Source organism: Coregonus clupeaformis, chromosome 10 (assembly GCF_020615455.1).
Source record: "Coregonus clupeaformis isolate EN_2021a chromosome 10, ASM2061545v1, whole genome shotgun sequence".
Lineage (NCBI taxonomy): Eukaryota > Metazoa > Chordata > Actinopteri > Salmoniformes > Salmonidae > Coregonus > Coregonus clupeaformis.
In genome coordinates, this window is record NC_059201.1 from 36,926,689 (window position 1) to 37,215,046 (window position 288,358).

At 44.8% G+C, this 288,358-nt stretch overlaps 3 protein-coding genes and 2 long non-coding RNA genes across 11 annotated transcripts in view; 1 reads left to right on the forward strand and 4 right to left on the reverse strand.

Annotated features, from left to right (window-relative positions):
• Positions 1 to 4,940: 4,940 nt before the first annotated feature.
• LOC121574649 lies at positions 4,941 to 49,518 on the reverse strand. 6 transcript variants are annotated; one of them, XM_045222989.1, is made up of 15 exons: positions 49,479 to 49,518; positions 49,056 to 49,124; positions 48,797 to 48,844; positions 9,103 to 9,147; positions 8,954 to 9,007; positions 8,502 to 8,558; positions 8,225 to 8,272; positions 7,876 to 7,905; positions 7,443 to 7,496; positions 6,973 to 7,065; positions 6,807 to 6,825; positions 6,659 to 6,690; positions 6,449 to 6,553; positions 6,124 to 6,164; positions 4,941 to 5,976 (listed from the first exon to the last, which is right to left on the reverse strand). In XM_045222989.1, exons 2-15 carry the CDS (start codon positions 49,066 to 49,068, stop codon positions 5,884 to 5,886), a joined length of 732 nt encoding a protein of 243 aa, XP_045078924.1. In that variant the 5' UTR covers positions 49,069 to 49,124; positions 49,479 to 49,518; the 3' UTR covers positions 4,941 to 5,883. The 6 variants fall into 6 exon arrangements, with proteins under 6 accessions (XP_045078924.1, XP_045078925.1, XP_045078923.1 ...); XM_045222990.1 differs by having other exon boundaries at positions 8,502 to 8,555; positions 49,056 to 49,127; XM_045222988.1 differs by having other exon boundaries at positions 49,056 to 49,127.
• Positions 9,512 to 10,649, forward strand: LOC123491615. The gene is made up of 2 exons (XR_006661486.1): positions 9,512 to 9,557; positions 10,570 to 10,649. It is a non-coding gene; the product is annotated as an uncharacterized LOC123491615 (long non-coding RNA).
• On the reverse strand, positions 20,004 to 22,445 carry LOC121575482. Its single transcript, XR_006661485.1, has 3 exons — positions 21,655 to 22,445; positions 21,294 to 21,334; positions 20,004 to 21,146 (listed from the first exon to the last, which is right to left on the reverse strand). It is a non-coding gene; the product is annotated as an uncharacterized LOC121575482 (long non-coding RNA).
• Positions 49,519 to 62,261: 12,743 nt separating the features above from the next.
• erc2 (ELKS/RAB6-interacting/CAST family member 2) lies at positions 62,262 to 155,564 on the reverse strand. The gene is made up of 23 exons (XM_041888602.2): positions 155,464 to 155,564; positions 145,172 to 146,011; positions 103,612 to 103,776; positions 103,051 to 103,317; positions 101,223 to 101,297; positions 99,106 to 99,261; positions 91,579 to 91,746; positions 90,827 to 90,994; positions 87,388 to 87,525; positions 87,152 to 87,292; positions 86,789 to 86,929; positions 79,690 to 79,725; positions 75,835 to 76,073; positions 74,955 to 75,116; positions 70,407 to 70,418; positions 69,355 to 69,487; positions 69,006 to 69,166; positions 68,564 to 68,711; positions 67,991 to 68,061; positions 67,425 to 67,497; positions 65,513 to 65,580; positions 64,478 to 64,677; positions 62,262 to 64,205 (listed from the first exon to the last, which is right to left on the reverse strand). The coding sequence occupies exons 2-21, from the start codon at positions 145,850 to 145,852 to the stop codon at positions 65,554 to 65,556; spliced, it is 3,162 nt and encodes a 1,053-aa protein (XP_041744536.1). The 5' UTR covers positions 145,853 to 146,011; positions 155,464 to 155,564; the 3' UTR covers positions 62,262 to 64,205; positions 64,478 to 64,677; positions 65,513 to 65,553.
• An 18,110-nt stretch (positions 155,565 to 173,674) lies between these two features.
• bsnb (bassoon (presynaptic cytomatrix protein) b) overlaps positions 173,675 to 288,358 on the reverse strand; it is a 147,207-nt gene continuing 32,523 nt past the window's right edge. The window contains exons 3-13 of one of the 2 annotated variants that reach the window (XM_041887189.2): positions 272,483 to 273,487; positions 217,734 to 218,447; positions 208,446 to 215,069; positions 183,065 to 185,165; positions 181,587 to 182,650; positions 181,327 to 181,441; positions 180,866 to 181,021; positions 179,846 to 179,901; positions 179,587 to 179,723; positions 178,318 to 178,543; positions 173,675 to 175,444 (exon numbers count right to left, since the gene is read on the reverse strand). In XM_041887189.2, coding sequence (XP_041743123.2) covers positions 179,861 to 179,901; positions 180,866 to 181,021; positions 181,327 to 181,441; positions 181,587 to 182,650; positions 183,065 to 185,165; positions 208,446 to 215,069; positions 217,734 to 218,447; positions 272,483 to 273,487 — 11,820 coding nt within the window. In that variant the 3' untranslated portion in view covers positions 173,675 to 175,444; positions 178,318 to 178,543; positions 179,587 to 179,723; positions 179,846 to 179,860. Of the gene's footprint in view, positions 175,445 to 178,317; positions 178,544 to 179,586; positions 179,761 to 179,845; positions 179,902 to 180,865; positions 181,022 to 181,326; positions 181,442 to 181,586; positions 182,651 to 183,064; positions 185,166 to 208,445; positions 215,070 to 217,733; positions 218,448 to 272,482; positions 273,488 to 288,358 lie in introns of both variants that reach the window. The other variant, XM_045222991.1, reaches the window with a different exon arrangement.

Genomic DNA, 288,358 nt, shown 5'->3' on the forward strand with positions numbered 1-288,358 from the left:
CTGTTGTGGTAGCAACATAGTTCACAGCACTCAGCTTTTTGATGATTATGCTCTTCTTGTGTTTTGCAGCTTCTTGTATTCTTGTGCATAACGTTTTCCTTGTCATTACTGTATGAGGTTGCAAGGTTTCTATCAAAGTATTGAAGGATGGCGTCTCAACCACAGAAAATGGTTGGTTGGCCTCACATACAAAATTTAGCATCAGCTTGTCAAGCGTTGCTTGTGTTACCCGCCCTGGGGCAGCAAAGGCTGTGATTTTTGCATTTTTCACAAGAGTATCACTGGAAGAGGAGTACTTACGCTTTCTGTGGTTCTCTAGTAAGTCTGTGTACTTTGCCAGTTTGTTGGGGTGAATCCTCTGTGGACAAAAAAAAAATATGTGAGGCTACAGGGAGATCAAGACATTAAAAGAGACTTATTATCACATCAAATGTGGATATATATATAGAAAATGTTTAAAACATATGTAACCTAAAAGACAAACATTCGCCTATCCACAGCAAAAAATTTTTTAGGAAACTTACCGCTACATGTTTCCTCAAGTTAGATGTTGAGTTCTTGAATGCTGAAATGTCCGTTTGTTTTGGTAGACACAGAAGACACCGCATAATGTAGCTGTTCTTTCGCACTTTTACTAAGGTAAACATGCTTTCAATATGAGGCCAGGGGTGCGGGTGTTCCTCCTCGTCTGTGTCTGCATTGCCGACGGCAAATTCTGACATTTTTGTGTTGCTATGACTGTAAAGCCAACCCGTCCCGCCACTGAGATTGAGTATGGTAAAGTGACGAGACTGCACAACTACGTTTGATTGGTGAAACACAGTCACGTGGTAGAGCCTTAGCGGAAGTCTCTCTCTCTCTGTCAAAATAAAACATTAAAATAAGGCATATGCGGGGGGATAAAGACAATGACGCGTAGAATACCAAAGAGGTAAAAAGAAAAGTAACGACCTCATTGTAGCCTAATGTAGCGGAGTAAGAGTACAGTTTCTTCTTCACAAATCTACTCAAGTAAAAGTAAAAAGTATAGTGATTTAAAACTACTCCTAGAAGTATAATTTTTTCAAAAACGTACTCAAGTAAATGTAACGGAGTAAATGTAACTCGTTACTACCCACCTCTGCAGGACCTCCACCAGCCGAAGCTAAGTAGTAACATTAACACTATGCCATCTAATTGCAGTCGCTGTACTCATAATATACAGGAGAACTATCGCCTTACGGTGAGGATAGCTGTGCTGCAAGCATCAGACGTAATCGTTAGGCAAGGGCAATGTAAATGTAGGAAAGGATGAAACCGCGTCTGTGCCACCAGTAAGTACAGATAGTAGTATAAATCCCCTCGCACAGTCCCCGCAGCCGGACAATTTTCTCAAGGCTTCTGGAAAGAAATGCTGTCGGCATGCTCAACTGGTGTCGCTCATTCAGCCGACAGAAACGTTCAACCGGTTCTCCCCATTAAGCAATGAGTCGGAGTCAGAGGCCGAGCCTTCTCAGGTCTCTCCTCCACCCGTTACGGGGTCTGAGCTACCGAAGCCTCCCACCATTAGCTCTGACAAATTGAAAACCTGAGTAATTGGCGACTCCATTACCCGCAATATTAGACTTAAAAATAATCATCCAGCGACCATACACTGTTTACCAGGGGGCAGGGGTGCTCTCATCTTATCTACCAACATTGACAGGGCTCTAATTCCTCTAGCTCCACAATGAGATAGGGTGCAGGACAGGCAGCAGGCTTTTAGCCAGCCTGCCAGCTTAGTGGAGTCTGCCACTAGCACAGTCAGTGTAGTCAGCTCAGCTATCCCCATTGAGACCGTGTCTGTGCCTCGATCTAGGTTGAGCAAAACTAAACATGGCGGTGTTTAACTTAGCAATCTCATTCCTGTCATTGAAAGAGATTGTGATATCTCACATCTCAAAATAGGGCTACCTAATGTTAGATCCCTCACTTCCAAGGCAGTTATGGTCAATTAACTAATCACTGATCATAATGTTTACAGGCCTCCTGGGCCGTATACAGAGTTCCTCACTGAGTTCCCTGAATTCCTATCGGACCTTGTAGTCATGGCAGATAATATTCTAATTTTTGGTGACTTTAATATTTACATGGAAAGGTCCACAGACCCACTCCAAAAGGCTTTCGGAGCCATCATCGACTCAGTGGGTTTTGTCCAACATGTCTCCGGACCTACTCATTGCCACAGTCATACCCTGGATCTAGTTTTGTCCCATGGAATAAATATTGTGGATCTAAATGTTTTTCCTCATAACCCTGGACTATCGGATCCACCATCTTATTACTTTTGGAATCGCAACAAATAATCTGCTCAGACCCCAACCAAGGATCATCAAAAGCCGTGCTATAAATTCTCGGACAACCCAAAAATTCCTAGAGGCCCTTCCAGACTCCCTCCACCTACTCAAGGACGTCGGAGTACAAAAATCAGTTAACAACCTAACTGAGGATCTAAATCTAACCTTGCGTAATACCCTAGATGCAGTTGCACCCCTAAAAACAAATAACATTTGTCACAAGAAATTAGCTCCCTGGTATACAGAAAATACCTGAGCCCTGAAGCAAGCCTCCAGAAACTTGAACGGAAATGGCGCTCCACCAAACTGGAAGTGCTGCTCGATTATCCTATTTTTCCAACCTAATTGAGGAGAATAAGAACAATCCAACATTTCTATCTGAGACTGTCGCAAAGCTAACAAAGGATGCCTTTCACTTCAGCAGTGATGAATTCATGAACTTCTTTGACGAAAAGATCATGATCATGAGAAAGCATCCTCTTTGAATCTGCGTATTTCTCCAAAGCTCAGCTGTCCTGAGTCTGCACAAAACTGCCAGGACCTAGGATCAGTGGAGACACTCAAGTTTTTTTATCCTATATCTCTTGACACATTCCTGAAAATAGTCATCCACCTCTAATCCGTCAAGCTGCGTACTGGACCCTATTCCAACTAAACTACTGAAAGAGCTACTTCCTGAGCTTGGCCCTCCTATGTTGAACATAATAAATGGCTCCCTATCCACTGGATGTGTACCAAACTCACTAAAAGTGGCAGTAATTTCCTCTCTTGAAAAAGGCAAACCTTGACCCAGAAAATGTAAAAAACTCTCGGCCTATATTGAATCTCCCATTCCTCTCAAACATTATCGAAAAAGCTGTTGTTTAGCAACTCACTGCCTTCCTGAAAACAAAAAATGTATACAAAACGCTTCAGTCTGGTTTTAGACCCATCATAGCACTGAGACCGCATTCGTGAAGGTGGTAAATGACCTTTTAATGGCGTCAGATCAAGGCTCTGCATCTGTCCTCGTGCTCCTAGACCTTAGTGCTGCTTTTGACACCATCGATCACCACATTCTTTTGGAGAGATTGGAAACCTTAATGGGTCTACATGGAAAAGTTCTTGCCTGGTTTAGTTCTTATCTGTTTGAAAGATATCAGTTCGTCTCTGTGGATGGTTTGTCCTCTGACAAATTAATTGTACATCTTTGTGTTCCTCAAGGTTCTGTTTTAGGACCACTATTGTTTTCACTATATATTTTACCTCTTGGTGATGTCATTCGGAAACACAATGTTAACTTTCATTGCTATGCGCACGACACACAGCTCTACATTTTGATGAAACATGGTGAAGCCCCAAAATTGCCTACCTTGGAAGCATGTGTTTCAGACATAAGGAAGTGGATGGTGGCAAATGTTTTAATTTTAAACTCAGATAAAACAGAGATGCTAGCTCTAGGTCCCAAGAAACAAAGAGATCTTCTGTTGGATATGACAATTAATCTTGATGGCCTCCCGAGTGGGGCAGTGGTCTAAGGCGCTGCATTGCAGTGCTAGCTGTGCCACTAGAGATCCTGGTTCGAATCCAGGCTCTGTCGTAGCCGGCCGCGACCGGGAGACCCATGGGGCGGCGCACAAGTCGTCCAGGGTAGGGGAGGGAATGGCCGGCAGGGATGTAGCTCAGTTGGTAGAGCATGGAGTATGCAACGCCAGGGTTGTGGGTTCGATTCCCATGGGGGGCCAGTATGAAAAAAATAAAAAAATAATGTATGCACTCACTTAACAGTAAGTCGCTCTGGATAAGAGCGTCTGCTAAATTACTAAAATGTAAATGTAGTTACACCAGCTCTGTCAGGAGGAATGGGCCAAAATTCACCCAATTTATTGGGGGAAGCTTGTCGAAGGCTACCTGAAATGTTTGACCCAAGTTAAACAATTTAAAGGCAATGCTACCAAATACTAATTGAGTGTATGTAAACTTCTGACCCACTGGGAATGTGATGAAAGAAATAAAAGCTGAAATAACTCATTCTCTCTACTATTATTCTGACATTTCACATTCTTAAAATAAAGTGGTGATCCTAACTGACCTAAGACAGGGCATTTTTACTCTGATTAAATGTCAGGAATTGTGAAAAACTGAGTTTAAATGTATTTGGCTAAGGTGTATGTAAACCTCCGACTTCAACACCCATTTTTTCAACAAACAAAGCCATCCCCCCATAGCCTAATCCACCATCCTGACCGCTGGGCTCAAGTGTGTATCGAGATGTAGGATCTTAATTTGATCACTCTTGAGAATGTTCCTGCATAGCAGGAAATGAAAATGTATAGTGTATTTAGGCTTCTAAAGTTTGCCATTTCCACTTTGAAATTTCAGACTTCATTTGCCCTAATGATCCACCCCTAAATAATGTCCATTCATTATTATCCACATTTCCAGCTACTGCAGCATTAATTTCCTGCTGTAGCAAACTGGCTCAAATTAAGATCCTACATCTGTAAACTCACAAGATTTACATTTTAGTCATTTAGCAGACGCTCTTATCCAGAGCGACTTACAGTTAGTGAGTGCATACATTTTCATACTGGCCCCCCGTGGGAAACGAACCCACAATCCTGTGTTGCAAGCGCCATGCTCTACCAACTGAGCTACAGGGGACTCAGGAGATCAGGATGGTCAAACGAGGCTAATCTCAAATTTTAACTAGAGAAAAAAATTGTCATCAAAGTTATGGTCTCACACCATTTACAACTTAACTGCTCTGTAGTTAGACTAAAAGCTAGAATGTGTTTACAACACTGCACATTGAAAGGGAGACTGAAGTGCTGAGAAAGTTGAAGTTAAACTGGGAACTTCGAAAATAACATGGGGAAATGGGGAGATTTTAATAGCATTTAGGAAATCTATTTTTATCAGTTTTGATGATCTGATATTGCCAAGAATGTAAACATTTTTAAAACTGAAATATTATATTTAGATTTTGATCTATTTTGATTTCAAATGCATTTTACTTAATAAATTGTATCCAACCGTTATGGAAGGAGGTAGGTATCACACAGATGACAGAATAGATATAAATACAGTATATATTTAGCATTTAGTGGGGGGGACCCCTCCAACACCCCCAAATAAAAATACTAACACAGTAACCAATATTATGGAAAGGCATGTAACAGAAGCCAGGTGTCCATGTGTAATACAGTAGATTAGGGCAGTTTCTAGCATTTTGGGGGCCCAACCGAGATTTGCACACCTCGCGGGGAAAACATTTTAGTGTCCCCCTACTCTACTCATTTTCTCACGGGCGGAGAGAACATTGCAGTTATAAAGCTAATTTCCTGCAATTCTACACACTATGCCATGGGGTTGAAAGAAAGAAATTCCGTTTTAAAGCTTATTTCCAGCAGTTCTACACATTTTGCAATGTGATGGTGGCCGCTTATGTCTTTTATGACTAGAAACGGCCCAACAGTAGATGTATTAGATACTTATTCACAGTACCATGTTGTATGATAAATAAAGGACATCCTGCAGAGAAGAGTATTTCTGTGAGACATAGCTATAGAAAGCCAGTGGTGTGGTTTCAGTGTGCCTGCAGAAGACTGTACAACCCATCCGGCTGGGCTGAAGTTGCTGGTCTGTCGGGGATTGAGCTGTATACGTGGTACGCATCAGGCTAGAGAAAAGAAACAGACAGTTTAACTTCAGTCCTTTGAATCTACAATACTGTAAATATAAATGTGTATACTAAGAGGATGTAACATTAATCTGAAACTGAGAGTCGTTCACAATCACCAAACACAATGGTTGATTCTGAACTTACATTGTCGTTTGCAGAATACTTTCCATTCTCTTCAACAGGGCCTGTACAACACAGAGGGAGCCTGAGTTAAAGTTTGTGTGGGTGTGGTTGTGCGTGTTACTTTGCTGTGCTTAATGTCACTTCACACTTCTCCTCCTTACTCAAACCACCCTGTAGACTTACAGCTCGGTTCTCACGCTTTCAAGATGCTCTGACTAACACCTTATTTTATGTTTTAAGTGAGTACGGTTGACATTGAGTGACAAAGTGTTATTGTGCTGGGGGTCCCAAATTCACGTCCCAGGTCAGGAAGACAGGGACAGAAGACATTCTGTTACAAACTCACCTGAGGGCAAAAACGTGGACGGTACAAAGGTGTTGAGAGAATAGATCCCAGCATCCCCTGAATCCAACATGCCTGCACTGCTCACAGCTCCCATCCCCAAATCATCTAGAACAGATATTAAATGAAAATGTCATTACAATTTGTATTTGTACATGCATGTGTGTAGTTGTGTTAGTAGTGTGTGCAGTGATGTATATTTTTGGAACATACATTGGCTGTGATCATCCTGTCTGGCTGTAGGTCTATACAAAATACAAATATAAGAAGGTTGTGGTAAGAACATCTCATCATGGACAATACAGAACTAAAGGTTGAGATAGAATCTGCATTATAAAATATTCACAAGGGGAATTCTTACCTCTGAGAATGGTTTTTCTCTGAAAAACAAATTAAGCTAAAATAATGATATTGATTATAGCCTACCCTATTAGTTGATAGATTAACCCATGTTAATGGCACTTACATTAATATGACAAAGGAAAACGTTTTCAAAATATTTGTTATGCAGAATCAGAAGTACTCACTGGTCCTCCTGCAGAGACAGACAGCTGTCAATCCCATCAGGAACACACCCACTCCAGAAGCCATCCCCACTGCTGCCTGCCATAACTGCACAGCTGTTTGGTGACATGATGACATCAGGAGAGGTCATTAGCTCTTAATGCCAATGTAAATACTTAAATGGTAGACAGGTGTTAGAAGACCATATTATTATCAGTCTGAGAAAATGTTTCTGTTTTCATATGTGTGAGAAAAGACAGGTAGTCAGCTAAACATTTTACATTTACATTTGAGTCATTTAGCAGACGCCCTTATCCAGTGCGCCTTACATTAGTGCATTCATCTTAAGATGAAAAAAATTTACATTTTTTTAAATTTACATTTTTTTCATATCTAAGAAAGTACAACAATTTAGAGTGAAAGTACACGTAGCTATGAATAGGTTTATGAGTAAACCAGTTGGAAATGAAATAGCAAACTAAGCTATACTTACTAGTTGGTCTCACTGTGATGTCAGGGGTCAAAGAAGAAGTAACAGTCGAACCTGCTGGAAAGTAATACAAGTTATTTCTGTATCTGATTACATAAGACAAAAGGTATTCATTATTTCTGAGTCAGTAGAACACAACTGAGTCAGTAGAAAGATGACATGTTCACAATTTCATAATTTGGCATATTATTGTTAAAACCTTGACTGAATGTACAATTGGAAACAATATTTGAACGCCCACCCCAGAATCCACACCCAATGCTGCCTGCCATAATTGCACCGCTGTTTGGCGACATTGGGAAGGTCATTAGCTTGTATTCCCAGGGTCAATACCACATCTCAAGATTTGATCTAAATTAAAATTGTGAGGTTGTATGTCTCAGTTGTCTCATTTGTGTGAGAAAAGACAGGTAGTCAGCTAGAAAAGGATACTTACCCAGAACGCTTTCTGTGGAGCTTTGACCTCCTGGGCACATGCAAGAGAGAGACTGTTTAATAACAGTTAACACACAACACAACTTATTACGCCACTAAACCAAAATCGTGTGGCCACTTTGGGGTATCAGTTGTCAAAGTAGAACTAGTAGTCCAACCTGGTGCAAAGCAAAGTCATTGGATCTGATTATACAAAAATAAAGGTATCTAAATGGGTTGATTTAATTTATTAAATATCAACCAATTTTTTTAAATTAGGGGACATTTGTGAGTAAGAAAACCCGGGTAAGATAAAGCTATTCTATTTGTTTAGGTTCTATCTACTAACTAGAGAAAGATGACCAACACACCTGATGTAGGATTCACTGCTGTACTGGGGGTCAAAGGAGAGGTCAAACCTGGTGAGATGAGATAACTCATATTACACAAAAACAAATGTATTAATCAAATCAAATCTACTATGGTCATATTAAGAAGAAAGTTAGAAGCATCTAATGCATTACCTACAGACTAAAAGGACAAAAAGCTATTAATAGCTCTATTATTCTTGTAAACCAGTTGGAGCGTTAGTGAATTAATGTGAACAAAAATATTCTAATTACTAAGCTAAATTTAGGGCCTCCTTACTTGTAGTTGGTCTCACTGTGATGCCAGGGGTCAAAGTAGAAGTAACAGTCGAACCTGCTGGGAAGAATTAAAAGGTACATTTATATCTGATTACACAAGAATAAAGGTATTCATTATTCATGTCAGAAAACAACAGAACTCAGTCCGTAGAGAGATTACATGTTCACACTTTCATAATGTATTACATTATTGTTAAAATCTAGACCCTTGACTGAATGTGCAATTAGAAAAAGTATTTTAATGCCCACTTCAAAAGCCACACCCACTGCAGCCTGCCATAATTGCACAGCTGTTTGGTGACATTGGGAAGTTCATTAGCTTGTATCCCCAGGGTCAATACCAAATCTCAAGATTTGATCTCAGAAAATGGGGCATTACATTTTGAGGTTGCATGTCTCAGTTGTCTTATTTGTGTAAAAAAGACAGGTAGGTAGTTAGAGAAGGACACACACCTGGAACACTTTCTTGACTGTTTGAATACACAACAATGTATGTGGAGCTTTGACCTAATGTGCACATGGAAGAGAGATACCTTTTATTAACAATTAACATACTACATAACTTATTACACACTAAACTAAAATCTAGTGGCCATACTTACCTTTACTTGGAGTGTCAGTGGTCAAAGTAGAACTAACAGCCGAACCTGGTGCAAGGAAAGTCATTCTAATTGTACAAAAGTATAATATCTAAATGGGTTGATTTAATTAAATCAAGTATCAACCTTTTTTTTTTGTAATGAGGCAAATTTGTAAGAAAAAAAAATACAAAAAAACTGTAGAACATAAAGCAATTATATTTGTTTCTGATATATATTATCCTCTGTAGCTCAGCTGGTAGAGCACGGCGCTTGTAACACCAAGGTAGTGGGTTCAATCCCCGGGACCACCCATAAACAAAAAAAAACATTTTATGCACGCATGACTGTAAGTCGCTTTGGATAAAAGCGTCTGCTAAATGGCATATTTAATTTTATTATTTACTAGGTAAAGATGACCAACACACCTGATGTAGGAATCACTGCTGTACTGGGGGTCAAAGAAGAGGTCAAACCTGGTGAGAAGAGAACTCATATTACACAAGAAAGTCATTATTTAAGCAAAAAGAGAGAAGTACACAACACATTACCTAAAAATAAGATGGACTAAAATTACACACATCTGGACTGAAATTACAAGCAGCTATGAATTGGTCTTTTGGTAAACCGGTCGAGCTTTATTGAATTAATGAGAACAGAAAAACGTAAACTGCAAACTTAGTTACATTTTGTTGGCATGTTGGTTGTTGGTCTCACTGGGATGTTGGGGGTCAAAGTAGAACTAACAGTCGAACCTGCTGAGAAGCAATACAAGACAAGTTAATTGTGTCTTTGATTACACAAGAATAAAAGTATTCATCATTTTGTTAGTAAACAACACAACTTGTATTGAACGTGTCAATAGAAAGATGACACGTTCACAATATCATAATGTGGCACATTATTGTTAAAACCCAGACCTTTGACTGAATGTACAATTGGAAACAGTATTTCAAAGACGGTCCCTTAGAGGACCAATACACCTGTTGTAGGACTCACTGTCATGCTGAGGGGCAAAGTAGAACCAGGGCCTTTCTTACTGCTGTAATGAGCATCGCTTTAAAAATAACAGCAGTGCCACAAAGTACATTTAAAGAAAGAAACAAAACAAATGTGTAGCCTACCTGCTGGAAAGGGTATAGTTGTTGGATCACTAATGTGAACTCCCACCAGATCTAAAAAAAAAATTTGGATTGAAATGTGGTATTTAGTTTGTGGGTCAGAATGAATATAGTAATACTAAGAAGATGCTAAAATCAAAGTGAGTCAGATCATGAAGACCTGCAGCCCTGATAGATTTGTTTAGATAATGACTCACCCTCAAAGCTTTTCCCATCACTGCGTGGAGAGAGAGAGTTAGGTCCTGAGCTCACTCTGTAGTCACAGCTCACCTCCTTACGCCTCACTGACTGAAGACGACTGACCAGATCACTCTCAGTTACAATGAATGTACAGAACCACTGATTGGAAGCTTTGGTTTTTTCTTTCCAGATCTTTGCTGTGAAGGATGGCTGACTCTCCTCTCCAACATACAGGTTACAGGTGGTGTCAGGACTCACAGATCCAGAAATCAAACAGATGACGTAGAAGTCCCCATTAACATTTACTGTAATGTCTGGTTTTGGATCTGTTAGGAAAGGACAGAGACTCCTTTTTGCATTACTCTATTTTAATGTAATGTACACTACCGGTCAAAAGTTTTAGAACACCTGCTCATTCAAGGGTTTTTCTTAATTTCTACTATTTTCTACATTGTAGAATAATAGTGAAGACATCAAAACTATGAAATAACACATGAGAATGCCAAGAGTGTGTAAAGCTGTCATCAAGGCAAAGGGTGGCTATATGAAGAATCTCAAATATAAAATATATTTTGATTTGTTTAACACTTTTTTGGTTACTACAATATTCCATATGTGTTATTTAATAGTTTTGATGTCTTCACTATTATTCTACAATGTGGAAAATAGTAAAAATAAAGAACAATCCTTGAATGAGTAGGTGTTCTAAAACTTTTGACTGGTACTGTATATGTCACAAGTGACACTGACTCTTACTAAACTAGGGCCTACCATTCTCTTTATATTACGTATCAGCATGTTTTATTTGATATAATTCCCATTTGTGAGTGCCATTTAATAATGTGTGCTGTGTGTTTACAACTATTTCTTTTCACTTGATTTCTCACGTGTGAAATCAAATTGAATTGCATGGACTATTTTCCCTGGACTAAAGCCACATTGAGACAGCTGTTGCCAATTCTCTATCAACTCCTCCATCCCCAAACGAATTGCTAAACACGCCTCAGTTAAAAGGAACTGGACCAGAGACCTCTCGACCGACTCGCTGCTCCTCTCCGCTGGTCGCCTGCTGTGTGAAAGACACAAATCACAACGCTCTCTATAGCACTACTAAAGGAAAGTGCTTGTTTCAAACGTGTGACTGTGACCCCAATTGTTGGCCAGTACATGCTCTAATTGTATGTTTTGTGTCTCCCACGACTACAGACACTGGGGACACGCCCGACGCTGCTGTGATAGGCTAAACCCAACTCTACCACGCAGCTGGGCTGGTGCGGAGCGAGGGACAGTAGGCGACCTGCCGTTGAACACCAGACCAGCCATCGACTACCAGACCAGCCATCGACTACCAGACCAGCCATCGACTACCAGACCAGCCATCGACTACCAGACCAGCCATCGACTACCAGACCAGCCATCGACTACCAGACCAGCCGTCGACTACCAGACCAGCCATCGACTACCAGACCAGCCATCAACTTACGATCCCTGCTCGGGAGGAAGAGCCGAATCCTACTCGGGTAGAGCAGAACGAACCCTGCTCGGGTAGAACCGAACGAACAAACCCTGCTCGGAATGACCCGAATGAACAATGGCCCCCGATCAGGAATCAACTGCTGTGATAGATGGAGGTGTCTCACAGCTCAGCTGAACTGAGTCGCTCTCTCTGATTACTGTAGAACTGACTGTCAGCCTAGGAGGAGGTGGGTCTGTGAGATCAGAAGAATGAAGTGTGCTTCTATGAAAGTTGCATTTAAAAACATTACAGGTAATCCAAACACACTAACAGTATGGAAAATCCCTAAATACAATTTCAAGTAAGTCAGTATTTGTTTGTACAGTAAATCCTACAGTAAGTATGTGAAATGAAGACATTATGAAATATGATGTAAGATCTCATTTTCAGAACAAGCGTAATAAATATGAGTCTCGCTCTTTGACTGCAGGCCTCACTGTCAGACTGGGAGGAGGATGGTCTGTGAGATGAGATGGATTATGGAGTGTATCACTTGTCATTTAATTATTAATTCATTTTCAGTGTTTAAGTACTCATAGATATTGTAGTACTTGATATATACGTTTGAAAAATAAAAACAATTAAGTCACTGTTTTTTAGATGATAACAGTGTATCTACAATTATGTAGTTTAGGTTAACAAGATATCTTGATGGTAATATTATTTAGTAAAAATAGTTTCTGTATGCAGAAAAATCTAAAATACGGAAAATAATTCCAGTTGTAAACACTCATAATGACCTTGGTAATGACCTTTGGCTTCGATGTATTGGAAGGTATCTAGAAATAACAAAATAGGTCTTGATCAGGAAAATGTGGCATTCTAAAAAAAATAAAGTAACATGAGAGACAGGAACACTTTGCAGAAGTTGGTAAAGTATAATATACTACAATGGATTCATGGGCATGTTGTCAAGCAGTAGTCATTCTTATCTGAACAAAATATAATGGTAGAGAAAAAGAAATCAATAAGATGATCAATGGAATAAGACACACTTATTACTGCCATGAGATTCAGAAATATATAAAGAGTTCCTAAAGTAAAAGATTTAAAGAGGAGAGAGAATCCTGTAGCACAAACAGATGATGGAACTTGGAATGGAGGAATAACTCACCGAAAAGGAGGATGACCAAAAACAGATGACCAGCCATATCAGGGATGAACAACGCCAATAATCAGACAGCTACAGACTGTTAGTCTGACTTCACAGAAGATGGTGACTGTGTCAGAGAGGATTGTTTGAATAGAGAAGTAGATGTGTGGCTTGTTCACAGGAAAACCACAGATAGCAGAAACAAGTCTCATCTGGCAAGTGTGGGCTAATGTTGCAGAGGAACATTCAGAATCATTTATCAGTCATTATTTTTGTTGTCTGTAGCTGATATTTTGCATCATTAGATGGCTTCAATTACATTTTCAAAACCAACAAACTAACTTGTCTGAGTAAAAGCTTTGTTTTTGACTTTTTGGTTTTAAGTTTTTGACAACTGTATTTGTATTTGTGGTTTAGTTTTATGATCTCTAAAGCCTAGAAACACGCCACTTTTATCACAGCTGGAAATGCTTGACCTGCCCAAGAGTGCAGCTCTGTTCCTGTGAGTGTCTGCGTACATGATGAGCCTGGCAGATTAAATCACCCCTCTTTATAGAAGTAACAGTGAGACACATGGAGAGATGGAGGAGTCTGACAGCTCAGCTTAACTGAGTCTGTATCACTGACGCCTGTATAACTCACTGTCAGCTGAGGAGAGTCTGTGAGAATAGGGGAATTAAGCATTTAGCATTTTGTGGTTTTGAGAAGTTTACTGACAGCCTAATCCGTCATTGTTATTTCAGACAATCTCGGTTAACCCGGAATTTAAGTGTTTCGTAATTGGTCAGATGCTTGATTACGTTCTGTGTCCATATGTGTTAAGAGGGGAGAACAGAACGAGGATCGGAACCGGAACGAAGAGCTCCACCCTTTGTCTTTGCAAGTTACAGGCAAGTCTATGGGCCAAATGTCCCCTAACCTTTTTCTACTTACCCAGAGTCAGATGAATTTATGGATACCATTTTTATGTCTATGCGTGCAGTTTGAAGTAAGTTGCTAACTAGCATTAGCGTAATTGCTAACTAGCGTTAGCACTAGCAATCGCTTGCAAAACTACCTTCAACTTCCTTTAAACTCTGAAATGGTTTCCATGAGTTCATCTGACTCTGGCTAACTAGACAAAGGGATTAATTGCCAAAATCTCTCACTTTCCCTTTAAGGATCTTGGGTACATTACCTCATGTAGCGACAGTATGGGAAATTAAGGAGATAATATATTCCTTTATTGCTTCATGTAATAGCTTATGACAACGAACAGTATGATAACATAACCCAAGAGGAACATGGTAATGATGGCACAACAGTACATTGTTTACAACCATTCAAAAATCTTCTTACCCTGAATTGTGACTCTGGAAGGCTTACTGTATATGGATCTAAACTGATAACCAGTAGCATTGTACTGACATTGTATTTTGACCTCAGCTGGTGAACTTTGACCTGTTCATGTCACCAGTAGAGTTCCTGTGAGTGTCTGCTGACAGGTTAAGGTAAGGGTATATTCCTCTCTGCCTTTTAAGTAAAAATAACTCTGAGCTTCAGAGATGGATGGAGGAGTTTGACAGCTCAGCTGAACAGTGTCTCTCTCTTTGATGACTGTAGAACTCAATGTCAGACTGGGCTGAGGAACGTCTGTGAGATGAAGAGGGTGGATAAAGAGTGAGGTCAGAGGGATGGAGCGTGACACTTTGGGCTGGTTTCAGTGACACATTAAGCTTAGTCCTAGATTTAAATACACTTTCAATGACGAATCTCCATTGAAAAATATATTTAAACCATGGATTAGGCTTAAGGAAGCCGGCCCATAATGTAATACATTTTAATCTGTTTAGGTACTCATTTGAATAAACAATATTCAATTATACACAACTATTTATCTTCTGATCTTCTCTTCTACTTAACTTTGATGGAATGACAATACTGACCTTGTGCTTTGATGAATTGGAAGGTGTCTAGAAATAACAAAACAGGGCACTATGCAAATGAGCCATTCTAAGAAGAGGAAATGTAAAACATGGGGGGATATCATTCTTGAGAAAAAAAAATTAACATCTGTATCGATTGGCATCAGTCAAAGTGTTAGTAACTACCCACTGGCCAAAAACTGGTTAAATGAACGTTGTTTCCACGTCAATTCAACCAAAACATTCAATGTGATGACGTTGAATCAATGTGGAAAACTGATTGGATTAGAAAATAGTCATCAACGTAAGGGAATTTCATATTTTTTACACCCAACTTTTAACCGAAATCCAATGACATTTGTGACATTTTTTGTTGTTTTCACGTAGAATTCACATTAGTTGACGATTCAACCAAATGTAAATCGAAACTAGACGTTGAACTGACGTCTGTGCCCAGTTGGTATTCACACAAATTTGTGACAAAATCAATTCAGATCAGACTTATTAGAATTTATCTCATACCTAGTATGAACAATGGCAATACCTTCCTAATATTGAGTTGCACCCCTCCGTTCTGAACACAGATCAGCCTAAATTCATTGGGGCATGGACTCTACAAGGTGTCGAAAGCCTTCCACAGGGACGCTGGCCCATGTTGACTCCAATGCTTCCCACAGTTGTGTCAAGTTGGCTGGATGTCCTTTGGGTGGTGGACCATTCTTGATACACACGGGAAACTGTTGAGTGTGAAAAATCCAGCAGCGTTGCAGTTCTTGACACTAACCTGTGCGCCTGGCACCTACTACTATAACCTGTTCAAAGGCAATTCAATTCATGTTTCAATTGTCTCAATGCTTAAAAAATCCTTCTTTAACCTGTCTCCTCCCCTTCATCTACACTGAATTAAGTGTATTTAACAAGTGACATCAATAAGGGATCATAGCTTTCACCTGGTCAGTCTATGTCATGGAAAGAGCAGGTGTTCTTAATGTTTTGTACACTCAGTGTACAAAATTTACATGAGCAGTGTAGGCTCCTCAGATGAGGAAGTAGTGAATAGTGAAACATTAAAAAGTTATAATTTTAAGATAAAACTATACTAAATATATTCACATCAACAAATAATCAGTGGTGGAAAAAGTACCCAATTGTCATACTTTAGTAAAAGTAAAGATACCTTAATAGAGAATTAATCAAGTAAAAGTGAAAGTCACCCAGTAAAATACGACTTGAGTAAAAGTCTAAAAGTAGATGGTTTTAAATATACATAAGTATCAAATTGAATTTGTAAAATATACTTAAGCATCAAAAGTAAAACTGTAAATCATTTCAAATTCCTTATATTAAGCAAACTAGACGGCACCATTTTCTTGTTTTTTTTTATTTACGGATTCCTAGGGGCTCACTCCAACACTCAGACAAAATGTACAAACGAAGCGTGTGTGTTAAGTGAGTCCGCCAGATCAAAGGCAGTAGGGATGACCAGGGATGTTCTATTGATAAGTGTGTGAATTGGACCATTTTCCTGTCCTGCTAAACATTCAAAATTTAAGAAGTGCTTTTGGGTGACAGGGAAAATGTATGGAGTAAAAAGTACATTCTTTTCTTTAGGAATGTAGTGAAGTAAAAGTAAACATTGTCAAAAATATAAATAGTAAAGTAAATTACAGATACCCCCCAAAACTACTTAAGTAGTACTTTAAAGTATTTTTACTTAAGTACTTTACACCAATGCAAATAATTAATTAAAACACACTGTTTTGCAATGGTCTACAGTAGCCTCAACAGCACTCTGTAGGGTAGCACCATGATGTAGCCTGAGGACAGCTAGTTTCCATCCTCCTATGGGTACATTGACTTCAATGCAAAACCTAGGAGGCTCATGGTTCTAACTCATTTCCATAAACTTATACAGTAATTATGACAACTTCCGGAGGACGTCCTCCAACCTATCAGAGATCTTGCAGCATGAACTTACACATTGTTCACCCAATCAAAGGATCAGAGAATGAATCTTGTACTGAAGGCATAAACTACAGCTAGCTAGCACTGCAGCGCATAAATGTGGTGAGTAGTTGACTCAGAGCGAGAAAGACAATAGTTCAACAATTTTGAACAAATAAATGTCTTAAAAATTAAGGAGAAGCGAGAGAAAGAGAGAGAGAAAGAGCAATATTTTGTAGTATGTGTTTTTCACTTTCACTTACTTAGCTAGTGAATGCTGCTAGCAAGTTTAGCCTGCTCAAACAGAGGGATGCTATGTTAGCAAGCTGGCTATGGCTATCCAACACTAGAACTCTTCCAAGTCAAGGTAAGCTTTTGGTTTTATTAATTTATTCCCACTGGGGCCGGCGGTGTAACTGCTAAACTGCTTAATGCTGACTGTACACTGTACTGCATGGTTTACTAACACGTTAGTTCTAGTAGCTATGTTGACTATGACGTTAATATGGTGACAATGATGTAGGCTGTGTGTAGCAGTCAGCGGTTATAATATGAAGGTTTGGCATGGAACGTTTTTTTTGCCTGGTCACAGAAAGCTGATGTGTTGTGCGAGGAGGAGAGCGTGTATATGCGAGAAGGAATACAACAATCAAAGGGATCATCCTGTTTGTATGTGGCTGCTATGAAAGTGAACTGTGTTTGCGTGTGATCAGGGGTGTATTCATTCCACCGATTTGTTGAAAAAACGTTTCTTAAACGGAAGCAAACGGAACGAAACTGGGATTTACATACCTGAATTTGTCCAATAGAAACAATTGTTTGCAACTGTTGGACTAATGATTACACCTTAGATCAGCTTGATGCAGGTAAAAGTGTGCAAGGTGGTATTAAATGTGTCAATGTCTGTCACCTTAATTACTCAAATTTAAAGTATCATGTACTAACTTAAACCTATCTATGTTACATTGAGCTGGGTGAATGGAATATGAATGACAGTCATCCAATAATCATCCTACCTCATCTTAAACGGCACCAACCGCCACTCTACATGAGATATGATCAAATTGAACAATTAGACACTCAATAGCAATGTTATAGCTGTATACAGCCTAGTATAATGGCACGGGAGGAGATGGCTGCCGTTTTACGGGCTCCTAACCAATTGTGCTATTGTGTGTGTTTTTTCGCGTTATTTGTAACATATTTTGAACATAATGTTTCTGCCAACATCTCTTATGACCGAAAAGAGCTTACTCACCTCGTACTGGACGAAAAACATTTATTTAACGAGTCGGACGTGAAGGATTTACTTCAGACACCCGACAAGGCTCAATTCCTCGTCATTCGCATGAAGAAGAGACTGAGATATCGCGGACGTAGGTCGGGGTGCCTTGTAAGGATCCGACTGCGAGTGGTTAATATGCCTCTACCATCAGTCCTATTAGCCAACGTGCAATCATTGGATAATAAAATGGATGAGCTCTGATCAAGAATATCCTAATAACAGGACATTAAAAACTGTAATATCTTATGTTTCATCGAGTCGTTGCTGAATGACGACATGGATAACACACAGCTGGCGGGGTTTTCGGTGCATCGGCAAGATAGAACAGCTGCCTCCGGTAAGACAAGGGGTGGCGGTCTGTGTATATTTGTAAATAATAGCTGGTGCACTAAATCTACATTTTAGTCATTTAGCAGACGCTCTTATCCAGAGCGACTTACAGTTAATGCATACAATATTTATTTGTTCATACCCCCTGTGGGAATCGAACCCACAACCCTGGCGTTGCAAACGCCATGCTCTATCAACTGAGCTACATCCCTGCCGGCCATTCCCTCCCCTACCCTGGAAGACGCTGGGCCAATTGCGCGCCGCCCCATGGGTCTCCCGGTCGCGGCCGGCTACAACAGAGCCTGGATTCGAACCAGGATCTCTAGTGGCACAGCTAGCACTGCGATGCAGTGCCTTAGACCACTGCGCCACTCGGGAGACAATAATATACCATTTAGCAGACACTTTTATCCAAAGCGACTTACAGTCATGCGTGCATACATTTTTTGTGTATGGGTGGTCCCGGGGATCGAACCCACTACCTTGGCGTTACAAGCGCCGTGCTCTACCAGCTGAGCTACAGAGGACCATATTAATATTAAGGAAGTCTCAAGGTTTTGTTCGCCTGAGGTAGAGTATCTCATGATAAGCTGTAGACCACACTATTTCCAAGAGAGTTTTCATCTATATTTTTCGTAGACGTCTATTTACCACCACACACCGATGCTTGTGGTAGAAGGCCATAAGCAAACAAGAAAATAATCATCAAGAGGCGGCGCTCCAAGTGGCTGGGGACTTTTAATGCAGGGAAAAGTTTACAGACAGATTATTCCACTTATAAATCACTGTATCACATTTCCAGTGGGTCAGAAGTTTACATACACTAAGTTGTGCCTTTAAACAGCTTGGAAAATTCCAGAAAAAGATGTCATGGCTTTAGAAGCTTCTGATAGGCTAATTGACATCATTTGAGTAAATTGGAGGTGTACCTGTGGATTTATTTCATGGCCTACCTTCAAACTCAGTGCCTCTTTGCTTGACATCATGGGAAAATAAAAAGAAATCAGCCAAGACCTCAGAAAAAAGATTGTAGACCTCCACAAGTCTGGTTCATCCTTGGGAGCAATTTCCAAACGCCTGAAGGTACCACTTTTCATCTGTACAAATAATAGTACGCAAGTATATACACCATGGGACCACGCAGCCGTCATACCGCTTAGGAAGGAGACGCGTTCTGTCTCCTAGAGATGAACGTACTTTGGTGCGACAAGTGCAAATTAATCCCAGAACAATAGCAAAGGACCTTGTGAAGATGCTGGAGGAAACAGGTACAAAAGTATCTGTATCCACAGTAAAACAAGTCCTACTTCGACATTACCTGAAAGGCCGCTCTGCAAGGAAGAAGCCACTGCTCCAAAACCTGATCCACCCCTAAATAATGTCCATTCATTATTATCCACATTTCCAGCTACTACAGCATTAATTTCCTGCTGTAGCAAACTGGCTCAAATTAAGATCCTACATCTGTAAACAAGATTTACATTTTAGTCATTTAGCAGACGCTCTTATCCAGAGCGACTTACAGTTAGTGAGTGCATACATTTTCATACTGGCCCCCCGTGGGAAACGAACCCACAATCCTGTGTTGCAAGCGCCATGCTCTACCAACTGAGCTACAGGGGATTCAGGAGATCAGGATAGTCAAACGAGGCTAATCTCAAATTTTAACTAGAGAAAAAAATTGTCATCAAAATTATGGTCTCACACCATTTACAACTTAACTGCTCTGTAGTTGTTAGACTAAAAGCTAGAATGTGTTTACAACACTGCACATTGAAAGGGAGACTGAAGTGCTGAGAAAGTTGAAGTTAAACTGGGAACTTCGAAAATAACATGGGGAAATGGGGAGATTTTAATAGCATTTAGGAAATCTATTTTTTATCAGTTTTGATGATCTGATGTTGCCAAGAATGTAAACATTTTTAAAACTGAAATATTATATTTAGATTTTGATCTATTTTGATTTCAAATGCATTTTACTTAATAAATTGTATCCAACCGTTATGGAAGGAGGTAGGTATCACACAGATGACAGAATAGATATAAATACAGTATATATTTAGCATTTAGTGGGTGGGACCCCTCCAACACCCCCAAATAAAAATACTAACACAGTAACCAATATTATGGAAAGGCATGTAACAGAAGCCAGGTGTCCATGTGTGATACAGTAGATTAGGGCAGTTTCTAGCATTTTGGGGGCCCAAAACGAGATTTGCACACCTCGCGGGGAAAACATTTTAGTGTCCCCCTCATGGCGAGGGAGGGAAACATTTGCAGCTTTGAAGTTAATGTCCTGCAATTCTACTAATTTTCTCACGGGGCGGAGAGAACATTGCAGTTATAAAGCTAATTTCCTGCAATTCTACACACTATGCTATGGGGTTGAAAGAAATAAATTCAGTTTTAAAGCTTATTTCCAGCAGTTCTACACATTTTGCAATGTGATGGTGGCCGCTTATGTCTTTTATGACTAGAAACGGCCCAACAGTAGATGTATTAGATACTTATTCACAGTACCATGTTGTATGATAAATAAAGGACATCCTGCAGAGAAGAGTATTTCTGTGAGACATAGCTATAGAAAGCCAGTGGTGTAGTTTCAGTGTGCCTGCAGAAGACTGTACAACCCATCCGGCTGGGCTGAAGTTGCTGGTCTGTCGGGGATTGAGCTGTATATGTGGTACGCATCAGGCTAGAGAAAAGAAACAGACAGTTTAACTTCAGTCCTTTGAATCTACAATACTGTAAATATAAATGTGTATACTAAGAGGATGTAACATTAATCTGAAACTGAGAGTCTTTAACAATCACCAAACACAATGGTTGATTCTGAACTTACATTGTGGTTTGCAGATTACTTTTCATTCTCTTCAACAGGGCCTGTACAACGCATAGGGAGCCTGAGTTAAAGTTTGTGGGTATTTGTGTGTGTGTGTGCGCATAAGTGTAAGTGTGGGTGTGGTTGTGCGTGTTACTTTGCTGTGGTTAATGTCACTTCACACTTCTCCTCCTGACTCAAACCACCCTGTAGACTTACAGCTCGGTTCTCACGCTTTCAAGATGCTCTGACTAACACCTTATTTTATGTTTTAAGTGAGTACGGTTGACATTGAGTGACAAAGTGTTATTGTGACGAGGATCCCAAATTCACGTCCCAGGTCGGGAAGACGGGGACAGAAGACATTCTGTTACAAACTCACCTGAGGGCAAAAACGTGGACGGTACAGAGGTGATGAGAGAATAGATCCCAGCATCCCCTGATTCCAACATGCCTGCACTGCTCACAGCTCCCATCACCAAATCATCTAGAACAGATATTAAATGAAAATGTCATTACAATTTGTATTTGTACATGCATGTGTGTAGTTGTGTTAGTAGTGTGTGCAGTGATGTATATTTTTGGAACATACATTGGCTGTGATCATCCTGTCTGGCTGTAGGTCTATACAAAATACAAGTATAAGAAGGTTGTGGTAAGAACATCTCATCATGGACAATACAGAACTAAAGGTTGAGATAGAATCAGCATTATAAAATATTCACAAGGGGAATTCTTACCTCTGAGAATGTTTTCTCTGAAAAACAAATTAAGCTAAAATAATGATATTGATTATAGCCTACCCTATAAAATATTACCAAAATTAGTTGATAGATTAACCCATGTTAATGGCACTTACATTAATATGACAAAGGAAAACGTTTTCAAAATATTTGTTATGCAGAATCAGAAGTACTCACTGGTCCTCCTGCAGAGACAGACAGCTGTCAATCCCATCAGGAACACACCCACTCCAGAAGCCATACCCACTGCTGCCTGCCATAATTGCACAGCTGTTTGGTGACATGATGACATCAGGAGAGGTCATTAGCTCTTAATGCCAATGTAAATACTTAAATGGTAGACAGGTGTTAGAAGACCATATTATTATCAGTCTGAGTGTCACGGTCGTCTATGTCGTCTAAGTATGACCAAGGCGCAGCGTGTCCAAGAAACATGACTTTATTAATTAAACGTTATCGAACTACAAAACAAAAGACGACTCAATGAAGTCCACGGTACACTGACCGAAACGGAACAAAAAACCACAACACCCACAGGAAAACATACAGATTAAATATGGCTCCCAATCAGAGATAACGAGCCGACAGCTGACACTCGTTACCTCCGATTGGGAGTCATTGACCAAACCTAGAAATGAACCCAACAGAAATGCAAACATAGAAATACACCCAAATACCCAACATAACCAAACCAAAACCCAACAAAACAAAATACACCCTGGCTCAAATACAAAAGTCCCGGAGCCAGAGTGTCACACTGAGAAAATGTTTCTGTTTTCATATGTGTGAGAAAAGACAGGTAGTCAGCTAAACATTTTCCATTTACATTTGAGTCATTTAGCAGACGCCCTTATCCAGTGCGCCTTACATTAGTGCATTCATCTTAAGATGAAGCTAGGTTAGACAACAACATATCACAATCGTAGTACATTTTCCCTCAACAAAGTAGTTATCAGCAAAGTTAGTGCTAGTAGGAAAAGACAAGTGCTTTTTTGCCGTGGGATTACTAAATAAGGATACTTACCCCAAACTATTTTTTGACAGTTTGAATTCACATTACTGTCTGTGGAGCTTTGACCTCCTGTGTGTCACGGTTTCGGCCGAGGCGGCTCCTCCTCCTTGTTCAATACAAAAGTCCCGGAGCCAGAGTGTCACAGTACCCCCCCCTAAAGGTGCGAACTCCGGGCGCACCAGCATACAGTCTAGGGGAGGGTCTGGGTGGGCGTCTGTCCACGGTGGCGGTTCTGGCCCTGGTCGTGGTCCCCACCCCACCTTAGTCACTATCCGCTTCCGTAGCCTCCTCCACATGACCACCCCCCAACTAAACCCCACTGGATTAAGGGGCGGCACCGGACTAAGGGGCAGCACCGGACTAAGGGGCAGCACCGGACTAAGGGGCAGCACCGGACTAAGGGGCAGCACCGGGATAAGGGGCAGCACCGGGCTAAGGGACAGCACCGGACTCAATGGCGGATCCTGGCTGGCTGGCTCTGGCGGATCCTGGCTGGACGGCTCTGGCGGATCCTGGCTGGACGGCTCATGGCTGGCTGAAGGATCTGGCTGCTCATGGCTGGCTGACGGATCTGGCTGCTCATGGCTGGCTGACGGATCTGGCTGCTCATGGCTGGCCGACGGATCTGGCTGCTCATGGCTGGCTGACGGATCTGGCTGCTCATGGCTGGCTGAAGGATCTGGCTGCTCATGGCTGGCTGACGGATCTGGCTGCTCATGGCTGGCGGACGGATCTGGCTGCTCATGGCTGGCGGAAGGCTCTGGCTGATCCTGTCTGGCGGAAGGCTCTGGCTGATCCTGTCTGGCGGAAGGCTCTAGCGGCTCCCGGTCTGGCGGACGGCTCTGAAGGCTCATGGCAGACGGGGCGGCTTTGCAGGCTCAGTCCAGACGGCCAGTTCAAGCGCCTTTGGGCAGACGGGCAGTTCAGGCCCCGTTGGGCAGACGGCAGACTCTGGCCGTCTGAGGCGCACCGTAGGCCTGGTGCGTGGTGCCGGAACTGGAGGTACCGGGCTGAGGACACGCATCTCAGGGCTAGTGCGGGGAGAAGCAACAGGGCATGCTGGACCCTGGGAACGCACATAAAGCCTAGTGCGGGGAGAAGGAACAGGGCATGCTGGACCCTGGGGACGCACATAAGGCCTAGTGCGGAGAGAAGGAACAGGGCATGCTGGACCCTGGGGACGCACATAAGGCCTAGTGCGGAGAGCAGCAACAGGACGCACAGGACTCGGGGAACACACAGGAGGCTTGGTGCGTGGTGTAGGCACTGGTGGTACTGGGCTGGAGCGGGGAGGTGGCGCCGGAAATACCGGACCGTGCAGGCTTACTGGCCCCCTTGAGCACTGAGCCTGCCCAACCTTACCCGGGTTGATGCTCCCGTCGCCCGACCAGTACGGGAGGTGGAATAACCCGCACCGGCCTATGTGGGCGAACCGGGAACACCATGCGTAAGGCTGGTGCCATGTACGCCGGCCCGAGGAGACGCACTGGTAGCCGGATGCGTTGGGCCGGCTTCATGACATCTGGCTCAACGCTCACTCTAACCCGGCCGATACGTGGAGCTGGAATGTACCCGAACCGGGCTATGCCTGCGTACAGGAGACACCATGCGCTCTACTGCGTAACACGGTGTCTGCCCGTACTCTCGCTCTCCACGGTAAGTCCAGGGAGTAGGCGCAGGTCTCCTACCTGACTTCGCCACACTCCCTTTAAGCCCCCCAAGAAATTTTTGGGTAGTACTCTCGGGCTTCCAGTCTTGCCTCCGTGCTGCCTCCTCATATCGCCTCCTCTTGGCTTTAGCTGCCTCCAGCTCTTCACGAGGACGGCGATATTCTCCCGGTTGTGCCCAAGGACCCTTTCCATCCAGTATCTCCTCCCATGTCCATGAATCCTTGATAGGCGTCCATAAATCCTGTGTAGGTAGGTCCTGTTGCCGCTTGACACGCTGCTTGGTCCTTTTACGGTGGGTTTTTCTGTCACGGTCGTCTATGTCGTCTAAGTATGACCAAGGCGCAGCGTGTCCAATAAACATGACTTTATTAATTAAACGTTATCGAACTACAAAACAAAAGACGACTCAATGAAGTCCACGGTACACTGACCGAAACGGAACAAAAACCCACAACACCCACAGGAAAACATACAGATTAAATATGGCTCCCAATCAGAGATAACGAGCCGACAGCTGACACTCGTTACCTCCGATTGGGAGTCATTGACCAAACCTAGAAATGAACCCAACAGAAATGCAAACATAGAAATACACCCAAATACCCAACATAACCAAACCAAAACCCAACAAAACAAAATACACCCTGGCTCAAATACAAAAGTCCCGGAGCCAGAGTGTCACACTGAGAAAATGTTTCTGTTTTTCATATGTGTGAGAAAAGACAGGTAGTCAGCTAAACATTTTCCATTTACATTTGAGTCATTTAGCAGACGCCCTTATCCAGTGCGCCTTACATTAGTGCATTCATCTTAAGATGAAGCTAGGTTAGACAACAACATATCACAATCGTAGTACATTTTCCCTCAACAAAGTAGTTATCAGCAAAGTTAGTGCTAGTAGGAAAAGACAAGTGCTTTTTTGCCGTGGGATTACTAAATAAGGATACTTACCCCAAACTATTTTTTGACAGTTTGAATTCACATTACTGTCTGTGGAGCTTTGACCTCCTGTGTGTCACGGTTTCGGCCGAGGCGGCTCCTCCTCCTTGTTCGGGCAGGTTTCGCCGGTCGTCGTCTCCGGAGTTCTAGCTGCCACCGCTCTATGTTTCGTGTTTGTTTGGTTTTGTCTGTTAGTCACACCTGTTTTGTGTTAGGTCTCATTTAGCACTCTATTTAGTTTCCTTGTTGTTAGGTTAGTGTTGTGTGTAATTGTTCGTGTCGTGGTTGCGCTACCTGTGTCGGTACGCTATTTTCCGTAGCTGCCTCCTTGTTGTTAGGAGAGATTTACGCACCTGTGTGTGCGCTTGTTTACGCCTGTGTGCGTCTTTTTGCCTCCGGGCTGTTTTGGATTATTTTTGTTCTCAGTAAAGTCTTGTTGGACTTACCCTCTGCTGCCTGCGCCTGATTCTACACCACACCGATACACAGCACCTTGACAGAATTACACACCTGTTAATGGAATCAGCAGGAGCACCCGTCGACAATATGGAGGAGCGTCTCCTTGGACAAGAGCACCGGATCAATCGTATCGGGCACGCCTTGGAGGGCGTCATGGACACCCTTCGTCGATGGGAGACCAGCGGGGTTCCCACAGCCCCACCTATCGCACCATCACCTTCACCACCGGACAGCCAGCCCGTCCATCGACCGGAACCCAGTGGGATTCGGCTCTCGCTCCCGAGGGCGTACGACGGCACCGCTGCCGGGTGTCAGGGGTTCCTCCTACAAGTGGAGCTCTACATTGCCACCATACACCCGGCGCCCTCGGGATACGAGAGCGTTTCCGCCCTCATCTCCTGTCTCACCGGCAAGGCGTTGGAGTGGGCCAACGCCGAATGGAGGGGAATAGACGCCGCCACAGTCACCTACGCGGAGTTCTCCCGTCGCTTCCGTGCGGTCTTCGACCATCCACCAGAGGGGAGAGCGGCGGGGGAACGTCTATTCCACCTCCGACAGGGGATGAGGAGCGCTCAGGCGTTTGCGCTGGAGTTCCGGACTCTAGCGGCTGATGCGGGGTGGAATGAGAGGGCCCTCATAGACCACTTCAGATGCAGCCTTCGGGAGGACGTCCGCAGGGAGTTAGCCTGCAGGGACACAACACTAACCTTTGACCAGCTGGTGGACATGGCCATTCGACTGGACAACCTGCTGGCGACCCGCGGACGTCCCAGGTGGGGGCCCCCCATTCCACCCTCCAGCGCCTCCGAGCAGTGTCCGATGGAGCTTGGAGGTGCTGGCGCTAGAGGGAGAAGAGGTAGGAGCCCGAGGGGGCAGTCTCCTGCACCAAGTGTGGGCGCGGAGGGCACACCGCGGCTCGGTGCTGGGGAGGGTCCCCTGGTGAGGGAGAGAGCAGGTCATACAGTGGGGAGTCCACCCAGGTGAGTAGGCGCCCTACTTACCCAGAGCTTTCTGTCGTTCACATTACCTTACCTGTTTGTTTCCCACAGGTTGCACCTCGGTCCCAGCATAAGGCGCTAGTCGATTCAGGCGCAGCTGGGAATTCTGTGTTAAGTTAGGGATTCCCCTCCTTCCAGTCGAAAAACCCTTTCCTGTACATGCCCTAGATAGTCGTCCGTTAGGATCTGGGTTGATTGGGGAGGTCACAGCGCCACTTAGGATGATGACGCAGGGGGGTCATGAGGAGACGATTCAACTCTATCTTATTGACTCTCCTGCGTATCCGGTGGTACTGGGGCTTCCCTGGTTGATGACCCATGATCCTACTATTTCGTGGCGAGAGAAAGCTCTTAAAGGGTGGTCTGCTCAGTGTGAGGGGTCATGTCTGGGTGTTTCCGTAGGGGCGACCTCGGTGGAGAGTCCGAACCAGATGCCAGCACTGCACATTCCTCCTGAGTATGAGGATTTGGCGCTCGTGTTCAGTAAGACCAGAGCGGCACAGTTGCCACCTCATAGACAGGGGGATTGTGCGATAGACCTCCAGACAGGAGCAGCGCTTCCGCGGAGCCATGTGTATCCTTTGTCACAGGAGGAGAAAAAGGCAATGGAGACTTACATTGCCGAGTCTCTGAGACAGGGATACATACGGGCCTCCACTTCTCCCGCGTCCTCGAGCTTCTTTTTCGTGAAGAAAAAGGATGGAGGTTTGCGTCCGTGTATTGATTACCGCGGTCTCAATCAGGTGACAGTGAAGTACAGCTATCCACTTCCTCTGATTGGGACCATGACGGAGTCCTTACACGGGGCAAGGTTCTTCACAAAATTGGATCTCAGGAGCGCATATAACTTGGTGCGCATTAGGGAGGGCGATGAGTGGAAGACAGCATTTAGTACTACCTCCGGCCATTACGAGTATCTCGTCATGCCATATGGGTTAATGAATGCTCCATCAGTCTTCCAATCGTTTGTAGACGAACTTTTCCGGGACATGCAGGCGCAGGGAGTAGTGGTGTACATAGATGATATTCTTGTGTACAGTGCTACTCGGGCCGAGCATGTAGCCCTGGTGCGCAGGGTATTGAGGAGACTGTTGGAGCATGACCTGTATGTCAAAGCTGAGAAATGTCTGTTCTTCCAGGAGTCAGTTTCCTTTTTGGGTTACCAGTTGTCTGCGTCAGGGGTGAGAATGGAGGTGGACCGAGTGTCCGCCGTGCGTAATTGGCAAACCCCAACTACGGTTAAAGAGGTGCAGCGGTTCTTGGGTTTTGCGAATTACTACCGGAGGTTTATCCGGGGTTTTGGACAGGTGGCAGCTCCCATAACGTCTCTTCTGAAGGGGGGTCCGGTGCGCTTGCAGTGGTCAGCTGAGGCGGACAGGGCCTTTGGGAGACTGAAGGACCTGTTTACCTCGGCTCCGGTGTTGGCGCACCCGGATCCCACTTTACCCTTCCAAGTTGAGGTGGACGCGTCTGAGGCCGGTATCGGGGCAGTTCTTTCTCAATGATCCGGTACACCACCTAAGCTCCGCCCCTGTGCTTTCTATTCTAAGAAGCTCAGTCCGGCGGAGCGGAATTATGACGTAGGGGACAGGGAGCTGTTAGCCGTAGTACAGGCCCTAAAGGTGTGGAGGCATTGGCTTGAGGGGGCTCAGCACCCTTTCCTCATTCTGACCGACCATCGTAACCTGGAATACATTCGGGCGGCTAGGAGACTGAATCCTCGCCAGGCTCGATGGACTATGTTTCTCGCCCGGTTTGTGTTCAAGATCACTTACATCCCTGGGTCCCAGAACGGGAAGGCAGATGCTCTGTCCCGTCGGTATGACACGGAGGAGAGGTGCGTGGAGTCCATTCCCATACTACCGGAGTCTTGTCTGGTGGCACCGGTGGTGTGGGAGGTCAATGCGGAGATCGAGCGGGCGTTACGCACCGAGCCTAGTCCTCCACAGTGTCCGGTGGGTCGGGTGTACGTCCCGCTCGAGGTCCGGGATCGGCTGATTTATTGGGCTCACACGTCCCCCTCCTCTGGACATCCGGGTATTGGCCGGACAGTGCACTGCCTTAGTACGAAGTACTGGTGGCCAACGTTAGCCAGGGATGTGAGGGTTTATGTCTCCTCCTGCTCAGTGTGTGCCCAGTGTAAGGCGCCCAGACACTTGCCCAGGGGTAAATTACAGCCCCTGCCCGTTCCACAACGACCCTGGTCTCACCTCTCGGTGGATTTTGTTACCGATCTTCCCTCCTCACAGGGGAATACCACCATCCTGGTCGTTGTGGATCGGTTCTCGAAGGCCTGTCGTCTCCTTCCCATGCCGGGTCTTCCTACGGCCCTACAGACCGCTGAGGCTCTATTTACTCACGTCTTCCGGCATTACGGGGTGCCCGAGGATATAGTGTCCGATCGAGGCCCCCAGTTTACCTCCAGAGTCTGGAGAGCATTTATGGAACGTTTGGGGGTCTCGGTGAGCCTTACCTCGGGTGCCACCCGGAGAGTAATGGGCAGGTTGAACGAGTCAACCAGGATGTGGGTAGGTTTCTGAGGTCATATTGTCAGGGCCGGCCGGAGGAGTGGGCGAGATATGTGCCCTGGGCCGAGATGGCACAGAACTCTCTCCGCCACTCCTCCACCCAACTAACCCCTTTTCAGTGTGTATTAGGGTACCAGCCGGTTCTGGCACCATGGCATGAGAGCCAGATCGAGGCCCCCGCTGTGGATGAGTGGGTGCGGCGCTCGGAGGAGACGTGGGGACGCTGCACACGTCCATCTGCAGCGTGCCATATGTCGACAGAAGACGAGCGCCGACCTACACCGCAGTGAGGGGCCAGTGTACGCACCTGGAGATCGAGTCTGGCTCTCAACCAGAAACCTGCCCCTCCGCCTGCCCTGCCGGAAGCTGGGTCGGCGGTTTGTGGGGCCTTTTAAAGTCCTGAGGAGATTGAACGAGGTGAGTTACAGGTTAGAACTACCTATTGATTACAAGAAGATTAACCCCTCGTTCCATGTGTCTCTCCTCAGGCCGGTGGTAGCTGGTCCACTCCAGGACTTTGAGATGGAGGAGACTCCTCCGCCCCGTTGGATATCGAGGGGCTCCGGCGTACACGGTTCGGACCATCCTGGATTCGAGACGCCGGATGGGGGGTCTCCAATATCTCGTGGAGTGGGAGGGGTACGGCCCGGAGGAGCGGTGCTGGGTGCCAAGGAGGGACATTCTGGATCCGTCCCTGATGACCGAATTCCATCGTGGTCATCCTACGCGCCCTGCTCCGCGTCCCCCTGGTCGTCCCCGAGGCCGGAGGCGGCGCGCGGCTGGAGCCGCGCGTCAGGGGGGGTACTGTCACGGTTTCGGCCGAGGCGGCTCCTCCTCCTTGTTCGGGCAGGTTTCGCCGGTCGTCGTCTCCGGAGTTCTAGCTGCCACCGCTCTATGTTTCGTGTTTGTTTGGTTTTGTCTGTTAGTCACACCTGTTTTGTGTTAGGTCTCATTTAGCACTCTATTTAGTTTCCTTGTTGTTAGGTTAGTGTTGTGTGTAATTGTTCGTGTCGTGGTTGCGCTACCTGTGTCGGTACGCTATTTTCCGTAGCTGCCTCCTTGTTGTTAGGAGAGATTTACGCACCTGTGTGTGCGCTTGTTTACGCCTGTGTGCGTCTTTTTGTCTCCGGGCTGTTTTTGATTATTTTTGTTCTCAGTAAAGTCTTGTTGGACTTACCCTCTGCTGCCTGTGCCTGATTCTACACCACACCGATACACAGCACCTTGACACTGTGTGTAAATTTGTGATGGGGATTTTTTTTGTACAAAAACCTGGGTTCGATAAACGTAGTCTATTTGTTTCAGTTTTTCTAACTAAATATGACCGACACACCTGATGTAGGAGAAGAAAAATTAGGAGAAGAAAAATAAATAAAAAATTCATATCTAAGAAAGTACAACAATTTAGAGTGAAAGTACACGTAGCTATGAATAGGTTTATGAGTAAACCAGTTGGAAATGAAATAGCAAACTATGCTATACTTACTAGTTGGTCTCTCTGTGATGTCAGGGGTCAAAGTAGAAGTAACAGTCGAACCTGCTGGAAAGTAATACAAGTTCTTTATGTATCTGATTACACAAGACGAAAGGTATTCATTATTTCTGAGTCAGTAGAACACAACTGAGTCAGTAGAAAGATTACATGTTCACAATTTCATAATTTGGCATATTATTGTTAAAACCTTGACTGAATGTACAATTGGAAACAATATTTGAACGCCCACCCCAGAATCCACACCCAATGCTGCCTGCCATAATTGCACCGCTGTTTGGCGACATTGGGAAGGTCATTAGCTTGTATTCCCAGGGTCAATACCACATCTCAAGATTTGATCTAAATTAAAATTGTGAGGTTGTATGTCTCAGTTGTCTCATTTGTGTGAGAAAAGACAGGTAGTCAGCTAGAGAAGGATACTTACCCAGAACGCTTTCTGTGGAGCTTTGACCTCCTGGGCACATGCAAGAGAGAGACTGTTTAATAACAGTTAACACACAACACAACTTATTACGCCACTAAACTAAAATCGTGTGGCCACTTTGGGGTATCAGTTGTCAGAGTAGAACTAATAGTCCAACCTGGTGCAAAGCAAAGTCATTGGATGTGATTACACAAAAATAAAGATATCTAAATGGGTTGATTTAATTTATTAAATATCAACCAATTTTTTTAAATTAGGGGACATTTGTGAGTAAGAAAACCTGGGTAAGATAAAGCTAGTCTATTTGTTTAGGTTCTATCTGCTAACTAGAGAAAGATGACCAACACACCTGATGTAGGATTCACTTCTGTACTGGGGGTCAAAGGAGAGGTCAAACCTGGTGAGATGAGAACTCATATTACACAAAAACAAATGTATTAATCAAATCAAATCTACTATGGTCATATTAAGAAGAAAGTTAGAAGCATCTAATGCATTACCTACAGACTAAAAGGACAAAAAGCTATTAATAGCTCTATTATTCTTGGAAACCAGAGCGTTAGTGAATTAATGTGGACAAAAATATTCTAATTACTAAGCTAAATTTAGGGCCTCCTTACTTGTAGTTGGTCTCACTGTGATGCCAGGGGTCAAAGTAGAAGTAACAGTCGAACCTTCTGGGAAGAATTAAAAGGTACTTTTATATCTGATTACACAAGAATAAAAGTATTCATCATTTTTGTTAGTAAACAACACAACTCAGTCAATAGAAAAATGACACGTTCACAATATCATAATGTGGCACATTATTGTTAAAGCCCAGACCTTTGACTGAATGTACAATTGGAAACAGTATTTCAAAGACGGTCCCTTAGAGGACCAATACACCTGTTGTAGGACTCACTGTCATTCTGAGGGGTAAAGTAGAACCAGGGCCTTTCTTACTGCTGTAATGAGCTTTGCTTTAAAATAACATTAGCGCCACAAAGTACATTTAAAGAAAGAAACAAAACAAATGTGTAGCCTACCTGCTGGAAAGCGTACAATTGTTGGATCACTAATGTGAACTCCCACCAGATCTAAAAACATTTTTGGGATTGAAATGTGTATTTAGTTTGTGGGTCAGAATGAATATAGTAATACTAAGAAGATGCTAAAATCAAAGTGAGTCAGATCATGAAGACCTGCAGCACTGATAGATTTGTTTAGATAATGACTCACCCTCAAAGCTTTTCCCATCACTGCGTGGAGAGAGAGAGTTAGGTCCTGAGCTCACTCTGTAGTCACAGCTCACCTCCTTACGCCTCACTGACTGAAGACCACTGACCAGATCACTCTCAGTTACAAAGAATTGACAGAACCATGCTGAGGGTGCTTTTCTCTTGTTGATCTTTGCTGTGAAGGATGGCTGACTCTCCTCTCCAACATACAGGTTACAGGTGGTGTTAGTACTGTTAGGACTCACAGGTCCAGGAATGAAACAGATGACGTTGTAGTACCCATCCAAATGGGTTGTCATGTCTGGTTTTGGATCTGTTAGGAAAGGACAGAGACTCCTTTTTGCATTACTCTATTTTAATGTAATGTACACTACCGGTCAAAAGTTTTAGAACACCTGCTCATTAAAGGGTTTTTCTTTATTTTTACTATTTTCTACATTGTAGAATAATAGTGAAGACATCAAAACTATGAAATAACACATATGGAGTCTCACAAATACACGGCGGTTGGAACCAAAAATCTCAAATTTGGACTCCAGACCAAAGGACTCATTTCCAACTGTCTAATGTCCATTGCTCGTGTTTCTTGGCCCAAGCAAGTATCTTCTTCTTATTGGTGTCCTTTAGTAATGGTTTCTTTGCAGCAATTCGACCATGAAGGCCTGATTCACACAGTCTCCTCTGAACAGTTGATGTTGAGATGTGTCTGTTACTTGAACTCTGTGAAGCATTTATTTGGGCTGCAATTTCTGAGGCTGGTAACTCTAATGAACTTATCCTCTGCAGCAGAGGTAACTCTGGGTCTTCCATTCCTGTGGCGGTCCTCATGAGAGCCAATTTCATCATTGCGCTTGATGGTTTTTGCGACTGCACTTGAAAAAACTTTCAAAGTTCTTGACATTTTCCGTATTGACTGACCTTCATGTCTTAAAGTAATGATGGACTGTCATTTCTCTTTGCTTATTTGAGCTGTTCTTGCCATAATATGGACTCTGTCTTTTACCAAATAGGGCTATCTTCTGTAAACCCCTGTCTTCACTATTATTCTACAATGTGGAAAATAGTACAAATAAAGAAAAATCCTTTAATGAGTAGGTGTTCTAAAACTTTTGACTGGTACTGTATATGTCACAAGTGACTGACTCTTACTAAACTAGGGCCTATATTACCTATCAGCATGTTTTATTTGATATAATTCCCATTTATGAGTGCCATTTAATCATGTGTGCTGTGTGTTTACAACTATTGCTTTTCACTTAATTTCTCACGTGTGAAATCAAATTGAATTGCATGGACTATTTTCCCTGGACTAAAGCCACATTGAGACAGCTGTTGCCAATTCTCTATCAACTCCTCCATCCCCAAACTAATTGCTAAACAGGCCCCAGTTAAAAGGAACTGGACCAGTGACCTCTCGACCGACTCTGCGCCTCTCCGCTGGTCCCCTGCTGTGGGAAAGACACAAATCACAAAGCTCTCTATAGCACTACTAAAGGAAAGTGCTTGTTTCAAACGTGTGACTGTGATCCCAATTGTTGGCCAGTACATGCTCTAATTGTATGTTTTGTGTCTCCCACAACTACAGACACTGGGGACACGCCCGACGCTGCTGTGATAGGCTAAACCCAACTCTACCACGCAGCCGGGCTGGTGCGGAGCGAGGGACAGTAGGCGACCTGCCATTGAACACCGAACCAGCCATTCATTACCAGACCAGCTATCGACTTACGATCCCTGCTCGGGAGGAAGAGCCGAATCCTACTCGGGTAGAGCAGAACGAACCCTGCTCGGGTAGAACTGAACGAACGAACCCTGCTCGGAATGACCCGAATGAACAATGGCCACCGATCAGGAATCAACTGCTGTGATAGATGGAGGTGTCTCACAGCTCAGCTGAACTGAGTCGCTCTCTCTGATTACTGTAGAACTGACTGTCAGCCTAGGAGGAGTCTGTGAGATCAGAAGAATAGAGTGTGCTTCTTTGAAAGTTGCATTTAAAAACATTACAGGTAATCCATACATACTAACATACAATTTTCAAGTAAGTCAGTATTTGTTTGTACAGTAAATCCTACAGTAAGTATGTGAAAAGACATTGATGAAATATGATGTAAGATCTCATTTTCAGAACAAGCGTAATGAATACGGTATAACAGTGAAATGTTATGAACTGAGTCTCGCTCTTTGACTGCAGGCCTCACTGTCAGACTGGGAGGAGATGGGTCTGTGAGATGAGATGGATTATGGAGTGTATCACTTGTCATTTAATTATTAATTAATTTTCAGTGTTTAAGTACTCATAGATATTGTAGTACTTGATATATACGTTTGAAAAATAAAAACAATTAAGTCACTGTCTATTAGATGATAACAGTGTATCTACAATTATGTAGTTTAGGTTAACAAGATATCTTTGATGGTAATATTATTTAGTAAAAATAGTTTCTGTATGCAGAAAAATCTAAAATACGGAAAATAATTCCAGTTGTAAACACTCATAATGACCTTGGTAATGACCTTTGGCTTCGATGTATTGGAAGGTATCTAGAAATAACAAAATAGGTCTTGATCAGGAAAATGTGGCATTCTAAAAAAAATAAAGTAACATGAGAGACAGGAACACTTTGCAGAAGTTGGTAAAGTATAATATACTACAATGGATTCATGGGCATGTTGTCAAGCAGTAGTCATTCTTATCTGAACAAAATATTATGGTAGAGAAAAATAAATCAATAAGATGATCAATGGAATAAGACACACTTATTACAGCCATGAGATTCAGAAATATATAAAGAGTTCCTAAAGTAAAAGATTAAAAGAGGAGAGAGAATCCTGTAGCACAAACAGATGATGGAATTTGGAATGGAGGAATAACTCACCGAAAATAAGGATGACCAAAAACAGATGACCAGCCATATCAGGGATGAACACCAATAATCAGACAGCTACAGACTGTTAGTCTGACTTCACAGAAGATAGTGACTGTGTCAGAGAGGATTGTTTGAATAGAGAAGTAGATGTGTGGCTTGTTCACAGGAAAACCAAAAATAGCAGAAACCAGTCTCATTTGGCAAGTGTGGGCTAATGTTGCAGAGGAACATTCAGAATCATTTATCAGTCATTATTTTTGTTGTCTGTAGCTGATATTTTGCATCATTAGATGGCTTCAATTACATTTTCAAAACCAACAAACTAACTTGTCTGAGTAAAAGCTTTGTTTTTGACTTTTTGGTTTTATGTTTTTGACAACTGTATTTGTATTTGTGGTTTAGTTTTATGATCTCTAAAGCGTAGAAACACGTCACTTTTATCACAGCTGGAAATGCTTGACCTGCCCAAGAGTGCAGCTCTGTTCCTGTGAGTGTCTGCGTACAGGATGAGCCTGGCAGATTAAATCACCCCTGTTTATAGATGTAACAGTGAGACACATCGAGAGATGGAGGAGTCTGACAGCTCAGCTTAACTGAGTCTGTATCACTGACGCCTGTAGAACTCACTGTCAGCTGAGGAGAGTCTGTGAGAATAGGGGAATTAAGCATTTACCATTTTGTGGTTTTGAGAAGTTTACTGACAACCTAATCCCTCCTTGTTATTTCAGACAATCTCGGTTAACCCGGAACATAAGTATTTCGTAATTGGTCAGATGCTTGATTACGTTCTGTGTCCATATGTGTTAAGAGGGGAGAAGAGAACGAGGATCGGAACCGGAACGAAGAGCTCCACCCTTTGTCTTTGCAAGTTACAGGCAAGTCTATGGGCCAAATGTCCCCTAACCTTTTTCTACTTACCCAGAGTCAGATGAACTTATGGATACCATTTTTATGTCTATGCGTGCAGTTTGAAGTAAGTTGCTAACTAGCATTAGCGTAATTGCTAACTAGCGTTAGCACTAGCAATCGCTTGCAAAACTACCTTCAACTTCCTTTAAACTCTAAAATGGTTTCCATGAGTTCATGTGACTCTGGCTAAGTAGACAAAGGGATTAATTGCCAAAATCTCTCACTTTCCCTTTAAGGATCTTGGGTACATTACCTCATGTAGCGACAGTATGGGAAATTAAGCAGATTATATATTCCTTTATTGCTTCATGTAATAGCTTATGACAACAAACAGTATGATAACATATCCCAAGAGGAACATGGTAATGATGGCACAACAGTACATTGTTTAAAACCATTCAAAAATCTTCTTACCCTGAATTGTGACTCTGGAAGGCTTACTGTATATGGATCTAAACTGATAACCTGTAGCATTGTACTGACATCGTATTTTGATCTCAGCTGGTGAACTTTGACCTGTTCATGTCACCAGTAGAGTTCCTGTGAGTGTCTGCTGACAGGTTAAGGTAAGGGTATATTCCTCTCTGCCTTTTAAGTAAAAATAACACTGAGCTTCAGAGATGGATGGAGGAGTTTGACAGCTCAGCTGAACGGTGTCTCTCTCTCTGATGACTGTAGAACTCAATGTCAGACTGGGCTGTGGAACGTCTGTGAGATGAAGAGGGTGGATGAAGAGTGAGGTCAGAGGGATGGAGCGTGACACTTTGGGCTGGTTTCCCAGAAACATTAAGCTTAGTCCTAGATTTAAATACACTTTCAATGACGAATCTCCATTGAAAAATATATTTAAACCAGGGATTAGGCTTAAGGAAGCCGGCCCATAATGTAATACATTTAAACTGTTTAGGTACTCATTTGAATAAACAATATTCAATTATACACAACTATTTATCTTCTGATCTTCTCTTCTACTTAACTTTGATTGAATGACGATACTGACCTTCTGCTTTGATGAATTGGAAGGTTTCTAGAAATAACCAAACAGGGCACCATGCAAATGAGCCATTCTAAGAAGAGGAAATTTAAAACATGGGGGGATATCATTCTTGAGAAAAAATGTTTAACATCTGTATCGATTGGCATCAGTCAAAGTGCAATAATAACACCATGTTAGTAACTACCCACTGGCCAAAAACTGGTTAAATCAATGTTGTTTCCACATCAATTCAACCAAAACATTCAATGTGATGACGTTGAATCAATGTGGAAAACTGATTGGATTTGAAAATAGTCATCAACGTAAGGGTATTTCATATTTTTTGCACCCAACTTTTAACCTAAATCCAATGACATTTGTGACATTTTTTGTTGTTTTCACGTAGAATTCACATTAGTTGACGATTCAACCAAATGTAAATCGAAACTAGACGTTGAACTGACGTCTGTGCCCAGTTGGTATTCACACAAGTTTGTGACAGAATCAAGTCAGATCAGACTTATTTCAATTTATTTCACACCTAGTATGAAAAATGGCAATACCTTCCTAATATTGAGTTGCACCCCTCCGTTTTGAACACAGATCAGCCTAAATTCATTGGGGCATGGACTCTACAAGGTGTCGAAAGCCTTCCACAGGGACGCTGGCCCATGTTGACTCCAATGCTTCTCACAGTTGTGTCAAGTTGGCTGGATGTCCTTTGGGTGGTGGACCATTCTTGATACACGTACGGGAAACTGTTGAGTGTGAAAAATCCAGCAGCGTTGCAGTTCTTGTCACTAACCGGTGCGGGGCACCTTCTACTATAACCCGTTCAAAGGCAATTCAATTCAATTCATGTTTCAAAAAATCCTTCTTTAACCTATCTCCTCCCCTTCATCTACACTGAATTAAGTGTATTTAACAAGTGACATCAATAAGGGATTATAGCTTTCACCTGGATTCACCTGGTCAGTCTATGTCATTGAAAGAGCAGGTGTTCTTAATGTTTTGTACACTCAGGGTACAATATTTACATGAGCAGTGTAGGCTCCTCAGAGGAGGAAGTAGTGATTAGTGAAACATAAAAAAGTTATAATTTTAAGATAAAATTATATTAAATATATTCACGTCAACAAATAATCAGTGGTGGAAAAAGTACCCAATTGCCATACTTGAGTAAAAGTAAAGATACCTTAATAGAGAATTAATCAAGTAAAAGTGAAAGTCACCCAGTAAAATACGACTTGAGTAAAAGTCTAAAAGTAGATGGTTTTAAATATACATAAGTATCAAATTGAATTTGTAAAATATACTTAAGCATCAAAAGTAAAACTGTAAATCATTTCAAATTCCTTATATTAAGCAAACTAGACGGCACCATTTTCTTGTTTTTTTTTATTTACGGATTCCTGGGGGCACACTCCAACACTCAGACAAAATGTACAAACGAAGCGTGTGTGTTAAGTGAGTCCGCCAGATCAAAGGCAGTAGGGATGACCAGGGATGTTCTATTGATAAGTGCGTGAATTGGACCATTTTCCTGGTCTGCTAAGCATTCAAAATGTAAGAAGTACTTTTGGGTGACAGGGAAAATGTATGGAGTAAAAAGTACATTATTTTCTTTAGGTCTGTAGTGAAGTAAAATTAAACATTGTCAAAAATAGAAATAGTAAAGTAAAGTACAGATACCCCCCAAAACTACTTAAGTAGTACTTTAAAGTATTTTTACATAAGTACTTTACACCACTGCAAATAATTGATTAAAACACACTGTTTTGCAATGGTCTACAGTAGCCTCAACAGCACTCTGTAGGGTCATCATAATGTAGCCGGAGGACAGCTAGTTTCCATCCTCCTATGGGTACATTGACTTCAATACAAAACCTAGGAGGCTCATGGTTCTAACCCATTTCCATAAACTTATACAGTAATTATGACAACTTCCGGAGGACGTCCTCCAACCTATCAGAGATCTTGCATCATGAACTTACACGTTGTTCACCCAATCAAAGGATCAGAGAATGAATCTTGTACTGAAAGCATAAACTACAGCTAGCTAGCACTGCAGCGCATAAATGTGGTGAGTAGTTGACTCAAAGAGAGAGAAAGACAATAGTTCAACAGTTTTGAACAAATAAATGTCTTCAAAAATTAAGGAGAAGCGAAAAAGAGAGAGAGAGAGAGCAATATTTTGTAGTATGTGTTTTTCACTTTCACTTACTTAGCTAGCGAATGCTGCCAGCAAGTTTAGCCTACTCAAACATCCGGCTCAAACAGAGGGATGCTATGTTAGCTAGCTGGCTATGGCTATCCAACACTAGAACTCTTCCAAGTCAAGGTAAGCTTTTGTTTTTTAAAATTTATTCCCACTGGGGCCGGCGGTGTAACTGCTAAACTGCTTAATGCTGACTGTACACTGTACTGCATGCTTTACTAACACGTTAGTTCTAGTAGCTATGTTGACTATGACGTTAATATGGTGACAATGATGTAGGCTGTGTGTAGCAGTTAGCGGTTATAATATGAAGGTTTGCCTTGGAAAGTTTTTTTTGCCTGGTCACAGAAAGCTGATGTGTTGTGAGAGGAGGAGAGCGTGTATATGCGAGAAGGAATATAACGATCAAAGGGATCATCCTGTTTGTATGTGGCTGCTATGAAAGTGAACTGTGTTTGCATGTGATCAGGGGTGTATTCATTCCACCGATTCTGTTGAAAAACATTTCTTAAACGGAAGCAAACGGAACGAAATGGGGATAAACATACCTGAATCTGTCCAATAGAAACTCTAATTTGCAACTGTTTGACTAATGATTACACCTTAGATCAGCTAGATGCAGGCAAGAGTGTGCAAGGCGGTATTAAATATGTCAATGTCTGTCACCTTAATTAATCAAATTTCAAGTATCATGTACTAGCTTAAACCTATCGATGTTACATTGAGCTGGGTGAATGGAATATGAATGACAGTCATCCAATAATCATCCTCCCTCATCTTAAATGGCACCATCCGCCACTCTACATGAGATATGATCAAATTGATCCAATTAGACACTCAATACCAATGTTATAGCTGTATACAGCCAAATATAATGACACCGGAGGAGATGGCTGCCGTTTTACGGGCTCCTAACCAATTGTGTGTGCTATTATGTGTGTTTTTCCGCGTAATTTGTAACTTATTTTGTACATAATGTTTCTGCCACCGTCTCTCATGACCGAAAAGATCTTCTGGATTTCAGGACAGCGATTACTCACCTCGTACTGGACAAAGATTTTTTCTTTAACGAGTCGGACGTGAAGGATTTACTTCAGACACCCGACAAGGCTCAATTCCCCGTCATTCGCATTAAAGAAGAGACGGAGATATCGGGGACGTAGGTCGGGGTGCCTTATAAGGATCCGACTGCGAGTGGTTAATCTGCCTCTACCATCAGTCCTATTAGCCAACGTGCAATCATTGGATAATAAAATGGATGAGCTCTGATCAAGAATATCCTACCAACAGGACATTAAAAACTGTAATATCTTATGTTTCACCGAGTCGTGGCTGAACGACGACATGGATAACATACAGCTGGCGGGGTTTTCGGTGCATCGGCAAGATAGAACAGCTGCCTCCGGTAAGACAAGGGGTGGCGGAATGTTTATTTTTGTAAATAATAGCTGGTGCACTAAATCTAATGTTAAGGAAGTCTCAAGGTTTTGTTCGACTGAAGTAGAGTATCTCATGAAAGCTGTAGACCACACTATTTACCAAAATAGTTTTCATGTATATTTTTCGCAGACGTCTATTTACCACCACACACCGATGCTGGCACTAAAACCACACTCAACAAGCTGTAGAAGGCCATAAGCAAACAAGAAAATGCTCATCAAAAGCCGGCGCTCCTAGTGGCCGGAGACATCAATGCAGGGAAACTTAAATCCGTTTTACCTCATTTCTACCAGCATGTTAAATGTGCAACCAGAAGGAATAAAAACTGTAGACCACCGTTACTCCACACCGAGAGACGGGTACAAAGCTCTCTCTCGCCCTCCTTTTGGCAAATGTAACCATAATTCTATCCTCCTGATTCCTGCTTACAAGCAAAAACTAAAGCGGGGAGTACCAGTGACTCGCTCAATACAGAAGTGGTCAGATGACGCAGATGTTAAGCTACAGTACTGTTTTGCTATCACAGACTGGAATATGTTCCAGGATTCTTCCGATGGCATTGAGGAGTACACCACATCAGTCACTGGCTTCGTCAATAAGTGCATCGATGACATCGTCCACACAGTGACCGTACGTGCATACCCCAACCAGAAGCCATGGATTACAGGCAACATCAGCACTGAGCTAAAGGGTAGAGCTGCCGCTTTCAAGGAGCGGGACTCTAACACGGACGCTTATAAGAAATCCCGCTATGCCCTCCGACGAACCATCAAACAGGCAAAGCGTCAATACAGGACTAAGATTTAATTGTACTACACCAGCTCCGATGCTCGTCGGATGTGGCAGGGCTTGCAAACTATTACGGAATACAAAGGGAAGCACAGCCGCGAGCTGCCCAGTGACACAACCCTACCAGACGAGCTAAATTACTTCTATGCTCGCTTCGAGTTAAGCAACACTGAAGCATGCATGAGAGCATCAGCTGTTCCGGACGACTGTGTGATCATGCTCTCCATAGCCGATGTGCGAAAGACATTTAAACAGGTCAACATTCACAAGGTCACAGGGCTAGACGGATTACCAGGACGTGTTCTCTGAGCATGCCTTGATCAACTGGCAAGTGTCTTCACTGAAATGTTCAACCTGTCCCTGACTGAGTCTCTAATACCAACATATTTCAAGCAGACCACCATAGTCCCTGTGCCCAAGAACACTAAGGTAACCTGCCTAAATTACTACTGACCCGTAGCACTCAAGTCTGTTGCCTTGAAGTGCTTTGAAAGAATGGTCATGGCTCACATCACACCATTATCCCAGAAACCCTAGACCAACTCCAATTTGCCTACCTCCCCAACAGATCCACAGATGATGCAATCTCTATTGCACTCCACACTGCCCTTTCCCACCTGGACAAGAGGAACACCTACGTGAGAATGCTATTCATTGACTACAGCTCAGCGTTCAACACCATAATGCCCTCAAAGCTTATCACTAAGCTAAGGACCCTGGGACTAAACACCTCCCTCTGCAACTGGATCCTGGACTTCCTGATGGGCCGCCCCCAGGTGGTAAGGGTAGGTAACAACACATCTGCCACACTGATCCTCAACACGGGGCCCCTCAGGGGTGGGTGCTCAGTCCGCTCCTGTACTCCCTGTTCACCCATGACTGCATGGCCAAGCACGACTCCAACATCATCATTAAGTTTGCCGACGACACGACAGTGGTAGGCCTGATCACCGACAACGATGAGACAGCCTATAGAGAGGAGGTCAGAGACCTGGCCGTGTGGTGCCAGGATAACAACCTCTCCCTCAACGTGATCAAGACAAATGAGATGACTGGGACTACAGGAAAAGGAGGACCGAGCACGCCCCGATTCTCATCGACGGGGCTGTAGTGGAACAGGTTGAGAGCTTCAAGTTCCTTGGTGTCCACATCACCAACAAACTATCATGGTCCAAACACACCAAGACAGTCATGAAGAGGGCACTACAAAGCCTATTCCCCCTCAGGAGACTGAAAAGATTTGGCATGGGTCCTCAGATCCTCAAAAAGTTCTACAGCTGCACCATCGAGAGCATCCTGACTGGTTGCATCACCGCCTGGTATGGCAACTGCTCGGCCTCCGACCGCAAGGCACTACAGAGGGTAGTACGTACGGCCCAGTACATCACTGGGGCCAAACTTCCTGCCATCCAGGACCTCTATACCAGGCGGTGTCAGAGGAAGGCCCTACAAATTGTCAAAGATTCCAGCCACCCTAGTCATAGACTGTTCTCTCCACCACCGCACGGCAAACGGTATCGGAGCGCCAAGTCTAGGTCCAAAAGGCTTCTTAAGAGCTTCTACCCCCAAGCCATAAGACTCCTGAACAGCCAATCAAATGGCTACCCCCCCAACCACCCTCTCTTTTTACGCTGCTGCTACTCTCTGTTTATAATCTATGCAGAGTAACTTTACCCATATGTACATATTACCTCAATTACCTCGACTAACCTGTGCCCCCGCACATTGACTCTGTACCGGTACCCCCTGTATATATCCTCGTTACTGTGATTTTACTGCTGCTCTTTAATTATTTGTTATTTTTCTATTTTTCTTCTATTTTATTTTTACTCATCTATTTTTTACTTAATTATTTTTCTTAAAACTGCATTTCACTGTCAGGTCTACACCTGTTGTATTCGGCGCATGTGACAAATATAATTGTATTTTATTTTATTTTATATATACTAGCGCAAGAGTTGGATCGGAGGAATAACTCACAGCAAAGGATGACCAAAAACAGATGACGAGACTGATCAGGGGTGAATAACGCCATTTTCCTGATAAACAGACTGTCACAAACGACATAATAAGTACGGTGTCTGTGACTGAGAGAATGGTTTTAATAGAGAGGAAGATGAGGAGCCTGCTCACAGGAAAACCACAAAGAAAGTTAATCAACTGCTGTGATGGGAGGTCGGGAAGGGGTCAATGTCTCCTGCTCCTTACATGAGCTAAAACCATTTGCTTATCTGTCAGAATAAATTACTATATTTTTTTCAGGCTTTCTTTTTAACCTTTTTGATTATGACAACTACACTTCACATTAAAAAGCAGGTTTCATGTACAACTACAGTATATATTGCCAACATCCAAAAGTAAAAAATAAGAAACAGTCTTGCTGTGGCTCCATATGACTCTCCACAGTGTGCATTAGAGGCAATATATTTCCTATCTACTGTAGTTATTATCTTAATGAGATAATAGAGGTGCAGATACGTAAGCAATAAACAATGACACTGAACATTTCCATGGAAATATAACATGACAAGGTGTCATCGCTCGTGAGATGCTTGTTGTAATAGTCAGAAACATTCATACATTTCTCATGTTGGTATTTTTGGAGGATGAATTTAGTTTTGGTTTTCATAGCTTGCTAAAATAGTCTGGTAAAGATGTTGAATAGTTTCAGTTAAATGTATCTGAGGTATCTGTGGTTTGTTTCAACAGTATTTCCATCAATCCCACCTGAAAACAACGAGTCCCTGAAATGTGATATAATGAACTTTCAGAAGGACAGGATGTGGCAAGAGCCTTTCCACCCTACTGTGGTGTGTGTGTGCGTGTGCGTGTGTGTGTGTGTGTTTGTGTGCATGTGCATGTGTAAACTCGTGCACTTGTTTGTAGGTGTGGATACGTGACAGCATACATGTACTGGTTGGTATGCGATCTGTAGACTGTCTGTGACTGCTGCAGAAGAATGTAGACATCTTTGCCCCCTCACAGTAGAACTGACCACAATACAGAGAGTCTGGATGCAAGAGCAAAAATATCAATGTCCTTGACTACCTGTAGTCCATAACACCAATGGTTGGTTTCCCAGACCCAGATTAAGCCTACCACCTAAACTGTCCATTGAACATGCTTTTTAGTCCAGGACTAGACATAATCTGTCTCTGGGGAACCGGCCCAAAGAGGTTCTGTTTGACAATTGTAGTTATATGGACTGAAACAAACATTTAGGGAAAATAGCACCTTGATCTTCACCAATGGCCTAAAAACAGTAACATAGATAACAGTACATCTTTTTGGGATTATCTTGAATAATCAAGACTAAAATCAAATAATGTAAAATACTAACAAAGACGAGGTAATGGTTGAAGTCAATTTATTCTGAATGCTTTTTTGTTTTAGAGAAGAGATCATTTCAAACAGAGCAAAAATTATAATTCACATAATAATTCACATTTCCAGCTGCTGCAGGATTATAGTCCTGCTGTAGCAAACTGGCTCAAATTAAGATCCTACATCTGTAAACTCGCGAGATCAGGAAGGTCATACAAGGCTAATCTCCCATGTTAACTGGATAAAAAAATAATGGTCTCACACCATTTTCATCTTAAGTACTCCGCAGTCATTGAACTAAAATGCTAGAATGTGTCTGCAACACTGCAAATTGAAGGGGAGACTCTGAAGTGCTGAAGTTAAACTGGGAAATTGGAAAATAACAGGTAAACATGGGGAAATGGGGAGATTTTAATAGCATTTAGGAAATCTATATTTTTCAGGTTTGATGATCTGATGTTGCCAACAACATGTTTAAAATTGAAATATTATATTTAGATTTTGTTCTATTTTGATTTCTAATACATTTTATCCAACAGTTATGGAAGGAGGTATCACACAGATGACAGAATATATAATATAAATACAGTATATATTTAGCATTTACTGGGGGGGGGGGGGATAAGAAAAATTTTAAAAGGGGAGTATGCCCCGGACCCTTCCAAAAACCCCTAAATAAAAATACTAACACAGTAACCGATATTATGGAAAGGCATGTAACAGAAGCCAGGTGTCCATGTGTGATACAGTAGATCAGGGCAGTTTCTAGTATTTAGGGGGCCCTAAGCGAGATTTGACCACCTCGCGGGCAACACATTTTAGTGGCCCAACCTCATGGTGGCGGCGAAGAGAAAAATGTGCAGCTTTGAAGTTAATGTCCTGCAATTAAAAAAATTTGGCCATGGGGAGGAGACAATTTTGCAGTTATAAAGCTAATTTCCTGCAATTCTAAACATTGTGCCATGGGGTTGAAATAAACAAATTCAGTTCTAAAGCTTATTTCCTGCAATTCTACACATTTTGCAATGCGATGGCGGCCGCTTATGTCGCTTATGACTAGAAACGGCACAAATTGTTGTTTTCAGATGACTGTTCATTCTCTTCAACAGGGCCTGTACAACACAGAGGGAGTCTGAGTTAGAGTTTGTGTGTATTTGTGTGTGTGTGTGTGTGAGTGTTTGTGTGTGTGTGTGTGCGCGCACGCGTAAGTGTGTGTGTGGTTGTGTGTGTTACGTTGATGTGCTTAATGTCACTTCACACTTCTCCTTCTGACTTAAACCACTCTGTAAACGTACAGCTCTGTTCTCATACTTTCAAGATGCTCTGACTAACACCTTATTTTACGTTTCAAGTTAATACAGTTGACATTGAGTGACATAGTGATATTGTGCTGAGGGTCCCAAATTCACGTCCCAGGTCGGGAAGACAGGGACAGAAGACATTCTGTTACAAACTCACCTGAGGGCAAAAACGTGGACGGTACAAAGGTGATGAGAGAATTGATCCCAGCATCCCTTGAATCCAACATGCCTGCACTGCTCACAGCTCCCATCACCAAATCGCCTACAACAGAAACAAATTAAAACATAATTACAATGTGTTTTTGTATATGCATGTGTGTAGTTGTGTTAGTAGTGTGTGCAGTGTTTGATGTATTTTGTTTTGGAACATTCATTAGCTGTGATCATCCTGTCTGAATGTAGGTCTATACAAACTACAAGTATAAGAAGGTTGTGGTAAGAACATCTCATCATGAACAATACAGAACTAAAGGTTGATAGAATCTGCATCATATTCACAAGGGGAATTCTTACCTCTGAGAATTGTTTTTCTCTGAAAATAAATGTGGCTAAAATAATTATATTGAATATAGCCTAACCTATACAATATGACCAAAAGGAGTTGATAGATTAACCCATGTCAAAGGCACTTACATTAATATGACAAAGGAAAATGTTTGCAAATGATTTGTTATGCAGAATCAGAAGTACTCACTGGTCCTCCTGCAGAGACAGACAGCTGTCAATCCCATCAGGAACATGCCAACTCCAGAAGCCATACCCACTGCTGCCTGCCATAATTGCACAGCTGTTTGGTGACATGATGACATCAGGAGAGGTCATTAGCTCTTAATCCCAATGTAAATACTTAAATGGGATTACTAAATAAGGATACTTATTATTTGACAGTTTGAATTCACATCACTGTCTGTGGTGCTTTGACCTAGTGTGCTAATTTGTGATGTTTTTTGTTTTATTTAACAAAAACCTGGGAAAGATAAAGGTAGTCTATTTGTTTTTAGTTTTGCTAACTAAAGATGACCAACACACCTGATGTAAGAGAAGACAAATTATGAGAAGAAAAATTTACATTTGTTTAATATCTAAGAAAAGTACAACAACTTAGAGTGAATGTACACGTAGCTATAAATAGGTTTATGAGTAAACCAGTTGGAGCTTTAGTGAATTAGAGTGAACAAAAATGAAATAGCAAACTAAGCGATACTTACTAGTTGGTCTCACTGTGATGTCAGGGGTCAAAGTAGAAGTAACAGTCAAACCTGCTGGAAAGTAATACAAGTTATTTCTGTATCTGATTACACAAGACGAAAGGTATTCATTATTTCTGAGTCAGTAGAACACAACTGAGTCAGTAGAAAGATTACATGTTCACAATTTCATAATTTGTTAAAACCTTGACTGAATGTACAATTGGAAACAGTATTTGAACTCCCACCCCAGAAGCCACACTCACTACTGCCTGCCATAATTGCACTGCTGTTTGGTGACATTGGGAAGGTCATTAGCTTGTATCTCAGGGTCAATACTACATCTCAAGATTTTATCTCAGAAAATGTGGCATTAAATTGTGAGGTTGCAGGTATCAGTTGTCTTATTTGTGTAAAAAAAGACAGTTAGAGAAGGACACATACCTGGAACGCTTTCTTGACTGTTTGAATTCATAACAATGTAATAATAATAATAACATGCCATTTAGCAGACGCTTTTATCCAAAGCGACTTACAGTCATGTGTGCATACATTTTTACATATGGGTGGTCCCGGGGATCGAACCCACTACCCTGGCGTTACAAGCGCCATGCTCTACCAATTGAGCTACAGAGGACCACATTGAGCTACAGAGGACCACAATGTCTGTGGAGCTTTGACATAATGTGCACATGGAAGAGAGATACCTTTTATTAACAATTAACATACTACACACACAACTTATTACACACTAAACAAAAATCTAGTGGCCATACTTACCTTTACTTGGAGTGTCAGTGGTCAAAGTAGAACTAACAGCCGAACCTGGTGTAAGGAAACTCATTCTAATTATAAAAATATATAGTATCTAAATGGGTTGATTTAATTAATCAAGTATCAACCTCTTTTTTTGTAATGAAGCAAATTTGTAAGGAAACCCCCCCTGAAAAAACCTGAAGAAAATAAAGCAATTCCATTTGTTTCGGTTCTATCTGCTAACTAGATAAAGATGACCAACACACCTGATGTAGGATTCAGTGCTGTACTGGGGGTCAAAGGAGAAGTCAAATCTGGTGAGAAGAGAACTCGTATTACACAAGAAAGTCATTAATTAAGCAAAAAGAGAGAAGTACACTACACATTACCTAAAAATAAGATGGACTAAAATTACACACATCTGGACTGAAATTACAATCAGCTATGAATAGGTCTATCAGTAAAACGGTCGGCGCTATAGTGAATTAATGTGAACAGAAAAATGTAAACTGCAAACTAAGTTACATTTAGGGGGCATTTTGGTAGTTGGTCTCACTGGGGTGTTGGTGGTCAAATTAGAACTAACAGTCGAACCTGCTGGGAAGCAATGCAAGACAAGTTAATTGTGTATCTGATTACACAAGAATTAAGATATTCATCAGTTAGTAAACAACACAACTCAGTCAATAGAAAGATGACACGTTCACAATAGCATAATGTGGCACATTATTGTTAAAACCCAGACTTTTCACTGAATGTACAATAGGAAACAGTATTTCAAAGAAGGTCCCTTAGCGGATCAATACACCTGTTGTAGGACTCACTGTCATTCTGAGGGGCAAAGTAGAACCAGGGCCTTTCTTACTGCTGTAACGAGCTTTGCTATAAAATAACAGCAGCACCACAAAGTACAATTAAAGAAAGAAACAAAACAAATGTGTAGCCTACCTGCTGGAAAGGGTATAGTTGTTGGATCACTAATGTGAACTCCCACATGGGGATTAAAATGTGGTATTTAGTTTGTGGGTCAGAATGAATATAGTAATACTAAGAAGATGCTAAAATCAAAGTGAGTCAGATCATGAAGACCTGCAGCACTGATAGATTTGTTTAGATAATGACTCACCTGGAAAGCTGTACCCATCACTGTGTGGAGAGAGAGAGTTAGGTCCTGAGCTCACTCTGTAGTCACAGCTCACCTCCTTACGCCTCACTGACTTTAGACTTCTGATAAGATCGCTCTCAGTTAAAATGAATCTATAGAACCACTGTTTGGGATCTTTTTTTTTTTTCTTCCAGATCTTTTTTGTCAATAGTAGCTGACTCTCCTCTCCAACATACAGGTTACAGGTGGTTTCATTACCAGCAGGTCCAGGAATCAAACAGATGATGATGAAATCCTCCTTGTCATGATTGGTAGTAATCACTGGTTTCTGAACTGTGAAGTAGAACACACTTCTATGCATATCATTCTGTATATTATATTGTATAAGTTCCATTTTCACAACAAAAGCTACAATGCAGATTTTCATTCAAATTATGGATCTATAGTTTCTATAACAATTAGAAAATGTAAAAGTGACACTTTTTTTTTCCTAATAATAAGGCAACATTCAAATTAAACTGTTCATACTGACAAATAATATAAATTGATATTGGTGTGATGTTATTAATTAATAGATTGGCTTACGCTACTCATGTGGTACACAGCGAGGGAGAGCTGTGACAAACTGGTCTGGACAGGGGATCGTTGTTAGAGCAGTATTCGCACAGAAGATGGCTTGAGCTTTGATTGATTCTCTCAAAGTTTTTTTCCCCTAGTGGGTTGAGACATCTTCTTGTTTGGATTTGTAAATCCAACAGTTGTATTGGAACGGGGCAGTGCTCAGGGGCTGTGTGTGACTGTCCATGTGGGTGTTTGAGTGAGAAAGACGCATCGTCCCGACAACATCAAACTAGCCTTTCTGTCAGAAGGACTTTGAACTAGGTGTCAGCCAGACCAATTAATTAATTAATTACTCCCTTACCTGTAAAGTTGAATCGATCACTGTGTGGAGAGAGAGAGAGTGATCCTGTGTTCTCTCTGTAGTCACAGCTCACATCTCTCCTCTCCTGCAGACGACTGAACAGATCATTCTTAGACACACTGAAGCTACAGATTATTCTCATGGATGACTTCCACGTCTTCCTATTGGACTGAGCCTCTTTGTAAGCCTGAGGCTGGTCTCCAGTGTACAGGTTACAGCTACTACCATCACTGACAGACTCAGGAAGGACACAAATAATGGTGATGTCATGAGAAGATTCGTCATTGATATCAATGTCTGGTTTCTGTAGTTCACCTGTGAGGAGAAAACAACTATAATGATGATAGCATACATTGTTTAATTTTATATAATGCCAACATGATGATATAATGATTGATTTTATATCTGATTACAGTAAGTCAAACTTACAGTATTAATTTGAACAGTAATCTCTTACCAACAATAGTGACAGAAGCAGTGTCACTGTACATTGATGGATAGTGAGTCTCTACAGTGTAGAAACATCTCACTTTGACCTCAGCAGGTGAACTTTGACCTGCCCACTTCGCCAGCTCAGTCCCTGTGAGAGTCTGCCGACAGTGTGAGGGTTTAGGATCTCTCTCTTCCATGCAGAAGTAACAGTGAGACACATAGAGAGATGGAGGAGTTTCACAACTCAGCTGAACTGAGTCTCTCTCTCTTTGATGACTGCAGGCCTCACTGTCAGACTGGGAGGAGGAAGGTCTGTGAGATCAGAGGGATGATGGAGTGTGTCACTTGTCATTTAATTGTACATTCATTGTCAGTGTTTAAGTACTCATAGATATTGTAGTACTTGATATACGTTTGAAAAAGTAAAACAATTAAGTCACTGTTGTCTATTAGATGCTAACAGTGCATCTACAATTATGTATTTTAGGTTAACAAGATAACTTTGATTGATTGATGGTAATAGTACTTAGTAAAAATAGTTAGGCAAAAAAAAAAGTACATTATTCCAGTTTTAAACACTCATATGACCTTGGTATTTTGGCCCATTCCTCCATGCAGATCTCCTCTAGAGCAGTGATGTTTTGGGGCTGTCGCTGGGCAACACGGACTTTCAACTCCATCCAAAGATTTTCTATGGGGTTGAGATCTGGAGACTGGCTAGGCCACTCCAGGACCTTGAAATGCTTCTTACGAAGCCACTCCTTCGTTGCCCGGGCGTGTGTTTGGGATCATTCTCATGCTGAAAGACCCAGCCACGTTTCATCTTCAATGCCCTTGCTGATGGAAGGAGGTTTTCACTCAAAATCTCACGATACATGGCCCCATTCATTCTTTCCTTTACACGGATCAGTCGTCCTGGTCCCTTTGCAGAAAAAACAGCCCCAATGCATGATGTTTCCACCCCCATGCTTCACAGTAGGTATGGTGTTCTTTGGATGCAACTCAGCATTCTTTGTCCTCCAAACACGATGAGTTGAGTTTTTACCAAAAAGTTATATTTTGGTTTAATCTGACCATATGACATTCTCCCAATCCTCTTCTGGATCATCCAAATGCACTCTAGCAAACTTCAGACGGGCCTGGACATGTACTGGCTTAAGCAGGGGGACACGTCTGGCACTGCAGGATTTGAGTCCCTGGCGGCGTAGTGTGTTACTGATGGTAGGCTTTGTTACTTTGGTCCCAGCTCTCTGCAGGTCATTCACTAGGTCCCCCGTGTGGTTCTGGGATTTTTGCTCACCGTTCTTGTGATCATTTTGACCCCACGGGGTGAGATCTTGCGTGGAGCCCCAGATCGAGGGAGATTATCAGTGGTCTTGTATGTCTTCCATTTCCTAATAATTGCTCCCACAGTTGATTTCTTCAAACCAAGCTGCTTACCTATTGCAGATTCAGTCTTCCCAGCCTGGTGCAGGTCTACAATTTTGTTTCTGGTGTCCTTTGACAGCTCTTTGGTCTTGGCCATAGTGGAGTTTGGAGTGTGACTGTTTGAGGTTGTGGACAGGTGTCTTTTATACTGATAACAAGTTCAAACAGGTGCCATTAATACAGGTAACGAGTGGAGGACAGAGGAGCCTCTTAAAGAAGAAGTTACAGGTCTGTGAGAGCCAGAAATCTTGCTAGTTTGTAGGTGACCAAATACTTATTTTCCACCATAATTTGCAAATAAATTCATTAAAAATCCTACATGTGATTTTCAGCCTTTTTTTTTCTCAATTTCTCTGTAATAGTTGACGTGTACCTAGGCCTCTCTCATCTTTTTAAGTGGGAGAACTTGCACAATTGGTGGCTGACTAAATACTTTTTTTCCCCACTGTACAGATCATATAGCCCATCAAGTGGATCTGTACTGGAAAAAGGAACACAACCAGAAAGAACAGGACCAAGAAACTCTCAGAAAACTCAATCAAATACAACTGGTGGAGAATAAGAAGGAGAAGAAACAGGCTTTGGTTATGCAGAATCAGTGTTCACCAAATCAACAATCACTGCCACAGCTTCAACCGAACCAACTCCAACCGCAATTGTACCAGCCACCACTAGTGGGACCAGTTGTTTCATATCCACAGCCAGTTTCTGGACAGACACAGAATTGGAGAGGAAGAGGACGAGAAGGCTTAGGAAGAGGAAGAGGAGGAAGATTGAATCTCAATCTTCAGAAGTGTGTTATAATTGTGGACAGGTTGGTCACTTTGCCCGTGAGTGTAATGGGCCAGGAGGAAACACCAGAGGGAATTTCAGAGGAAGATACAGGGGCCAGTCAAGATCATCTGGAGGACCGGTGAACCCTTATAGGGGCCCGGAGCAAGAATTCTAGAGGTGCCCAGAAGATCCGAAAGGGGGATGTCAGCTGGTAGCGTCAGGACCGGAAAAAGATCCAACAATTGAGGTGAAAGTAAACAACCGACCATTGGAGGTGATGGCGGATAGCGGAGCTGCTTTCACCTGTGTTCGGCCTAAAAATGCTACACATCTCCCTATGTCCAATCAACAAATTAGGACAATCGGATTTGAGGGAGTGAAACAGCTGATTCCTCTTACAGAACCAATTGAGCTCTGCTATAAAAATCAGAAAATTACAATACCCATACTGGTATCAGAACATACACCTATTGCATTGTTGGGAAGAGATGCATTGTGTAGATTGAACTGTACAATAAAATGTACGCCAGACGGCTGTCTGGTAGAAGTGCCAAAAGAAAAGGTTTACCAATTGTTGATGACGACAGAGATGGATTCTTCTTCAGTATTTTGGATTGGAAATCTCAGTGCAGATTTTTTGAAGCAGGCTAAGATATGGGAGAAATTAATTGTGGCAAACATGCCAGGTGCGAGGCTTCCAGAATATCCATTTCATTGTACGCTCAAGTATTTGAATGCTGCCCAATCGAACTCAGAGGAATGGTTGAGTCATCAACCAAAGAAAGTTCAACTCAGCTCATGTTGCATAATTTTAGGACCACAAGGAGCAGCTATGAAGATAAACATAGACGATTATCTGGATAAAGAATTTGAGATTGAGAAGAGTGTGCCACATGTGACCTTGTTGGTTTCTGAAGGCTATGAGCAGAAGCAAATAGGAGAAATGATGACAGAAGCAGAGAAAGCTGTTTTTGTACCGATGAAAGATAATTTGGCGATTTGGAGGAGTGAAGATCAGCGATTTCTCAAAATCATGATTTCGGCTCAAGGACAAGGACAGCCACAAGCTGTACGGATGACACATGAATCTATTTGCAGTGCGAAGATGGATTCAGACCCTATGAAAGAGGAGATGTTGCAACAAGTTCCAGAATGCTTGTGGTCTCATCACAGTACCGATATTGGACTTGTGAAATCAGCCCAACCGGTGAAAGTTGAACTTCGACCAGGAGCCAGACTTCCTTGGAAGAATCAGTATCCATTGAAAGATGAAGCAATCCAAGGGATTGAACCACAAATTGAAGGATTTTGTTATCGTGTGGGAGATAAATTGTGTGCTGGCTATACAGTAGTTAAAGCCCAAGGAACTGGATTTGTTGTTGAAAATGCTGAAGTAATACCACAGCCTGCGTCTGCACAACTTGCTGAACTTGTGGGGCTAACAGAAGCGTGTTTGTTAGCAGAAGGAAAACGAGTGACAATATATACTGATTCTGCATATGCACATAGTGTATGTCATTTGTTTGGAGCAGTGTGGAAAGGTCGAGGGTTTAAGAAAACGGATGGTTCTCCAATACAACATCATGCGCAAATAATGAAATTGTTGCATGTTATGATGAAGCCTAAAGAGATAGCGATAGCTAAGTGTGCAGCTCATAAAACCGATGTGTCAAAAGTCACACAAGGGAACAAAGCTGCTGATGAAGCTGCAAAAGCCGTCACAGGAGCGGACAAATTGGGCAAAGTTTTTCTGGTCACTCATGGAGTGGACTTGGAAGACAAAATTACGCTTAAGGATGTGATTTTGATGTAGGAAGCTGCTTCTACGATCGACAAACAGTTATGGCTAGACCGAGGTGCCGTCAAAGATGCTACTGGTCTTTGGAGAAACCATGAGGGGTTGATAGTAGCGCCTCTAGACCTATTAGGTCTGATGATTCAGGAAGCACATGGGTTGATTATAAAAAAAAAATAATTGGAGGGAAAAAAAAAAATCCGACCAAAATGTTAGGAAAACTAGTGTTGAAGTAACTGTAGAAAATGTTGAATATCTGATTGTGTGATAATTTTTCACGTCTTTACATATTATTGTGATATTTAGTATTTTCTTATGAATCAAAGGGGGGAAATGGAATGTGATTCATTTTATATATCATTTTATATATCATTCTTATATAATTTTTGATATTGATGTTTTAATTTGCATGTGTTGTTTTGCAAAAGATACTGGTTGGTGTTTACTTTTCTTCCAGAAGTATATGGGGAATGTGTAGAGTGGGATTCAAATACTCAAACATGGACAATATGAATGGACTGGAGGAAGTGGAACAAGGAAGGTGTGGAAATGTTCAGATTCCATCATCGACGTTGCATTGAAAGTCGACACTGCTGAGGAGATGCAGTGTAGTGGACTACATTCCAGTGTCTGCAATGATATATAGACATATTTGCATGTGTAATACATAATTTGTGTCATATTCTTTCTGTATAAATTTTTTGAAGAATGATGTTTTCTGTTGTTGGGTACATGTGGGGACCTCAGATGTTTTTGTTTTTTTCGTGGATGCTTAGGGATATTGGGACAGAGAGAATCCACAGGAGGGTCCGATGGGTCGACCAGCCTGAATGTGGACATTTTTGATTGTATTTTGTTTTCTGAGGTTTTCATGTGTATTCAATTGCATCATAGCTTAAAATGCATTGATAAATATTTATAAATTGATCTGGAGTACTTAGGTGGTCACCTGGGGCAGAGGGAATTTTCCTGTCTTGATTGATTGATGGATATTTGGAATGAAAGCTGCCAGATAGGTTTTTCGCTCTCACACTCCATAAAAATGTGTTTACCCTCCATGAAAATGTGTCTACATAAACATTTATTTACTCTCCATAAATGTTTTGTATTGCTAAAGTTACTCAAGAAGAAAAATTGTTATTTGTCATAATCCAATTAATTAGTCTCGAAGGGGGGAAATATGTAGTATCTGAACAGTTTATAATTTTGGTTGATGTTTGCAAATGGTGTGATAGATGAATTTTACTCTGCTTTGCTGAAACATCTGGAAAGCATTACTACAGGGGCCCCCTGAAACAGAGGAGACTTGGATATGTGGAAGCCAGGGATTGGTCTATCAAAATCCACCCATATTATGTTACATAGGATTAAATACCATGGTTGGAACAAAGGACGGGGAGAATAATCATTTTTAGATTGGGTTAGTTGTTTTCCGGATTTCTGCAGAAATCTGTAAATTGACACTGGAACCTTTGATATAATAAACCTTTATAATCAAGTACAGTGTCCGCGGATTTCTTGTCTACACAGCATATCAGCATCGTTGTCTCAACACCACAATGGTAATAATATTGAGTAAATATAGTAAAAAGGAAAATCATTCGAGTTTTAAACACTCATAATGACCTTGGCCTTCGATGTTTTGGAAGGTGACTGGAAATAACAAAATAGGTCTTGATCAGGAAAATGTGCCATTCTAAAAAATTTTATAAACATAAGAGACAGGAACACTTTGCACAAGTTGGTAAAGTATCATATACTCCAATGGATTCATGGGCATGTCGTCAAGCAGTAGTCATTCTTATCTGAACAAAATATAATGGTAGAGAAAAATAAATCAATAAGATGATCAATGGAATAAGACACACTTATTACAGCCATGAGATTCAGAAATAATAAAGAGTTCCTAAAGTAGTAACACAACACTTTTATCACACCTGGAAAAGCTTGACCTGCCCAAGACAGCAGCTCTGTTCCTGTGAGTGTCTGTGTACATGATGAGCCTGGAAGATTAAATCACCCCTCTTTATAGAAGTCTCTCTCTCTGATGACTCCAGAATTCACTTTCAGCTGAGAAGGGTTTGTGAAAATAGAATTGAGCGGTTAGTATTTTGTGGTTTTGAGAAGTTTACTGACAACCTAATCCCTCCTTGTTATTTCAGACATTCTCGGTTAACCCAGAACTAAAGTATTTCGTAATTGGTCAGATGCTTGACTACGTTCTGTGTCCATATGTGTTAAGAGAAGAGAACAGAACGAGAATCGGAACCGGAACAAAGAGCTCCACCCTTTGTCTTTACAAGTTACAGGCAAGTCTATGGGCCAAATATCCCCTCCCCTTTTTCTACTTATCCAGAGTCAGATGAACTCATGGATTCCATGTTCTATGTCTCTGCATGCAGTTTGAAGTAATTTGCTAACTAGCATTAGCGCAATTGGTAACTAGCGTTAGCACTAGCAATCACTTTCAAATCAAATCAAATCAAATTTTATTGGCCACATGCGCCGAATACAACAGGTGCAGACATTACGGTGAAATGCTTACTTACAGCCCTTAACCAACAGTGCATTTATTTTTTTTTAAAAAAGTAAAAATAAAACAACAACAAAAAAAGTGTTGAGAAAAAAAAGAGCAGAAGTAAAATATAATAACAGTAGGGAGGCTATATATACAGGGGGGTACCGGTGCAGAGTCAATGTGCAACCGGCTAGTTGAGGTTAGTTGAAGTAATATGTACATGTGGGTAGAGTTAAAGTGACTATGCATAAATAATTAACAGAGTAGCAGCAGCGTAAAAGGATGGGGTGGGGGGGCAGTGCAAATAGTCTGGGTAGCCATGATTAGCTGTTCAGGAGTCTTATGGCTTGGGGGTAGAAGCTGTTGAGAATTCTTTTGGACCTAGACTTGGCACTCCGGTACCGCTTGCCGTGCGGTAGCAGAGAGAACAGTCTATGACTATGGTGGCTGGAGTCTTTGACAATTTTGAGGGCCTTCCTCTGACACCGCCTGGTATAGAGGTCCTGGATGGCAGGAAGCTTGGCCCCAGTGATGTACTGGGCCGTACGCACTACCCTCTGTAGTGCCTTGCGGTCGGAGGCCAAGCAGTTGCCATACCAGGCGGTGATGCAACCAGTCAGGATGCTCTCGATGGTGCAGCTGTATAATTTTTTGAGGATCTGAGGACCCATGCCAAATCTTTTCAGTCTCCTGAGGGGAAATAGGCTTTGTCGTGCCCTCTTCACGACTGTCTTGGTGTGTTTGGACCATGATAGTTCGTTGGTGATGTGGACACCAAGGAACTTGAAGCTCTCAACCTGTTCCACTACAGCCCCGTCGATGAGAATGGGGGCGTGCTACCTTGCGAAACTACCTTCAACTTCCTTCAAAATCCACGGCGAGACATAAAAATGGTTTCCATGAGTTCATCTGAATCTGGCTAAGTAGATAAAGGCATTAATTGCCAAAATCTCTCACTATCCCTTTAAGGATCTTGAGTACATTACCTCATGTAGCGACAGTATGGGAAATTAAGGAGATACTATATTCCTTAATTGCTTCATGTAATAGCTTGTGACATCAAACAGTATGATAAAATATCCCAAGAGGAACATGGTAATGATGGCACAACAGTACATTGTTTCCAACCATTCAAATAGTCTTCTTACCATGAATTTTGACTGTAGAAGGCTCACTGTATATGGATCTAAACTGCTAACCTTTAGCACTGTACTGCCGTTGTATTTTGACCTCAGCAGGTTAACTTTGAACTGTCCATCTGAGCAGCTGAGCACCTGTGAGTGTATGTCTATAGAGTGAAGCTAGAGTAAATTCACTCTTCTTACTATGTAGAAGACACACTGAGCTACAGAGACAGATGAAGGAGTCTGACACCTCAGCTGAACTGAGTCTCTTTCTCTGATGACTGTAGAACTCACTGTCAGACTGTGCTGAGGAAGGTCTGTGAGATCAGAAGAAAATAATATTTCACAGTTCGGCAACGTGTTAAATTGTCTAAGTCTTATGTTCCCTTCGTCAATATTATTGCACCCACAAACAGAGAACACAGAGACAGTGAATGACATCTCCATATTAAGTTAACTATCCTTTCACTAAACAGATGACAGTGACTGACTAAAATATTGTTAGCACATTTCATTTAATGGGGTAACTAAAATCGTTAAAATTGAAAAACTACTGTAAAACTAAAGTGTGTGGACATCTTCCTATATCACCCTTAACAATGTTATCTCACTAACCTTGAGCTTGGAGAGATGAAACAGCATCTAGCAATGAGAAAAAGTAAAATGAGCATCTTACTCATTCTGGGAGAAAAAAACATCCTTCAAATTTCTTTGTGTGTCTTCTGTTGTCCATTTACAGTGCATTTATACAGACGCAGTATATTAGTAAAATGGAGACTGTTCATTAGCAGTAACAACTCATTCACACAGTACATAATGACTTACATTACACAGGCTGATAATCTACCATGAATTACATTACCATGAATGCACATTTGTACAGCATAGTCAACCAACCGGCAGGTTCGTTTTCTTAGGTGACGAGAGGTGGCTATAATACTGTAGTAGAGGTATCATAGCTATGATTGATAGTGAAAGAATGCATGTGCTCTCAGTTCTTCATGTGTAGTTTATAACCGGACATACAATACTATTTACATAGAGACCAGCCCGCATACAAGTCTGAAAGAAAGTCACCTTTATTGAATGAATATAAACAAGCTGGCCAACACTCAATAGTAATATTCTGATACAGCACATACAATAGCAAACGTCTGGGGCACTGGAGACAGCCTCCTACAGTAGGTTTTAAAAACACCAAGCATGACACACAGTATCCATGCTGAACAGAACACTCTCTCTCGTTCTCTCAGGGGGTTTCCTGCAACAGAGGGTTTTGATTCTCTCTCACTCTTTCTTTATCTCTTACACATACACATGCACGCGCACACATACAGTACACACACACACACACACACACACACGTATGCATGCGCACACACACACACCTTTTCTCACAGATTTACACCCGCAACACCCCAAAAACATGCCGCCTCTCTCATAACAGGCTGTCTACTAGGGGGGCAGGATAGGTGAGGAGACACACACCACTCTCAAACACAACATCACACTGTCACGATGCAGAGGCAATTCATGTATGAGGACTGGAGCATCATGGGAAATAAGCCCACGTTCATACAAGTAATCATTCAGCATGCTGGACACACATTTAACTTCTTTAAATCTTTACTGTACAGCAGAAAACATTTACTTATACAAATAGTACAGTCCCAAACTGACATATTCAATAAGCCAAATCAATAAAAAAAATGTAATCAAGAATAACTTAAATACAAAAAATGAACGAAATTGTTAAGTAAAAAAAAGTAAAATAATTCTGGCATTGGTCACAGTGTTTTGTTTGATCCAAAGGTTTGCATTTTCAACATCATACAATAAATCAAATGCAGCTTCTCATACTCTGAATCAGAAGGTATTTTACTCTTTTGATCGCTATTGGTGATGTCTGTTGGCCTTCAACTCCTGGGTCGTGTTCATTAGGCACCAAACAGAAGAAAAATGGACTGAAACAGGGAAGGACTACCTGGACATTCTCATTTTCCATTGCAAAACGTTTTAAAACGTTGCGTGCCCTAATGAACACAACCCTGGTGTATGTTAACTGATAGCCTATTGATGAATCCTTAACTGTTTGATTGCACATCAAGATCTCACTCTGCATAGAGGATAGGAGATTCTCCCCAAACTTCTCACTCTCAGTTGGCACATTACGTAAAAATCTGCATGCATCGGCACAATGAAGTGTTCCACGTTTTCTACCATGTTCTATATACCAGGTGCTGTATATTCGCTTCTCATGGTAGGAGAACCCCCTACTTCAAGTATTCAGCAGTAAATTACCTGAAAAGTTAGGATTCTGAATCCGTTCCCCATGATGGTAAAGTGAGAGGTTCTTCGCGCTTCTGTCCGTGTGCCCTTCTGGATTGCCTTTCCTTTTACAGATCATTAGTACCAATCTCTGACATTGAAAACACAAACACAACATCCACACAATGTATTTTTTTTCTTCAATTTCATTTAATCCAAACTGGTGATTGTTGGTCAATGGGAGGAGGAGTTGGGAGACGCCTGTCCTGTCTGTATTCTGTGTAGAAGCTGACAGACATATGGACACAGAGGTGACGATCGTATAGGGATCACTTCTGTTTGGATCCCGTTGGAGGATGGGGCACTTTTCTACAACAGTCACGATATCAGCCACGAGGAGGGACAAACACACACACAGGCACCATGGAGGACGGAGGGGGGCAGGTGGGGGTGGTGGTGGTGGGGGGGGGGGGGGTGTAACAGTCTTGGTTGTTTTCCCACTAGAAGGGTTTGTGTGGTTTTCTACACACTCAACTGTCACGGTCACGTATGTCACCACATCTGGGTACACCAGGACAACGACATTAACAACGACAACAAACAAACACACAACACAGAGACTGGCTGGACAATGCATCTACAATGACGGAGTCACTCCAAACCTCCACTTTAATGAAGGCAGTCCTCCTCACTCATAAGTGCAAGTTTCTGTCCGCTGTGCTGCAGAAAATAATCTCTTTGCTACTTTAGTGAGCTGCAAAAATAGGATGTCTTCGCCTCTCTGCAGAGAGAATACGCGCGTTTGTGTGTATGTGAGAGAGTCTCAAAATAGATTGCTCACACTGCAACAGGAATGTAACATTAGCTCTTCTAAATGAGAATGGAATCATTTTCTCACTCCTTTACTTTGGGCTGTGTCTCAAGATTTCTTAGGCCAGAATATCCTTTGTGAGAACCACAGAGGGAATGTTGCTTGCTGCTAAGGATTTTTTTCTTCTAATGTACAAAACAGCGGAAAGTCACATACGTCACTCCACACACAGAATAAGGGTTTTCTCTATCCTTAGGCCAAAAAAAAAGAAAAAAAAAGAAAGATGTATTTTTATCCTCAATATTTTTTTCAGACAATATTCTGACCACATATAGACACACTCCATAGATCTCTTTCTCTCTCTATATATATATATATATATATAATATGTATACGATATGAACGAGGCCACCTTGTTGAGAAGGACAAAATGAGTCACTAGGTTTGGGTTAGCACAGACTTCAACTGCTGAAAGAGAAGAAGAAAGAGAAAAAAGAAGAAGAAGAAGAAGAAGAAGAAGAAGAAGAAGAAGAAGAAGAAGAAGAAGAAGAAGAAGAAGAAGAAGAAGAAGAAGAAGAAGAAGAAGAAGAAGAAGAAGAAGAAGAAGAAGAAGAAGAAGAAGAAGAAGGGAGTCAATGAGCAGGAGAGAGGGCTGTAAAGGCAGGAAATCTCATACACCTGGGTGTCCATGGATGTCATTAAACGTATAAAATCTATACCCTCCTTGTACCATTTTCTCAGAGTCTCTCCAGCTGATCCTATGTACAACACAGTCTTCTACAGTTTATAAGCACACCAGGTTTTGGGATAAACTCCCTATTGAATAACATGGATGCACAATGTCCAGTGGCCATGTCTCTCAGCTGTTTCTCTGGTTGGACACCATGTTGTGTGAGCACCAGTGATCTAAAAGCACCATTAGAAGTATCCCTGCAACAGGGGAGGAGGAGGTGCATAGGTGCATATTATGCTGAGAAACACATCATAACAACGGAATCTGATTGGTGTATGTTCTGAATAGACCATTCTGATTGGTACTCGTGCTGCTTTAATACATCTAAACGCTTTTTGATTGGTGCCCTTGACTCATGACTGGATTCAAAATGGCATTATTAGTTCTGACGTCTGCATAGATTGGAGTTCTGACTGCATCTGGTTATCAACCGAGGTAACAGGAGAGATACACAGATGGCAGCCCTAAGCCCAAAGGCCCTGCGACACCCCCAGTACAGGGCCCTGCCCATAAGGCCATGCCAGACAGCACATTAACGGCACAAGGAAACCTTCAGTACTCGAGGCAAGGCCAGTGGCTGCCCATTGGTCAGATAAGAGCTCTAGTGGCTGCCCATTGGTCAGATAAGAGCTCTTCCTCTTCCTTGTTCTGATAGCCTTAACACAAAGCACTCATAACCATAGTCAAGCACTGCAAATGAAACACACTCAACAGATTAGAACATAAAAATAAGTAGCACAACTTCGCTTTTAGAGACACAGCAAAATTACTTCCTCTGAAATAGGTTAGCTGTTAACGCATATGTAAATGTAAACTAAAGCTGTAACTGTATGGCACTTCATTAAATATGCGGGAAGAGAGCAGGCAAAAAAAACAAAAAAAAACATAGTAAAAGAAGCATTGTGAAGCTGCTGTGCAAGACTGTCAGCCAATCACAGCCAGCCGGGGGTCAGCAGGGTGGGGCAAATCAGGTAAACAGGGCAGAGCTAGTCAGGTGAACCAATCAGAGAAAGGACTGTTGATACAGAGGAACCAATCAGGTAGAAAGCTCAGGTAAGCAAGGCGGAGCCAGGAGAGTGAACCAATTAGACGCAGGTTGGTGAGAACGGGGGAGCAAGCCAGGGTTCAGTACGTTTTTACGTTCTGGAACGTTCAATTGAACGGAAACGGTGCTGTACTGAATGACCAGTTGAAAAGCGGGGAGGGGTTGGGTTGTGGGTTGGGGAATGCTGTCAGCATGGCCACTGCCCTTTAAATATGTCACTCATTGCTTCAAGCCACACCCCGCCATACCCACCAAACGGGAGGAAATGTACCTCAAAGTCTGTTCAAGAACGTACAAGAATGTTTGTTCAGTACAAACCGTTCCGCAACGTAGCAAATGTTCAAGCGAACTGAACGCACCTAATGTAAACAGGGCAGAGCCAGTCGTTAGATCTTAGCCAGGTGGGTGAGGGGGTGCAGCTAGTCTTATTAGAGCAGGCGGCGCTCTGTAGGGCCAGCAGGTGACAGACAGGTGAGCTGAGCAGCTTGACAACTGTGCCAGAGTGGCTGTGTGAGCAGAACCACAGAGCTGAGACCAGAGCTCAGATGCCTGTCTGAGTGGGACCCAGTCTGTCCAACCCAGTCTAACTTCACAGACAACACCTATGTGTCTGTAGGAAGACTCCTCCTCCCCAGAGTCACTCTCAAAGAGCTGGCCAGTGTCTCCAATGTCTGTAGAGTGCTGCATCTGCCCCTCTTCACATGATGGCTCCTCAATCATCTGTAAAAACACACACAATAGTACAATCAGCACTACAGTCGTTCCTGTCCGCTTACAGTGATTGTCGACTGAACATTAAACAGTAACTCACAGTGTTTATTCTACATCTATAAATGTATCCCAGTTGGAAGATTCCTGGAAACAGGAAGGAATAAGCATCTTCCAACTGGGATTTCTGGAAAACCTGGGGACTTTCTGAAGTTACCGGAATTTTGAAACCCTAAAGAGGACTCTCCAAATAAAGTTGGATTGAATCTAGAGGTGGGTTGTACCTCAACTGTCAGTCTCCTCGTCTGGCCCTCCCACCTGCTTCATCCCTCCTCCTCCTCCTCCTCCTCTTTATCCTCATCCTCAGTAAAAAATAAAAATAAAGGCCCCATTTTGAAGTGTGGATTGTGTGGTGGTAACAAAAGGTTGGTAGGTAGTCAATGTATTTCAGCATCATGGCATGGCTGTGCTCCTCCAATAGTAACTGAATCATCGAGAAACGAAATGGAGGGAGGGAGGGGGACAGGGAGGGAGGGAGGGAGGGAGGGGGACAGGAAGGGAGGGAGGGAGAGGGGGGGACAGGAAGGGAGGGAGGGAGACAGGAAGGGAGGGAGGGGGGTACAGGAAGGAAGGGAGGGAGGGGGGGACAGGAAGGGAGGGAGGGAGACAGGAAGGGAGGGAAGGAGGGGGGACAGGAAGGGAGGGAGGGAGACAGGAAGGGAGGGAGGGAGGGAGGGGGGACAGGAAGGAAGGGAGGGAGGGGGACAGGAAAGGAGGGAGGGAGGGAGGGGGACAGGAAGGGAGGGAGGGGGGACAGGAAGGGAGGGAGGGGGACAGGAAGGGAGGGAGTGAGGGGGGACAGGAAGGAAGGGAGGGAGGGGGGACAGGAAGGGAGGGAGGGAGACAGGAAGGGAGGGAGGGGGACAGGAAGGAAGGGAGGGAGGGGGGACAGGAAGGGAGGGGGCAGGGAGGGAGGGGGGACAGGAAGGAAGGGAGGGGGGGGACAGGAAGTGAGGGAGGGAGGGGGCAGGGAGGGGGCAGGAAGTGAGGGAGGGAGGGGGGACAGGGAGGGGGGACAGGAAGGAAGGGAGGGAGGGAGGGAGGGAGGGAGGGAGGGAGGGAGGGGGGGGAGGGGAGGGGGAGAGAGAGAGAGAGGGTGAGGGAGGGAGAGAGAGAGGGAAAGAGAGAGAGAGTTAAATCTCAGTCAGCAACAAAAAAAAATACCACAGCACACTCCTAACACAGAGAGAGAACAGAACAGAACAAAAGGAAGAGGAAGAGAAAGAGAAAAGGCAGGAAGTTGTTTCAAAACGTCTCACCCCTCAGAACAAAATCAGAGCTTTGGTTGTCATGGACACGATTACGCCCAAATGCCCTCCTCGTCATCCTATCGGTGACAGTGTTATAGGCCGGCAGAAAAGGTCAGCAGGAAGTGAAGAGAGTAGAAAGGAGTTAGTATTAGTCAAAGGTATGTAAGGGATAATCAACGAGGGGCTATGTGTTCTATAGAAAATAATGAACGACGTGGAAGGTGTGTTCCACGACACACTGGCTACAGCTTTGTAGTGATCCCTTACAAAAAATTATTGCAGTTTTGAAACTGCAGTAAAAGTGCAGTAACTGTAGTCGACTGTGGTATTTCGGACGCAGTAATTGCAGAATAATTGCAGTGTACTGCAGTTGAACAGCAGTTATAATGCACTGTAACCGCAGTTACACTGCAAAATTACTGCAGTAAAAAAAACTGTTATTTTGGACGCAGTATTTGCAGCATACTGCAGTTATACTGCACTCTGACTGCAATCTTTTTTTCATAAAGGCGAATTACCATGAATAATAAAAAAATACAGAACAGTCTCAACAGCCAATTATTGCAGGATATCCAAGGATATGCAATAACAACAAACATGGCCTTTTATATCATGGCTATAATTTAACACATTTGCCGCTAGAAATGTGTTCATTTGCAGATAGAAATGTGTTCAACATCCACTGAATTAGCTAACAAGTTTACTAGATAGCTACAGTAGTTGCCTTGGTAACCAAACAGACAGACTTGCTAGTTTAGCTAACCAAACCATAAGTCCCAGCTTGCTATTATGAAAATCTAATTCAACAATGCCAATAATGTTTTCAAACATAGAACATGTAAGAATTAACTATAGCCATTGAATTCTACCGTGCTGATATACCATGCGTTTTAGGGAAATAATGCACGTTCTAGAATGCCCTTCAAGCCAATCAAAAACGAGCATTCAACAATGCCATGGTATAATATCTGACAGCATGTCATGAGTAGGGAAATATGCAGTAGAGAAATGATTGAAAGCAGTAGATTAAGAGTCAGGATAGTGGTATACCGTATATAGGATTATAAAGGATTAATATGGAGGATAGCAAAAGTATATTGGATAGCATATTGCATAAAGGATGAAAGAAATAGTCATGTTGACATCATGTAAGTCTGCTTGTTGCTTATCAATCCAATCTGCATTGCATAGGTTAATTAAAGAGCCACTTTGTGATATTTACAGCCTGTATTGGTTGAAAAGGTTGAGAGTGTTCAGCTTGGTCAAGGCATGACTGCAGAGCAAAGCTGAGAATAGAAATTGGGTCTCTTTTCATCTCACATCAGGAATGGCACCCTATTCCCTATAGTGTACTACTTTTGACCAGGGCTCAGAGGGCTCTGATCAAAAGTACTTCACTATACTGTATAGGCTGCCATTTGAGACACAGCCTTAGAGTTCATCTAAACATAGATTTAGACCCACAATGCAACACTCTAGCCATTAGACCACCACACCACAGAGAGGATAGGAAACTGAGAGGGACAGATTGCTTTTTGTCTAATAGTGTCTGCAAAAACATATGTTATTGTAAAAACAAAATGGACCTAAATATTTTCCATAATTGTAGCCTCTCAAAGTGCTCTCTTTAGAGTTGGCAATGAAATTCATGATGAGTAAGATAATATGGTTTTGGATAAGTACAGTAAGTGCACCACTTTAGTAGCTACAATGAATAAAATAATATCAGTCAGTGTTCTGGGCCTTTAGTCATAAAACGTCTCAGAGTAGTGCTGATCTAGAGACAGTTTGACCTTTTAGATCATAAAGAATATGATTATATGGAAAGGGGGCCACCTGATCCTAGGTAAGCACTGCTACTCTGAAACGCTTTTAAAAATCCAGTCCCTGATTGTAAACACAAGATAGCGAGACATCTGACCTGGTCAGGGGAGGGGCGATGGCCGGCATGGGTGGGTCCTCTGGCAGGCCCTGGTCCTCCGCGGTGGTGTGGGGCCGGGTGGCGGGGGTGCCCGCCGTGCTGTTGCGGGGTGTGGGGAGGGTGGTGGGGGTGCTGTTGGGGATGTGGGTGCTGGGGATGGGGGGCTTGCTGAGGGGGGCCATGGGGGTGCTGCTGGGGGTGCTGCTGGGGGTGCTGTTGGGGGTGCTGTTGGGGGTGGGGGTGCTGCTGCTGTGGCGGAGGCCCATGGGGGGTGCTGTCCTGGGTGGGGGTGTTGTTGCTGTGGATGCTGGGGCCGTGGTTGGTGTTGTTGATGCTGGGGCAGGGGATGTTGGGGGTGTCCCTGTGGGTGCTGCTGTGGATGAGGGGGGTACTGCTGTTGAGGCTGCTGGGGGTGTGGGTGTTGTTGGGGTGGGGGCTGGGGGTGCTGGGGGTGTGGGGCATGGGGGTACGGGGGCTGTTGCTGCTGCTGGGGGTGTGGAGGGTGCTGATACTGGGGCTGGGGGAGCTGAACCTGGGGGCCCGGGTGGGGTTGCTGTGGTTGGGTGTGGTGGGGAGGATGGGGGTGGTAGTGGTCGTCTTCATAGTTGTCTGCAATCAGCTTCATCCTGCTCTGTGTCTGTTGAACAAAACACAAACATGTCAGTGCTACAATTTAACACGAGAGACCCAAACACTGAGTTAGTTATTATGAGTACCTAATGGCAAGGAATTGATTGAGTTAGAAGCGAGAGAGTAGCAACTGAGTAGCTGAAATAAGCTTATAACGGACCACTGTTGCTATCGTGAGCAAGTCCTTCCTGCAAAATATACTTTTTGGATCTCCTGTATACATTTACATTTCAGTCATTTAGCAGACGCTCTTATCCAGAGCGACTTACAGTTAGTGAGTGCATACATTATTTATTTATATTTTTCATACTGGCCCCCCGTGGGAATCGAACCCACAACCCTGGCGTTGCAAACACCATGCTCTACCAACTGAGCTACATCCCTGCCGGCCATTCCCTCCCCTACCCTGGACGACGCTGGGCCAATTGACTGAATTGAAATGGAATTGACACCAACCCTGAGTAAAGGTTGAATACAATGTCCACCTGCGTTGTGTCAACAGTCCTTACCTGCTGTTTGAGCTGGTGCATCAATCTGTCCTTCTCCCTCTTCAGAGCCAAAACCTCTTCCTGGGTCTTCTTCTTCCCAGAGGCAGACAGCTCTAGCAGAGCGATGTTAGCGTCCTTCTCACTGATCGCTGCCAGCAGGGCCTGTTGCCTATGGAGAGAGACAGAGAGAGAGAGAGAGAGAGAGAGAGAGAGAGAGAGAGAGAGAGAGAGAGAGAGGATACCATTCAGCACAGCTGAGACAAAACATGCATCTTTCCCACATCCGAAGATTGATCTTGAGATGGCTTTTGAGCATTCACAAGGCCAAGCAAGTCCTGTTTTATATCCTTGTCCTACATGAATTATTTGACCGCAGCCCTTCTTGAAAACCTTAAATGAATATGAAGAACATGAATATGTTTCATTGCTCTGCTAATGTACAGTATGATGTCCCGTGACTTACTTCATCTCCAGGATCTCCTCTAGCTGTTTCCTGCGCTCCTGCCTCATGTTTGTCAGGTGACCGTCCCTCTCCTGCAGGGACTGCTGGGTAGACGAGAGGCGCTGCTTGGTGGCGTCCAGCTCCTGTCTGGTCCTCTCCAGGGTGTTCATCATCTCCTCCAGCTGACACACAAAAAGAGGAAGTGATTACTCACACTTTCTCTCTCTCTCTCTCTCCTCCTCTCTCTATATCCCCCTCACTTTCTCTCGCTCTCCTATATGCACTACCCTGTTAAACTACGATGAGAAATCTTTCTCTTTCTGTCTCAGACACACACACTATATATATATATATATATATATAAGCATACCTTTACATGCTGGGCTGGGTCCATGGTGTTGTCCTTTCGAGGATCCCCCATTATCTGACCAGGCTTCTTGTCCCCCTGGGGGCCCAGTTTGAGGTTGGGGCCCCCCTTTTTAGTAACCTGCTCCTTGGCCTGCCTGGATGGAGAACCACAGAGGAGGTCAGAGTTCAACCCTCTACAGTCCTACTACTCATCTTCGTACCTCACCACTATCAGGACTACCGGTACCAATCGTTCCTGATTATGTCTCTTTGGGTTGGGGATTTGTTTTGTATGTTTTTTTTTTTTTACTTTTACCCCTTTTTCTCCCCAATTGGTAGTTACACTCTTGTCCCATCGCTGCAACTCCCCTATGGACTCGGGAGAGGCGACGGTTGAGAGCAATGCGTCCTCCGAAACACGACCCTGCCAAGCCGCACTGCTTCTTGACACACTGCTCGCTTAACCGGGAAGCCAGCCGCACCAATGTGTCGGAGGAAACACCGTCCAGCTGGCGACCGGGGTCAGCTTGCAGGCGCCCGGCCCGCCACAAGGAGTCGCTAGAGTGTGATGGGACAAGGAAATCCCGATCACGGGATCGAACCCGGGTCTGTAGTGACGCCACTGCGCCACTCGGGAGGCCCGGGGAAACAACTTTTGAGGCATTACTAATGCTTTGTCTACTGCACGTTGTCTGTAAATACAGTATAACACATGATCAAGACACACAGAACTCCAACCCCTAACACACATATAAGTGAGTGATACAAGGCGACTGTGAGACTCATTAGAAACACATAGAGATGGACACAACATACCACAGGTTAGACATACAGGTACTGTAAATTACACTGACATTTTGATATAAAATCAATGAAAAACATTCAGGAGACATACAGGAAAGATAATACACAATACATATATGAGACACAAATGAGACATAGACAAGTCCATGTTAATATGTTTAGACTCACAGGTTTAGGCAGAAAGAGTTAGAATGGGAGGGGGGTAGTTGCACCTCTCAGGTGTAGGGTGTTGTTGGGGGGGGGGGCATGCCAAAAGGGGTTCGTACTTACCTGGGAGCTAGGCTGCAGGCGGAGGAGAGGAAGAAGAGGAGGAGGAGGAAGAGGAGGAAGGAGGGATGGCAGCGCACACAGGAGACAGGAGGAAAAGAGGAGAAGAGTAAAAGAAACCATAGAAACGTTAGAATCATAACAGAAGAGAAGAACGACAACAGAGGACCCAGAACCAGAAGAGGTTGGAGTGTATTCAGAGACAGACAGGGAGAGATCATCATCATCAGAAGCACCAATGAGAGTCAGTCACTGAAGGACACAGCAGCCTGACAGACAAAGCTAATGCAGGATGCACAGGATACACCTTCTCCTCTGACAGCCAGGTTAGAACCCTGCCTGTGTATTAGCTGCTGGCTGCACAGTCTGTGAGTGCGAGCCGGGCATGCAGTCAGTCAGGACACCAGCCGGGCTAGAGCGAGGGGGATCGAGCGGGGGTAGGCTAGGAGGAGGGAGGGGGACAAGAGAGCTAGTATAGCTAGACAGGAAGGCAGAGAGGAGCCCAAGTGGGCAAGGCAGCAAGGGAACCAGTCAAGGGAGCCATGGCAGACAGCCAGACAGAGGGGACCAACCAACTAACTGACACCCCTGGGGACCAAACCAGATTCTGGGGGGTTGAGTAGAGGACATCCAGACCCTACCTACTAAAGCAGCTCACTCACTGAGCAGAGCACAGTTGACCTGGAGCACAGCAGCTCTAGTCATGCAGGCCAGGCTACTAGGCTGAGAGCTAGCCTTTACATCTGGCACAGCAAGCTGGGCAGGGGAGAGGGCAGGGAGACCAAGGGAGAGCAGGGGAGAGGTCAGTGTAGAGAGGATGGGTTTCACTGTGAATAGTAGGGTGGAGGTATTAGAGCAAAAAGGGTCAGGGTGGTTGTGGGGGGGGGGGCAGGCGGGCAGATGGGGAGTTGGAATGAGCAGGGGAAGCGGCGTGCTCACGGCAGGAGAAGGACTCAGCTCTAAAGACCTTCCTACTGTACAGAAGCTACACCAAACAGCCAACACACAAAAGGAAACAGAAAAAGGTGTGTGTGTGTGTGTGTGTCTGGTTATGGTATATGTGTAAGGTACATGTACAATATGTGCATTTGCTACAGTACAGATCCAATAATGGCATTCTGTTGTAATGAGAGAGCTCATGTTAAAGGATGGGAACAGGGTACGTATAATTGAAAAGGAATATGAATGTTAAATATGTCAAAACTGACATATATGAGACATACACTACCGTTCAAAAGTTTGGGGTCACTTAGACATTTCCTTGTTTTCCATGAAAACATACATGAAATGAGTTTGAATAGGAAATATAGCAAAATACATAGGAAATGTAGTCATTGACAAGGTTAGAAATAATGATTTTTAATAGAAATAATAATTGTGTCCTTCAACATTTGCAGCAATTACAGCCTTGCAGACCTTTGGCATTCTAGTTGTCAATTTGTTGAGGTAATCTGAAGAGATTTCACCCCATGCTTCCTGAAGCACCTCCCACAAGTTGGATTGGCTTGATGGGCACTTCTTACGTACCATACGGTCAAGCTGCTCCCACAACAGCTCAATAGGGTTGAGATCTGGTGACTGTGTTGGCCACTCCATTATAGACAGAATACCAGCTGACTGCTTCTTCCCTAAATAGTTATTTCATAGTTTGGAGCTGTGCTTTGGGTCATTGTCCTGTTGTAGGAGGAAATTGGCTCCAATCAAGCGCCGTCCACAGGGTATGGCATGGCGTTGCAAAATGGAGTGATAGCCTTCCTTCTTCAAGATCCCTTTTACCCTGTACAAATCTCCCACTTTACCACCACCAAAGCACCCCCAGACCATCACATTGCCTCCACCATGCTTGACAGATGGCATCAAGCACTCCTCCAGCATCTTTTCATTTGGTCTGCGTCTCACAAATGTTCTTCAGATTTCGATTCGTCTGTCCATAACACTTTTTTCCAATCTTCCTATGTCCAGTGTCTGTGTTCTTTTGCCCATCTTAATCTTTTGTTTTTATTGGCCAGTCTGAGATATGGCTTTTTCTTTGCAACTCTGCCTAGAAGGTCAGCATCCCGTAGTCACCTCTTCACTGTTGACATTGAGACTGGTGTTTTGCGGGTACTATTTAATGAAGCTGCCAGTTGAGGACCTGTGAGGCGTCTGTTTCTCAAACTAGACACTCTAATGTATTTGTCCTCTTGCTCAGTTGTGCATCGGGGCCTCCCACTCCTCTTTCTATTCTGGTTAGAGACAGTTTGCGCTGTTATGTGAAGGGAGTAGTACACAGCGTTGTACGAGATCTTCAGTTTCTTGGAAATGTCTCACATGGAATAGCCTTCATTTCTCAGAACAAGAATAGACTGACGAGTTTCAGAAGAAAGTAATTTGTTTCTGGCCATTTTGAGTCTGTAATTGAACCCACAATTGCTGATGCTCCAGATACGCAACTAGTCTCAAGAAGGCCAGTTTTATTGCTTCTTCAATCAACACAACAGTTTTCAGCTGTGCTAACATAATTGCAAAAGGGTTTTCTAATTATCAATTAGCCTTTTAAAATGATACACTTGCCAATGGAACACAGGACTGATGGTTGTCGATAATTGGCCTCTGTACACCTATGTAGATATTCCATTAAAAATCAGCAGTTTCCAGCTACAATAGCCATTTACAACATTAACAATGTCTACACTGTATTTCTGATCATTTTGATGTTATTTTAATGGACAAAAAAATTGCTTTTCTTTCGAAAACAAGGACATTTCTAAGCGACCCCAAACTTTTGAACGGTAGTGTATATGAGAAATATATGATGTCATTGTGGCTTGTATATGTACAATTGTATTTGTTTAATGTGTTTTTAAATATATGGACAAGTTCAGTATTAATACAATATACTGTATGTTTATGTTAATTCATACATGCTGCTGCAGATGATTGATTAGTTTGTGATATAGTTAGTTTAGTCATATACAGTGCCTTCAGAAAGTATTCACACCCCGTTACTTTTTCAAATTGTGTTGTGTTACAGCCTGAATTTAAAATGGATTCAATTTAGTTTTTTTGTCACTGGCCTACACACAATACCCCATAATGTCAAAGTGGAATTATGCTTTTCAAAATGTTGACAAATTAATTAACCCCTTTGTTATGGCATGCCTAAATAAGTTCAGGAGTAAAAATGTGCTTAACAAGTCACATAATAAGTTGCATGGACTCACTCTGTGTGCAATAATAGTGTTTAACATGATTTTTGAATGACTAACTAATCTCTGGACCCCATACAATTATCTGTAAGGTCCCTCAGTCGAGCAGTGAATTTCAAACACAGATTCAACCACAAAGAACAGGGAGGTTTTCCAATCACCTAAAAGTAGACATTGAATATCCCTTTGAGCATGGTGAAGTTATTAATGACACTTTGGATGGTGTATTAATACACCCAGTCACTACAAAGAAACAGGCGTCCTTCCTAACTCAGTTGCTGGACAGGAAGGGGGAGGGAAAGAAAGAAAAATATTCCAAAACATTCATCCTATTTGCAACAAGGCCCTAAAGTAATACCGCAAAAAATGTGGCAAAGCAATTAACTTTTTGTCCTGAATACAAAGTGTTATGTTTGGGGCAAATCCAACACAACACATTACGGAGTACCAGTCTCCATATTTCCAAGTATAGTGGTGGCTGCATCATGTTATGGGTATGTTTGTAATCGTTAAGGACTGGGAAGTTTTTCATAATAAAAAAGAAACGGAATGGAGCTAAGCATAGGCAAAATCCTAGAGGAAAACCTGGTTCAGTCTGCTTTCCACCAGACACTGGGAGATGAATTCACCTTTCAGCAGGCCAATAACCTAAAACACAAGGCCACATCTCCACTGGAGTTGCTTACAAAGAAGACATTGAATGGCCTTCGTTACAGTTTTGACTTAAATCTGCTTGAAAATCTATTGCAAGACCTGAAAATGGTTGTCTAGCAATGATCAACAACCAATTTGACAGAGCTTGAAGAAATGTGAGAAGAATAATGGGGAAATGTTGCACAATCCAGCTGTAACACAACACAATTTGGTATAAGTCAAGGGGTATGAATACTTTCTGGAGGCACTGTATAACATTCATCTTTTTCAATTTCCCATTCTCACCTTAGTTACTGAATCATAAAGGGTGTGCAGACACGGATGGAGAAGCAGGCTGAGGACATGCACACAATGATACAAACACATGCACATACAACATAACACACACACACACACATTCACACACACAGATGCAGACTTTTGCAAAACTTCTGCCAAGAAATTTGCACAACAGATCCAGTGATCTTTACATAATATGGATGAGCTGATGGGCTTCCAAATCAAACCAAAGAAATGAACAGATGAGAGCAGTAGAGAGCCCATAGCGTTGCTTTAAAGATCTGTGGATCTCTCAGTCGTACAGACTGACAGCAGGCAGACCCAGACAGACAGACATACGGACAGGTGAGACCAGATGCAGGTGCAGTCGCAGTCGCAGACGTAAACCACGAGGGCAGCCGAGCTGAAGTGCCAGGGGCAGAGCACTCACTTTCCCAGGAAATCCCACACCATTCCCCCTATCTGCTGGGGGGCAGCAGCAGGGGCAGCGGAGGACACAGGGGGGAGTGGGTCAGGGGGGGCTCTGCCACCGGGACCGTGGCGAGGGACAGGGCCGAGGCCGGGGCGAGGGACAGGGGCAGAGTGAGGGGGGCTGGGCCAGCGGTAGAAGGAGGAGGATAAGAAGGGTAAAGTGTTGGGTAGATACAGAGAGAGAGAGAGGAAAGAGGGAGAGAAAGTGGTAAGAAGAGGAAGAAAGAAAGAAAGAGAAAGAAAGAAAGAGAAAGGTGGAGGAAAAGTTTAAAGGAGAGGAGGTGGATGGCCAGGAGTGAAGGGCAGCAGGAAAGAAGACATGGAGACACGGAGGGGGAGAGGAAAAAAGGAGTGGTTGGCGTGAACAAGGAAAATGAAAAGGGGGTAAAGAAGAACAAAAACACAGTTAATTAATCCAACCGTCACATCATGAGTATGGCACACGGAATATAATGGCACCGTATCACTGCCAGGGGGTGCTCATGAGACAAGAATTTACAGTTTGACCCACCTTGAGTGTCAGGACAGACCCTTTTCTGCAGTATTTTACATGACCACTTGGGATCTCACTAAAATGGCCAATCCAAAGTCTAAAGATGAAATGTTTGGTTCATTAATGCTCTACGAACTATAAGTAGGAAGCAGGTTGCCACCATTGGCTAGTACAGGACCCAGGCGGGGCAAAACATAGAAGGGCATGGATGGCACCAGAGCAGACTCACAGAATGACGTAACACCCATATACCATCAACACCAACAATAACAACAACAGGATGAGAGACTACATCAACTACACAAGAGCACATGCACATACATAACAAACATATCAAGGAGAATACCTTTCCAGCTCGGCGATCTTCTTGTCCTTGTCGTTCTTCTCAGTCTCCACCTCTCGGAGGATGGTTAGTAGCCTCTCCACCTCAGCCTGGGCCTTGCCAGACTCCTCCTTGTAGTAGGACACCTCCTTCTCCAGGAGCTTGACCCGCTGCTCCCGCTCCCGGTCCACATAATCTGGGTTCCCCCTGGAGCCCAGCCCCACCTGCTGCTGCTGCTGGACCTCATGGACCTCATGGGCCTTCTGCATGGTCATAGACGTGGGGAAACAGACCCACACACACACACACGGACGCAAGTGTGAACACACACACACACACGGACGCAAGTATGAACACACACACACAGAGGGGAGAGAACACAGAACAGACAAGCTCCACAGTTAGTCAGTGTCTTAAATGAACAACTCTTGTCTCCTCTCCTCACTTCTCTTCTCTCTGTCTCTCTCTCGCGCTCTCTCTCTCTCTCTATCTCTCTCTCCTTCCTCTCTCTCTCTCTCTCTCTCTCTCTCTCTCTATCTCTCTCTCTCTCTCTCTCTCTCTATATCTGTACTGTTTGAATAAAGCATAGTGAACAGGGGGCATCATAACTGCTACTGGCTCATTAGCTCTGACTGAGACTGTTATTTAGTTCCATTAAACAGTCCCGTGAGACTACTGTACCAGCGTGATCGGAACTGAAGGCTGCTTATGCCTGTTACAATATGCTAATGATACCAGGAAATACAAGCGATATGTCATTAGTGTCATTAGTTTACCTGAGTACCTCCTTACAGACTCGCTGACCTCATGACAATAACTTTTTAGGAGCCAAAGCAGACTGCTTCCCAGACACAGATTAAGCCTAGTCCTGGACAAAAGAGCACGTTCAATGGAGATTCAACATTTGGCGTGAATTCCTTTTAGTCCAGAAGTCAGCTTAATCTGGGTTGGGGAAACAGTCCCTGTGTGTACAGGTAGGACCAGGGCCTGTATCCACAAAGCATCGCAGAGCAGGAGTGCTGATCTAGGATCCTGACCTGTCTACACAATCTTATGATCTCAAAGATTAAACTGATCGTAGATCAGCACTCCTACTCTGAGATGCTTTGGGAATTTAGGCCCTGGTTATAATCACTAGGTATAATCACTGTCATCTCTCCTCTCATATCCCTCTGGATAATCACACCGTATCACCTGTAGTGTGTCCAAGTCACTGAAATAGGATAGGGTTTTGACCATCATACAGTAAAACTTGAACGGCTTGAGTCCCCTTCTAAACACACAAAACAGATCAGAAGTACACATCACCTCTGAAACATCATATGGACAACGCTGACAGCCACAGAGCAACGCCACAGACCCAACACAAGAGCTAATGCAACGAGAGAGCATCCTGTATCTAGACAAATATACACCACCACAGTAAGCCACTTCAACTACTGCCAATGTTAGAAGGTTAATATTACGCCTCTATTAAATTGACCACTTATCAACGTGTGAACAGTGAAGCGAGCCAAACAGTGACGATAAAACAAAGCATGCGATAACCAGGAGGACCAATCACAGCATGCAAAAGTCCAACACAGCTGGGAAGACAGTCTTTGCAATGCTTTCCCCATGAACAGAGTCAGGTCAATCCAGCAGTGACAACAAGTGACATATTTCAAGCATGAGGAGTAAGGTGAGAACTAATAGTTTGGGGGAATCTAATGCTCTTAGCTGCGGGTGGGGTCTGTTGCATTCCTATAACTGATATGAGAATTGAGAGTGAGTCCCAAATGGCACCCTATTCCCTATAGTGTACTACCCTATGGGCCCTGGTCACAAGTAGTGCAGTATAGGGAATAGGGTGCTGTTTGGAACACACACTTATAGGCCCTAAACCGGTATGCATGGTCTATTGCTACACTAAAATTGGTTTATTATTAAATCCAAGTTTGTTTAAACAGAGCTGTACAGAGCTGATGGATATCTTGGTATATTACTATTAATCATACGTCATGATGCCGGATGTGAGAACACTATAGAAGAAGAAGAAGAAAAAGAAGAAGAAGAAGAAGAACAAGAAGAAGAAGAAGAAGAAGAAGAAGAAGAAGAAGAAGAAGAAGAAGAAGAAGAAACTGTCCATAACTTTTAGCAAATTCTAATTTTTTTGCTAGGAATATTTATAAGAACCACTCAACCAGAGTGAAGATCACATTATATCACCATTGCACGGGTCTTAAAACAATTATTTCTTACAGAGACCAAGGGTTGAGCATCAACAATAGAGTAGGCCTACTATCAAGACACACAAAAAAACTAGCCCAAACTGTATTGTCATACAGACATCTAGCTATGCTTTTCTAAGCTAAATGCTAAGCTAAATGCTTAGCTTAAAGTGGAACTGACATCTTTTTAACTACTTTGCCGATTCAAAAACAAACAGACAATACAAATATCAGTAAAAAATATCAAATTCCCAGTTTATGCTACAAAATCAACTTTATAAGATGTTTTAAAAATAGGTTCTATTTGACTGGGATCACAAGTCAGTCATAACTTGGCTAAGAGGCTAGCGTATCTATTTATGTAGCAAGCTAAAAACACGGAGCCTAACGTTAACTAGATAGCTAGCTAGCTGCTAGGAGGATGTCATATCATGTCATGTCAATGGCGGAGTGGTCACTGAGTGACTGACTTGTTCCCCTCATATCATTTTTCGGTGGCTCTACACAGCTAGAGATGCAGGTTTCATTTGGTTAGCTAGCAATAACTTGAACGACTGTTATCCAGCTAGCATATCTCTTGCGATCACAAATTCAGAGCACAGAATAACTGATGAATTTACGCAATACCCGCTGAATATGACCGGTGTCAGTAAGCGCAGGCAAAATAAGTAATAGTTAGTCATGGACGCTCTAGATAACATGTAAATAGCCTATGTACCAGCTCTGCTAAGGCGTGTAAAATGGTCAGAGTGAGGTATTCTCTCATTTGTGTCTGGTAGTAGCTAGCTAGCAAGCTAGCCAAATTTAGCCAGGCAGGCTGCAGAAGGACGAGTAGGCTACAATTCCCCATCGTTTATCAGTGCAATTTTGACGGCCAACTAGCTGAAAAAGTTTAAGTGGGTTTCTCTAATGTTCCTTCATTATATTTTAGCTCATCTTGCTCTGGCTAGCATTAGTTGTTGATCTTGTTGTTATTGATGTGCATAACTGAGGGAGAGAGAGTCTACCTTTTCATGGTTGTTTGATCAATAGGACTGTAAAGTTCCCAAATGTAAGAGGACTCCCGTGGTATTGACATATTTGCAAAAATCCATTCAGGTGTATTATTCTATTAATTGTCCAAACACATGGCCGCTTCCCCACTCTATATTGCTATAGAATTTTCACAAATGCCTTAGTATACTTAACTCCCAAACATTCTAAGAATTTATGAAAACGTGAAAATTACCATATCTAAGTACTCGTTTGTCAGATTTTTTAAAGTGTCATATTGTTCCTGTGGGTGTTTATGAACAGATTCTAAGAAGATTTTATGTTGCTAAAATGCTGTCAGTTCCACTTTAATGCTAAGCACACCCAGAACAGAAGCGAATATCCAACTACAACACAAATATAGTTTTTTAACACAAATATTAAACGCCTAACTCATAATATGCGTGTAGTTGGAAAGCTAAATCATACTCATTAAGTGCAAAGGTCAACATGCATAATACATTATGTGAAAGAGACACCAGTGACAGTGGGACTGGGTCCATGTGACCATGACATGATCACCCACTAGCTAGATAGCACGTTCCAGGGTTTTAGAGTGGATTTTGGTGGGCGTTGGGTGTCCTCATGCTTTCAATATGTGCCACCACAGCGAGCTCCGGAGCGGAGAAGGACTTACAGGGTTGTTCATCTGACTGAACAGCTGCTCTGCTTGCTACATTGCAAAGGAAGGTGGTGAAGGGGGGAGACGGGGGAAACGAGGAGGGAGGGGAGGGGGGAGACCCGGGGAAGATATCATTAGCATGTAGCTCCATTAGCCAGAGGAGAGTGGAAACAGCAGGATCAGGGCAGAACAGACCAGCCTGGTGCCAGATCTGTTTGCGCTGTCTCGTAAACTCCTATATGGTCATTCTCATGCCAAACAGACAATGACCAAGGGAGTTGGCGAGACAGCTCAAACTGTTCCTGGACCAGGCTAAGAACAGACATGTTACATGTTACATGTTCCATGTTAAAGCAGTATCAATACAGAGAACACGTTTACTGTACATGTTGAACATTATGTTGAGACCATAGAAACAGAATGACACACAATATGGCCGCCGGTCCACCCATCGTGGAACATTGACTTGAAAGGGGGTGCCCGTTCTAGTAATTCTATTTCTATGGTTGAGACAGCCAGGACCACTGGAGAGGAACAGACGGAGGAGGAGGAGGACACAGTATGGGACAGAGAGACACAAGGGGGAAATCTGATGGACATCTTTGCTCCCCATCTCAGTGGTTCTACTGTGTTGTAGGAACATTATCTGAACGTTAACAAGACATAATAGGTCCAATAATATCCAGTTAGTCAGTTAACTCTGATCCAGTTTTCACATTCTATCATTATAGGAATTTATATGAACAGGTATTTGTTTTCGCTGATGAGAGGGTTTTAACAAGCAGCAAATTCAAATGAGGGATTGGACATTTTCACAATGTTGCTGCAGCGATGTGTATGTGTGTGCTAATAGTAGTAGCAGCAGCATTGTGAAAAGGGTGTGTGTTGGCAGGGACTGGGGTATATATCAGACATGCTTAATAGTAGAGAATGCTTCAGAGTTATCCACCATGACAGATAAAACATGGCAGCTTTTTACACACTCAAGTCCAGTAACCAGCAGGGATAGCACACATAACCAGGTTTGAACCAAAATGGTCTTGAATTGAGGATGTTGCTGTATTATACAGTAGCAATGAAGATTAGTGAACAATTTTTTTCCAGAATTGGATATGGTTGAATAATAAGTGGTTTAAAGGGGAAATTAAGTGATTTTCAACTTAATGTTAGATGGTTCCTAATGCTGAAAGTAGTCTATGGGCCAGGAGAATCTGAATTCCATGTTTCGGTGTTCTTTAAAAAAAACATTACAAACTTCCGCTAACTTGGCCACAGCTAGCTAAAAAAATAGAATGGAAGTGATAGGGGCAACCGTGCAATACTGAACATTACCTTTAATATGACTATGTCTGCCAGCTAGACTTGATGCATGGTAAAGTAAAAGTCTTCATCAGACGTACAGGTATAACACTGTCTACATACTGCAGGTTTAGATTGAATTGTAAAAATGCAACCGAAGAAAAGCAGATTAGTAAAGGAGATTATTTACTGGCAGAACTGTGCACAATGGACTTTAGTTTCTCTCAAATATCAAACATAAGTAAGCTCTGTACTAAACAATGTTAATTTAAATCCTCGCCATCCCTTAAACAGGGATTCTAACAGTGATTTTAACTGTGATAAACGTGTATATTGAGGCCATCCAAAATGAGTTGTTCAGGTTGTCATCGCTAGTTTACATAATAAACATCAGAACGAGAATAGTGTACACGAGTGGAGGCTGCTGAGGAGAGGACGGCTCATAATAATGGCTGGAATGGAGCGAATGGAATGTTATCAAACACATAGAAACCATGTGTTTGGCGTATTTGATACCATTCCGCTCCAGCCATTACCACAAGCCCGTCCTCCACAATTAAGGTGCCACCAACCTCCTGTGCTGCACACTGTAAAAAGTGGGACAGCACTGTTGTTCATCTGAAGTGCTTTTTCTGATTGGTATGGTCCAAAATTTCGCTTTGGTTCATTCAACCTATCTATTAAATTGGTCTGAAATCAATTAACGAAATTGACAGATCAATGTGATTTTTTGAATTGATTGAAAGCTTCTAAATAGCTTTCAACACCTCATGCGAATTCGCATTGCATAGCTGTGGGTGCAATGTAGCGGCAGCAGTCTATCAGAATAGTTGTAGGTGTGGCCTATTGTGGGCGTGACTTGAAGTTTACTATTTTTGCCCACCCGTAAGAGTGAATGTCATTACAGGGAATATGTTTATTTTATTTTTTTAAATTATGATTGTATGTTCACTGCCAGCACTGAATCTTAAATGATATCTGCATAAGTACTGTGATACTAAAGACCCTGGAAAGATTTCTGTTGATGAGATGGTCACTATTTGGTTATGACTAGTTAATGTGAAAATCTTATGTAAAGAAAGTGTTTGGAGTCATTATTTCATGTTATGGAACTACTTAATATCTTGATTAACAGGAAATTGATTGAATTGCTTGTAACCCAATTGAAGACATTTGGATAGGTAATTCCAATGTGACAAATCTACCTGGTACAACATCATAAAATGGGTTACAAGTGCATTCGGAATGTATTCAGACCCCTTGACTTTTTCCACATTTTGTTACGTTACAGCCTAATTCTAAAATGGGTAAGAAACTATCCTCAATCTATCCCATAATGACAAAGCGAAAACAGATTTTAGACATTCTTTGCAAATGTATATGTACAATACCAATCAAAGGTTTGGACACAACTACTCATTCAAGGGTTTTTCTTTATTTTTACAATTTTTTACATTGTAGAATAATAGTGAAGACATCAAAACTATGAAATAACACATATAGAATCATGTAATAACCAAAAAAGTGTTTGATGACAGCTTTGACTTGATGACAGCTTTGCACACTCTTGGCATTCTCTCAACCAGCTTCATGAGGTAGTCACCTGGAATGCATTTCAATTAACAGGTGTGTCTTCTTAAAAGTTAATTTGCACTTTATTTCATTCTTAATGCGTTTGAGACAATCAGCTGTGTTGTGACAAGGTAGGGGGGGGGGGGGGGGGGGGGGGGTGGTATACAGAAGATAGCCCTATTTGGTAAAAGACCAAGTCCATTATATGGCAAAAACAGCTCAAATAAGCAAAGAGAAACGACAGTCCATCATTACTTTACGACATGAAGGTCAGTCAATGCGGAATATTTCAAGAACTTTGAAGGTTTCTTCAAGTGCAGTCGCACCTACTTTCCATCCTTTAACTAAATATACTTTCCTGCAACCCGCCTCACCCAATGTGGAATGGATTCTGTTGTTTCTTCATACATTTTCATCCAGAACCTCTGGCTGAAACTAGCCAGCTAGCCAGTTAACTAGCTACTTGCTATTAGCCACCGTTTGCGGTCTTCACCATTGTCCGTGGCTGTGGCCTGCACTACCTACCAGCCAGCTCTAGCCTGGACAATTGTCGGCCAGTCTGCACAGTCTGCACATCGCTCTATCGAGCCAGAGCATATCAGATTTTCTGCCGGAGTCACTGAATCACTGGACCTTAACACCGGATCATCGCAACTAGCTAGCTGCAACCGAATGGCTGTTGTCGTTGTTGGCCACTGTCCTGAAGCTAACCCCAGTTAGCCTTGAGCTAGCCTCGAGCCAGGCCCATCTCCCGGCTATCTACCTCTCTGTCAACCGGACGGGATCTCCTGGTGTTGACACAGAGCCCCGCCGATCCATCACGACTGGTCTGCCGACGTAATCGTCTGATGTGGTTTCAACAGGCTTCCCGTTGCGACGACCACGAAGATCCATCTGCTAGCCCCGGCCCGCTAGCACACGCAATCAACAGCCGTGCCTCTAGCTCGCATGTAACGTAGCAGCCACTGAACTGCTCCCGGACTTACGTATTGCTGTTCACTGGACATTAAGATCACTCAGCTACACAGCTGATGCCTGCTGGACTGTTCCTTTATACGGTACCCCATCCTGTTTAGCCTCAGCTCAAACTTTCGTCGCCATTACCAGCTGTTGTCTTAGCTTTCTCGAATAGCACCCGTGACTGCTTTATGCCTCTCTCCCATGTCTATATGCCTTGCCTATTGCTATTTCGGTTAGTTCTAACTGTACTTTTTCAATGTAGAGCCCCCAGTCCTGCTCAACCTGTCTCAGATAGCTCATTTGTCCCACCCCCCACACACGCGGAGACCGGCTCAATCGGTGCCTCCAGTGATGCTATCTCTTTACCCAATGCTTAGGTTTACCTCCACTGTACTCATATCCTTCCATATCCTTGTCTGTACATAATGCCCTGAATCTATTCTACAACACCCGGAGAAATCTGCCCCTTTTTTTCTCTGTACCCAACGCACTAGAAGACCAGTTCTTAAAGCCTTTAGCCATATCTGGTGATGTAGTATCACTCCTGCTCCCCAGGCGCTATCATTTGTTGACTTCTGTATCCGCAGAAGCCTTGGTTTCTTGCATGTTAACATCAGAAGCCTCCTCCCTAAGTTTGAGTTATTCACTGCGTTAGCACACTCCGCCAACCCTGATGTTCTTGCAGTGTCTGAATCCTGGTTTAGGAAGGCCACCAAAGATTCTGACATTTCCATTCCCAACTACAACATTTTCCGTCTAGATAGAACTGCCAAAGGGGGCGGAGTTGCAATCTACTGTAGAGACAGCCTGCAGAGCTTATCATACTATCCAGGTCTGTGCCCAAACAGTTTGAGCTTCTACTTCTAAAAATCCACCTTTCCAGAAATAAGTCTCTCACTGTTGCCGCTTGCTACAGACCCCCCTCAGCCAACAGCTGTGCCCTGAACACCATATGTGAATTGATTGCCCCCCATCTATCCTCAGAGTTCGTATTGCTTGGTGACCTAAACTGGGATATGCTTAACACCCCGGCCGTCCTACAATCTAAACTAGATGCCCTCAATCTCACACAAATTATCAAGGAACCTACCAGGTACAACCCTAAATCCGTAAACATGGGCACCCTCATAGATATCATCCTGACTACACATCCGCTATCTTCAACCAGGATCTTAGCGATCACTGCCTCATTGCCTGCGTACGTAATGGGTCCGCGGTCAAACGACAACCCCTCATCACTGTCAAACGCTCCCTAAAACACTTCAGCGAGCAGGCTAACTGACCTGGCCTGGGTATCCTGGATGGATATTGACCTCATTCCGTCAGTAGAGGATGCCTGGTTGTTCTTTAAAAGTGCTTTCCTCTCCATCTTAAATAAGCATGCCCCATTCAAAAAATTCAAAACTAAGAACAGATATAGCCCCTGGTTCACCCCAGACTTGACTGCCCTTGAAAAGCACAAAAACATCCTGTGGCGTACTGCATTAGCATCGAACAGCCCCCGCTATATGCAACTTTTCAGGGAAGTCAGGAACCAATATACACAATCAGCTGTATGAGTCGGACGGCAGAGTGAAGGAAAAGCAGACAACAAGTGCTATGTGGGAACTCCTTCAAGACTGTTGGAAAAGCATTCCAGGTGAAGCTGGTTGACAGAATGCCAAGAGTGTGCAAAGCTGTCATCAAGGCAAAGGGTGACTATTTGAAGAATCTCAAATATAAAATATATTTTGATTTGTTTAACACTTTTTTGGTTACTACATGATTCCATATGTGTTATTTCATAGCCCTTGAATGAGTAGGTGTGTCCAAACTTTTGCCTGGTACTGTATATATGTATTTTGTATACCTTATTTACATAAGTATTCAGACCATTTGCTATGAGACTCGAAATTGAGCTCAGGTGCATCCTGTTTCCATTGATCATCCTTGAGATGTTTCTACAACTTGATTGGAGTCCACCTGTGGTAAACTCAATTGACTGAATGTGATTTGAAAAGGCACATACCTGTCTATATAAGGTCTCACAGTTGACAGTGCATGTCAGAGCAAAAACGAAGCCATGAGGTTGAAGGAATTGTCCATAGAGCTCCAAGACAGGATTGTATCGACGCACAGATCTGGGGAAGGGTACCAAAACATTTCTGCAGCATTGAAGGTCCCCAAGAACACAGTGGTCGCTTGGAGTTTGCCCAAAGGCACCTAAAGGACTCTCTGACCATGAGAAACAAGATTCTCTGGTCTGATGAAACCAAGTTTGAACTCTTTGGTTTGAATGCCAAGCGTCACGTCTGGAGGAAACCTGGCATCATCCCTACGGTGAAGCATGGTGGTGGCAGCATCATGCTGTGGGGATGTTTTTCAGCGGCAGAGACTGGGAGACTAGTCAGGATTGAGGGAAAGATGTACGGAGCAAAGTACAGAGAGATCCTTCATGAAAACCTGCTCCAAGACCTCAGACTGGGGCGAAGGTTCATCTTCCAACAGGACAACGACCCTAAGCACACAGCCAAGACAATGCAGGAGTGGCTTCGGGACAAGTCTCTGAATGTCCTTGAGTGGCCCAGCCAGAGCCCGGACTTGAACCCGATCGAACATCTCCAGAGAGACCTGAAGATAGCTGTGCAGTGATGCTCCCCATCCAACCTGACATTGCTTGAGAGGATCTGCAGAGAAGAATGGGAGAAACTCCCCAAACACAGGTGTGCCAAGCTTGTAGCGTCATACCCAAGAAGACTGTAATCACTGCCAAAGGTGCTTTAACCAAGTAATGAGTAAAGGGTCTGAATACTTATGTAAATGTGATATTTCAGTTTTTATTTTTTTAATACATTTGCAAACATTTCTAAAAACCAGTTTTTGCTTTAAAATTATGGGGTATTGTGTGTAGATTGATGAGGGGAAAAAACTATTTAATCAATTTTAGAATAAGGCTGTAACCTAACAAAATGTGGAAAAAGTCAAGGGGCCTGAATACTTTCTGAATGCACTTTATATTAGTTTGTATTTATGTTATTTTTAAGTTTAACCAAAGGGGAAAAGTAAGTTGAGTGTTGAAAGAAATAGGTTGCAACTTGAAATATATGTTTGTTAATAATCAAATATAACAGTTGGTATTGAATCATAAATTTGGTTTCAACAAATGTAATTTACTTGTAATCAGTTCTTTTTTTTACTTTTTAGGTTGATCCAAAGTAATTATTTACAGTGCATCTTTGAATCCCAGCCATGTAAGCCCCACTTCCATTAACACTTTTAACTGACGCAGTGCTAGGAGACCTACCTTCTGTAACTGTGTCTCCAACTTACTACACTCCTCTTTCTTCTGCTCGATGGCCATCTCCAGAGACTTGAGCTTGGACTCCTTCTTCAGGCTGGAGGAGGCCAGGGAGGAGGCGTGCTCCTTTAGGTCAATGAGACTGGACTACAGGGGGACAAACAGGGACAGCACGGACAGTCAGGATCACACAAGGAGGCACAGCACAGTAGAATAATAACAGAACAGGCCAAACTGGGTCACACTGCCAGAGGGAGCAGCATCCCATGTATTTGAAATGTCTTTGTGTTTTTATGTATGCACAGAGCCGCAACAAAAATGTCCCCATGGGGATAATAAAGTCATTATCTTATCTTATCTTACACTGACCTCCTTCTCTGTTAATTCCAGCTGCAGGGTGTTGACCTTCTCCTTGAGGTCCTTGTTCTCCTTCTTATAGGACTCCACCTCATCCATCCTCTCGTTGTCCTCCCTCGCTCTCTGCTCCTTCAGTCTCTCTATAATACGCTCCTGAGAGAGACACACACATGGACATTAGTTTAAAGTTCATTGTTTGGGCCCTGGTTCTAAGTTCACCGGGTATAAAGCTCTGGGTCCTTCTGTACCTTTTCAGAGAGTGCCTCCTCCAGGGTGGCCAGGGCCGTGTCAGTGTTACTGGAGTCAGTCTGTAGAGACTTCACCCTGTCCTTCAGGTTCCCCAGCTGCTTGTCCTTATCACGCAGCTGCTCCTGCAGATTCTCAATCTGGGGGAGAGGAGGAGGGAGGGAGGAAAAAGAGATGGAGGGAAGGAAGGAAGGAAGGAAGGAAGAAAGAAAGAAAGAAAGAAAGAAAGAAAGAAAGAAAGAAAGAAAGAAAGAAAGAAAGAAAGAAAGAAAGAAAGAAAGAAAGAAAGAAAGAAAGAAAGAAAGAAAGAAAGAAAGAAAGGAGGGAGGGAGGGAGGGAGTTACATATCAGTCAGCTAAAACAATTTAACCCCAGCACACTCCTAACACAGAGAGAGAACAGAACAGAGAGGTAGGTATTGAGAGCTAGAGGGAATTAGCATGAGGTCAAAAGAACTGTACATAGAGAAACTGCATTAAAAGTTAGGAGTGTGAGTTAGGAGTTAGTGTGAGTGATGTTTGCAGGGTAATTGTGTCTACTTCCAGAGGTCTCTGGTCAAAAGTAGTGCACTACATACAGTACCAGTCAAAAGTTTGCACACACCTTCTCATTCAAGGGTTTTTCTTTATTTTTACTATTTTCTACATTGTAGAATAATAGTGAAGACATCAAAACTATGAAATAACACATATGGAATCATGTAGTAACCAACAAAGTGTTAAACAAATCAACATATATTTTATATTTGAGATTCTTCAAATAGCCACCCTTTGCCTTGATGACAGCTTTGCACACTCTTGGCATTCTCTCAACCAGCTTCATGAGGTAGTCACCTGGAATATATTTCAATTAACAGGTGTGCCTTCTTAAAAGTTAATTTGTGGAATTTCTTTCCTTCTTAATGCGTTTGAGACAATCAGTTATGTTGTGACAAGGTAGGGGGGGTATACAGAAGATAGCCCTATTTGGTAAAAGACCAAGTCCATATTATGGCAAGAACAGCTCAAATAAGCAAAGAGAAATGACAGTCCATCATTACTTTAAGACATGAAGGTCAGTCAATACAGAACATTTCAAGAACTTTGAAAGTTTCTTCAAGTGCAGTCGCAAAAACCATCAAGCGCTATGATGAAACTGGCTCTCATGAGGACTGCCACAGGAATGGAAGACCCAGAGTTACCTCTGCTGCAGAGGATAAGTTCATTGGAGTTACCAGCCTCAGAAATTGCAGCCCAAATAAATGCTTCACAGAGTTCAAGTAACACACACATCTCAACATCATCTGTTCAGAGGGGACTGTGTGAATCAGGCCTTCATGGTCGAATTACTGCAAAGAAACCACTACTAAAGGACACCAATAAGAATTAGACCGGTGGAAATGTGTCCTTTGGTCTGGAGTCCAAATGTGAGATTTTTGGTTCCAACCGCCGTGTCTTTGTGAGATGCATGGTGGGTGAACGGATGATCTCCGCGTGTGTATTTTCCACCGTAAAGCATGGAAGAGGAAGTGTTATGGTGTGGGGGTGCTTTGCTGGTGACACTGTCTGTGATTTATTTAGAATTCACACTTAACCAGCATGGCTACCACAGCATTCTGCAGCGATAAACCATCCCATCTGGTTTGGGCTTGGTGGGACTATCATTTGTTTTTCAACAGGACAATGACCCAACACACCTCCAGGCTGTGTAAGGGCTATTTTACCAAGAAGGAGAGTGATGGAGTGCTGCATCAGATGACCTGGCCTCCACAATCCCCCGACCTCATCCCAGTTGAGATGATTTGGGATGAGTCGGACCGCAGAGTGAAGGAAAAGCAGCCAACAAGTGCTCAGCATATGTGGGAACTCCTTCAACTGTTGGAAAAGCATTCCAGGTGAAGCTGGTTGAAATAATGTCAAGAGTGTGCAAAGCTGTCATCAAGGCAAAAGGTTTCTATTTGAATATTTGTTGATTTGTTTAACACTTTTTTGGTTACTACATGATAGTAAAAATAAAGAAAAACCCTTGAATGAGTAGGTGTTCCAAAACTTTTGACCGGTAGTGTAGGGAATAGGCTGCTATTTGGGATGCAGTCTGTGACTGTGTTGGGCTTTTTAAACCTGGAAGAGGAAGCCTTTATTATTTTCTTTTCCCAAATCTCATCAATTTAAAGCTTTTTTAGATTGGCTGGTATTTGAGGGAGAAAGAGAGAGAGAGAGAGAGAGAGAGAGAGAGAGAGAGAGAGAGAGAGAGAGAGAGAGAGAGAGAGAGAGAGAGAGAGAAAGAGAGAGAGAAGTGAGGAGAGGGAGAGGAGAGGAGAGAGAGTAGTGTGTTTCCACGTAAATGGCTATATGTGATCTCTGTTTTCACATGGGACTAAAAAGGTTACAGAGAAACATATGGAAGGATGTTATGAGCTCATTGTTGTTGAGCAAGACAACCAGATAGAAAGTTAGATGTCTCTCAAAGATAGTAAGAAATAATACAAGATAGTCTAGCCAGAGAGAAAGAAAGAGAAAGAGGGATATCTGAGAAAGAAACAGACCAAAAATAAAATTAGACAAAGAGAGACACAGTGCACTGACAGAGTTGAGACACATCAGAAGAAGAGACGGAGAGAAATATAAAGTGAAGAGAGATAGAGAGATGGAGAGAGAAAGAGAGAGCGAGAGAGAGAGAGAGAGAGAGAGGGAGGGAGAGAGGGGGAGAGAGAGAGAGAGCAAGATAGAGAGAGAAGAGAAAGAGAAAGTGAGGTCAAGGTGAGAGAGAGTAACACACTGTATATTTATTGCACACACTAGAGGAAGTGTGTGTGTGTGTGTGTGGTTGTGCATACATGCATGCTTCGTATCCTCAGAGACCAACCAGCTCAGGTGTGCATCCCAAATGACACCATATTCCCTATGTAGTGCAATACTTCTGACTAGGGCCCAAAGAGCTCTAGTCAAAAGTAGTGCAATATATTGTGAATAGGATGCCATTTGGGAAGCAGCCCGGGTCTCAGGGATAAGACAGGGATCCAACCAAACATCCAAACAACTTAACCTACACCCACACACAGTGAGCTCTCATCTAGGTTCTACAGTATGTAACAATTCTGATGAACTCAATCCAGGGGAGAGCTTAATTGTAAACCTAAGTCTCAAATGTATCACTTTTTGCAGTGTTTCCCTCAGATTTGCTCTTAGGCGAGTCGCTGAAGCCCCCGAGTCAGCATCCATTACCAGTATTTCTACTACCAAATATGTTATGCCTAAAAGCTTTTAGCGAGGAACAGCAGAGCTAGGCTGTGACATCTATAGTCCTGTAAGCAATGGTAGGAGAACACTATGTTGGTCAGAGATTATTTTTTTATCCATTTATTAAACAAACTTGTGACCATGCCCAGGCTACCCTTAACTACTTTCTACCTAAATACATCCTTGACACTTAACCCCTGACCCTTAACCCTTGACCCCTAACCTTCTTCTGCAGGACGTTGATCTTCCTCTCCTTGACCTCCAGCATGTCCTTCATGTCACGAATCTCTCCAGCTAGTGTGCCCTTCTCTTCTGTCAGGTCCTGCAGCTGCTTGGTCTTCTTGTTCAGGAAGGACTCCTTCTCCTCCAGACGCAAGCGCAGGGCGTCCACCTGGGAGGAGAGTGGTCATAGGTCAAATGTCACAGTTCAGAGGTCAGATTCCATCAAATGTGTTTTATAAAGCCCTTTTTACATCAGCAGTTGACACAAAGTGCTTTTACAGTGACCCGGCATAAACCCTGAAGGGCACAGTTCAAAGTTCAACTTATTATTATTGTCAAATTGAAGAACGAGAGTTCTCTCTGAGATACTTGGCATTTACAATACAAGGTTCATGCTCTACTAAAGGGTAGAAAGCAAGAGGGGAGGGGATATGTAAGTGTATGAAGCAGAGTACAGGGAAAGGGTGATATAATGTTTCCTTAGAAACAGTGTACGAGGACCAAAATACAACTTTAGTGTATCAATGAACATAAGGAGATTCTGTGCACATCCGAGGGTGTATCTTACTGTAAGCATATAGGCGTGTTCGTTATGCATACTGTATGTGAGTGTGTGCGGGCATGTGTGTGTGTTTGTATGCATGTGTGCAGGAATGTGTGTGTGTTCTAACTGTATGTGTGTGCATGTGTGTGTTCATATATGCATGTGTGCAAGGATGCGTGTGTGTGTGTGTGTGTGTGTGCTGTAGCTACCTCTGTCTGCAGAATGGCAGCGCGCTGCTCCTTGGCAGTGAGGGACTCTTTGAGCACCTCTATGTGCTGTTTGCAGTCCGAGTTCTGGTTGTTCAGGGTCTCCAGCTTGGTCTGCAGGGCCAGCAGCTCAGACTCCTTCTTAGACAGCTCCTGCTTCAGCTGGTCAATCTGTTGGGGGGAGATGCACGCGAATGCACACACACACACACACACACACACACACACACACACAGGCAGGCATGCGCACACACACGCACACACACACACAACAGGGTGTGTCAGAACTAACTCTCGTATGAAGTTGCGGTGGATACTAGTCGGGTGAGGTTGTGTTTCTCTAGCGGGAGGTAAGCTTGGCTTCTTATATGGTGTCGAGTAAAGCTTAAACCATGTATTTAGATTGTTGGTAGGTATTGTAGTTAGGTATTGTAGGTCGTTTATCTAGGTAGTTATTGTAGGTTATTGTAGGTCATCTCAGCCTATACTACCCTCCAGTCCCTCGACTTCTTGGCGCTGACGGAAACATGGATTACCACAGAAAACACTGCTTTCCTTGTCTGACCTTGTGTTCTCACATACCCCGAGAGCATCTGGTCAGCACGGCGGTGGCACAGGAATCCTCATCTCTCCCAAGTGGACATTCTCTCTTTTTCCCCTGACCCATCTGTCTATCTCCTCATTTGAATTCCATGCTGTCACAGTCACTAGCCCATACACAAAATATGTATGCACGCATGACTGTAAGTCGCTTTGGATAAAAGCGTCTGCTAAATGGCATATTATTATTATTATTATTGTAGGTAAGTATTGTATTCGGCTGAGCCCGGTGAAGCACAAGGCTAGCTAACCCACTACCTGGACCAATAAAGCTAGCTAGCTAGCGGGTAGCTACTGGCAACTATTAGCAACTGTGGATAGTTGTTTCCAATGTTATTTCACGCTTAAGAGTACCTGTAATTATGCCAGCTAGCTACCTACCATTCAGCTGTTTTTCTAACCTCAGCGTTAACGTTAGGTTGTTAGTAGCTACTGTACTCGAAATGTAGCTAGCTTGTTGGTACCTGGATAGCTAACTAGACAATAGCTGGAACGACCTAGCTGTAATATTTGGAGCCGCTTTCTCTCCGTTGGGACAGACGCGAACTGGCTGAATCGATTCAGTGGCTAGCTTTGCACTAAACTGGCTAACAGTAGCTACTAAGGGTAAGTTATAACCTACATTTATTTTTGTTTTGTTTTTACATACTGGTAACCAGAGTCGTTCAAGGGAATTCGGGACATGGGTGACTAGTTAACGTTAGCTTGGCTCTCTCTGTGTGTTTGTGCCGTGGAAGGAGGGGTTGGTTCGTTGGCAGAGAGCAATGGCTAGCTAGTATGCTAACTATTCTAGCTAACTAATTGGCTGAATAAGTTGACGACATACTCACTCAAACTGTCAAAACTAACCCAAAACTTTACACAACGTTCGACACGGACACGAATGATCTGTTTGGCGTGTTAACACACTGGTGGTTTGTTGTAACTGAGTATTGGTGCTAAACCGTGTTATTGGAGGCTGGCATGCTAGTTGGCTATGGCGTCATAGGATTCGGTGCCCTGGACGGTTTTCACAGAAGAATACTGTACCAAGTTAGCTAGCTGAATAAACTAAGTTAGAGTCTACTCCTAGAAAACATTGAAACGCTGTAGTTTACAACAATTATAATTTCTAAAGTGGAAGTTGGGAGAGTATATTTGAGTGTTTCAGTGAAACGTAAGTGAGGGAGGCCCCGCTCTCTCGATTTCCCAGATATTTAGTTCATTTCATTCTGATCTCCTTTGCATTATTGTAGCCTTTTTCTGTAGCCTGTCAACTATGTGTCTGTCTATCCCTGTTCTCTCCTCTCTGCACAGGCCATACAAACGCTTCACACCGCGTGGCTGCTGCCACTCTAATCTGGTGGTCCCTGCGCGCACGACCCACGTGGAGTTCCAGGTCTCCGGCAGCCTCTGGAACTGCCGTTCTGCGGCCAACAAGGCAGAGTTCATCTCAGCCTATACTACCCTCCAGTCCCTCGACTTCTTGGCGCTGACGGAAACATGGATTACCACAGAAAACACTGCTACTCCTACTGCTCTTTCCATGTCTGACCATGTGTTCTCGCATACCCCGAGAGCATCTGGTCAGCACGGCGGTGGCACATGAATCCTCATCTCTCCCAAGTGGACATTCTCTCTTTTTCCCCTGACCCATCTGTCTATCTCCTCATTTGAATTCCATGCTGTCACAGTCACTAGCCCATTCAAGCTTAACATCCTTGTCATTTATCGCCCTCCAGGTTCCCTTGGAGAGTTCATCAATGAGCTTGACGCCTTGATAAGTTCCCTCACAGTTCTGGGTGACTTTAACCTCCCTACGTCATTTTCTCTCTCGCTCTCCTCCAACACTACTCACTCTGCCCCTACTCAGATGGTAATGTGCCGTCACAACCTTTGCTCTCTCTCTCCCACTACTCTCTCCTCTTCCATCCTATCATCTCTTCCCTCTGCTAAATCCTTCTCCCTCCGATCTCCTGATTCTGCCTCCTCAACCCTCCTCTCCTCCCTTTCTGCATCTTTTGACTCTCTATGTCCCCTATCCTCCCGGCCGGCTCGGTCCTCCCCTCCTGCTCCGTGGCTTGACGACTCACTGCGAGCTCACAGAGGAGGGCTCCTGGCAGCCGAGCGGAAATGGAGGAAAACTAGACTCCCTGCGGACCTGTCATCTTTTCACTCCCTCCTCTCTACATTCTCTTCCTCTGTTTCCGCTGCTAAAGCCACTTTCTACCACTCTAAATGTCAAGCCTCTGCCTCTAACCCTAGGAAGCTCTTTGCCACCCTCTCCTCCCTGCTGAATCCTCCTCCTCCTCCCCCTCCCTCCTCCCTCTCTGTGGATGACTTCGTCAACCATTTTGAAAAGAAGGTTGACGACATCCGATCGACATCACCTCGCTCATCAACTCATCCTTGACCGCTGGCCATGTCCCTTCCGTCTTCAAGAGAGTGAGAGTTGCACCCCTCCTCAAAAAACCTACACTCGATCCCTCAAATGTCAACAACTACAGACCAGTATCCCTTTTTTCTTTTCTCTCCAAAACACTTGAGCATGCCGTCTCTAGCCAACTCTCCTGCTATCTCTCTCAGAATTACCTTCTTGATCCAAACCAGTCAGGTTTCAAGACTGGTCATTCAACTGAGACTGCTCTCCTCTGTGTCACGGAGGCTCTCCGCACCGCTAAAGCTAACTCTCTCTCCTCTGCTCTTATCCTTCTAGACCTATCCGCTGCCTTTGATACTGTGAACCGTCAGATCCTCCTCTCCACCCTCTCCGAGTTGGGCATCTCCGGCGCTGCTCACTCTTGGATTGCGTCCTACCTGACAGGTCGGTCCAACCAGGTGGCGTGGCGAGAATCTGTCTCCGCACCGCGTGCTCTCACCACTGGTGTCCCCCAGGGCTCAGTTCTAGGCCCTCTCCTATATACACCAAGTCACTTGGCTCTGTCATATCCTCACATGGTCTCTCTTATCATTGCTACGCAGACAACACACAATTAATTTTCTCCTTTCCCCCTTCTGATAACCAGGTGGCAAATTGCATCTCTGCATGTCTGGCAGACATATCAGTGTGGATGTCGGATCACCACCTCAAGCTGAACCTCGGCAAGACGGAGCTGCTCTTCCTCCCGGGGAAGGACTGCCCGCTCAATGATCTCGCCATCACGGTTGACAACTCCATTGTGTCCTCCTCCCAGAGTGCAAAGAACCTTGGCGTGACCCTGGACAACACCCTGTCATTCTCCGCTAACATTAAAGCGGTGACCCGATCCTGCAGGTTCATGCTCTACAACATTTGCAGAGTACGACCCTACCTTACACAGAAAGCGCCACAGGTCCTAATCCAGGCACTTGTCATCTCCTGTCTGGATTACTGCAACTCGCTGTTGGCTGGGCTCCCTGCCTGTGCCATTAAACCCCTACAACTTATCCAGAACGCTGCAGCCCATCTGGTGTTCAACCTTCCCAAGTTCTCTCATGTCACCCCGCTACTCCACACACTCCACTGGCTTCCAGTTGAGGCTCACATCTACTACAAGACCATGGTGCTTGCCTACGGAGCTGTGAGGGGAACGGCACCTCCTTACCTTCAGGCTCTGATCAGACCCTACACCCAAACGAGGGTACTACGTTCATCCACCTCTGGCCTGCTAGCTCCCCTACCTCTACGGAAGCATAGTTCCCGCTCAGCCCAGTCAAAGCTATTCACTGCTCTGGCACCCCAATGGTGGAACAAGCTCCCCCACGACGCCAGGACAGCGGAGTCACTGACCACCTTCCGGAAACACTTGAAACCCTACCTCTTTAAGGAATACCTGGAATAGTATAAAGTAATCCTTCTTCCCCCACCCCCCATTAAAAAAAATATATATACAGTGGGGAGAAAAAGTATTTGATACACTGCCGATTTTGCAGGTTTTCCTACTTACAAAGCATGTAGAGGTCTGTAATTTTTATCATAGGTACACTTCAACTGTGAGAGACGGAATCTAAAACAAAAATACAGAAAATCACATTGTATGATTTTTAAGTAATTAATTTGCATTTTATTGCATGACATAAGTATTTGATACATCAGAAAAGCAGAACTTAATATTTGGTACAGAAACCTTTGTTTGCAATTACAGAGATCATACGTTTCCTGTAGGTCTTGACCAGGTTTGCACACACTGCAGCAGGGATTTTGGCCCACTCCTCCATACAGCCCTTCTCCAGATCCTTCAGGTTTCGGGGCTGTCGCTGGGCAATACGGACTTTCAGCTCCCTCCAAAGATGTTCTATTGGGTTCAGGTCTGGAGACTGGCTAGCACCTTGAGATGCTTCTTACGGAGCCACTCCTTAGTTGCCCTGGCTGTGTGTTTCGGGTCGTTGTCATGCTGGAAGACCCAGCCACGACCCATCTTCAATGCTCTTACTGAGGGAAGGAGGTTGTTGGCCAAGATCTCGCCTCCCCTGATTGACCGTCATCTTGAACTTCTTCCATTTTCTAATAATTGTGCCAACAGTTGTTGCCTTCTCACCAAGCTGCTTGCCTATTGTCCTGTAGCCCATCCCAGCTGATGTCCTTACACAGCTCTCTGGTCTTAGCCATTGTGGAGAGGTTGGAGTCTGTTTGATTGAGTGTGTGGACAGGTGTCTTTTATACAGGTAACGAGTTCAAACAGGTGCAGTTAATACAGGTAATGAGTGGAGAACAGGAGGGCTTCTTAAAGAAAAACTAACAGGTCTGTGAGAGCCGGAATTCTTACTGGTTGGTAGGTGATCAAATACTTATGTCATGCAATAAAATGCAAATTAATTACTTAAAAATCATACAATGTGATTTTCTGGATTTTTAAAAATTACAGACCTCTACATGCTTTGTAAGTAGGAAAACCTGCAAAATTGGCAGTGTATCAAATACTTGTTCTCCCCACTGTATATATATAAAAATAAAAATAAAATAAAAAATAAAAAAAGGTGGTTGTCCCACTGGCTATCATAGGTTGAATGCACCAATTTGTAAGTCGCTCTGGATAAGAGCGTCTGCTAAATTATGTAAATGTAAATGTAAGTTGTGAGCTAAATAGTATTATCATGAGTGCATGGAACTCCCTTCCATCTTATATAGCGCAAGTGAAGAGCAAACCTGGTTAAAAAATAAGTAAAGCAACACCTCACGGCACAACGCCTCTCCTCCATGTGACCTACTTGTTGTGTGTATGTACTGACATGTATGTGTAACTGATAGATGCACACACACACATTACATGAGTGGCAGGTAGCTTAGTGGGTAACCGAAAGGTCGCTGGTTCTAATCCCCGAGCCGACTAGGTGAAAAATCTGTTGATGTGCCCTTAAGCAAGGCACTTAACCCTAATTGCTCCTGTCAGTTGCTCTGGATAAGAGCGTCTGCTAAATTACAAAAAAAAATAACTTTAAAAAAAGAAAAATGTATGCACTAACTAACTGTAAGTCGCTCTGGATAAGAACCTTCGACCTACTCATTCCAGGGTTTTTATTTATTTTTACTATTTTCTACATTGAGAATGAGATCGACCGCAGAGTGAAGGAAAAGAAGCCAACGAGTGCTCAGCATATGTGGGAACTCCTTCAAGACTGTTGGAAAAGCATTCCAGGTGAAGCTGGTTGAGAGAATGCCAAGAGTGTGCAAAGCTATCATCAAGGCAAAGGGTGGCTACTTTGAACAATCTAAAATCTAAAATATATTTTGATGTGTTATTTCATAGTTTTGATGTCTTCACTATTATTCTACAATATAGGAAATAGGAAAAATAAAGAAAAACCCTTGAATGACTAGGTGTGTCTAAACCTTTGACTGGTACTGTATGTAAATTGTAAGGTATTTTGTCTGTAATGTATTTTTCTTTATGTGTCGGACCCCAATAAGACTAGCTGCCGCCATTGGCATCGGCTAATGGGCATCCTAATAAATTAAATCAAAAAATCATGGCAGGTGTGTGTGTGCCTTCATACCTGTGTGTGTATTAGCTGTCTGTGTACGAGTTTACTTTGTGTGCTTTGTGCAGTGGACATTTGGTAGAAAAGCCTCTCACCATAACAGAGGGACAGTGGGTAAAGTAAACCTTTATCCACTGTGTTCATTGTAGCCAGGCTCTCCTCTCACTAAAGATGGATCTGGCCCCCTGCATTATTCATGTATTATACATCAGCCCCATCTATGATTGATGAATAATGGTCTAAAAATAAAACAACAAAACTCCCCCTGGTTTTATCCTCACATGGATGTAAAAACACAGACACAATGCTCCAGAGAGACTTGGAGGCTGGGAGGGAGGCTGGGAGGGAGGCTGGGAACCTGACCGTAAGACGACTGACGACAGACTGTATAATATGACTGAGCAAATCAAAGCTGGCCCAACTGGATAAGATGTGCAACAGTAGATAAGGAAATTCAATGTAACCAGAGTTTCTGACAGTGGGTTCCAATGGTAATACTTTACAATCAATCATGCTAGATGGATACAAACATATTGATAAGGCTTCGGAGGACAATAAAATATCAATTTTAACAATACAGGAATGGTATTCTTTATGGTCTTCCTCTGCTCTCTCTGCTGTCTGTCTCTGCTAAGTGTAGAGTAACAAAACAATGAGTAAGCATCTCCCAGTCAGATACAGCTGCCAGCGAAGCACTTCCCAGATGAAACCAGTTAATATAATGCTAAAGCTAGCTCATTTACTGTCAGCCAGACAGTCAGCTCAAATCTGTTCTGTTCACTTTGCACAGCAAACCCTAGATTGTGTGAGTGATTGTGTTTGGCACATTATAGACTACTACAGTACGTGTGTGTATGTGTGTGTGTGTGTGTGTGTGTGCGCGCGTGTGTGTGTGTGTGCGCGCGTATGTGCGTATGTGCGTGCATGCATGCGTGTCTGCATGTTTTGCTGTGCATATAGTGTGTCTGTGTTTTCCTGTATATGTGTGTGTACCTTGGTCTTCATAAACTTGGAGTGGTTTTTGTAGACCTCCATCTGCTTGATCTCCTCCTCTCTGTCCTCGGTGTTCAGCAAGCCGTTAGCCTTCAGGATCTGGATCTCATCCTCCAGGTCCCTGATGTTGCGCTCCAGAGATGCTATCTTGGTGTCCTGCACAACACACACGCACCACATGTAAGATGCTATCTCAGTGCTGGTGCTGAAGCCACACTTATAATTCATTAGTAGAACATTTCCAAAGGTTCACCAGTGTACAAAACGCAAAAACACCTGAAAGAGAGAGAAGAGAGAGCGAAAGACAGTGAAAGGGAGAAGATGGAGGGAGAGAGAGATGGAAGAGGGAGAAAGAGAGTCCTGTCAGAGAAAGTAAGAGCTCTTTGAAGTAGTAAGGAGGAGAGCCTCTGCAGTATCTTGGGGTAAAATCAAAAGCCTCCTCCTTCTCCGGCTGCAGCAGTTCTAGCTCCAGCCAGCCTCTCAGTGGATTAATCACCATTTGGAAATACTGAGCAGCACACATCACATCCAGCCTGTTGAGAAGGACCAGCCCAGAAAGAAACGCCTGGGGAAGAAGCAGAAGCAGGAAGAGGAAAAGGAGCCGTGCTGCTCTGTAGTCGCTCGCACTTCAATGCATTAGCCAGTCTATGGACTGCAACTGCACCTCCGAGTGTAGCTTTGGCTTTGCAGAGTTTTTAAATAAATAATACAACATCTTTCAAATTAGCCATGGTCCATCTCCCATGCACTTCACCTGCAGAGCACCGAGCGAGAACCTCGTTTCACTCCCTCTCTCTCCTTTCTGTCTCTCCTCCTTCTTTCTCTCTATCTCACCCTTGACTGGTTCTGAACTTGTGAACTTGTGGTTCTGTGGCTAGAGCTTCAGCAGGGTCATCCAGCAGCCAGTGGAGAACTAGGAAATCCAGATCTGTATAAAAGGCTCTCCCTACGACGACTGAGAGCTAACAACAGATGGTCCTGGATCTAAGGGGTTAACGTGAGCATGTGAACGCTGTTATCATGGCCATGTGCTTCGTCAATGCATCGCTATTCTATGACTTGTAGCCAGACGCTAACTAACCACCGGAGAGAACATAGCATAGTATATAGTGGAGACGACATAGTATAGACGACAACATACCGTAGCTCAATGGGTCAGAGAGATGCTATGCCATCCAAATGCTTTCACTGCTACAGTAGATCAAGCTGATCAAGCAGAGGATGTAATGCTCTCATGCACACTCTATCTCTCTCTTTCTATCTGAATCACTTTCTCTCTCTCCTCCTTGTGCTACTGGCCTCGCTGTCATAAACAACCACACCTGTTTCCATGGTAGCAGCAGGCAGAATGTGCTCTCCCTGGTGTGTGAGGGAGGGAGAGAGAGAATGAGAGAGGGATAGAGAGAGGAAAATTGAAAGACAGGGTGAGATAGAGAGAAAGAGATCGAGAGAGAGAGAGAAAGAGATCCTAGAGACCGAGATAGTAGAGAGGGGGGTGGATGAGAGCATTACTCATGCTAACATCAGCACCAAGACGGCTGTGGGAGAGAGCAGAGAGGAGCGGGGAGTTCCTCCACCGAGGATGGAAGGGAGCGGGGCTCTGCTCTGTATGCAAATCCAGAGCCTCCAGGAGCCAGCATGTCATGTGACGATGCTAGAGGAGAGTCACGTGACCGTGCTAGGGGATGCTGGGGTTTGCTCAGCACCAATCCAGCTCCATCTGATGATGTGGTGTGTGAGAGAGTGGCATGCTGGCGGGCTGTGAGCGCATGCTTTATATTTAGAAGTGATATCACAGCTCTGCTGCTACAGTGGGCCAATGGGCTCTGCAGTGGCTCAGTTAGTGCTTTGAATACATTTTTGATAGCTTTTTTATGGTATGTAACATTACAACATCATCCACCGACTAGTCTCACGAGGTCATCCTTTCAAATCTTGTGTCGTTGAACGAGCCTGGGCGTCCAAAGCTATTGACAGACTCAAAGTTTATTCAATACAAGCAAAATCTGTCTTTTCCGAGCTCTAAGGTTTTCGTATTTCATCTGACTACATGGTTGGTCTCAGTGATGGTGCCAGCCAGGTGTACTACACTACCCATAATGCCCCATGGTTCTTACCTTCATCTCTATGATGGTCTGGAGGGCTTTGGTTTTGCCAGGGTCCTGGTGCATCTGGTTTCTCCTGTGCAGTTCCTGGGAGAACACCAGTTGATATGAAATGGACAAGACAAGCATCAAATGTCGCCTCTCTTAGGACCTAGTGCAATGGGCCTGTATTTATGAACCATCTCAGAATAGCAGTGCTGATCTAGGTTCAGTTTAGCTTTTTGGATCACAATGAATAAGATTACATGGACAGGGGGAACCTGATCCTAGATCTGCACACCTACTCTGAGATGCTTTATGAATATGGGCCCTGAATCTCTCCAAATGCATGGGTAATGACAGCTTGACTTAGCTCAATACTAGAGTGACAGCACTGACTTGCACTACCATTACATCAGTCATATACTTCTCTGTTGACAATAATACTGTACACAGATTGAACACTGCTCCTTTCACTGCAGTCAGAGCACAGTAGGTACACAAAGAGAAGGCCAGTATTGCCCTCTAGTGTTGATGGGCATACACTGTAGGTTAGAAGAAAATTGCTTTAAAACCAGTAGTGAACAAACAACATGACTCGGCGCTATCAGTAACACCTCAAACACAGGTGAGACCAGTGCCTACAGAGGCTACCCTGACCAAGTAGACCAGGTCTAATGTGGCCATTTAGAAACTATATAGTTTTGGCTATTTAAAGTTTTTCTGAATCACTTTGGTAGTATTTCGTGAATTTTCAAAACTCTTAGTACAAAACTCCAAACTGGTAACACTTGTAACACAGCCAGTCTTACATTCAAAACCTTCCATTGTGCATTCAATTTGTTTGTAGACATCTTTCACCACACAACCATTGGTCCAACATTTTATTGTGAAATATAATGATTATATTGGTTTAATCACCAAAACAACATAATGCTATATTCTCAATCTAGTTATTTTAGCAACCAGTTAATCCAATAGCAAAACATTTAAGATACATATTTCAAAATTGCCCTTTGAATGTAGTATGCTACAGTACTGTAAATTACAGTACATTACACTGTTTTCACATTAGGCAATACACTTGCACTACCCATTCAAATTGAATGAAAATGTCCATCATTTTTATCCCATGTGTGATCATTGAAGACATCTTTCACAATGTAATCAAATGAAAGAAATGAAAGAAACAGAATGTTTAGCAGGCACTAGTTTGCATCAAACCTGTCTTGAGCATTTGGTCACAGGTCCTCATTGTTCATGCACCTGGTGAAAAACCTTTTGGCATGGCGAATCCAAACTTGACATAGGTCTGGATTTAAATCATTGCATGCCTCATCCATGGCCTGAAGGAGGGTGGCACGCTCATGGGGATGGGAATCATACATCTTCCACCTGTATTGTAATTGAGTATTGTATTTTAAAGTATTGTATTATACTTATGTATTGTAGTCGTCCTGTACTTGGCTCAGTTCATAAGAGCATGGCACTAGCAACAGCAGAGTTGTGGGTTTGATTCCCACTGGGGTCACATACCAAAATGTGTGGACTCTTGTCACTTTGGATAAAAGTGTCTTCTCTGTAAATGGTATATATTACGGTATTACAGTACAGTACTGGCCAATGCAATTTTAGTAAAGCAGTGTGGGATTTCTGAAACTAGTAATTTAGTAGCCGTATAATAGCACTACATATATTCTGAGTCTGCTGTGGCCATACAGTAGCTAGACATATACTAACCATAAGCACTACATAAGATGCATCCCAAACGGCACCATAGTTCCTACAGAGCCCTGGTCAAAAGTAGTGCACTATACAAGGAATATGGTGCCATTTGGGATGTAGACATATACTCTTGTACCTCTCGGAGGTGGATGTTCTCCTTCTCCTTCTGGTCCAAGATGACCTCCAGGTGTCCCAGCTGAGCCTCGGCCTCAGCAATGCGCCTGGCTCTCTCCTGCTCCTCCTCCTCATTGACCCTCCCTGGCCCCCCAGGCAGACCCTTACTCTGGAGCATCTCCAGCAGCTTCTTGATGGACTCATCCCTGGCCCCCAGCGTCTGCTTCTGGGTCTCGATCCGCAGCTCCATCTCCTCCAAGGTCTTCCTCAGGAGGAACAGCTCTTTGGCCTGACGGAACGCAAGGAATTTAAAGGAATTTTAAAGGAAGGAAGTATCAATTGTGTCATCATTACGGTAGCTAAAATTCCGTAACTTTCCAAAATGTCCAGGTTGGAAGAAGATTTAGAAATCCCGGTGGGAAGATTCTCAAAATTCTCGGAGGGAATCAGCAGGGAATTCGAAATCCTACAACCAAGGCATCTGAAAAACCTGGGAATTTTGGGGAAAGTTACCAGAATTTTGCAACCCTGGTCATTTATTTAATCACTCATTTATTATGAATCATTTATTAAGATTCCTTGCCTGGCGGTCGTGCTCGGCCTGTAGCCGTCTGAAGTTCTCCTCGGTCAGCTCGATGTTGGTGTAGTGGTCCCCAGAGCGGCCGCCGTTCTCCTGCTGCAGCAGGTGGTTCAGGTCCCTCTGGTTCCGCAGCTCGTCCTGTAGGGCCTGGATGGTCAGCTGCAGGTGCTGTGGGGGTCATACACACACACATGCAAGCACGCAAACACACACACACACATGCAAGCACGCACACACACATACACACATGCAAGCACACACACACACACACAAACACACACACATTCACACACACATACACACACACATCAAGGAGTCTCAATCTGGTAGGGTCACAGCACGTAGTCTAGGGTGGATTCAATGAAATTACAGATCAGACTAGGATGGGTCACTGAATATGTACACATGGAGGGACATATTCAGGCACACGCAAACTCACACACAAAAATACATCTTATAGAGAGGGGAGGGGCATTTTGAAGGCGGCCCTGTGGAAAGGAGATGTGTATTACGAAGAACACACACAAACTCAGAAACACACACTGTAATCTATTCAACCTCTGGGAAATATAGTTACTCCAGAACAAACTTGGAGAGGAATCTGAGGACTTACCTCACTATGGCATGAAAGACAAATAGAGAAAATGCAAATTACACAAAGTATGGCAGTATGAGAAAATGATAGATAAAATGCAAGTGTTTAATATACTGTTCATGATCGACTATATGGCTCATTGCTTTCCATCTCCTGTAACTATTTTCAGGGTGAGTAAGGTGTACTGTAAATGGTTATCTATGTACAGTACTGTATATCGATAATCTAATCTTTAGGAATCTCTCTAGAAGCTTTGAAGGTAGGAATAATAAGAGAGACACATTTAAACAAAGCCATCCAGTGAATGACTGAATCGGTGTGTTGCTGGGAGAAACTGATTGTGCAACCGAAACGGCACCCTATTCCCTATATAGTAGGAAAGTGAAGAACTTGCAGAACCATGATCCATCGATAATAGTTTGATGATCCTGTCAAATGTTCAAAGTTTGATGGTTGCATTCAACAGCTTGCACTTTCAAAGAATGCTTTGCTGCAATGTCTGATTCTTGCAGCGTTATTGATAATTATCTATCATTATTGTAGGGTGTATGCTGTCCATCCTGCTGAGAGGGAAGCAGCAGAGATCCATGCACAACACAGTAAACAGTGTTCCCACTGAGAGATTGAAACCAACCAACAGCAGTAGACTAAGCGGACCTCTGGGTCCATGCCCATCCATTTTGCTGTGTGTTAGGGAGGTGTGTTTGTGTGTGTGTGTGTGTGTGTGTGCGTGTGTGTGTGTGCGTGCACGTGTGTATGTGCATGTGCAACTGGTGGCTGCTGAGAGGAGGACAGCTCATAATAATTGCTGGAATGAAGTAAATGGAATGGTATCAAACATGGAGTTCGATACCATTCCATTATTTCCCTTCCAGCCATTACTATAAGCCCGTCCAATTAAGGTGGCTTATGCATGTGTGTGTGTGTGCATACAAACGGACAAAGGGTTACTACTTGAGAAATAAAAGAGTAGTAGACCACACATCCATTATAGGATGAAGGAATAAGGAGACTGTGGCTTTGTTCCAATATCCACTCTAGCATGCCACAATACATTGATTGGGCCATGCATTCTTAGTGGTACACTAGTATGGATATTGAAACGTAGGGTTTAGGTGGCGGGGAAATTGAACAAAACGCAATGGAACGCCGTTTGGGTCTTTGCGTGTCAAAAAAGATACACATCAAATAACACAATTTTACGCATTAAAAAACGTTTAATTTGACACGTCAAATAACACAATTATATTATTGAATGTTGTGTGTGCTGAATTTGCACGCGCAAACCAAGCACCTATCAGTAGCAGTCAAAGCTGTACAAAAAAAATCTGCAAACAAGCACACACCGGCCACGACCGATGTGTTTACAATACCGCGTTGGTAATAAGCTATTATTTGTTCGACCTCAACTTCTGGTGTAGCTAGCTAGCTTTAGCTTGGTACCTACCTAGCACCAATACAACCAGTCTGAAAACAATGACCAGTAGAAACTGCAGTCATTTTCATTATTCTTTGCAATGATTTAGGAATCCTTGCGAGTAAGTATTAGCTAGGTAGCCACTTGTTGTTCGCCTATTGAAATTGAACTTCAGTTCAATAAATAATAAATAGCTAGCCAGCTACTTAACCCTGTTGCCCAAAGCTAACGTTATAAGCAGCCATCTAGCTTCATCTGGCTAGTGAGGCTCGACCGGACCGGGTTATGTGTTGTGAAGCTAGCCACAATAAGGATTAGGCACAATAGTGGAATTAGCGATTCGCCTTCAAAATAAAAGTAGCTCTTCAAAGTACCTCTGAAAGTGATGCAGAAGGTTACAATTGGTGGAATCATTCCATATTTTGACTAAATAATGTTCAACAAGGTTGGAATGTGAAGCAATGAAATGGGGTATCAGTCTACTCAGTGACACCCACAGAATACAACTGTGAAGAGTTTACTCAAATATTAGCATTGTAGCTCTTATCGCGGGACTGTGACCGTATGAAATCACCTCCCCAGTCAGCCTATTGTGTGTATTGACATTCATATGGCACTGTACAGCTTTACCTAAGGATTGGGGATCAATGAAATGGGGTATCAGTCTACTCAATACCCAAGAGCTTTTGTCCCAACGTCCTCCTCAGAGTTATCAGACTCCAAAACATCCACGCAGTATTGTTTTTCCTCTGGAATAGTGTTCAGTACACATGGTAGGTTGACAATAAATGTGGCTCAATTCACAGTTGTTTCAGAATCCCGCAATAAGAGCTATGACGCTAACGTTCTCTGGGTGTCACTGAGTAGACTGATACCCCATGTCATTGATCCACAATCCATAGGTAAGGCTGTACAGTGAAATAAGTATGCCCCCAATGCAATTCTAAAGTCTATACATCCAGTGTGATTAACATATTTTTGTCAAATTAACAAATTATTGTATTTTGTTGATTTTATATAACAACATTCCAACCTCGTTTAGCATGATCTATTCAATTATGGCATTATTCTACTATTTGTATTCATTTGCATCACTGTCAATGACCTACTTTTATTTTGAAGGCTAACCGCAAAGTCCACTGTTGTGGCTAATCCTTATTGTGGCTAGCTTCACATAGATGGGTCCGACCACCATTGATCAAATAATAACTGTCTGATAAATTAGGGTTATTTTAGAAGATGACACCTAGCTAGATAGTTAGCTAGCTATCTATAGCTACTGAAACAGATTATGTCGTTTTGCTTTTGGGGAAGAACATTTGCATCCATCTGCTAGCTAGCTATTTTTAATGACCAGCACTGTAGGTGTGCGAGATAAAACTTTACCAGCATTATTGCATACGTATCGATGAATCTTTGTGACATATAAAATACGAGTGATAGTGTAATCAATGTGTAATAACTACGTAAAAAAATAATGAACGCGTTCAATTATTATGTAACGTGCACTCATATTCAGGTCCTGATTGATCAACAAGGTTATTTGACACGTAAAATAGTGCTATTTGACATGTACCGTTTTTGACACTTAAAGACCCAAACGGCATTCCATAAAACACAGCCTATTTTAGAGTATACTATAGGGTGTCGAGGGTCACACACAGTGTACAGGAGCAGCCACACCCTTATAGTAGAGCCACACCCAGTTTGGTGTGTATAGGGAGAACACCGAAGAATTCAACTTGGCAGTGTGTAAGAGCAGGGAGAGGGTCTGATGGACACGGGTAGACCTTAGGGAACGGTGCAGGCTAAACCAATCACACTCCTTTCTGGTGTGTGTATAGGGGTCCAATTAAGGCTAAGTCCAAAATGGCACCCTATTCCCAATATAGGCCTAGTGTACTACTTTTAGCCAGAAGCTAAACAAGCTCTGGACAAATGTAGTGCACTATATTGGGAATAGGTGCCATTTCCAACACAGCCCAGGGGTGTGTGGGGGGGCAGAGGAACAGGACAGCCAGGTCTCTGGGGTACTGAAGACACACCACGACGTCACACTGGTGGTGACTCTATGTTGTGCATACACGGCAGCCAGGGCAGCGGTTGCAAACATAGGGACAAACCTTGGTTCTCCTGGCATCCAGCAGCTGTAGTAGCACGGGCGGAACCAACAGAGAAAAACATAGCGCATGGAGAACACAGCATCAGAACACTACACAACATGTAGCGCACATGGAGAATATGAGCTACAGTGAGAGCTGCCATGAGGAACATGAGAAGAATGTGTGAGGAACGTGTGAGGAACATTACAGAATTTCAGCCATCTGGTTATCCATCCATCCAGCCCTCAAATCATTTATCACTATCCATTCTGATGAAAATGGTACGGTGAGGAACCTCATGGTACGGTAAGGAACCTCACAAACTCACACAAAGACATACTGTAATCAGTCTAAAACATAATGGAAACCTTCGTGGAAAAAGAGCATGAGGTTATTTGGTGGTGAATACTTTTCAGCATTAAGTCTCACCATATATTCAAATCAAATCTAAATCAAATCAAATTTGTATTTGTCCCATGCTTCGTAAACAACAGGTGTAGACTTACAGTGAAATGCTTACTTACGGGCCCTTCCCAACAATGCAAAGATAATTAAAACAAATAGAAATAATATAAACATTAAAAAAATAAATACATAATGAGTAACAATAACTTGGCTATATACATGGGGTATCAGTACCGAGTCAATGTGCGGGGGTACGAAGTAATTGATGTAGATATGTACATATAGGTAGGGAAAAGTGTCTAGGCAAGATAGATAATAAACAGTAACAGCAGCATACGTGATGAGTCAGAAGAGTTAGTGCAAAAAGGGTCAATCCAGATAGTCCGGGCAGCTATTGGTTAACTATTTAGCAGTCTTATGGCTTGGGGGTAGAAGCTGTTCAGGGTCCTGTTTATTTCCAGACTTGGTGCATCGGTACATCTTGCCATGCAGTAGCAAAGAGAACAGTCTATGACTTGGGTGGCTGGAGTCTTTGACCATTTGTAAGGCCTTCCTCTGACACCGCCTGGTATAGAGGTCCTGGATGGCAGGGAGCTTGACCCCAATGATGTACTGGGCCATACGCAATACCCTCTGTAGTGCCTTGTGGTCGGATGCCAAGCAGTTGCCATACCAAGCGGTGATGCAGAAAGTCAAGATGCTCTCAATTGTGCAGCTGTAGAACTTTCTGTGGATCTGAGGGCCCATGCCGAATCTTTTCAGCCTCCTGAGGGGGAAGAGGCGTTGTCGTGCCCTCTTCACAACTGTGTTGTTATGTGTGGACCATGATAATTCCTTAGTGACGTGGACACCGAGGAACTTGAAGCTCTCGACCTGCTCCACTACAGCCCGTCGATATGGATGGGGGCGTGTTCAGCTCTCCGTTTCCTGTAGCCCACAATCAGCTCCTTTGTCTTGCTGAATTTGAGGGAGAAGTTGTTGTCCTGGCACCACACTGCCAAGTTGCTGACCGCCTCCCTGTAGGCTCTCATCGCCATCGATGATCAGGCCTACCACCGTTGTGTGATCAGGCCTACCACCGTTGTATCATCTGCAAACATAATGATGGTGTTGGAGTTGTGCATGGCCACACAGTGGTGGGTAAACAGGGAGTACAGGAGGGGACTAAGCACACACCCCTGAGGGGCCCCCGAGTTGAGGGTCAGCGTGGTAGATGTGTTGTTGCCTACCCTCACCACCTGGGGGCAGCCCATCAGGAAGTCCAGGATGCAGTTACAGAGGAAGGTGTTTAATCGCAGGGTCCTGAGTTTAGTGATGAGTTTGGAGGGCACTGTGGTGTTGAACGCTGAGCTGTAGTCAATGAACAGCATTCTCACCAGTGGAGGCTCCTCAGAGGAGGAAGCGGAGGACCATCCTCCTCAGTGAATTTCATAAAAATAAAAATAGTGAAACATTTAAAAAGTTATAATTTTTTGATAAAACTATACTAAATATATTCACGTCACCAAATAATTGATTAAAGCACACTGTTTTGAAATGAAGGTCACAGTAGCCTCAAAAGTACTCTGTAGGGTAGCACCATGGGTAGCCAGAGGTCAGCTTGTTTCCATCTTGACTTCAATACAAAATAGACTTACACAGTAATTATGACAACTTCTGGAGGATGTCCTCCAACCTTTCAGTGCTCTTGCAGCATGAACTGACATGTTGTCCACCCAATCAAAGGATCAGAGAAATAATCTAGTACTGAAAGCATAAGCTATAGCTAGCTAGCACTGCAGTGCATGAAGTGTGGTGAGTAGTTGACTCAAAGAGATAGAAAGACAATAGTTGAACAGTTTTGAACAAATGAATGTAGGAGAAGCAAGAGAGAGAGAGAGTGAGAGAGAGAGCAAGCTATATTTCGTATTTCTTTCACTTTCACTTACTTAGCTACGAACAGTTTTGAACAAATGAATGTAGGAGAAGCAAGAGAGAGAGAGTGAGAGAGAGAGCAAGCTATATTTCGTATTTCTTTCACTTTCACTTACTTAGCTACGAATGCTGCTAGCTAGTTTAGCCTACTCAAACAGAGAGGGATGCTATGTTATCTAGCGGGCTATGGCTATCCAACACTGGAACTCTTCCAAGTCAAGGTACGCTTTTGGTTTTATGAATTTACTACCACCGGGGCCCGCCGGTGTAACTGCTATACTGCCTGATAACTGTACACTGTACTGCATGATTGTAGAGGGTTTACTATCGTGTTAGTTCTAGTAGCTATGATGACATGACGAGATGGCACCGGAGGGGATGGCTGCCGTTTTACGGACTCTTAAACAACCGTGCTATTTTGTGTGTTTTTTCACATTAATTTGTTACTTATTTTGTACATAATCATGCTGCTACCATCTCTTATGACCGAAAAGAGATTCTGGACATCAGAACAGCGATTACTCACCTTGAACTGGACGAATAATTGTTATTTTATGAGTCGGACGAGAGGGATTTGCTCCAGACACCTGACAGGGCCCTCATCCCGTCATTCGCAGTAGAAAGAAAAGGAGATATCGCGGAAGGAGATCGATGTGCTTGGTAAGGAGCTGGCGACGAGTGGCTAATCTGCCTTTGCCAATGATACTATTGGCCAACTTACAATCGCTTTATAATAAAATGGACGAACTACAGGCACGTATATCCTACCAATGGGGCATTAAAAACTGTAATATCTTGTGTTTCACCGAGTGGTGGCTAGAAGGATGACATGTATTGGCAGGATAGAACAGCAGCCTCTGGTAAGACAAGGGGTGGCGGTCTACGTATTTGTGTAAACAACAGCTGGTGCACAATATCTAAGGAAGTCTCAAGGTTTTGCTCGCCTGAGGTAGAGTATCTCATGATAAGCTGTAGACCACACTATCTACCAAGAGAGTTTTCATCTATATTCTTCGTAGCTGTCTATTTACCACCACAAACCGATGCTGGCACTAAGACCGCACTCAATGAACTGTATACGGCCATAAGCAAACAGGAAAATGCTCATCCAGAGGCGGCGCTCCTAGTGGGAAATGCAGGGAAACTTAAATCCGTTTTACCTCATTTCTACCAGCATGTTAAATGTGCAACCAGAGGGAAAAAACTCTAGACCACCTTTACTCCATACACAGAGACACGTACAATGCTCTCCCTCGCCCTCCATTTGGACAATCTGACCATAATTCTATCCTTCTGATTCCTACTTACAAGCAAAAACTAAAGCAGGAAGCACCAGTGACTCGGTCAATAGAAAAGTGGTCAGATGAAGCAGATGCTAAGCTACAGGACTGTTTTGCTAGCACAGACTGGAATATGTTCCGGGATTCTTCCGATGGCATTGAGGTGTACACCACATCAGTCACTGGCTTCATCAATAAGTGCATCGATGACGTCATCCCCACAGTGACTGTGCGTACATACCCCAACCAGAAGCCATGGATTACAGACAACATCTGCACTGAGCTAAAGGGTAGAGCTGCCGCTTTCAAGGAGCGGGACTCTAACCCGGAAGCTTATAAGAAATTCAGCTATGCCCTCCGACGAACCATACAACAGGCAAAGCGTCAATACAGGACTAAGATCGAATCGTACCACACCGGCTCCGACGCTCGTCGGATGTAGCAGGGCTTGCAAACTATTACAGACTACAAAGGGAAGCACAGCCATGAGCTGCCCAGTGACACGAGCCTACCAGACGAGCTAAATTACTTCTATGCTCGCTTCGAGGCAAGTAACACTGAAACATGCATGAGAGCATCAGCTGTTCCGGATGACTGTGTGATCACGCTCTCCGTAGCCAATGTGAGTAAGACCTTTAAACAGGTCAACATTCACAAGGCCGCAGGGCCAGACGGATTAGCAGGACGTGTACTCTGAGCATGCACTGACCAACTGGCAAGTGTCTCCCTGTCTGAGTCAGTAATGCCAACATGTTTCAAGCAGACCACCATAGTCCCTGTGCCCAAGAACACTAAGGTAACCTGCCTAAATGAACCGTAGCACTCACGTCTGTAGCCATGAAGTGCTTTGAAAGGCTGGTCATGGCTCACATCAACACCATTATCCCAGAAACCCTAGACCCATTCCAATTTGCATATCGCCCCAACAGATCCACAGATGATGCAATCTCTATTGCGCTCCACACTGCCCTTTCACACCTGGACAAAAGGAACACCTACAGTGGGGAGAACAAGTATTTGATACACTGCCGATTTTGCAGGTTTTCCTACTTACAAAGCATGTAGAGGTCTGTAATTTTTATCATAGGTACACTTCAACTGTGAGAGACGGAATCTAAAACAAAAATCCAGAAAATCACATTGTATGATTTTTAAGTAATTAATTTGCATTTTATTGCATGACATAAGTATTTGATCACCTACCAACCAGTAAGAATTCCGGCTCTCACAAACCTGTTAGTTTTTCTTTAAGAAGCCCTCCTGTTCTCCATTCATTACCTGTATTAACTGCACCTGTTTGAACTCGTTACCTGTATAAAAGACACCTGTCCACACACTCAATCAAACAGACTCCAACCTCTCCACAATGGCCAAGACCAGAGAGCTGTGTAAGGACATCAGGGATAAAATTGTAGACCTGCACAAGGCTGGGATGGGCTACAGGACAATAGGCAAGCAGCTTGGTGAGAAGGCAACAACTGTTGGCACAATTATTAGAAAATGGAAGAAGTTCAAGATGACGGTCAATCACCCTCGGTCTGGGGTTCCATGCAAGTTCTCACCTTGTGGGGCATCAATGATCATGAGGAAGGTGAGGGATCAGCCCAGAACTACACGGCAGGACCTGGTCAATGACCCGAAGAGAGCTGGGACCACAGTCTCAAAGAAAACCATTAGTAACACACTACGCCGTCATGGATTTAAATCCTGCAGCGCACGCAAGGTCCCCCTGCTCAAGCCAGCGCATGTCCAGGCCCGTCTGAAGTTAGCCAATGACCATCTGGATGATCCAGAGGAGGAATGGGAGAAGGTCATGTGGTCTGATGAGACAAAAATAGAGCTTTTTGGTCTAAACTCCACTCACCGTGTTTGGAGGAAGAAGAAGGATGAGTACAACCCCAAGAACACCATCCCAACCGTGAAGCATGGAGGTGGAAACATCATTCTTTGGGGATGCTTTTCTGCAAAGGGAACAGGACGACTGCACCGTATTGAGGGGAGGATGGATGGGGCCATGTATCGCGAGATCTTGGCCAACAACCTCCTTCCCTCAGTAAGAGCATTGAAGATGGGTCGTGGCTGGGTCTTCCAGCATGACAACGACCCGAAACACACAGCCAGGGCAACTAAGGAGTGGCTCCGTAAGAAGCATCTCAAGGTCCTGGAGTGGCCTAGCCAGTCTCCAGACCTGAACCCAATAGAAAATCTTTGGAGGGAGCTGAAAGTCCGTATTGCCCAGCGACAGCTCCGAAACCTGAAGGATCTGGAGAAGGTCTGTATGGAGGAGTGGGCCAAAATCCCTGCTGCAGTGTGTGCAAACCTGGTCAAGACCCACAGGAAATGTATGATCTCTGTAATTGCAAACAAAGGTTTCTGTACCAAATATTAAGTTCTGCTTTTCTGATGTATCAAATACTTATGTCATGCAATAAAATGCAAATAAATTACTTTAAAATAATACAATGTGATTTTACAGACCTCTACATGCTTTGTAAGTCGGAAAACCTGCAAAATCGGCAGTGTATCAAATACTTGTTCTCCCCACTGTATGTGAGAATGCTATTCATTGACTACAGCTCAGCGTTCAACACCATATTGCCCTCAAAGCTCATCACTAAGCTAAGGACCCTGGGACTAAACACCTCCCTCTGCAACTGGATCCTGGACTTCATGACGGGCCGCCCCCAGGTGGTAAGGGTAGGTAACAGCACATCCGCCACGCTGATCTTCAACACGGGGGCCCCTCACGGGTGTGTGCTCAGTCCCCTCCTGTACTCCCTGTTCACTCATGACTGCATGGCCAGGCACTACTCCAACACCATCATTAAGTTTGCCGATGACACAACAGTGGTAGGCCTGATCACCGACAACGACGAGACAGCTTATAGGGAGGAGGTCAGAGACCTGGCTGTGTGGTGCCAGGACAACAACCTCTCCCTCAAGGTGTTCAAGACAAAGGAGATGATTGTGGACTACAGGAAAAAGAAGAGGAACGAGCACGCCCCCATTCTCATCGACGGGGCTGTAGTGGAGCTGCTTGAGAGCTTCAAGTTCCTTGGTGTCCACATCCCAACAAACTAACATGGTCCAAGCACACCAAGACAGTCGTGAAGAGGGCACGACAAAACCTATTCCCCCTAAGGAGACTGAAAAGATTTGGCATGGGTCTTCAGATCCTCAAAAGGTTCTATAGCTGCACCATCGAGAGCATCCTGACTGGTTGCATCACTGCCTGGTATGGCAACTGCTCGGCCTCCGACCGCAAGGCACTACAGAGGGTAGTGTGTACGGCCCAGTACATCACTGGGGCCAAGCTTCCTGCCATCCAGGACCTCCATACCAGGCGTTGTCAGAGGAAGGCCCTAAAAATTGTCAAAGACTGCAGCCACCCAAGTCATAGACTGTTTTCTCTGCTACCGCACGGCAAGCGGTACCGGAGCGCCAAGTCTAGGTCCAAGAGGCTTCTAAGCAGCTTCTACCCCCAAGCCATAAGACTCCTGAACATCTAATCAAATGGCTACCCAGACTATTTGCATTGCCCCCCACCCCTCTTTTACGCTGCTGCTACTCTCTGTTTATTATCCATGCATAGTCACTTTAATAACTCTACCTACATGTACATATTACCCCAATTACCTTGCGCATTGACACGGTACCGGTACCCCCTGTATACAGCCTTGCTATTGTTATTTTTACTGCTGCTCTTTAATTATTTGTTACTTTTATTTCGTATTATTTAATATTGTATTTTTATTTTATTTATTTGTATTCTTTCTTAAAACTGCATTTTTGGTTAAGGGCTTGTAAGTAAGCATTTCACTGTAAGGTTCCGCTGATTCTGTTGAAAAGAAAATCTTAAACGGAAGCAAATGGAACGAAACGTGGATAAACATACCTGAATTTGTCCAATAGAAACTTTTGTTTACAATGGACTAATGATTACACCCTAGATCAGCTAAATGCAGGCAAGATTGTGCAAGGCGGTATTGAATGTGTCAATATCTGTCACCTTGATTACTCAAATTTCTCTCGACCTGTCCACCTACGTTGTAAACTTTAATTCATAGGCTAGGTTGTAGCAACCTCATGATAGGGAAAATTTGAGTATCATATAGTAACCTAAACCTATCAATGTTACATTGAGCTGGGTGAATGTAATATGAATGACAGTCTTCCAATATGCTGTTATAAAAATAAGGCCATGCTCATTAAAAAAAGGTGTCCTCCCTCATCTTAAATGGCACCGACCACCACTGATTCTCATATAGGTGTTCCTTTTGTCCAGATGGGAAAGGGCAGTGTGGAGTGCAATAAAGATTGCATCATCTCTGGATCTGTTGGGGTGGTATGCAAATTGGAGGGGGTCCAGGGTGTCTGGGATGATGTTGTTGATGTGAGCCATGACCAGCCTTTCAAAGCATTTCATGGCTACAGATGTGAGTGCTACGGGGTGATAGACATTTAGACAGGTTACCTTAGTGTTCTTGGGCACAGGGACTCCTCAGGGAGAGGTTGAAAATGTCAGTGAAGACACTTGCCAGCTGGTCAGTGCATGCTCTGAGTACGCGTCCTGGTAATCCGTCTGGCCCTACGGCCTTGTGAATGTTAATCTGTTTAAAGTTCTTACTCACATCGGCTACGGAGAGCATGAGCAGATTTTGTTCTAAGTCGTCCAGAACAGCTGGTGCTCTCATGCATGGTTAAGTGTTTCTAGCATACAATGTATTTAGCTTGTCTGGTAGGCTAGCATCACTGGACAGCTCGTGGCTGGGTTTCCCTTTGTAATCCGTGATAGTTTGCAAGCACTGCCACATCCGATGAGCATCAGAGCAGGTGTAGTAGGATTCGATCTTGGTCCTGTATTGACACTTTGCCTATTTGATGATTTCTTATAAGCGTCCGGATTAGTGTCCCGCTCCTTGAAAGCAGCAGCTCTAGCCTTTAGCTCAGTACGGATGTTGCCTGTAATCCATGGCTTCTGGTTGGGTTATGTACGTACGGTCACTGTGGAGACGAAGTCGTCAATACACTTATTAATGAAGCCGGTGACTGATGTGGTAAACTCTTCAATGCCATTAGATGAATCCCAGAACATATTCCAGTCTGGAATACATACAAGGCATTGCAAATTTACACCAGTAACCACACACCAGGTTAATCATTACACAGTACTGTGATTGATAAAGAATATGTGTGGTACTATGGGGGACGGTTTCTGAGTAAAAGATTTAGCCTAGCCCTGGATTAAAAGAAAGCTAAATAAAAGTACTTTTAAATCCAGGGCTAGGCTTAATCTGTTTCCGGGCAACAGCCCCTATATCCTGTGCTGTGGTAGTGTGTTCTTCCACCCAGCAGAGGGAAGTGATCACCCTAGCAGGGTGCTGTCTCTCAGTCTGTCTCTACTGGACTGTGCCAGTGCCTCTTACTTCCACTGCACTGGGCAACACTCACTTATGTAAGCATCACAGCATTTTTGGGCCAGTACGCTCAAACCACTTAAAGCCTCTCAAATCTTTACTCATGCTCACAAAACCACATTCACACACGCACACCCTGTGTTCTGCCATCCTCACTATCTTTATCTCCCTATCTCACACTCACTCAATCTCTCTCGCCCTCTTTTCCTCTCTCTCTCTCTCCCTATGTAATTTTTTCTCGCTTTCAAACATGGAGCCACAAACACACAAGGCAGACACACACCATAATAGACGTAATATGGATTCCATATTGTCGATAAAACTGCAATTAAAAGGGACAATTAAAGTACACAGGGCCCCGTGTAGCTCAGTTGGTAGAGCATGGCGTTTGCAACGCCAGGGTTGTGGGTTCGATTCTCACGGGGGGCCAGTATGAAAAAATGTATGCACTCACTAACTGTAAGTCGCTCTGGATAAGAGCGTCTGCTAAATAACTAAAATGAAAATATGCTGAATAATCATCCATTGAATATTTAACATATCCATCAAAATGCTGCAAGTAAACTACAGTACATTCGCAAAGTATTCAGACCCCTTGACTTTTTCCATTCTTTGTTACGTTATAGCCTTATTCTGAAATTGATTAAATTATATTTTTTCCTCATCAATCTACACACAATAACTCATGATGACAAAGCGAAAACAGGTATTCAGAAATGTTTGCAAATGTATTCAAAAATATTTTAAAAATACCTTATTTACATAAGTATTCAGACCTTTTGCTATGAGACTCGAAATGATGCTCAAGTGCGTCCGGTTTCCATTGATCATCCTTGAGATGTTTCTACTTGATTGGAGTCCACCTGTGGTAAATTCGATTAGTTGGACATGATTTGGAAAGGCACACGCCAGTCTATATAAGGTCCCACAGTTGACAATGCATGTCAGAGCAAAAACCAAGCCATGAGGTTGAAGGAATTGTCCGTAGAGCTCCGGGACAGGATTGTGTCGAGGCACAGTGTCACGCTCTGGCTCCGGGACTTTGTATGTTGAGCCAGGGTGTGTTCGTTTTGTTGTGTTTTGGTTGGTTGTCTTTGGGTGTGTTGTCTTGGTTGTTCGTGTGACTCCCAATCAGTGGTAACGAGTGTCAGCTGTCGGCTCGTTATCTCTGATTGGGAGCCATATTTAAACTGTGTGTTTTCACCTTGGGGTTGTGGGTTTTTGTTCCATGTTCTGTCAGTGTCACAGAGGACTTCACGTATCGTCATTTGTTTTGTTGTTTCGTGGTTGCTTTAATTTAATAAAGTCAACATGTTCGCTCAACACGCTGCGCCTTGGTCCGCTTCCTTAGACGATCGTGACAGAAAAACCCACCACAAAAGGACCAAGCAGCGTATACAGGAACACCCGCAGGAGAGAACGCTGGTGGATGTCCTCCTCGGCTGGGGACATATTACGCAGGAGGAGGCCGTCCGGTACCGGAGGGCGATGAAGGGGGAGAACCTGGCAGGAGAGGAGCAACGGCGTCAGCAGGGCCATCGTCGGATGGACGAGAGGCAACCCCAAAAAGTTTTTTGGGGGGGGCACATGGCTTGGGCGGCTGGGCAGCAGGAGGCTGCCACAGGGAGACGTGGAGAGAAGGCTACCGGATTACGGGAGCCATTGGCGAGTAGAGGGAGGGAAGTTGTTGTGGCACGGCGTGAGAGACTGATGTGTGTTACCAGTCCGGTCCGGCCCGTTCCTGATCCCCGTTTAAAGCCAGTGGTGTGTGTTCCCAGTACGGTCCGGCCTGTTCCTGCTCTACGCATCAAGTCTACGGTGTGCGTCGACAGCCCTGCCCGGCCTGTTCCTGCTCTACGCACCAAGTCTACGGTGTACGTCGACAGCCCTGCCCGGCCTGTTCCTGCTCTACGCACCAAGTCTACGGTGTGCGTCGACAGCCCTGCCCGGCCTGTTCCTGCTCTACGCACCAAGTCTACGGTGTGCGTCGACAGCCCTGCCCGGCCTGTTCCTGCTCTACGCACCAAGTCTACGGTGTGCGTCGACAGCCCTGCCCGGCCTGTTCCTGTTCTACGCATCAAGTCTACGGTGTGCGTCGACAGCCCTGCCCGGCCTGTTCCTGCTCTACGCACCAAGTCTACGGTGTGCGTCGACAGCCCTGCCCGGCCTGTTCCTGCTCTACGCACCAAGTCTACGGTGTGCGTCGACAGCCCTGCCCGGCCTGTTCCTGCTCTACGCACCAAGTCTACGGTGTGCGTCGACAGCCCTGCCCGGCCTGTTCCTGCTCTACGCACCAAGTCTACGGTGTGCGTCGACAGCCCTGCCCGGCCTGTTCCTGCTCTACGCATCAAGTCTACGGTGTGCGTCGACAGCCCTGCCCGGCCTGTTCCTGCTCTACGCACCAAGTCTACGGTGTGCGTCGACAGCCCTGCCCGGCCTGTTCCTGCTCCTCGCACCAAACCTACGGTGCGCGTCGCCAGCCCGGTCCGGCCTGTTCCTGCCACCCGCACCAAGTCTACGGTGCGCGTCGCCAGCCCGACCCGGCCTGTTCCTGCCACTCGCACCAAGACAAGGGTGCGAGTCGTCAGCCTGGTCCAGCCCGTTCCTGCTACTCGCACCAAGCCAGGGGTACGAAGTCGTCGGCCTGGTCCAGCCCGTTTCTGCTACTCGCACCAAGCCAAGGGTGCGAGTCGTCAGCCTGGTTCAGCTCGTCCCTGCTACTCGCACCAAGCCAAGGGTGCGAGCCGTCAGCCTGATCCAGCCCATTCCTGCTACTCGCACCAAGCCAGGGATGCGAGTCGTCAGCCTGGTGAGGCCCGTTCCGGCTCCACGCATCAAGCCTAGGGTGCGTATCGTCAGCCAGGTCCGGTCCGTTTCTGCCTCACGCGCCAAGCCAGGGGTACGCGTCGTCAGTCCAGATCCTACCAGCTGGGTCGGATCGGACCGGGGGCGCTACGGGGGGATTGAGGAAGGGTGGTGGTCAAGCCCGGAGCCGGAGCCGCCTCCGAGGAGCAACACCCACCCAGCCCTCCCTGTTTGGGGTTTTGAGGCGCGGTCGCAGTCCGCGCCTTTAGGGGGTACTGTCACGCTCTGGCTCCGGGACTTTGTATGTTGAGCCAGGGTGTGTTCGTTTTGTTGTGTTTTGGTTGGTTGTCTTTGGGTGTGTTGTCTTGGTTGTTCGTGTGACTCCCAATCAGTGGTAACGAGTGTCAGCTGTCGGCTCGTTATCTCTGATTGGGAGCCATATTTAAACTGTGTGTTTTCACCTTGGGGTTGTGGGTTTTTGTTCCATGTTCTGTCAGTGTCACAGAGGACTTCACGTATCGTCATTTGTTTTGTTGTTTCGTGGTTGCTTTAATTTAATAAAGTCAACATGTTCGCTCAACACGCTGCGCCTTGGTCCGCTTCCTTAGACGATCGTGACACACAGATCTGGGGAAGGGTACCAAAATATTTCTGCAGCATTGAAGGTCTCCAAGAACACAGTGGCCTCCATCATTCTTAAATGGAAGAAGTTTGGAACCACCAAAACTCTTCCTAGAGCTGGCCTCCCGGCCAAACTGAGCAATCGGGGGAGAAGGGCCTTGGACAGGGAGGTGACCAAGAACCCGTTGGTCACTCTGACAGAGCTCCAGAGTTCCTCTGTGGAGATGGGAGAACCTCCCAGAAGGACAACCATCTCTGCAGCACTCCACCAATCAGGCCTTTATGGTAGAGTGGCCAGACGGAAGCCCCTTCTCAGTAAAAGGCACTTGACAGCCTGCTTGGAGTTTGCCAAAAGGCACCTAAAGAACTCTCAGACCATGAGAAACAACATTATCTGGTCTGATGAAACCAAGATTGAACTCTCTGGCCTGAATGCCAAGTGTCACGTATGGAGAAAACCTGGCACCATCCCTACAGTGAAGCATGGTGGTGGCAGCATCATGCTGTGGGGATGTTTTTCAGCGGCAGAGATTGGTTGACTAGTCAGGATCGAGGGACAGATGAACGGAACAAAGTACAGAGACATCATTAATGAAAACCTGCTCCAGAGCACTCAGGACCTCAGAATGGGGTGAAGGTTCACCTTCCAACAGGACAACAACCCTAAGCACACAGCCAAGACAACGCAGGAGTGGCTTCGGGACAAGTCTCTGAATGTCCTTGAGTGGCCCAGCCAGAGCCCGGACTTGAACCCAATCGAACATCTCTGGAGAGACCTGAAAATAGCTGTGCAGCGACGCTCACCATCCAACCTGAAAGAGCATGAGAGGATCTGCAGAGAAGAATGGGAGAAACTCCCCAAATACAAGTGTGCCAAGCTTGTAGCGTCATACCCAAGAAGACTCAAGGCTGTTATCGCTTCCTAAGGTGCTTCAACAAAGTACTGAGTAAAGGGTCTGAATACTTATGTAAATTTGATATGTGTTTTTTATTTGTAATACATTTGCAAAATTTTCTAAAAACCTGTTTTTGCTTTTTCATTATGGGGTATTGTGTGTAGATTGATGAGGCAAAATACAAATTTAATCCATTTTAGAATAAGGCTGTAACGTAACAAAATGTGAAAAAAGTGAAGGGGTCTGAATACTTTCCGAATGCACTGTAAGTAACACTCATTCGCTGAGTGGAAATTCATTTCTCCTGATTTATGACATTTTTATTCAGATTAATATTCCCAGCTAGTCAGTAACATTATGTATTAGTGAGGGAACGAGGTTGATGAAGTCGTGGCCGTGCAGTGAAGCAACAAAGCCTGGAGTCACTGCAGCAGCTATGTGAATCATAATCTATGACACGCACGCACACACACACACACATACACAAGCACACACACACACAAACACACACACACACACACACACACATTATGTGCATCACTTATGACTGTACAGTATGACTATCTGTGACCCTTAGCTTTCTCTAACTATGCATTATACCACAGGCTGTTACAAAGGCAAGCTGGACAATGGACTACACATTCACATACTATAGTGGATTGGAAGAAGTGGTACAATAAAACATTTTGCATAATTACACACAGGGTTAAAACGAGCATTGTCTCCTCTACCGCACTCATCCTCCCCTCCCCTCCCCTCCCCTCCTTTTATTTGTCTGAATTCACAGGTTTTACGCACCAGCCAAGCTTCTGGGAGAGCGCGTTGGTCCCCTTTTGATTACTCCCAGGGGCCCTGGCCTGTCAGTCATGACTCAGCAGAAATTGGGGGAGGGAGAAGGCTGTGGGGGGAGGTTGAACGGGGAGGTTCGGGGGCAAGCTGAAGGAGGAGGCTGTCTGTCTCCAGAGAGGGCATCTGTTTCACTGCAGAAAAGTCTGTAAGGGAGATTCTGAGGCCTGATGAACACAACACACTCCATCTCCTGGGCTAAAGGAGATGCGCTGAGTAATATTGGCTGTCCAACCTTATACCTCTCATAAATACCCCAAGGAGCAAGGGACAGGGAGGAGGCATATCAACAAACACCTTGCTGTGACTCAGTTGATAGAACATGGCGCTTGCAACAGTAGGATTGTGGGTTTGATTCCTACTGGGGCCACCCATACAATTCGTTTTTGCTTTGGATAAAACTACCTGCTAAATGGAATATATTATTATTATTATTATTATTATTATTATTATTATTACTATTATTACTACTACTTTACTGGGTCTGGGTGCTTTTCTATACCGTACTGTGTGAGCCAATGTGATCATCAAAAACAGAGATAGAACATTTATATTTAAAAACGGCTGATGATTGCACATAATTGGCAATGGAGTGTAAATGATTGGTTAGCGTTTGCACATGTGCTAAGGGGGCAGACACACATAAACACACTGACATCAAATCACATGTTATTTGTCACATACGTGTGTGACAGGCAGCAGAGGCGGTAGCAGCTGCGTCCCCCTGAGTGTGTGTGGGGGTAGGGTGTGTGTGTGTGTGTGTGTGTGTGTTCTCCCTCTGTTCATATCTGACACATGGACTAGAGCTAAAGCGCTGAGTCAGAGAGAACACAAATAAACTGCTCACAGCAGTGTGTGTGTGTGTGTGCATGCATGTGTGTTTCACACCCACTATCAACCCTGCCATGTAAGCATTGCATGAATATTCATCCAGCCTGAATTGGCCAACAGCAAATGGTAGTGGAATGGGGAAGAGGAGATAGTGAAGTGAGAGAGGGGGATACTGAGGAGAGAATAAATGTTGAATGACAGGGTACTGAGATAGTGGAGGCATAGTGGAGGCACAGAAGAATGAAAGATAGATGTACTGTAAGTATTTGAATACTATAGCATCCCCTCTCTCTCGCTCTCTCTCTGTCTCTCTCTCTCTTTCTGTCTCTCTCTCTCTCTCTCTCTCTCTCTCTCTCTCTCTTTCTCTCTCTTTCTCTCTCTGTCTGTCTCTTTCTCTCTCTCTGTCTCTCTCTGTCTCTCTCTGTCTGTCTCTCTCTTTCTCTCTCTCTCTTTCTCTCTCTGTCTCTCTCTTTCTGTCTCTCTCTGTCTCTCTCTCTCTTTCTCTCAATTCAATTCAATTCAATTCAATTCAATTCAATTCAATATACTTTATTGACATGGCAAGTAAAATTACTTACATTGTCAAAGTATAGATATAACAAAAATGGTGGGACCAACAGCAATAATAATAATAGTAGTAGTGGAAATGGGATTACCATTAACAGCAACTACAACAACAATATTAATGAGAATAACAATACATTAAAGCAATAGTAGTCGACCAATCTCAACATGACTGATAAGACACATTACATGGTATGAAAGCCAAAACAAAACAGTAAATATTATTGACATTATATTACACTTTTCACTGGCTGTCCCTCAGGTTGTGGCAGGAGGACACGTTGGCTGCCAAAATTGCACATTTTGACTTTTCACCCAATAGATATTGGATTTTTTCTTCCTCTTTTATAGTTTCAAATTTTTTGTACTGAATGATAATTTTGGGAAAGATAGATTCTCTTAGGTCTGAGTATTTTTCACAGTGTAGTAGGAAATGCAGCTCTGTCTCTACCTCTTCCCGGAGGCAGAGTGAGCACAGCCTGTCCTCTCTGGGCAGCCAGGTTTGCCTGTGACAACCGGTCTCTATAGCCAGACTGTGCTCACTGAGTCTGTACCTGGTCATTGTTTTCCTCAATTTTCTATCAGTCACAGTGGTCAGATAGTCTGCCACCATGTACTGTCTGTTTAGAGCCAAATAGCATTGAAGTATACTTTGATTTTTTGTGGTGTCTTTCTAATAGGTGATATATTTTTCTTTTTGTGTTGTGATGATTTGGTTGGGCCAGATTTTCTGAGTGCTGTCTTGAGGCTCTATGAGGTTGGTTTTGGTTAGTGAACTGAGCCTCAGAACCAGCTGGCTGAGGGGACTCTTCTCTTGTTTCATCTCTTGAGATAGTAGAGCTGTGTGATGGAATGTTTTGGGGTCACTTGTTTTTAGATGGTTGTAAAATTTGATGGCTCTTTTTTCTATTCGAATAAGATTAGGGGGTATTGGCCCAATTCTGCTCTACATGCGTTATTTGGAATTTTTCTTTGCACTTGCAATACAGTCTTGCAAAACTCTGCATGCAGTATTTCGATTGGATGTTTGTCCCATTTGGTAAATTCAGTATTAGAGAGCGGACCCCATACTTCGCTGCCATATAGAGCAATTGGTTCTATAACTGACTGGAAAACTTTGAGCCGGATTCTCTCTCTCTCTGTCTCTCTGTCTCTCTCTCTCTCTCTCTGTCTCTGTCTCTCTCTCTCTCTCTCTCTCTCTCTCCCTCTCTCTGTCTCTCTCTCTCTCTCTCTCTCTCTCTCTCTCTCTCTCTCTCTCTCTCTCTCTCTCTCTCTCTGTCTCTCTCTCTCTCTCTCTCTCTCTCTCTCTCTCTCTCTCTCTCTCTCTCTCTCTCTCTCTCTCTCTCTCTTTCTCTGTCTCTCTCTCTCTCTGTCTCTCTCTCTCTCTCTCTGTCTCTCTCTCTCTCTGTCTCTCTCTCTCTCTATTTCTCTCTCTCTCTATTTCTCTCTCTCTCTCTCTCTCTCTTTCTTCCTCTGCCTCTCCTTCTCCTCCTTCTCGTTCCACCACTCCCTCATCATCTCCCTCTCCCTCTCCAATATATGCTTTCTGGTACGTACATGTTCTAAACCAGATGACTTGTGAAGTACTAGGTGACTGTGGAGAGTAGTGGTCATAGTATACTGGACTACTAGACCATAATGTAGGACAGTGTTTCTCAATCCTGGTCCTTGGGCCCCAAAGTGGTGCACAGGTCGATAGCAAGCTATGTAAGTATGCTAGTAGTCGCCAAACAATTCAGAAAGTATATGCAATTTTTCATGTGTTCCATCGCAAACTGTCATAAACAAATCTCACAAGTATCCGACAACGCAAGCTCCCAGCTACTATCTAATCAAGGCAACATTTACATTATCCCACCCCTGGTTAGCCACTATTGGATTAAAAAGCCAAACCTAACACAATATCTGCCAAATATTTTTCAGCAATATGGCCCCTGTCTGTCTGTGTGGTGCACGTGTTTGTCTATCACTCCGTTTGTAGCCAGTTGATGTGATAATGGTTTGGTGGGTTGACAGTAATACTTTCCCCAAACCTTCTCAATTAAATGTTAACTGCAAAGTAGGCTTGCCTGGCAGAAGTATATAATGAGTAAGTATATAATTTGTAGCTATGAAATGAGCAGCAGCAGTACAGAACCATCGCTTGACCGGACCATTAGACGGCACATTCCTCACTCACTAGACAATTAAATGGCCAGATGCACAATTAAAGGGCCAGATGCACAATTAAAGGGCCAGATGTACAACTAAAGGGGAAGTACACAAAAAAATGAATGTGTTAGTTTTCTTTCAGACCTTCTGATGTTGTCACGACTTCCTCCGAAGCTGCCTCCTCTCCTTGTTCGGGCAGGCTTCGGCATTCATCGTCACCGGCCTTCTAGCCACTGCTGCTCCTCATCTCATCATTCCATTTGTTTTGTCTTGTTTATTACACACACCTGGTTCATATCCCCTCATCAGTACCTGTATAAGTGTTCCCTCTGCCCCCTTGTCTTTGTGTGTGATTGTTTATTGTGGAGGTTAGTTTAGCTCGGTGGAGCTCCTTGTATTTTGTATCGCCGGGATATTTCACACTTGTGCCTTGTTGTTTTTCCAGTGCGCCTGATTACGCACTGGAGTGTTTGACGCATTGCTGCATACCGCTGTGCCTTCGGAATAAACCCTTTTATTCTGTGATTTACCCTCCTGCGCCTGACTCCTTTCAAATCACTCGCCACAGATGTGAGTTAACCATTGACATGGACTCAGAATATCCAATTCTGTTGTTTCTCTATGGACAATTGTAATTTTGAGAGTGAAAAAAAACAACAATCTAAAGCCAGGAAAAACAAAACTGAGAAAACATTTGGGAAAATATACAGTGAGGGAAAAAAGTATTTGATCCCCTGCTGATTTTGTACGTTTGCCCACTGACAAAGACATGATCAGTCTATAATTTTATTGGTAAATTTATTTGAACAGTGAGAGACAGAATAACAACAACAAAATCCAGAAAAACGCATGTCAAAAATGTTATAAATTGATTTGCATTTTAATGAGGGAAATAAGTATTTGACCCCTCTGCAAAACATGACTTAGTACTTGGTGGCAAAGCCCTTGTTGGCAATCACAGAGCTCAGACGTTTCTTGTAGTTGGCCACCAGGTTTGCACACATCTCAGGGGGGATTTTGTTCCACTCCTCTTTGCAGATCTTCTCCAAGTCATTAAGGTTTCGAGGCTGACGTTTGGCAACTCGAACCTTCAGCTCCCTCCACAGATTTTCTATGGGATTAAGGTCTGGAGACTGGCTAGACCAATCCAGGACCTTAATGTGCTTCTTCTTGAGCCACTCCTTTGTGTTTTGGGTCATTGTCATGCTGGAATACCCATCCACGACCCATTTTCAATGCCCTGGCTGAGGGAAGGAGGTTCTCACCCAAGATTTGATGATACATGGCCCCGTCCATCGTCCCTTTGATGCGGTGAAGTTGTCCTGTCCCCTTAGCAGAAAAACACCCCCAAAGCATAATGTTTCCACCTCCATGTTTGACAGTGGGGATGGTGTTCTTAGGGTCATAGGCAGCATTCCTCCTCCAAACACGGCGAGTTGAGTCGATGCCAAAGAGCTCGATTTTGGTCTCATCTGACCACAACACTTTCACCCAGTTCTCCTCTGAATCATTCAGATGTTCATTGGCAAACTTCAGACGGCCCTGTATATGTGCTTTCTTGAGCAGGGGGACCTTGCGGGCGCTGCAGGATTTCTGTCCTTCACGGCGTAGTGTGTTACCAATTGTTTTCTTGGTGACTATGGTCCCAGCTGCCTTGAGATCATTGACAATATCCTCCTGTGTAGTTCTGGGCTGATTCCCCACTGTTCTCATGATCATTGCAACTCCACGAGGTGAGATCTTGCATGGAGCCCCAGGCCAGGGAGATTGACAGTTCTTTTGTGTTTCTTCCATTTGCGAATAATCGCACCAACTGTTGTCACCTTCTCACCAAGCTGCTTGGCGATGGTCTTGTAGCCCATTCCAGCCTTGTGTAGATCTACAATCTTGTCCCTGACATCCTTGGAGAGCTCTTTGGTCTTGGCCATGGTGGAGAATTTGGAATCTGATTGATTGATTGCTTCTGTGGACAGGTTTCTTTTATACAGTTAACAAGCTGAGATTAGGAGCACTCCCTTTAAGAGTGTGCTCCTAATCTCTGCTCGTTACCTGTATAAAAGACACCTGGGAGCCAGAAATCTTTCTGATTGAGAGGGGGTCAAATACTTATTTCCCTCATTAAAATGCAAATCAATGTATACATTTTTTTACATGTGTTTTTTTGAATTTTGTTGTTGTTATTCTGTCTCTCACTGTTCAAATAAACCTACCATTAAAATTATAGACTGATCATTTCTTTGTCAGTGGGCAAACGTACAAAATCAGCAGGGGATCAAATACTTTTTTCCCTCACTGTAAAACTGAAAATCACTGATTTTATAGGGCCCCTTTAGAGTTGTTCGTTAACCATTCTTTTACCAGGTATATTGACAGAAAATATAGTGCACTACTTCCTCTTGTACACTAAGGACCCGGGGAAGAGTTGCAGGGGAGAGGAGAAGAATGTTCCTATTTGAAAGCTAGAAAAAAGTTAGTAGCTCGCGACAGGTTTGATTTTTAAAAATAGCTCTCATGCTAGAAAAGGTTGGAGACTCCTGTCCTTGATATAGCAGATAAATGATTCTACATGACATGGCCATCATCTATACTCAATTTCTGGGCAGACCAGTCAACCGTTTGCTGACGGGGGCTGTATGCTTCAGTGACAGATTTCACCTCACACACACACACAGGGAGGGTCAGAACAACAAACAACAAGAACACTCAATGACACACACTCATACTGAACGAAAGCACACACACACACTGTCATACTACACGAATGCACACACAAACACTAATATCTCTCCCTCCCACTAAGTGTAAAATCATCATCTCACTCACTCACACATCACTCAACACCTATAGCGAGCGCTGAGGCTCACACCTCATTTACGTCATTGATGTGAGGAAGATGTGTGATGTGACGAAGAAGAGGCCTTTGAGCATCAGGTGAAAGACACAGTCATCTGCTTTCACATTGCTATTCACGCTTACCACTGACTTCTACTTAAGCAATAAGGCCCGAGGAGGTGTGGTATATTGGCCATATACCACAAACCCACTAGGTGACTTATTGCTATTATAAACTTGTTACCAATGTAATTAGGGCAGTAAAAATACATGTTTTGTCATACCCGTGGTATACGGTCTGATATACAACGGCTGTCAGCCAATCAGCATTCAGGGCTCAAACCACCCAGTTTATAATCAGCAGCATAAACCTCACCAGCGGAAGGAATCAGAAATACAAGTCATTTCCCTACCTCGGCTCAGCTCAAAGAATCTGACTAAAACTAGATATCTGTAATCAGTCATTGTACTGGCCACTGAGATGACAAATAGAAATACACACAAATGGCTGAATTAGCCTAAAAGCCATGACATGCATTGTAACTCTGTTGCTGTGGCGATGGCTGGCTGATCATTCCCTAGGAGCCGACGGGGAGTGCCGGACCGGACCCCGGGGAACGTTCACATCCGGAACACACTGACAGCTCCACTCCACCTCATTGAGCCAGGGAGCTCTGGGTACGCCAAGAGCTGCTCCAGGATCGATAATCCCAGACCTGCTCACTGGCTCTAAGAATTTACTGTTCAGTCCAATTGTCTCATGTCTCAACTATACTGGATAGATGGACAAGGAGATACTGAACACCTAACAAAAGCTGATCTGGCCTGCTTGGACTAATCTGCTCTTATATCGTCTATATATCTAGTCTAGTTATCTCTTATATCTCTCATTTATCTCTCCCTCTCTCTGTCTCTCTGTCTCTCTGTCTCTCTCTCTCTCTCTCTCTCTCTCTCGCCCTATTTCCACTCTTCTCATGTATCATCCTTAGTGAACTGTCAACTTTTTCCCCTCCCCTTCTCTCCACTCATCCCCTCCCCTCCACTCCTCCATCCATCTTCCTCTCCTCTGATCTAGACTAAAGCCCTGTCTGTGATATGGGGCCAAGATGTTACTCCAATAAGGCCTCTCCTCTAAAGCTCAGAGAGAAATTGGCCACATAATATTTCCCAAGCAAACAGTGGGCACAGCAACACATTTGTCACCAACCTGCTCCCACACACACACATACACACACACACACACACACACATAAACCAAACACACACACACACACTCCAAACACACACGCACACACACAAACACATTCCCACAGCCTGGGAGGAGGCTACAGGCTGGTTGGATCTAAGGATCTCTGAGGCTGAGCTAGGGAGCTGGCTGGCCATTACAATGCAGAACTGCCGACTAGCTCTCACAGTCTCACTGCAGAGTTAGACGTTCATTCACCTTCCCCAAACGTAACATTTTAAAGTTGCTCCAAATGTCAAAGAGTTTTTGTTTCTCCTGCTGCTCTCTAATGTTCCATTTCTCCAAACATCACATTTCTAAGTTAAGGGTTAAGTTTAGGCACTCATTCCCGAATGGTTAAGGTAAGGGTTAAGGTTTGGGATAGGGTTGAAACCCCAAATAATGTCCATGACTGGGATCAAACACTCAACCTTTTGATCCAGAGTCATTGGATTACGTCTATCCACCATCGCAGTCCACAACGCCCTAGCAAAACCCAAGCCTACTTGATGGTATTAGCACTCACTGTTGCCCCTTGTGGACGGTTTTGAAGGCATTTCCCGATGTCCTCAGGATATGGATAGACATCCAATTTCAACGTCAATATTGAACGACCTGGCTGGAGAAAACAGCTCTCCTGCTGTGAGACTAACACTGAGAGAGTGTGTGTTTGTGTTTGTGTGTGTGTGTGTGTGTGTGTGTGTGTGTGTGTGTGTGTGTGTGTGTGTGTGTGTGTGTGTGTGTGTGTGTGTGTGTGTGTGTGTGTGTGTGTGTGTGTGTGTGTGTGTGTGTGTGTGTGTGTGTGTGTGTGTGTGTGTGTGTGTGTGTGTGTGTGTGTGTGTGTGTGTGTGTGTGTGTGTGTGTGTGTGTGTGTGTGTGTGAGTGCATGCGTCTGTGCGTGGGTGTGTGCATGTCTGTGTATGTGTGTGTGTGTGCGTGTGTCTTCACACAGCGAGATGAGACGACTAACAGAAGATCAGAGATCAGAGAAATGGCTGTTTAGCAGGAACCAACAATCTCACATCTGTGGAAACTGTGTGTCTGTGGTGTGTCTGAGCATAAACACAGCAGTGATATGGGGATGTGAGTCTATGCCTCCATTTTGGGGATAGTGGTGATGGTTGCTGACTGCTCCTGACTCAGTCATATATCACACGCTAAGGCCCCAGAGCAGCCTCCAGCAGCTCCAGCCCAGCTATCACAACGCATACACACACATTCACACAATGTTACACACACACACTCTTACGCACACACACGTACTGTACACACGCATGTACACCCACATGCAACTCAACCAAGCCGATGCTAAATAATGATCAAATGGTCAATGTTCAAAATGCCGTGGCCAAAGCATCTACAGTAGCAGTGCCTTCAGGTCAGCTAAGACCATCAGCGAACTGCATGTTTTAATGAAAAGATACCATTAGTAGAAAACTAGCAGTTCAAAGAAACAGATGTAGGCTAATTGTGAGTCATTTGAGTGGGTTTGAATCTTGCGTTGAGTCGTTTGAGTGGGTTTGAATCTTGTGTTGAGTCATTTGAGTGGGTTTGAATCTTGTGTTGAGTCATTTGAGTGGGTTTGAATCTTGCGTTGAGTCATTTGAGTGGGTTTGAATCTTGCGTTGAGTCGTTTCCAATCTTGTGTTGAGTCGTTTGAGTGGGTTTGAATCTTGCGTTGAGTCGTGTGAGTGGGTTTGAATCTTGCATTGAGTCGTGTGAGTGGCTTTTCTCCCCTAAAACTGTAATGCAAGAGAGAACACACCCTTGCTATATTTTCAGTATATAAATAATGTATGATATTTGCTTCGGCTAATAGTGGCTGGAGGCACCTGAGGTGATTGCTGTGTGCTACTGCCAGAGAAGACAGACTGAGCTAGACGCAGACTGGTCAGAAATTAATGCTTCATAATTAATGAGGTAATTTTCTCTTTAGTCAGAGGCTCAACAAGCCTATTATTATTTTGGGTGAGGAAACCTTCGCCTCTCCAGAACCATCGGATTGGTGTGTGTGTGTGAGTGCGGTTACATGCACACAATAACGCTTTTATTGTGGATAGTCAGACTAATATAATATTTTGATGAAAAAATTTAGATGCTTTGCAAGAATAATTTCCCTAATAATACTGTTTACATGGACACATTTGAAATCAGGCTACCTGATGGCAGAAAACTGAATTTTAAATAAACGTTCTACCACAGTGAACATGTTATTTTTGGGTTAGTATGTGAAAACTACTTCTAAGACGCATACATTCCAGACTCACATAAAGAATCTCCAATCCAAAGTTAAATCTAGAATCGGCTTCCTATTTCGCAACAAAGCCTCCTTCACTCATGCTGCCAAACATGCCCTCGTAAAACTGACTATCCTACCGATCCTTGACTTCGGCGATGTCATTTATAAAATAGCCTCCAACACTCTACTCAGCAAATTGGATGTAGTCTATCACAGTGCCATCCGTTTTGTCTCCAAAGCCCCATACACTACCCACCACTGTGACCTGTACGCTCTTGTTGGCTGGTCCTCACTACATGTTCGTCGTCAAACCCACTGGCTCCAGGCCATCTATAAATCACTGCTAGGCAAATCCCGCCTTATCTTAGCTCATTGGTCACCATAGCAGCACCCACCCGTAGTCTGCGCTCCAGCAGGTATATCTCACTGGTCATTCCCAAAGCCAACACCTCCTTTGGCCGCCATTCCTTCCAGTTCTCTGCTGCCAATGACTGGAACGAATTGCAAAAATCTCTGAAGCTGGAGACTCTTATCTCCCTCAATAACTTTAAGCATCAGTTGTCAGAGCACCTTACCGATCACTGCACCTGTACACAGCCCATCTGAAATTAGCCCACCCAACTACCTCATCCCTATATTGTTATTTAATTTGCTCTTTTGCACCCCAGTATCTCTATTTGCACATAATCTCTTGCACATCTAGCATTCCAGTGTTAATACTATTGTAATTATTCTGCACTATAGCCTATTTATTGCCTTACCTCCATAACTTGCTACATTTGCACACACTGTATATATATTTTCTGTTGTATTTCTGACTTTATGTTTTTTTTTTTTTTTACCCCATATGTAACTCTGTGTTGTTTTTGTTGCACTACTTTGCTTTGTCTTGGCCAGGTCGCAGTTGTAAATGAGAACCTGTTCTCAACTGGCTTACCTGGTTAAATAAAGGTGAAATAAAATAAAATAAAAACATTCAGTTGTTCCAAACACACTTCACTCGTGCTAAAGACGGAGGCTGACACGGCTGGTGCTGGTACATGCGCAGATCAAATACACAGCTGGAACGCTGATTAAACTTTTTACGTGTCCTAATAATTAGAAAGATTGCTCAGAAGACCAGGTGTTTTAATCGGTGTATGCTTACTTAATTTATGACCTTAGACTGATTAAGATAAGCAAAGTAAGGTGTTTACATGACTATTGCGTAATCTGCCTACTGCCATAAACAGTTTAATATTGAATTATTAGTGTGCATGTAAACATACTCTGTGTCTGTGGGTGTCTGTGTGTGTCCTGTGTGTGTGTGTGCGTACGTGTGGGCATGTTCCTGTGCATGTGCGCTCCTCCTATGTACGTACGCGTGCACATGTGTCTGAGTGTGCGTTTGCCTCACAACGCCCTAGCTACGCCCTAATGACGCCCAGACGAATCAAAAAAACATAAAAAACGTGAATATGAAGAGTCACGGTTATAATGGCATGGTAACTTTAAGGAAAGTGTATAATAAACATCATCATCATCTCACTGTGTTTGTGCTGTGAATCAAGATACAAGTGAGCAATTACAGTAAGAACTAGAGTGGCAAGACACAGCTGCTTTGTATTAACCAAACGCACATTTATTAAAGTAGGCTTACTCTGCCTCTGGGGAGGGAGATATCATTCACAGCAATCAGAGCAAGACCTGACTGGTGTGAGGGAAAGGCAGAGGATCGAAATAGACTGCTGTCTCCTCACTGTATTTCTTCACTCGTGTTACTCAGTCACACAAACCAAACCTGATGTTACTGCACATGCTCCATTCTCTTCACATTCTCTATGAAAGGTACAGCAGGAACAGGGTGCCATTTGGGACGCAGAAATGGTCCTCTTATACTTGGGTAGGTCAAATTAAAAGACCATCAACTTGTTCACCGTAAAACCTAGGGTACTACTCCCTCTCCCCTCCAGTTCCCCTCTAGTGATCCCAGACTGAGGATGGAGGGTGGAGGATGGAGGGTGGTGATACCATCAGGCCAGGATGTTGGGTATTTCTCCCCCAGGCAGCGTGGCAGCGTGGCACAGCTCCAGAGAACTGTGGAGCCACTGAGCCATGGCACTGCAGACTCTCCTGGCTCCACTGAACACCACAAAGAGACTTCCTTCGGTTTCAATCTCAACCTCAATGGGCTACTATAGCACACACACACGAGACAATCACACATGCCAACACTAGAGGCAAAACTAAATGGGTATGCCTATAGCCTACAGAAACACAAACTCATTTGGGCACAATGAGTGGCAGACAGGCAGACAGCGTCCTGCTGGTAAGGGCCTGCCTGTGTGGCTGTATCCTGTCTGTAATGATGAGGGAGGGGCCTGTTGGCCGCTAGGAGTGAGCGTCAGAGGAGATCATTCTGACACACAGGCTGCGTCTAAGGTGACCACATGTCCTGGATTGTGTGGGACAGTCCCGTATTTTGGCCCTTTGTCCCGCGTCCCGCAACCAAACAATCATGTCCCGCATTTTATCAACAAATTCAAACACCATTAATTTACAAAAAGGTCAATTTGTTCCGTATTTTGGTTAGACATTCCAAACTGTCTCTTTTGCAGTCACCTTGCACTTTTGATCATTTATATATCATAAGAATGTGGTACTGGTGAAGTTAAGCACTTCTCCAATCATTGTTGAGATCTGATATTCTGCGCAGCGCAAGACGAGACGTAGGCCAATGTCATATCGCCAACCAATCACATTTGTCAAATCCTTTCGGGCAACATTTCTGCTAAACTTGGAGAGGACAGTTAACTACTCACAAAAAGAGTGATTCTCACGAAGAGATATACAAAAGTAAGTAAATAGCTGTATTAGACTGAAAGATATAATGTGATTTTGTCAAACTTGTGAGGCTCTCCATGCTCATTCAACATATTTGCTGCTACTTCATTCAATCCGGTTTTCAAAGTCTCCCTTCCTAACTGTTTTACATTCCCTGAAACCAACCAGAAATGTTTCCTTGGCCAAATATTCCCAGATTTTCATAAAACAGCTGCACATTTGGTCTCTCATTTCCGCATCACAAATTTGGCGTGAGGCAAAAGAGCAGCCTATAGGAGCGCTTCAATTAGCTTGTTTCGGTGCAGCGGGAAAAAACAGTATGTAGGCTGTCCCACAAAATCATCAATTTGTCCCGCATTTGGGTATTTTAAATGTGGTCACCCAGGACTGCGTCCAAAATGGCAAGCTATTCCCTACATAGTGCACTACTTTTGACCAGAGCCCTATGGGCCCTTTTAAAAGTAGTGCACTTCATAGGGAATAGAGTACCGTGGAGCGGCAGGTAGCCTGGCGGGTAGGAGCTTTGGGCCAGTAACCGAAAGATTGCTGGATCGAATCCCCGCACTGACAAGGTACAAATCTGTTGTTCTGCCCCTGAGCAAGGCAGTTAACCCACTGTTCCCTGGGCGCTGATTACGTGGGTGTCGATTAAGGCAGCACCCCACACCTCTCTGTTCAGAGGGGTTGGGTTAAATGCGGAAGACACTTTTCAGTTGAATGCATTCAGTTGTACAACTGAATAGGTATCCCCCTTTCCCTTGAGACGCAACCACAGAGACACTCAGACTGACTGAACACAGACAAGACCAGGTGAGCCTCACTAGTATGTGATAATGCCCTCAAAGCCGGTGTTTGGAGGATATATTGGCACGGGTGTTGTTAGGCAAACCGTGCTAATATATCCTCCAAACACCGGCTTCGAGGGCATTATCACTTTTATACAACGGGTTACCAACATATTCAAATAATGATTTACATGTTTTCATTAAACAGGTTATTTTTATGAATTTAGTCATACTATTTCATCCTTCCATAAGATATAGTCCCAACACAAATCTAGGGTTGCTACCCAAGCCGGCTGGTCGTTCGTTCTATCGGTTCAGTTGCCAGTGTCACAGATTCAGCCGAGGCTGCTCCTCCTCCTTGCTCGGGCAGGCTTCGGCGTTCGTCGTCACTGGAGTACTAGCTGCTACCGATCTGTTTCTGTGTTCTACTTGTCTTGTCTTTATTGTTCACACCTGGTTCCCATTAGGTATTGATTACTTCCCTATATAACCCTCTGGCTCCCACTGTATGTTGTGTGTGTTTGTTCATGTTTGGTTGTTGTCTGGTGAGCGGGTTTGTTTCCTCCCTGCGTGGAGGTTATGTTATTTACGTTACCTACGAGTAAAGTACGTTTTCGATTAGCTCTGTGTCCTGCGCCTGACTTCGTCCTACCGCATCACACTGACACCCTGACAGAAACACGCACCAAAATATGGAGTCAGCAGGTACATTCATTTTGTCCGGATCAATGGAGGAACGTGTCCAACAGTAGGCGACCATGATCCAGACTCTCGGCACCGTAATGGAGCACGTGTTGAACACTATGGAGTGATGGGAGAGAGGTGGTGGTCCTACACCTCCTCCAACTACACAGCAACCTACACCGCTGTCCACCCCTTCGTCACCTGGGTCCAGTGGGATTCGGCTCTCGCTCCCGAGGGCATACGATGGTACAGCTGCCAGGTGCCAGGGTTTTCTGCTCCAGGTAGAGATCTACCTGGCTACCATCCACCCGGCTCCCTCGGGATACGAGAGCGTGTCCGCCCTCATCTCCTGTCTGTCTGGAAGAGCGCTCGAGTGGGCCAATGCCGAGTAGGGAGGAATAGACGCAGCGTCAGTACGCTATGAGGATTTCACCCGCCAATTTCGGGCGGTATTCGATCATCCACCAGAGGGGAGAGCGGCGGGGGAACGTCTATTCCACCTCAGACAGGGGAGGAGGAGCGCACAGGACTTTGCACTGGACTTCAGGACTCTGGCTGCCAGCGCAGGATGGAATGAGAGGGCCCTGATCGACCACTACCGATGCAGCCTCCGGGAGGACGTTCGTCAGGAACTGGCCTGCAGGGACACCACCCTTAACCTGGACCAACTGGTGGACATGTCGATAAGGCTGGATAACTTTTGGCAACCCGCGGACGTCCGGATCAGGGGCCGTCCATTCCATCTCCCAGCACCTCCGACCCTACTCCTATGGAGCTCGGAGGTGCTGCACTTAGGGAGACCGGAAGGAGGGCCATCTCTTGCACCAACTGTGGCCGCGGAGGACACACTGCTGGTTGGTGCTGGGGAGGGTCTTTCAGGAGTCGAGGCGGTAGGCAGAGCACTGATGGACCGTCTCAGGTGAGTAGGGCCCCGACTCACCCAGAGCTCCCTGTTGCACATATGTGTATTGATATTGTATTTCCAGAGTTTTCCCCTCATTCCCAGCATAAGGTGCTCGTAGATTCAGGCGCAGCTGGGAACTTTATTGATCGTCAGTTTTCCCGTAGTTTAGGGATTTCTATTGTTCTTGTTGATGTGCCCTTCTCTGTACACGCCTTAGATAGTCGCCCTTTAGGGTCAGGCCTGATTAGGGAGGTCACAGCTCCACTCTGGATGAAAACACAAGGGGGTCATGAGGAGAAAATGAGTCTCTATCTGATTGATTCTCCTGCGTTTCCAGTGGTGTTGGGGCTTCCCTGGTAAACTTCTCATGACCCCACGATTTCATGGCAACAGAGGGCTCTCAAGGGATGGTCAAGTCAGTGCTCGGGGAGGTGTGTAGGTGTTTCCATAGAGGCAACTACGGTGGAAAGTCCAAACCAGGTCTCCACCATGCACATTCCCCCCAAATATGCCGATTTGTCTCTCGCCTTCTGTAAAAAGAAGGCGACTCAATGACCACCCCATCGACAGGGGGATTGTGCGATAAATCTCCAGGTAGGCGCTGCACTTCCCCTGAGTCATGTGTATCCCCTGTCACAGGAAGAGACGGCGGCAATGGAGACATATGTCTCCGAATCTCTGGGGCAGGGATACATTCGGCCATCCACTTCACCTGTCTCCTCGAGTTTCTTTTTTGTGAAGAAGAAGGATGGAGGTTTACGCCCGTGCATTGACTACCGGGGTCTCAATCAGATCACTATCAAGTACAGTTATCCACTACCGCTCATTGCTAGTATGAAGGAGTCATTGCACGGGGCGCGCTTCTTCACAAAATTGGATCTCAGGAGCGCGTACAACCTGGTGCGTATCCGGGAGGGAGATGAGTGGAAGACAGCATTCAGTACCACCTCTGGGCATGACATTCTCATATACTCCGCTACACGGGCCGAGCATGTGTCCCTGGTGCGTCAAGTGCTTGGTCGACTGTTGGAGCATGACCTGTATGTGAAGGCGGAGAAATGTCTGTTCTTTCAAGAGTCCATCTCCTTCCTAGGGCACCGCCTGTCCGCGTCAGGGGTGGAGATGGAGATTGACCGCATTTCGGCCATGCGTAATTGGCCGACTCTAACCACGGTGAAGGAGGTGCAGCGATTTTTGGGTTTTGCCAACTACTACCGGAGGTTTATCCGGGGCTTTGGTCAGGTAGCGACTCCCATTACCTCCTTGTTGAAGGGGGGACCGGTGCGACTGCAGTGGTCAGCTGAGGCGGACAGGGCTTTTGGTCATCTGAAGGACCTGTTTACCTCGGCTCCAGTGCTGGCTCATCCGGATCCCTCCTTAGCATTCCAGGTTGAGGTGGACGCGTCCGAGGCTGGGATAGGAGCTGTACTGTCTCAGCGCTCGGGTACGCCACCAAAGCTCCGCCCCTGTGCTTTATTTTCTAAGAAGCTCAGTCCGGCGGAGCCCAACTATGATATGAAAGTGTGGAGGCATTGGCTTGAGGGGTCTAAACACCCTTTCCTCATTTTGACTGACCATCGCGAGGAGATTGAACCCTTGCCAGGCAAGGTGGGCCATATTCTTCACTCGTTTTGTGTTTACTCTTACTTATAGACCAGGTTCCCAGAACGCTAAGGCAGATGCCCTTTCCTGACTGTATGACACAGAGGAGAGGTCCATTGAGCCCACTCCCATACTTCCGGCGTCGTGTCTGGTGGCACTGGTGGTGTGGGAGGTTGACGCGGACATCGAGCGGGCGTTACATACCGAGCCCACTTCCCCCAGTGTCCAGAGGGTCGTAGGTACGTGCCGCTCGAGGTTCGCGATCGATTGATCTATTGGGCTCACACGTCACCCTCCTCTGGTCATCCTGGCATCGGTCGGACAGTGCACTGTCTTAGTGGGAAGTACTGGTGGCCCACTTTAGGACGTGAGGGTTTACGTTTCCTCCTGCTCGGTGTGCGCCCAGTGTAAGGCACCTAGACACCTGCCCAGAGGGAAATTACAACCCCTACCCATTCCACAACGGCCGTGGTCCCATCTTTCGGTGGATTTTGTTACCGACCTTCCCCCCTCACAAGGGAAACCACGATCCTGGTCGTTGTGGATCGGTTTTCTAAGTCCTGCCGTCTCATTCCTATGCCAGGTCTCCCTACGGCCCTACAAACTGCTGAGGCCCTATTTACACACGTCTTCCGGCACTACGGGGTGCCTGAGGATATTGTATCGGATCAGGGTCCCCAGTTCACCTCAAGGGTCTGGAGGGCGTTCATGGAACATCTGGGGGTCTCGATCAGCCTGACCTCAGGTTTTCACCCCGAGAGTAATGGGAAGGTGGAGAGAGTTAACCAGGATGTGGGTAGGTTTCTGCGGTCCTATTCCCAGGACCGGCCGGGGGAGTGGTCGGGTTTTATCCCCTGGGCAGAGATGGCCCAAAACTCACTCCTCCACTCTTCCACTAACCTTTCTCCCTTTCAGTGTGTGTTAGGTTATCAGCCGGTCCTGGCACCTTGGCATCAAAGCCAGATCGAGGCTCCTGCGGTGGATGAGTGGTTTCGGCGCTCGGAAGAGACCTGGAACGCTGCCCATGTACGCCTGCAGCGGGCCATCAGGCGACAAAAGGCGAGCGCCGACCGTCACCGCAGTGAGGCCCCGGTGTACCGGGGGACCGGGTTTGGCTCTCGACCCGAAACCTGCCCCTTCGCCTGCCCTGCCGGAAGCTGGGTCGGCGGTTTGTGGGGCCATTTAAAGTCCTGAGGAGATTGAACGAGGTTTGTTATAGGTTACAGCTTCCTCTGAATTACCATATTAACCCCTTGTTCCATGTGTCTCTCCTCAGGCCGGTGGCTGGTCCACTCCAGGAGTCTGAGGTACGGGAGGTTCCTCCACCCCCACTGGACATCGAGGGGGCACCGGCATACTTGGTCCGTTCCATCCTGGATTTGAGGCGTCGGGTGGGGGGCCTGCAGTATCTCGTGGAGTGGGAGGGGTACGGTCCGGAGGAACGGTGCTGGGTCCCTAGGAGGGACATCCTTGATCCCTCCATGTTGAGGGATTTCCACCGTCGTCATCCGACTCGCCCTGCGCCAAGTACTCCTGGCCTTCCCCGAGGCCGGTGTCGGCGATCGGCTGGTTGTCGTCTGGTGAGCGGGTTTGATTCCTCCCTGCATGGCGGTTATGTTATTTACGTTACCTACGAGTAAAGTATGTTTTCGATTAGCTCTGTGTCCTGCGCTTGACTTCGTCCTACCGCATCACACTGACACCTTTTTACTAAATCGATGGACAGTCGTTAGTTCTAAATGTTCCGTTGCCATGATGGCTGGCAACGTTGTTTTCCCTTGCTTGCTTGCTAGCCAACTTCGGCTAACACGGTCACGTCAAACAGTGCAGCCAGTGCATAAGTGGAACGATATCAAATACATGGTTTGCAGGTGTTTGATGCCATTCCATTTGCTCCGTTCCGGCCATTTTTATGTGCCGTTCTCCCCTCAGCAGCCTCCTGTGATCTGGGGTGACCCTCCTGGGGTCCTATACATCACTGTATGTCACATACTATAGGTGGGCCTCATGTTCAACTATACATCACACACACACACACACACACACTATACACACACACACTATACATCACACTATACATCACACACACACTACACATCACACATTGTAGATGTTCCTAATGTTTAACTATACAGCACACACTGTATGTAAGCCTAACTTCTACCACAATGGACCCTATACATCTTATTCTGTGCCTTATGTATGAGTTAAATCTATACATCATACAGGTGAGTCTCCCTTGTCCCCTTTAATTTTAATGCTATACTGACAAGGTCACCACGTCCATCCTCAAAGCACTGTATCAAGACAAGACATCCTGTCCGATATGGTAGATATTATGTAATTACCATCTAGTTTTGCCCGTCTAATTAGGTATACAGATCTATCTATTTCCATCTAATCAACCTTCGTTTGATAATGTATGTCAGATAAATCCCATACGGTGCCCTGCGGGACACAGAGAAAAGAGAGAGGGAGAAGGGGAGGGGGGATATAGAGTGGTGGAGTGGAGGAGGAAAAAAATGTGAGAGAGAGAGAGAGACAGAGAGAGAGAGAGAGAGAGAGAGAGAGACGGAAGAGACAAAGGGAGGGAGATAGATAGGGGTAGACAGGAAGAGAAAATGAAAGACAGAGCGAGTGATAGTAAGATAGATAGATAGATTGAGAGGGAGAAGGGCAGACGGGGAGAGACAGAGAGAGAGAGAGTCTCAGACAGTGCTTTGCCCTTGACATTCCTCTCCAGGCCTGAACCTCCTGCAGACTGCAGACTGGGGACGTGTGAGTGATTTAACTAGGCCGCTCACTCCACCCCCTTACAACTAACAAACAGAGACGCAGGGGAAAGGCACAAATAAAATCTAGACAGCCCGAACAGGATCCACCTGTGGCCCAGCGGTGGCTGGTGAACGAAGATATAGGAGGACAGGCTCATTGTAATGGCTGGAATGGAATGTATTGAAAGGAAACCATTTGTTTGATACTGTTCCATTCATTCCATTACAATCAGCATGTCTTCCTATATCTTCGCCCACCAGCCACCACTGCTGTGGTCATAGCCCTAAAATCACCTCTGGCCTTACTGTGGCAACTTGTTGTCAAATCACTTAATATTCTTGTTGTAATATTCACATATCACTTGTGGGCACAATCTAAATAAGCCACCTAAATGATGAACCAGGGAAAGCATGTACGCTTTTACAAAGGGCGGAATTTGATGTGTTAATACATTGTGTGGTGTGCTGCGCTAAGACAGAGAGTTGCGAAGTTTCTACCACAGTAAGATACGGTAGAATCTAGATCATTTGAAAAATCACATGAATATTTCACATATGCTTCTTACTGTATTCTTTTCTACCTCCCTCTCTCCCTCCATCCCTCATCCCCTCCCCCTCTCCTATTAATTCTGGGGACTACAGTCGTGGTCAAAAGTTATGAGAATGACACAAGTATTGGTCTTCACAAAGTTTGCTGCTTCAGTGTTAAGATATATTTTTGTCAGATGTTACTATGGTATACTGAAGTATAATTACAAGCATTCCATAAGTGTCAAAGGCTTTTATTGACAATTACATTAAGTTTATGCAAAGAGTCCATATTTGCAGTGTTGACCCTTCTTTTTCAAGGCTTCTGCAATCCGCCCTGGCATGCTGTCAATTAACTTCTGGGCCACATCCTGACTGATGGCAGCCCATTCTTGCATAATCAATGCTTGGAGTTTGTCAGAATTTGTGGGTTTTTGTTTGTCCACCCGCCTCTTGGGGAGTTCTCAATGGGATTAAGGTCTGGGGAGTTTCCTGGCCATGGACCCAAAATGTCGATGTTTTGTTCCCCGATCCACTTAGTTATCACTTTTGCCTTATGGCAAGGTGCTCCATCATGCTGGAAAAGGCATTGGTCGTCACCAAACTGTTCTTGGATGGTTGGGAGAAGTTACTCTCGGAGGATGTGTTGGTACCATTCTTTATTCATGGCTGTTTTCTTAGGCAAAATTGTGAGTGAGCCCACTCCCTTGGCTGAGAAGCAACCCCACACATGAATGGTCTCAGGATGCTTTACTGTTGGCATGACACAGGACTGATGGTAGCGCTCACCTTGTCTTCTCTGGACAAGGTGTTTTCCGGATGCCCCAAACAATCGGAAAGTGGATTAATCAGAGAAAATGACTTTACCTCAGTCCTCAGCAGTCCAATCCCTGTACCCTTTGCAGAATATCAGCCTGTCCCTGATGTTTTTCCTGGAGAGAAGTGGCTTCTTTGCTGCCCTTCTTGACACCAGGCCATCCTCCAAAAGTCTTCGCCTCACTGTGCGTGCAGATGCACTCACACCTGCCTGCTGCCATTCCTGAGCAAGCTCTGCACTGGTGGTGCCCCGATCCCGCAGCTGAATCAACTTTAGGAGACGGTCCTGGCACTTGCTGGACTTTCTTGGGCGCCCTGACGCCTTCTTCACAACAATTGAACCTCTCTCCTTGAAGTTCTTGATGATCCGATAAATGGTTCATTTAGGTTCAATCTTACTAGCAGAAATATCCTTGCATGTGAAGCCCTTTTTCTGCAAAGCAATGATGACGGCACGTGTTTCCTTGCAGGTAACCATGGTTAACAGAGGAAGAACAATGATTTCAAGCACCACCCTCCTTTTAAAGCTTCCAGTCTGTTATTCTAACTCAATCAGCATGACAGAGTGATCTCCAGCCTTGTCCTCGTCAACACTCTCACCTGTGTTAACGAGAGAATCACTGACATGATGGCAGCTGGTCCTTTTGTGGCAGATCTGAAATGCAGTGGAAATGTGTATTTGTGTCATTCTCAAAACTTTTGACCACGACTGTACTCATTTATAAATGAGGTCAAGTATGAGTGGATGATGAAACATTTATGACCACCAACATCTCTTTCCAAAAAGGTTTCCAAATGTATGAAATAAACATGACAGTGTGATAATTCTTTGACATCAGGGAGTAGAGACAGTACCTTGGGAGGAAAATAGAATAGTTAGAGTGACGAGACAGGAGGGAGAACAGTGAGAGATTGTGACAAGAAGGGAGAGAGATCCAGAAAGAAAAATAGAGAGAGAGGAGACATATGTCTGTGTGAGTTGTAAAAGGGAGATTGAATAGTAGGAGTGGACATTAAAGGAAAACTCCACTCAAAAAAATATTTTGGTATTTGTTTCATTGTTGATATAGTCCCAAAATGTTTTGCTTGTCAACAATCAAGTTTTCAAGATACACTACATATACAAAAGTATGTGGACACCCCTTCAAATTAGTGGATTCGGCTATTTCAGCCACACCTGTTGCTGACAGGTGTATAAAATCGAGCACACAGCCATGCAATCTCCATAGACAACCATTGGCAGTAAAATGGCCAGTCAGTTCGTCAAATATCTGCCCTGCTAGAGCTGCCCCGGTCAACTGTAAGTGATGTTATTGTGAAGTGGAAACATCTAGGAGCAACAACGGCTCAGCTGCGAGATGGTAGGCCACACAAGCTCACAGAACGGGAATGTCAAGTGCTGAAGCGCGTAAAAATCGTCTGTCCTCGGTTGTAAACTGCCTTTGGAACGTCAGCACAAGAATTGTTCGTCGGGAGCTTCTTGAAATGGGTTTCCATGGCCGAGTAGCCGCACACAAGCCTAAGATCACCATGCGCAATGCCAAGCATCGGCTGGAGTGGTGTAAAGCTCGCCGCCATTGGACTCTGGAGCAGTGGAAACATGTTCTCTGAAGTGATGAATCACTCTTCACCATCTGGCAGTCCGACGGATGAATCTGGGTTTGGCGAATGCCAGGAGAACGCTACCTTCCCCAATGCATAGTGCCAACTGTAAAGTTTGATGGAGGAGGAATAATGGTCTGGGGCTGTTTTTCATGGTTCGGGCTAGGCCCCTTTGTTCCAGTGAAGGGAAATCGTAATGCTACAGCATACAATGACATTCTAGACGATCCTATGCTTCCAACTTTGTGGCAACAGTTTGGGGAAGGCCCTTTCCTGTTTCAGCATGACAATGCCCCCGTTTTTCGAGATCGGTGTGGAAGAACTTGACTGGCCTGCACACCTTTGGGATGAATTGTAATGCCGACTGCGAGCCAGGCCTAATCACCCAACATCAGTGCCCGACCTCACTAATGCTCTTGTGGCTGAGTGGAAGCAAGTCCCCGCAGCAATATTCTAACATCTAGTGGAAAGCCTTCCCAGAAGGGCGGAGGTTGTTATAGCAGCAAAGGGGGGACCAACTCCATATTAATGCCCATGATTTTGGAATGAGATGTTCATGTAGTGTATATAACTGTCAAAATACAGAAATACAGCCAGTATGATGTATTTTGCATCATATGATGCTGCGTTTTGTATCATATGGTGCAAAAAGCATCATACCGGCTGTATTTCTGTATTTTGACAGTTACATATCTTGAAAACTTGATTGCTGACATGCAAAAAACATTGGGATTTTATCAACAATGGACTAACGAAACAAATACCAAAAAATAGTTTTTGGGTGGAATGTTCCTTTAATCCAAGTACACACAATTGTACTTGGATACCAAGTGCACACTACCAAGTGTACACTATCAAGTAGCAGCATAGGGGAGAGGAGGGGAGAAGACATGTTGTGTTCTAACCTGGTTCTCCTCGTGAGTCACCCTCATCTGCTCCTTGAGGACGGAGGTGCGCGCCGCCTCCTCCTTACGTATCATCCTCTCCTTCTTCAGCTCGGGGCTCCAGAAGCTCTTGATGCTGTTGGTGGACGAGCCCAGCTTGCTGTCCTTCAGGTCCAGCTCTCTCCTCAGCAGGTCGTTCTCCCGCTGCATGTCCCGGAGCGTGGCCTGCATCTCCAGCAGCTCCCCCCCACTGCCTCGCACCGCCTGCCGCAGCAGAGCCGACGGCACCCCCTGGGTGTGGTGGTGGTGGTGCTGCAGCATGGACAGGGAGCCCAGGTCGCTGTAGGACAGCAGGTCAGCGTGGTGGCCCAGCCCCACCGAGGCAATGTTGGGGCTGCTGCCCATGGCCGTGACACGGCCCCCGTACATGGCCCGGTTGGAGGCGCGCCCCAGCGTCATGGTGCCCTTAGGGTAGGTGGCGGTTGAGCCCACTCCCTCGTGGTCGCTCAGGTACATTGGTCCGGACGTGGCGTAGGCAGCGTTCAGTGACTGGATGTTCTCCATGGAGAGCGTCTTGCCCCCTCCACTGCCCCCGCCCCCACTGTTGGCCCTCCGGTGGCCCAGCCTGGGGGACCTAGGCAGGCGCGGGGACCGTGCAGGGCTGCTCTCGATGTGGCCGACCGCTCTGGCACTGCCGTACATGTCCTGGGTGTGGGAGGTGTGGCCTGGGCCGGCCGGACGCTCGCCACGGGGTCCTTACCAGGGGCACGCTGCAACGATCACAGTGCACCCTCACTCTGTGACACACATGGGCGACTCACTGCATGCCAGTGTGGGGGAAGGGACTCGACGTCGACAGATCTGGGGAGAGAGGAATTTGTCAAATAATAACAAGAAATATGCTGCATAATTTATGTGTCAGATAAAAGAGACTAAATGAACTTCAAAAACATACATACAGCATACTCTCTCTCTCTTTTTTCTCTCTCTTTCTCTCTCTCTCTCTCTCTCTCTCTCTCTCTCTCTCTCTCTCTCTCTCTCTCTCTCTCTCTCTCTCTCTCTTTCTCTCTCTCACACACATACACACACTCCACACACACACACACACTCCCCACACTCATTCTACAGGGTTTGGTAGGTGTAGTGTCATAAGAAGCAGCTCCTCTCCTCCTGTTCACATTGAGAGCTGGGTGAGTGAGTCACACCAGCCTGTGGCTCTGTGGGCTTCTTTTGCAGGGAGGGATTCCAATTCTAAGTGAACCCACTGGGAATCACAGCATCATCCTGGCTTCCCCTGGCCCAGGCACTCATCCCAGTCCTATTAGCGCTGACCCCGTCAGGAAGCAGAGAACACCTACCTTACTGTGCATAGTATCTAGTACATCTAGTATAGCAACCACAATATCACATATACTGTATGCATAGAACCAAGTGCCATGCCCCAAATGCTGAAAGTATTTGAAGAGATTTCAAATACAGTACTATTTCAACCCAGGATTGCCCTCTATCAATACACTAATACAAACACTATATTCATATATAATACATGTCAATAAGCAGTAACCTCCGGACTGGGTAGCGGTTCGAGACGACATCCCCCAGAGTTCAGCTGTGCATGCTTCCATTTCCTCTTCTGGAGCACTCATGTAATCACTCCTATCACTCCACACACCAGGGTCATATTCACTAGACACCAAAAGAAAGCAAATGGACGTTTCAAAATATTTTGCTACATTTTGCACTAATGAATATTGCCCAGGGGGAGGCAGAAAGTATACTGTACATACAAATGGAGCTTATGCTGTTGTATTGACTCCTTATCATCAAAGGGCAGAACAGATGTATTTTCATTGTCCATCTATAGACCTATATCATACAGGTGTGCCTTATGTAGCATCTACACTACCGTTCAAAAGTTTGGGGTCACTTAGAAATGTCCTTGTTTTCCATGAGAACATACATGAAATGAGTTTGAATAGGAAATATAGCAAAATGAATAGGAAATGTAGTCATTGACAAGGTTAGAAATAATGATTTTTAATTGAAATAATAATTGTGTCCATTAAACTTTGCTTTCGTCAAAGAATCCTCCATTTGCAGCAATTACAGCCTTGCAGACCTTTGGCATTCTAGTTGTCAATTTGTTGAGGTAATCTGAAGAGATTTCACCCCATGCTTCCTGAAGCACCTCCCACAAGTTGGATTGGCTGGATGGGCACTTCTTACGTACCATACGGTCAAGCTGCTCCCACAACAGCTCAATAGGGTTGAGATCCGGTGACTGTGTTGGCCTCTCCATTATAGACAGAATACCAGCTGACTGCTTCTTCCCTAAATAGTTCTTACATAGTTTGGAGCTGTGCTTTGGGTCATTGTCCTGTTGTAGGAGGAAATTGGCTCTAATCAAGCGTCGTCCACAGGATATGGCATGGCGTTGCAAAATGGAGTGATAGCCTTCCTTCTTCAAGATCCCTTTTACCCTGTACAAATCTCCCACTTTACCACCACCAAAGCACCCCCAGACCATCACATTGCCTCCACCATGCTTGACAGATGGCATCAAGCACTCCTCCAGCATCTTTTCATTTGGTCTGCGTCTCACAAATGTTCTTCTTTGTGATCCGAACACTTCAAACTTCGATTTGTCTGTCCAAACACTTTTTTCCAATCTTCCTCTGTCCAGTGTCTGTGTTCTTTTGCCCATCTTAATCTTTTATTTTTATTGGCCAGTCTGAGATATGGCTTTTTCTTTGCAACTCTGCCTAGAAGGTCAGCATCCCGGAGTCGCCTCTTCACTGTTGACGTTGAGACTGGTGTTTTGCGGGTACTATTTAATGAAGCTGCCATTTGAGGACCTGTGAGGCGTCTGTTTCTCAAACTAGACACTCTAATGTATTTGTCCTCTTGTTCAGTTGTGCACCGGGGCCTCCACTCCTCTTTCTATTCTGGTTAGAGCCAGTTTGCACTGTTCTGTGAAGAGCCAGTTTGCACTGTTCTGTGAAGGGAGTAGTACACAGCGAGATCTTCAGTTTCTTGGCAATTTCTCGTATGGAATAGCCTTCATTTCTCAGAACAAGAATAGACTGACGAGTTTCAGAAGAAAGTTATTTGTTTCTGACCATTTTGATTCTGTAATCGAACCCACAATTGCTGATGCTCCAGATACTCAACTAGTCTCAAGAAGGCCAGTTTTATTGCTTCTTTAATCAGCACAACAGTTTTCAGCTGTGCTAACATAATTGCAATAGGGTTTTCTAATGATCAATTAACCTTTTAAAATTATAAACTTGGATTAGCAAACACAATGTGCCATTGGAACACAGGACTGATGGTTGCTGATAATGGGCCTCTGTACGCCTATGTAGATATTCCATAAAAAATCTGCCGTTTCCAGCTACAATAGCCATTTACAACATTAACAATGTCTACACTGTATTTCTGATCAATTTTATGTTATTTGAATGGACAAAAAATTTGCTTTTATTTCCAAAATAAGTGACCCCAAACTTTTGAATGGTACTGTACCTCTTATGTTACAGCTAATATAATATCCCAAGTCTATGTATATTGCGAATAAATTGTAATTCCCACCCAGGAAACTGTACAGACCAGTGTGTGTATAATACTTATTGTGTAGGCTACTGCTACATTTTGCCAGCTTGTGTTGCACAGTAGGAGTCAACTCCCTGTGGAGTCACTAAACACCAGAGACTTCAAAATGGCAGCCACGTTTCGGCCATCACATACATGTATACTGTAGCTGAGAGGTTACAGCCTCCAGTATATTTTTTGCATCCCAAATAGTCCCCTCTTCCCTATATAGTGCACTGCTTTTGACCAGGGCACATAGGGCTCTGGTCAAAAGTAGTGCACTACATAGGGAATAGGTGCCATTTGGGATAAAACCCCAGTGTTATCAGAGGAGGACTCAGGAGGGTACAGGATGGAACAGGATGGTACAGGAGGCAAATAGGGTTCTGGTGGGAGAAACATAAAGATGAATGGCTGTTTTTAAAGGGATGGTGGTGGTGCTGTGTGTCTTTTGGGATAACTGGGCTGTATTCTTCCTTCCTTCCGGGCCACCCTTGCATCGTCTTCTCAGAAGACACGGTTGCCATAGTGACTGCGGTGTCTGGGCTCACAGAGATAAAGCACCTGGGTTGGCAGTCCTCTTACATAACGCTAACTTAAGTTTCAAAAGGCAAGAAAAAAATTTATTCCTGTGAATTCCGGTGCGGGTGGATAGAGGAAGGAAAAATGAAAAGTGATGAATGACTGACTACAGATGGTCTGGTCATCTGTGCCACAAACTCCTGCCTCCATGCCAGGTGAGGGTGAGGGTGAGGGTGGGGACAAGATGGCCACTAGCTTTTCCGGAGACATTATCCGGCCTGCCTTACAGCCAGACCTGACTTTGCCTATAGCACTGTGCCACCTCTCCCTTCCAGAATCAACTATGTGATATGGCTGTATGGCTGTCTATGAACTCACACAATCCCTGACTTTGCTATATCTTTACAGGAATACTCTGCCACCATTCAGAGTCAGATAGCTTTGTGATATGGACAACATGCCAGTCTATAAAGGGTATTTGAGGTAAGGAAAGCATTTTGTAGCCTGGTGTTTGGCAATTATAATGACCATAGGAGTTGGCAAGAGAGCACAAACAGATCTGGGACCAGGCTAAGCATTTTGGGGACAAGAAAGAAATACTGAAGAAATACCTGTGAGAAAACACTTCAGCAGAAGCAATTACAACAATACAATGACAGGTGAGAACAGACAGGGAGTTCAGTAATCACTATCATTTCCGTTTGCTGCAACAAGAAGCTTTAAAATGGGACACGAGCGTTACAAATACAAAATGGCAGAAGTGAATGAAAATAAATCCATTGGAAGGGATGTAATATGTCAGCCTACATTAGCTGAAAGAAGTGGAGCAGGTGTAGCATTAGCCAAACAAGTTGCTTTTTCACCAGCCAGTTCCTCTGAGAGACTAGCTAATTAAACTCAAACAAATTATATAACACGCATACTGTGTCAGGAGGCTCTTCAATTGGTTGGCAATGGATGCAAAGTGTTTGTGAAGTCTGGAGTGAAAATGTTGGAAAAGCGGCAAGAACTGCATGTGGCCGGCTGGGTTTAGACCCCGGGTCTCCTGGGCCCAACAATACTTTTCTATCCCACTGGGCTAAAGCTGACACTCTTAGAAGTGAAGGAGCCTGGAAGAACCTTTTGGGGTTCGGTAAATTGCCACTCAGGGGGAACCTTTTCCAGTCACAAAGGTTCCTCGAGGAACCCCTGTGACATGATGCATATGTTTTCGCAAAGATGTCACAGATTGATGCTTATACGCTGATACTGGGCTGTCTGTGTAAAGGTTCAAACAGGAATGTTTTTGTGATTGGAAAAGTTACATTTTGAACCTTTTTAATAATATATTGTAGCAGCAGCAGCCTATCAGAAGATTAGAGGCGTGGTTTATTGGAGGCGTGGCTTTCAGATTGTTATTTCTGGCCACCAGTAAGAATAAATGTAATTCCTGTTTATCATATAAAGTTTTAAGTCTGTACACTACAAATGTCTATTTTCCTTAAATGTTTATGCATATTACATAATCTAATATTAACATTGATGATTACATATAGAGCCTTGACAGTCATCGGAATGCAATAACTTCTTTATATAGTAATAAAGTGGTAACTAATCCAACATTGGGATTTGCATAGGCTCTTGAGGAACTCATACACGTCTGTAAGCCTCATTGAAGCTACAAAACTGTCAGTGTTCAACCTTAACATGTGATGACAATACAACAGAAAAGATTAACAGGAATGACGTTTACTCTCACAGGTGGCCAAACATAACTACCTGAAAGCCACGCCCTTACATATAGAGCCTTGACAGTCATCCGAATGCAATAATAAAGTGGTAACTAATCCAACATTAGGATTTGCATAGGCTCTCGAGGAACTCATACACATCTTGAAACCTCATTGACGCTACAACAGAAAAGATAAATAGGAATGACATTTACTCTCATGGGTGGCCAAACATAACTACCTGAAAGCCACACCCTTTGTTGTTGCATTTAACTGCCAAAAATGCTGTTATCGAGGTCATTTCCTTAGTAGGCAACGTCAAAGGTCAGCATGTGGGAGAAGTAGGAGCTCAGGGATGATAGACGAGTTTCCCACTAGTAATTACCAGTTGGAGGGGCGTTCAAGTGGATTTTTCCCAGTCGTTTGTGATAAATACCACCTTCCCACTTGGTTATGAATGCAGGGTAAATAACCCAGCATCAATAACCCAACCTGGGTCTTTTTAAAGAAAACAACCCAACTAAGTGACCCAATGCCTGCAACCAAGATAGGTCATCCAAACAACCAAGCATTTTTAAGAGAGTAGGCTAGGTTGGAGATACTGTAGCTAACTGCCGACCTAAGCCAATGCCTAATAATTATCATCATAAACAAACGTCATTACCATCTAAATAAAGTTTTCCGAATTAAAACAGGAGGCTACAGTCATGTAATACAATTGGATTGACAGACAATGTTGAATTATTCAACATTGCTATTAAAATAGTATAGGAATGGGTAATTGTTTACACGTTGCCAGCTATAGTCAAAAGCCACACACAGTATTTCCATCCTCTTCTGAGTCTGGCAGCACAACAAATCCAATGGTGAAATAATATTATATATGGATTTATAGTCAAAGTGCTCTGCATGTGCCAGCAAAAAGCTTCCTCCAGGAAACATTAAAAACATGAAAGGTTCCTCCAAGAACCCCTCAACTAACCAATGGGGCAAATATGAACCCATTGACTGCAATGATTCCTTGAGGAACTCCAGGGTTCCTTGAGAATCTCCGGGGTTCCTCGAGTCACCCCAAATTCTAAGAAATGTAGGCTTTCTGTCTGTGAAGCCACATCAACACAGGTGCGTACAGTGGCGGACTGGGACCAGAAATTGGCTCTGGCATTTCTAACACTGGCCCATTTTCTTTCCTTGAGGCCCCCATTATTAGCCAGATAATGATCATTTTGCGCAACAAAAAAAAACAAGTTAGACCCCCCACATGGCAAAAAATGAACCAACCCATCTGGCATTTTCACGAAATGCTGGATGGCCGGTCTGCCTCTTGGTGCATACATCCTCTCTCATGTAGTGCTGTCCAGGGCTGTAGTGCTGAACATAGTGCTGAATCCACCAATCGCGGTGCTGTCCATGGTGCTGAACTGAGAGTCAACCAACACGTTGCATAACCTACCGTAGTGATGCGAGGGTTGACTCATAACACACAGTCCCCGCGGTTATATATATTGTGTAGATGAAGGGCGGGTGGGTTGAATAAAGACAAAACAATACCTTAAAAGATCCAGAAATGTATAATTATTGTATAGTTTATATTTATTTCATTATTTTAGGCTATCTGGCATTAGTGCATAAACCTAAGCTTTAGGGCCTAATGGTACTCGCGCCAAACAACCTACAGGCCAATCGGCAAATACTTTTGGGAATGGGCAGAAAAAGTGAACGTTGATCCATGGAGGCAAAAAGGACAATGTCGAAGTTTAATTCAATAAAAGAAAAGCTGCGAAATTGAGAGTTGAAAATAAAGAGAAGGGAGGCCCAGAAAAGTAATGTTTGGGAACTATTTGGTGAAGTGGTAAAAGAGGATGATAGGAGTGCAGGCTATGTTATGTGTGATGATTGTGACGTGCTATATACATTCGACAGTCACAAGATGGGGACCTCAAATAGGCCTATGGCACGTCAAGGGAACTGTAGCCTACTGTTCAGATGGGTTAAATGGAAACTGAAATCTGGACACTGACTCTAGGTCTATACCCTCTCACATAGCCTTAACATTAACTCCTGCAAGATTAAGCATTTCTTACAGTAAAATGATATACCAAATGTAGGAAACATTTAAACTCGGGAACAGGAGTGGAGAAATATGATTTATTTATTTCAGCATCTTGAGAGAATGCGACTGCGCAGTTAGATACCGTCTGATAGTATTTCAAACACATAAAATATGCATAGCCGCGGGAATTATGGGTGCTGAGGGTGCTGCAGCACCCCCTGAAAAATCAGAATAACATTTGTTGTTATTTAAAAAAATATTGTTTCACAAAGTATTAGCGGACAGATATAGCCATCTGCAGCAGGGACAGAAACTTTTTTCCACTTACCCCACAATCCATATCTCAATTGTCTCAAGGCTTAAAAATCCTTCTTTAACATGTCTCCTCACCTTCATCTAAACTGATTGAAGTGAGTTTAACAAGTGACATCAATAAAGGATCATAGCTTTCACCTGCATTCACCTGGTCAGTCTATGTCATGGAAAGAGCAAGTGTTCCTAATGTTTTGTAGGCCTATATGATCAGTGTATAGTTGGGCGGTGCGGATGGGTTATTGGCAATTGCGGGCGGGTGTTGGTGAACAAACAGCTGATCCGCGCACCACTAGCCTACCCATATTTGAATCTTTACAAATTTTTTAGGGTGGCGTCAATCAACCTGCCCAACGATGATAATATTGTTAGACTAGTAAATGCACGTGGTAGGACTAAATATGGGGCAGATAAGCGCAAGCAGCTGTGTTTGCAAGGGGCAAAATAACTATCAGAGACAGGCCTAGTGGCATGGAAATGGTCGCGCAGATAGGCCTTACAGATGCTCTGAAAGCATGATTTTCACCCCGGGTGTTTCTGTGCCAATGAATAGTGCTTTAGGTTCTGGGGCTGGCTGCATTTCTATAAGGCCATATCATTTTCCTTTCATCAACCACATGCAACCTTTAAGTCCATCCCTTAGAAACCATTTATTAGGCCTATAGTGTCCTTTATTCTTGCCATCTTGTTGGAATCGAAATCCACATAAGATCATAGCAATGTCTCTCTAAATGTCATTATAAATCAATTATTATACACATCAATTATATACATCAATGTGGCATCATCATTGCAGTTACAAATGGTCAATCTTTCAGACATCAATACAGTGTCATGGGCTAGAGTGTGAAAACAAACTTGCATGCACACTTGAACATCATTTCAAATTCACTCCACATCCGCACAACTCTTGCGGCACGAGGTCAGCTGCATAGGCTAGTGTGCAGAATGGTCTTGAAGGAAATTCTATCTGAGCGGAGGCAGGGACATGCTTGGAGATCAATCATTCCAATGAAATTCTATCTGAGCAGAGGCAGGGACATGCTTGGAGATCAATCATTCCAATGAGACAGTGTGGCAGGTTGTCACTTGACCATAATAACGCGGGGCAAATGATGCATATGGTCTACTTATTAAGTAGGGAATACTGAATTACCATTATCAAGCCCTGCCGTTGACAAGACACCCAACCCCACAATTAAAATCCCTCCCCTTGCCTTTCATGATTGGTTGAGAGGATCCGATTGTACAAAAACGCATTTCCTAGTGTCTGTCGCCTCTGTCAGTCAGCCAAAATGAAACGTAAATTTCTGAAGGGGGTTTCGTTGGTTTGAGGGGGACACATGTAGCTGAGGGTTCTTCGGGTTCGTCTCAATCGATTATTGAAATTATTGGAACATAAAACGCTAATGTTTATTAACCGAATACCCTAAATTATTTATAAATATGATCCTGGTATCGATATTGCAGAATATTTATTATTCATGATGACAGTATCTCCAAAATTATTCCTCTTGAATTCCCCTCATAAGGAAATATATGACATAATGTAAGCCTGGGGCATTACAGACGTGTCTTATGTCGAATTGTCAGTGCCCTTGATATCTCGTGTTTCATGGGAATACATCATTTTTTTCCAATGCAATGTGAGAATCTATGACAGCTAGCCACTATAGATAACATCCCATACATTCCAGAGAATTTGGCGCTTTTAGGATAAAATACGAATCTAAAGCCCTCGAAATCTTTTATATTGAAAATTAAATATAGATATGCAATTCGTTTCACCTTTCCTTGATACCAATTCTAATCGAAATGAACCCACAAACCAATTCGATTTTCAACCGAATCGAATGACTGAAATATACAAGATAAAAACACATATTGACTTCTACAAATTAGGCTACAGTATGTTTTTCCAATGCATTCATCTACTATGAAATCCAACGAATGAATTGGGAGTGATCTTTTACGCACAGATGCATTCCCTCAATCCGTCTAATCGAGCGAGAATTGTCAACCCCATAATATCGAAAACACTTAATTATTTCTACATGTAGTGATTCAGTACCGGTCTCTATCACACATATCCGCATTTATTTTTTATTAATCAAATAGAAATGTACCTTTTTCTACCATTAATTCCTCTCCATCACCATCCAGAGACAGCAGCGTCTTCCAGCCTCCATTCACACCAGTCTCAGCATCCTGCACTGTCATTGGGCAGCGGACACGCGCTCTCTCCCCCCTACACACTAGGGAGCTGCACAGGCTGATTGTTAAAGGGAAAGCCAAGAGAGTCTCGAGCAGAATGGATGGAATCAATCCTAGAAACGTGACTTGGAGTGTGGAATCACAATATCGAAATCTCATAATTCAACTCACAAACTCATTAGACTTCCATCATTATCCTCCTTGCTCCTTATGGTCACATTCTTCACGCTTGTTTGGATGGTGTAGGTTTCAGGAGTTTCAGCATTGAAAATCCAGCCTAATTTCAGGTTTAATTGGTTGAGGTATTAGGTATCTGAGAGGTGTAAAATTTGCCAAAATCTGCCCCCCACTCGAACCAACACCACTCATGATTACATTTACATTTCATTTTAGTCATTTAGCAGAAGCTCTTATCTATAGCGACTTACAGTTAGTGCATAAAGGTAGCTAGGTAAGACAACCACATATCACAGTCTTAGTAAGTCATCATCTAGTCTAATTTCACAGCCACTGTGCCATCATCTACCATTATGCTGTATTCAACCAGAGATTACAATTCATCAAGGCTTGCCATCCCCTATAACTTATCATTTGTGTGCTTAATTATATGACCTTTTCTAAATGTCGCAGATGCAGAATAGTCTGTGCTGATTGGCTGGAGCATCTCAGGCCCATTTTATGCCCAGCTCTAGCATTGTGAGTGCTCTGATTGGCTTGGCTGCCTTTTGCATTCTAAATGGCACCCTATTCCCAATATCGTGCACTACTATTGACCAGGGCCCTTAGGGTCCACACTCATGTGCTCCAGTGGGGCTCTGTGTGGAGGTGTGGGAAGTATCCTCATTGTAGGAAAATGCCTCTGTATTTTGCTCAGTGAATGGAATAAGCCCATGCCCCTTGGGGGAAACTGTTCAGTTGAACTGGGAATGGATGGAGTTTGGGCGAAGACAGATGTTCTGCCACCCACTGTAGCAGGGAGAGCAGAGGGAGAGAGAACAGAACAGGAGACGAGAGAGATGCAGTGAAGGACAGGAACGTTCTCAAAGCAACCCCTGCTAGAAGGAGATTAAACATGTTGTTGGGATAGGAGTAGGACCTTTTTACGACACCAAGGAATCACAATCACACAATACAATCTGGGTGTTTGTTTCTGTTGCATGGGTGTAATAGGATGATGAAATAGATTCTTCCTCCATGGGTTGGGTTGGGGGTGGTTCCTGGCTGTGGGGGTCACCGTCTTTTAAGCCAGTGAATCAGCCAGCGCCTCTCTCTCCCAGCCCTGCCTTGGCCTCGTTAATCACATGATGGCTTCTCCCATCGTCATGGTGATGGCAGCCCAGGTTCCGTCCTTCCTGTGTACAGCCGGCACTGACTGAGAAACGAAGCTGCCTTCACCACGGCGACCCAGCACACGTTAAATCAATCTGAGTGCTTTACACTTACGTCACACATTATGACATCACTATGAGGTGAGCATTTCGCCTGAGGAGAATGACATCACTATAACTGAACCTTCCTGGCTCTCCTGAGGATGAGTGATATTGATAACAAAATACAGCCTAAAGTACAACCACCTTCACCCCTCCTATACAGCCAGACATACACACTCTCTCTCTCTCTCTCTCTCTCTCTCTCTCTTTATGAGCTGTCCCAGTATGTTACGGCCTGGAGGGCTTTAACTGTGACGCAAACACTGACGATGAATGGCGGTGACAGGGACAGGCCCAGGAGAAAGGAGCATCAGCAGCATCAGAGTTTTACACACGCAAACACACCACAGAAGTGGAGAGGGACCTGTTCATTAATCACACATTCATTAATCTATTAGAACCAATTAATCAAAACAGAGCTGACAGCTCACAGGCTGACAGTAAACAGCCCGCAGGTCACAATCTATAATGAAATCTCAATCAGGAAACACAGCGTAATAACATTATACTGTTTGTATATAATCAGGTCAGAACTTTCTTTAGCTCCCCATCTATTGCAGGCCCTATGGAGTTATTCAGTGTGCATCCAAATGGCACCCTATTCCCTATATAGTGCAATAATTTTGACCAGGGCCCATAGAGCAATTTTGGATGTTGACAGTGAGATTTTGCAATGTATTCCTGGCCACATTCTGTCACCCCCGGCCCCGTTAATCCAGTTATCTTTCTCTTCCCAGAGATGACGATCAATACATTACAGAGGGCCATTGATCCCCCTGCAGTACAGACAGCAAGGATTCCCATTTCCGGGGGAAAACAAGCCTCTTAAGAAAGCGTGGAGGAACAGGGAGAATGGGGGGTAAAGGATTGTTTAATTATCAAAGCGCTAGGTATTGATTATGCAGTCTAAAGGAATCTCACGCAAGGCAACCACATTGGACGAGCCGTGGTCTGTGATTGTCAGGCAGGAGAGGAAAACCTGTCTTTCTCTCCTCCACTTTTCCATTTGTCATCCGCTCCCTTTTGCTTACTAAAGTTAGTGTAATTCATGTGGACATATTTAGGGCTGCCGGCTGATTCACATTGTCTGTGGCTGTTTCAATCAGCTCTCTGCTGGCCTCTGGTGGTTGACTGGGACACGCTCCAAAATATTGATGATGGACTCCTCCGAATACAGTGTTCTTTACAGAATAATTCTAAGCAGGTTCTCTTGGGTAGTAATTATCTTCAGTAATCAGTGATAATGATGGGATACACACACAAACAATCACACGTTGTCCTGGTTTCTGTTTATGCATCTGTTCTCATCCCAGCCAGCATCTCTCCACTGTCTCGTTGTTGAAGAGGTACACTCTCCCAGTGTCAGAGAATAACAAGCAAACAGACGGGAAAGAAAGACACTGTTAGAGATAGTACCTCAGAGATAAAGGGTGGAGGTATTAGCCTGGTCCCAGATCTTTTTATGCAGTCACATGACAATGACCATAGGAGTTGACATGAAAGCACTAACAGATCTGGGACCAGGGTAATGGAATAAAAATTAAAATCACCTCAATCGTGAGCTCTACTGTCGAACCTCTGAGCATGAATGACAAAAATAAATCGGATTAGTCATTCAGTCATAACTAGTAAATCCATAGACTTAAAATGAATTATCATTCAGTCAGTAAATCAATAAAGTGACCTCATCACTGCCAGGCAGTGGCATCATTAAAGTGGGATGCTTGGAACTGTAGCATCACATTTACAATCAATCAAATCAGATGGTGTGTGTTATGACAATCTTATTTTGTGTCAGAATATCTTTTTCTTGAAGGGAGACCTAAGAAAAAGTGTTTTTCAATGGTTGGTGAATTGTTATCACTGGCAGTTAGATGTCATACTAAACGTGGTAAAGGGGTACTCCTCTAGATCTTCCTCCTCCTCTGGGTCCTCCTCTGCTCGTCCCAGGTCACCTTTCCCATCATCACTACAGACAGGGCGAGTCAGAACACAACACATCATCAACAACGTGTGTGTGTGGACATACATATGTACAGCTTCCAGAGCAGCAGTCCCAGGCTGCCCATCAGCAGAGCTCCGGTGATGGTGAGGACAGCAACGAACCAGGGCTGAGGCCTCCACTCTAGCACCCTGAGGGTCACCATCTCAGCCTGGACAGACTGGGACACCGAGAAAGATGGCAAAAACACACATGTTGCCCATGACACACATTTAGACACTCAGCCATTGGCTACAGGCACACTCATACTTACTCATAGACATAATACACAACATGCAGAGGTACTCTCATTATGTTTGTTTATACCTACTAGCTGCAGATTAGATAGAAAGTGTAAAAGTGGTGAGTTACCTTGATGGTGGTGGTGGTGGTGGTGGTGGTTGTTGGTCGGGTTGAGGTCCAGGGAACCACATTGACCGTTGCTGTGGTGGGGCATACAGGCATGCCTTGGTCCTGAACCCTGACCAGCAGCTCATAGGAGAACTGGGCTCTGGACACCAGCTGTGCTCCATCCATGGTAAATCTGTTGTTAGTGTTCCCTGAGAGAAAAGGAATGGGGTAGTTTGTATCTAATCAAATTTACCCACAATTCAAGCAGATGGTGAATTACATTCCCTCTGATTCATTCTGGCTTGGCTTGGAGTTCTTTGTTCCATCTGGGCTGAATGCTCGGTTTTCTATCTGGGCTGCATTTTCCATCGTCTGTATCATTTCTGTCTGGGCTAAATATTCTGTGTTCCGTCTGTACCTGGGGTTCGATCTTGTGTGTCCTGTCTAGACAATGTTCTGTCTTGGCTGAATGTTTTGTGTTCCGTCTGTACCTGGGGTTCTATCTTGTGTGTTCTGTCTAGACAATGTGTTCTGCTTGGGCTGAATGTTCTGTGTTCTGTCTGAACCTGTGGTTCTATCTTGTGTGTTCTGTCTAGACAATGTGTTCTGCTTGGGCTGAATGTTCTGTGTTCCATCTGTACCTGGGGTTCTATCTTGTGTGTTCTGTCTAAATAATGTGTTCTGTCTGGGCTGACTAGTCTGCCTACACTCTTAGAAAAAAGGGTTCCAAAAGGGTTCTTCATCTGTCCCCATAGGAGCACCCTTTTTGGTTCCAGGTAGAACCCTTTTTGGTTCCAGGAACCCTACCTGGAACCCAAAAAGGGTTCTACCTGGAACGGTTCTCCTATGGGGACAGCCGAAGAACCCTTTTAGGTTCTAGATAGCAGCCAAGCCATTGATCACTGATCACTAGTAATAGAGCACATTATGTGATATGGGCTGTGTCCCAAATGGCACCCCATTCCCTATATAGTGCACTATATTTGACCAGAGCTCTATGGGCCTTGGTCAAAAATAGTGCACTGCATTTGAAATGGGATATTTTCTCACATCCCACAATGCTGTAGGTGAGGGGCTGTCGGGGCGTGTCCACATCCTCACAGTTGGCAGTCAGTATCCCCACTCCCTTAGCGTGGAATAGATACTGGTACTGTAGTATGGAGGGCTACACTGAGGCGGGTCATCATTAGAATTCTGCATATGGAGAGAAAAACAAGACTGTATATTACTTTACTATAAGATATGGTCTAAGGTCAGTATTTCGTTTTAAGGATATTTTTTTATTTAACTAGGCAAGTTAGTTAAGAACAAATTCCAATTGGGAGTCCCATAGGGCAGTCACATGACATAGGGCAGTTACATGACAATGACCCTAGGAGTTGACACGAAAGCACAAACAGATCTGGGACCAGGCTAATGGAATACAAATTAAAATCACCTCAATCGTGAGCTCTACTGTCGAACCTCTGAGCATGAATGACAAAAATAAATCGGATTAGTCATTCAGTCATAACTAGTAAATCCATAGACTTAAAATGAATTATCATTCAGTCAGTAAATCAATAAAGTGACCTCATCACTGCCAGGCAGTGGCATCATTAAAGTGGGATGCTTGGAACTGTAGCATCACATTTACAATCAATCAAATCAGATGGTGTGTGTTATGACAATCTTATTTTGTGTCAGAATATCTTTTTCTTGAAGGGAGACCTAAAAAAAGTGTTTTTCAATGGTTGGTGAATTGTTATCACTGGCAGTTAGATGTCATACTAAACGTGGTAAAGGGGTACTCCTCTAGATCTTCCTCCTCCTCTGGGTCCTCCTCTGCTTGTCCCAGGTCACCTTTCCCATCATCACTACAGACAGGGCGAGTCAGAACAAAACACATCATCAACAACGTGTGTGTGTGGACATACATATGTACAGCTTCCAGAGCAGCAGTCCCAGGCTGCCCATCAGCAGAGCTCCGGTGATGGTGAGGACAGCAACGAACCAGGGCTGAGGCCTCCACTCTAGCACCCTGAGGGTCACCATCTCAGCCTGGACAGACTGGGACACCGAGAAAGATGGCAAAAACACACATGTTGCCCATGACACACATTTAGACACTCAGCCATTGGCTACAGGCACACTCATACTTACTCATAGACATAATACACAACATGCAGAGGTACTCTCATTATGTTTGTTTATACCTACTAGCTGCAGATTAGATAGAAAGTGTAAAAGTGGTGAGTTACCTTGATGGTGGTGGTGGTGGTGGTGGTGGTTGTTGGTCGGGTTGAGGTCCAGGGAACCACATTGACCGTTGCTGTGGTGGGGCATACAGGCATGCCTTGGTCCTGAACCCTGACCAGCAGCTCATAGGAGAACTGGGCTCTGGACACCAGCTGTGCTCCATCCATGGTAAATCTGTTGTTAGTGTTCCCTGAGAGAAAAGGAATGGGGTAGTTTGTATCTAATCAAATTTACCCACAATTCAAGCAGATGGTGAATTACATTCCCTCTGATTCATTCTGGCTTGGCTTGGAGTTCTTTGTTCCATCTGGGCTGAATGCTCGGTTTTCTATCTGGGCTGCATTTTCCATCGTCTGTATCATTTCTGTCTGGGCTAAATATTCTGTGTTCCGTCTGTACCTGGGGTTCTATCTTGTGCGTTCTGTCTAGACAATGTGTTCTGCTTGGGCTGAATGTTCTGTGTTCTGTCTGAACCTGTGGTTCTATCTTGTGTGTTCTGTCTAGACAATGTGTTCTGCTTGGGCTGAATGTTCTGTGTTCCATCTGTACCTGGGGTTCTATCTTGTGTGTTCTGTCTAAATAATGTGTTCTGTCTGGGCTGACTAGTCTGCCTACACTCTTAGAAAAAAGGGTTCCAAAAGGGTTCTTCATCTGTCCCCATAGGAGCACCCTTTGTGGTTCCAGTTAGAACCCTTTTTGGTTCCAGGTAGAACCCTTTTTGGTTCCAGGAACCCTACCTGGAACCCAAAAAGGGTTCTACCTGGAACGGTTCTCCTATGGGGACAGCCGAATAACCCTTTTAGGTTCTAGATAGCAGCCAAGCCATTGATCACTAGTAATAGAGCACATTATGTGATATGGGCTGTGTCCCAAATGGCACCCCATTCCCTATATAGTGCACTATATTTGACCAGAGCTCTATGGGCCTTGGTCAAAAATAGTGCACTGCATTTGAAATGGGATATTTTCTCACCTCCCACAATGCTGTAGGTGAGGGGCTGTCGGAGCGTGTCCACATCCTCACAGTTGGCAGTCAGAATCCCCACTCCCTTAGCGTGGAATAGATACTGGTACTGTAGTATGGAGGGCTACACTGAGGCGGGTCATCATTAGAATTCTACATATGGAGAGAAAAACAAGACTGTATATTACTTTACTATAAGATATGGTCTAAGGTCAGTATTTCGTTTTAAGGATATTTTTTTATTTAACTAGGCAAGTCAGTTAAGAACAAATTCCAATTGGGAGTCCCATAGGGCAGCGCACAATCACATCCGGAATGTGATAGAGCCTGGAATCGAACCAGGGTCTGTAGCGACGCCTCTAGCACTGAGATGCAGTGCCTTAGAACGCTGCGCCACTTGGGAGTCAGAAGACATACATTGTCTTCTGACAGAAGCGTCATTCTAATGTGACTGCGTTACCATGAACTCAGTAGAGTAAGTCGTCAGGCTATCTTAAGTAAGACAATGATAGTTATAAGGTCAGTATTTAGTTACAGGGTTAGTATTTAGTATAAGGTTGTATCTACACTGAACAAAAACATAAATGCAACATGTCAAGTGTTGGTCCCATGTTTCATGAGCTGAAAGAAAATATCCCAGAAATGTCTCTAAAATGTTGTTAACAAATTTGTTTACATCCCTGTTAGTGAGCATTTCTCCTTTGCCAAGATAATCCATCCACCTGACAGGTGTGGCATATCAAGAAGCTGATTAAACAGCATGATCATTGCACAGGTGCACCTTGTGCTGGGGACACTAAAAGGCCACCCTAAAATGTGCAGATTTGTCACAACACAATGCCACAGATGTCTCATGATTTGAGGGAGCGTGCACTTGTCATGCTGACTGCAGGAATGTCTACCAGATCTGTTGCCAGAGAATGTAATGTTCATTTTCTCTACCGTAGCTGCCTCCGACATTGTTTTAGAGAATTTGTCAGTACGTCCAACCGGCCTCACAACCACAGACCTGTATATGGCGTTGTGTGGGTGAGCGGTTTGCTGACGTCAACGTTGTGAACAGAGTGACCCATGGTGGCGGTTGGGTTATGGTACAGGCAGGCATAAGCGACAGACAAACAATTGCATTTTATCGGTGCCAATTTGAATGCACAGAGCTACCATGACGAGATCCTGAGGCCCATTGTCGTGCCACTCATCCGCCGCCATCACCTCATGTTTCAACATGATAATACACGGCCCCATGTCGCAAGGATCTGTGCACAATTCCTGTAAGCTGAAAATGTCCCAGTTCTTCCATGGTCTGCATACTCACCAGACATGTCACCCATTGAGCATGTTCGGGATGCTCTGGATCGACGTGTACGACAGCATGTTCCAGTTCCTGCCAATATCCAGCAACTTCCCACAGCCATTGAAGAGGAGTGGGACAACATTCCACAATCCACAGCCTGATCAACTATGCGAAGGAGATGTGTTGCTTTGCATGAGGCAAATGGTGGTCACACCAGATACTGACTGGTTTTCTGATCCAGGCGCCTACCTTTTTAAAAAGATATCTGTTACCAACAGATACATATACGTATGTGAAATCCATAGATTAGTGCTTAATTTAAATTGACTGATTTCCTTAAATGAATTGTAACTCAGTAAAATCTTTGGAAATTGTTGCATGTTGTGTTTATATTTTTGTTCAGTATAGTATAAAAACTTAATGGAGGCCTCCTTGTCTGTACAGAATATCTGAAGGGTCATGTTTCTTCCGCTTACATTTGAATAAGGGCTGCATGAATATTCATTTGACTGACCCCATGAACCTCAATCCTGACAGATGTTGAGTCTATTCAAACCAAGACTTCGACAAACCTGAACACTGGTGGTGAGTGTGCAGTAGGCTGTCCTCTGCTTCAGTGGGTTATGGTCTTGGTTGCCATCCACAGCTGCAACTGTAAGCCAATACTGGGTCTGCTTGTAAAGTATACGCTAGGAGTCAGGTGCAGAAAGTGAGTTTAATAATGAAAATAAGCAGCTAAACAAACCAGGAGAAGTGTACTGAACATGAACAAAACCAATACTGCCTGAATACTGAGGGCTAAATAAAGGGGAAGTAATCAAGGTAATGATGAAGTCCAGGTGTGCATAACGATGGGGAGCAGGTGTGCGTAATGTGGGTTGCCAGGACCGGTGGTTAGTAGACCCATGTCGTTGAGAGCCAGAGAGAGGGAACGAGAGTAGGCGTGACATTGCTTCTCAAAGACCAGATGGAATAGCAGGTGGATGGCTCCTGTACACAGTGTTAAACCGAGTTGGAGGGTTTGAGAGTCATACTAAATGGTTAAAAAGGGTAAAAAAAAAAAGGTTCAACTGGGTGGGACAGTATTGTAGTTTGTATTTTTCCATTTAACAATGTAGGATTACTAGCTTTAACATCAATATTAATTTGCCTCATTAGACTATAGTCCAATAGGGGTTTTAAAATATTGAAAGTATAAAGTATATTAATATATTTTATATCTTAAAATTGGAACGATTAAATCATTTATTCAAGTTAATCGCAGAATTTGCTTTGATAAATCACGATTAATCACAAATTAAGAATTTTATGAAATTAAGCTTTAATTCAAAAATATACAGTATATACAAAAACCAGTACTAGAATATTGACGTCTTGATTTTGGCCAAAGTAACAAAATCAGGTAAATTGATAAAGCACATTTTCTTAACCTCTTAAGGATCTGACCCTTTTTTTCAATTTTCGCCTAAAATGACATACCCAAATCTAACTGCCTGTAGCTCAGGACCTGAAGGAAGGATATGCATATTCTTGATACCATTTGAAAGGAAACACTTTGAAGTTTGTGGAAATGTGAAATTCATGTAGGAGGATATAACACATTAGATCTGGTAGAAGATAATACAAACAAAAAAACGTGTTTTTATTATTATTTTGTTCCATCATCTTTGAAATGCAAGAGAAAGGCCACAATATAATATTGCAGTTTAGGCACAATTGAGATTTTGGCCACTTGATGGCAGCAGTGTGTGTGCAAAGTTTCAGATTGATCCAGTGAAGCACTGCAATACTGGACTATTTTGTATCAAGTCTGCCCAAATGTGCCTAATTGGTCAATTGATACATTTTCAAGTACATAGCTATAGAGAACATATAAAATGATATGGTAATACAAAATGTAAGTTCAAACTGTAGAGCCCAGTTCCTACATTTGAATATAAAAATTTATTTTATCAAAGAAATCAGAGCAAGATTACTGAATGTAAGTACATTATTTACCTTCAGAGGTGAATGTATCAAACCAGTTGCTGTGATACGTTTTTTGTTGTTGTGCACTCTCCTCAAACAATATCATGCTATTTTTTCACTGTAATAGCTACTGTAAATTGAACAGTGCAGTTAGATTAACAAGAATATAAGCTTTCTGCCCATATAAGACATGTCTATGTCCTGGAAAGTTTGCTGTTACTTGCTGTCATGCTAATCACATTAGCGCACATTAGCTCAACCGTCCCATATATACGGGACTCAGATCCCATAGAGGTTAAACCTCAATGTCAAAGAGAAACGACAGTCCATCATTACATTAAGACATGAAGGTCAGTCAATCCGGAAATTTCAAGAAATTTAAACGTTTCTTCAAGTGCAGTCGCAAAAACCATCAAGCGCTATGATGAAACTGGCTCTCATGAGGACTGCCACAGGAATGGAAGACCCAGAGTTACCTATGCTGCAGAGGATAAGTTCATTAGAGTTACCAGCCTCAGAAATTGCAGCCCAAATAAAAAAAGTCACAGACACATCTCAACATCAACTGTTCAGAGGGGACTGTGTGAATCAGGCCTTCATGGTCGAATTGCTGCAAAGAAACCACTACTAAAGGACACCAATAAGAAGAAGAGACCTGCTTGGGCCAAGAAACATGAGTGATGGACAATAGACCGGTGAAAATGTGTCCTTTGGTCTGAAGTCCAAATTTCAGATTTTTGGTTCCAACCGCTGTGTCTTTGTGAGACGCGGTGTGGGTGAACGGATGATCTCCGCATGTGTAGTTCCCACTGTAAAGCATGGAGGAGGAGGTGTTATGGTGTAATTAACTTATCCTCAGCAGCAGAGGTAACTCTGGGTCTTCCATTCCTGTGCCGGTCCTCATGAGAGTGCTTGATGGTTTTTGCAACTGCATTTGAAGAAACTATCAAAATTCTTGAAATTTTCCGGATTGACTGACCTTCATGTCTTAATGCAATGATGGACTGTCGGTCCTCTTTGCTTATTTGAGCTGTTGTTGCCATAATATGGACTTGGTCTTTTACCAAATAGGGCTATCTTCTGTATACCCCCCATACCTTGTCGCAACACAACTGATTGGCTCAAACGCATTAGAAGGTAAAAAATTCCACAAATAAACATTTAAGAAGGCACACCTGTTAATTGAAATGCATTCCAACTGACTACCTCATGAAGCTGGTTGAGAGAATGCCAAGAGTGTGCAAAGCTGTCATCAAGGCAAAGGGTGGCAATTTGAAGAACTCAAATATGAAATACATTTTGATTTGTTTAACACTTCTTTGGTTACTACATGATTCCATATGTGTTATTTCATAGTTTTGAAAACAGGACAATGACCCAACACTCCTCCAGGCTGTGTAAGGGCTATTTTACCAAGAAGGAGAGTGATGAAGTGGCTATTTGAAGAATCTCAAATATATAACATATATTTTGATTTGTTTAACACTTTGTTGGTTACTACATTATTCCATATGTGTTATTTCATAGGTTTTGATGTCTTCACTATTATTCTACAATGTAAAAAATTAAGAAAAACACTTCAGTGAGTAGGTGTTCTAAAACCTTTGACCGGTAGTGTATATTCTCAAATTATTTGCCATACTGCACTAAACCTGAATCAGGTTCAATATAGAACTTGAGTGGGTTGTTTCCGGCTCCACCTGTAATCTTCTACTTGACCAGGTGGGGGCAGTCTCTGTCTGTGGCTCGGACTATGGTTACCACGGTACCCAGAGGAGCATTCGCATTTACACCCACAGATACACAGGAAGTGAAGACAGGATCGTGTTCATTCACCTGAGTCACTGTCACATACACTGGGACTGTCGCTATGGAGCGGAGGTACATTTAAATATTTTACTGTTAACTGCCTTTGGCTTGATAATCCTACATTAACAGTGTTGCCTTTATTTGAATACTGTTTGGATATCAAATTTGAGGTCACTCAACATTTAATCTAAGACAATTTTTGCTGTAATAAATATGTAATTATCACCACACAGCTAGGGTAACAGGTACTGTATAGATGTTTTTTCAGACTCACTTGACAGAGACGGTACTCCGTTAACCGACACAGCAATGTCTGCTATGTAGAGATGGTCATAATCCAGAGTGTTATTAATCTGGGACACATTTTTCCCCCTTCATTTTATAACATCTTTACAACACACATCAATTCTCCGGCTCCACCTGTAATCTTGTATCTGACCAGGTGGGGGCAGTCTCTGTCTGTGGCTCGTACTATGGTTACCACAGTAGCCAGAGGAGCATTCTCATTCACACCCACAGATAGGAAGTGAAGACAGGATCGTGTTCGTTCACCTTACTGAAGATAACTGCACAGCCTTTCGCAAGTACAGTAGAGGAAAAGAGAGGAAAGGGGAAATCAAAAAATTTTAAGTCGTGTTGTGCTTGTGGAGAATGGTAAAGGAGGGGAGAGGAATCAAAGCAGAGGGGAGAGGATACGCACAAATGAGTATAGGAAAGACAGAAGAGAAACGAAGAGAGAACAGTTGAGACAAAGGAGTGGCAAGTAGGCCTGTAGACTCTTCTTACACTATAAGAGACAAATGGCACTCTGGGCAGACGTCCAGAACAGAGACTGTGATGGTTGCTGTGGCACTTACCTTGTGGACGGGGTCGTAGGTCACCTCCAATAGACAGGTCTGATTCAGAGAGGGGCTGGACTCCAGGTCCACATTATAGGTGGTTCTGATGATGCCTGTACCTGGATGCATGGAAAATAGGACACTGAGAATCAACACTCAAGGGTGTATAGTTCAAGAGTTAGCTACCAGATATCAGCTAAAGCTAATCTGAAGAAATACAACTGGAAGTTCAAATGATGTCATTTCAACTTCTATTCTTAAATGACATCATTAACTGGTGCTAACCTGGTTGTAACCAGTTTGCATCTTAAAATTGTATTGTCAAGAGGGATGGAATAATGCAGACATTTTGATAGTAACCTAGACAGTGCCAGTGGAGTACAAACAAACCATAGCTGTGCTTGATGATTGCAGTGGGTTGACATATCTGTGCCAATGTCCACACTAGCATGCTACTAGCATTCTAAATAGCTAGCACGGACGTTGACAGTCTGTGGTTGAACATACAGTAATAGTAACAGAGTAATAGAAGCGACACAAGGACTGTCGGGATACTACTGTAGAGGAAAACGAATATCCTAGAGAGAACAATACAGGAAATAGGTGGATAAGAGGGACGTGACATAGAGGGACATGGGGACATGGAGGGACATGGGGACATGGAGGGACATGGGGACATGGAGGGACATGGAGGGACATGGGGACATGGGGACATGGGGACATGGAGGGACATGGGGACATGGAGGGACATGGGGACATGGAGGGACATGGGGACATGGGTGTCATGCTACAGTCCAGAAGCCAGTGTTGATAATATTGTCATTTTTTACTGCAGCTTCTCATCAACAGAGATCTTTCCACTGGCTGGCTGGACTGGTCTGCCCATACAGTGTCAACACAGCCTCCCTAATGTTGTCATTTTTGTCATATTGTCATTTTTTTATATTGTCATATTGCACCAATATTGAATTTGAAGTGCCCTTTAATATAGACCACATGGAAAATTCAATATATCTGAATAAAAAATGAATAAAGACTTGCTAAAGTGCCAAAATCCAGCATTTATACATGTCCCTCTGTGCACTCTCTGTGACTTCTAGGAAGATTTTAACCCACTTAACCCCAAAATTTCTCTCAGTTTTTACCATCAAGTTAAAGCCCTAGGGGCTCTGCTCTATTAAAAAAAATCTGCTTTAGCCGACATCTGCATAGCAGTTGTTTTGATGGTGTCGGAGTTGTAATTGCGTTAGAGCTGTCAAATCCACTAGCGGCTCCTGGTATTATACCTAAACCGGGAATTGCCATTGGCTGCACGGAGTTGCATTAGGAGAAATCCCATGCAGCCTTGTTTACCATTTCATATGTGAGATGCAATCTACACCTCAATTAGGCTGATAGAAATCCTAATGATTTTGTTTGAGCGTAATTATTTCTTATAGCCTACACTATCTTGTTCCGAACTTGTAACAAAAGTGGGATTGGTGTGGCTTCATGACAATGATCAAGAGCAGCTGCTCACCGATTTGACAACTCCAACACTTACGACACCACCAAAACATCAGCTATGCGGGTGTCGGCTATCACCGGTTAATGCTTGATCTGATTGAATCTAGGCCTAGTTCTTTTGTTGCTTTGACAAAGTCATTTCTGAAGATTATTATTTATTTCATGTGATTAGTGATACATTTCAAGGTTAAAAAAACCTGTCCCTCATTTTAAGGTCAACCCTGTTATGTGAACTGAACTCTCGTTTTAACACGGTGAAACTATTCCTTTTAAATATTTTTTTCAAAAGAAACATTGAACATCTAATAGTCAAAACATAGTGTAAAAGCAGGTGAGCGGGTTCTAATCTCCTTGGACATTTTCTGGTGTTTTGTGGTGGGAAACTGAGTGGGTTGAGCGTAACACATAAACCCTGTTACCCCATAGATAGACAGGCTAGACAATTAACAATAAAACAATCTGGGAGAAGCTTGCATTCAATTGTCCCTCCCTGTTGCACACAAAAAGTTTCCATGCACCCAGTCACAAGGGGATTTATGGCTGATTTAAGATTAAATCGTCAACCCTGTTACGGTCAACCCTGTTACTTTATTTGGCACTTAATAGGCACTTCTATAGTAATTGTTTGATTTAACCTCTTGAGATGGGATTTAAAAAAAATGTAAGACCCAATACAGCCATTTTGTATTAAATATCAAATCAATTATAGGTAACAATTAAATACCTTTCTGGGATTGTTTTAATTCAAAATGGTCAAATAAAATCAAAAACAGTTTCTCCAGCAATACTTTTGCTAGGACTGTATGAGTGGGGTGGGGAAAACTGAAAACTAACTGTTGACAGAGAGGTTTGGAACTCTCTTTCTTATTGGTCTATTAACTAATTTACTGCCGCTGGTGATGTCACCAGGCAGGCCAAAACTCCATTCTATCAAAACAGGCTGAAATTTCAGGCGGTCTTTTCAAACAGCTCTTACACTTAAAGGGCATTCTCATCACAGTATTATTCCAACCTCATAGTGTGGAAATATATACACTGAGTGTACAAAACATTAAGTACACCTGCTCTTTTCATGACATAGACTGACCAGGTGAAAGCTATGATCCCTTATTGATGTCACTTGTTAAATCCACTTCAATCAGTGTAGATGAAGGGGAGGAGACAGGTTAAAGGATTGTTAAGCCTTGCGACAATTGAGACATGGATTGTGTATGTATGCCATTCAGAGGGTGAAAGACAAAATATTTAAGTGCCTTTGAACGGGGTATGGTAGTAGGTGCCAAGCGCACCGGTTTGTGTCAAGAACTGCAACGCTGCTGGGTTTTTCACGCTTAACAGTTTCCCGTGTGTATCAAGAATGGTTCACCACCTAAAGGACATCCAGGCAACCTGATACAACTGTGGGAAGCATTGGAGTAAACATGGGCCAGCATCCCTGTGGAATGCTTTCTACACCTTGTAGTCCATGCCCCGACGAATTGAGGCTGTTCTGAGGGCTATTATTATTCAATGCTCCAAGGGGCTCAGCAGAGCTTTGTATTTTTCTGTCATTTCTAGGGAGACAGGCAACAATTATTTCCTTGAATCCACTGTGAACAGTGGTTGCTGGCAACCATTTCAGTCAGTCATTCAGCCAGTCAGTGAGAGAGCAAGGAAATATAGTAAAGTGGATGACAAACAAATAACTACAAGAGGAGAGAGATTTTTAATTTTCTCTTTATTCTTTTTCCTGATTGGAAAAAATTGCAGGGTCATTATTTTCATTAATCACATTACATGACATGATGCACCAAAATGTTACTCTATCTGTTTACAGGAATACACTGAATAGAACAAGATTTCACAATGGATACACGACTGACGTTTCGCCCATTGCACTTACAACAGTGAATGACTTGAGTTAGACTTTTTCTGGATTTTTTGTTGCATTTTCTCTTAGCGTTTTCCTCTTATTTCAATCTCTTTTTTAATTAACCGATCATGTCCCATCACCTTTGAAACCTCCCGATAGAATGACAATAGAACGCCTGGATAAATTTTTGCCATGGAGGTATTTCTCCTTGTTTTACAAACACAATATGTATAGAAACTCTAGAGACCAGATATGTTTTCTGAATACAAGTTTGTTCCACTGTTACCAACAGTCACATACACTGCTCATTTCATCATTATAATCATAATCATAATATTTAATCATAATAAATATTATTTTATTCACAAAAGCACAAAAGTTGGCAGCAAGTACAGCGTGGGGATGCACAAGACGGCCGTACTATGAACTCAAACGCTGTACAGAAGAATCGATCTGTATTTACAGTGAGAATGTCTGTCTGTCTGTCCTTGTGTCTCTCTGGACGGCTACAGTCAGTGAAGGCTGTTCTGTCTCATGCACCTCTTCTCTTATCGACCACAACGTCTCTATGAAGATGGTGAGCATGCAGCTATCTGTACCTAACCACCACTAAGGACCCTCTGTGATTCATTCTACCCACACTCATTCATATTAATGACATGAGCTACTTGATTATTTTACCTCGCCTTGAAATCGACAACACATTTTCTATTGGTGTGTCATATTTCTGTGTCTTTACATACAGTATAGCGACAAACTGTTACCAGTCAGGCTTGTGCTTTCATTATAACATGCCCTGATTTGGTAAATGACTGGCTTGGGGTCATCATTATGTCGAGTCTCTCTGATCTGACTGACAGTACTGTAGGTTCCCTTTAGGTTACCTCTAGGTTCCCTGGAGGTTCCCTCTAGGTTGGCCTTGGATATGGAAGGTTCAGTGGTTCACTGATTGAGTTCTAGACGAGTTCTAGACATGCTTCTGTTCATTTAAGGGCGAATCCTAACTTCAATTCTCCCATTGAAATGAATGCATGACTAAGCGGAGGTTAGGATTTCCCCCATTGTTCCTCCAACTACTAATAATACCTTGATTTGTTGTTCTTTAAATGTACCTTTTAGTGGCTTCAAAGCACTTCATGTTGTTTCCCACATCATATATTACCACATGAAGACATCCCTATATGCAGTGAGGCATAAGGAACAGTTCTATTTGTTGGACGGTCTGATCAACCAATCAGATACCAGAAACGAACCCCCCCACCCTTCAGATTATACACCAACAGTAATACGCACAATTACATTTTACAAGGAGAATTTCTTGACCAACCGCATTACAGGTTTGTTTAGCAGCACGGATTGGACGGTCACTGTAAGCCGAACACGCCACGGCACGGTGGGGCCCTGGTCAAGCCACACACACCAAGACTTAATGAGGGCATACAAACAGCCGGACGAAGCCAAGCAAACCCATGCTTCAAGCAACAAGATGTTGGACATTCATGACTGACAGTCTATACAGTTAACCCTTTGGCAACAAGTCCCCCGAATGGGGAGTGATGGGGTACTATTAAACATGCCACAAAAAATAAAAACAAGCCTAGATTCAATAGTTCAATATCAAGATCCATACATACAAGTACAAACATGTTCATAACCATTTTCTGACGTTTTTTCAGTTCACAATGTTGTTGGAGTCTTGTGAGTAACATTGGTCATCATGGTATTAAATGTTTTTGGAGTCTTTTCCAGTTTCAAAATGAATCATTGCATAGAACATTTGAAATGATGATTGCTTCCAACCACTCCTGTGTGTGTGTGTGTGTGTGTGTGTGTGTGTGTGTGTGTGTGTGTGTGTGTGTGTGTGTGTGTGTGTGTGTGTGTGTGTGTGTGTGTGTGTGTGTGTGTGTGTGTGTGTGTGTGTGTGTACATGTGTTTGATTGTTTGTATGTCTCTGTGTGTGTGAGTGCGGGTTAGCGTAAACGTCAAGATTTAGGTGTGTATGTGTGGTTATGCAACTCTCTCAGACACATTTACGGATGTTTAACAACATGTTTCAGATATTCCCAACCACGAATTTAAACAACATTAACACCATTGTGCTGTATAACATTTTCTGCATGCTATTGCTTTTAAAAACCAACCAGCAAATGATTCAAACACAAGATAATAAATAAGAAAACAATAGACCATTAAAATATAAATAGATTTACAAAAGAAAAACATGAAACAAAAAACAAAAGTTACATAAATATAAATTCATAAATACACAGATGAATAATTTACATTATCAGTGTTCTAGCTAGATGTATATACTTACAGTAGTATACATTTGTGCAAAAATAAATTAAGAAAGGTATGATATGGACGTTTCAAAACATATGAGGTATACAAGTAAAAAATATGTACCGAATAAGGCTCTTCTTTCCCGAAGAAATATCAGGCAAAAATGATAAGAAACTAAACAAGATGAAAATAAATCAACAAATAGATCATATAAAGAAAATAAACAACAACAAAGTCCCAAAGTGCTCTGGGATTGGAACTGGGATTGACAAGTGATGGCTTTGCGATGGCTAAAATACAGCCGTGGCCACGCTTCAATGCGTTCCGTTTGGTTCTCTCTCCTGTGTGGCACTCACACTCTATCGGTGGGCACACTGGTAGCTCCTCCTCCTCTCGTTATCCTACTCGTCTAGTAATGTCTGGTGGCCCCTCTTCAGGACGTGGTGGTGAAAACCTATTAATAAGATATGGATTTATTTTCTATTATCATTGTGCGTGCATTCCCATGTCCACATGTACATGTTGCATTCTGTAGACATCATATCATCACAACAGGAGGAAAAATAAAAACACACTCAAAGAAAGAGTCATCGTTCCCTATAGTGGAATGTAGAGATCATAGAAACCAAGCATTCAAGGGGTTAATAACAGGGGCATTGTTAGTTTGTTTGTTTGTCTGTCGCCGTAGTAACGTCTTGCCACCTCCAGTGTAGTAGTTAAGAGTGTCATAGTTAGCGAAGAAGTCTCTTTGGTACTAGTAAAACCTATGAGCTGTGTACCTCTATCTACCTACTCCATTGCGTTATGATGGTGATGCTGTAACAAGGCCCGTTGAGCACAAAAGCATGGAGTCATGAATGATTCTGGTCAGATGTGGACTCCTCAGACAGACTCTGCATCCCAAATGGCCCCCTATTTCCTATATAGTGCACTACTTTTGACCAGAGCTCAATGGACCCTGGTCAAAAGTAGTGCACAAATAGGGAATAGGGTGTCATTTGGGACTCATCCAGAGTAGATTCTGGTCAGATGTGGATTCCTCAGACAGAGTGACTTCCCCTCAATGCCCTGTAGAGGGCACTATGAAGCTTCCCTCTACTACAATCGCTCCCATCTGGCCTGGTTTTCCAACAGGAGAACCTCAGCGAGTGATACAAGAGATTCAGATGAAAAAACAGCATAATCCGTTGTTGTCCCCTTGAGCTGAGAGATGCTGAAGCCAAGGCTAAGGTGTGTGACAGCTCCCTGTTCTGTTCCTGGATCAGGTGTTATCTCTCAGTAAGCAGACAACCGACAGGGAGCTGAGGATTGTAGCTGTCCCGTTCACTCTCCTACGGGAGCTGTGAGGCAGGCTCTCCCTGGCATTCTGTTGGTGCATCTGAAAACACAAGGTCAAAGGTCAGTGTCCCTCACCTGGAGATCATTTCTACTGAGAACTAAGGTTCCAAAATTCTGGTAACTTTCCCAAAATTCCCAGATTGTCCAGAAATCCCGGTTGGAAGATTCCCAGATGTTCTGTTTATACCCTCCTGATTACAAGAATCTTCCAACTGAGATTTCTGGAAAACCAGGGATTATGGGGAAACGTACCTAAATGTTGCAACCCTACGAGGACAATACGCACTGAATCTATACGGTATGTGTTGCATTAGGATCCAATATGTCACAGGCATTTGAATCATATGACAAACACAGGCAAAATATAGGACATACAATTTACAGTACACAGAGATGTGTTCATTATTGTCCCATAGAGTTACCGCAACATTATTTTGTTGACATTTTATTTGATCTCTGAGAAATTAAGCTAAATAATTGTTTACTCACTTTATAGGTACGTACTGTATTCTGGACATAGCTCATCCTATATAACTACTGCTGTACATAAAGTACCTTTTCCTACTCCTATATTGTCTATACTGCCTATACAGTGGGGGGAAAAAGTATATATATAGTCAGCCACCAATTGTGCAAGTTCTCCCACTTAAAAAGATGAGAGAGGCCTGTAATTTTCATCATAGGTACACGTCAACTATGACAGACAAAATGAGAATATTTTTTCCAGAAAATCACATTGTAGGATTTTTTATGAATTTATTTGCAAATTATGGTGGAAAATAAGTATTTGGTCACCTACAAACAAGCAAGATTTCTGGCTCTCACAGACCTGTAACAACTTCTTTAAGAGGCTCCTCTGTCCTCCACTCGTTACCTGTATTAATGGCACCTGTTTGAACTTGTTATCAGTATAAAAGACACCTGTCCACAACCTCAAACAGTCACACTCCAAACTCCACTATGGCTGGAGCTAGAAACATAAGCGTTTCGCTGCACCTGCTTTAACATCTGCTGATCTGTGTGTGCGACAAATAAACTGTGATTTGATTTGAAAGATTTCAGGACTTGATTTCACCTCAAGGGGGCAGAGGAGAGCTGTAGTACTGTAATACTGTACCGCTGGAGGGATAACTGTGTGCACACGCCTGCCGTACACGCAGACACACATACACACACAATTCCCTTTGTCGTTCCTCACACATGGTTCAGCTCAGTGTCCTTTCGAGAGAGAAAGAGAAAGAGCACGAGAGAGAGAGAGAGAGAGAGAGATCAAGTGGGCGATCAAGAGAAAGAGAGAAAGAAACAGGGACAGAGAGAGAGAGAGAGAGAGAGAGAGAAAGAGAGAACCACTGTGTTTTTTTCATGGAATTCCCTTAAATCCCTGAGCCAGAGCTCATGCAGCATGGAGGGTCATCCAGTGGCCAACATTCTAGTGCCACAGGAACCAGTCCCACGCCATAATACCAGGGAACAATTATGTGTAAACTCAACATAATAATACTTTTTTTTTTTTTAAGCTCTGAGCTCTAAAATAGGGCAAAAAAGACAAGCTCTGCAATATGACTGATTAGAAAGGTTAGTCTTAATTTACTGAGTTTTGCACGTGACCTTCTCCTCATAGACGGCGGCGCACAATTGGCCCAGCGTCGTCCGGGTTTGGCCGGTGTAGGCCGTCATTGTAAATAAGAATTTGTTCTTAACTGACTTGCCTAGTTAAATGTTAAATAAAAATAAATTTAAATAGACCAGTTACACTATACTTCTAACGTACAGTACGCCTGTGGCTGTACAGTAGTCGGCCACACCCACCACGAGTTGACACCTCACTAAAACAGACCACACCCCCTATCTACGACCTCATAACTGGCCCAAGACAGCCACGCTGAGTGCTTCCAGTTTCACTACCCCCATACGTGTCACTGGGCCAGTTTGTTTCGCATTGCTTGGTGCCCCGGGTGGGTGGAGATTTCACTTAATGACCAATGGAATGGTCTAAAATGTGCAAACTCCGACCACCAGGGGCACCATGCCATGCAAAACAAACTCGCCCACTATGTCCCAAGCCCCTCCCTCCCAGGACGGTTGCAGCCAATCAGAGCCCTGCTGGGATTGTCAGTAATCCCCAGGGCTGAGTAGGCTTGCCTGCTGCTCAAAGAGGCACTGAGCTGGGTTTATCTCTAGATCGCTGCACTGGATCACTGGATCACTGGATCCCTCATCCCCGCCCCACACACAGAGAGGCACCCGGCGTCACAGCCTGTGATATCATACCAAGAGTCAACCCAGATGCAATAATAACTAGTTCTAGTAGAGATAGCAGTGGCCAGAAAGAGAAAGCAGGACCCAATTAGTCATCATGTGTTTTGAATAGGGGCCCAATAGAAATGCATTGAAATGTATTTTGTTTGCAAATCAATTCTATTGTGTTGTTATCTGTGTTAGTCCATGTAATGAGGGATTTTTTATAGGATAGGGAATCATCATTCTGTGGGCCTCAGTTTGTGTGTGTGCATGTCTGTGTGTCTGTGCGTGTGTGTGTGTGTGTGTGTGTGTGTATGTGAGCGTGCGTACATGTTTGCATGTGTGCATGTGTGTGTATGGAAGGACAGTAAAGCCATGGTTAGTCTGCTCATCCATTGACTAATTATAGTGCTCTGTGTAGAAAAGTGAATGGGTAAACCTCCTGGACCTATCCTGGGCTCTAACCTCTGACCTTTCCAGCAGAGGGAGAACATGGACACAGTCATTCTGTTTACCTGACTTGACACAGCAGAGAACCAATTAACTGAAAATGCACTATAAACTGAGCACACAGAGACACACACACACACACACAGAGACATACACACAAACACACACGCACAGAGACACACACACACACGCTGGATTAATATACGTCTGATCTTCACTTACAGCCAGCAGAGGCAACAGCAGAAGTCTCTCTCTTGAATCGTCTGCTCATGCTTGGGACCCCCGCTTTGACTTGATATCCATCCACTTCGTCCTCTCTTCAATCCTCTGCTCATGTCTGGAGATCCCAGCCAGTGCTGACAAAGCATCCACCCATTCTAATTCTGCTCATGTTGTGTGCTCATGTCTGGGGAATTCAGTGCTGATCAGGCATCCTTTGATTCCAGCCCTGATTGGTGGTAACGTGGGGTGAGAGAAAATAGAAAGTGGGAAAAAGAGAGAGCGAGAGAGGGAAAGACAAAGAGAGAGAGAGAGAGAGAGAGAGAGAGAGAGAGAGAGAGAGAGAGAGAGAGAGAGAGAGAGAGAGAGAGAGAGAGAGAGAGAGAGAGAGAGAGAGAGAGAGAGAGAGAGAGAGAGAGAGAGAGAGAGAGAGAGAGAGAGAGAGAGAGAGAGAGAGAGAGAGAGAGAGAGAGAGGGGGAAAGACAAAGAGAGAGAGAGAGAGAGAGAGAGAGAGAGAGAGAGAGAGAGAGAGAGAGAGAGAGAGAGAGAGAGAGAGAGAGAAATGAGAGAAAAAAGAGAGAGAAATGCACCCAGCTGGTCAGACAGAATATACAATTACAGTACTTAATGAGTCATCAGTTCACTCATGCTTCTACATTATGCATTATGCAGACATGGATCTATGTTAATCTATGCAAATATCAAGCTGACACAACACTTTATCCATCACAGTGTGGGACTGCTGCCACTGCTTGAAGATACTCCCTGCGTCCCAAATGGCACCCTATTCCCTACCTAGTGCACTTTTAACCAGATATCTATGGGCCCTGAGCAGACGTGGTGCACTATATAGGGAATAGGGTGCCACTGGGGATGCAAATCTGTATCCCGTACAGCATTAAACCTAACCTTAAACATTGATGATAGTATTACTACTTTGATGGGTGAATATTTAACTCCTAAAAAGATTAAAGCTATTTCCATATATGTCAATATTTAATAAACACTCATATACATCATGAAAATAAGCAGAGGTCAAGGGGGGAGCATACTGTGTTTCCATGCACACAAACAGACACGCACACATGCACGCAAGGACACACAGACATGCATGCACACACACACAAACTGGGGCCCACAGAATAATGATTCGCTATCCTATAAAAAATCCCTCATTACACCATTTTTCTCCTAAGACAAGGCCCAGAGCCCCAATGTGTTAAGAAATGTATTCATCTCGTAAGGGAAGGGAGAGGTAATGAGATACTCACTGATGCGCTCAGGTACCCTCCTCCTCCCTCCTCCTCCGTTTCCTTGTGATAGTGAAATGTATAAAATGCTGTGAACAGTTTCATAGGTTTTTCCAGTACCGAGCCTCCAATCCCCCTCCATCTCAACTCCTCATACCCTGTAAGACAAACACAAGCTGTCCCTCACCCCTGGGACTTCCACAACACACAAGCAAAGTGCAAGTGTCAACTAAGTAAACCTTACATCTAAGAAAATCACAAACAAATCAATTGCATTTACCCTCCTCTCTTCCGTTCACCAAAATGAAGTGAACTTCTTGCCGAGGCCAGAAATAGCTGTGTAAAAGTGATAGAGAATAGATGGGGAAGGAGGGGAATAAAAAGAAAGAAAGAAAGAATAATGTTTAGGACAGTAAGTTAGTACAATACTACATTTTCACAGAATATTCTGTAGTAGGTGTGTACAGTACATCTTATAAAGGATCCATGTTTGCATTATGTTCAATCGCTAAGAAAGAACATCAACGACTAAGGACACACACACAGTGGTGTAAAGTACTTAAGTAAAAATACTTTAAAGTACTACTTAAGTCGTTTTTGGGGGTATCTGTACTTTACTTTTTATATTTTTGACAACATTTACTTTTAATCCACTACATTCCTAAAGAAAATAATGTACTTTTTACTCCATACATTTTCCCTGACACCGAAAAGTACCCGTTACATTTTGTATGCTTAGCAGGACAGGAAAAGGCTCCAATTCACACACTTATCAAGAGAGCATCCCTGGTCATCTCTACTGCCTCTGATCTGGCGGACTCACTAAACACAAATGCTTCATTTGTAAATTAAGTCTGAGTGTTGGTGTGCGCCCTTGGCTATCCGTAAATAAAATAAATAAGAAAATGGTGCCGTCTTGTTTGCTTAATATAAGGAATTTGAAATAATTTATACTTTTACCTTTGATACTTAAGTATATTTAAAACCAAATACTTTTAGACTTTTACTCAAGTAGTATTTTACTGGGTGACTTTCACTTTTACTTGTGTCATTTTCTGTTAAGGTATCTTTACTTTTTCTCAAGCATGACAATTGCGTACTTTTTCCACCAATGCACACACACACACCATACAGGAATTGTTCAACTGTAATTCCTTCCACATCAGACTCTTGTCGCGTCCCAAATTACATCCTATTCCCTCTATAGTGCACTACTTTTGACCAGGGCCCATAGGACTCTTTTGAGATGCACCCAGCGTATCTGTGCCATGCTCCAGTATTCAGGTACTCGGGGCCTTACCATCACCCAGTTTCCCTGCCTGTTCGGCAGCCCCTCCCGCCCCTCCCAGGATATTGGTGAGAACGTTTCCCCCGTCCGCTGGGAGCTGGCCTGCCGCTGCACTGCCGATCCCACCAGGCCTGCTACCTATCCCTCCAGGAGGGGCTGCTTTAGAGCCTGCAGAGGAACAACAACAATACTGTCAGAGGGTATGTCGGGGGCATGTCATTCTGTGTTTGGGTAGTATGTCATTCTGTGTTTGTGTAGTATGTCCTTCTGTGTTTGGGTAGTATGTCATTCTGTGTTTGGGTTGCATGTCATTCTGTGTTTGGGTAGTATGTCATTCTGGGTGTGGGTAGTTGCCATTCTGTGTTTGGGTAGTATGTTATTCTGTGTTTGGGTACTATGTTATTCTGTGTTTGAGTTTGCAAATAGAGTACTGTATTCATGCAGTGTGACTATAGGGGAGATGTCAGTCTCACCAATGCCTATGAGGGGGGGTGTGGCTGTCTTGGGAGGCTGTGCTGCTGCTGCCCCCCCAATCGCTGCTGCAGGTTTGGCCCCCGCAATGGCTGCTGCAGGTGTAGCAGGGGTCGCCTGTCACAAAACAGAAAGAGAGGGAAACAACATCTTTACTGTCTAGCTGTTCACCAAGAGGTGTAAAGTAAGATCACAAAAAAAAATCACAATTATTACAAGGATAATACATTTTCACTACCAACCCCATCTAAGGTGTACTTACGGCTGTGGTTGGTGGCTGGCCTGCGGTGGGTCCTGCTGGCTGCCGGCCTTGTGCCGGAGTCTGGCCAGGCTTAGCCTGCTGCTGTGCCGTCCCTGGTCCTGTCCCTGGTCCTGTCCCTGCTCCTGTCCCTGCTCCTGTCCCTGCTCCTGTCCCTGCTCCTGTCCCTGGTCCTGTCCCTGGTCCTGTCCCTGGTCCTGTCCCTGCTCCTGTCCCTGGTCCTGCCATGGGTCCTGCCATGGGTCCTGGCCCCGCGTTGCCTGAATTGGCCTGAGGCCCCCCAGCAGTGGTCTGAGGAAGCTGGCTCTGCTGCAGGGGCTGCTGCTGCTGCTGGGTGCGTTGCTGCTGCTGCTGGCCAGGCTGCTGGGCCGGCTGTCCCCCGTCTGGGCCCTGGGACCCAGGCTGCCTGCCTGACTGGGGCTGCCCACTGGAACGCTGCCCCTGCTGCTGGGGCCCGCCTGGACCGCCCTGGGGTTGCTGCCCCTGGCCCTGCTTGGCCCCTGCAGAGGGCACCCCCTCCTGTCTCCTGGAGGACGAGCCCGGCGGCCTCTGACCCCTGCCCCCGGTGCCCTCGCGGTGGTGTCCGGAGGCCGGGTCACGGGAGGAGTAGTCCCCAGAGTCCCGGTCCCGGTAGCCCTCCCGGGAGGAACGGGGGTCCGAGCCTCCCCTCTTCTGGGTGGAGGAGGATCCACGGCCCTCAGAGCGGGCGGATGGGTCTTTGGGGTGTGTTCTGGAGGAGCGGCTGGACAACCGGGGCTCCTCGCCGGAGTGGCGGGAAGAGGAGTGCCTCCCCGAGCTGCCGCCACTACTGCCATGATGACCACGGTGGTCACGGGATGATGAGGTGGACGAGGGGTGGCGAGGTTGGTTGTTGTACTCGTCCTGAGGCCACAGGTCCTGCTCCTCGGGGGGCTCGTCGTAGTCGTGGTAGGTGTGCTTCACATTGGCACTGGTCTGTTGTCTACCAGTGGAGATGTGGCCTGCGCTCCCGTGGTGTCTGGAGCGGTTGGCGCGAGCCTCCCTCGGCTTCTCAAACCAGTCGGTCTCCTCCTGACCCAGATGATAGGCTTTTTGGACAACAAAGATTATCATCAGTCAGTTTCCTTTTGTGATGTGTAGAGAGGAGAAGAGAGGAGACAAGCAGACTGAACTGAAGCCATGCAGACGACAGACAAAAAGATGGGCCCAAAGTCTCAGAAACATGCAAAGTCTTTCAGAGTCAAACAAAAAACAGCAAAAACGTGTCAAATCACAAAACAAAAAAAAGAAAAATGTTTTCAGCATGCAAAAAGAGAAAAAGAGAAACTTAACATAGGCATATGCGGTTTATGCATTGGGCACAACATGCACGTCTTTTCAACAGTCACAAAACAGAAGGAACCGTCATGCTGCTCTGAAGACTACACTTGGCATGCAGACTCTTTCCAGAAGACAAAGAGACAGAGGAGGTCAGGCAGTTAGTGGCATTCAGCACCAGTTACCTTCGCTGTCCGACACGGCTGCATGCATGTCGTCTACAAGGTATGGATCATCTGGTTTGTACACGTGGCTCCTGGGCAGGTCCTTCATGTGGTGATCCTGGACGTCCGGCAGGGAGTGGCTGGAGCCGTACTGGTTCCTCACGTCATGGGGGTCACCTGGTACCCCAGTGCCGGCTCGTCCGATTCCAACGGGCTTCCCCACGGGGCTGAGGGGGCTCTCCTCCTCTGAGTTCCGTCCACCACGGCTACCTCTCTGAGACCGCTCCATGGCATCCCTCTCGTAGGACTTGCTCCTGTAGCCTGAGGTGTCCCTGGAGGAGATCTTGTCCATGCCGTAGCCTGTAGACCGGGATCTCCCCGAGCCGTACATCCGGTCCTCCTCTTCCAGTGCTTCCCGGCTTCCAGGCTGGCCGCCATAGTACTTCTGCTGGTCGTAGCCGCTCTTCTTCACTCCGGACCGGGATACCACGGTGCAGCTGCCGCCGGTGGAGGTGGTCATGGTGTAAGAGGCCAGGTCAGACTCCACATCCCGCGCCTCCTCGATGGGGGAGAACTTTGAGATCTTCTGCTCCATGCCTTGCTTCCTGTGCTTGCTGCGCTTACCGGAGGAGACCACGGCAGGGGCCAGATTCTTGGATGGGTGTTTCTGGGTCCCTGGGCCCCCTGGACGTGTTGTGCTGGGGTGTTTATTATAGTCGTCATAGTAATAAGAAGATCCCCCAGTAGTGCTGGTCCTGGGGTCCACAGCGCCCTGCTGGTGGTAGCCCGTGGTGCCTGCAGGCATGTATGGGTCCACAGGCTCATTGCCGTAACCAGTCTGGCGCACGGGGCCATTCTCACCGTAGCGTCCTCCTATTGGATGGACAAGAGCATCAACAGCAGGGCCCGTGTTCTCTTTGGTCAGCTCGCTGATGTCGTCAATCATGACGTAGTTCCTGGGGATGTTCTGCTCCAGGTTGGAGGTGTAGAGGCCGTCTGCAGCATAGGCTGATGTGGGGCTGTCCACGCCGTGGGTCAGCACAGGCTCCGGGGGGCGATACTGCCCGTAGGCGTTGGGCATGGTGTTAGAGGCATAGACTGAGCCAAAGCAGGTGTCTGGAGCTGATGTGGCCACCGACACGGCAGGGTTACTGATCACCTCGTAGTTGGTGGGCAGCTTCTGTTCCAGGTCGGCCAGGGAGGTCTGACGAGGCCTCTGGTGGACGGTGAGGATCTCAGCCTGGGGCTGATAGGACATCCCCTGGCCAGGGTAGGGGCTCTGGCCTGGGTAGGGGAGGTGTTGGCCCGGGATAGAGGGGTTGGGAGGCTGGAAACCCTGGTGGCTATGCTGCTGCATGCCCAAGTCTGTCTGGAAGGAAGGCTGGCCGTAGCCCCCGTGGGCTGGGTAGCCTGGCTGGGTCTGGTAACCTGGGCCTTGGGGTGGGTGGGGCTGGAAGGTGCCTGGCTGGGGCTGGCCGGCTGTTGGGTACTGAGGGGGCTGGAAACCGATCTGTTGGTAAGCAGCGGTTGGCTGCTGTGTGGGCGTGGGCTGGCTCTGTGGGTACTGATAGGCCATGTAGGAGGAGGTGGGCGGGTACTGGTAGGCCGGGCCGAGGTCGTTGGTGAACTGGCTCAGCGGCGCCGTGCTTGGCCTCGTCAGCAGACCGTTACCATCGAACGTCCCCGTGGCCGCAACCATCCTCAGGTTGTTGAGCTCTGTGTCCGACATGTAGTCGCGGGCGTCGCCCATGCAGCGCATGTAGGCCAGCTCCCTCCTCTCCCTCTCCTTCACCAGGGTCTCCTTGCGCTGATGGATGCCCAGTTCCAGGTATCGCAGCTTGGCGTCAATCTCCTTCTCCTCCTCCTCCAACTCCTGCTGCTGCTTGCGGAGCTTGGTAGACTCCTGCTCCACGGCCTTCAGTTCGCTCAGCAGGCCGGCCTTAGTGACCCCCTGGGCGGGCCTGGGCAGCACCCTCTGGGGCTGCATCCCTGGAGAGCTGCTGTACATGTGGGACATGGCTGGGGTGACGATGGGGAGAGGGCTTTCTTCTGGAGGCGGGCTGGGCAGGGTCCTCTTCACCTTTCTCATCAGAGAGTTCTGCTGCTGCTGCAGGGTGGCCATCTGGAGAGAGAGGAAGAGAAACACCATCAGGACAACAGGCACGTAACAATGAACAGAATGCATGCATTGAAATCAGACTAATTGCGCTAAAGTGCTTATGTGACGATTACAGTCCAGTCGCCCCTATTCTACTCATTGTAATTTTATATAGCTTAATTCAGAAAATGTCAATTTCATAGAATAGCTTAGCATCAATTTAAGGTAAAATGTATAATTATATGTTTCAATTAGTTTGGGTCCATAAAAAAATACTTCCATTATAAATAAATGAGCAAAAAGATTGACCAGAGCAAGATTCTTATTAAACAGAACTCTGTAAAAGATGAGTGCTACAATGGGAAGAGACCATGAAGAATGATGTCCACGTGAGAGAGAATGGGTATCCTGGGAACGATTTTCAGCATAAATAATGAATATTCTTACTTTCAGACCCTTAGACAATTCCAATCATAACATAGTCATCCACCTTTTCATGACTTATCTCAAAACCCAATGCCAACAACAACAAACTAAGAGCAATGATAAATAATTGTTCACAGAAGGGAAAAAACATTCAAACATGGCTAGATTCCTTCTTTCTACTTACAGTTTAGGAGTTGTGTAGACCCATGGTGAATTGAATAAGTATCCGTGAGAATGTCATTTTTCTAAATGTTGATGTATGGCCAGCACAAATAAAACAAGAAAATATATGCAAAAATCCTCTTAAGATTTCAATGTGTGCCTGTTCCTCTGACAGCCTTCGCACTGAGTGCAGAAGGATCGGACTATACTTTGACCAGCTGCTAACATGCCGGAAGACAGCAGGGCTGTAGCAGGATGCCTCCACATTGTGTCTCCCCTTGGCATTTCTAAGAGCTTTGCCAGATATAGCAGGGATAGCATGATGGAGAAAGAGAGGTATGGGGTGGGAGGGGGAGTGTGTGTATGTGTGTGTGTGTATGTGTGTGTGTGTGTGTGAGAGAGAGAGAGAGAGAGAGAGAGAGAGAGAGAGAGAGAGAGAGAGAGAGAGAGAGAGAGAGAGAGAGAGAGAGAGAGAGAGAGAGAGAGAGAGAGAGAGAGAGAGAGAGAGAGAGAGAGAGAGAGCGAGAGAGAGAGAGAGAGAGAGAGAGAGAGAGGGAGAGAGGGAGAGGGAGGGAGGGAAAGTTAGAAAAGGCAAAGGAGAAAAAATAAAATGATTTCAGGGAACGCTATGGAGTGAGAAACAGAGAGGATGGTATAAAGGAGTAGAGGGGAAGCTTGCCTGGTGCCTGGCATGGACAGCTGCTCTCCTGAGAACATTCTGTCATGTCCTTTGATGCCAAACCCTGTGTGATGCATCTGTGCTCTCACACAAGACTCTCTAGTCTATTCAATATCACACTATTCAGTACTGTGTTGTCTACTCTCTATGCTCTTAACTGTATATAACATAGTTATAATAATAAAAACACCTCCTGTCTGGTGCAGAGTTGTTAAATGCTTGTTCTCTTCAAAATAATAAATGTATGTATTTATTTTCATATCAGGTCATTATGATTTAGGTCATTTTTGCAAATGCGTTTTTGCAACACAAAAATACCTCTAGCTCTGGCTCAGAATGTTTATTTCTCGATTTTCTTTTTCTACATAATCTCTATATTTTAGAGAAGACAGGACACACAACAATTGCTACTAATAGTTACATCTAGGTCTAAGGAGATGAACTATGTAGCATCAGACATGAGTTTACACAGCAAACAGGGGATGTCCTACGAACATTAGGCAACGTTCCCATTAGGTCCCTTTAAGGGTTTCGGCGCGACGTTATCCCACTGACGTTCTGACAACGTTCTAGGAACATTAAAACATGACGTTAACATAGGGACCTTAAGAGCATGTTCAGTACAGGTCCCGGTTTGGTCACAGTATAACATTATAATAAGGTATTTTGATGTTCATTAGGGAACATTAGGAAAAAGTTCCTATTTGGTTCTGATTGGACGTTATCCATGGGACATTCAATGACCACAAGGGGACGTTTCATGATGGTCCCAAAGGAACGTTCTCTGGGGGACCTTTGTCTAGTTCCCTGTAAGTTCCGAGGATGTCACTGAGGACCATGTCAGGACGTTTGTAAGATGTTCTCAAGACATTTGTTTTACTAGTCATCAGGACGTCACGTGACTGTCCCAGAAGTCCCAAACCGTTATAAGTAAAGTAATTAAATGGTATGGGTGTTTTAAGGTAAGTGGGACGCTGTTCAGCTAAAAGTGGTACGCTGTTCACTGAGCCTTTTTGTAAAATGTTTTATGAGATTGGAGAACACATTGGGAAGGACGTTAGACCATTCCTCTATACAAAATCTTTCCCGATCCTTGATATCCCAAGTCCGAAGACAGAGATACCAAGGTAAAATGAGTGTTATATTGGATATTCGGTGGATATTCAGTCTTCTCTCGTCAGCTATTGAACCAAGCATGACATAACTATGAAAATGGTATATTTTGAATCAAGGGTGGATGGAGAACAATCCACTTCTATTTTTATTTTCTTATGTCGGATTTCAATCTTCAATAGTTCTTAAAAAAGCATGCCATGACTATAAAAATGATATATTCTGAATCAGGGGAGGATAGAGAAAAATCCATTTTTTATTTTATGTAATTTTTCATTTCAGCCCCCAGAAAGTCGTGGTCAATTAACCATTTCTTTGTGGATGATTTGTGATTGGTGTTATCGTCTTGCTGGAAGATCCACTTGTTGCCAAGTGTCAGCCTCCTTCAGATTTACTAGAAAAAAAGATCTCGTATTTGAAGTATATTATTGGAATTTTTTGTATATTTAAGTATACTTTAGTATACTTGTAATATATTAAAATGTACTTTTTTCACTCCCGCTCAAGTAGGCTTTCTACTTTCCTCTGGTATTTATTTAGCAAAGGTGATAACACATAATCACTCAGGGACAGACACAAGCAAAAACTCATAACATAAATATTGCAGCAGTCTAGGCTACACCTAAACATGAGAGATCTGAAATGCTGTATGGGATGAAAACGAAACTATTTTTCAGTCTGATCAACTGTAGGCTACTAATAATACCAACTGCATACAGCCTTACGTCCTGTCCATCTGTTCAGGGTAAACAAATTGGTAGGGTTATTTATTTAAAGTCCATTTGTTTGTCAGCAGAAAATGTGAATGTGATGAAATTTGGTTTATATTCAAACTTGGGCTGGCTAGGCTGCCTATAACTTTTCAATCCAAAATTGTTAACTGGAATTAATCAATCAACATAATAGTGATGACATAGACTGTGAGTAAAAAATAAATATATATGGATATCTGTTATGACGAGTTTTCTGGTATTGAGAAGTTTAGGATGCAAGAGAGTAGTTGAACACTTAGATGGAGAGTTGATTCATAGTTATTTAATAGTTACAGTACTGGATTCATATGACAAGCGGTACGGGCGTAGCCTATTGTCATCCGAATGACTTACATAGAAAAACCTATCAGTTATATAATGCTTTCAGAGCTAATTCCATCCAACAGTTGCCAACCATTATTGAGTGTCACTCATCTCCTACAATAGGATCTCCTTACATGGTATCGTGTGGCACCCTAGCCAGGCTATTCCATCACGTACTCCTTCTAAAATTAGCACAAGTGGCCCCCAATCCATCTTGGCACGCAGACCTTCTGTCACCCACCATTGACATAAACAACCCATGGCGTGTCCTTATCCTCTCTATAAGAGATCAACGACATTAACCAATACTGTATAGAAATACGTTATATCAATATATATATATTTTTTCTGTACTTTTTACCCCCTTTTTTCTCCCCAATTTCGTGATATCCAATTGATAGTTGTATCGCTGCAACTCCCGTACGGACTCGGGAGAGGCGAAGGTCGAGAGCCATGCGTCCTCCAAAACACGACCCTGCCAAGCCGCACTGCGTCTTGACACACTGCTCGCTTAACCCGGAGGTCAGCCGCACCAATGTGTCAGAGGAAACACCGTACAGCCCTGGACCGAAATCAGCGTGCATGCACCTGGCCCGCCACAAGGAGTCGCTAGAGCGCGATGGGACAAGGACATCCCGGCTGGCCAAACCCTCCCCTAACCCAGATGATGCTGGGCCAATTGTGCACCGCCTCATGGGTCTCCCGGTCGCGGCCGGCTGCGACACAGCCTGGGATCGTACCCAGGTCTGTAGCGATGCAGTGCCTTAGACCGCTGCGCCACTCGGGAGGCCTGTGAGTTAATTATTTATTAGGCCTACAATTGCATAGGCCTGCATGATGCAAACATGCATGAAGCAAGCTCAGCCCTGTGAGTTCTATTGTCGATCAGTTGTTGTCTCTGTGTCTGGGTAGAGGAACCACCCCTGTTAGTCTAGTCTAAATATAATTCATATGAACAAGTATAAGGTTGCTGCAGTTTGGCAGGGTTTTCATCCTCCCCAGGGCCAGGGGTTTTTCCCAGGAGTTTTTTAAAACCATGTGACCTGATTAGAAAAACTGGTCCCATCATAGCTTGTACAAAACCTTTTCACAACTGATTAATCACTGTCATACCCTATATAGCAGGCATCATCAACTAGATTCAGCCGCGGGCCAATTTCTTCTTGAGTGGATGGTCGGGGGGCCGTAACATAATAAAAATAAATTTTTAGACTGCAAATTGACAGAATGAAGCCCAAACAGATGTAACATTTGACTAAAACATAAGCATTTCAAACCGTGATTACATTTGGGGACATTGCACTGCGTAGGGTGCCGTCTTTCGGATGGGACGTTAAAACGGGTGTCCTGACTCTCTGTGGTCTATCAAAATCCCATGGCACTTATTGTAAGAGTAGGAGTGTTCACCCCAGTGTCCTGGCTAAATTCCCAACCTGGCCACATTCCATCATGGCCACCTAATCATCCCCCTCATTCCTAATTGGCATATACAGTTGAAGTCGGAAGTTTACATACACTTAGGTTGGAGTCATTAAAACTTGTTTTTCAACCACTCCACAAATTTCTTGTTAACAAACTATAGTTTTGGCAAGTCAGTTAGGACATCTACTTTGTGCATGACACAAGTAATTTTTCCAACAATTGTTTACAGACAGATTATTTCACTTATAATTCACTGTTTCACAATTCCAGTGGGTCAGAAGTTTACATACACTAAGTTGACTGTGCCTTTAAACAGCTTGGAAAATTCCAGAAAATGATGTCATGGCTTTAGAAGCTTCTGATAGGCTAATTGACATCATTTGAGTCAATTGGAGGTGTACCTGTGGATGTATTTCAAGGCTTACCTTCAAACTCAGTGCCTCTTTGCTTGACATCATGGGAAAATCAAAAGAAATCAGCCAAGACCTCAGAAAAAAATTGTAGACCTCCACAAGTCTGGTTCATCCTTGGGAGCAATTTCCAAACACCTGAAGGTACCACGTTCATCTGTACAAACAATAGTACGCAAGTATAAACACCATGGGACCACGCAGCCGTCATACCGCTCAGGAAGGAGACGCGTTCTGTCTCCTAGAGATGAACATACTTTATGGCGAAAAGTGCAAATCAATCCCAGAACAACAGCAAAGAACCTTGTGAAAATGCTGGAGGAAACAGGTACAAAAGTATCTATATCCACAGTAAAACGAGTCCTATATCGACATAACCTGAACGGCCGCTCAGCAAGGAAGAAACCACTGCTCCAAAACCGCCATAAAAAAGCCAGACTACAGTTTGCAACTGCACATGGGGACAAAGATCGTACTTTTTGGAGAAATGTCCTCTGGTCTGATGAAACTGTTTGGCCATAATGACCATCGTTATGTTTGGAGGAAAAAGGGGGCTGCTTGCAAGCCGAAGAACACCATCCCAACCGTGAAGCACGGGGTTGGCAGCATCATGCTGTGGGGGTGCTTTGTTACAGGAGGGACTGGTGCACTTCACAAAATAGATGGCATCATGAGGAAGGAAAATGATGTGGATATATTGAAGCAACATCTCAAGACATCAGTCAGGAAGTTAAAGCTTGGTCGCAAATGGGTCTTCCAAATGGACATTGACCCCAAGCATACTTCCAAAGTTGTGGCAAAATGGCTTAAGGACAACAAAGTCAAGGTATTGGAGTGGCCATCACAAAGCCCTGACCTCAATCCTATAGAAAATTTGTGGGCAGAACTGAAAAAGCGTGTTTGAGCAACGAGGCCTACAAACCTGACTCAGTTACACCAGCTCTGTCAGGAGGAATGGGCCAAAATTCACCCAACTTATTGTGGGAAGCTTGTGGAAGGCTACCCGAAATGTTTGAACCAAGTTTAACTATTTAAAGGCAATGCTACCAAATACTAATTGAGTGTATGTTAACTTCTGACCCACTGGGAATGTGATGAAATAAATAAAAGCTGAAATAAATCATTCTGTCTACAATTATTATGACATTTCACATTCTTAAAATAAAGTGGTGATCCTAACTGACCTAAGACAGGGAATCTTTACTAGGATTAAAGGTCAGGAATTGTGAAAAAAATGTATTTGGCTGAGGTGTATGTAAACTTCCGACTTCAACTGTATCACTCCTCACCTCTCCACCTGATAGCTGATGTGTGGTGAGCGTTCTGGCACAAAAATGGTTGCCGTATTTCACTGAGGTGGGTGCTACACATTGATGGTGGATGACGTGAGTTTCCCCTTACTATGTAAAGCGCTTTGAATACCTCAGTAGAAAAGTGCTATATAAATCCAATCAATTGTTATTAATTATTATTATTTGTATGCAGAGTTGTTAAATGCTTGTTCTCTTCAAAATAATAAATGTATGTATTTATTTTCATATCAGGTCATTATGATTTAGGTCATTTTTGCAAATGCGTTTTTGCAACACAAAAATACCTCTAGCTCTGGCTCAGAATGTTTATTTCTCGATTTTCTTTTTCTACATAATCTCTATATTTTAGAGAAGACAGGACACACAACAATTGCTACTAATAGTTACATCTAGGTCTAAGGAGATGAACTATGTAGCATCAGACATGAGTTTACACAGCAAACAGGGGATGTCCTACGAACATTAGGCAACGTTCCCATTAGGTCCCTTTAAGGGTTTCGGCGCGACGTTATCCCACTGACGTTCTGACAACGTTCTAGGAACATTAAAACATGGCGTTAACATAGGGACCTTAAGAGCATGTTCAGTACAGGTCCCGGTTTGGTCACAGTATAACGTTATAATAAGGTATTTTGATGTTCATTAGGGAACATTAGGAAAAAGTTCCTATTTGGTTCTGATTGGACGTTATCCATGGGACATTCAATGACCACAAGGGGACGTTTCATGATGGTCCCAAAGGAACGTTCTCTGGGGGACCTTTGTCTAGTTCCCTGTAAGTTCCGAGGATGTCACTGAGGACCATGTCAGGACGTTTGTAAAATGTTCTCAAGACATTTGTTTTACTAGTCATCAGGACGTCACGTGACTGTCCCAGAAGTCCCAAACCATTATAAGTAAAGTAATTAAATGGTATGGGTGTTTTAAGGTAAGTGGGACGCTGTTCAGCTAAAAGTGGTACGCTGTTCACTGAGCCTTTTTGTAAAATGTTTTATGAGATTGGAGAACACATTGGGAAGGATGTTAGACCATTCCTCTATTCAAAATCTTTCCCGATCCTTGATATCCCAAGTCCGAAGACTGAGATACCAAGGTAAAATGAGTGTTATATTGGATAAGTTGACGCCCTCTTGTTTCTCGCTTCCGCATTGTCTCCGTGCTGCTGTGCTGTTTGCTGCTACTTGGCTACCTGCCAAACTATTCACGTTTTACTTTTAATAAACGTTTAATCAATCTCTGTGTTCAACAAATTTACCAACTTTTTAGTTTTGTCCTCACTCATCTTTTTTCGTTAAACTTTTTCACCCCGGACGTTTTATCCCGAGACAGAAGAGTCATTTTCCTGTGCGTTTTTGCTGCCAACTTTACTTTATTTTTCCTTTTTTCCATCGCAACTTTTTTCCCTCATTCAACTTTTTCACTCCGGACGCTTTATCTGGACATGGTTCGTCAACATCTTCAACAGCCGAAGCTAAGTAGTAACATTAACATGATGTCTTCTAATTGCAGTCGCTGTACTCATAATATACAGGAGAACGATCGCCTTACGGCGAGAATAGCTGTGCTACAAGCCCAGCTTCAGACGCAATCGTTAGGCAAGGGTAATTGTGTAGGAAAGGAAGAAACAGCGTCTGTGCCACCAGTAAGTACAGATAGTAACGTTAGTATAAATCCCCCCGCACAGTCCCCCGCAGCCGGACAACTTTCTCATGGCTTCTGGAGGGAAATACTGTTGGAATGATCAACCGGTGTCGCTCATTCAGCCGACAGAAACTTTCAACCGGTTTTCCCCATTATGTAGCGAGTCGGAGTCTGAGTCTGAGTCTTCTCTTGTCTCTACTCCTCCCGTTACGGGGTCTGAGACGCCGAAGGCTCCCACCATTAGCTCTGACAAATTGAAAACCCTAGTCATTGGCGACTCCATTACCCGCAGTATTAGACTTAAAACGAATCACCCAGCGATCATACACTGTTTGCCAGGGGGCAGGGCTACCGACGTTAAGGCTAATCTAAAGATGGTGCTGGCTAAAGCTAAAACTGGCGAGTGTAGAGAGTATAGAGATATTGTTATCCACGTCGGCACCAACGATGTTAGGATGAAACAGTCAGAGGTCACCAAGTGCAACATAGCTTCAGCGTGTAAATTAGCTAGAAAGATGTGTCGGCATCGAGTAATTGTCTCTGGCCCCCTCCCAGTTAGGGGGAGTGACGAGCTCTACAGCAGAGTCTCAGCACTCAATCGCTGGTTGAAAACTGTTTTCTGCCCCTCCCAAAAGATAGAATTTGTAGATAATTGGCCCTCTTTCTGGGACTCACCCACAAACAGGACCAAGCCTGACCTGCTGATGAGGGACGGACTCCATCCTAGCTGGAGGGGTGCTCTCATCTTATCTACCAACATAGATAGGGCTCTAACTCCTCTAGCCCCACAGTGAAATAGGGTGCAGGCCAGGCAGCAGGCTGTTAGCCAACCTGCCAGCTTAGTGGAGTCTGCCAATAGCACAGTCAGTGTAGTCAGCTCAGCCATACCCATTGAGACTGTGTCTGTGCCTCGACCTAGGTTGGGCAAAACTAAACATGGCGGTGTTCACCTTAGCAATCTTATTAGGATAAAGACCTCCTCCATTCCTGCCATTATTGAAAGAGATCGTGATACCTCACATCTCAAAATAGGGTTACTTAATGTTAGATCCCTCACTTCAAAGGCAGTCATAGTCAATGAACTAATCACTGATCATAATCTTGATGTGATTGGCCTGACTGAAACATGGCTTAAGCCTGATGAATTTGCTGTGTTAAATGAGGCCTCACCTCCTGGTTACACTAGTGACCATATTCCCCGTGCATCCCGCAAAGGCGGAGGTGTTGCTAACATTTACGATAGCAAATTTCAATTTACAAAAAAAAAAATGGCGTTTTCGTCTTTTGAGCTTCTAGTCATGAAATCTATGCAGCCTACTCAATCACTTTTTATAGCTACTGTTTACAGGCCTCCTGGGCCATATACAGCGTTCCTCTCTGAGTTTCCTGAATTCCTATCAGACCTTGTAGTCATAGCAGATCATATTCTAATTTTTGGTGATTTTAATATTCACATGGAGAAGTCCACAGACCCACTCCAAAAGTCTTTCGGAGCCATCATCGACTCAGTGGGTTTTGTCCAACATGTCTCTGGACCTACTCACTGCCACAGTCATACTCTGGACCTAGTTTTGTCCCATGGAATAAATGTTGTAGATCTTAATGTTTTTCCACAAAATCCTGGACTATCGGACCACCATTTTATTACGTTTGCAATCGCAACAAATAATCTGCTCAGACCCCAACCAAGGAGCATCAAAAGTCGTGCTATAAATTCTCAGACAACACAAAAATTCCTTGATGCCCTTCCAGACTCCTTCTGCCTACCCAAGGACGTCAGAGGACAAAAATCAGTTAACCACTTAACTGAGGAACTCAATTTAACCTTGCGCAATACCCTAGATGCAGTTGCACCCCTAAAAACGAAAAACATTTGTCATAAGAAACTAGCTCCCTGGTATACAGAAAATACCCGAGCTTTGAAGCAAGCTTCCAGGAAATTGGAACGGAAATGGCGCCACACCAAACTGGAAGTCTTCCGACTAGCTTGGAAAGACAGTACCGTGCAGTACCGAAGAGCCCTCACTGCTGCTCGATCATCCTACTTTTCCAACTTAATCGAGGAAAATAAGAACAATCCAAAATTTATTTTTGATACTGTTGCAAAGCTAACTAAAAAGCAGCATTCCCCAAGAGAGGATGGCTTTCACTTCAGCAGTAATAAATTCATGAACTTCTTTGAGGAAAAGATCATGACCATTAGAAAGCAAATTACGGACTCCTCTTTGAATCTGCGTATTCCTCCAGGGCTTAGCTGTCCTGGATCTGCACAGCTCTGCGAGGGCCTGGGATCGGGAGAGACACTTAAGTGTTTTAGTACTATATCTCTTGACACAATGATGAAAATAATCATGGCCTCTAAACCTTCAAGCTGCATACTGGATCCTATTCCTACTAAACTGCTGAAGGAGCTGCTTCCTGTGCTTGGCCCTCCTATGTTGAACATAATAAACAGCTCTCTATCCACCGGATGTGTACCAAACTCACTAAAAGTGGCAGTGATAAAGCCTCTCTTGAAAAAGCCAAACCTTGACCCGGAAAATATAAAAAACTATCGGCCTATATCGAATCTTCCATTCCTCTCAAAAATTTTAGAAAAAGCTGTTGCGCAGCAACTCACTGCCTTTCTGAAGACAAACAATGTATACGAAATGCTTCAGTCTGGTTTTAGACCCCATCATAGCACTGAGACTGCACTTGTGAAGGTGGTAAATGACCTTTTAATGGCGTCAGACCGAGGCTCTGCATCTGTCCTCGTGCTACTAGACCTTAGTGCTGCCTTTGACACTATCGATCACCACATTCTTTTGGAGAGACTGGAAACCCAAATTGGTCTACACGGACAAGTTCTGGCCTGGTTTAGATCTTACCTGTCGGAAAGATATCAGTTTGTCTCTGTGAATGGTCTGTCCTCCGACAAATCAACTGTACATTTCGGTGTTCCTCAAGGTTCCGTTTTAGGACCACTATTGTTTTCACTATATATTTTACCTCTTGGGGATGTTATTCGAAAACATAATGTTAACTTTCACTGCTATGCGGATGACACACAGCTGTACATTTCAATGAAACATGGTGAAGCCCCAAAATTGCCCTCGCTAGAAGCCTGTGTTTCAGACATAAGGAAGTGGATGGCTGAAAACTTTCTACTTTTAAACTCGGACAAAACAGAGATGCTTGTTCTAGGTCCCAAGAAACAAAGAGATCTTCTGTTAAATCTGACAATTCATCTTGATGGTTGTAAAGTCGTCTCAAATAAAACTGTGAAGGACCTCGGCGTTACTCTTGACCCTGATCTCTCTTTTGACGAACATATCAAGACTGTTTCAAGGACAGCTTTTTTCCATCTACGTAACATTGCAAAAATCAGAAATGTTCTGTCCAAAAATGATGCAGAAAAATTTATCCATGCATTTGTTACTTCTAGGTTAGACTACTGCAATGCTCTACTTTCCGGCTACCCGGATAAAGCACTAAATAAACTTCAGTTAGTGCTAAATACGGCTGCTAGAATCCTGACTAGAACCAAGAAATTTGATCATATTACTCCAGTGCTAGCTTCCCTACACTGGCTTCCTGTTAAGGCAAGGGCTGATTTCAAGGTTTTACTGTTAACCTATAAAGCGTTACATGGGCTTGCTCCTACCTATCTTTCCGAGTTGGTCCTGCCGTACATACCAATACGTACGCTACGGTCACAAGACGCAGGCCTCCTAATTGTCCCTAGAATTTCTAAGCAAACAGCGGGAGGCAGGGCTTTCTCCTATAGATCTCCATTTTTATGGAACAGTTTGCCTACCCATGTGAGAGACGCAGACTCGGTCTCAACCTTTAAGTCTTTACTGAAGACTTATCTCTTCAGTAGGTCATATGATTGAGTGTAGTCTGGCCCAGGAGTGTGAAGGTGAACGGAAAGGCTCTGGAGCAACGAACAGCCCTTGCTGTCTCTGCCAGGCCGGTTCCCCTCTCTCCACTGGGGTTCTCTGCCTCTAACCCTGTTACAGGGGCTGAGTCACTGGCTTGCTGGTGCTCTTTCATGCCGTCCCTAGGAGGGGTGCGTCACTTGAGTGGGTTGAGTTACTGACGTGATCTTCCTGTCTGGGTTGGCGCCCCCCCTTGGTTTGTGCTGTGGTGGAGACCTCTGTGGGCTATACTCGGCCTTGTCTCAGGATTGTAAGTTGGTGGTTGAGGATATCCCTCTGGTGGTGCGGGGGCTGTGCTTTGGCAGAGTGGGTGGGGTTATATCCTTCCTGTTTGGCCCTGTCCGGGGTTTCTTCGGATGGGGCCACAGTGTCTCCGGACCGCTCCTGTCTCAGCCTCCAGTATTTATGCTGCAGTAGTTTATGTGTCGGGGGGCTGGGGTTAGTTGGTTATACCTGGAGTACTTCTCCTGTCTTATCCAGTGTCCTGTGTGAATTTAAGTATGCTCTCTCTAATTCTCTCGTTCTCTCTTTCTCTCTGAGAACCTGAGCCCTAGGACCATACGTCAGGACTACCGGGCATGCTGACACCTTGCTGTCCCCAGTCCGCCTGGCCTTGCTGCTATTCCAGTTTCAACTGTTCTGCCTGCGGTTACGAAACCCCTACCTGTCCCAGACCTGCTGTTTTCAACTCTTAATGATCGGCTATGAAAAGCCAACTGAGAGACCTGAGCCCTAGGACCATACGTCGGGACTACCGGCCGTGGTGACTCCTTGCTGTCCCCAGTCCGCCTGGCCTTGCTGCTATTCCAGTTTCAACTGTTCTGCCTGCGGTTATGGAACCCCTACCTGTCCCAGACCTGCTGTTTTCAACTCTTAATGATCGGCTATGAAAAGCCAACTGAGATTTATTCCTGATTATTATTTGACCATGCTTGTCACTTATGAACATTTTTGAACATCTTGGCATGGTTCTGTTATAATCTCCACCCGGCACAGCCAGAAGAGGACTGGCCACCCCTCATAGAAAGGTTTTGGCCTTTCTAGGGAGTTTTTCCTAGCCACCGTGCTTCTACACCTGCATTACTAGCTGTTTGGGGTTTTAGGCTGGGTTTCTGTAAAGCACTTCGAGATATTAGCTGATGTAAGAAGGGCTATATAAAATAAAATTGATTGATTGATTGATATTCGGTGGATATTCAGTCTTCTCTCATCAGCTATTGAACCAAGCATGACATAACTATGAAAATTGTATATTTTGAATCAAGGGTGGATGGAGAACAATCCACTTCTATTTTTATTTTCTTATGTCGGATTTCAATCTTCAATAGCTCTTAAAAAAGCATGCCATGACTATAAAAAATGATATATTCTGAATCAGAGGAGGATAGAGAAAAATCCACTTTATATTTTATGTAATTTTTCATTTCAGCCCCCAAAAAGTCGTGGTCAATTAACCATTTCTTTGTGGATGATTTGTGATTGGTGTTATCGTCTTGCTGGAAGATCCACTTGTTGCCAAGTGTCAGCCTCCTTCAGATACAGTGGGGAAACAATGTATTTAGTCAGCCACCAATTGTGCAAGTTCTCCCACTTAAAAAGATGAGAGAGGCCTGTAATTTTCATCATAGGTACACGTCAACTATGACAGACAAAATGAGAAGAAAAAAATCCTGAAAATCACATTGTAGGATTTTTTATGAATTTATTTGCAAATTATGGTGGAAAATAAGTATTTGGTCAATAACAAAAATGTCTCAATACTTTGTTATATACCTTTTGTTGATAATGACACAGGTCAAACGTTTTCTGTAAGTCTTCACAAGGTTTTCACACACTGTTGCTGGTATTTTGGCCCATTCCTCCATGCAGATCTCCTCTAGAGCAGTGATGTTTTGGGGCTGTTGCTGGGCAACACGGACTTTCAACTCCCTCCAAAGATTTTCTATGGGGTTGAGATCTGGAGACTGGCTAGGCCACTCCAGGACCTTGAAATGCTTCTTACGAAGCCACTCCTTCGTTGCCCGGGCGGTGTGTTTGGGATCATTGTCATGCTGAAAGACCCAGCCACGTTTCATCTCCAATGCCCTTGCTGATGGAAGGAGGTTTTCACTCAAAATCTCACGAAACATGGCCCCATTCATTCTTTCCTTTACACGGATCAGTCATCCTGGTCCCTTTGCAGAAAAACAGCCCCAAAGCATGATGTTTCCACCCCCATGCTTCACAGTAGGTATGGTGTTCTTTGGATGCAACTCAGCATTCTTTGTCCTCCAAACACGACGAGTTGAGTTTTTACCAAAAAGTTATATTTTGGTTTCATCTGACCATATGACATTCTCTCAATCCTCTTCTGGATCATCCAAATGCACTCTAGCAAACTTCAGACAGGCCTGGACATGTACAGGCTTAAGCAGAGGGACACGTCTGGCACTAGGACACCAGAAACAAAATTGTAGACCTGCACCAGGCTGGGAAGACTGAATCTGCAATAGGTAAGCAGCTTGGTTTGAAGAAATCAACTGTGGGAGCAATTATTAGGAAATGGAAGACATACAAGACCACTGATAATCTCCCTCGATCTGGGGCTCCATGCAAGATCTCACCCCGTGGGGTCAAAATGATCACAAGAACGGTGAGCAAAAATCCCAGAACCACACGGGGGGACCTAGTGAATGACTTGCAGAGAGCTGGGACCAAAGTAACAAAGCCTACCATCAGTAACACACTACGTCGCCAGGGACTCAAATCCTGCAGTGCCAGACATGTCCTCCTGCTTAAGCCAGTACATGTCCAGGCCCGTCTGAAGATTGCTAGAGTGCATTTGGATGATCCAGAAGAGGATTGGGAGAATGTCATATGGTCAGATGAAACCAAAATATAACTTTTTGGTAAAAACTCAACTCGTCGTGTTTGGAGGACAAAGAATGCTGAGTTGCATCCAAAGAACACCATACCTACTGTGAAGCATGGGGGTGGAAACATCATGCTTTGGGGCTGTTTTTCTGCAAAGGGACCAGGATGACTGATCCGTGTAAAGGAAAGAATGAATGGGGCCATGTTTCGTGAGATTTTGAGTGAAAACCTCCTTCCATCAGCAAGGGCATTGGAGATGAAACGTGGCTGGGTCTTTCAGCATGACAATGATCCCAAACACACCGCCCGGGCAACGAAGGAGTGGCTTCGTAAGAAGCATTTCAAGGTCCTGGAGTGGCCTAGCCAGTCTCCAGATCTCAACCCCATAGAAAATCTTTGGAGGGAGTTGAAAGTCCGTGTTGCCCAGCAACAGCCCCAAAACATCACTGCTCTAGAGGAGATCTGCATGGAGGAATGGGCCAAAATACCAGCAACAGTGTGTGAAAACCTTGTGAAGACTTACAGAAAACGTTTGACCTGTGTCATTGCCAACAAAGGGTATATAACAAAGTATTGAGTAACTTTTGTTATTGACCAAATACTTATTTTCCACCATAATTTGCCAAATAAATTCATAAAAAATCCTACAATGTGATTTTCTGGATTTTTTTTCTCATTTTGTCTGTCATAGTTGACGTGTACCTATGATGAAAATTACAGGCCTCTCTCATCTTTTTAAGTGGGAGAACTTGCACAATTGGTGGCTGACTAAATACTTTTTTTCCCCACTGTACTAGAAAAAATTATATTACTGGAATTTTTTGTATATTTAAGTATACTTTAGTATACTTGTAATATATTAAAATATACTTTTTCACTCCCCCTCAAGTAGGCTTTCTACTTTCCTCTGGTATTTATTTAGCAAAGGTGATAACACATAATCACTCAGGGACAGACACAAGCAAAAACTCATAACATAAATGTTGCAGCAGTCTAGGCTACACCTAAACATGAGAGATCTGACATGCTGTATGGGATGAAAACGAGACTATTTTTCAGTCTGATCAACTGTAGGCTACTAATAATACCAACTGCATACAGCCTTACGTCCTGTCCATCTGTTCAGGGTAAACAAATTGGTAGGGTTATTTATTTAAAGTCCATTTGTTTGTCAGCAGAAAATGTGAATGTGATGAAATTTGGATTATATTCAAACTTGGGCTGGCTAGGCTGCCTATAACTTTTCAATCCAAAATTGTTAACTGGAATTAATCAATCAACATAATAGTGATGACATAGACTGTGAGTAAAAAATAAATATATATGGATATCTGTTATGACGAGTTTTCTGGTATTGAGAAGTTTAGGATGCAAGAGAGTAGTTGAACACTTAGATGGAGAGTTGATTCATAGTTATTTAATAGTTACAGTACTGGATTCATATGACAAGCGGTACGGGCGTAGCCTATTGTCATCCGAATGACTTACATAGAAAAACCTATCAGTTATATAATGCTTTCAGAGCTAATTCCATCCAACAGTTGCCAACCATTATTGAGTGTCACTCATCTCCTACAATAGGATCTCCTTACATGGTATCGTGTGGCACCCTAGCCAGGCTATTCCATCACGTACTCCTTCTAAAATTAGCACAAGTGGCCCCCAATCCATCTTGGCACGCAGACCTTCTGTCACCCACCATTGACATAAACAACCCATGGCGTGTCCTTATCCTCTCTATAAGAGATCAACGACATTAACCAATACTGTATAGAAATACGTTATATCAATATATATATATTTTTTCTGTACTTTTACCCCCTTTTTTCTCCCCAATTTCGTGATATCCAATTGATAGTTGTATCGCTGCAACTCCCGTACGGACTCGGGAGAGGCGAAGGTCGAGAGCCATGCGTCCTCCAAAACACGACCCTGCCAAGCCGCACTGCGTCTTGACACACTGCTCGCTTAACCCGGAGGTCAGCCGCACCAATGTGTCAGAAGAAACACCGTACAGCCCTGGACCGAAATCAGCGTGCATGCACCCGGCCCGCCACAAGGAGTCGCTAGAGCGCGATGGGACAAGGACATCCCGGCTGGCCAAACCCTCCCCTAACCCAGATGATGCTGGGCCAATTGTGCACCGCCTCATGGGTCTCCCGGTCGCGGCCGGCTGCGACACAGCCTGGGATCGTACCCAGGTCTGTAGCGATGCAGTGCCTTAGACCGCTGCGCCACTCGGGAGGCCTGTGAGTTAATTATTTATTAGGCCTACAATTGCATAGGCCTGCATGATGCAAACATGCATGAAGCAAGCTCAGCCCTGTGAGTTCTATTGTCGATCAGTTGTTGTCTCTGTGTCTGGGTAGAGGAACCACCCCTGTTAGTCTAGTCTAAATATAATTCATATGAACAAGTATAAGGTTGCTGCAGTTTGGCAGGGTTTTCATCCTCCCCAGGGCCAGGGGTTTTTCCCAGGAGTTTTTTTAAAACCATGTGACCTGATTAGAAAAACTGGTCCCATCATAGCTTGTACAAAAACTTTTCACAACTGATTAATCACTGTCATACCCTATATAGCAGGGATCATCAACTAGATTCAGCCGCGGGCCAATTTCTTCTTGAGTGGATGGTCGGGGGGCCGTAACATAATAAAAATACATTTTTAGACTGCAAATTGACAGAATGAAGCCCAAACAGATGTAACATTTGACTAAAAACTTATTATTATTATTATTATTACTAAAACATAAGCATTTCAAACCGTGATTACATTTGGGGACATTGCACTGCGTAGGGTGCCGTCTTTCGGATGGGACGTTAAAACGGGTGTCCTGACTCTCTGTGGTCTATCAAAATCCCATGGCACTTATTGTAAGAGTAGGAGTGTTCACCCCAGTGTCCTGGCTAAATTCCCAACCTGGCCACATTCCATCATGGCCACCTAATCATCCCCCTCATTCCTAATTGGCATATACAGTTGAAGTCGGAAGTTTACATACACTTAGGTTGGAGTCATTAAAACTTGTTTCTCAACCACTCCACAAATTTCTTGTTAACAAACTATAGTTTTGGCAAGTCAGTTAGGACATCTACTTTGTGCATGACACAAGTAATTTTTCCAACAATTGTTTACAGACAGATTATTTCACTTATAATTCACTGTATCACAATTCCAGTGGGTCAGAAGTTTACATACACTAAGTTGACTGTGCCTTTAAACAGCTTGGAAAATTCCAGAAAATGATGTCATGGCTTTAGAATCTTCTGATAGGCTAATTGACATCATTTGAGTCAATTGGAGGTGTACCTGTGGATGTATTTCAAGGCTTACCTTCAAACTCAGTGCCTCTTTGCTTGACATCATGGGAAAATCAAAAGAAATCAGCCAAGACCTCAGAAAAAAATTGTAGACCTCCACAAGTCTGGTTCATCCTTGGGAGCAATTTCCAAACACCTGAAGGTACCACGTTCATCTGTACAAACAATAGTACGCAAGTATAAACACCATGGGACCACGCAGCCGTCAAACCGCTCAGGAAGGAGACGCGTTCTGTCTCCTAGAGATGAACGTACTTTATGGCGAAAAGTGCAAATCAATCCCAGAACAACAGCAAAGGACCTTGTGAAAATGCTGGAGGAAACAGGTACAAAAGTATCTATATCCACAGTAAAACGAGTCCTATATCGATATAACCTGAACGGCCGCTCAGCAAGGAAGAAGCCACTGCTCCAAAACCGCCATAAAAAAGCCAGACTACAGTTTGCAACTGCACATGGGGACAAAGATCGTACTTTTTGGAGAAATGTCCTCTGGTCTGATGAAAATGTTTGGCCATAATGACCATCGTTATGTTTGGAGGAAAAAGGGGGCTGCTTGCAAGCCGAAGAACACCATCCCAACCGTGAAGCACGGGGGTGGCAGCATCATGCTGTGGGGGTGCTTTGTTGCAGGAGGGGCTGGTGCACTTCACAAAATAGATGGCATCATGAGGAAAGAAAATGATGTGGATATATTGAAGCAACATCTCAAGACATCAGTCAGGAAGTTAAAGCTTGGTCGCAAATGGGTCTTCCAAATGGACCTTGACCCCAAGCATACTTCCAAAGTTGTGGCAAAATGGCTTAAGGACAACAAAGTCAAGGTATTGGAGTGGCCATCACAAAGCCCTGACCTCAATCCTATAGAAAATTTGTGGGCAGAACTGAAAAAGCGTGTTCGAGCAACAAGGCCTACAAACCTGACTCAGTTACACCAGCTCTGTCAGGAGGAATGGGCCAAAATTCACCCAACTTATTGTGGGAAGCTTGTGGAAGGCTACCCGAAATGTTTGAACCAAGTTTAACTATTTAAAGGCAATGCTACCAAATACTAATTGAGTGTATGTTAACTTCTGACCCACTGGGAATGTGATGAAAGAAATAAAAGCTGAAATAAATCATTCTGTCTACAATTATTATGACATTTCACATTCTTAAAATAAAGTGGTGATCCTAACTGACCTAAGACAGGGAATCTTTACTAGGATTAAAGGTCAGGAATTGTGAAAAAAATGTATTTGGCTGAGGTGTATGTAAACTTCCGACTTCAACTGTATCACTCCTCACCTCTCCACCTGATAGCTGATGTGTGGTGAGCGTTCTGGCACAAAAATGGTTGCCGTATTTCACTGAGGTGGGTGCTACACATTGATGGTGGATGACGTGAGTTTCCCCTTACTATGTAAAGCGCTTTGAATACCTCAGTAGAAAAGTGCTATATAAATCCAATCAATTGTTATTAATTATTATTATTTGTATACAATCACGTCGCTCTCTTATGCGTGGGAATACTTCGGAACAGATTTCCAAAATTCTAATAACTTGGAGCTGATTTGCTGGTATTTTATTTACAGTCTTATGTCCAACAACAAAAAAGAACTTGGTGGGCCAAATAAAACCACCCACGGGCCAAATTCGGCCCCCGGGCCGCCAGTTGGGGAACCCTGCCCTATAGGGTCCAGAATTTTCCCACCACTCTGGGACCTATGGTGCCACCATTCTGCTCAAAGTTGTCAGTTATCGTCAGGTATGTGGATAATCAGGGCTTTATTCAGGCACGTTTCTTGGGCTACTTTGACGTGTCAAGTGGGCGAGATGCGCATTCTGTGTTTGACTTTGTGAATTCTGATATGTCTGAGTTTAACTTCATGGAGAAACGTGTTACACAAACCTACTGCACGGAAAGCGGTACTGGCAAGCGATACCAGAACGCCAAGTCTAGGTCCAAAAGGCTCCTTAACAGCTTCTACCCCCAAGCCATAAGACTGCTAAACAGTTAATCAAATGGCTACCCAGACTATTTGCATTGACCCCCTTTTTTACGCTGCTGCTACTCGCTGTTTATTATCTATGCATAGTCACTTTACCCCTACCTACATGTACTGTATACTGAACAGAAATATAAACGCAATATGCAACGTGTAGGTCCCATGTTTCATGACCTGAAATAAAAGATCCCAGAAATGTTCCATATGCACAAAAAGCTTATTTCTCTCAAATTTTGTGCACAAATTTGTAAACGTCCTTGTTAGTGAGCATTTCTCCTTTGCCAAGTTAATCCATCCACCTGACAGGTGTGGCATATCAAGAAGCTGATTAAACAGCACGATCATTACAATTACAAGCCTATCTAAAATGTGCAGTTTTGTCACACAACACAATGCCACAGATGTTTCAAGTTTTGAGGGAGCGTGCAATTAGCATGCTGACTGCAGGAATGTCCACCAGAGCTGTTGCCAATTTAATGTTAATTTCTCTACCATAAGCCGTTTTAGAGAATTTGGCAGTACGTCCAACCGGCCTCACAACCACAGACCACGTGTAACCACGCCAGTCCAGGACCTCCACATAAAATACAATTTGATTTTACCTCCAAATCCGGCTTCTTCACCTGCGGGATCGTCTGAGATCAGCCACCCGGACAGCTGATGAAACTGAGGAGTATTTCTGTCTCTAATAAAGCCCTTTTGTGGGGAAAAACTCATTCTGACTGGCTGGGCCTGGCTCCCCAGTGGGTGGGCCTGGCCCCCAAGTGGGTGGGCCTATGCCCTCCCAGGCCCACCCCATGGCTGCTCCCCTGCCCATTCATGTGAAATCGATAGATTAGGGCCTGATGAATTTATTTCAATTGACTGATTTCCTTATATGAACTGTAGCTCAGTAAAATCATTGAAATTGTTGCGTTTATATTTTTGTTTAGTATACATGTTACCTTAATTACCTCAACTAACCTGTGTTACAGCCTGAATTCAAAATTGATTAAACAGATTTTTGCAAATGTATTGAAAATGAAAAACATAAATATCTAATTTACATACATAATCACACCCCTGAGTCAATAGATGTTAGAATCAGCTTTGGCAGTGATTACAGCTGTGAGTCTTTCTTGGTAAGTCTCTAAGAGCTTTGCACACCTGGATTGTACACATTTTGCGCATTATTCTTTTAAAAATTCTTCAAGCTCTGTCAAGTTGGTTGTTGAACATTGCTAGACAGCCATTTTCAAGCCTTGCCAATGATTTTCAAGCCATTTTAAGTGAAAACTTTAACTAGGCCACTCAGGAACATTCAATGTCGTCGTGGTAAGCAACTCCAGCGCATATTTGGTCTTGTGTTTTAGGTTATTGTCCTGCTGAAAGGTGAATTTGTCTCCCAGTGTCTGTTTGAAAGCAGACTGAGCCAGGTTTTCCTCTAGGAATTTGCCTGTACTCTATTCTGTTTATTTTTATCCTAAAAAACTCCCTAGTCCTTGCCGATGACAAGCATACCCATAACATGATGCAGACATCACCATGCTTGAAAATATGAAGAGTGGTACACAATGATGTGTTGTGTTGGATTTGCCCCAAACATAAAGCTTTGTATTCAGAACATAAAGTGCATTTCTTTGCGACATTCTTTGCAGTTTTACTTTAGTGTCTTATTGCAAATAGGATGCATGTTTTGGAATCTTTTTTATTCTGTACAGGCTTCCTTCTTTTCACTCTGTCATTTAGGTTAGTATTGTGGAGTAACTACAATGTTGTTGATACATCCTCAGATTTCTCCTATCACAGCCATTAAACTCTGTAACTGTTTTAAAGTCACCATGGCCTCATGGTGAGCGGTTTCTTTCCTCTCCGGCAACTGAGTTAGGAAGGACGCGTGTATCTTTGTAGTGACTGAGTGTATTGATACACCATCCAAAGTGTAATTAATAACTTCACCATGCTCAAAGGGATATTTAATGTTGCCCTTCTTTGCGAGGCATTGGAAAACCTCCCTGGTATTTGTGGTTGAATCTGTGTTTGAAATTCACTTCTCGACTGAGGGACCTTACAGATAATTGTATATGTGGGGTACAGAGATGAGGTAGTCATTCAAAAATCATGTTACACACTATTATTGCACACAGAGTGAGTCCATACAACTTATTATGTGACCGGTTAAGCAAATGTTTACTCCTGAACTTATTTAGGCTTGCCATAACAAAGGGGATAAATACTTATTGACTCAAGACATTTCAGCTTTCATTTTTTATTAATTTGTAAACATTTCTAAAAACATAATTCCACTTTGACATTATGGGGTATTGTGTGTAGGCCAGTGACACAAAATCTTAATTTAATCCATTTAAAATTCAGGCTGTAACACAACAAAATGTGGAAAAATTAAGAATTATGGAAAAAAGAATGAGTATGAATACTTTTTGTCTGCTGCTTCTCCTTAATTTTTTAAGAAATTCATTTGTTCATAACTGCTTAACTATTGTCTTTCTCTCTCTTTGAGTCAACTACTCACCACATTTTATGCACTGCTGTGCTATCTAGCTGTGCCTTATGCTTTACTAGATTAATTCTCTGATCCTTTGATTGGGTGGACAACATGTCAGTTCATGCTGCAAGAGCTCTGATTCCTCCGGAAGTCGTCATAATAACTGGGTAAGTCTATGGAAGGGGGTGTGAACCATTAGCCTCCTAGGTTTTTTAATTGAAGTCAATGTACCCAGAAGAGGACGGAAAATAGCTGTCCTCCGGCTACACCATGCTGCTACCCCAGAGAGTACTGTTGAGGATACTGTAGGATACTGTAGACCTTCATTGCAAAACAGTGTGTTCTAATCAGTTATTTGGTGACGTGAATATATTTAGTATTGTTTGCAGGGTAGGTAGGACATGTTGCATTTTTGCAGCCGGGGGTCTCAAAGGGTTTTAATGTGAACGTTACTGAAGTGAAAGTAAAATAATAATGTAACTTATTACATACCTGACTGTTGGAGAGGGCCTGCTGATGATAAGGTGAGAACCTGTTCTTCGCAGGGTCTTCTGAGGTGGGGCTGAGGGGTTTGGGGTCTGACATGGAGCGCTGCACACTCTTGATGGGCCTGGGGAGGCTCTGATGACGCTGAGGGGACTCGGCAGTGAAGGCTTTCTGCTGGGGTGTGACGTGCGCCTTGTTGAGTTTCTCCTGGGAGGTGAAGGTGGTCTCTAGCATCCGATGGGGTGACAGCGGGGACACGGGGGAGTACAGCACCTGAGGAGACTTGGGAGGCTGGCGAGACGGGGAGTCGTTCTGCTGCTGGCCTTGGTAGCCGATATCCAGAGGGTCGGGTTTCCTCCTCTCGAACTTGGCCACCCCTTGGGGAGGAGATGGGGTGGAGCCCACCATCTGCATAGTGGTGGAGTATGGGCTGATGGTGGTGGGGACGCTGAGCTGAGGGGCCACCACCCCCTGAGACTGGACCTCTGGTTCTGTCTGACAGGCTAAGCTCTCACCCTTATGGGTCCTCTCTGGAGCAGAGATGTAGTGTAGTAGCTCCACCTTGTTTGTCTCAGCCGCAGTGATGTGGATTGCAGGTGAGACCCTGCCCAACTGGTCTGTCTCAGTCTGGCATGAGGAGTCGTTGGTGGTCTGAATGGCTATGCTGGAGGAGGACACTTTGGAGGTTCCGTCGGATTTGACCTCCGCGCTAGAGTCTGAGTGCTTGGAGAAGCGCGATCTCCTGCGCCTAACCGGTTGCTCCCACTCTGCCTGATCCTCGTCGTCTGTCTGGACACTGCAGTCGGCGATGCGCCTGGTTCTCCTGCCCCTGCGGTTCGTATACCTGTCCTCGCCATCTTCATCATCCGTCTGCACGCAGCTATCTGCAATCCTCCTCACCGGCTCCTCCTCTGCTCCGTCCCTAAGACGAGGCATAGAGTTCCGCTTCTTCATGACCCTGGACTCCGCCTGATCCTCACTGTTTCTGAAGGACATCTCAGAGGTAGAGCTAGGTATAGGCCTTGGGGTCACCACTGTTTGGACCACCTGCCCTTCCATGTGGGGTTGCCAGAACTGCACACTTTGGCCGTCCTGTTGAATCACCCTACCACTCTGGTCACAGATGATGAAACCTTGAGGGGTTCCTCCTCCAACTACTACCCCTTGAGCGGGAGTGGCTGCAGCAGCTGCTGCTGCTGCCGATGCAGCAGCTGCCTCGGCTGCTGTGGCTGCAGCTGCTGCCTCAACCACTGCAGTCTTCTGCCTCTTCTGCTCCTCCAACTGCTGCTGGAGTTGCTGCTGCAGCGACTGGATCTGGTCCAGTTGCATCCTCTGCTGGGCTAGCTGTTCCCTCTGCATGACCAGCTGGGTCTCCCTCTCTGATTGCTGCTGATGCAGGACTTGCTGTTTGATGGTCTGCAGCTCCTGAATCTCACGCTGCACCAGCATTTGTTCTTTCTCCCTGTGCCTCTGGAGCTCCATGCGGTCTCTCTCCAGTTCCTCATGCAGGCGCATCTGCCGAAGTTTCTCCAGCTCCACGCGCTCTCGGTCCATCTGCAGCATCTGCTCTTGCTGCTGTCTCAAACGCTCTTCTACCTTTTCTAGCTCTGGGTCTACGGAAGTAACGATGGTAGTGCTGGCTGCTGCAGCCTGGGGAGTGGGCTGGGGCTGCGGCTGAGTCTGGGGCTGCACTAGAGCCTGGGGCTGAGGCTGAGTTATCAGCTGGGACTGGGTTTGAGTCAGGGACAAAGCTTGAGTTTGAGTTGGTATTTGTTGTTGCATTTGAGTTTGCATTTGTTGCTGTATTTGGGACTGCATTTGTTGATGGATTTGGGACTGCATTTGTTGATGGATTTGGGCTTGCATTTGAGTTTGAGTATGGGGGTGTGTCGTAACTTTCTGCACTTGGATTTGAGTTTGGGGGGTTTGTTGGATTGCAGACTGAATTGGCATTGCAGTAGTTGGTACACTGTGTCCACCTATATGAGAAACCGGGTGGGCCGGTGGTAAGGTTGCAGCTGTGTGCACAGCGACAGTTGCAGAAGGCTTCCCAAGGTAGACAGGAGCTTCCTGGGTGGAGGTGCTTGTGTCAGGTCCATTTCCAGGAACGCCAGCTGTTGTAGGAAACTGGTTGGGAGGAGCGTAACCGTAAGGTCCCTGTGTAGACAGAGGCATCCTTGGGGTCGCATGTGGCAACCTGGTGAGGCTAGCCAGTGGTACAGCAGTTACACATGCAGGGTAAGGTCGGTATATTCCTCGTGGCATGGGTCGCAGAACAGAGGAAGGCTGGGTGGTTATTGGCAAGGTAGAGGCTATTGGGCTGTTGATGGTGGAGTATGTCATCCCATCAGCTCCTCTCATTGCAGACGGATATAAGGCCCGTATGCTTGCTTGTCTGGCATTGATCAGATTGGTTAGGGCTTGGCCGTGTGCAGTGGGCCTACCGTCGGGGCCATAGAGTAGGTTGGCTCGGATTGATGCTAAGCTTTGCTGTAGGTTGAGCCTGGCTTCAGGGCCTGCTCCTCTTCCAGCACCATACTGCATAATCTCAGGGTTGCTGTACCGTTGACCGAACTGGTCCATAGAGTTCAGAGCTGCACACATTCGGCTGATCTCTCTGGCAGTGGTGGCACTATACTGTGCCAGGTTGGCGTCCGTTAAACCTGCCTGACCATAGCCGTAGTCTTGACTGATGTTGGACATGGAGCCGTACCTTCGCAGGGGCAAGGGAGGACCTGCAATATCTCCTTCATGACGTAAGTCTGTGTAGGATCCGTACTGCGCACCAATGCCAAGATATCCTCGTTCGTAGGTCTGATTCATGGTGCTCAGATCCACGGCCAGATCCCCAGGGTCAGTCCTCTGATAGTACTGAAGCCCTGCATTAGACAGGTTGGTGTCAGACATGGAAGGTTGAAGCCTCCCTCCAGTGGGTATAGGGTATGGAGGGACTCCCTGCATTGGTTTATGCTCCTCTGTTGCTCCTTGCATGCTTGCTGTCTGGTAGCCATTATTTCCAGGTTGTTGTTGTTGTTGATGTTGTTGTTGATGTTGCTGCAACTGTTGTTGTTGCTGCTGCTGCTGCCGCTGCTGCTGTTGTTGTTGTTGCTGCTGCTGCTGGCTTACACTGTAATGTGAGGCAGGGGGTGGAAGCGTGACTTGGGAAGGTTCAGTGGTAAGATTCTTCTGAGTTAAGTTCCCTGCACAACTACTAGCAAAGGGTAACTTGTAAACGACGTCACAACAAGCCACTTGGTTCTCTGGTTTCTGTATCTGTCCACCAGTGAGATCCAGGACCTGGGGAGGGGGAGGAGGCTCTTTGACCAGCTGAGTCACTGTGGCCGCCTGAGATGCATTGCTGTCTTCCAGTTGGACCATCATGACATGGGGCTTTCCCGTGGACAGGTTCATGACCGTGGGCTTGTTCTTCAACTCCAAAGCAAGCCCACCCTGACAATAGTCATGTTGAGTGTTAGAGGAAAGTGGAGCCACAGATGCTGGCTGGGGTGGTAGGGGAGATACTCTAGGAATTGCACTGACACTGACCACAGTCTGGGCACTGCCAATGCTCGTCTGGCTCACCACCAGGTCTTTCTTCAGCAACAGCGGCTGGACCTGGTTTGCTAGGTTATAGCGAGCAAAAGAGGATTGCTGGTGCTGCTGGAGCTGCTGCTCGAGGAGTTGTTGTTGCTGTAGGAGCTTCTGCTGCTGCATCTGGAGCTGCTGCTGCTGGATGCCCAGATCCTCCAGACATGCATCAATCTTAGGAATGGACGGGTCAGTGATGAGTGTCTTAGTTTGTGTAAGACACATTGCTGATCCAACGCCTTGCCCCAGATCCATACGGTTCTGCAGGGGATCTCCGTAAACCACTGGATGCCCCTTCGGCTGAGATATAAACATGGAGGCTGCCACGGTGACTGTTGTTGGAGTGGACGCCGACACATGCGGCTGCTCTTGTGCATTCAGGTTCATGGCTGCATTCAGGTCCTGCACCGCTGTGTGACGGCTGGGTGGTTGTTCAGCATCGAGAGAATACCTCCTTGTATCAGTTGCCAGAGACGTTAGATCCATGCCCTGGTCTGTCATGATGATTGGGGTGGGCTTCATTGGTGCTCTCAGGTCCACCACAGATGCAGGTCCACTCGGATGCATTTGAATTTGGCCATGCTCCACGACCCTAGAGGTTCCTGGAACGTTGGAGATTCTACATAGGGAGATATTTTCCATTGACATTGACCCACGACTGTATGTGGTAGCTGTGGTTGTCATTGTCATGCTCATACCAATATTAACCCTCTCTGCAGTTTTGGGCCTCTGTAAACCGTGTTGAGGGGTTTGGTGCAGTGGGTGCATTTGTGGGGATGTTGGGGAGCTCGTTGAAGGAATATTTTGCTGATACATGGGCTGACGGATACCCTGTGTTGGTGAGGACAGGGGCGAAGTGGAGGAGTTTACAGTTAGAGGCTTGGCAGAACTGGTGGTGGTCTCAGAGCCCAGCGTTATCACCATTACTGGTGAGTCGGAGGAGGACTGTTGTCTTGCAAGGCGTGGCGACGCTGATTTTTGTGGCGTTTGGACTCCATGTTGTTGTGGCAGTACTGGGGAGGTTGGGCCACTAGCGCCAGGCTGAGAATGTCGTGGAGACCCCCCAGGCCCTGTGGGTCGTGGGGACACCCCAGGCCCTGTGAGTCGTGGGGACACCCCAGGCCCTGTGGGTCGTGGGGACACCCCAGGCCCTGTGGGTCGTGGGGACACCCCAGGCCCTGTGGGTCGTGGGGACACCCCAGGCCCTGTGGGACGTGGGGACGGGGAATGAGTGGGGCTCTGTGAGGGAGAGGGAGCAGGGGAAATAGGAGGACTGGGGCCTTTGAAATAGGAGAAGAGGGAGGATGCGATGGAGGGTACTCCAGGGTCAGGAGGAGGCACCCCCTGTGCTGGTCCCTGACCCTGTGCAGGTCTTCCAGCCGCCGGGGGGATAACACCCCCTATTTTGGCAGTCTGCGTCCTCATCCTGTCTTGGGTTTCTTTCGATAGATGCTGTGTCACACTGATTCCTTGGGGGATCCCTCTTCCAGACCCACGTGGGTCGTTTGAGGAGAAGGAAACAGGTGCAGAGATCTGTGTGGGGCTGGAGCCAGGTGTTAGAGAAGTTCCAGTGTCTAGATGTTGTTTATTGCCAGGCTGAGTGGTCCCAGCCGGTTGCCTTTGTGGACTTCCTTGTTGTTGGCCTGGCCTTCCTGGCTGTCCCTGCTGCTGCTGCTGCAACATCTCTGCTTTCCTCATCATTTCTTCATAAACCTCCTCTGCACTTTTCAGTGTCTTGTCAGACGGTGAAATGGCAGTAGGTTTTTCAGTGGGGGAGTAGAGAGACATGAACGTGGGTAGGTTGTGGTGGCTTCCTGACTTGTAGAGCTTGGAGCCCATCATTTCAAAGCCCTCTGCCTCTGAATCCATGGAAGGGGAGTACTCTGAGCAGGAGGATCTGTGGAGCTCCTCCATCTCTGCTGCCTGTCTCAGCTCCTCCGTTGGGGATGCATCCTCGATGGGAGAGAGGTTGCTGGGCGGAGTCTTGGATCTCTCTCTACGTCTCTGGGCCCTCAGCTCCTCTTTGTCTCTCTTAGTTTTCCTGGCAGTGCTGCGGATCCTCTGCAGGTCCAGATCTCTCATCTTCTCCTGCTCTCTCAGAAGCTCCTCTTCCTCCCTCAGCTCGTCTTCCTCAGATGAGTCCTCGATGGTGGGCAGGAGTGGGCCATGGGAGCGGTGGCGAGCCTTTCTCTGCTGTTTGGCCTCTTCCAGTCTCTGCCTGCGGCTGGGGCTGCTGTCACTGTCGTCCTCCATGGAGGACACAGAGGTAGGGGACGTGCCGGAGGTGTAGCTGGGAGTGGTGGCAGGGAGGGTGGATGAATACTCCCCCCTCGACCGCTCCTCTGGTGATCCAGTCAGGCTCTCCATCTCCAGCTCTGGCTCTCTGAGGTCATGCTCTGAGTTGTTCAGCTCGATGGTCTTAAACCGCCGCAGCCCTCCTTGGGAAGCCATCATACCTTCGTCGTCTTCACCGTCAGCGCACTTGGTGTCTTCTTCAAAACTACTGGAATGGTGGGTGAGGCTGCGTCGTTTCTCCTTCCCCAAATCCTTTTTGTTTTTTGTTTTCTGGTAGCCGTACCCTTCCTCCTCCTCCTCCTCCATCTCGTCCTCGTCAGCACTCATTTCCATGATCTGCCTCCTCATGAACTCCTCATCTGTAATTTCTTTATGGGACTTCTTCTGCCTGGGCGGTAAGGGGGACAGACCACTCTCGCTGCTGTCCTCCACATAGTCGTGGCGCAGCTTGGAGCTGAGATCATCCGACACCTCCCCATCCGAGTTGTACTCCTCGTCCTGGCCAATGGACAGAGAGTGAGGCCTCCCCCGGCCCTGGTCTGTAGCGGTCTTGGACTTTGACTCTAGCAGCGGCCGCATGGAGCTCTCCAGCTTGGTTATCTCAGAGGGGCTGGAAGGGCCTCGTTCACTCAGCTTCAACCCCGGATCCTCCTGGATCTGGCCTGTGATCTCGCCCATTGAGCCGGATATCCCATCTGATGAGTAGCCCGTGTCACTGAGGCTCTGTGTGCTGGACTTGTTGGAATCCTGAAGGAAAGAGAGAAAAAAAGAGAGAGGTCAGAGGCCAGTATTAGCATCAGTCCTTTTTCCCCCTGACTTAATTTATTTCTATAGCAAAAAGTATATTACAGGCATCAGTGCACCCTTTCTTTCCTATCGTTTCACTTAACTCATCAGTAGTGTCACTTTTATGAGCATTTGTTTCACAGATGATAGGGGTTGGAATTAAAGCACTAGAACTTATACAGGCTATATTACTATTCTGGCAAGACATTAGACAATAATTACATTGAAAGGAATTCAGTCATCAAAGCACATGCAACTATAACAGATAATGTAATACATTCAGTGCTGTGGAAAAGAATTTTGGCCCACCCTTGCATACAGAACTGCTTTAACTCAGCAACATTTGTGGGTTTTTAAGCATGAACTGCTCGTTTCAAGTCCTGCCACAACATCTCAATTGGGATTATGTCTGGACTTTGACTGGGCCATTCCAAAACTTCAAATGTGTTGCTTTTTAACCATTTTAATGTAGACTTGATTGTGTGTTTTGGATCATTGTCTTGCTGCATGACCCAGCTGCGCTTCAGCTTCAGCTCACAGACGGATGGCCTGACATTCTCCTGTAGAATTCTTTGATACAGAAGAATTCATGGTTCCTTCTATTAAGGCAAGTCGTCCAGGTCCTGAGGCAGCAAAGCATCCCCAAACCATCACACTACCACCACCATGCTTGACCGTTGATATAAGATTCTTACTGTGGAATACAGTGTTTGGTTTTCGCCAGGCATAATGACACTAATGTCGTCCAAAAAGTTATACTTTTGACTCATCTGTCCATTGAACATTCTTCCAAGAGTCTTGATGATCATCCAGGTGCTTCCAGGTGCTTTTTGGCAAACTTGAGTCAACTTTTTGGACGAGATGGGTCCCATTATGTCTGGCGAAAACTAAACACTGCATTCCTTTGTTAATAAAATAAATAAAATAAGTATATATTTTTTTGTTATTTGTAAACTCAGGTTCACTTTATCTATTATTAGGTTTTGGTTGAAGATCTGATAACATTCAGTATAAAAAATAAGCAAAAATAGAGAAAATCAGAAAGGGGGCAAATACTTTTTCACGGCACCGTATACATATGACTAAATAAAAAGCTTGCGATAAAAGGTGACAGAAAACGACAAACAACAATACAACACAAAGACAAAACATGATTTTTGGTTACATGCTTGTATAATACATTTTCCAATGCAATCACTGCAATACAGTTGAAGAATGATGGAAAATAATGAACAAGTTGATCAAAATATAATGATTAAGTTAAAAAACAGTGAATTGCATGTTAATAACACTGACTAATCATGATTGCAATGCCAGAGATAAGGACGACCATATTAAAGATAACACAGGCTTAACATTATGATTGATGAAAAAAAAGCTGGTGCATGGTAAACCGCTGATGCTTGGGGATAGAGATGACGAGGAGGACGGGATAAGAATAATGATGATGATGATGATGATGATGGTGATGATAGCAGTGGTGGTCATTTACATTTGAGTCATTTAGTTGACACTCTTATCCAGAGCGACTTACAGGAGCAATTAGGGTTAAGGGCACACCGGCAGATTTGTTTCACCTAGTGGGCTCGGGGATTGGAACCAGCGAACCTTTGGTTACTGGCCCAACACTCTAACCGCTAGACTACCTGCCGCCTCCTATTTTATATAATGTAATGATCATAGTGATGATGATGATGATGATGATGATGATGATGATGATGATGATGATGATGATAGTAGTGCTGAGTGATTAACCGGTTATTAAAAAACAAATTGACCCGAAGTCGGTTCAATTACTTGAATTCCATTTAGTTTGTTTTTTTTGTGAGCCCAACGTGCTATTTCTCCAGAGAGAAATCAAATCATTCACGAGATAAATCAACTCAAGAACTAAGTGGGACGCTGAGCTGAAGGGAGTTGTAGTTTTCACTAACCAAATATTCAACATAGTTCAGCACAGAAACATGGTAATTAACACCAATGGCCATAATCCACTGCGTCTGTTCTTTCCGGCTCAGACAAAGATGGATACACTTTTACGCCTGCTACGTTAGGTTAGATACACAGACTGCATAGACCCCATGAGATAGGAATGAACACAACACAACAATGAGAGAAAACTAGTCAAATGATTTAGTCAGACAGTTCTACAGCATACTTAGGCAGGCTAGCTTAAATAGGATGACTAAAGATAGTACAGTATGGGGAGCACAGAGATAATGTTGTCTGGCTGGCTGGCTGCTACTGCCTTAGCAGAGATGAGATGATGACTTTAAGGAATGAAAAATAATAAAGTCATCAAATAAAAACTACGTAATATACGCAACTGAAATATTTTATTATTTCATAGTAATTTCCTATTTTTCTATTGATGTCTACCCAATGTGGACCTGACAGAGACAATGGAATATTTTCAATGTTTTAGCAATTGAATGTTCACAATTTTTGGCTTTGGAATTTCCATTAATGATGATGATGATGATGATGATGATGATGATGATGACGACGACACCGGCGACAACTGACAAGAATGACTGAAATTAAGGTAAATACAATTCTGGTGGTAAATCAAGAACAGTAACAGTGTGTAAAGACGTTGAAGTTGCAAAGTTGCAGGTCGCTCACGTCATGATGTTTTGACTTCTGCGAGTCTTCAGCAGATTTCTTCTTTTCTTCTTTTGATGTGGTGATGGTCTCAGGTGCTCCCTTCTTAGGTGAGGCTTTGACTTCTGCTTCCTTTTGAGTTTTGGGGGCGATTTTAGTTTTCTCCTGGCCCTGCTGCTGTTTACCAGACTGCTTGTTGGGTCCACTCTGGTTGGGTTTAGGTTGGGTAGGTGCACACTTAGCAGGAGAGGGTGCACCCTTGTTAGGGGTGGATGCAGCTTTAGCATGGGAGGGTGCGCCCTTGGCTGGGGAGGGCTGGGCAGGACCCTTACTCTGGGTGGTGGGTCCTGTCTGTTTGGCAGGGGAGGGTGCGCCCTTAGCAGGGGAAGGCTGGGCTGTTTTAGCAGGGGATGGTGCACCCTTAGCAGGGGAGGGTTGTGCCTTGGCAGGGGATGGTTGAGCAGGCCCCTTGCTTTGGGCGGTGGGCCCTGCCTGTTTGGCAGGGGAGAAAGGAGGGCCACTTACTTGGGCACCCGGTGGTTTCTGTTGCTGTTGAGAACCAGTGGGCCGTAGCCCTGCCTGCTGATTGGGCCCTCTCTGTTGAGGCTGTGGTTGATTGGCTGGAGCTGGGTGCCGTGGGGATCCCATTGGCTGAGGAGCAGGAAGTGGAGTGTCTCCCAGGGCCCCAGACAAAGCTCTCTGGGTCTGGCAGTTCAGGCAGAGCCATTCTTTATTCTGAAACACAGACAGAACAAAAAGTGACCTTTAGAAAACTGCAATGGACAGGATTGTATAAAAACAAACTAAAGATTATTCAACAATGATCATTCAAGAAAGGACAATAATATTGTCAGTCACAGAACATTTACAGTCAAGAAACAATTCATAAAGTTAAGAAGAAACAACATCAACAAAATATTTGTTGGTATGGTTTAAAATATATATATGCTGTTCACATTGATACTCTCCATTGACTTTATCATACCATAGTGAAACATAATGGGGTAGAAGCTGGATGGTGCTAGCTGAAAAGAGGTCCTTTACTTGTCAAACAAGGTAAAAGTACACTTGAGTAACATTGAGATAAAAGAGGACAGGAATAGCTAGCTGTCTGCACTGCCGCTGTGCTCACAGCAGCACTTATAAATGAAGCATGTCCTCGTAACCGAAAAAAATATATCAAAACACGACTCCCCCATAAATCAGCTGTCTGGTAGAAGGTTTAGGCAGCTAATTTACACTGCTGCTAAGTCCCAAATGGTACCTTATTTCTTATATAGTGTACTACTTCTGGTCAAAAGTAATTGTTCTTTTATATGGCTGTAATATACTGTAGAAACAATGTGGTCAGGCTAAGCAGTAAGTAGTGTACATGGAGACTACAGTGGTGGCAGAGAGCCAAGGCTTTTAACAGAGAGTGTGCTGACTCTGAACACAGGGGACTTGTTTAACATTGACCTTTATGTTGATATGAGAGTCAACACACATGGAGAAAGATTGGTTACTCTTGCTAAAAATGGATTCGGTAAAGAGGGAGTGAGAGTATAAAAAACTAAGAGCATCTTTGGGTATCATAACTTAATTAAAGAAATACCTTTTTGGATTAATAAAGAAAATAAATAGCCACCCTCTCACACCATATGGCCAAAGACCAGCATAATAAAGATTAATGAAAAGGATCAGAACTTCTTCAGATTGTGATAAATTGGCCTCAGATTAAAACAAGCAGCCAGTGGATAAAGTCTCTGTTCAAGAAAGATGTTCCTTCCTAGATTTTGAACAAACTATCTATGATATATCTATGAAGAAGCTTGTTTGAGGTCAGATCAGGTATTTCAAGCACAGCAGCGGCCCTTGACAGGTTAGGTCAGAGCTGGCTAAAGGACTCAGTCAAACCCCTGTAGTTGTTTAAGTCAACCTTTTCATCTGCATGAGAAGGCTTGATCCCCAGACAATGTTAAGCGCTTTGAAGCACATAGGAGGATGCTGCTGTATGAATACAAATCAGCACTATGGTTATTAGTGTTGAGACACACAGAGACCCAACTGTGTTATTAGTTCCACAGTCAACTGTTCAGATGTAATCAGTCCTTCACGGAGCAGATAACACTCATCAACAGAGAGTTAGATACAGACTGTCACCCCTCACATTCAATCAACAGAGGGTACATCCAAAATGGCACCCTATTCCTATATAGTGCGCTACTTTTGACCTGATTCCTATGGGCCCTGGTCAAATGTAGTTCACTATTTAAGGAATAGGTTGCCATTTTGGACGCAACTGGAGTTAGACACAAGGTCTTACCCCTCACATTCATACTCTCCAGTGCACTGCCACCACAACTCTATGGAGGTATTGATTATGTCAACACCCATCAAAGCCAGGATATTAGCAGAAACAGATTCCATTTCAGATTCATAGAGCTGATCAATGACACAGAACTACGGTGTCCATATTAGGACAGCCTTAGTCTCAGCAGGAGTTGTTATATTCTCAGATCAATGGAAAATTAAAATGCTTCTATTACCAGGTTATGAAAAGTACAAAGCGAAATGGTGGCACCATGTTTGTAGCCCAGGGCCCGTATTTACAAAGCGATCTAGGATCAGGCCCCTCCCTCCCTGTCCATGAAATCTTATTCATTAATGATTTAAAAGGCAAAACTGATCCTAGATAGCCACACTACTCTTCGAGGCCTTGTGAAGCTGGGCCCAGAGCCTCAAGGCATGGAGAAATGGCATCTGTGTGTAATGTTTATTGTTGGCGTCAAGGCGATAACAAATAACCTCATCAACAGCCAATTACCATCGGTACCACTGTACCATAGAGCCTATCTTCATCCTGTGTCCATATTAGGACACCCTTCTTTATTGTTATGATGCCTTAATTTAACCTCAGAGGATGAAATAAAGACTACAATAGACTACAAAACAGTCCCACGGCATAAAGCTCATAAAGGAAAGCACAACACAGGTGTTAAATGATCCCATCGTAGAGTAGAGGACACCACTGCTACGCTCCCATAATTCACTGCGGTATATTTTCGATGTCATTTTTTAGCACCGCCAAAAATGTGTTTGGATTTTGGTTACACTCCAGAATTGAGTGTGCAGTAGCAGCATGAGGAATAGCAAGTTATAAGTGAGTTACTCTACCTGCAACCTGCTCACTGCACAAAATGTATAAAGACAGCGTGTTTATGTTACAGGGAGGGAGGAGATAAGGGAATAGAATTGATCATGAAAAAAGAGACAGAACGAGCGCGCTAACGCTCCACATTCAGGGAATTAATTTAGTCACTTTGTCTGTGTGTCTGGGCCGTGGCCCCTGGAGGCTCCTGACAAACAGACAGCGTGATATGGATGTTAATCTGAGGGCCCCAGAGAACAGCATTTGACAGGTACAGTCTCTCCAGTGATAAGGCCTGGGAGTGCCACTCACTCTCTCCACTCTTCAGCTCCTCTGCCTTGGCCTTCTCATCGGATGAAAGTGAATTAGTGAATGTGATTGTGTAAATACAACTGTGTGAGGGTGTGTGACTGCTTTTTTGGGTGTCAGTGTGTGTAAGGGTTTATCAGTCAATGTACACCTGTACTGTAAATGTGCAAGTGTGGGACTGTACTGTCGGTGCATGAACAGTGATTGTTAATTGGTTAGAGCTGTGTTAACCTCATCCCCAGAAAAGAATTGCAGGCGCATAGAACCTGGTAACACTGTGCAACAAAGTGGGACTTGAAAGGGGTGTGGTTAAAATCGAGGCAGGAGAGGGAGCGAGCCTGCTACAGCTGTATTAGATGGGACTTTGAAATATGGCGAAAATCGCCAATCACAATAAATGTTCTATCACAATGGCCATATTCGTTTTGGGAAGCCCAATTGCTTCTGAGTTCGGGCATATAAAGTGTGTGTGTCAAAGCTATTTCTAAGATTCATACGTTCAGATTTTCTGAACTCACTTCCTTAAATCACTTGCGCTGCTCGCGCTTTGAAGTCTGCAACGTCGGAGGAACGTTCTAAGGGTTATGCTAGATGGTGATGGACTGAGAGATCAGCCAATTAAAACCAGCGGTTGTTGCGTCCGCTCCTGCCGTAGACTTCCAGTCAAGTCCCGTTCTGAGGCGCTATGAAACCAGACGGTTCGAGAGAGCCGGCAGGTGGACAACATTAGAGCTGTGTGTGTGTGATTCCTTGTTTGTGTTCTCCAGTATGGGCTCATTAGTAACCCTGTGTGCCCCCAGGGGGGAGCTGCCCTGCTCTGCTATGGTTGTGTAACATCATGAGGTGTAGAAACACTGACGTGGACCTGAGCACCACACACCGCTCTCTCAAACATATCTGGCACACCTTACCAACCACACAGAGACTTACACATATAGTAGAGGCATACCGATGGATTTTAAAAGCTAATATCACTACATGCACAGGAATGAAGAAGCAATGGCAAGGAGGTACCGTCCGTTTATTATGTTCAGAGATGACTGCACACACCAAATGATGCAGAGTGAGCGCATCCATCTTCCTACCAATCAGAATGTAGTCGACCATAAAACAATAATTGCACAAACCACCTAGCTACCCAACCCCAACAAATCAGAATGTTATTAACAATTGATGTGAACTGTACAGATAGGACTAGCCTATTTATGATTATGGCCTAAACTAAACCTAAACTATACATCCTAGTAATGGTGATGGTAACAGCATGTTTTCCATGGTTGGTAATGGTTTCATTAGGGACAGTGTGCAACATGGCTGCTAATGATCTAGGCAGATACATCGTTTAGACATGATGTATAGAACCATTAGAGATATGAAAAGAAACACTACATCAGCATTATGCTGTTACCGACTACCATGTGTACCGTGTCCATATTAGGACACCTAACAGTAACTGGATAATCAGTCGATGGCGTTATGGAGCTGGGAAGCAGTTCTGACGGTAGCCAATTTTATGGTGTACATATTAGGATAGCCTCAGTCTCCGTCCTGCTCAGTCCTGCTGAGACTGAGGCTATCATAATATGGACACCGTTCATTTGGCTTCCATCAGATCTAGAGAGTTTCAGACCGCATTTTGATCTAAGTGGGCAGTTGGAAAATGCAATTTTCTCCAGCTGGGAAGGAGATAAAAAAGGAAGTTGTCAAAGGTTTGGCGAGAGAGAGGAAAAAATGAAAGAGTCTGTACTTTTCAAGGACGAAGGTATCATATTCCTGCACACGGCTCTTCTGATATTGAAAGTCCATTAGACACTCACAATAACAGCCACCAAACCTGACCAATCAACATTTCCGATACAGAGTCTGTGTCCAAAAGTGCACCCTATTCCCTATGTAGAGTACCGTGCTGTGGTCAAAAGTAGTACCCTACATAGGGTATGTGCCATTTCAGACGCATCCCACCAGCAAACACAATCAAATGGCCAACAACACAACCAAGGAGAGAGATGGAGGGGTTATAGTTCATCCTGTATTACATAAGCAGCAGAGAGTAACCACAGCACCCTGTGAGCCAGATAATGCCTTCACTAATTCTGCCCAAATCCTGCAGAATTTATACTGAACAAAAATATAAACGCAACATGCAACAATTTCAAAGATTTTACTGAGTTGCAGTTCATATAAGGAAATCAGTCAATTGAAATGAATTCATTAGGTCCTAATCTATGGATTCCACATGACTGTGAATACATATATGCATCTGTTGGTCAGTATCTGATGTGACCACCATTTGCTTCATGCAGCATGACACATCTCCTTCACAAAGAGTTGATCAGGCTGTTGACTGTGGCCTGTGGAATGTTGTCCCACTCCTCTTCAACGGCTGTGTGAAGTCACTGGATCTTAGCGGGAGCTGGAACATGCTGTCATACACTCCGATCCAGAGCATCCCAAACATGCTCAATGGGTGACATGTCTGGTGAGTATGCAGGCCATGAAAGAACTGGGACATTTTCAACATCCAGGAATTGTGTACAGATCCTTGCGACATGGGGCTGTGCATTATCATGCTGAAACATGAGGTGATGGCGGCGGATGAATGGCAGGACAATGGGCCTCAGGATCTCGTCATGGTAGCTCTGTGCATTCTAATTGCCATCGATAAAATGCAATTGTGTTCATTGTCCGTAGCTTATGCCTGCCCATACCATAACCCCAACACCACCATGAGGTACTCTGTTCACAATGTTGACATCAGCAAACCGCTCGACCACACAACGCCATACACTTGGTCTGCGGTTGTGAGGCCGGTTGGACGTACAGACAAATTCTCTAAAACAACGTTGGAGGTGGCTTATGGTAGAGAAATGTACATTGAATTCTCTGGCAACAGCTCTGGTGGACATTCCTGCAGTCAACATGTCAATTGCACACGCCCTCAAAACTTTAGACATCTGTGGCATTGTGTTGTGGGAAAAACTGCACATTTTAGAGTGGCCTTTTATTGTCCCTAGCACAAGGTGCACCTGTGTAATGATCATGCTGTTTAATCAGCTTCTTGATATGCTGCACCTGTCAGGTAGATGGATTATCTTGGCAAAGGAGAAATGCTCACTAACAGGGATGTAAACAAATTTGTGCACAAAACTTCAGATAAATAAGCTTTTTGTGCATATGGAACATTTCTGGGATCTTTTATTTCAGCTCATGAAACATGGCACCAACACTTTACATGTTGTGTTTATATTTTTGTTCAGTGTAGTTGGCTGTTGAAGCGAGACGGCGAAGGAGTGTGTAGGGAGTCATTGGCATGCCAAACAAACAAAACACACTTAGTTTTTCTCTGCCTCAAGTGCTCTACTGAGGTTCTAAATATAAACAGGTGTAGACAGGGCTCTCAGAACTAACCATCTGTGCAGTTTGCTTTTATGTGGAAAACCTAAATGAGAAGGAAAATGTGGGATATGGTCAGAATGTGCGTGTGATGGGTTTGTGTTGGTGTGGGTGTGAGAGATCAGAGGTTTGTGTTGGTGTGGGTGTGAGAGATCAGAGGTTTGTGTTGGTATGGGTGTGAGAGGTCAGAGGTTTGTGTTGGTGTGGGAGGTCAGAGGTTTGTGTTGGTGTGGGTTTGAGAGGTCAGAGGTTTGTGTTGGTGTGGGTGTGAGAGGTCAGAGGTTTGTGTTGGTGTGGGAGCTCAGAGGTTTGTGTTGGTGTGGGTGTGAGAGGTCAGAGGTCAGAGGTTTGTGTTGGTGTGGGTGTGAGAGGTCAGAGGTTTGTGTTGGTATGGGTGTGAGAGGTCAGAGGTTTGTGTTGGTGTGGGAGGTCAGAGGTTTGTGTTGGTGTTGGTGTGGGAGGTCAGAGGTTTGTGTTGGTATGGGTGTGGGAGCTCAGAGGTTTGTGTTGGTGTGGGAGGTCAGAGGTTTGTGTTGGTGTGGGAGGTCAGAGGTTTGTGTTGGTGTGGGTTTGAGAGGTCAGAGGTTTGTGTTGGTGTGGGAGGTCAGAGATTTGTGTTGGTGTGGGTATGGGTGTGGGTGTGAGAGGTCAGAGGTTTGTGTTGGTGTGAGAGGTCAGAGGTTTGTGTTGGTGTGAGAGGTCAGAGGGAAAGGGAAAAGGGAGGCAGGTAAAATTATTTACATATTTTGAATAATACACATTACACACTCAGACTCCACACCCACACATGCATAGTCAGACTCCACACCCACACATGCATATTCAGACTCCACACCCATACATGCATATTCAGACTCACTCAACCATCCTAACACAGTAACATGTCACACAAACATGTGGAGTCCACATGCCCTGGTCCCTGTGGACTGAAATGTCAGCTGGAAGACTCCCATCCATCAACTACAGGCCTATCAATGGCTGACACGCAAACAGCAGAATGTCCCTTCAGCCTTTTGGGGCTGCATTCATAAAGAGGATGCTAACGTAAAATGCTAATATGGGATGCTAATAGCATTTGAGCAGCTCGCTTCCTGTCACACGTTTGTGCTGCCAAATGTCGCTCTCTCGTGCTCCTTTACTGAATCAGCGTAATGTCACTGTGTTGGAGACAGAGGGGGAAGGAGGGTAGAGAGAGAGACACACATAGAGAGGGGAGAGAGAGAATGAGAGAGAGAGAGAGAGAGAGAGAGAGACAGAGACAGAGACAGAGACAGAGACAGAGACAGAGACAGAGACAGAGACAGAGACAGAGACAGAGACAGAGACAGAGACAGAGACAGAGACAGAGACAGAGAGACAGATACAGAGACAGAGACAGAGACAGAGACAGAGACAGAGACTGAGAGAGAGAGAGAGACAGAGAGGAGAGAGGAGAGAGGAGAGAGGAGAGAGAAAGAGGATAGAAAGAGCAAGAGAGAGAGAAAATAGAGAAAGAAAATTGTGAGGGGAAAGAGAGAGAGAGGGAGTAGAGGGAGAGAGAGAACATAGCCAAACCAGAAAGCTGAGAAGGTAAAGGAGAATTGTTTATGTAGAGAGCGCTTTGGCTTTTACAGCAGTGTAAATCTCTCTCTCTCTCTGTGTCTAACCCACACCATCAGTCCCTGTGTAGAAGGATAATAGGTCCCATTTAGGAGATTGCGCCTTTGGGCTTCTGAGACATCCAGGCATTCGTGGAACCAGTAAACACTTCCCCCAGAGCAGAACAAAGTACAGATTACTGCCCAATGTGACTGACCACCCCTCTCCTCTCCTCTTTCCATCTCTCTCCCATCTCTCCGTCTCCCCTCTCTCTTTTCTCTCCCCTTCCCTCCTCTCCTCTCCCATCTCTCCACTCTCTCCCCTCTCCCCACACACAGTCTGGATAAGACTAACACCAGCCTGCAACAACCTCATCAAATCAATGCAAAAACAGAATAGGATTTGTAAGCAAGATTATGAACAACAGGTCACTAGGTAACTGCTCCCATAGGGTAGGATGCTGTGTTGCTACAGAAAGTCTGTCAGTGAATGATGGCCTGGGTTTACAGGAAGAAGTAGCAAACTGAGGCACACACCCACACAACCCCCACCCACCCACACACCCACACAACCCCCATCCACCCACACACACACACACACACACACAAAACAACACAGATGGTGCTGCCTGTCATACTGTGTTAGATCGACTTCCAATAACAACACAGGCAGTCCCAGACAGTAGAACACTGGAAACACTCCACCAGTTCACAAAGCACGACGACAACTGGGGAAAGCAATGGAGTCATATCTGTGTTGTTTAATGTGTAGCTACATCATTATGGGAATGAATTATGTCACTTACATAATGACACACACATCAAAGCCCAACCTACTCAATCACACCCACACACGTATCTTTATGCGGTTGCACCCCTGCATGTGTGTGTGTGTGTGCACATGAATGCAAGCGTGTGTGTGCATGTATGCTCGTGCTTATGTGCCTGCATATGTGTGCGTGTGTCTCATTTGCATGTGTGTCTTGTGTGGTGGGCTAGCTCAGCTCGTTAGTGAGTTGTTAACCTCATTAAGCAGCAGGGAGTAGCAGCACAGGTCAGCTCATTAGAAAGCAATAGGCCCTCAAACACAATAACACACCCCCTTCCAGTTACAGTACCCTGGCTTTACATGGTGTGAAAATATACTGTAGTTACTGTACATGGGCTGACTGGCTGGCTGACCGACTGACTGACTAACTGGGTCTCAGGCCAATCACTGTGGATATCCATCAGGCTAGGCAGGAAGTGAGTTGCCTTGACTTCCTGTTGACGTGGGCAGATGGATATACCTCCTCCTGTGACCTCTGACCCTGACAGACGTGATGACGTGAGAAGGGAGGACAGAAGAGAAGGAGGATGAGGACGGCTAGGCTAGGGGGTGTCCTCTGGGGGGCCCCTCTTTTTGCCCTCAGAACAGCCTCAATTCGTTGGGGTATCGACTCTACAAGGTGTTGAAAGCGTTCCACAGGGATGCTGGCCCATGTTAACTTCAATGCTTCCCACAGTTGTGTCAAGTTGGCTGGATGTCCTTTGGGTGGTGGACCATTCTTTATACACACAGGAAACTGTTGAGTGTGTAAAACCCAGCAGCGTTGCAGTTCTTGACACTCAAACCGGTGCGCCTGGCACCTACTACCATATCCCGTTCAAAGGCACTTAAATCTTTTGTCTTGCCCATTCAACCTCACACATACAAAATCCATGTCTCAATTGTCTCAAGGCTTAAAAATACTTATTTAACCTGTCTCCTCCCCTTCATCTACACTGATGTAAGTGGATTTAACAAGTGACATCAATAAGGGATCATAGCTTTCACCTGGATTCACCAGATCAGTCTATGTCATGGAAAGAGCAGGTGTTCCTAATGTTTTGTACACTCAGGGTACAAGTAGAGTATCTATCACAGCCATAATTAATGGTTCTGGACATAAATAAATATAATTGGAGAAATAGAATTGTAGTTCTGGAAATTGTGAGTGAGACACAGCAGGATGCTTAGTGGTTATACATTCTATTATTTTAATACTATGGGTAGTGGCCCTTCCAGCCCGGCAGGGTCGGAGTTCAGTCCTTGGGGCCGGAAGAGCTAGTCTTTCCCTGCCAGCAATAATCAGGGATTGAGAACAGCAGGTTATCAAAAGGAAAAAGGTCACCAGGATTGATCCACTCACACTCACAGTGGAACCTGCTTAGTCACTGAACTATTGAGTGTGTGTGTGCGTGCGTTCGCCTGCATGAGTGTGTATGTGTATGGGCACGTGCGTGCGTTTGCATGTTTATACATGTGTGTTTAAGACAGACACGGCAGCCAATAACCACAAGAAATGTCATCATAATGTCAACAACAAATGTGAAATGATGGAAGTGTGAAGCACAAATCAAGAGACTAGAGAAAGGGTACAGGAGGCTGTAGAAGCTTCAACACTTGTCACCTACGGAGGGAGCCAGAGAGAACACAGTCTCATCTGAATCATAGTCAGGGAGACATAGAGAGTCAGGAAGACTGGGAAATATACACAAACAGGAACGCAGACAGACAAACACACATACTGTGAATGACACATACATACACAGATCATCACAAACACACACAGGGGCCTGAGTGCACACACTTAATGTGTTGTGAAATCTGTTGTATGTGTATGTGAATGTATTGTAATGTTTTTAAAATTGTATAACTGCCTTCATTTTGCTGGACCCAGGGAAGAGTAGCTGCTGCCTTGGCAGGAACTAATGGGGATCCATAATAAATAAAAATACATATACACACACACACACACACAGAGAGACACAAACAGGCACACATACACACACAGGCATAGAAATTGCTTGTTGACACATTTTCACATAGAAATTTGAGATTTATACAGATTAGGTGCAAATCAACAGATCTTCATAATGCATAGAAAAGCCTATCAATTTAGCCTATCACAATGATATAATACTCCTACTCAGACCTGCACAGAATTTGTCACCAAATCTCAAACACACACATCAGATGTGTCTCAAATGGCACCCTGTTCCCTATATAGTGCACTACTTTTGACCAGAACCTGGTCATTCACTATAAGGGAATAGGGTGTCATTTGGAACGCAGCCATCTAGGATAATCCTGCCAGATAATCAGTTCTCAGCAGGACCTTCTCTCCCACATGCTCTCTCTACTGGGTGTAGGAACACACACTGGGACCATGAAATGTCAGCCGTCATTAAATGCCAAAACACACCCCAGTGGCCAGGAATTTCTCAGGTGGTCATTGTCAATATGTATTCATCTCCTCTCTCTCTCGTTCTCTTTCTCACACACACTCTCCCTCTCTCTCTCTGTCACACACATACTCCCCCCCCCCTCTCTTTCTCTCCATCTCTTTCTCTCTCTCTCTTCACACCTCTGGCCCCGCTCCTCATATCTTTCGGTCACTTGTCACTCACAAAAGTGTTAGCTTGACAGCTATTAATAACCACTTTCACCCCATTGAAACAGCTTTGTTCTTAATTCACCTGAGTTTCCTACAACAGCATTTTTCAAACCTCTCCTTGGGGACCCCCAGCCGTTCCATGTATTTGAACAATTCCAGAGATAGCACACCTGATTCAACCTGTCAGCTAATCATCAAGCCCTTGACTAGGTGGATCAGTTGTGCTAGTTCAGGGCTACAACAAAATTGTGAAACGCCTAGGGGCCCCTAAGGAGAGGTTTGAAAAGCACTGGCCTACAGCATGCCCTCTTTAAGGCACTGGTGTGCGTCTCAAATGGCACCCTATTCCCTATTGACGGGTTAGCTGAGAACGTCACGAAAACGATGCGCACGCTTCAATGGGCCAGAAGGCTGTGTGTTGTTGGGATTCTGGATGGCCAGATAGCTAGCAACAATGACAAGAAACTGCCATGTGGGGAATCGTAAGTGGCTCGTTTCAGTTAGTTTGATCTTGTTTTTGATAGCATGTCTTGTTTTGAGGTGCTTTGACTGATGTCACATCTATGCCAATATGGCTCAAATTCGCTAGCTAGCTAACCAACAACTGTAACAATGTATTTGAGAGACTCATTGTGCAACTTTATTTATGTTTTCAAGTATTTATGTTTTCAAACGAAATATAGTTTACATGTTGTCAACAGTTTAAGCCAACCCCGTCTGTTTTGACCCATAGCTGCACACTCGTCGGTTTTGTTGCTAAACCACCAACCCATCTATGTAATGCACTGGTCAAAAATAGTGCATTACATAGTGTGCCATTTGGGACGCACGCCTGGCCAGGAGACCGTGTCTGACCTGTCCTGTCCTAACCTTCACTGTAAAAACAACAACCAAACAACTGTGATTGAGTACCTACTGTATGATGATTAATAAACAAAGATGGAGGTCATCATTAATACACAGCGTAGTAGCTGGTCATGATAATGATGCTGCTCAGTAGAGGAGAAGCAGCCAGGTGATAATAAATGGCTGGCATTGAACAGTGAAGGATAGTGTGGCCCAGGGTCACTGTGAATTATTAACATCAGCAGAGCAGGGGGCCCCACTGCCAGCCAGGTGAGACTGGGTGAGCCTTAGGGTACTGGGGAAATGTGTCACACACACACACAAACACACACACTCACAGAGCGGGCTCAGCAAACAGTGGGATCCTATCACTACTCTTTCATCACAATAGTAGTATTCAGCAGTGGAGGCTCCTCAGAGGAGGAAGGGGAGGACCATCCTCCTCAGTGAATTTTATAAAAATAAAATGTGTAAAACATTAAAAAAGTTATCCTTTTTAGATAAAACTACACTAAATATAATCACGTCACCAAATAATTGATTAAAACACACTATTTTGCAAATGCATGTCTACAACAGCACTCTGTAGGGGAGCACCATTGTGTAGCCAGAGGACAGCTAGATTCCATCCTCCTCTGGGCACATTGACTTCAATACAAAACCTTTGAGGCTCATGGTTCTCACCCCCTTCCATAGACTTCCACAGTAATTATGACAACTTCCGGAGGATGTCCTCCAACCTATCAGAGCTCTTGCAGCATGAACTGACATGTTGTCCACCCAATCAAAGGATCAGAAAATTTATCTGGTACTGAAAGCATCAACTACAGCTAGCTAGCACTGCAGTGCATAAAATGTGGTGAGTAGTTGACTCAAAGAGAGAGATAGACAGTAGTTGAACAATTTTGAACAAATTAATTTCTTCCAAAATGAAGGAGAAGCAAGAAATAAATAGAGAGAGAGATTGTCAATTTTTTTAATTTTCAGTTTCACTTACTTAGCTAGCAAATGCAGCTAGCAAGTTTAGCCTACTGAAACACCCTGCTCAAACAGAGGGATGCTATGTTAGCTAGCTGGCTATGACTTTCCAACACAGCACTGGAACTTCCAAGTCAAGGTAAGCTTTTGGTTTTACTAATTTATTGCCACCGGGGCCCGCCAGTGTAACTGCTTACTGACTGTACACTGTAACGTGCATGATTGTAGTGGGTTTACAAGCACGTTAGTTCTATTAGCTATGCTGACTATGACGTTACTTTAGCTAATATGGTGACACCGATGTAGACTGTGTGCAGCGGTTTGGCTTGGAAAGGTTTTTTCGCCTGGTCACATACAGCTGATGTGTTGTGCACTGAAGTCCACAAGTGAAGGGAAGAGGTGAGAGGAGAAGAGCGCATAAATGCGAGAAGGAATACAACGTGGCGGCTAAGAAAGTGAACTGTGTCTACGCGTGATCAGGGGTGTATTCATTCCGCCGATTCTGTTGAACGGAAGCAAACAGAACAAAACTGGGATAAACATACCTGAATTTGTCCAATAGAAACTCTTGTTTGTAACTGTTGGACTAATGATTACACCCTATATCAGCTAGATGCAGGCAAGAGTGTGCAAGGCGGTATTGAATGTCACCGTATGTCCATGTGTCACTGGCTGTCACCTCAAATTTGTCTCTCGACCTGTGTACACCTACGTTGTAAACTGTCATTTATAGGCTACGTTGTAGCAACCTCATGATGGGTATAGGGACATTTTGAGTACCATGTAGTAGCCTAAACCTATCTGTTATGATGTCATTTCATAGTGTTGTGTGAACCAGGTTAAAGTTAGTAGATAAGTGATTCTAGGCGCCGCACAGTCTGAATAACAAGGATTCCATTATGTCAGAGGAGCTTACTGGTGGTTTATTTTAGAATGATTGATGGACATGATATACTGACTTGGGGTACAGGGTAATACCATCAAAGAAGGGAGTGCCAAATGATGGTTAACAGATGTTGTTCAAGAAATGTGTCACAAGAGGTATATAAACTGAGGGGTTTTCTTTGTTCAGAGAGGTCGAATGGCAAGAGGCAAAGCACGTTCCTTTTGTTATGCGAACCACGGTACCTATTAAATATTTGAATGAACTCCCCAGCTAAGATGGCGAAGTAGTGCAGTTCTGTTTTTGTTGTGTGTCTGTAAATAGCCTGTAAATAGCCTGTTTTTTGTTTTTTTTCGTACATATTTCCCTATCAGACTTTTCATCCTTCTACAAAATATACTTTCCTGCAACCCGCCTCACTCAATGTGGAACGGATTCTATTATTGTCTTACCTTTTATCTAGAATCTCCAGTTGAAACTAGCTAGCCAGCTAACTAGCTACTTGCTATTAGCCACAGTTAGCGGTATTTCACCCAGAACATTGGATTTTTTTTCTGCGGGATTAATTCAATCACTGGATATTAATCACCGGATATTCGGCCAGTCTGCACAGCGCGTTATCGACCCAGAACATATCAGTTTTTCTGCCAGAATCACTGAATCACTGGACCTTTAACTCCCGGATTCATCGCTACCAGCTAGCTTCAACTAAATGGACGCTGTGGTCTGGCAAATCATCCTGAGCTAGGCCCATCTCCCGGCTATCTACCTCTCTGTCAACCGGACGGGACCACCTAGTGTTGACACGGAGCCCCGCCGATCCTACACGACTGGTCTGCCGACGAAATCGTCTGATGTGGTTGCGACGACGTCGACCACGAAGATTCCATCTGCTAGCTCCGGCCCGCTAGCACACGCTAGCCGTGGCCTCTTACCTGCTAGTGCTTAAGCAGCCTCCGAACTATCCTATTGCTGTTCACCGGACCTTATGATAACTCAGCTATACAGCTGATGTCTGCTGGACTGTTCCTTTTTACGGTACTACATCCTGTTTATGTTTAGCCTCAGCCCAAACATGGTTAGCTTATTGTTGTTTCGGTTATTTCTAATTGTACTATTTCACTGTAGATCCCCCAGCCCAGCTAAACCTGCCTTAGATAGCTCCTTGTCCCACCCCCCATACACGCAGAGACCGACTCAATTGATGCCTCTAGTGATACTATATCTTTCATTGTTACCCAACGCTTAGGTTTACCCCCACTTTACTCATATCCTTCCATATCCTTGTCTGTACATAATGCCCTGAATCTTTTCTACAACACCCGGAAATCTGCCCCCTTTATTCTATGTACCCGACGCACTAGAAGACCAGTTCTTAAAGCCTTTAGCCGTATCCTTATTCTAGTCCTCCTCTGTTCCTCTGGTGATGTAGAGGCTAACCCAGGCCCTGCAGCCCTCAGTATCACTCCTACTCCCCAGGCGCTATCATTTGCTGACTTCTGTAATCGCAAAAGTCTTGGTTTCTTGCACGTAAACATCAGAAGTCTACTTCCTAAGTTTGAGTTATTCACTGCGTTAGCACACTCCGCCAACCCTGATGTTCTAGCAGTGTCTGAATCCTGGCTCAGGAAGGCCACCAAAAATTCTGAAATTTCCATCCCCAACTATAACATTTCCCGTCTAGATAGAACTGCCAAAGGGGGGTGGAGTTGCAATCTACTGTAGAGATAGCCTGCAGAGCTCTATCATACTATCCAGGTCTGTGCCCAAACAGTTTGAGCTTCTACTTCTAAAAATCCACCTTTCCAGAAATAAGTCTCTCACTGTTGCCGCTTGCTACAGACCCCCCTCAGCCCCAGATGTGCCCTGGACACCATATGTGAATTGATTGCCCCCATTTATCCTCAGAGTTCGTACTGCTTGGTGACCTAAATTGGGATATGCTTAATACCCGGCCATCCTACAATCCAAACTAGATGCCCTCAACCTCACGCAAATTATCAACGAACCTACCAGGTACAACCCCTAAATCCGTAAACATGGGTACCCTCATAGATATCATCCTGACTAACATACCCTCTAAATACACCTCAGCTGTCTTCAACCAGGATCTCAGCGATCACTGCCTTATTGCCTGCGTCAGTAACGGGTCCGCGGTCAAACGACCACCCCTCATCACTGTCAAACGCTCCCTAAAACACTTTAGCGAGCAGGCCTTCCTAATTGACCTGGCCCAGGTATCCTGGATGGATATAGATCTCATTCCGTCAGTAGAGGATGCCTGGTTGTTCCTTAAAAGTAATTTCCTCTCAATCTTAAATAAACATGCCCCATTCAAAAAATACAGAACTAAGAACCGATATAGCCCCTGGTTCTCCTCAGACTTGACTGCCCTTGACCAGCACAAAAACATCCTGTGGCGTACTGCATTAGCATCAAATAGCCCCCGCGATATGCAACTTTTCAGGGAAGTTAGGAACCAATATACACAAGCAGTCAGGAAAGCAAAGGCAAACTTTTTCAAACAGAAATTTGCATCCTGTAGCACTAACTCCAAAAAGTTTTGGGACACTGTAAAGTCCATGGAGAATAAGAGCACTTCCTCCCAGTTGCCCACTGCACTGAGGCTAGGAAACACTATCACCACCGATAAATCTACAATAATCGAGAATTTCAACAAGCATTTTGCTACAGCTGGCCATGCTTTCCATCTGGCTACCACTACCCCGGCCACCAACTCTGCACCCTCCGCTGAAACTTGCCCATGCCCCCCGCTTCTCCTTCACACAAATTCAGACAGCAGACGTTTTGAAAGAGCTGCAAAATCTGGACCCCTACAAATCAGCTGGGCTAGACAATCTGGACCCTTTCTTTCTAAAACTAGCCGCGAAATTGTCGCAATCCCTATTACTAGTCTGTTCAACCTCTCTTTCATAACGTCTGAGATCCCCAGAGATTGAAAGCTGCCGCGGTCATCCCCCTCTTCAAAGGGGTGACACTCTAGATCCAAACTGCTACAGACCTATATCCATCCTGCCCTGCCTTTCGAAAGTATTTGAAAGCCAAGTTAACAAACAGATCACCGACCATTTCGAATACCACCGTACCTTCTCCGCTATGCAATCCGGTTTCGAGCTGGTCATGGGTGCACTTCAGCCACGCTCAAGGTCCTAAACGATATTATAACCGCGATTGATAATAGACAGTACTGTGCAGCCGTCTTCATCGACCTGGCCAAGGCTTTCGACTCTGTCAACCACCGCATTCTGATTGGCAGACTAAATAGCCTTGGTTTCTCAAATGACTGCCTCGCCTGGTTCACCAACTACTTCTCAGATAGAGTTCAGTGTGTCAAATCGGAGGGCCTGTTGTCTGGACCTATGGCAGTCTCTATGGGGGTGCCACAGGGTTCAATTCTTGGGCCGACACTTTTCTCCGTGTATACAGTGGGGGAAAAAAGTATTTAGTCAGCCACCAATTGTGCAAGTTCTCCCACTTAAAAAGATGAGAGAGGCCTGTAATTTTCATCATAGGTACACGTCAAGCTATGACAGACAAAATGAGGAAAAAAATCCAGAAAATCACATTGTAGGATTTTTTCATGAATTTATTTCCATATTATGGTGGAAAATAAGTATTTGGTCAATAACAAAAGTTTCTCAATACTTTGTTATATACCCTTTGTTGGCAATGACACAGGTCAAACGTTTTCTGTAAGTCTTCACAAGGTTTTCACACACTGTTGCTGGTATTTTGGCCCATTCCTCCATGCAGATCTCCTCTAGTGCAGTGATGTTTTGGGGCTGTCGCTGGGCAACACGGACTTTCAACTCCCCTCCAAAGATTTTCTATGGGGTTGAGATCTGGAGACTGGCTAGGCCACTCCAGGACCTTGAAATGCTTCTTACGAAGCCACTCCTTCGTTGCCGGGCGGTGTGTTTGGGATCATTGTCATGCTGAAAGACCCAGCCACGTTTCATCTTCAATGCCCTTGCTGATGGAAGGAGGTTTTCACTCAAAATCTCACGATACATGGCCCCATTCATTCTTTCCTTTACACGGATCAGTCGTCCTGGTCCCTTTGCAGGAAAACAGCCCCAAAGCATGATGTTTCCACCCCCATGCTTCACAGTAGGTATGGTGCTCTTTGGATGCAACTCAGCATTCTTTGTCCTCCAAACACGGCGAGTTGAGTTTTTACCAAAAAAGTTATATTTTGGTTTCATCTGACCATATAACATTCTCCCAATCCTCTTCTGGATCATCCAAATGCACTCTAGCAAACTTCAGACGGGCCTGGACATGTACTGGCTTAAGCAGGGGGACACGTCTGGCACTGCAGGATTTCAGTCCCTGGCGGTGTAGTGTGTTACTGATGGTAGGCTTTGTTACTTTGGTCCCAGCTCTCTGCAGGTCATTCACTAGGTCCCCCATGTGGTTCTGGGATTTTTGCTCACCGTTCTTGTGATCATTTTGACCCCCACGGGGTGAGATCTTGCCTGGAGCCCCACATCGAGGGAGATTATCAGTGGTCTTGTATGTCTTCCATTTCCTAATAATTGCTCCCACAGTTGTTTTCTTCAAACCAAGCTGCTTACCTATTGCAGATTCAGTCTTCCCAGCCTGGTGCAGGTCTACAATTGTGTTTCTGGTGTCCTTTGACAGCTCTTTGGTCTTGGCTATAGTGGAGTTTGGAGTGTGACTGTTTGAGGTTGTGGACAGGTGTCTTTTATACTGATAACAAGTTCAAACAGGTGCCATTAATACAGGTAACGAGTGGAGGACAGAGGAGCCTCTTAAAGAAGAAGTTACAGGTCTGTGAGAGCCAGAAATCTTGCTTGTTTGTAGGTGACCAAATACTTATTTTCCACCATAATTTGCAAATAAATTCATAAAAAATCCTACAATGTGATTTTCTGGATTTTTTTTTCTCAATTTGTCTGTCATAGTTGACATGTACCTATGATGAACATTACAGGCCTCTCTCATCTTTTTAAGTGGGAGACCTTGCACAATTGGTGGCTGACTAAATACTTTTTTTCCCCACTGTATCAATGATGTCGCTCTTGCTGCTGGTGACTCTCAGATCCACCTCTACGCAGACGACACCATTTTGTATACATCTGGCCCTTCATTGGACACTGTGTTAACAAACCTCCAAAGGAGCTTCAATGCCATACAACACTCCTTCAGTAGCCTCCAACTGCTCTTAAACACTAGTAAAACTAAATGCATGCTTTTCAATCGAACGCTGCTGGCACCCGCCCACCCGACTAGAATCACCACTCTTGACGGGTCTGACCTAGAAGTATGTGGACAACTACAAATACCTAGGTGTCTGGTTAGACTGTAAACTCTCCTTCCAGACTCACATAAAGAATCTCCAATCCAAAGTTAAATCTAGAATCGGCTTCCTATTTCGCAACAAAGCCTCCTTCACTCATGCTGCCAAACATGCCCTCGTAAAACTGACTATCCTACCGATCCTTGACTTCGGCGATGTCATTTACAAAATAGCCTCCAACACTCTACTCAGCAAATTGGATGTAGTCTATCACAGTGCCATCCGTTTTGTCTCCAAAGCCCCATACGCTACACACCACAGTGACCTGTACGCTCTTGTTGGCTGGTCCTCACTACATGTTCGTCGTCAAACCCACTGGCTCCAGGCCATCTATAAATCACTGCTAGGCAAATCCCCGCCTTATCTTAGCTCATTGGTCACCATAGCAGCACCCACCCGTAGTCTGCGCTCCAGCAGGTATATCTCACTGGTCATTCCCAAAGCCAACACCTCCTTTGGCCGCCATTCCTTCCAGTTCTCTGCTGCCAATGACTGGAACGAATTGCAAAAATCTCTGAAGCTGGAGACTCTTATCTCCCTCACTAACTTTAAGCATCAGTTGTCAGAGCACCTTACCGATCACTGCACCTGTACACAGCCCATCTGAAATTAGCCCACCCAACTACCTCATCCCTATATTGTTATTTATTTTGCTCTTTTGCACCCCAGTATCTCTATTTGCACATAATCTCTTGCACATCTAGCATTCCAGTGTTAATACTATTGTAATTATTTTGCACTATAGCCTATTTATTGCCTTACCTCCATAACTTGCTACATTTGCACACACTGTATATATATTTTCTGTTGTATTTTTGACTTTATGTTTTTTACCCCATATGTAACTCTGTGTTGTTTTTATCGCACTGCTTTGCTTTATCTTGGCCAGGTCGCAGTTGTAAATGAGAACTTGTTCTCAACTGGCTTACCTGGTTAAATAAAGGTGAAATAAAAAATATAAAAAATAATAAAGTGTTAAATATCTTCTTGAATCATGAATTACTTGATACCTGAGAAACTCATCATAACACTATCGCTGTTACATTGAACTGGGTGAATGGAATATGAATGACAGTCATCCAATATGCTGTAATAGAAATAAGGCCATGCTCATGAAAAAAAAAGTCCTCCCTCATCTTAAACGGCACTGACCGCCACTGGTATTCAGTAACACCCTCACAGCACCTGTGTGTGTGTGTTTTCACTATCCTTGTGTGGACCAACAGTCCTCACAAGGATAGTTAAACAAGGACAATTCTGACAAGTGGGGACATTTCGCCGGTCCCCACGAGGAAAAAGGCTATTTTAGGTTAAATAGGGTTAGGGTTAGGGGTTAGGTTTAATAGTTAGTGGTAGGTTTAGGGGTTTGGGGTTAAGGTTAGGGTTAGGGTTAGGGTTAAGTTTAGGTTAAGAGTTATGGTTAGGTTAAGGGAAAATAGGATTTTGAATGGGAATCCATCAATCAAGGATAGTAAAACAGACGTGTGTGCGTGTTAGTTATAAGGTTGCAGCCTGCCACACCCCGTCATGCTGCTTCACACCCAAGCAGAACTAACACAGCCAAGGTCAGGCCTCAGCAGGTATGTGGGTCAATCCCCTGGGACTCCTTCAATGAGGGTCACATGACCAGGGCTGCAGGATTACAGAGGAAATGAAGGATCATCCACTGAGCCAGCCAGAGGGACTGAGCCACAGCTACTGCCAGGCATAGAGATACAGCGCTACAGATCAGATACTTTGCAACTCTCATTGCATACAGTACATGGTCAGATCTATTTGGCCCCATAGGTGATTTGATACATTGATGCAATGATATAAGGGTTTTTTGAGAATGTGTATAGGACAATGAGCATGGTGAATGCAGTGCCAGGGTTGTGGGTTCGATTCCCACTGGGGACAACCATAAGAAAATGTATGCAGCACTACTGTAAGTCACTTTGGATAAAAGCGTCTACTAAATGGCGTCAATCATAATCATATAACACTGAATATTCATTAGGGCCGGGAATTGCCAGGGACCTGACTATATGATATTATCACGATACTTAGGTACCGATATGTATTATGATTCTCAGTATTCTATATGTATTGTGATTCGATACTGCGATTTTATTGCGATTTAATGTTCCAAACATATTGTTCACCATATGTCTGCTGCAGAGAGACAAGAGAGAGCATGAGAAAACGAGTTTTGATGAGTCATGGAAATAGAAGTGCTGAAAACATTTTGGTGCAGGTACAGCCAGCCGACTAGCGCTAGCTAACACTACCTACAGTAGCAAATAAAATAATAAAATTAATAACTTGGAGTCAAATATCGATATACAGTGAGGGAAATAAGTATTTGACCCCTCTGCAAAACATGACTTAGTACTTGGTGGCAAAACCCTTGTTGGCAATCACAGAGGTCAGACGTTTCTTGTAATTGGCAACCAGGTTTGCACACATCTCAGGAGGGATTTTGTTCCACTCCTCTTTGCAGATCTTCTCCAAGTCATTAAGGTTTCGAGGCTGACGTTTGGCAACTCGAACCTTCAGCTCCCTCCACAGATTTTCTATAGGATTAAGGTCTGGAGACTGGCTAGGCCACTCCAGGACCTTAAAGTGCTTCTTCTTGAGCCACTCCTTTGTTGCCTTGGCCGTGTGTTTTGGGTCATTGTCATGCTGGAATACCCATCCACGACCCATTTTCAATGCCCTGGCTGAGGGAAGGAGGTTCTCACCCAAGATTTGATGGTACATGGCCCCGTCCATCGTCCCTTTGATGCGGTGAAGTTGTCCTGTCCCAATAGCAGAAAAACACCCCCAAAGCATAATGTTTCCACCTCAATGTTTGATGGTGGGGATGGTGTTCTTGGGGTCATAGGCAGCATTCCTCCTCCTCCAAACACGGCGAGTTGAGTTGATGCCAAAAAGCTCGATTTTGGTCTCATCTGACCACAACACTTTCACCCAGTTCTCCTCTGAATCATTCAGATGTTCATTATCAAACTTCAGATGGCCCTGTATATGTGCTTTCTTGAGCAGGGGGACCTTGCGGGCGCTGCAGGATTTCAGTCCTTCACGGCGTAGTGTGTTACCAATTGGACTATGGTCCCAGCTGCCTTAAGATCATTGACAAGATCCTCCTGTGTAGTTCTGGGCTGATTCCTCACCATTCTCATGATCATTGCAACTCCACGAGGTGAGATCTTGCATGGAGCCCCAGGCCGAGGGAGATTGACAGTTATTTTGTGTTTCTTCCATTTGCGAATAATCGCACCAACTGTTGTCACCTTCTCACCAAGCTGCTTGGCGATGGTCTTGTAGCCCATTCCAGCCTTGTGTAGGTCTACAATCTTGTCCCTGACATCCTTGGAGAGCTCTTTGGTCTTGGCCATAGTGGAGAGTTTGGAATCTGATTGATTGATTGCTTCTGTGGACAGGTGTCTTTTATACAGTTAACAAGCTGAGATCTCAGCTCATTACCTGTATAAAAGACACCTGGGAGCCAGAAATCTTTCTGATTGAGGGAGGGTCAAATACTTATTTCCCTCATTAAAATGCAAATCAATTTATAACATTTTTGACATGCGTTTTTCTGGATGTTTTTGTTGTTATTCTGTCTCTCACTGTTGAAATAAACCTACCATTAAAATTATAGTCTGATCATTTCTTTGTCAGTGGGCAAACGTACAAAATCAGCAGGGGATCAAATACTTTTTTCCCTCACTGTAATATAGTTCAAAAATAATATTGTGATATGTAATTGTATCGATTTTTTCCCTAACACTAATATGCATGGCATTAATGTACCTGTGTTGTGAACAGAGTGAACCATTCATTAACTTTCTCCATTAGAGGAATGGAGCAGGAGTACTAATGTGTACAAACAACTCAATTACTTAGATATTTAGGGTGGGGGGGTCACCTGACAGCACTTCCTGTCTCTCCACTAATCGGAGTGATGGATGGAATGGAAGAAGGAATGTTCCTACAGTTACAGAAGTGTTTAATATAGCATTCCAGATCTGGACAGATCGTATGGCTGAGCAGAGCAGGCCCGTATTCACAAACTGTCTCAGAGTAAGAGTGCTAATGATGTAGGAACAGTTTTGCCTTTTAGATCATAATGAATAAGATTAGAGGACCTGATCCTAGATCAGCACTCCTACTCTGAGAAGTTTTATGAATACAGGCCCTGAGCAGACCATCCTCACAAAGGGTTTTCATGGACAAATTCTCCATGAATCAACAGCCGCAGTTATCTTTTCCTGAATGGCGGTTCTCAAAAGGACACAAACTTCGAGAAAGTGCCCAGTTGGATATTATCCAACATCCCGTGAAGCAGCCATCTGACAGGGCATAATTCATACAGCAAAAACACACTTCCACGAACCTTGGACTTTTGCAAAAATAAACAACGTATTAACCCTTTAATAAAGCCTACACCCATAGAGTATGACACAATTTCTTCAAGCAGAAACAAACTGTCACAGTCAGAGACAGAGCTAGAGTAATGCTGCAGGACAACATTCTGTCATCGGACATTAACAGTGTGTCTGTGCAGGAGCTCTTTCCCAGGGCTTGAGAGGCAGGGTGGAAGTAGGGTCAGGTCATGTTTTTATGTCCTTTATTTACTCCTTCTGTCCATCTGCGTTAGCCTTGGGACTGACAGCACACGGTTTGTCATTCAGAACTGACAGCATCGTTTCTGTCGTTCACCACAGACAGGGCAAGGTTTACGACACTGACAACAGGGTCTCCAAAGGTACAACACAGTGTCTTGACTAACATGACTGTCTCTAACTCTCAGCACTGACAGCTTTGTCCCCGACACAACTGACTGTACATGGATGGGGCCCCTTCCACAGCTTACAGTACTGACACAGCACAGACAGGATCCCGTAGTACTGACATCACTGAAATGGGACAAGACAGGACTAGGGGCCCAAAATCCCAGGTTTTCCAGAAATACTGGTTGGAAGATTCCCATAAACAAGAAGGAATAAGGATTTCTGAAAACCTGGGAATTTTGGAATATTTGGTGGAATTTTGCAACCCTAGACAGGACACACTTAGGATGACCCGTCTGTCTTGTAGTCCAATTCAGAGCCTGTTTGCCCTTTAAAAGACATGTCTGGCTCTGTGAGGAGTGGTGCCAAAGGAGCTAGCCTATGTTTCCACTAGCTACACATTAAACCCCAGTCATCCTCCAGACCAGAGCCCACTCTTCTTCCTGATGTACACAGACCTGGGTTCAAATTGTGTTTGCTTTCTTTCAAGTACTTTATCTGCACTTTCAAGGACTTTATCTGAGCTTGCCTGGCATAACAGAACCAATGGAGTAGTCCCAAAAGTGCAAATCTGGCACAACAGGCAGGCCGAATCGAAAGCCAAATACTATTTAAACCCAGGTCTGAGTGATATACACTGTGTGTCCATTTAATTAAGAGGAAAGACAGATCGAGGGAGAGAGGAGTGGGGGAAGAGCTATTTGTTTCTGTACTGAGTGTTACGAAACCCCTCTCTATTTCTGCTCGCTCTCTGTTTTCCCTTCTCTCATTAACAACACACAGACTAATACTGTATACACACAGACACACACAGAACACAACACACACACAGAACTCATATTTTACCAGTCAACTGCTTGCCAAGTTTCTACATTTTGTTTTCTCATTATTTCATGCTCTTAGTATTATGGTCAATTTGTTAAGTCTGCTAGTTTGTAGGGAGTATATTGAGGATGAATTACTGTGTTTATCCCCCCCTGCCACAGAGCCAGGCAGCACACGTCATGATGCACACACCGACACACACGCAGGTCAGCCCAGATAAGTACTGGGGAGATCTCACTCTCTGCTCATTCCATCTTTAACCTCATCTTCATGTGACAAATTAGAAAAAAAGGAGAGTTCCTCTCCTCCACTCATTCCCTACTCCTGTCCTCGCCATCACTCCCTCTCTTGCTCTCCTGCTGTCTTTTTCAACTCTGGCAATCCTTCAGTCAGCACATGGGTTGAAGGAGTCCCTTTAAATGGTGGCAAGAGTCCTGGCCAATGTGTGGTGTGTGTGTGTGTGTGCGTGTGCATGTGTGTGTGTGTGTGATTGTGTGTGTGTGTGCTTCCGTGTGTGCGTTTGTTTAACAAAGACACTCAAAGACACTGCTTGACATTCCTACTCAAATGTTTTAGCACCTGTTACCAGAACCTAGACTGTATCCCAAATGGAACCCCATTCCCTATGAAGTGCACTACAGAGAATAGGGTTACATTTGGGACACAGGTCTAGTGAAGTCAGAGGGTCTATCAGCAAGACGACAAGGAGATTTATTCATCTGACTGAACATTGGATAAAGAGAGGGTGGTATTAACAGGAAGTCCTGTGGTCAGTATATAACTATAAAACACGTTTAAAATAATAAATAAATAATTGGTCATTTAGCAGACGCTCTTATCCAGAGCGACTTACAGGAGCAATTAGGGTTAAGTGCCTTGCTCAAGGGCACATCGACAGATTTTTCACCTAGTCGGCTCGGGGATTAGAACCAGCAACCTTTCGGTTACTGGCACAACGCTCTTAACCACTAAGCTACCTGCCACTAAGCTAACACACTGAGACAGACAGACAGACAGACATCGATCTCTCAGCAACTTTACACTGATTAATAGAGCAGTCCACATTAGATCCACAACAGCTATCTAAAAAGACTGTTGTTCTGACTTTCCAGACACATGGACTCAGTGACACACATATTAGTGCCTGGATGCAGAAACTGGCCTCAATTTAGATCCAAAAATGGTGTCCATCAGGCTCATATTAGAGTCAGAATGGTGGTCCTTTGGGCTTATCTACTGTAAGATCCCAGATCCAGGGCCTTGGGACCAACACAAGAGGCAAAGGAATTTCTTACGGCTGAAATTAGAACCAACATGGCGGCTATTTGGGCCAACTGCATCCAAGACGGTGGCTCTGTTGGTTCGTGCTCATTCGCGCTAATTTCTGAGCCTAGCTGCGAGGTCAGATTGGACACTAAGGGTTAATTAAACGATGGGGTAAAAATGAGGTGACCTACCCAGGGTTCAAAGGTCAAACTCTAGCCTGTGGTCCAGGAAGTTAATGTCAGATACCAAAATACACCACTCCTCACCAGCGGGCAGAGCGAAAAGAAATGACATCATAGTGATATCAGTTTCTGGTTGTGTAATGAGGTCATTTCAACCAGTTTCGACTAGTTTCGCCCGCTGGGTCTGTCCTGCTGCCCAACTGTACCTTCAGTGGTATATCTTATTAAACGTGCATCAAAAATGCCCTGTGATCTCACTAATCTACCTATTAATATTTCATCTCCCTCTAAAAAGAGCTTGCAGTACTCAACCCTTCAAACAGAAGAACAGGCATAGTGGCATAGCCTACCTGCCTCTCTCTAAACCTGGATTGAACTTTACAGTCAGAGAGACAAAACGACTTAATCGTAAAGCTCCAGCACAGAGGCGTATATAGAAGTCGGTTCACTGCTTCTATAAAAAAGAATGTTCTTCTACAGTCACACAATTATCTATTGTAAATGCCCCAGTCCAACCCACTGATACACTGTGTGTCCCAAATGGCACCCTATTCCCTATAGGCCCTGGTCAAAAGTAGTGCACTATAAAGGGAATAGGGTGCCATTTGGGACGCAGCATCTAGCCTTGTGAAGTCTAAAAGGCCTAACAATAATTATCACAATAGACGTCTATTTTCACTGAGTGAGCTCTGTGGTCTCGCTCACTGTGGGAGAGATGCACTGCAAATGGAGTCGTAGTGCTTCTACTAATGGGAGCTGTGGGAGGCTGTGGGAGGACATGTACTCTTGGCTGAGTGCTGCTGGATAGTAGCCTGGAATCTGAAAAGATATGCTCTGTATTGTGAAGTGAAACAATGGTGAAACAGAGCATATCACTTCGGATTCCAGGCTAAATAGATAGATATGGCCTTGTTGTTGCTGTTGCTAGTGCTAATTTGAAAAGTCCCATTGGCCCACAGGTCAGCGGATCACACCAGGGCCTGGCTACGCTCCACACTGAGCCCACTGTAGTGACAGCTCAGCTGTATCATGGCAAGGATTAAGTGGTTAAATCTCATTTGTGTGATCAGTGTGCATTTCTCACTCCCTTTTTCTCCACACTCTTAGAAAAAAAGGTTCCAAAAGGGTTCTTTGGCTGTCCCCATAGGAGAACCCTTTATGGTTTCTAGGTAAAACCCTTCTTGGTTCTTCAAAAAGGGTTCTTCAAAGGGTTCTCCTATGGGGACAGCAGAATAACCCATTTAGGTTATTGATACCACATTTGTTTTTTGCATTGTTTCACACTTTCATTTGCCCTTTCTCTTGCACACTCCTCCTCCTCTCATCCTTTCTCTCGGTATGAATGCCAGCGTTAGTGGGTGTACAGTCGCATGTCTGAGGTGCTTTGGGGAACAGCGCAGGCGGAAGAGGAGTGCAAACGAGGTGAATTAAATGATGTGGAGAGACAAGGGAACCTAACGTGGAAGAGGGGGTGGAGGACCTGGTCTGCCCCACCTCTGAGCCTCTGACAGCAGGGAGAGACAGGGCACAGCAAGGAGCCCCTGGAGCATCGCTGGAGCTTGTTAGCACAGCCACCAGGCCTTGACGATGATGAGTAGTGAAGAGGTGATTAAGCCAACGCAGAGTATTCCTTATAGGCTCTCCATCCCTCATCAGACAGAGAGAGACAGAGAGACAGAGAGACAGAGAGACAGAGAGAGAGAGAGAGAGAGAGAGAGAGAGAGAGAGAGAGAGAGAGAGAGAAACCGAGAGAGAGAGAAGCCGAGAGAGAGAAGCCGAGAGAGAGAAGCCGAGAGAGAGAAACCGAGAGAGAGAAGCCGAGAGAGAGAAACCGAGAGAGAGAGAAACAAGAAATGAAGGGCATCTTCAGAACAGGACGACCATGGAAAAGAACCAGAGAGGAGAGGTAAGTAGAGTTCAATATTGTTGTTGGCTGTGCTCTCTGGAAAGTACATTAGATTCATCATCAGAGAGCTGATATTGCTGCAGGGCAAAGAGGCCTCAGCACAGCTAGAGGCTGACCACCCAGTCATATCATAAAAAATTAATGTCTATAGTCCACAGCATCCAATGAGAAATCAAACCAGCCCTTGGATATAGACCACTGCAGTATCTATAGAGTAGAAAACCAGCCCCCTAATACCAAACAAATAACCAAGCAAATCCTTGACATACAGTAGCAATGTTGTGTGAAAGTCTCCTGGATAAGCCAGTTTTGAGCCCCCTGCCTGCCTGCCTATCTCCCAACACAAAAGCCCCAGAGCAGAGATGGGGGTTGGCGTTTAAGCTCCTCCAAAACCAGCAAACATCTGTGCTGGGTGCCACATTAATCAACACAGGAAGCTGTCACAGCTGTTTGACACCTCCACTTCCTGTTGTCACCACACTAGATTTTATTGGCCAATCCCAAATCACGCTGGGAACAGGGGAGGGCAGGATTAAAGAAAAAAGCTAAATAGATTTAAGGTGGACTGGTTTAAATGGACCTGAAATTATAAACATGTAGTGCAGTGCTGTTGGAACCATCTTAATTATTCCTGTACTGCATGTTACGCATAAACACAAAGTGCCACCTTACAGGAGAATTTCACTATTTAGGATCCTAATCTGTATTTTGATGTAAATGGCATGTTGTAGGTTCCAGACAGTTTATTTTTGTTGCAATTTCACTTGTTTTTGAGAAACTTAATCCACCAGCAATTTACTTTCTGAGCCTCATTCTGGAGTTCCAGGGTGTCCACAAACATGTACAAAGGCTCCAAAAACACCCAAATATGTCCTTTTACAAACGGCAAAGCACTCAGTATCATGATGCAGGTATTTAGATGCTGTACACATTAAATTGTGTCATACCGAACTTTATCCGCAAGTTTATAATCCATTTAGTTGAAATCGAGTGATCATTTCCGGCACACGCATATTGGCGTGCATGCATGTACTTCCTCAATCCTCTCGCTACTGCGAGCATTTAAGTTAGGGGGGTGTGGTTCAGAAGTGCACTAGCCAGTCCACAACAAAATGTCTACTGTAAACACAGAGCTGCAAGCTAGCTGCCGGTCGCTAATCTAACAAGCTAGCTAATAATTTTTTCTTTCAAACTACTACGCTACCAACATGTATGACTATGAATACTAGGAAGAAATGTTCGAATTTGCAGGCAAGCCTTATTTATTTGAACCGGAATACACAGACGAGGATCTTCAACAGATGGAAGATGACAGAGAAAGTAGAGAGAGAGACGGAGCAAGCAGCGGCTCAGGCAGATATTCAACCAGCAGCTGAGGCCCGACTCAGGACATCTGGGAACTGATGGTGTACCTGTGGGTAATGCCAAGCGATGCCCACTAAAGACAAGTGTCTTCACTGCACAGAGTGGGACCTGCTTATGCCAGCCTTGGAAAATCTAGAATTGTCCAACGACGAGACAACGTTGACCAACGAGCCCACCCTCCTCTGTGTAACCAGCAGGGACGGCTTGTTCAATAGGGCGATATGGGCGACGCACTGCCAAACGGGAAAAGGAAGGGATTTTTTTTCTAATCAATTATATCACGGCAACAGCAGTTATCAGTGTTCACGTCTGATCTGCCAGCCACTAAATGTCAAATCAGGCTAAAGTCGTGCTTCAAATGGCCCCGCCCGTTTTTGGGGCGATTTCAGTCAAGTTGAAAATCGCCCAGAAGTCTCTCATAGCCTGTCATGTAAAATCTATTTTTTTCACATTTCAAAGCTTTCAATACATTCTCTATGGGTGTCTGTGGGCTTGCACTTACGCGCTTTCGTCATACGTGACGTAACGTTGAACGTAACTAAGACAATGGCGGCTAGAAGCGTCTCTGTTGCGACCTGCAGTGCGGCGTTATTTTATGTTTTTAATTTGTAGACTTAGTTTACAAACATTCTGCCAACCATGGATTTCCAGTGGTTGGTTTTGGACTGATCTTGTTGATCGTGTACATACCCGCTACTGAACGGACTAAATAATGAAAACGCTGCTGGCAGCTGAATCCCAATACAGCTGGGAGACTTGGCTGGATGAGTCCCGGACAGAGAAGTGGAGCCGGCCACCTTCACCCTGGTCAGAGCGGACCGCGATCCTGGTAAGAGAGCGACTCTGTACCCGACATTGAACTGCTTTCTGTGTCATTGCGACCTTACTATCAATTCAATTCAATTTAAGGGCTTTATTGGCATGGGAAACGTGTGTTAACATTGCCAAAGCAAGGGGAAGTAGATAGTAAACAAAAGTGAAATAAACAATAAATATTAACAGTAAACATTACACTCAGAAGTTTCAAAAGAATAAAGACATTTCAAATGTCATATTATGTATATATACAGTGTTGTTACAATGTGCAAATAGTTAAAGTACAAATGGGAAAATAAATAAACATAAATATGGGTTGTATTTACAATGGTGTTTGTTCTTCACTGGTTGCCCTTTTCTTGTGGCAACAGGTCACAAATCTTGCAGCTGTGATGGCACACTGTGGTTTTTCACCCAGTAGATAAGGGAGTTTATCAAAATTGGGTTTGTTTTCGAATTCTTTGTGGATCGCTGTAATCTGAGGGAAATATGTGTCTCTAATATGGTCATACATTTGGCAGGAGGTTAGGAAGTGCAGCTCAGTTTCCACCTCATTTTGTGGGCAGTGTGCACATAGCCTGTCTTCTCTTGAGAGCCAGGTCTGCCTACGGCGGCCTTTCTCAATAGCAAGGCTATGGTCACTGAGTCTGTACATAGTCAAAGCTTTCATTAAGTTTGGGTCAGTCACAGTGGTCAGGTATTCTGCCACTGTGTACTCTCTGTTTAGGGCCAAATAGCATTCTAGTTTGCTCTGTTTTTTTGTTTGTTCTTTCCAATGTGTCAAGTAATTCTCTTTTTGTTTTCTCATGATTTGGTTGGGTCTAATTGTGTTGTTGTTGTTGTTGTTGTTGTTGTCCTGGGGCTGTGTGGGGTCTGTTTGTGTTTGTGAACAGAGGCCCAGGACAAGCTTACTTAGGGACTCTTCTCCAAGTTCATCTCTCTGTAGGTGATGGCTTTGTTATGGAAGGTTTGGGAATCGCTTCCTTTTAAGTGGTTACTATCTGCCCCGTGAGTTCCCCCAATTGTTTGTTACCGTTGTGTACTGTTGATAATCACAAGTTTACTGGAGAACTGAGACCAAGTAGAGACTTTGGACAGGGTGGATATGGTATAATAAAGGCAGTTTATTCAGAGGTAAAGATATCTGGAATCGCGTGCACGGACTCGTGCACGTGTGTAGGTCACCTAAATCATCAGAAAAATTGCCCCTCCTGAGAATTTTTTCAGGAGCCGCCACTGGTAACCAGTGACAATGACTTTCCAGCCCTCATAAACCCAACAGTTGTAGAAACTCTTTTCCATGTGCCAAAAATAAACTGAAAGAAGAGGCCTCAGCCAGAGGGACCTAATAGCCAGCTGTCAATAAAGTAAGTACCGATAGTTTGTGTGTGATAAATAGATTTCCCAGCACTACAGTATTCATAGGCTGTGTCAAATATCTAATCAGTCACCCATATGTTCATCAGTAGGCCTACATAGTGTTATTCTGCTTTCGCACAGCTAGCTGACATTGTTTTTACATTTATTTTCTAGGCAATATAGACGTGGTTTACAGTGGTCTTGGAATGGGGATTGAAAGGCGAATGACTTGGACGTGGTCAGAGACGATTGTTACCCAGTTGCGTTGTCAGCACTATCTGCAACAAGTACCCCTCACCCACCGATGTCTACAATGGATTCAAGGAGGCAGATGGCGCATTCAGAATCCTTTGAACAACCTTCCAATGTTGGCTCATAACCATTTCCTTCCCTTTCTATATCTCCTTTTCTCATTCATTTGTTTTTTATTTGTATACTGCAATTCTACTCGTAACTGCCAATGTGTACAACATTAAATAGGCCTTACTATACATGCAACATATAGCCTTGAAAACACCTGTGCTATGGATGTTAAAGAAGACCAAAAACAGTATAATCACTTCGAATTATACTTTTGGGGAAAAGAATACAAAATAATACATTTCTAATTGAGGAATGAAGAACATGTATAAGAGTTTTATTTCACAGATGAAATACATAACAATATATTGACAGTATCTGAAGAGAATCCCCTCTGAACCCTCTCTCTGAACCTGGGAGTTAGGCAAACATTTGTAATTCTCAGGCTGCATCAAGTAAATTACTGTCTGACTATTGTCTTGCCGTAGAGGGCTAAATGCCTTCTAAGCTTGCTTCGAGGCAAGCAACAAAGAACCATGCATGAGAGTGCCAGCTGTTCTGGACGACTGTGTGATCACGCTCTCCATAGCCAATGTAAGTAAGACCTTTAAACAGGTTAACATTAACATGACCTTTAAACAGGTTAACATTCACAGACAGATTACAAGGACGCGTATTCAGAGCATTCGCTGACCAGCTGGCAAGTGTCTTCACTGACATTTTCAACCTCTCCCTGACCCAGTATGTAATACCTACATGTTTCAAGCATACCACCATAATCCCTGTGCCCAGGAATGGCAAGGTAAATTGTCTAAATGACTATCGCCCATTAGCACTCACATCTGTAGCTTTGAAAGGCTGATCATGGCTCACATCAACACCATCATCCCAGACAACCTGGACCCACTCCAATTTGCATACCGCGCCAACAGATCCACAGATTACGCAATCTCTATTGCACTCCTGACTGCCCTTTCCCACTTGAACAAAAGGAACACCTACATGAGAATGCTGTTCATTGACTACAGCTCAGTGTTCAACACCATAGTGCCCTCCAAGCTCCTCACTAAGCTAAGGACCCTGGGACTGAACACCTCCCTCTGCAACTGGATCCTGGACTTCCTGACGGGCCACCCCTCAGGAGGTTGAAAAGATTTGGCATCATCAGATCATCAAAAAGTTCTACAGCTGCACCATTGACTGGCTTCATCACCACTTGGTATGGCAACTGCTTGGCATCTAACCACAAGGCGCTATAGAGGGTAGTGCGTACGGCCCAGTACATCACTGGGGCCGAGCTCCCTGCCATCCAGGACCGCTATACCAGGCGTTGTCAGAAAATGCCCTAAAATTGTCAAAGACTCCAGCCACCCAAGTCATAGACTGTTCTCTCTGCTACCACATGGCAAGTAGTACCGATGCACCAAGTTTGGAACCAACAGAACCCTGAACAGCTTCTACCCCCAAGCCATAAGACTGGTAAATAGTTAGTTAAATACAGTTGAAATCTGAAGTTTACATACACTTAGGTTGGTCTTACCTATGTAAGAATGCTGTTCATTGACTATAGCTCAGCATTCAACACCATAGTACCCTCCAAGCTCATCATTAAGCTTGAGGCCCTGGTTCTTGAACCCCGCCCTGTGCAACTGGGTCCTGGACTTCCTAATGGGCCGCCCCCAGGTGGTGAAGGTAGGAAACAACATCTCCACTTCGCTGATCCTCAACACTGGGGCCCCAAAAGGGTGCGTGCTCAGCCCCCTCCTGTACTCCCTGTTCACCCATGACTGCGTGGCCAACCACATCTCCAACTCAATCATCAAGTTTGCAGATGACACAACAGTAGCTTGATTACCAACAATGACGAGACCGCCTACAGGGAGGAGGTGAGGGCTCTGGAAGTGTGGTGCCAGGAAAATAACCTCTCACTCAACATCTACAAAACAAAGGAGATTATCGTGGACTTCAGGAAACAGCAGAGGGTGCTCCCCCCTATCCACATCGACGGGACCGCAGTGGAGAAGGTGGAAAGCTTCAAGTTCCTTGGCGTACACATCACTGAAAAACTGAAATGGTCCACCCATGCAGACAGTGTGGTGAAGAAGGCGCAACAGAGCCTCTTCAACCTCAGGAGGCTGAAGAAATCTGGCTTGGCACCTAAAACCCTCACAAACTTTTACAGATGCACAATTGAGAGCATCCTGTCGGGCTGTATCACCGCCTGGTACGGCAACTGCACCGCCCGCAACCGCAGGGCTCTCCAGAGGGTGGTGCGGTCTGCCAAACGCATTACCGGGGGCAAACTACCCGCCCTCCACGACACTTACAGCACCCAATGTCAAAGGAAGATAATCACGGACATCAACCACCCGAGCCAATGCCTGTTCACCCTGCTATCATCCAGAAGGCGAGGTCAGTACAGGTGCATCAAACCTGGGACTGAGAGAATGAAAAACAGCTTCTATCTCAAGGCCATCAGACTGTTAAATAGCCATCACTAGGCGGTTTCCACCCGGTTACGTAACCCTGCACCTTAGAGGCTGCTGCCCTATAGACTTGAAATCACTGGCCACTTTCAAAATGGAACACTAGTCACTCTAATAATGTTGACATATCTTGCACTACTCATCTCATATGTATATACTGTATTCTATTCTATAATATTCTACTGTATCTTAGTCCATGCCGCTCTGTCATTGCTTGTCCATATATGTAAATCATTCTCTCTACTATTATTCTGACATTTCACATTCTTAAAATAAAGTGGTGATCCTAACTGACCTAAGACAGGGAATTTTTACTAGGATTAAATGTCAGGAATTGTGAAAAACTGAGTTTAAATGTATTTAGCTAAAGTGTATGTAAACTTCCGACTTCAACTGTAGTTAACCAAATAGTTACCCGGACTATCTACATTGACCCTTTTTGCACTAACTTTTTAGACTCATCAAATACGCTGCTAATACTGTTTACTATCTGTCACTTTACCTCAATTACCTCGTACCCCTGCACATCGACTCGGTACTGGTACCTTGTATATAGCCATGTTATCGTTACTCATTGTCTATCTATTATTACTTTTATTATTACGGTGTTTTACTTTTATATTGTTTCTCTATTTTCTTTCTCTCTGCATTGTTGGGAAGGGCCCTTAAGTAAGCATGTCACTGTTAGCCCACACCTGTTGTTAGATTTGATTTACAGAAGTCGTCATCAGAGAAATACTCGCTACAAACACGTAGATCCAACGCACAAAGTCTGTGGATGGGAGTGTTTATGAGTCTTTGCAGATAACTAGCCAAAGCCTCAGTAAATCTGGGTCGTCCAAAGGAAGTCTCTGAAAAGTTATCAGACTAGCTCTGTTTTCTCATTGCGTTGTCGCATGTTGGGATTGCACATCTGCAATTAACAAAAAATAATTAAGTCCCCTTGTCGTCGCCTGGCTGATCTCGTGAGTGAGTGACCTAGTTCCTGTGCCGGTAGCACGCCCCATACTTACACACTCGCAGTAGCGAGATGAGCGAGGAAGTACACGAATGCACACCAATATGCGCGCACCAGAAATGATCAGTTGAGTTCAACAAAATGGACTAGAACGTTGCGGATAAAGTCCAGTATGACAAATGTCATGTGTACAACATCTTAAGACCTGCATCACGATACTGAGAGCTTTGCCATTTGTAATAAGAAATATTTGGGTGTTTTTGCAGTCTGTTCATGTTTTTTGAACTCCAGAATGAGGCTCAGGAAATCAATTGCTGGTGGGGTACATTTCAAAAAAAGTAATTAAATTGCACAAACTATCTGGAACCTTCTATACGTACAAAAATACAGAAATACAAATACAGGGTCCTAAACAGTGAAATTCTCCTTTAATCAGATTGGGCTTCTGACTCACTGAATGCATTGTTTCAGCATTGTTGCCCTGCTTAATCACCTTACAAGGCTCACGCCAGACTATTCTCCGATGACATGTATGTGTGTGGGTGGATCTTTACAATGGTGTGTTGAGGTTAAGCACCATGCTCAAGGGGTTAGCAGTATTCCCTTAACACGGATTACAAGCACCAACACCCTGGCCTATTAGGTCACCATACAGCATTCTTCTCACTTTACCCCTCCTATTCTCTTCTTTCTTCCCTCTCTCTCCTGCCAATCCCCGCCCCGACACATACACCACACACACAAGCCCAGTCCTCCTCCGTCCTCCCATGTGCAGCAGGTCCTAACTGCTGTCTCTCTGAGCTGTTGCTGCTAAATCAACAGTCAACAGTGTGGGCATCAGGAAGGCTGAGTGCTCGTGTTGCAACAACAAATGCAAGCAATTCAACCGGCAGTAATTGGCAATTCAATCAATGTGTCAACAGCAAGCAGTCTCCTACTGAGGCGGGGAGACGGGGAGGGAGAGCGACAGAGGGGAACGAGAGAAGACGGGAGGAAAAGAGCAATGAAACACGGAAAGAGCACAGGAGAGGAGCTGATATTCCCAGACGAACAGCAACAGAGAGATACAGAGAAACAAAGGACCAGCAAGATGGAGAAGGGAGATAAACAGAGAAATAAAGAGTGTGCCAGCCAGGCACAATAATGCAGGGATGTGATTGTGATGTGCACCACCTACACACCAAATGGAAGACAATGCGACGGACAATGGGAGTACCTACCTGAACTTGTCCAATAACAAACTCAAATTCTCGTTGCAAAACGATTTGCTACGGTGTGCACTAATGAATGCGACCCAGGCCAGGGACACAGTGCACTAGATCAATGCCTTGTAATTATATTAATGGTGTATATTTAAGATGTAAGCTAATTACGTTGCTGATCAAATATGGTTCAGATGATGCCATCTGTGTGAGTTCCCAATGGCACTGCTAATCCCTATGTAGTGCACTACTTTTGACCAGGGCCCATAGGGCTCTGGTCAAAAGAAGTATACTGTATAGGGAATAGGGTGCCATTTGGGATCTAGTCTGTCTCATCACGACAGGAGAGTTATGCAGGCCAGCTAGGCCCTTGGTCCCAGAGGGGAGATAGTATGACTTCATGCTAATCCATTTCATTTGGCACAGCAGAGCCATGCAGGAGAGCTCTCTGTGGGGCCTAATATAAAGCCTGTGTGTGTGTGTGTGTGTGTGTGTGTGTGTGTGTGTGTGTGTGTGTGTGTGTGTGTGTGTGTGTGTGTGTGTGTGTGTGTGTGTGTGTGCAGCTGGCGTTCGCGTGTCTACATCCGTTGGCACATGCCTTTGTCTACACTACATGGACAAAAGTATGTGGACCCGTTCTCGTCGAACATCTCATTCCAAAATCATGGGCATTAATATGGAGTTGGTCCCCCCTTTGCTACTATAACAGCCTCCACTCTTCTGGGAAGGCTTTCCACTAGATGTTGGAACATTGCTGCGGGGACTTGCTGCCATTCAGCCACAAGAGCATTAGTGAGGTCAGGCACTGATGTTGGGCGATTAGGCCTGGCTCGCAGTCGGCGTTCCAATTCATCCCAAAGGTGTTCGATGGGGTTGATGTCAAGGCTCTGTGCAGGCCAGTCAAGTTCTTCCACACCGGTTTCGACAAACCATTTCTGTATGAACCTCGCTTTGTGTACGGGGGCATTGTCATGCTGAAACAGGAATGGGCCTTCCCAAAGTTGCCACAAAGTTGGAAGCACAGAATCGTCCAGAATGTTATTGTATGCTGTAGCTTTGAGATTTCCCTTCACTGGAACTAAGGGCCTGACAAACTGACTTGTTGGAAAGGTGGCATCCTATGACAGTGCCACGTTGAAAGTCACTGAGCACTTCAGTACGGGCCATTTTACTGCCAATGTTTGTCTATGGAGATGTAATGGCTCTGTGCTCGATTGTATACACCTGTCAGCAGCGGGTGTGGCTGAAATAGCTGATTCCACTCATTTGAATCCACTTTTGGCCATGTAGGGGCTGCGAGGGTCCACGGACGAACGTGTTTGTGAGTGCCTTACGATAGTGATGGAAACACACTCTGGCTCCATGCTGCCGAGGTAGGGTGTGTGTGGGGGGGGTCTGCTCTGCGTTGGTGTATCATCACCCCCTCAGCCCCTCTCCTCACCCCTCCCCCCTACTTCCTATGGGAGATGCCAGGCAGGCTGGGCACAGTGTGGCAGGCCTGGATGGACGTTGCCAACATGCCGGCAGCCATCTGGCTTAGTATGGGCATCCTGAGAAAGAGAGCCTAGCTAGTGCCAACACCCAGGCAGCAACACTTCCCGATCTAGCACGCTCCCCAATGTTCCGGCATGCTCCCCAATGTTCCGGCATGCTCCCCAATGTTCCGGCATGTTCTGCTATCATTCCATTGTTTGCTTCTCATTGACAACACAGCTGGGTCTGCATCCCAAATGGCACCCTATTCCGTTAATATAGTGCACTGCTTTACAGAAGCAGTACACTGTTAAGGGAATAGGGTGCCATTTGGGATGCAACCATGTTGTGCCATGGCCAGGCGTGTCCAGGCATGTTCTATCACGTGAGAACGGCTGGTGTGTTATCAAGGTCTTTACACGCCAGTCGTGATAAAGATGAAGCTAAACTGGAGCATTGTGTGACTGTGAAGAGGCAGCATAGATGTGGGCGAATGGGAGTCTTAGGTCTTAGTCAACGTTGTGGCCTAGTTAGGACGAGAGGAGGCTATATGTGCATTTAATGTTGCTCATAATGTCGTTCATAAAAATAGAAATGTATGTCAAAGAGCTGTGTTATTTACTACAACTGTATATGTATTATCTATTTTATGTCAAATGTACAGTACATTTGACACAGGACCAAATGTTATACTGTAGGCTAAATTACTGTGTTACTGCAAATACACTTAGTATCTATGTCTATTTAGTATCTATATAGGTGTAGGCCGTCATTGTAAATAAGAATTTGTTCTTAACTGACTTGCCTAGTTAAATAAAGATTCAAATAAATCTATGTCTTATAGAGGCCTATAATGTATCTTAGACACAGACAGGAGCATTATGGTGTGGAAGAGCTTGTTATTTACTGAAAGAGAAAGATCAATCTGTGAGCTAATATGTTCCACTAAGACTGTATTACAGAACGGTAACCCCCCCCTCCCCCTTTCTCTAGTCTACACCTACTAGACTCTGTCACAGCTAGGCACTCCTGTGTATTTATTTTTAAAAAAAAAAATTGGGGGGGGGGGGAGAAATACACAGGTCTGTGGGAAACAAAAATAGCGAGTGAGAGAGTGTGTGTTACATTATGCATGCGTGTGTATGTGTCTGTGTGACCAGTGAGCAGTTCCTGGCAGTCCCAGGGCCTTTTACACAGCCATAATCCCTGGACTACAAGAGGCAAATCAATTGGCTGGGCAGAGGGACAGTAATCCCCGGGTCAGTCAGCATGCCAAGTTGCAGCCACACACCCACTAGGTTACAATGACTATACTAGCATACCACAATCCATGTCTATTACAATAACTTATTGCTAAGTAGTGTTCTAGACTAGTGTTGCTATTTGAATATAGCCACTGGCTACAGGGTCTCTGCCTGGATATCACAAGGGCCACTCAGGGACCGTGAGGAGCCATGGAGGGCCAAAGAGGAGCCCAAACAAAGGAGTGGACATATCATAGCCACCGTGTCTTTGTGGTTTAGATTGAATGTACTGTACCTAGATTTCACTTGATAATATATCAAACAGAGGAGGCTGGTGGGTGGAGATATAGGAGGACGGGCTCGTCGTAATGGCTGAAATGAAATGGATGGAAAATGTATCAAACACATCAAGCACATATGTTCAATATCATTTATTTCTTACATTCCAGGCATTGTGATTAGACTGTCCTTTGATATGTCCGCTCACCAGCCACCACTGGTATCAAAGGACCAACAACAACAGCGTCTCTACTTCCTAAGGCAGCTGAAGAAATTAGTTATGCTGCCCCTGGTCCTCTCCAAATACTACCGCTGGAACATCGAGAGCGTCATGACTGGTTGCATCACGGTCTGGTACAGGAATTGTTCCGTCCACAACCGCAAGGCCTTCCAGCGGGTGGTGGAAACGGCCCAGTACATCACTGGGACCGTTCTCCCACCCATCCAGGACATCTACTTGAAACGGTGCCTGAGGAAGGCACGCAGCATCATCAAGGACCCAACACAACCCAGCCACGAGCTGTTCTCTCGTTGGGCAGACGGTATCGGAGCATGAGGTCTGATACCAACAGGCTCAATGACAATTTCTATCTACAAGCCATCAGACTGCTGAACACTTGAACTGGACTGACCACCTGCTCTGACTCTCTGCACCTTAGTACACATGCACTCACTCATGCACATACACACCCACACAGACCCACTCACACACACACACACACACACACACACACACAGTGGTGGGAAAAGTACTCAATTGGCATACTTGATTAAAAGTAAAGATACCTTAATAGAAAATGACTCAAGTAAAAGTGAAAGTCATCCAATAAAAATACTACTTGCGAAAAAGTATTTGGGTTTAAATATACTTAAGTATTAAAAGTAAATTGAAATGCTAAAATGTACTTAAGTGAAAATTCCTTATTTTAAGCAAACCAGACGGCACAATTTTCTTGGTTTTTTAAATTTACGGCTAGCCAGGGGCACACTCCAACACTCAGACATAATTTACAAACGAAGCATTTGTGTTTAATGAGTCCGCCAGATCAGAGGCAGTAGGGATGACCAGGGATGTTCTCTTGATAAGTGTGTGAATTGGACAATTTTCCTGTCAAAATGTAACGAGTACTTTTTGGTGTCAGGGAAATGTATGGAGTAGAAAGTACATTATTTTCTTTAGGAATGTAGTGAAGTAAAAGTAGGCAAAAATATAAATAGTAAAGTAAAGTACACATACCCCAAAAAAAAGACATAAGTAGTACTTTAACGTATTTTTACTTAAGTACTTTACACCACTGCACACACATTTATACATTAATGCTACACACACATCACAACTGCTTCTACCAGATTCATATTATACTGCTCAATTTATACACTGCCCCCATCCCCCCCTTTCCAAAACATAATGTAAATATTGGACTATAAATTCTGCCTTCCTGTATTATACTTATGCTAAAATGTTTATTCTATTCTACTGAGGCATTTACTTTATGTTCATATTCTTATCTTTTAGTATTTCTTATTGTTGTTGCATTGTCGAGAAGGAAGCTACAAGTAAGCATTCCGTTGGACGATGTACACCATGAGTATCCCGTATATACAACTAATAAAACTTTAAACTTGACACTTAAAACAAAGCCGGTTTTATCTCCAATCAGCATGGATAGGAGCAGTTCTTACAAAATGGTGTCTAATGGTCTGAAATAGAAATAGTGACCTGCAGGGAGTGTCATCACACACATTTAGCCTAAGTCGTCATAGCTCTACAAAACCCTAAGCACTCATTGGATGAAGTACTTCATATGTCCCATTATCACTGTGCACGTGAAGCCCCAACACACTAGGGGAGATGTTGACAGTGACCAAAATAAACGCCCTGACACTAGTGAAACAGCATCTCACACACACACACACACACACACACACACACACACACACACACACACACACACACACAAGCACACACACTCTCTCTGAACACCAAGGATCAAACGCAGCACTCTCCCTGTTCCACATTTCATACACTATTTATAATGTTCTCCCTGGCTAAATTATTGATGAGCTATATTTTCTATTCCTCTCTCTGCACTTTCTGTACTGTTCTATGAAGGATCTAGTACCCTCACTAACAGCCCACTCAGGGCCCATCTCTCTCTGTGGGCTTTCCATGGCTGCGTTCCAAATGACACACTATTTCCTAAAAAGTGCAGCACTTTTGACCATAGCCCTGGTCAAAAGTAGTGCGCTATATAGGGAATAGGGTGCCATTTCGGATGACATTACTGCTAAAGGAGACAGAACTGTAACCAGAGGAAGGGAACCATTTCCTGCCATTATTAAAGTATAGTCCCAGTCGGTATTAGATAGAACGTCACCGCAAAAGCTTTTTCAAATGCACATTTTTTGTTGTCTGCTTGTTTTAGTCAATTACAAAACTACATTTAAGAAAAGTACAACATGTCTAAAGATTACTTTTCAACATTGCCTGCTCCTGAGTGTTCTTACTACTTAGAAAGACGTAATATTGTAGGGCTTCCCTCATGCCCCTTTTCATGAAGGTGCTAGCAGCCACGTGAGTGAGTTCTAGCTAGCTAACTGTCACGGTTTCGGCCGAGGCGGCTCCTCCTCCTTGTTCGGGCGGGTTTCGCCGGTCGTCGTCTCCGGAGTTCTAGCTGCCACCGCTCTATGTTTCTTGTTTGTTTGGTTTTGTCTGTTAGTCACACCTGTTTTGTGTTAGGTCTCATTTAGCACCCTATTTAGTTTCCTTGTTGTTAGGTTAGTGTTGTGTGTAATTGTTCGTGTCGTGGTTGCGCTACCCGTGTCGGTACGCTATTTTCCTATGCTTCCTCCTTGTTTGTTAGGAGAGTTTACGCACCTGTGTGTGCGCTCGCATTTACGCCTGTGTGCGTCCTTTTGCCTCTGGGCTGTTTTGGATATATTTTTGTGCTTAAGTAAAGTCTTGTTGGACTTATCCTCTGCTGCCTGCGCCTGATTCTACACCACACCTAGACACAGCATCGTGACAGAATTACACACCATTTAATGGAATCAGCAGGAGCACCCGTCGACACCATGGAGGAGCGTCTCCTTGGTCAAGAGCACCGGATCAACCGAATCGGGCACGCCTTGGAGGGCGTCATGGACACCCTTCGTCGATGGGAGACCAGCGGGGTTCCCACAGCCCCACCTATCGCACCATCACCACCGGACAGCCAGCCCGTCCATCGACCAGAACCCAGTGGGATTCGGCTCTCGCTCCCGAGGGCGTACGACGGCACCGCTGCCGGGTGTCAGGGGTTCCTCTTACAAGTGGAGCTCTACATTGCCACCATACACCCGGCGCCCTCGGGATACGAGGCGTTTCCGCCCTCATCTCCTGTCTCACCGGCAAGGCGTTGGAGTGGGCCAACGCCGAATGGAGGGGAATAGACGCCGCCACAGTCACCTATGCGGAGTTCTCCCGTCGCTTCCGTGCGGTCTTCGACCATCCACCAGAGGGGAGAGCGGCGGGGGGGAACGTCTATTCCACCTCCGACAGGGGATGAGGAGCGCTCAGGCGTTTGCGCTGGAGTTCCGGACTCTAGCGGCTGATGCGGGGTGGAATGAGAGGGCCCTCATAGACCACTTCAGATGTGGCCTTCGGGAGGACGTCCGCAGGGAGTTAGCCTGCAGGGACACTACACTAACATTTGACCAGCTGGTGGACATGGCCATTCGGCTGGACAACCTGCTGGCGACCCGCGGACGTCCCAGGTGGGGGCCCCCCATTCCATCCTCCAGCGCCTCCGAGCAGTGTCCGATGGAGCTTGGAGGTGCTGGCGCTAGAGGGAGAAGAGGTAGGAGCCCGAGGGGGGCACTCTCCTGCACCAAGTGTGGGCGCGGAGGGCACACCGCGGCTAGGTGCTGGGGAGGGTCCCCTGGTGAGGGAGAGAGCAGGTCATACAGTGGGGAGTCCACCCAGGTGAGTAGGCGCCCTACTTACCCAGAGCTTTCTGTCGTACACATTACCTTACCTGTTTGTTTCCCACAGGTTGCACCTCGGTCCCAGCATAAGGCGCTAGTCGATTCAGGCGCAGCTGGGAATTTTGTAGACCGGAGATTCTGTGTTAAGTTAGGGATTCCCCTCCTTCCAGTCGAAAAACCCTTTCCTGTACATGCCCTAGATAGTCGTCCGTTAGGATCTGGGTTGATTGGGGAGGTCACAGGATGATGACGCAGGGGGGTCATGAGGAGACGATTCAACTCTATCTGATCGACTCTCCTGCGTATCCGGTGGTACTGGGGCTTCCCTGGTTGATGACCCATGATCCTACTATTTCGTGGCGAGAGAAGGCTCTTAAAGGGTGGTCTGCTCAGTGTGAGGGGTTATGTCTGGGTGTTTCCGTAGGGGCGACCTCGGTGGAGAGTCCGAACCAGGTGCCAGCACTGCACATTCCTCCTGAGTATGAGGATTTGGCGCTCGTGTTCAGTAAGACCAGAGCCGCACAGTTGCCGCCTCATAGACAAGGGGATTGTGCGATAGACCTCCAGACAGGAGCAGCGCTTCCGCGGAGCCATGTGTATCCTTTGTCACAGGAGGAGAAAAGGGCAATGGAGACTTACATTGCCGAGTCTCTGAGACAGGGATACATACGGGCCTCCACTTCTCCCGCGTCCTCGAGCTTCTTTTTTGTGAAGAAAAAGGATGGAGGTTTGCGTCCGTGTATTGATTACCGCGGTCTCAATCAGGTGACGGTGAAGTACAGCTATCCACTTCCTCTGATTGGGACCATGACGGAGTCCTTACACGGGGCAAGGTTCTTCACAAAATTGGATCTCAGGAGCGCATATAACTTGGTGCGCATTAGGGAGGGCGATGAGTGGAAGACAGCATTTAGTACCACCTCCGGCCATTACGAGTATCTCGTCATGCCATATGGGTTAATGAATGCTCCATCAGTCTTCCAATCGTTTGTAGACGAACTTTTCCGGGACATGCAGGCGCAGGGAGTAGTGGTGTACATAGATGATATTCTTGTGTACAGTGCTACTCGGGCCGAGCATGTAGCCCTGGTGCGCAGGGTATTGAGGAGACTGTTGGAGCATGACCTGTATGTCAAAGCTGAGAAATGTCTGTTCTTCCAGGAGTCAGTTTCCTTTTTGGGTTACCAGTTGTCTGCGTCAGGGGTGAGAATGGAGGTGGACCGAGTGTCCGCCGTGCGTAATTGGCAAACCCCAACTACGGTTAAAGAGGTGCAGCGGTTCTTGGGTTTTGCGAATTACTACCGGAGGTTTATCCGGGGGTTTTGGACAGGTGGCAGCTCCCATAACGTCTCTTCTGAAGGGGGGTCCGGTGCGCTTGCAGTGGTCAGCTGAGGCGGACAGGGCTTTTGGGAGACTGAAGGACCTGTTTACCTCGGCTCGGTGTTGGCGCACCCGGATCCCACTTTACCCTTCCAAGTTGAGGTGGACGCGTCTGAGGCCGGTATCGGGGCAGTTCTTTCTCAACGATCCCGGTACACCACCTAAGCTCCGCCCCTGTGCTTTTTATTCTAAGAAGCTCAGTCCGGCGGAGCGGAATTATGACGTAGGGGACAGGGAGCTGTTAGCCGTAGTACAGGCCCTAAAGGTGTGGAGGCATTGGCTTGAGGGGGCTCAGCACCCTTTCCTCATTCTGACCGACCATCGTAACCTGGAATACATTCGGGCAGCTAGGAGACTGAATCCTCGCCAGGCTCGATGGACTATGTTTCTCGCCAGGTTTGTGTTCAAGATCACTTACATCCCTGGGTCCCAGAACGGAAGGCAGATGCTCTGTCCCGTCGGTATGACACGGAGGAGAGGTGCGTGGAGTCCATTCCCATACTACCGGAGTCTTGTCTGGTGGCACCGGTGGTGTGGGAGGTCGATGCGGAGATCGAGCGGGCGTTACGCACCGAGCCTAGTCCTCCACAGTGTCCGGTGGGTCGGGTGTACGTCCCGCTCGAGGTCCGGGATCGGCTGATTTATTGGGCTCACACGTCCCCCTCCTCTGGACATCCGGGTATTGGCCGGACAGTGCACTGCCTTAGTACGAAGTACTGGTGGCCAACGTTAGCCAGGGATGTGAGGGTTTATGTCTCCTCCTGCTCAGTGTGTGCCCAGTGTAAGGCGCCCAGACACTTGCCCAGGGGTAAGTTACAGCCCCTGCCCGTTCCACAACGACCCTGGTCTCACCTCTCGGTGGATTTTGTGACAGATCTTCCCTCCTCACAGGGGAATACCACCATCCTGGTCGTTGTGGATCGGTTCTCGAAGGCCTGTCGTCTCCTTCCCATGCCGGGTCTTCCTACGGCCCTACAGACCGCTGAGGCTCTATTTACTCACGTCTTCCGGCATTACGGGGTGCCCGAGGATATAGTGTCCGATCGAGGCCCCCAGTTTACCTCCAGAGTCTGGAGAGCATTTATGGAACGTTTGGGGGGTCTCGGTGAGCCTTTACCTCGGGTTACCACCCGGAGAGTAATGGGCAGGTTGAACGAGTCAACCAGGATGTGGGTAGGTTTCTGAGGTCATATTGTCAGGGCCGGCCGGAGGAGTGGGCGAGATATGTGCCCTGGGCCGAGATGGCACAGAACTCTCTCCGCCACTCCTCCACCCAACTAACCCCTTTTCAGTGTGTATTAGGGTACCAGCCGGTTCTGGCACCATGGCATGAGAGCCAGATCGAGGCCCCCGCTGTGGATGAGTGGGTGCGGCGCTCGGAGGGAGACGTGGGACGCTGCACACGTCCATCTGCAGCGTGCCATACGTCGACAGAAGACGAGCGCCGACCTACACCGCAGTGAGGGGCCAGTGTACGCACCTGGAGATCGAGTCTGGCTCTCAACCAGAAACCTGCCCCTCCGCCTGCCCTGCCGGAAGCTGGGTCGGCGGTTTGTGGGCCTTTTAAAGTCCTGAGGAGATTGAACGAGGTGAGTTACAGGTTAGAACTACCTATTGATTACAAGAATATTAACCCCTCGTTCCATGTGTCTCTCCTCAGGCCGGTGGTAGCTGGTCCACTCCAGGACTTTGAGATTGAGGAGACTCCTCCGCCCCCGTTGGACATCGAGGGGGCTCCGGCGTACACGGTTCGGACCATCCTGGATTCGGAGACGCCGGATGGGGGGTCTCCAATATCTCGTGGAGTGGGAGGGGTACGGTCCGGAGGAGCGGTGCTGGGTGCCAAGGAGGGACATTCTGGATCCGTCCCTGATGACCGAATTCCATCGTGGTCATCCTACGCGCCCTGCTCCGCGTCCCCCTGGTCGTCCCCGAGGCCGGAGGCGGCGCGCGGCTGGAGCCGCGCGTCAAGGGGGGGGTACTGTCACGGTTTCGGCCGAGGCGGCTCCTCCTCCTTGTTCGGGCGGGTTTCGCCGGTCGTCGTCTCCGGAGTTCTAGCTGCCACCGCTCTATGTTTCTTGTTTGTTTGGTTTTGTCTGTTAGTCACACCTGTTTTGTGTTAGGTCTCATTTAGCACCCTATTTAGTTTCCTTGTTGTTAGGTTAGTGTTGTGTGTAATTGTTCGTGTCGTGGTTGCGCTACCCGTGTCGGTACGCTATTTTCCTATGCTTCCTCCTTGTTTGTTAGGAGAGTTTACGCACCTGTGTGTGCGCTCGCATTTACGCCTGTGTGCGTCCTTTTGCCTCCGGGCTGTTTTGGATATATTTTTGTGCTTAAGTAAAGTCTTGTTGGACTTATCCTCTGCTGCCTGCGCCTGATTCTACACCACACCTAGACACAGCATCGTGACACTAACGACCGGAACATTAAGCTAGCCAAGACCAACAACACAAACAAACTATACAGCTAGTAGTGAGTGGAGTTATAAATGGACTATACTAAACAAGTTAAATATCTTACCTGTGATTAAATGTTTTCCACACACCTACCTACATGTACCCTACTTGGACACCAGGTCCCCACATTTCCCACACCAAATAGCGTGAAGCCACAGGGCTCTTCTCGCAAGCTCGATTTCCCTACGTGGGAGCATTGCGAACCGTAGGTCGGGATTTTTTACCTGGTTACATTGAACAACACAGCAGCTTTTCAGCATGTTTTGTTATTTCTGTATAAAACAATCGACGACGACGTTAGCTCTTTTACCATGGAGGTCAATTGGAAAAAATGTTTGTTTTCCCCAATTTGTGAACGTAGTTGAGGGGAATTCCTTATTATGATGTGAATATCGACTTGAAGTATAAGGGCTGACATCTATAATCATAGTCATTTGAGTCAAAGTAACATTCTCTATTCTAGATGTAACAATCAGCTCTGAGGACAATCTAAGGCTGCGTCCCAAATGGCACCCTCTTCCCTATTTAGTGGTCCTCTGTAGCTCAGCTGGTAGAGCACGGCGCTTGTAACGCCAAGGTAGTGGGTTCAATCCCCGGGACCACCCATACACAAAAAAAAAATGTATGCACGCATGACTGTAAGTCGCTTTGGATAAAAGCATCTGCTAAATGGCATATTATATTATATTATATATTATAGTGCATGACTTTTGACGAGTGCTCTATGGGCTCATGTCAAATGTAGTGCACCATATAGGGAATAGGGTGCCATTGGGACGCAGCCTTAGACACAGGAGGAGAAAGCTTCACACTCCTATGCACGCACACACACACGCACACACACACACACAGACACACAGACACACAGACACACAGACACACCTGCCTGCACGACCACAAACACATTGTTTTCTATCAGATGGTCTGTCTTTTGTAGACAGTGTTCGCAGTGCTCTGTGGCATTTTACATTTGTATAAATGTCAGGAAATCTGATAAAAACGCAATCACACACACACACACCAAGGAGCGATAATACCCACACACCACCAACTCCCTTTAGACCCAGATGTAAATTAGACCAGTCTGCTCACACACCAGTAGAAAAAACCAGACAGTTTATGTTGTTCTATATACCTGTACAACCAGAGGAACAATGAACAATATAGAATACGATGGAATAATATAGAATACACTAGAATAATCTCCTCTGAAAGCCAGCATTGGGGAAGTAACTAACACACACGCTCACAAGGACATGTTATTCACTAGAGACCCATAGAAATCCCACAGCTCTGATTGATGTGAATCACATATGCTGCTGTAAAATTCAGGTAACTGACAAAATAAAGGAAACACTTGAGTAAATGAGCAATACAAAGAATTTTGAAAGCAGGTGCTTCCACACAGGTGTGGTTTCTGAGTTAATTAAGCAATTAACATCACATCAAGCTTAGGGTCATGTATAAAAATGCTAGGTCATGTATTAAAATGTTGGCCATTATTTTGGCTACCATCGCTATGCCCCCATAAGATGACAATGCCCTCATCCACAGTCCATGGGTGGTGACTGAATGGTTTGGTGAGCATGAAAACGATGTAAACCATATGCCATGGCCGTCTCTGAAGATCTCAACCCAATCAAACACTTATGGGAGATTCTGCAGTGGCACCTGAGACTGTGTTTTCCACCACCATCAACAAAACACCAAATTATGGAATTTCTCCAAACTTGTAGAATCTATGTGAAGGTGCATTGAAGCTGTTCTGGCTCGTGGTGGCCCAGCACCCTATTAAGACACTTTATGTTGGTGTTTCCTTTATTTTGGCAGTTACCTGTAAAATCCCTCTCTCTCTCCGCCCACTCATTATCCCCTGTCTTGCACTTTCTTTTTCTCCCTCACGCCATCTCTCACTTCCATGCTCTCTCTCTCTCTCTCACACTGTCTCTCTTTTCAGCAAACTGTACAGATTAACATGTGAGCTATTGATATACAGTACAGTACAGTCCATATATTCAATGGCAATGAATTATGCATTATGGCTCTCATAGGGCTGAGATACATTGTAATCCCATAAATAATCACACATTTTCTAACCTACACTCTTAGAAAAAAAGGTGCTATCTAGAACTTAAAAGGGTTCTTCGGCTGTCCCCATAAGAGAACCCTTTGAAGAACACTTTTTGGTTCCAGGTAGAACCATTTTGAGTTCCATGTAGAGCCCTTTACACAGAGGGTTCTACATGGAACCCAAAAGAGTTCTACCTGGAACCAAAAGGGGTTCTACCTGGAACCAAAAAGGGTTCTCCTATGGGGACAGTCAAATAACCCTTTTGGAACCCTTTTCTCTAAGAGTGTAAAGATTTCCTGGTTTTCTTCAAAAGCCATGGTCACAGTAATGATTCCTTTCCACTCTTATGTATAGATTAATCTCAGTTACTGAGTGCATGCCGATACATGCAGTAGCTCCTAGCTCACAACGCAGATGGACAAACACATAGGGTTAGCATAGGGCTCTTGTCAAAAGTAGTACACAATAGGGAATAGGGTGCCATTGGGAACGCACACATAAACACTAGCAGGGCTACACTCACTTGAGATCCACACACAAATATTCCATTGACGTCAATGTATTATTTATATAATGTATGGGTAAAGAGTGCAGGCCAAGTTAGGATTCGGCACCCTGTGACCAAACACAGATTTATTATAATCTCGGTCACCCAGAAAAGGTTGCATAATTGCGCCAGTGTTAGAAGATATACTAGAACGAGGAGCGGAAGTGGAATGAAGAGTTCCACCCTCTCTCTTTGCAAGTTACAGGCATGTCTATGGGCCAAGTGTTCCCTCCCCTTCCGAAATTCGAAAGATCTTAACACCTGCAAAATCGTGATTTGTCTAAATGACCAGTGATGAAAAATCTGCGCACCGGAACAAAGTTCCTCATTTTGTTGTTGCATCTGACAAATGCTATGATACCAGTTATGTTATGTGCATCTGCCCATGAGAGATTAGACTTATTATAATAACCTGACACACAAATACACACAAACACAATGACAGATCACAATGCCTAAGCCTGTATGCAATGAGACAATGTATTGTAGAGTACACCATGTAATCCACTGATTGGTCTACAGAGGTCCCACTTAAATGTAGACACAAGCTGTGAAAGGTTCTGAATGGTCAAAGGCAGCACCTGCTAGACCAGAGGGGAATATGGGTTGGCTAGAGCAGTGGTTCTCAAACCTCTCCTCAGGGACCCCCAGCCATTCCATGTATTTGATATATTCCAGAGCTAGCACACCTGATTTAACTTGTCAACTAATCATAAAGTCCTTGAATAGGTGAATCAGGTGAGTTAGTCCAGGGCTACAACAAAATTGTCAACCGTCTGGGGGTCCCCGAGGAGAGGTTTGAGAACCACTGGGCTAGAGAACCTGTCCAATGGTGTTGTGCTGGATGCTGGTTGGCTAAAGGAGCTGTCTGGTGACGTGGTGCTGAATGTGGGATGGCTATAGGAGCTGTCCTATGTTGTGTGTGGCTGAATTTGGGTTGGCTGGAGGAGCTGTGTATTGCAGTGGGGCTGAATGTGGGTTGGCTAGAGCAGGTTCCACTACACAGCAGATTGAATAATCAAAGCTTGATGATGAATTAGTTGGTCATTTGAATCAGCTGTGTAGTGCTAGGGCAAAAACCAAAACGTCCACATGGGGGGGGGGGCAGGACCAAGTTTGGCCTATAGGAGCTGTCTAGTGCTGTGGCGGTGCTCTTCTCCTCCTTTCCCCATGCATTAAACCAATTAAAGCCACACCCAGAAAGAAAGAAAGAAAGAAAGAAAGAAAGAAAGAAAGAAAGAAAGAAAGAAAGAAAGAAAGAAAGAAAGAAAGAAAGAAAGAAAGAAAGAAAGAAAGAAAGAAAGAAAGAAAGAAAGAAAGAAAGAAAGAAAGAAAGAAAGAAAGAAAGAAAGAAAGAAAGAAAGAAAGAAAGAAAGAAAGAAAGAAAGAAAGAAAGAAAGAAAGAAAGAAAGAAAGAAAGAAAGAAAGAGGCCACAAATCCACCTGGAGGGAGGGAGGGATCAAGAGAGGGTTAGCCTACAGCCAGAACAGGAAAGAGGGTGAGGAAGGAAAAAGGAGGGAGAGTGTTTATGTGTGATAGAAGAGGAAGCATACAGAAGAATCAGCACTCTCCTTCCACAGTTCTCTAGCCCTTACCAACAAACCTGCAGATATCATTAGACACAGGCATTGTACCAATTACATTCACATCAGAATTTGGCACTATAGAGCCCAAACAAAACCTAGTCTGTTGATGCAATCTTCAAACAAACACACAGGTTTCAGACTGCTGCTGCCATAGAGTTATATAACACCACAGAGATACATCTCATCACATCACTCTGAAACTTTCTGTACTCTTTGGACATCTCATAAAACTTCTCGGCTCGGCTTGTTCAGCTGCTTCTGAATCCACCCAGGCATCAAAGCAGCGCCTGACAAACAATATCGCCGTGTTTCCATAACGATCTATCTATCTATAATTGGCCAGAGCCATTGCTACTGGCAGCTAGATGGACGACAAGGCAGGCCCATAAAAAGCCCAACACCGGCCACTAATCTTGTTATTACTGCCATCATTCAATTGGGCCTGATTTGCATAATTAAGATCCATGATTGGCCTGACTCCTGATTGGCCTGAAAGCCTAACGAGCCTCTGTTCTAACGAGCAGCTTTTTTTGGTTCTATTGGAAAGAATCACGGGGTGCACCTTTAACCCTGTGAGACCCAAGCATAAATCCAAATGAGGATAAAAATGTATTACCCTTCAGAAATACTTCTAATAGGCCTCTGATTATGAAAATAATACAATTTCTGAATTTCAAGTTTGTAGAATAATTGTATGTAAACTTAGAAAAAATGCACCATTGAGCTTCAATGGTTGGACAAATTAGACCTTTTTTTTTATTATCACATCAAAATGGATCAAGAGCATTGACATGTGATGGAAAATATTGTCCTCTGGTATATACATCTAAAATGAGGTAATATTTTGTCTGAAATAGCTAAATTGATCAACTTGATCTATCCAAATGTTAGTATTTTGCTATCAAATTCATGTTTTTGAAGGATCAACTATTTTGTGGGTTTTCTATGTATGGAGAACATTTAACTTATTTTTTGTAATATTTGGTTGTCCTTTCTAGTTTAACTTGGAGAGATAACCTTCTTCACCATAAAATTAATGGTCGTCAATGGCAGTATTCTAACCTCATAAACCACATTATTTTGATATGTAGGGGAAACATCAACGTTACTCCTGAAGCATTTCATTTTCCATATTTGCATTATTTGGAAGGGAAACAATCTCTCTTACTTGACCATCAACATATGAATGTGGCCCCATGTCTCAGTTTTGCAACCCTTTAAGCGCAATGATGCATTTTTGCAATACCTATAAAACTACCTCTAGCTCAGAATGTTTGTTTCTAAATAAATAAATACATCTACATAATCACTACATCTTAGAGAAAAAAAAAAAGGTCAAGTCATGTACTTGCATGGATGGCTACCAACATACAGTATGCTGGTGTAGGAGACCAGTGTGATCTCAGATGAGTGGCCATTTTTCTAATGTTTCAGAGGCTACTGATGACATAATAATCATCCTGGCACACACCAAATACTACTAAGAGATACATCTGGGTCTAGGGAGATGAACTAGGTAGTGTTTGACCAGATTTTTTAGTTTAGGACCGGTACAGGATGCAATCTAGGCAGCGTTGCATTTTTACAACCGTGGGTTAAGAGGGTTAAAGGGGTGAGTCACTCACACTGCCCTGTGGAGCACCATAGGTCTTTCATTATGACTCATTGATATTAGTCATCTATTACTCCGAAAGGATCAAACCCAATTTAGTTTTATTGGCCATGTCTATGTCCCTAATGGCATCCTATTTCCCATTGGCCCTGGTCAAAACTAGTGCACTACATCGGGAATAGGGTGCTATTTGGGACACAACCTAAATCTCCCTTTCCACCACAGGGGGGACTGTTGTGAGTCACAGGGCATCACTTCTGGTGTGACACAATCCCACCTGATTACTAGAGACAGACAGGAAGCAGCAGGAAGAGTGCCCAATAAACCAGGGTTTGTATTCATTAGGGCATGCAACGGAAAACGTTTTGCAACAGAAAACAAAAATAAGTGTTGCTTACTAGACAAGTTGAAGTTGTCCCTCCCTGTTTCAGCCTGTTTTCTTTCGTTTGGTGCCTAATGAATACAACCCAGATGTATAGAAGAGTAATGCCCCTGACCCACACCCATTGGAATGCTTTAGTAAAACGCAGGTTTAAGAAAGACCAAGAAAGACTAGGGCAGCCAGAGTGAAACATATTCTATTGCACTATGACATGGCATTTTTAGAGAAACACATCCATAAACTATTCTATCATCTATTTCACCACAGATGGCCCAGTTTTATCACAGGGCACTTGGCCCTTATTCAGACCTGATCAAATCCACCCACATTCCTCACACAAAGCATTGTATCACCCTCTCACACACACCCACAAACACACTCACACACCCACACACAGGAAGGGAAACCACAACCAACTGAAGACTTCGATGATTAGAGATTAGACCGCTCTTACCTCCAGATGTGGTGCAGGGTTGAATCCACACATGTTGCAGACTTGGGCGTGACACTGGGTGCAGGTGTTGTAGTTGGGTGGCTCGGCCGTCACCCCCACGTTGAGACTGGTCTTACACAGGGGACAGCAGACACCTTTGGCCTGCTGCTGGGGGTGTCCCTGTTTGGGAGCGTGGGGTCCCTGTTGGGGAGCGTGGGGTCCCTGTTGGGGAGCGTGGGGTCCCTGTTGGGGAGCGTGGGGTCCCTGTTGGGGAGCGTGGGGTCCCTGTTGGGGTGCTTGGGGTCCCTGTTGGCCAGTATGGGGTCCTAGTGGTTTCCCAGCCCCAGCTGCAGGTCCCTGGGGTCCGGCTGGTTTGGGGGCAGGTTTGGGGAGCTGTTGGGGCTGAGGCGGAGCAGCTACTGGGTTATCTGATATGAGGGTGCTGGCCTGGTTGAGGAGGGAGGCACCGAAGCCACCGAAGCCTCCAAACAGCTTCCCAAAGGTCTGCTCGGGGGCGGAGGCCGGGGGTGGGGGCTGGCGGGACGGGGAGCTCCCTGCGCTGCGTGTGTGGTCCTGGCGGAGGGGCAGGGGCTGGTGGGCAGGGGAGCCACGGAGGTCAGGCTGGGACGGGGCTTTGGCCATGCCTGGGAGAGGGACGGCCCCTGGGGGGAGACGAGCCCCACCTTGACCCTGGCCCTGGGCTGGAGCAGGGCCCCCTGTACCTCTCTGCTGCTGAGGGGTCTGTCCCGGGCCTGGACCAGTCTGTCTGTTAGGGCCCGGTGGGGGCTGGGCCTGTGTCGGAGCCTGGTGCTGGGTTAGAGGCTGTGCCTTAGGTGGGGCTTGGGGCTGGGGCTGAGGTTGGGCCTGGGGCTGGGGTGGGGGCTGAGTTTGAGATTCAGAGATGGGCTCTGGTTTGGCTTGGTGAGACGGAGAGTGAATCTGCTGCTGGCTCTTGGAGCGAGGTGTCTCCATGTCCATTCCCAAAGCTCTCTGCATCTGGCAGTTCAGACACAGCCACTCCTGGACCTACGGTAGCAATAAAGAAGAAATAAAACAGTATTAGCAAGAGATATCTATACAGACTACTATACATACCCAGTGTCACCAACTGAATTCACTAAAATGATTGAGCGTTACCTGATTGGTGTTATTAACAAAAATCAATACATCCATTTCTGAAAACATTATAGCTAATCGATGGATGTTTGTAAGGAACAAATTGCAGAAATCATATGTCAAATATACATTGAGCAAGAGAACTGGGGCTGTATGTATCAAGCGTCTCAGAGTGGGAGTGCTGATCTAGGGTCAGGTCCCCCTGTCCGTAAAATGCGATCTAAAAAGCAGAACTGATCCTAAATCAGCACTCCTACTCTGAGAAGTTTGATACACCTTGGCTTGCCTCACTAGGAGCATCTTGTTGGTAAACAGCAGGGCTGATAAATGATGATGTAAGTTTACTGACACATGGCATGGGATCTATCACCTTCTGCCCTCTCTCACGCTGTCTTGTCTCAGTCTTTCTCTCCTCGCTACTCTCTTCCTCACTTTGCCTTTCATGTCTTCATCCTTCTTCACTGTCTCTCTTTCTCCCAGCTTCTCTCTCTCCTTCTCCTTACTCCCTCTTCATCAGGCAGATACTGTAACAAGATGGGAGTGACACCCACCTCTCCCCCACTCTCCCTCTCCTTCTCCCACCATCTATCCCGGCCCATAGACCTGGTTGGTAATTGGCATCATGGCGCGGGAACAGGGGACATGGAGGGTGTGGTCTTCAACTCTGACCTTTAGAACGCAGAACCATGTGGCCCCTAGTTTCACTCACAAACCATACTAATAATGTTTACTAGTAATATATGCCATTTAGCATTTAGCTTTTATCCAAAGCGACTTATAGTCATGCGTGCATATATTTTTCGTATGGGTGGCCCAGCACGAATCGAACCAACGATTCTTGACGTCGCAAGCACCATGCTCTACAAACGGAGCCAGCCAGCCACACACACACACACACACACACACACACACACACACACACACACACACACAAACACAAACACAAACACAAACACACACAATGCAAAAAAAGAAAGGCCCCGTCTTCCCAGACATCCCTGTTACATCAACAAAGTATGATTTGAGAGGACAACATTTTCAGACTAGATCTTTCATTTAATCAGTAGCGGTGTGTGGGTAAAATCACTGGGGAAGCCAATCCAGAAAAAAAAGCCATATTACAACCTATGTGTTGTGATAATTGCATTGTTTGCTGTCATGAGCACTCTCTCTCCCTGGTAGCAACATTAATTGCATTCAATTATCTTCCACTCTGCTCACCTCCCTCTCTCTACTCAGCCTAACTAGCTCCACCTGCCCTGCTCTGCTCTTGTTACCTGGCCAGCTGCACTGCATTTCCCACTCACCATCCTCACCTTGCCTCACTCTGTTCTAATTACTCTGCCAGCTGAACTGCATTTCCCCACTACCTCTCCCAGTATATCAAGCCCTGGTTTTCAGCCAAGCCCTGTCAGATCGTCTTCAAACCCGGACCAGTAACCTGCCTGTCTGCGCTCTGACTCCTGTTTGTGATACCGATCCTTTCTTGACTGCCTCCTTGTTCTACTGCCCCGTCTATCCCAACCTGCCTTCTGGACCTCGACTACTCTCCGATCTTCAGCCCCTCCGGTAACTCGTTTCTGCCTTCTGTCTCTCACCACGATATTTGCCCAGCCCTGATCAGTACTTCTGCCTGCCATTCATATTGCTGTTGTGTGTGTGTTCCCCCAGGTCTCCGACCACCAGATGAGCGTGCCCAGACGTTTCACCACCCTCAGCCCGATACGCCGCTCCATCACTGGGGAACACACACACTAAGCACTTCTGGACTGGACACCCCCGGACATTTGGTGACCCCCGGAGCACAGGTACCCACAGGAGGACCCTGAAAGACCCCTGACACCCCTGGGACTCCTCTTCCCGCCTGTAACCTTGAATAAAGAACTCTGAATTTGAACTTGCGCTCTTGGGTCCTCTTCTGTTCGTGACAGAACGATCTGACCATCATGGACCCAGCGCACTCCCTGACCACGATGGAGGAAGAGCCAGAGAGGACTGCCCTACAGCGACTGGAACGCTCTGAGGGAGACATAAATCGGATGGCTGGCGACATCGCTTCCCTTCTCCAGCGATTCAACCAGCAGCAACAACAGTTCCAACTGCAGCAACAACAGCTAGCCCAAGCCCTGCAACTACTCTCAAGCCCGGCTACTCCACCTGCACCCCCCTGGTCCTTTTGTTCCTGTACCACCGATACTCCTTCATCCCTCCGCTGGAGGTCCCAATGCTGCAGGCCCGGCAGTGCTGCCACCAGATCCCCACGCTCCTGAACCAAGGATTGGGAACCCGGAACGTTTTGATGGCAACCAGAAGCAAGTAAGACCATTCTTGAGCAGCTGCCGAATCCAGTTTGCACTACAGCCCAGGACTTTCTCAACAGAGGGAGCCAAGGTGGGGTATGTCATCACACATCTCACCGGTCGAGCTCGGTTGTGGGGAACGGCGAATTCGACCGGCAAACCCCAGCCTGTGCCTCCTTCAGTGCCTTTGAGGAGGAGATGTTAAAGGTCTTTGACCTAGGCTCGCCAACAGCCGAAGCGTCACAAGCTCTGCTCACCATCCGTCAGGGCAATCGGACAGTGGCAGACTTCTCCATTGACTTTCGTACCCTGGCCAGTCAAAGCTCGTTTAACCCAGAGGCACTGGTGCAAGCCTTCCTCCATAGCCTGGCGGACTATATCAAGGACGAGCTTGTTTCCCATGACCCGCCCTCAACGCTTGATGCCGCCATTGACCTTGCCGTTCGCATTGACCGCCGTATACAGACCCGGAGGAGGGAGAAGGGCCGTCTCAGTCAACCTGCCATCCGTACTCGGGTCGATACCGCTTCTGTCCAGCCCCTGCCTGTCAAGTCCCATAGCCAACTCAATCAGCCTGAGCCCATGGAGATTGGCCGTGCCTCTCTGACTCCCGAGGAGCGTCGGCGCCGTCTAAGCTCCAACCTTTGCCTCTACTGTGGTGGCGAGAATCACCGTGTCGCTACTTGTCCGGCAAAAGCCGCAGCTCACCAGGTGTAGGGGAGATCCGGGTGAGCTCAACAAGCCTTCAGTCTCCCTCCATCCGAAAGACCCTGCTTCATCTCCGCCTTCAGCTTTCTGACAAGACTCATACATTGGCCGCCCTTGTGGATTCCGGGCCGAAGCAAACATCATGGACCCTGAGCTTGCACAGCAACTGGGCGTGAACCATCATCAACTGACACAACCCATTCCTGCACGAGCCCTGGATGGGCATCATCTTGGCACTGTCACTCATATCTCCGCCCCTGTGACAATCCTGCTGTCAGGAAACCACCAGGAGTCCATCCAGTTTCACCTCCTACACTCACCTGGCCAACCACTCATTCTTGGATACCCGTGGCTCCGTCAGCACAACCCCCACATCGACTGGGAGACAGGAACAGTCCGTGAGTGGGGAAGGAGTTGTCACCAGACCTGTTTAAGGGGGCCACCCTGCCCGTTCACCGGGGAAGGATCTAGCGCTACCTCCGACATATCCAATGTTCCGGCCTGTTACCACAGCCTGAAAGAGGTGTTCAACAAATCCAAGGCGACATCTCTACCCCCCACACAGACCCTATGACTGCGCGATTGATCTCCTGCCTGGCACAGCACCTCCCAAGGGTCGTCTGTATTCACTGTCAGCCCCGGAAAGAAAGGCCATGGAGGACTACATTAATGACTCTCTTGCCTCCGGGATAATTAGACCGTCGTCTTCCCCCGCAGGAGCGGGATTCTTCTTTGTCGGCAAGAAGGACGGTTCTCTTCGTCCATGCATAGATTACCGGGGTCTGAACGACATCACGGTTAAGAATCGCTACCCACTGCCCTTACTTTCGTCTGCCTTCGAACTGCTGCAGGGAGCCACTGTATTCACTAAGCTGGACCTTCGCAATGCCTACCATCTGGTGCGGATGAGGGAGGGAGACGAATGGAAGACAGCGTTCAACACACCAACCGGCCACTATGAATATCTCGTCATGCCCTTCGGCCTCACCAATGCCCCAGCAGTTTTTCAAGCCCTAGTGAATGATATCCTCAGGGACATGCTAAATACGTTCGTATTTGTGTACCTTGACGATATTTTAATATTCTCAAAGACTCTGTCAGAACACACGCACCACGTCCGGTTGGTCCTGCGCCGCCTGCTGGAGAACTCTCTTTTCGTGAAGGCAGAGAAGTGCGAGTTCCATGCCAAGACCGTTTCATTCCTGGGGTATGTGGTGACCGAGGGCAGCATTCAGATGGATCTCACGAAGGTGTCGGCTGTCACTTCCTGGCCAGTTCCTGAGTCTCGGAAGAAGTTGCAACAGTTCCTGGGCTTTGCCAACTTTTATAGGAGATTCATCAGAAACTATAGCACAGTGGCTGCACCCCTCACGGCGCTAACCAGCACTAAACAACCGTACCAATGGACATCAGCTGCTGATAAGGCCTTCAATATCCTCAAGACATGTTTCACTTCTGCTCCCATCCTCCAGATGCCAGATGCAGCAAGGCAGTTTGTGGTGGAGGTAGATGCTTCGGACGTGGGAGTGGGTGCAGTGCTTTCTCAAAGAGCAGCTGAGGATGGCAAGATGCACCCCTGTGCCTTCTACTCCCGTCGGCTAACCCCTGCCGAATGCAACTACGACATTGGGAACCGCGAGCTGTTGGCTGTCAAGCTCGCCCTTGAAGAATGGCGGCACTGGTTAGAGGGGTCAAAGGAACCATTCGTAGTGTGGACAGACCACAAGAACCTGGAGTATATCCAAACAGCCAGGAGGCTGAACTCCCGTCAACAGCGGTGGTCTCTGTTCTTTACGCGCTTCAATTTCACGCTCTCCTACCGCCCGGGATCTCGCAACATCAAACCTGATGCTCTTTCCCGGATGTTTCAGAAGGACGAGACCACCGCCATGACAGCTCCCATTCTTCCCAGCCACTTGGTCGTAGCGGCCCTCACCTGGGAGATCGAGAAGCAGGTCATGGAGGCTCTTCGGGACCAGCCAGGTCCAAGCACCAGCGCCCCCAACCGTCTGTTTGTTCCAGCAAATCTCAGGTCACCTGTGATTCAGTGGGGGCACGAATCCCGTCTGGCCTGTCATCCCGGCATCACTCGCACCCTTCATCTGGTCCGCCAGCGGTTCTGGTGGCGGGGGATGAGACGGGATGTCCGAGAATTCATCCGAGCTTGTCCCACTTGTAACCGAAACAAGACTCCCAACCAGCCTCCTGCTGGGTTGCTGCAACCCCTACTCATACCCAAGAGGCCCTGGTCCCACGTTTCACTGGACTTTGTTACGGGCCTTCCGCCCTCTGACGGACACACAGTCATCCTTACCATTGTTGACCGCTTTAGTAAGATGACCCACTTCGTGCCCCTTCCCAAACTACCCTCTGCTAAAGAGACCTCCCAGGTGGTCCTGGAACATGTGTTTCGTATCCATGGCCTACCCCAGGATATAGTGTCAGACCGGGGCCCGCAATTCTCAGCAACCTTTTGGAAGGAGTTCTGTCATCTCCTTGGGGCCACCGCCAGCCTATCGTCTGGATTCCACCCGCAGTCAAACGGCCAGACTGAACGCATGAACCAGGAGCTGGAGAAGGCACTGAGGTGTGTGGCTTCCCAAAATCCCCGGGCCTGGGCTCAACACCTGCTCTGGGTGGAATATGCCCATAATTCACTCACCAGTTCCTCCACCGGGCTCTCCCCCTTTCAGTGTGTCTACGGGTATCAACCTCCACTGTTTGCCAGCCAGGAGGCGGATGCCACCTGTCCGTCTGCTCTTGCGTATGCCCGCCGCTGCCGCCGCACTTGGGCCCAGGCTCGCACTGTGCTCCTGAAGTCTGGAACCAGCTACGCCGTCGGTGCCAACCGACGGAGGACCCCAGCACCTACTTACCGGGTTGGTCAGAAGGTCTGGCTGTCTGCCCGGGATCTGCCGCTGCGGGTTGTATCACGAAAGCTGGCCCCTCGCTTCATTGGTCCTTTTCCTGTGCAGAAAGTCATCAGTCCAACGGCGGTCCGACTTCAGTTGCCCGCTTCCATGCGGGTCCACCCCACCTTCCACGTCTCCAAGGTCAAGCCGGTCCATGAAAGTCCCCTGGTCCCTGCAGCTCCGGCGCCACCTCCTCCGCGCCTCGTAGATGGCGGTCCTGTCTTCACCGTCCGGCGGCTGCTCCGCTCTAGGCGAAGGGGTAGGGGTCTCCAGTACCTCGTTGATTGGGAGGGATATGGTCCAGAGGAGAGGACCTGGATCCCGGCCAGGAGGATAGTGGACCGGACCCTTATCACTGACTTCCACCGACTACATCCTGATCAGCCTGCAATCCGTAGGGGCCGTCCAAGAGGGGTTCCTAGCCGTCCGGCCCGCCCTGCTCCTGTCTCAGTGCCTGTCCTGTCTCCCGACCGTGACCCTCCAGCTCCTTCTGAGGATGAGGAGATTCACTCGGACCGCTCGGAGGAGTTCTGACCCGCCGCCTGCTCCCCTCCACCCTCCCGGCATGATGTTGTTCTTGGGACTTCTGGGGCCGTCCCTTGGAGGGGGGGTCCTGTCATGAGCACTCTCTCTCCCTGGTAGCAACATTAATTGCATTCAATTATCTTCCACTCTGCTCACCTCCCTCTCTCTACTCAGCCTAACTAGCTCCACCTGCCCTGCTCTGCTCTTGTTACCTGGCCAGCTGCACTGCATTTCCCACTCACCATCCTCACCTTGCCTCACTCTGTTCTAATTACTCTGCCAGCTGAACTGCATTTCCCCACTACCTCTCCCAGTATATCAAGCCCTGGTTTTCAGCCAAGCCCTGTCAGATCGTCTTCAAACCCGGACCAGTAACCTGCCTGTCTGCGCTCTGACTCCTGTTTGTGATACCGATCCTTTCTTGACTGCCTCCTTGTTCTACTGCCCCGTCTATCCCAACCTGCCTTCTGGACCTCGACTACTCTCCGATCTTCAGCCCCTCCGGTAACTCGTTTCTGCCTTCTGTCTCTCACCACGATATTTGCCCAGCCCTGATCAGTACTTCTGCCTGCCATTCATATTGCTGTTGTGTGTGTGTGTTCCCCCAGGTCTCCGACCACCAGATGAGCGTGCCCAGACGTTTCACCACCCTCAGCCCGATACGCCGCTCCATCACTGGGGAACACACACACTAAGCACTTGGACTGGACACCCCCGGACATTTGGTGACCCCCGGAGCACAGGTACCCACAGGAGGACCCTGAAAGACCCCTGACACCCCTGGGACTCCTCTTCCCGCCTGTAACCTTGAATAAAGAACTCTGAATTTGAACTTGCGCTCTTGGGTCCTCTTCTGTTCGTGACAGTTTGCTCTATAACCTGTTAGTTCATATGCCTCGTGACCGTGATATATAGGCCTAAAGGCCGAGACAATAAGAAGACACAGTGGCAGAATAAATTCAACCACACATTTGTTTCATTACAAAACCGGAGAGCAACATCTGTCCAGTGAAGTCTATGACTCTGTCATACAGTACACGCTTTTAGTTTTGTTGTCCTAGGCTACCTGGCTAAAATACTTGCTTGCTAGCCTAACTTCCTTTCATGGGCAATGATACGCCAGGCCAGCTAGTTAACATTAACATTCTACATCTAGCTAAATATTGGACTTCCATCCTCTCAAGCCAGGGGCACAATGTATGAATTTATGGTTTGATCAGAATCGCCGTTATTATCATTGGCCACAAGTCCAAATCTCTATCTCCATCCATGGCTAATTTAGGAAAGGGACGATTTTAGCTAGCTAGCTAGCCAGCCACTGGAGGACAACAACACAACGAGATGCAACAATTCAAGTTTTTTTCTGTCAATAATGTTCTTTGCCTTGTGATGTGATTGGTCTGAAGCCAAATCCAAACTGGCTTCCCTTGACACTTTTTTTGGGTGCGCCAGGACCATTCACAGCTGTCACTCAGTTTAGCTCAATGCTGATTGGCTATTATTTTATTACTTTTTTATTAAGGGAGGCCAAATGCTCAACCATATAATACTCTTTCTGACCAGACACCATCAGATAGATACGCTACACATACTGAGACAGAGGGGCGCTGTTTCGTTCGCTCGGATGCTTTCTCCAGTGAGATACATTCAGTCTCTTGCGAATTTATGGAAATGTATTTTTCTTGCAAAAAAAAATTGGGAAGCTGGCTTCCCTTGGCATCCATGAATACACGCCACTGCATTTAATGGCTGTTTATGGTCTGTGGCAGTGATTGCAACTAAATGAGTTTGTCCTTACATCATTAAGTTTCTCATTTGTACTGAGATGTAATTAATATTGTCTTGCATATTTGTTCTCTGTCTAGCCAGTCTGTACCAGCCACTATTGATCATTGCTCATTAATATGATTCCCTTATTATTTCCCTGCATGTTATTGCTCAGAAGTTCCAATTTTGAACTCCTTCTTCAAAAGCATGCAGACACACATATCGGTATATAATTTCACTCAAAAACACACAACTCTGTCTAATTTCGCTCACAAACACACAGACAGACACACAAACTCATATATTCACACATACAAAACAGACAGACACACAAACTCATATATTCACTCATACACAGAGACAGACACACAAAATGTAGCTACATATTCAGTTCTACAAATACATACACAGAGTTGTATATGAAAGAATTTGAGATACTATATGTATTGTATTTATATATCTCTGTTGGGCTAACATGTCCAGCTACAGCCAAGATGCCATGGCTATGTTGTGACATGCAGTCCAGATCCACTTGACACACACTGGTTGAATCAACGTTGTTTCCAAGTCATTTCAATGAAATTACGTTGAACCAACGTGGAATAGATGTTGAATTGACGTTTGTGCCCAGTGGGGAGGGCTCTAGATCTGTTCTGTATCTGACAACTATCCTCCACAGGACTGGTCCTGTCAAGCATATACAGTAGGTAATGTCCCAAATTGCACCCTACTCCCTATTTAGTGCACTACTTTTGAGCAGAGGGCAGTGGTCAAAAGTAGTGCACTAAATAGGGAATAGGGTGCCATTTCAAACAGGGCAAAACAAGTGTATTAAATAGACAACTAGAACATATTACAACTCCAACCAGCCAGGCACTATAGTGTCGAATCACTATGCCTGGTTGGTGAATACTAGCAAAAGTGTAGAATCCCTCTCGTTGCATGCATGGTGAAGGAAACCTCACCAGACATCATATTACCCTTGAAATTACCCTGATATTACATTTGTGAAAGAACAGTGTGAATTGCTGTTCAAATAGTCCAGAGTTCACGAGGTGGAAGCTAAATGAGTATTAGCTATTAGCTACACCAAGTGTGAATGAGAGCTTTTCCCAAACGACACCCTATTCCCTGTATTGCACTACTTTTGATCAGGTCATTTGGTGCCATTTGGGACACAGACGAGATCTAGTATTGTTGCCATAAGCCCTGCTGGACCATAGTAATGGAGAGGGCTGAGAGGAGGAGGAGGCTGTTACATCTATTATGCATATTTCCCATGAGGTTTTTGTTGATATTTTGTTCACTAGGTCAGGTGGTCAATGAGAACAAGTCAAGTGTGTTTCTGGGTCAGTCTGTCTGTCTGTCTGTCTGTCTGCCAGTGTGTGTGTCAGTCATTCAGTCACAGCAGTATCTCACACCCTGTTTTAGTTCCTGTAGTCTCTCTGAGATTGGAGTGACGAGGCATTACTTTGAACAGTCAATCAACCCGGCACGCTCACAACAACAGTGGGCTGCAGGGAAAAAAGACCTGCAAAAAAACAAGCCACTCTCTTTGCCATCCTCTCTTATAGTTTCTCTCTTTCTCCCTTTTCTCTCTTTCGTAGCATCGCTTAAGACAGTTAAGTTAACCTTTATGAAATCTGATCTTTCATGGAGAGCCAGCACTCGTTTACCTCTCTCTCTCTCTCCCTCTGTCACTCTCTCTCTCTGCCTGTTCTGAGGCAATCATGTGGATCTTTATGAAATCTGATCTTTTTTTAAAAATGAAAAAGCATAAAATTACAGCAACACTATCACGGTCTCTCCCCCATTTCATTTCATTTCTCTCTTCTGCCCTCCCTCCATCTTGGTCTCCCTCTACATCTTTATCACTCATTCCCCTGTCTTCATCTCTCCATTGCCGTCCTCTCAATCTTCATTTCTCTCCCATCTTGTCATCCATTTTCTACTACTCTAGTCGTTGCTGGTAGTGTGTGTGTATGTGCATACTGCATCCTGTCACCTCCTGCCATGGATTGAAACACAAATTACAGATATCAATGCTTCATGGAGAGAGAGAGAGAGAGAGAGAGAGAGAGAGAGAGAGAGAGAGAGAGAGAGAGAGAGAGAGAGAGAGAGAGAGAGAGAGAGAGAGAGAGAGAGAGAGAGAGAGAGAGAGAGAGAGAGAGAGAGAGAGAGAGAGAGAGAGAGAGAGAGAGAGAGAGAGAGAGAGAGAGAGAGAGAGAGAGAGAGAGAGAGAGAGAGAGAGAGGGTGGGTGCGTGCGTGCGTGCGTGTGGAAATCATTTAGCAGTGAGAAGCCTACAGAGAGCTGGATCTATGGCATCTATTACAGGGATAGACCACAGCACTATCATACAAAACACACATTGTCTAAATGCCAGTGGAAAACAAATATGTTAATAAAGTCTAATCAGGATCTATTCTTCTCACACACCCTTTTTCTTGTTTTTGCTCCTCTATCTTTGCTGGCTGCCATGTCAAGCTAATGCTAAACATCATCAGGTCTCAGCCAGCCACACCCTCAGTCAAGCAGACAGACGCTGTCTGCGTCTAAAATGGCACCTTATTCTCTACATAGTGCACTACTTTTGGCCAGAGCCCATACTTTTGAAGGAGCCCTGGACCAGAAAGATAGTCAAACAGGCAGACAGAGACACTGGCTACGTCTGAAATGGCACCCTATTCCCTATATAGTGCACTGAATAAGGCATAGGGTGGCATTTGGGACGCAGCCGCAGACAAACACAGTGGTAATACGAGGAATGGTGTAGCAGACCGAGACAGACAGAGACAGGCATAGGTACTCTGGTCAAGTAGGGGCCCTGGTCAAGAGTAGTACACTACATAGGGAATAGGGTTCCATTTGGGCCGCAAGCCACAGCCAGACACAGTGGTACTGTGAGGAACGGTTGATCAGACAGACACAGACCTAGACATAGCAGTAGACAGACGGAGAAGCCATGCCCTGCAGACCAGTCTTCTGCAGTACCACCAAGCTGCAGCCGGCTAAGCTGCATGGTGCTGCTGAGCACTGCAGTTTGGGGAGAAAGGATGAATTCGAATGCAGTGGTTTATCAACTAGCACAAAACTGGGCCAAGAGACATCAAAAGGCCCCCCTATGGCTTTGTAGCGTACACACACACACACACACACACACACACAAACACACACAAGTGAACGAAAACGCAAACGAGCGCACACACATTCTCCAAAGGCGTTTCCCTCGTTACTAAATGTTGCTAGGCTGGCATTCGAGTTCTAAAGCAGAAACCTTCAGCGGTTGGAAGGGAAATGATCATCCACGTCTTAAAAAGGTGATTAGTGAAAACCTCTCAGTGTTGTGAAAATCTCATTTCGATGTTGTGCTGCAGGAAATGACAGGAAGTTATAGGCCCAGCAGGGGCTTCAGTAGGGCTCCCATAGGCCTGGCATCAGTAGGGCTCCCATAGGCCTGGCATCAGTAGGGCTCCCATAGGCCTGGCATCAGTAGGGCTCCCATAGGCCTGGCATCAGATTGAATAACACTCAGGTGAGATCCAGAGTATTCTGCTACTCAGTGTAGTACACTGAGCAGCAGAATCAGTGGAGGCTGGTGAGGGGAGTACAGCACATAATAATGTATTGGAACAGAATCCATAGAACAGTATCAAGCATATGGTTTCCATGTGTTTGATACCATTCCATTTATTCCATTCCAGCCATTATTATGAGCTGTACTCCCCTCACCAGCCTCCACTGATTCTGCTGCTCAGTGTACTACACCAGTGTTTATCAACCTCCGGTCCGTGGGATAGTTAACAGTTATAGTAAGTCAGTTCTACAGAGCCAGTTGAAACGCAAGCGGCCCCCAAACGAGGACAAACCATTTTTGAGAAACCCTGTGCTACACAGAATATTGGACTGAGTATGAGGTTCGATTTAGGGGCAGAGAAGTACTCTGTTAAGTTGAAGTATGAAGCTCTCTGCTCTCTAAATAAATGGAGCCTTCAGCATTGGTGAGGAATCGGCACATTCTACTGAAGTGAGATATGGAACTTCTGCCCAAGTGATGCCTGGACAGTTCCGCTAGCTCAAGAAAGACATGGAATATTCTATTCAGGTAAGGTATGCAATGTTTTGTCAATGTGAGCTTGGAATGTGAAGTCAGAGGCTGTGTCCCAAATGGCACCATATTCCCTACATAGTGCACTACTTTTGACCAGAACCCTACACTCGGCTGTCCCCATAGGATAACCCTTTTTGCTTCCAGGTAGAACCCTTTTTGGTTCAATGTAGAACCCTCTGTGGAAAGGGTTATACATGGAACCCAAAAGGGTTCTATCTGGACCAAAAAGGGTACTTCAAAGGGTTCTCCTATGGGGACAGCCGAAAAACCCTTTTACGTTCTAGATAGCACCTTTTCTTCTTAGAGTGTATGGGCCCTGGTCAAAAGAAGTGCACTATATAGGCAATAGTGTACTATTTGGGACACAGTCAGAGAGATTCTTAGAATGCTGTGGTCTAGTGAGGTACAGTATGTAACTCTAAAGCTACCAAGGTGAATTATGGAACATTCTGCAGAGGTGACACGCATTTAAAGACAAAACACACACACAGATGCATGCACACACACACACACGTACGCATGCACACACACACACACGCACACACAAACCAGCCCCCTACCCTGGGCGGCAGCTGTCACTCTGTCCCGTAGATGGCAGCCTGTTGTAAACCCTTATGTTATCTGTCACTGCTACAGTATTTACCCAACTAACTCAACCAACAGCCTCTTGTACACTTCACTTCAGCCACTGTTGACAGGATCCTATCTACAATGCCTGGAACGAAAGAAGAAATAGGCTAAGTTCCAAATGACACCCATAGGGCTCTGGTCAAAAGTAGTGCCTATATATATGGAATAGGGTGCCATTTGGGATGCGGACATAGACTAGAATAACAAAATAAACAAAATGGCACAATTCATTTTTTTTACCTAACTTACTCAATGGAACACCGAATGTTATGGAAAATAAAAAATAACCTTTCCCTTATATGCAATATCTGGTGGTTTTCTTTGTATTTTGTGTCTGAAAATTCATTGTGTTGTGTCTCGGTGGGATGCTTGACCAGTTTAGGCCAGTCTGCTGACTGGCGCACACTACCTCACAAAACCTCAACTCTAGACTCTGCTGACTGGCGCACACTACCTCACAAAACCTCAACTCTAGACTCTGCTGACTGGCGCACACTACCTCACAAAACCTCAACTCTAGACTCTGCTGACTGGCGCACACTACCTCACAAAACCTCAACTCTAGACTCTGCTGACTGGCGCACACTACCTCACAAAACCTCAACTCTAGACTCTGCTGACTGGCGCACACTACCTCACAAAACCTCAACTCTAGACTCTGCTGACTGGCGCACACTACCTCACAAAACCTCAACTCTAGACTCTGCTGACTGGCGCACACTACCTCACAAAACCTCAACTCTAGACTCTGCTGACTGGCGCACACTACCTCACAAAACCTCAACTCTAGACTCTGCTGACTGGCGCACACTACCTCACAAAACCTCAACTCTAGACTCTGCTGACTGGCGCACACTACCTCACAAAACCTCAACTCTAGACTCTGCTGACTGGCGCACACTACCTCACAAAACCTCAACTCTAGACTCTGCTGACTGGCGCACACTACCTCACAAAACCTCAACTCTAGACTCTGCTGACTGGCGCACACTACCTCACAAAACCTCAACTCTAGACTCTGCTGACTGGCGCACACTACCTCACAAAACCTCAACTCTAGACTCTGCTGACTGGCGCACACTACCTCACAAAACCTCAACTCTAGACTCTGCTGACTGGCGCACACTACCTCACAAAACCTCAACTCTAGACTCTGCTGACTGGCGCACACTACCTCACAAAACCTCAACTCTAGACTCTGCTGACTGGGCGCACACTACCTCACAAAACCTCAACTCTAGACTCTGCTGACTGGCGCACACTACCTCACAAAACCTCAACTCTAGACTCTGCTGACTGGCGCACACTACCTCACAAAACCTCAACTCTAGACTCTGCTGTGGCTTATTATTAGTAATAGGGTTGCAACCGGTAACTTGCCAACATTCCCAGGTTTTCCAGAAATCCTGGTTAGAAGATTCAACATTTCCTGCTTATTCCTTCCTGATTCTGATAATCTTCCAGCTGTGATTTCTGGGAAAAATTTGAATTTTGCTACCCTAGTTGGTAGGTTTGATTTACAAATATTTTCATTGCATATTAGGTAGACAAGCGCTGCAGAATGAACGCCTTGATATCTTGGATTTACTGTCAAATACCCTGATGCAACTAAATATGTGTGGATACACACGATAATGAGTTATTAAAATGTACAAGCATGGTGTTTACTATAGTTGGTGTTTAATGGGATTAAGACATGGGTTTCTTGGAGAGATAGTAGCAGAAATCCTTGAGCCTCGGGATTGGAGGGTTTAGGATGCGTCCGAAATAGTAACCTATTCCCATACGGGCCCTGGTCAAATGTCAAGTGCACTATGAAGGGAATAGGG

Bases quoted from the DNA above. Each gene is read 5' to 3' on its own strand.
- erc2 (XM_041888602.2), bottom strand. From the start codon at position 145,852: ATGTACGGCAGTGCCAGAGCGGTCGGCCACATCGAGAGCAGCCCTGCA. The intron at 91,747-99,105 runs GTACACACACAT...TCCCCCCAACAG, and splicing joins CCAAGTTTATGAAGACCAAG to ATTGACCAGCTGAAGCAGGA. The intron at 90,995-91,578 runs GTAGCTACAGCA...CTCTCCTCCCAG, and splicing joins CTGCCATTCTGCAGACAGAG to GTGGACGCCCTGCGCTTGCG.
- LOC121574649 (XM_045222985.1), bottom strand. From the start codon at position 13,046: ATGGCTGGTCATCTGTTTTTGGTCATCCTCCTTTTCG. The intron at 6,165-6,448 runs GTGAGTTTGTAA...TGTGTTGTACAG, and splicing joins GTCCACGTTTTTGCCCTCAG to GCCCTGTTGAAGAGAATGGA. The intron at 5,977-6,123 runs GTAAGTTCAGAA...TCTTTTCTCTAG, and splicing joins AGTATTCTGCAAACGACAAT to CCTGATGCGTACCACGTATA.